We start from the raw sequence: 211,565 nt of genomic DNA, 5'->3' as shown, positions 1-211,565 counted from the left end.
GAAAATCAGCCAAATGAGCTCAACTTTTAGAAGAAAATAAATCCAAGCACCCCCCCCCACCCCCACCCCCCCCAAGATTATTTCTTGTCCTTTAGGAAATAAGGAACTTTCCTATTTTGGAGCTGGGAATTCAAATTTAGTGGAAGGGTAGCATTAGCTCGAAGTTCTATCGCTAGGAAAAATTAGATCTGGAAATGTTTAAATTGGACTCATTAGCTTTTACATTTCCTAAACTTTCTTGTAACAGTGAGGCTTTTGCAGCTCATCGAGTCAGGTTTTATGCTGCAAAGATACCCATAGATGCTGTAAGCTGGTTTAGATACAAAATGTAGACAGAGCTCAAAACCAGTCTTCCTTCCTCTTATAGCTGATTAGGAATTTTATAGTTTTGCTTTTTGGGTTTCTTTTGATCACAGCTGAACTAACTCACTGAAAAGACTTGGTTTCAACTAAGATCTTGGCTTAAATATTATTTTAGAGTTTTTGAACTGTCAAACTATCAAATTCCAAACTGCAGGTTTTTTCAATTCAAACAAAATAAAATGTAGCTTTCAAAACCCCTCAAAATGAAGTAATTCCTTTGCCTAATTTGCTTGGTTCCTTTTTATTTTTTATGTGAAAATACTAAAATTCTCAACTATTTAGCACTTTTGGTTACAGGAACTTTTTTTAATCCCTTGCCCACAAGCTTTCTTGGACAGAAGTACCCTGCCTAGTTATGCTTCTCTCTCCTCTTTCTTTCTCTTTAATCTCTGTGTTGCCCAAGCAGTGGGAAACTGGAAAATGAGGTCAGACAGTGCTGGACTTGAGGCTAATGGGAAATATGGGGAGCCAGGCATGGGGAGAAAACTGATGAGATCCATAAGGAGACTTGGATGAGAAGGTGGAGCAAGGAGAAGTTTTGGAGCCAGTAGATAAAGAAGAAATTTCAAGGGCCTGGGCACACCTGGGAAGGTGTGGAAGAAGGATGGGGCTAATGGGGTTGAGAGCAGCACCAGCAGGAAAGCAGATGTCTGTCAGTGGCCTGGTAGAAGATTAATGAACTGTTACTTGTTTTAACCTTTGAAGTTGTGCTCTGAAAACCAACACTCAACTACTGCTGAGCTTCAAAGTCCAACACTGAAAAGATGGGAGATGCCAGAATTTAACTTTTCCTGGACAACAGGTGAAATGCCTAATTAAAAATTGCTTTATTTGCAATTTTTCCCTTTAATCTTTCTAAAACCAAGGGTTACACTTCTTTCATGCCAAGATAAATTGTGAGCCTCCCCCCATGCAGTGCTTTGGGGTCATTGGGTGGAAGGTGCAGTGAAAGCAATAGTGACTGATCACATTTGGAGCAGGATGAATGTTTGAGATTTCTGATCTATTTTCTTGAATACAGGAAGTTTTTCTGCCTTTCCTTTAAGGAGACACTCTGATATCCTGCTATAAGTCCTTCATATACCACAGTACTGTACCTTAAGTTAATTTTCATCTTAATGTTTATTCCTTTTTAACACAAGTTATTAATTGCAGCCTCGCAGAGGCTTAGGAACAGAAAGTAGAATAGCTCTAGTTTATTCCATCCTCTAAAAACTGTAGAGGAAGATTCCAGGAACTGTGTTTTCTCTGGTACATCTGTATGTTACTACAAAACTGAAGGAAGAATAATGCTGTTAGTTTTATTAAAAATGCTTTTGTTTTACAGACAGTGAGACCAGAGGGAGTTCAATATGTTAAAAAAGAAACAGAGGCACTGGATGGATTCTACCAATGGTGTCATGAAAATAGGTACAGTGAGAACATTTATTTTTCCTCTTACTCTATTGTATTTGTATACCCCCTGATTTGTTTTATATGTGATGATGCAGATACGATAAGCATTTTTCAAAATGCCATGAACCTTTATGTGGGTTTTTAGCTTTCTGAAAAGCACTAGCAAACTGCCTATGAGTTGAGTCCTTATATATGATTCTGTATCATACAGTCCTTATACATTGCCCTGATGCTGACCTTGCACAGGAGTTTCTGCAGAGACTTGAACACAGTCCTTCCACAGAGAAATCTCTTCTTACTGATTTACTAGTACATGAATATTCCATCGTGGCTGTGCGCACAAGAGATTACATTCCCCTTATGCTGCCTTTGGCCTTTTCCTGATGCTGTCCTGGATGTACCAGAGCATATTAAGGAGGCAGCCCTCGTAACTTATCATTTAAAACAAATTGTTTAGTGATGAACTGCTAGAAAGGCTCCTGTGTGACCAAGGGTAAAAGCAGTGAACTGTCTGGTGGGTTGTTTAGGTTAGCATCCCTTGATTCCTGGGGATGCTATCTACAAGTGCTGAGTCAAGTCTGATAAAGAACTGAAGAGTATTATCTTGCAAAAAGTGAAGTTTCATATACTGACTTGATTTTTGTGCTGAAATCATGTTTGAAGATCAAACTGCCTATGGCACAGACCATGCAAAATAGTATTTAAAATGTATGCCAGTACGGGTGACTTCTACTTCAGACTTAAGAGGAATTTATGAATAATGCAAAAGATTTCAGATGGAATGAAACGTGCATTTTACTTTCTGTAGGGGGTGAAAGCTCATGGCTAAACAGCCACAGAATGTGAGAATAGCTGTACATCAGCAATGTCTGTCACAGGGGAAACAAAAATAAGTGGGCTTGTTTGCTCAGCAGCTGTTAGATGAACAGGAAAGTAAATGTGCCAGAGTTCCTTGCTTCGTGTCTTTTCTCTTGTACCCTTAAAAAGAAAGTCACCCTGTGCATTGTAAGTGCAAATGCGTCTTTCTCAAGCACTATTATCAGTATAATAGGTTGGTTTGGGCTGCTTGTCCTCATGCAAATACTTCAGTGTAACAAAAACTCATTTTGAAACTTCCATCTCCACACTTATTTTTTTCTTACTGCTGTTGCAAATGAAACGGCTTGTGGAACTAAAATGCCACAGGAAGACTGAAAAGGATCCTGCAGTCAGAAAGCCGTCTGTGGTGAGAAAATCCACAAATATCTGAGGCAGGCGCTAGGTGCTGAGCTGAGACCTCAGTTCAGGTCTGAATGTGACATTGCTTTCTCAAGGCCATGAGCCTTTCATTTCCTCATGCTTCAGCTTGCCTGTCTTCCACCATGTCATAGAGACTAATGTTTATGGAGTGCCCTGAAGTGTAGCCTGCACTATTGCTTGCAGGGAGCGAATTGCAAGGCCAGTTGCAGAGGATTTCATTGTAGGGGTTTCAATGCGCATAATCCATAAGGACCAAAAAAATGAGAAGCTTGTTTTTGTGGATGAATTATCCAATTATTTTTTTGTTGGCAAAATGAAGCTGGTATCGTCATGAAGACTCAAAATACTTGAGACTTTTCGCGCTAGAATCAGGAAAACTATGCCCTTAGCCTGTGAGCCTTTTTGCTTGCAGATCAAGAATGGAACAGCTGGGAACTTTCTGTGAAAATGAAATGGGAGGCAAAGATCTTTTCTGAACTTCAACAGATTATCCCATAAAGTGTTGGTAGAAATTCCACACCTCTACCTGTTTTCTATCCTCTGCTTTTCATGTAGTCTGCTTGTTGAAGATTTCATGCCCTCACCTGTTACGGAGACCCCCACAGTGCAGTGATAAGCCAGAAAGTCCACCAGTGGCTGTAAGCCTTTCACTGCTGTGAGAAAGCTCCATGTGGCAATTAGATTTGATTTAGCATGCGTACTTACTCTGCCAAATTCACAGGGTTTTAATGAGGAAGAGGACCCCCTACACCCTTGCAGCTGATGTAGCTCAGCACACAATTCAAGCCTGTTTGCACGATCTTTTTTTCCAGCAAAAGGGCAAATGCAACTCTTATCTTTGAAAAGGGAAAATAGAGGAAGGAGGCAGTTGGAGACATCGCTTCTAACTTGGAGTGGTAATATATCAAATTATTAAACAATCGAGTTACGCATAAAGAAAAACCTAACACAGATCTCATGAAGGCAAATCATGACAAACCAGTCTAATTTCTCTCTTTGTCAAGGTAATTTTGCCTGTCAGAGGAGTGGGAACAAGTGGTTCATAAAGACTGCAGGTCTTTATGAAAAGGCAGTCAAAGACAAGTTTTCTGTGGCTCATTCTCAAACGCATTTTCAGAGGGAAGGATGCCTCAGTACTCCATCCCAGTTGAGTAGTAAGAGCTTGACTGAAGGACTAAAGAGCATATGTATAAAATTTATGATGGCACCACCCTGAGATGGGTTGCAAGCCTTTGGGGGTAGAACTGCCTTTCAGAGTTATCTCAGTGCTCTGGAGAAATGGTCTGAAATCAAAAAGGTGAAATACAATGAAGATAAAAGCAAAGTGCTGTATTTAAAAAGGAGAAATCAAATCCCCAAGTTATACCTAAGGGAGATTAACTAAGTAGTGTGTGTGTGGGGGAAAAACTGTCTTGGGGTTTACAGTATGCCATACACAGAATATTGATGTTCTGGGGTCTTTTAGTCTGCTGTATCAAAGAGGGGAACTGTATATAGGATGTAAGGTAGTAATTTGTTCCAGTTAGTGCTGGCAGTGTCTCTAACAGGAATGCTTTTAGGTATTGATATACTGGAGAAAAGAGAAAACTGAGGTAAAGTATTTAGGTTTTTGAATGGCAGGACAGACTTAAGTGCAGAAAAGATGAGTGACAGTGTTCAGTTGTTCAGTGTTCAGTGACAGGACAGTGAGTATCCTTCATGTCTGTGGCAGGCAGGGTAAGTACTGTGCTGAATTTCACTTTGAAGTAGATCTGGATTTAGTAATAGAAAATCTTCCAAACTATAAGGGCAGTAGTAGTACTGGACCACCCATTGGTCAGTACCAATGTGTGGTACTGACCACCGCAACAACACACAAGTTGTCCCACTGGGCAACTTGTGGGACTTTCTTCCAAGGCTATCTTGAACAGGTTAGACTGAAGGATCTCTTCAGCCTTTGTGTGGGGCTGTGAATTAGCCCCAGGGATCCCATAAGCCACATCAATAATCCCTGGCTTTCGCTAGACTTCCAGGTCTGGGAAGGAAATATGTGTCAAGCTGCTGTGAGTAGCGAGAGTCTTGGATGCTATGTCAGGCTGTGTGTGGAACTGGCCCTAGTCTGGAGAAGAAGTGATGGCCATAACAGGAATGTCTGAGATCCCTTCTGGTACGGTATTTAAGCAGAAATGCTGTATGCAGAGATAGAGTAGACTATTTCAGTTGGAAGGGACCTATAGCAATCATCTAGTCCAACTGCCTGATCACTGCAGGGCTGCCCAAAAGCTAAAGCAAAGTATTAAGGGCATTGTTAAAATACCTCTTAAACACTGACAGGCTTGGGGCAATGACCACCTCTCTAAGAAGCCTGTTCCAGTGCTTGACCACCCTCTTGGTAAAGAAATACTTCCTAATGTCCAGACTAAACCTCCCATGGTGCAGCTTTGAACCATTCCTACTGATATGATGTTATTGTATACCAAGAAGAAGAGGTCATAGTATCATGAAATCACAGAATGGTTTGTGTTGAAAGGGACTTTAAAGCTCATCCAGTTCCAGCACCTGCCATGGCAGGGACACCTTCCACTAGAGCAGCTTGTTCCAATCCCTGTCCAACCTGGCCTTGAACACTGCTAGGGATGGGGCAGCCACAGCTTCTCTGGGCAACCTGTGCCAGCATCTCAGCACCCTCATAGATCACTTCCTCAGAAAGGTGTACAGAGCTATGAGGTTGCCCCTCAGCCTCCTTTTCTCCAACCTAGGCAAGACCAAGGTCCTTAGACACTCCTCACAGGACATACCTTCCAGCCCTTTCACCAGCTTTGTTGCCCTCCTCTGGACTCACTCGGTTACCTTAATCCTTCTTAAATTGTGGGGGCAAGGCCTGCACACAGTACTCAAGTGAGGCTGCACCAAGTCTAAATACAGAAGGATGATCAGCTCTTGCCTGGCTGGTGATATTGTGTTTAACACAGCCCAGGATGTGGTTTGCCCTCTTGGCTGCCAGGGCATGCTGCTGATTCATGCTGAGCCTCCTGTCAACCTGATGGCAATACTGGGGGAGGGTACAAATCTAAGTTTATATGTATGTCTTGTGTGTTTTTATTTAGGTTGGTCAGAAATGTATAACTATCCCCAGCACCTTAAGCAGAATAAAATCTAGGATCTACAGAAGTATTACTGGTAACTTATCTAAGCATCATTCTTCTCGATGAACCGGCATTGGAAGTGATGTTCTTTGCTGGTTGTGATGCTGTTTGCTGCTAGTTGCCATCTGCCTTGAAATCCAAGATCGCACTTCAGAACTTCTGTCAGTAGCTGAATTTGCTGAGATTTTCTGGCTAGACTTCAGTGCATGTCCATTGTTTTTTTGCATATCCAGGCAATCTGCTTCTAAACACAGCTGTACCAGCAGCTGTTGTGCTTCACCTCAGAAGCAATCCTGTTTTAATGAGCAGTGGAGTGATTTCTTTGTATAGAAATCCTTCAGGTGTAGTCTGGAATATGTTTTGGTATCCTTCAAGATTAAAGGCACACATTGTATGTCTATCATAAAAAGAAAAAGAAGAAATGTGTGGAATAATGTAGATATTAATGATGCATATTCCAGGAAGCACTGCATAGAAATGTTAGATGAAAGACACATCTGCTAAGCCTTCTTTTTTGTTTTGTTCCAGCACCATTGTGCCTTGAGCCTTCACATGTAAGGTGAAATCCTCACTTTCACAGAGGAGAAGCAACAGCAGATCTACCCGTACATGTACATCCACAGAGGAGCCATTTAATGTTTCATAGTTGTAGTGATGCCCTTCAGAGGTGCAATTTTTTGCATGATAAAGTAATGACATGCTTGGAAAGAAGTGATGCCAGTGAAACAGATTGAACTGTGTGGTTTGGTCTAGATTTGTTTGCAGGATCTCCTTAACAATTTTGCTGTGCAGCAAGTTAAAAGGTCTTCCTCTGTTCAGGCTAATTCTAAACTCTGACTGGTATTTTGCAGATAGAGAGCTGCATCCTTCGCAAGGCCCCACCAAAACAAGTTGTTGACAAAGCCAAGTGGCTTGAAGAGATTTCCTGAGCCACAAGGATGGACTGTGACTGTAAGCCACAAGATCCTGACTCACTCTGCCAGAGGAGTTTCCTGGCTGTTACAACCACTGTTGATAACCAGAGGCCAATCTAAAGCTGTGCCAGGATATGTGTTTGTGTATGGTTTCAGTACTGAGAAGTAGTAAACTTTGATTTGCACACACCAGCTCCTGCTGCTAGTCATTTTCATGTAAAATGTTGACTTTACCCTGTGCAGTTCCAGTGAGGTAGCACAGTTGTCAAGCGGAACAGAATCTGGCACACCATGTTGACCAAGCTTTTTTTTAAGCTTTCCCTGTATGCTGTCTTCATGTGGTGTCTCTGCATCACGAATATGATTGTCTTTTAGCCAAGTGTAATTGTTCGGTGCACAAACAGATGTGAACGCAGTACCTCAATAAAATCTGGCATTTGCTGTGTTGTATTCTTAATGTATTGTTTTCCCTCACCTTTGTTTCCTTAAAAGTTTCTCATGGAACCTAAAATTATGTTGATGGAAGAATTTTCCAGCAAAGTAGTGAACTTTTATAGGGAAGTTTTTGATTTCAGTAGCTGTTTTCATTGGAAACAGTAAACACTGAGATGAGTCGAAATGAACATCCACAAATGTTTTGCAGGTTCTACATCAAAATATGTTGGAATATTGATTTTGAAGCAAGTGTTAAAAATTTTCCAAGAGTATTCCTGTTTAGAGCATTACTTTGTCAATGCTGAAATTTCTTCAGGTAATCAAAGGGTTCTAACTTCACATTTTATTTCTCCAGAAGTCTTGGCAATAATCAGCATTGTCTTAGCTGTTTGAGCTTTCAAGTCTTTCAAGCTTCGCCTTGAACTCATGAGCATTAATGATAAAGGATTTCTTTTTATCTTGTGAGGGGTTTTTAAGATCAGTGATCAAAAGAATTCTAAGCTATTTAACCATGCTATTTATTGTTAAGGCAGATCATCCATTCCATTTGCAGATGAAGCCTTAAAATACATACCTACCGCATCAGTTTTGTCTCTGGTTATACTTGACTGCTTTAAGACCAGATCCTTATCTGCTGTTTGGGAGTGACACCCTTGTATGTGATAATGCTTCTTTACAGCTATTTGGTATTCTGCATCAGAAATCCTCTAGTGCTTCCAGTCTGAGATACTCTGAAGTCACATTATTTGTGTGAAATAATACACCAGTGCCTCCAAACTACATGGAGAATGTGGTATATGATCTTTCTATAACTGTTTGCACGTACTATTTCACTAAACTGGGGCTTCTAGAAAATTAAAACCACATTTGATGCACAAAGAAAATCGTTTTATAACAATAAACATAAACCTTACCTTCCAGCCCAGTAACTGCCTTGATTGGGGCTGTCAAAGAGCAGAAGGAAGAGAGATTTATGATTTTTGCCATCTATCCCAGCCCTGAAATACCTATTCCAGAGGCATATGCCTAATTTTAAACCACCAATAAAAGACATAGCAAATGAGAAAGAAGAATTAAGTATTTTCAGCTTCATAAATACTTGAACTTTTGTAGTTTTTACATTTTAAAGAAAGGTATTATGAAATAATAAAAGATACTATCCTGTTTTGTATGTTGCAGATGAAGATACCTTTGATTTTTGTCCATTGGGCAATTTCTACATGCTTTATTTCTCAAATGACAAGATTCTTTTTCCCTCAAATATTAGGCTTTTTATTCATTTTGAGTATCTTAAGATACCAAAATAAAAGAATAAAAGTAAAACCAGAAGGCAAAATAAGCTTCCAATTCTTTGCCTCCATCCAGTGCCTGTTTGTTTTCTGGTACTGTTAGGAAAATCTGTTTTTTTGCACATTTAGCTCAGTATTTTGTAATTGAGGGTTTCTAAATGTCACAAAAAAGTACCTCCCACGTTGGTTTGATTAGGGAAGTCAGTATGCTGTCCGTAACTGCTTTCTAATGTAATGTGCAGTTGCAACAAGGGTGGCTCCCTGTGCTTAATAGACGTAATAAGGTTTAATGTACTTATTAGGCATAGCCCTAATTTTTGCCCTGGGACCATTTTAAGTTGTTTAAATAAGCATAGTGAAGCAAATTCAGGGCTGTTCTGCTACTCTCAGCCATACAGAAGCTGGTTGAACTCAGAGGAGTTGCTATCAGCATTTTTTCTGCAAAATAAAAATGGGAGATGCATTATGTATGCAACAGGCCTCATGACCTATGGGGTATAGAAAGTGTGCTTTGTCTCTGTGCATTTTTAGATACCAGCAAAGTAGCACAAGCAGCAGCCCCTGATTTGGGGCCGGGGTGGGTGGATCTGTCTTTGGAGTCACACTGGCAGAAGTGGCAGCTCAATCCACAGTGTTCTACCTTTCTCATCCCTACCATTCCCTAGATATTTCAATAGTAATAACTAGCTATTTACTTGTAATCTTTAAACTGACTTTGTGTCTAAGCAGAAAATACCTTCTCAATGATCCCTCAATATCAATCAAGTACTTAGTGACTTTAATAATTAGTTATTTAAGTATAATTCCTGAAAGCTTTGGCCTTTGCAATTTCTAAATTATGGAAGAAAGACCACAGAAAACTCAGTGTCACAGAATGAAAATAATGTCTGTTTGAATTGTTTTCCTAACTGACAAATGCTGGAGAGCATCACAATTGTTCCTTTCTTCAAGTTTTGAAGAACATGAGGCAGGGAAAGCATAAGGATCCAGCTACTTCCTGGGAATACAAATGAAGCTTTCACATTTTCACCTCTTGACCTGAAGCTCACACAAATCCCATCTCTCTTAATTTGAGGTATGGAATTCAAAACTTTGTTGAATAGCTTTGGAAGTTATTACAGGAGATGGTCAGAGTTGTAGTCAATTTATGGGTGTCTGTGGAAGAGCTGCTTGTTCTTTTCTCAGCTATTTGTTTAGAAGCTTAGAAAGTTAGGAAAAAACATATGTAGACTTTATATTTTAACAGATACTAAATAGTTGGATAAAGATCCATTAATATATTGCATTAAAAGCAGAGGACGAGGTAATTCTGCAATGGACAAGTTTCAGTAGAGTCAGTTCCCAGCCATATGAAGCTATTTCTGGTTCAAACAAAGAGATCTCTGCTACGCTGAGAAACTGAAACAATTGATAACCTGATCTGAGGAACCACCAACACCAGGATGTGTCTGAGTTCCCGCCACCATTTACTTCCGGAGTTGATCAGTGGAAGCAGGTGGTCAACAGGATTATTGCACTTAGCTTCCCTTTTCTGTCATTCTGTTGTTCCTTAGTGACCATGAGAGTGTGGTCTAGAGGTAGAGATAACTAATTTATATATATATATGTGTGTGTGTGTGTCTGTAGAGCACATCTGTATAAGGTGCCTTTGTATGGGAAGAATCCATCCAAGTATTTCTGAATCCAGAAGTCCAATGTAATAAAATTTCAATTTTAGGTATGTTATACACTTGCTATTCAGAAACATCTTTTTCGGCTTCTCCATTATTCCTCTGCTTTTTTCAATCTGCATCCTTTAGAAAAACTGTTGAAGATCTTCGCTTTATATGCAGAAGAGAACACTTTGATGGCAACAGCAACACAAAGCATTAAAAAACTTGAAGAGCCTGAAAAGCCTTTCTTTATGTACAGAAGAGTACATTTTGATGGCAACAGCAGCACAGTGTTGAAATTGATCAGTGGAAACAGCGTAAGTACAAAGAGCTGCATATAAGCCCCATTTTTGCAGATGATGTTTCAGGATACACCAGCTGAAGTTTCCTACAAAACGCAGCTTCTCCTTCCTCCCTGTTAAAGAGAAGCTGGTAGCAGTAGGGTATTAAGGACCATAATGTTTTTCCTCTGCTCCATCAACTGTGCTGAGTGTTACAACAGCCGGGTCAGGCAGTGTCACCTAGAGGTTTTGGGAGAAAATGGGTTCTTCAGGCTGTGGGTGGACTTGTGCACAGGGTTAGGGGGTTGTTGATTGGACAGCCATGAGCATCCTGAGCCCTCATTCAGGCAAAATTGGTATCACTTCTAAAAGCGTGTGCAAAATTGTCCCCAGAATTAGAGGGAAACAGTAGGGGAGGGTAGACAGCTGGCTGAAGAACATTATGTGTTGTTAATTCCCATGTTTTCTATGGTAAACTGGTTTCCAGTGGTAACACCCTGCAATAACATGGTCCTTTGACATTATTTACCTCTTTGTTCTCCCTCTTCTTTCACACAGTGTGAAACCCTTCAGATGTTCATGTACTCAGAGCCAAGAGAGTACCAAAATGGCTCTGCAGGTGGCCTTCAGATAGCCATGGGACACGACTCCATCTGGGAAACCAGAAAAACTTTGTGGAAACCAGGCCTCGGGTCAGAACCATCCCTGTCCAAAGCTATGACTTATTCCAGGGAGCAGTGAGATGTTCCTCTTGTTCCTGACGAATGACTACTTGGTTCTGCAAACAAAAGTAAGGTAAATACATTTCCCTTAATGGATGTGCTGCAAAATTGAATCAGTATTTTTTTTCCTAAATGCATCAATGACAGAAATTTCAGTAAATTGAGTCTGCTCTTTTTACAGTGCTGAATCAAAATGTCAAACCAGCACAACTCAGTTATAGGAGAGGAAATAAAGCAACATGCTGAATACCAGCAAGTTATTTAGGAGAAACTTCACTTTGCCAATTCCATAGGTACCTGTGGGAAATGGGAACAGACAAGAGCATAGATTCAGCTGCAGGAAAATTGACTCAGAGCAACTTGTTTGCAAAGTTTCAGCATTCAATTTTTCACCCCATCTGAGCTTTATAGGCTGGTTGCACCCTTTAGTCTGTTACTGGGTTTGCTAATGATGTTTTTTAAGTGCAAAGAAGTGAGGGGAGGGAAAGGAAGAATGAGAATTCATGCAATTTGGCTTTTTAAAGAAGTAAAGGAACTTGTTACTGTTTCAGTGCAGTATTGTTTTGCATTTTGACATTCCTAAAAAAGATCTTTCACCCAAAATCATTTCTACAAAGGAAACAATATTGTAGCTGAATCATTTTCCTTTGCATTTTTAAGCAGAGATAAGTACCTTATTTCTTATTTTAATGATGCTGAGAGGTAAAGTGCAGTGACTTTAAGGTCACATGAGGTTGCATCTAAGTGCTTCATATTGAATGAAAAGCCAGATATTTCCAGTGAAATAAATGGCTTTATTTATGACAAAGGCAGCGAATTCAGGCTCTCTTCACAATTAATGGGAGACATCAAGTAACTCCAATAAATACATTTGGTATTCATGCAGTACACTGGGTTTTAAAAGTAATGATAATAGTTTGAGCCACAGTTGAGAAATCAATTGCTAAAGTTATTGTCTCTAATGACTACAGGTACAGAGTACCTCTGAGTAATATGATTCTTTTAAAGGGCAAGTTACTAGATCCTGTAATTTGTCAATATTTCTTATGTTTTCTTTTTCTCCATTGTCATGGGAAGGCAGAAGCTGGGAAAGCAAAGGATATGAGGTCTGGTTAAATCTTTTGAGGAGCTGGGTAAAGGGGTACATGTGTCCTACAGAGCCTTACCTCTGCACCTGAGTATCAACATACTGAGACTCAGCACAACCTGGTGGTAAAGCTGGTACAACTATACTGTGATAGGACTGTGATTTTAGAGAGACATATATATACACACCATCATGACATATCCATATCATGATACTAACCTCATGCTTCATTTGGGGCTGTTCATGTGGTCTTCCTGTGCCTTGCTTTTCATTCTTTCCTCATCTCTGCCCATAGAGAGAATGGTGCCCTGTAGACCACCTCTACTCCAGCAGAAGGGCTGGAGGCAAACAGCACTTTCCTTCTCTTCCCTATCACATCCCTCTCTCTTTCAGCAAAGCAGCAGAACAGAACTGGCTGCCTCATCTGCAGTTGTTGGATCCCAGGAGAGAGGTGTGCTGAAAAACATAATTCTATATGCTAAAAAGTAACTCTGCAAGACAGAGAAGGTCCCAGCAAGTGCATTGTTTCCCTGTGCTGGGGAACCTACAGTTGTCTGAATGTCTACTGACCTCTTCATACAAAGCTGCCAGAGCATGAGAGCAGTTTGATATCAGCATCATGAAAAATTCAGCTCAGTCCTCCTGTACACTGTTCTCAGCCTCAGAGTCTGACAACTGCACACCACGGCCACGGGGATGACAACAGTGTGAGTCTGAGGGGCACAGATGGAAAAGAAATGCACTAGAACTAACAGACCAGAGGCAACCACTGCTCGTGTACCTACTCATCCCACAAGAGCCAGGCTGTGAACTCAGGCCACTCAAACTTCCTTCTGGCAGCTCTTGAGTTTCAATCATGTCCTGGCAACATTTTCTCATTTTGGTTATGTGGAGGGAAAATGCCAGAATTCACTCAAGGCAATTGTATAGCAGAGAGTTTGTAAGATACAGTCTAACACGTTAAGTAACTTCACTTCTCATTGACTAGATGGAGACTTGAGAGCACTTAGCCCTTTGCAGAATGGAGATCTAAAGAGCAGTCAGCAAAAAATAGCATGCTACCTCCTGCATAGCATTGCCTCTGTCTGAGCTGCGTTCGTGTTCTGAGCTGCTGAGAAAATGTGGAGGTAAATGCACCTAAGCCAACACATTAGGGATGTTCATTTTGTGTTAGAGGCAAAAATGGTGTGCCTAAATTGCATTGGTCATCTCATTTCTTCCCAGACAAGAAATCTGAGTGTTCAGTCTGAGAATGTGAAAATTTCATTCTTAAAATCCCTACCGCATTTAATTGTCTAACATGTAATTTACTTTATCTGATACAGAGTAATTGATCACAATGCAAATCAAAGCATATCTGTCCTTCACTGTAAACCCAATCCTCTCTGAAAGCTTCCCTTTCCACCCATGGGGAGTTAAACTACCATTCTCATACAGAAGCCGTTCCCTCTCAGATGTGAATATGAATCCCAAACCTGTAGCACACCTCCATTAATAGGGCAATAAGCAGAAAGGATGAAACTATAATGAAAATAAGTAGCTATAAACTTTAAAGTGACCAGGAGCCTGAGTGGCATGACCTAGTGTTTGGCCAACTCAGATACACACTCTGCTTTGGCAGGCCTTGGAGCTTAGAAGTAGGCAGATACTTGGGAATGTATCCAGCCAGCATGGGCCTATAGAGAGGAATGTGTGTAGTACATGATCATGCTGTGTGTAGTACATGATCATGGACTATTTTCAGGTGTATTAACTGCATTTTTGAAGATGGAGTAATCAGATCATTTGGGGGGGGGTGGGGGTGTAGAAGTACAGGTCACTCATGGGAAAGCAGAGTGAATCTCTGGGTTAATTATTGGCAGCAATTTGGAATGGGTGGGAGGTGGGAGGGAGGTAGAAGAGGATGGGGCTGGCATTCTGCAGGGGAAATCTCTAATTCTTGCACCCTCTTCCCCTCTCTGATTCCACTTTTCATTCATGAGTGGTGATTCACTGATGTCTCTATTATTCTTTCTTCTTTGTATGGATTTAAAGCACCCAGTCAGCACGGAAAATACCTCTCACATAAATGTCATCTGCTCTGTGGAGAAAAGACAGAAACAGAAAGATCATGAAGCTGCAGTGAATCTGTGCCAGCCTTACTGGTGAGTAACATGCAAGTGATTTCCTTCAAGTTTGGACTAGTATTTGGGGTTGTAGTTTTGGCTCTGACTCTTCACTTTGCTGCTGATCAGCATGTTAATGGGTGGCAGTTGGGGTAAAGGTCCCTTCAATACATCACAACTAGAGACCTTGTTCCACTTGAGGAAAATAATGTTCCTTGCAGGTTATCAACAGGCGGTGTTTCATATTTATCAGCTTGGCAACAGTAAGTGGTATGAGGAGCTGAAGAGTCCTCAGTGGTAGCAGTATTATTTCAATAACGTCATTTTCTAATTTATCCAGAATACCACAGTACCTTAAATAAGAATAACAAAAGAAGTGGTAAAATGGTTGCACTGAGCAGTCCCTCTGAGGTGTTAGGCAGGGGATGTGGAATAATACTTTAACTCAGCAGGTAACTTAATTATGAGCCAGCCAAAAATAAAACCATTACAAAACATGATGCTTTGTGCAGCTGGCATGCCTTTTTGGAATAGCATAAGGAAACATAAAGTATCCCAGGAGTGAGAATAAGGGAAGTGCAGCCCTCTTTCAGTGATATAATGGGAGTAAATGAAATCTGGAAGTTATACTTGGGGAATTCAAACACCCATAGAATGAATTCACTGGCAGATCGTTGGGCTGTGTCTGAATGGTGCTCAGCATCCACTCCTAATCCCATCCAGTGGATACAGGAAAAGGGAAGCAGAAGAGCTACAAGCATGCACAGTAGGGAAAGATGCAGTTAGAAAGGGCTCTTTCTACAGAAAACCCATGGAAGGCATTGTTCTGTTTGGTCATTTACATTAGGAATAAAATCTGTAGAGTTATCCTGAAATATCATGTCAAAGACTGGGCGATAGCCTGCCAGGTTCTGCTTTATCAGAATCTGCAAAAAATCCTGTGCTTCAGGTTCATTTGGGACAAGCCTCATTTGTGAGGTGCAACAACAAAGTTGTGAGGCATCTCTTTTCTTGTGCTATTTGAAAAGCTTGTAAAGAAAGAGGAAAGAAGGACTGGGTGAGATAAAAAGATTCTCCACCAAGGGCTTATTGATCCAGAGGGGATGCAGATGTGCTGCTGTAGCAAAAGAATTCAGTGCAGGTTGTTTTCCTTCTGCAACTGCCAAAGCTCACACCATCATACTCAGCAACACTTGCATTACAGTCACCCTTGTGACTAACTTTTAATGGCACATCACACAACAGCATGACACATAATCAGGTGTTCACACCCAAACTTTCCCACACTTCTGTACTTTTTCTAGTGTCTAACATGGCAACAGAAGTGTGAGAGAAAGATTCTTGGGAAAGCTATTTTCAGATGTCAAATTCTTCCTTGTTTCTGCCTCAGGAGGGAACAGTGTTTGTGCAGATGTCAAGTCTCACAGCGCAAGATGATTCAGGGAAAAGTATTTGGAATTTTGGCTTCTGGCTTATACCTCTCCTAACTTTTGCACTTTTCCAATTTACCGTTCCCTTTTGGGAACACAATGTTCACTCCAGTACCTGAAACTATGGGGTTTGACTGGAAAATGTTGGACTAATTCCTGGTAACTTTCAGAATCTATGCTCTGATTTAAGGTACGTCTGGAAACCTGTTTGGAATATGAATATTTTAACAAATGTTTGGGTAACATACAGATTTCCCAGTCTGCTGTCTAGGAAGAATATGATTCCACAGTATCAAAGCCCCATAGCAGTCTTTTGTAGAACAAGGTTTTAGGGAGCAGGAATGCTGCATGTGCTTAAGAAAGGAACTGGAAGGAAGCATCCAGAAGCCTACATTTCTCTGACAGTTAAGGAATAGATTTAATGTATTGTTAAGCATAAATGGAACCTGAGAATTAAATCAGTGATTATCACTATTTTGTGCTAATGAGGAGCATAAGTTTAAAGGGAAGAGTTGTAGACTCATAGAATAGTTAGGGTTGGAAAGGACCTTAAGATCATCCAGTTCCAACCCCCCTGCCACAGGCAAGGGCACCTCACACTAAACCATGTCACCCAAGGCTCTGTCTGACCTGGCCTTGAACACCGCCAGGGATGGGGCATTCACAACTTCCGTGGGGAACCCATTCCAGTGCCTCACCACCCTCACAATAAAGATCTTCTTCCTTATATCTAACCTAAACTTCCCCTGTTTAAATTTAAACCCCTATCTGGGTAAGAGGTACTCTATTGACAGTATCTCTTAATAGAACAAAAACATCGTCACAATCATTGTTTCTTATTTTAGCATAAGGCAATAAGTGGTTTCGTGGTGCAGTTACATTATTAGAAGCAATTTAAATGTCAATCACAGAAAGGTTGGGGTTGAAAGCGATCTTTGGAGGTCATCTAATCCTACTCTCCTGCTAAGGCAGTTTCACCTAGAGCAGGTTGTATAGTGTCATGCCCAGGTGGGTTTTGACTATCTCCAGAGGAGACTCCACAACCTCTCTGGGCAGCTTGTTCCAGTGCTTTATCACCCTCCAAGTATGGAAGTACTTCCTCATATTCAGATGGAGCTTCCTGTGTTTCAGGAATGCCCATTGCCCCTTATCCTGTTGCTGGGCACCACTGAAAAGAGTCTGGCCCCATCCTCTTGACACCCACCTTTAAGATACTTGTATGCATTGATAAGATCCCCTCTCAGTCATCTCTTGTCCAGGCTAAACAGGCCCAGCTCTCTCAGCCTTTCCTCATAAGGGAGGTGTGTCTAACATGCCAAGAATGCTGTTGGATCTTTTACTAATTTCAGGACACATGAACTTTAGACACAGAAACCTGGAAATCCTAAGGAGCCACTAGCTGTCAGTGTTAGCAGCTTTAAGGAATATTGCTTGTTTACACTGAAATGATCGCTTCTGACTGCTGTGACTGCGGTTCACAGGGACTCTCAGCATCATATTCTGAAGCCTAAGAGTGTCATTAGACATTTTTTCTTAGGCTTCTGCTGTGCCCTTTCCCACTCTTCAAAGTCATTTGCTCCATAAGGAGACACTGACCTTCATGGCTTATGGAAGTGCACAGGCCTCTCAGCATGGAGAAGGATCCCCAGCAGCACAGGGCAGCGGGTACAATAGCTGTGGATGGGTAGTAAAGAATTAAAATACTCACAGGATGCACATAGCTGGTATTTAACCAAGCACTGGCTGGATAGAGGGTTAGAGATGGTACAATGAGGGCCTTGGGAAGGAATCTGGCTTTTCTGGGTCACTTTTGCTTACTGCTTTGAGCTGCTTGGAGGGGAGGCAATTGCTCTTTGGTTTCCAAGGCCCCACAGCTGCAGGTTCCACTTCATATCGGTTGACTCCCTTTTTGCTCCCTACCTGCATCCCTGGCACATGACGCTTGCAAAGCTGGACCTCCAGGGAATGATCCAGAGATGAGGCAAAGTGATGTGGCAGGAGAGAACTGCTGCTCCCCAAAGAGCAGCAGCATGCTCCAGTCAGCCACAGATTTGCTAAGCCTTGTGTGACAAGCGGAGAACTGAACCCTCACTGAAATCATTCATACAGTTTTCTTTGTTGTGTACTAGGGCTGAACGAAAGACTTAAGGACAACCAGGCAAGCATCACATGCCTCAGCAAATTAATTTCCTCCATTTTCCATTTTTTTTTTCAGCAGCAAAAAGTAATGAGAAATACTTGGCTACTTCCAAGCTATTTCCAGCTCTATCTATCCAGTCTGCCAGAACAGAATGGTTTAGCTGGATGCTAGTCTATCAGCACAAAAGCCTCCTCATCCATTAGTGCTCGGAGACCAGCCGCAGTGGGCTTCTTCCATGGGGAGCTCCTGTAGTATCTGTCCAACATATTTCAAGTGTGTGTTTAAGCTCCTAGGAAAATACACACTTGACTCACTCTTGGATTAGGCCCTGAGCCTCCCACTCTGCATCTGTGATTCAGAAGTGCTTTTGTCAGGTCAGAGCTGAAGGGGCCTGATGCTGCCCTTGTGTGCCCTGGTGTAAGCTGATTCTTTCAGAGTCCCTGGTATGAATGTGTCTGAACAATGTCTGAGCTGGGCCTTGAGTCTTAACTAAATATTGTGATTCTTCTAAATTAGTCACTTTTCTGTCTTCTTTATTTTCTCAAATAACTCTTAGCACATGTTTAATTGTTTGTACTGTGGGTGTGCAGCAAGGTCTGGGCCACAATGTTCACTCTGTATGGTTGGTGCTACGCAGTCCTTTTCCCCGTACTCCTTACCATAGCCCTTCCAGCATGTTACAACAGCAAACAGAGAAAAGACTGTGTGGTTTTTATAGAATCATAGATTCATTTAGGTTAGAAGAAATCTTTAAGATCGAGTCCAACCATTCCCCCAGCACTGCCAAATCCATCACTAAACCATGTCCCTAAGTGCCACATCCACATGTCTTTTAAATACATCTTATAAATCCATTGAGTTAGGATATTTTGGGGAGAGGGAAAAATTAGTTACTTTCTTACAAATAAATAGTATCTTTGTCCCCAATGTGTCTACCACTGTTGAAGTACCAAAGTCCCATAATTTACAGGAAATAGAGAATTACAGTAATAATCTTTTCATTCATAACTTCCTATTCATCGAAGGACATCTTAAGTACCTGCTTGAAACTCAAAAGCACCTAAGTGATACATGTAAACATACAGAAGGAGAAGTCCACTGGACATCTGCAGTATGTAGTTGTTTCATTGCAGTTTAATTTGGTGGTTTTGGTACCTAATGCCTTGAGACAGCTTTAGGTGCTTACCTGTGTCCTTCCTGTTTCAAACATCTCTTCAATGAAAGCACATCTGTTTGGTTGATAGGATCATGGGAATTCAGGGGAAGATAAAGCAAACTTTGTAGCATGAAAAATAGAATATGAACACTTTTTAAAAGTACTTTGATTGTCTTCCTGTGCCCCCATCTCCCTGTTTTTAAGCAGAAGTGAGTGGTCCTGGGTACACTGTAATGGTAATGTTTAGTAGTCAGGTACTGTCTGTTCCAAAGTGCTTTGCTCCCGAACCCAGTTATGGTTGCTAAGTGACAACAACCTAATTGTGTCTCATAACTTTGACTAAGCCAAGCATTTAAAAGCAAAAAAGTGAAATGCTAAGGACAGTGCATCTCTCTTGCTGCCTGTATAACAAACTAGGTTTGGTACTAATCTGTTTTCTAGGGCAGACAAAGGGATTTGTTTGCTGTTCTTCTCCAGTAACTTTATTATTCCCTATAGTATTATAGAGAATTACATTAATTGCTGTGGTAATCACAACAGGAAGCAATTACTTTCAGCAAATAACAGTTACTTCACCTTCCCAAATTTGTTTGTGACCACACCTGGCTTTAATCCCAGATTTATAACAAGCATTTTTCTGGAGACAAAAGAAGAATGGACAGTGCTTGCTCTTTGGTGGGGAGGGCTGATGAATCTGCATGCTTGGGTCTTAACCCCCATCAAAACCCAATGGCATAAGCAGTTACTTAAAAATCTCATGCTTTTTGTAAGCATCTAATTGTACTTTCAGGGGTGGCTTTGGGCTGCTTTATGTGATTGGTAGCTTGGTGTAGACAAAAATGCAAAATACCTGGGAAAAGGTTTGAATTCATGTAAAAACTGGGACCAGCCTGGTTTCACTTGAGATAATCCATTATGTTGTTGTTACTTTCCTATTTAAGGAAGGTACCAGTGTGAATACAGATTTAGGAGAAAAATCTTAGGAGGAAACATTAGAGGGCAGAACTGTTTGGTGTGTTAACATACGATTGTTACTATGCAAACTGATCAAATACCGTGGCATTAACAGTACTAAAATGCTAAAGAATGCCTCCCAAAGACGATAATGATGTCTGAAGATCAAATTCTTCAAGTTAATACTATGTATAATAGTTTTCCCCTGTGTTCCTTTTGGTTTTTAAGCAAACTTGTATTTTACCCAGCACTGCTTTATAAACTGTTTTTTTTAAGTGCACTGTTCCTTAACTAGATTAAAAATGTTCACTGATAAACAGCTACAGCAGCGCTCAGCTATTCACAGCAGTGTTTCTCAACATCAGTAGTATTCATTAAACCTGGCAGAATGAGAAATCCCCAAACTACTCATTACCAAGGCGCTGTGTTGTTCACCTAAAGAAACTGAAAAATGTTTTGTCCTTGTTTTGTACTAGGGAAGATGGATGGCATTTGCTGCTCTGTGCTCTCCAGTACAGGACCAGCACTGGAAAATACCGAGGGGTACTGCTAGCAAGGGATGCTTTCATCTAGCCAAGATGAAGGTGTAAATGGGGGATCGATAAGAATCAATGCCCTGTTTCCCACCTAGCTTACATGTTCAGAAGTGTTCTTCAGGGACTCCAGAGAAGTACAATCCATAGCTGGAAGCTGGAATCAGCACAGCAGGCTAAGAAAATGAAAGGGAGCTCCCACTAGGTTGACTTACTAAAATCTTTCATATGTACTTGAATCATAGAATCGTAGAATAGTTAGGGTTGGAAAGGACCTTAAGATCATCCAGTTCCAACCCCCCTGCCATGGGCAGGGACACCTCACACTAAACCATGCCACCCAAGGCTTCGTCCAACCTGGCGTTGAACACTGCCAGGGATGGAGCATTCACAACCTCCCTGGGCAACCCATTCCAGTGCCTCACCACCCTAACAGGAAAGAACTTCTTCTTTATATCCAATCTAAACTCCCCCTGTTTACGTTTTAGCCCGTTACCCCTTGTCCTATCACTACAGTCTCTAATGAAGAGTCCCTCCCCAGCATCCCTATAGGCCCCCTTCAGATACTGGAAGGCTGCTATGAGGTCTCCATGCAGCCTTCTCTTCTCCAGGCTGAACAGCCCCAACTTTCTCATCCTATCTTCACATGGAAGGTGCTCCAGTCCCCTGATCATCCTCGTGGCCCTCCTCTGGACCTGTTCCAACAGTTCCATGTCCTTTTTATGTTGAGGACACCAGAACTGCACACAATGCTCCAGGTGAGGTCTCACAAGAGCAGAGTAGAGGGGCAGGATCACTTCCTTGTACCTGCTGGTCAGGCTCCTTTTGATGCAGCCCCGGATACGGTTGGTTTCTGGGCTGCGAGCGCACACTGAAGCCGGCTCATGTCCATTTTCTCATCAACCAACACCCCCAAGTCCTTCTCCTCAGGGCTGCTCTGAATCTCTTCTCTGCCCAACCTGTAGCTGTGCCTGGGATTGCTCTGACCCAGGTGTAGGACCTTGCACTTGACATGGTTAAACTTCATGAGGTTGGCATCAGCCCACCTCACAAGCGTGTTGAGGTCCCTCTGGATGGCATTCCTTCCCTCCAGGGTATCAACTGAACCACACAGCTTGGTGTCATCGGCAAACTTGTTGACGGCGCACTCAATCCCACTGTCCGTGTCAGCGATGAAGACATTGAACAAGACTGGTCCCAACACTGATCCCTGAGGGACACCACTCGTTGAAGCCCTGGTTCTGTTTGCCATCACATATCCATGAGCTGTTTCATTCCTGTAGCAACTATTTTCTCTGGAGAAAAAGCTCTACAATATTAGATAATGTTGAAGTTTTTCACTGCTACTTATTTCTAGTGCAATAATTTATGGGTTTGGGCCTCATAGACAGGCTAAGTAGATTCCCCATGGGTTTGCTGGATGAGAACATTTGCTGAGCCCTGAACAGCACAACACATAAACAGTGTTAAGGCCAGATTTGCTTTTAATCTCTGCTTCGCTCTGTGTGCCAGCAATTCGGAGGAGTAATTGATGTTACCTTGATATCTAATGGTCTGCCTACACTTTTTTATGAGCAGACATGATCTCACTGCACTTGCTAGGAAAGTATCATCTCCAAACAATGGTTTAGTGAAGCCTTGACTCTGTACTGGTGTCTGCACTTCTCTCATCTTCAGGACTGTGCTGTCATAGCTGTATGGCTCTCAGCCAGTCTGAAACACAGGGTGACAGAGCTGAGGAGAGAGCTGGAGAAAAGAAAAGAAAGAAGGACCAGCCTTAAGGAAGTTGCAGTGAGATTTATAGAACAGACTGTAGGCTACTTCTCCACTAAAGCACATGAGTTAAGCACTTTGCTGCATCTCCAGATACCTGAACGTAACTGAAAATCTTGGTTAATGTGATTGGAGTCAGAATTCATCTTGCTAGGTGCTTTCTTTAAATGAAATATATCCTAATTATACATCCCAATTATCAGAGAAACTGTCATCAGAACTCCCTCAGGATGATCTTTACATCATACAAAAAGTCCATGGAACTGCCATTGTACACAAGTTGTCTCCCAATAACCATTTTTCCAATAGCAGTTCAGTTTTCCAGTTTTGTTTATGTGGCTCAGAAGGGTAAAGCATGGAAATAAACCAGTTTTTCATAGAACCATATTTCAACAAAGCCATGTAATGAAAACCTGACACTCAGCCACTGAAGAGTTCCCCAGTGGCCAAATGAAAGCTGAAGAATGTCGAGGCGTATCAGTGACATACTAAGTCATATCTGGCTTCCAAATTTCAAACAATAAGAATTAGTTGAGGGAAAAAAATCATTTATTCAAGTCAGATTTTAAAAGATGCTGAATTATTGGAGTGAAGTAAATCCACGGGGAATGTGAAGGACAGCTGGGAACGTGAATTGATTGGCAATACGGATATGTAGATCGTGAAAACCAAATTGTTCAACAAAACTGTAGCAATGTTGTTTTTCATCCCTTCCCAGACAATTAACAAATGAGACCATCTTTCCATTTTAGCACTGATGAAAAAGCTGAGAAAGTCCCATTCTGATGTGCCAAAAGACAGCAAGAATAGGCATCCAGTTGTAAAGCCTGAGTAGTGCCACTGCGTCATGCACTCTTAACCACTGACAAGTGCTCTCCAGTTACTCCCTAAGTACATCAGCCACTGGCTCTTGATACGTAAATTCTCTAGGTTTGCTGGGATTCATCACCAGCAAAGAAAAGATGTAAATGCCATTAACCTAAATTGCCAGAGAGCAGAGGAGTAGGCTGGCTAACAAATCACGTATTGTCATAAAATGAAAGCATCCTTTCACATATGAGCCTTGGTGATACATGGATAGTTAAGAATACATTAAGAAGCTGAAGAACTAATTTCACTGTTCTAGTTTCTTTAGCATGATCTCAGTGACTTTATATGATTTCATCATGTCCATGTGGTAACTTCATTATACAATCCTACCCCAGTGTATTTTGGGACCCCTGATCTTAACACTTTCTTACATTTGACTCTAAGCTTGCACCACTCGCAGCAGTGTTACCCTCCCTCCCTTCCTTCCACCTGACCCCATTGGTTTCTAGCACCACTTCCCTGCTGTGCTGCTCCCAGGTCCTAAAGCACATTGGACTGTTAGTAGTGAGGTTGGGGAAGTGATTACTAAATGCTTTGCCATGGTATGTCTCCCAGGAGCTTGCACAGATCTGTGAGGAATCTTCTCTCTACAAGAGCTACACTGACAGGTCTCCTGCTTAACCATGTTTGTGCACAACTTGCTGATTCAGATTTTGTAGTAATTTCTACAAGTTTGCTTGGTGAAGCTGTCTTTTAATTCCCTGTATTTCCTCTTGGAATACTTTTTGGATCACATTGTTCACTGGGGAGCCGGTAAAACTCCTGAGCAGTTCTGAATGTCACTGTTTTCCAGCAAAGAACTGCCCTGGTGTGGTGCTGTGCTCCCCAGCTCTCTCCGCTTGTCTTCAGGCAGAAAGAAGTAAATACAAGTGAGACAGTAAGATGGAATCATACAATGTTCTAGTTTAAAAAAACCCAAACCAAACCAAACCCCAACGTAGGCCAATTCAAGTTTACATTAGCAAATAAAACCCCATCCAAAGCATTCCCCTCAGCTCAAATCCTGTTGTACAAGCACAATAGTTCCAACACAGCAAATAGGTGTAAAAGGCAGTGTCTCTCCCAGCATCTGGTATGGGTTATAACATGTGGCTTTCTATTGTGGATTTCTCTGAGAGACCTACAACTTAATTGCAGTTAACAACTACTGGTAAAGTAGTCTCTTATTTTTAAAAGACTTGGGGGTTTCTCCTTCACTGCATAGTTGATAGCAATGATATTTAATTGCTAGGGCCCCCTTTTAGTTTGCAGTTCCATAGTCAAGGATTGCTAATGGGTTGTCACATAAATAGAGCGCTAGATAGAGGAAGGGGTTGCATGTGTTTCTCATGTCAAAAGCAAAAGCCAGTCAAGGGAAACAACAGCTCAACACAGGTTTTACACTGGCTCTCTGCAGCAGAGGATGTTCTTTCAAACTAGCAGTTAAGGAAAAGCAAGGAAGAGACAACTGTCAACTTTCCAGCAGTGTGTCTGTGCATGATTTGGTGTTCTTTTCAATCAGAATTGCTGAATTTGCATCTCGAACCCATGTGAAGGTTCATTTCAATCCAGGAGCTACCTCAGAGTACCCACCACCAGGTGCTTTGCCGGAAAGAGGTTAAAAAGCCGGTAGTAGATGGCTGGGGAAGAATAACAATGTGCCAGTAGGGGAAGGAAGTTGCTTTAGTCTTCCTGGCTTTGTCCTGAAAGCAAGAATCTTGCTTATGTTTTGTAAAACCAAGCAGGTCTTTTAAAAGCAAAACACAACAGATAGAGCGGCAAAGGGCAGATTTGTCTCACCTTATTTTAGCTACCGAAAAATTAGCTGGCTTCAGCTATTTGTCCACCCTTCTCCTGTAGCCAATGGAAATAATAAACAGCAACCTGCACTTGCCAATTCATCCTGGCCCAGGAGAGATATTTCACCCTGTAGCAACATGTGTACTTGCCATTTGCTATTGGAAAGGACCCAGGTGTCTGTCTTGGAGCAAAGGTCTGCTTTTCAGATATTTAGATGTGAGATGAATCCCCAAAAGCAAGACTGCAATGTGTTTACCATTAACAATAGGTAAACACTGAAAAGCAAAGAGATGCATAAAGATTTTGTCCATCCCTCACAGTTCCCACAAGTGTTTATGGAAGATACCAAATGCAGATCAACTCACGCTTTGATAAATCCGCTGTACTGATCCTATATCACTGAAATCAGCCCAGAAAACCCCAACAAGCAAACATCCATTATATGATGATAATATCTGATATGAGTGAACAAGCATCCAAAACTACCCATCATGAAAGCTGCTGCCTCGTGATGCTCTCCTTGCACCTACTATTCTCCAACAAAGCCGTCAACCATCTGCACAGTGCCAGGAGGGCCCTGGTTTGTGGGTGCATCTCTAACTGAGAGGAGCTGGGGAGAGGTATTTAACATTTAAACCACAAGCAGTGTGTGACATCCTCGCAGAGCTGTGGGATGGCATCACTGCATTTTAGAGTGTAATGAAAATGTGTTGTATAAGAAGGTGCCTGAGGCTCAGAAAGGTTGCAACATTCATACAACCTGCAGATGGCTATTTTCGTGGAATATGGTTCAGGCATTGCATTGATTAACTGTTTTTTGCCTAGTCTGAATGGAAGAAATGCACAAAACCATTTATTCATTGCCGAAACACATACTAAAAACAAACAAAAAAAGAAACAAGAAACCCAATTAATTTCCTAGGAACATGGAAAGTCAATAGAAACTTTGTAAGAATTGCTATTATCCTGTACCTGTGAAGTGTCTCTCATCCAGAAACGTTTTGAACACTCCACAAGTTTAGGCTGCTTTAAGGAGTGGTTCTGAAATGCAAAGAGCATGGAAAAAGCAATGTAATGGTCTGCTCAAAGAAAGAACATTTTGTCTGCTGACAGTCAGATTCTGACCACGTTGATCAGAGCAAAACTGCCCCGCTTCACTGAGTTTCTTTTACTAGCTCTCCTCCATAGCAAATTCATGTTTTATTATATAGATGCACACTACATTTATCCTTATGTACCATCTGCAGTTTTCACTGCTTCTCACTGATGATTATTCCTCTTGAAACAAAAAGATCAAGCAAATTAATGGACAGCATTTGCCATGAATCCTTCCTCTTTCCTTGAGACATTCCTGAAATGCAAACGAGAGCAAGAAATGGTTCAATACCCTTTATGACAGATGTCTGCATCTGGCTTAATTAAACTCTGTCAGGTAGCCAGCTATACCTACAGAGACAATCTGTAATTAATAAACACATCTGGCTTGTGTTTTGTAGTACGCAGTCTAGTTATATCACAGAATAAAAGACTGGTAGCTGACATGGGCTTTCTTCCCAGCCAGATTTGACTTTTACATTTAAAAGGCATTGAATCTGTCCTTCCTGAAGAATGAATTCTGACTCGAAGCACAACCTGGGAGCCAGATTCCCTTCAATAATTCAAAATCTGAAGCATGCAAATTATTTTCTAAAGCCCCAGAATGAAAACGGGTCATGGGTTTAACATGAAGCCTAATCTAAACCAGGCAGCTTCATGAGCAAGGGTAATCATGTTGTGATGAAATCTGAGCTAATGGAACAGGCTATCACTGTAAAACCTTGTTGCTCTGAAGGGCATGTCCGCTTTTGCTCCACAGTCCAGCATCTCCTCCTCCCAGATGATGCAATTCCATCATAATCCTAAATCTGGTGTTGTGTAACAGGGCAATTACACGGAGGAGGAAACAGTGGGGGTGTCAATTTGAGGCAGAGGGCGGTTAATGTGGACTTGCCCAAGGGACTCAAGCAAGAGCAGACCTGGGAAGGCACCTTGACTGCTCTCACCCAGGGCTGGGGTGGATTAAGGTTCCCTTCCCCTGACAAATTTGGTTTAAATCATGTAAGTATCTTGTAAGAGATATGTAGCAGATTGGGAAACAAAACCAGATTTGCTGTCAGGCCTCTGCAAACGTGAATAGCACGTTTTGTATTTCCCTTGGTGCACCTGCATGCACTCTGAAGGGTGTTTTTCTTCCTCTAGGACTCCAGTGCCTTGCACCCTGCCTTGCTAGGACTGCTTGCCCAGCAGTGCTGGCTTGGAGCATGCAGGTTTACAGCGGTTCAGCTGCACACAGCTGCCAGCTGGCAGCTCCACCGAGCGTTCTGAGGAGAGACAAAGCCAAACTTTTCCAACCTTCATCTCATTACAGAGATTTTAATGATTTTTGAGAAGTGCAGAATTACTGCACCACAGCGCTGAAGCAGGGAGCTTGCCATTACATCTCAGCAGGGACACAGAGTTGCTGTGCTCTCTGAGATCAGCTCTTCATATGCTCCAGAGGTCTGGCTCTGAAGTAGGTGGGATTAGCTCCGTCTGACAGGGCTACCACAGAGAAGAGTCCTGGGACTCGAGGAAATGATTACCTTTTGGGAACTGATTTATGCCAGGAAGCAGAGTCTTTTGCATCCCTTTCATGTTTCCCTTACCTGAGGTAATGACTGTGCTTATCTGTGATAATGGACAAAAGGACTTTTTGCTGGAGAATGCCACGCATGAGAAGCAGTATTATTTAAAGCCTGTCTGGAGAGCCGGTGTATGCACGTTCAGGCACATTGCATTTCAAACATTCTCTTACAGCACATCCTTCCTTAGCATTGAGATGTGCTATCTTGGCATGCTCAAAGGGCAAATGTTTTATGCAGGATGAGCTCTTCACTGAGTCTCTGCAGTACCCAGAACCATAGGTTCAAGGTGAGTGAGGAGGAGTCTTGGGCTTTTTGACAATGATAAGTAAAATACTGTAACTTAGTAAAACACGACCTCAGTCTGGCCGACTGGGAGGCCAAATCCCTAAATTCCAGGTGCTGTGAGAAGTTGTTTTTCTTTCATAACCTTTATTCCTTCTCTGGTTGCATGCTTTTAATCAGTTTGCTTGGGAGATGTTCATTGATCAACAAACCACCACGGAACTGGTACATCTCAACATCCGTCAATGACAAGAATTACCATTTTGCAAGTTCTCCACTGCAGATTCATGCTGTGAGGAAGCAGTGTGAGGTTGGAAGAGTGGGACAGGAGGCTCTTGTGATGCAGAGGGATGCAGGGAAGAGCTGCTCGTGCAGAGGGCTCAGCCACTCCAGCCTGCAGGTATGGGGAGATATGTCCCTTGAGTAAACTCCCTCTTAAATGGCTATGGGGTTTCCACAGAAGGGTGCTTCAACTCCCCAGCTGCATAAGCAGGAATAGAAGTCAGCTCCTTCAACTGACAGCCATGTCCAGCAGAAAGCTATTACAAAGTTGTTATTTCTGGAAGAAAAAAGCAAATCGGGTTTCATGGCCTTATGTTAGTCCCATACAGTTTCCCAAACTAGGGATTACAACTGCAAGAACCTCTGCACAAAGTTCTCTTTCTCCCCTTGCACCTTTGCTGACACATGCATGTGGGCACTGATGCATGGCTGAGCAGGCAGTGGCTATGATTATGGCCCTGTAATATATTTTGGTAAGAGAAGTACAGCAGTTACTGTGATGCATTGTGAAAAGCCTATTTCTGTTAGACTATTTCAGCTGGAGTACTTGTGCTCTGTTCATGCCAGTTTCAGATGGAAAACAACACTGTGCTGCACTGTGATAAATTTGTAAGTGAAGGTGAGCTGTTCCAAAAGCAAAAGCCAAGGTATTCTGGATAGATGTAAAAACACAGCCACCAGCTGTGCTTTGGGATAGATCAGATCGAAAGACTGTGAGATAGACAAATGAAAAGTCCCAATAATATTGGGGATAATCAAAATTCCTGCATAAAAACCTGTGGAAATGGGGATTGGTTACTATAGCTGTTGCACAGATGGAGCCAGTTGCAAAGTTCATTGCTGTGCAGCGCCTACCATGGCTGCAATGTGCTCCAGTATAGCTTGAGCAGTGTGCATGGCTCTCCCTCAGCTGTTGCAGGGAGCAGAGCAGCAGCTTCTGCTTGCAAATCAGGCTCAGAGTTTTGCAGCTCAGGATAAAACTCCTCCAAGACAAAGCCTGGCTTTAAGCTGAGAGAGATACTTCACACTGTATTGGCTTTATGTGCTCCAGTGTAAAAGATGGCAAGGTCAGGATGCTGAATTTTAGAGAGCTATGGTGAAGAGGTAAATGATCACACCATGAGTAGAGCCTGGGGCAATGAAGGGTTGTTTTGTTGGTTAATGGGAAAAAAGGCATGATACAGAGCAGAGTGGCTTTCCCAGAGCAGAGGGCTCCTGGGCCTCCCTGTTTTCACTGGGAGCCCAGTGGGAGGGGATCCACATACTGTGTGTGGGCTCAGTGCTGGCACCTGGGAAGTGGAGGGCTCATCAACTGAAAGGTTGTGCTGCTGCTTATCTCTGCTCTTCCATCCACAGCCATGACATGATCCTCTGGGCTTCCTTTCTGGAATTTGTCTTTGTTCTGAGTTTAATTTCTCCTTCTGGTTTTCCCCTTTCAGCACAAGATGTTTCCCAGAACAAAGATCTAGAGCAGAGATGTCCCTCCACTCCTCCATGGCTGTTCCTTCCCACAGTGGCTGCTGCTCAAAACAGGAATCCAACTGAAGCAGTAGGTAGGTTTAGCATCCTAAAATCTGGAAACCTGCTCAGTGGTCCTCTGCAGATCTCATATACGTCCTTTGTTTAGTTCTATACATGTTTTCCGAAGCACAACTCACATGGAAACATCCAGCATATTTAATCTGGACGTATTCTCAGAGCTTCTTTGCTGCAGACAGAACTTGCTCAAATGAGTAAAGAAGTATATTTAACTCTTTGAAACTCAGTGGGTTGTTTTGTTAGACACAGATATCACCCCCAGCAGACATTTTTAGTTAGTGGCTCTCTAGCCACTGCGTTCCATTTCTGCCATGTTCCCTTTCTGCCTCATACTGAGGACAGTTATTTTCTGTGTTTATCTGGTCAGCTCAGGATGTACATGATGTGCTAATAGAAAGAGAGAGAACAATAATGATGCTTAGCACTTCTTCCATTATGCTGCCAAAATATTAACGGATGTATCCTCACAAGAGCCCCAATAATAGATTAATACTATTATCTTTCTATTTAGGGAAATAGAAGCAGAAAGGTGAAAGACAATATGAAACAGAAATGCACAGATGTACTTTTCTGAGCTTTTTATAGCTTGTACATGTTGTTTATAATTCTGCTTACAATCTACCTTTAGGTGTAACAGGAATATTAATTCTTGCCTTCCTCTGGCCTTACTGGGAACTTGACAAATGAGGAGCAGAAACATCCTGAGAATTTAACCAAAAAGTGAGAAAGTTAAACCACCAGGGTGGATTTTTCTTCCAAATATTTTATTTCAACAGGCATTAAAGGTAGTAAAGACTTGGTAACAGAATGAATAGGAATCACTTACTGAGTTTGGCATTGCTTCCTTGCCATTCTGCATTCTCCAGAAGTAATCATCCTTCTCCTCCATGGACAGCCCTGCTTCAGTACTTCGTGGGCTGCTTTTATGTCAGGTGTAGGTCCTTGGACTTGTGTTTTAAACTTAAACTGAGCAAGAAAAAAAAGGGCCAGATGGTAAGCACTGGCTGTTCTCTCACCCAACCTTTGAAAAGCTCTCCAGTACTTCTTTAGTGACATTGAATATATTTAACTCCAAAGAGGAGAAATTAATCCCTTCAACAATTAAGTTACTTCATTCTCTGACAGCATTACTATCCTTGAAGAAACACAATACATGAATGAATTTAATAGCTTGTATTCTCTGAAAGAGGCATTTGTCCTCTCAAAAGGGAGACATGTTCTTAAAATCCTTTTTTAATTGAAAAGCCTCCCACTGCCTGCATACAGGTATAGATGTTTTTGATTTCCGCTACTCAACCTTCACTGTTGATGTATTTCCCATTCAAGGGAGAGCAGGATAAACTCAGGTTAATGAAAGAGAGGAAGCGACATTAGTCTCAGGGATTAAGACAGATGGGCTTATCTTGACTTCTACTGAGTTTGCAGGGAGGGAGTGACAATTGATTTTAGATAGAGCATGTTCAATTAGGTGTAATGTTTTTGTATACAGAGTATATAATGAAAAATGAGGTTATATACTTAGTGATGTCTGCTCTGCAAGTTAAGGTATGAGTGTAACCATGCCAGTTTGCCTCCTGTCTGTATGAGAGTGCTGCTGTAGCATCTTGTGGTTTAGCTTGTGAATAGTCAACCAATCAGTCGAGCACTGCTGCCCTTAGGGCCAAACACGCTGGTGACATCTCTGCCAAGACAGCATCTACTAGTGTGTGAAAGGAGGTAAGAGCTACAAGGCAGAAAAGCTAAACCAGAAAGTGCTTCAGGAGGACAGTGGAGGGAGAAAAGCTCTCAGAAGTACAAATCCTCCTTCCTGGGCAGGTTGCTTGCCATGGGAGCCCCTGTGTTGACACCACATGTGGTCCTGGCCAGTTTTCAACAGGCACTGTGGGTAGCCTGTGCCCCTGCTCTTGGAGAATGCCAGGCACGTGCCATGCAGGAGAAACTTCCTGACTCTTGGCCTTGCCAGTGTACCCCTTGCAGCTCTCCAAGTACTTTGTCAGCACACCAGCATAAGGATGACTCCGGTGTGTCTTGTGAAAGTACACTTGAAAATTTCATTGGCATACAGGAACCAAAGCTAAAGAGAGGTCAAAATAAACAAAGCACATCATCTGCAGTTAGTTATCCCTGCTCTTAACAAGTGTTTCAGGAATTTCTTCCAAAGTACCGCAAGCTATAAGGTAACTTGGAGTTGCAGGCAGATTCTAGTAACCGTTCCCAAAGCTGAAAGTGATGCTGAGGACCGTGCCCACTTCTATGACCATCAATCCATGTTTGTACTCCAGGTTCACTGGAATAGCCACATGAGACCCCAAGATTTTCCTCCCCAGAGTCTTTTCTCTGGGGAGATATTAGCAAATGTACAAATAATACTTTGACATTGCAGGCAGAACTGCCTTCTTCAAGTGTTCCCTTAATATACACCTCACATTCCTTAGTTAACACATTTCTACTTCTTATCTGTTCAGGGCTGCCAGGATCTTGTACCTTGAGAAACAGCTGTTGTGCTTTGCAGAGCTGTGGCTTCCAGCTCATGTGAACTTGGCAGTGAGTCTCTGCTGGTGATTTTGCTGCTTGTATTAGGTAAGTGCTTTCTCTTAGTTAGTGCTCCTCTCTGAACCACACTTGCTGTTAGCCCTGTAGTCCTGCTACTGCAGCCTTTTAAGGTGCAAAATGAAGTGTGTGACTGGAGCCACTTTGAGAGTTCCTTGTTGTCAGTAAGAAAATGTACCATTTCCTCATGTAGCTGATGCAGCAAATGTTGTAGTTCACTTCTGTTAGTGGATTTTGCTGCAGAAAAAGGCTCTGTAATGAACAGCAGCCTGGGGGAGACTGCAGCCATGCAAATGAGCACTCACTGGCCTCCTAAAGCCAGGGAAGCTTGTGCCACTTGTAGGATCCTGCAACGTCTGCTGCCTTTTTTAATGGAGTTTTGCTCACAGCAGTTTAATGCTTTGTAGGATTTTTTTGGTTCCGAAAGGAAAACAGTGAAATTACTTGCAGTGATGCCTCAATAAATGTTCATGTCAGTAAAATAAACCACGAGCAATCACAAGACAAAGAGGCTGTTAATGATTCACGCTGTTTCTTGTGATTTTCTTTTTCTTTTTAACGAGGACACCTGCACTAAACACCGCACTTAAAAGCGTTCATTTGATCTAAACTGACCCTACTCAGTCTCCTGGCAATTAGAGGAACCACAAACCCCATCAGTGTAATTTTGTTTTCTTAAGTGAGCAAACACAAGCACGTGTTGCTGTGGTCAAATTGAACCTCATGCATCTCCTGGTCACTCTGGACCATTCAAAGGCAAAAATCATTCCAAATCTCTCCCTTCCATGCAGCTCCTCCAGGTACTTTTAGGGAAGGTGCCTCCCCAGCAGGGTCTGGTAATTGGCTGTGGGTTTACAGAGGTCACATGGGGCTGATCTCTTGTATGAGCCCATCAGCTTTTGAGAGAGAGGCTTAAGGCAGAGATAGGCTGAGAAAGTTGAGACTGTTCAGCCTGGAGAAGAGAAGGCTGTGTGCAGACCTCATAGCAGCCTTCCAGTATCTGAAGGGGGCCTATAGGGATGCTGGGGAGGGACTCTTCATTAGGGACTGTAGTGATAGGACAAGGGGTAACTGGTTAAAATGTAAACAGGGGAAGTTTAGATTGGATATAAGGAAGAAGTTCTTTCCTGTTAGGGTGGTGAGGTGCTGGACTGGGTTGCCCAGGGAGGTTGTGAATGCTCCATCCCTGGCAGTGTTCAACACCAGGTTGGACAGAGCCTTGGGTGACATGGTTTAGTGTGAGGTGTCCCTGCCCATGGCAGGGGGGTTGGAACTGGATGGTCTTAAGGTCCTTTCTAACCCTAACTATTCTATGATTCTATGATTAAAACATGTTAAAAGCCTTGGGGTCCTAGCAAGTATAAAGAACATAGTTATCCCTTTGCTTTTTAATGGGGATTGCTCCCTTTGATATATACGAATGTATTGATTTCTCTTTTGAATCAATGATAAACTGGTTTCACAGCTTTTTGTTCCATTCAGCTGCATTTGTTACTTGCCATCAATAAATGATGATGGTGAGCTAAATGGAAACTATGGTCTGCTACCCATGATGCTCTGACTGAGGCCATTGATCTGCTCTGCCTATGGGGAGCAGCCCATGGTCAGAGATGCTGTCTAGGGGCACCACTGTACCTGGGAGGCCCAAAGGAGGGGGCTAGGAGGTACAATGATTCTGACAATCCTCGTAGGGTTTGCTGGAGCTACCAAACTAGCAATTGGTTTTGTAAACTCTGAGACATGAGGGATTAAGTGAATATTAATTCAGTTTTACATACAACTGAAGCCGTTCTGGGGAGGATGATACGGCAGCACTGACCTGGCAAGGGCAGCTCAGTTTAAATGCAAAGATGTCAGCATGTGCAAATGGGATCTGATGTTTTATCCCATGGAAATCTAAGAGAATTGTCAGTGAAAGGGTTTTGAGGCCTTCTGCGAAATGACACTCTTGAAAGGGAATGGGCTGAGTCATCAGGTTGCACCAAGAGTCTTTTGACTGAGCTGGGCAGGTGGGTGAGTTCTGTTTTCACATGGTCCTCACTGGGCTCCCTCTGATTTCCCTTGAAATGGGAGGTTTGGGCTGAAAAATTATATATTAAGCCATCTTTGCAAAGGACAATGTATTCTTCTCTAGTCCATCTCATTAAACAAACATTTAGAGGCACATTTATTGGGTTATGGCTGAAAAACCATCTCAGGCTGCTTGGTCAGATCAGCAGCTTTGGCCTTTCAACTGTGCTTCCCAGGGAGGTGACAGAGCAGGGCTCTGTGTGCCAACAATGAACACTGCCACAGGCCCTCTTTTCTGCGGAACTGGACCACAGCCATTGGAGAGCTTTCATTTTCAAACAGAAGTGATTTAAATAAAATCAGGATGTACTGCTCTCCATAGAGCCTGTCCTGGGACAGAAACTGGGAGTAGCAAGCTTCCACTATTTGCCTTTCCTCTAATTCCAGATATTAATCATCTGGGTGGGATTTCTGGTGCAGCCTTTGTACAGGTGTGAAATTAACACCATATCACATGGCAGGTAAGGCTCAAGGGAGACCTTATAACAGTCTTCCAATATTAAAGGGGGCCTACAAGAAATCTGGAGAGTGGCTTTTTACAAGGGCATATAGTGACAGGACAAGGGGGAATGGCTTTAACCTGGCAGAGGGGAGATTGAGATGAGCTCTTAGGCGGAAACTCTTCCCTGTGAGGGTGCTGAGGCCCTGGCACAGGGTGCCCAGAGAAGCTGTGGCTGCCCCATCCCTGGCAGTGTTCAAGGCCAGGTTGGACACAGGGGCTTGGAGCACCCTCCTCTAGTGGAAGGTGTCCCTGCCCGTGGCAGGGGCTGGAACTGGATGAGCTTTAAGGTCCCTTCCAACACAAACCAGTCTGGGATTCTAGGTAAAGCTTTTTTCATACCAATAAATAAATAAATTAAGCATTTAATTTCTAGCATCAATTGCAATGATGGCACTAACAATAAAAATGAAGAGCAGCTTCAACTTTGACACAGTTGAAAAATAAATCTGGGCCAATCCTTATCACTAGTACAAGAGATTACTCTCATCTATCCTGCCTCTTTCTTTTGCTGCAATTAACTGCATTTTTAGTTTGACCCTTTGCTAGGTACCTTTTCTGATGCTGAGGAATCGTTCTTCACCTCTACTATAGGCCACTTGAACTAAATAAACACTCAAATCAATCTGGGCTTCCTTTAGATTGCTGGCACTCCTTCATCTGTGCTGCTGAGCTGTTCTTGCTTGCATATTGCCCTTTTTCTCCATTCATTCATTGTATTTGTGGTCATTGAGGAAATGATGAGTTTTCTGCTGGGAAGATCAGTAAACACGGGATAAAATTGCCGATGGCGACTGTGAAGCCTCCAGTAGAGGTTAGACAGAGCAGATGTCTTTCAGATATGATAAATACAGGTAATTCTGGCTTGAGACAGAGAAACAGACTGCAAGGCTCCTTCTAGCTCAGTTTGCCCTGGTTTCTATATAGCACATATGTTAGTAATTTGCCCATTAGTGTCCCAGTGTGGTTAGTTTTAATATCACTCATACTGCAGTAAAATCTGATTTTGCCAGGAGAACATTCATACAAAATTACCTTGTGCCATCTGCAAGAAGGAGGAGTATGACTTTTGCATCCAAATACAATGATGTTGTCAGGGCAGAAAACTGGTGAACAGTGGCTGATGTGCTGGAGAGCAGTGCCTGGTGTGAGTGTGCAGTGCTGTGCCCTGAAAAAGGATGGGGCATGATTGAAACTGATGCCTCTTGGACAAACCAGGAAGAACAGAGCCCCAGGTCATGGGTGATCACAGAGGACTGGACCTCTGGGAAACAGCCACATGTGCAAAAGAGATAGAGAGAGGCTTTGGAGAAATAAAAGGGAGAGTTCAATTTGTTTAATAGGAAGATATGAGCTGTCACAGTCTGGGCTGGGTGCCTGACTCAGTGGACCCACTCCTTGGACCCCCAGCACTTCCATGCCCTTGGATTCAGGGCAGTTCTTCGGTCATGGCTCATGGCTGCCAAAGTGAAGGTGAACTCCAAGACTTCTTTATGCAGCAAGACCCTACAGTTTAACCTCTTTGGCCTCTGAAAAGAGAGGTTTCAGCCCTCACATCTCCCCAGCAAGAAATGCAAAGCAGGTCATGCAGGCTGCTCATCACCTTCTCTGTGTTCTTGCGTAGGCAGGAGCAGTGCAAATTCTTGGGAAACAGCTAAACCCTGAATGCAGCTCCTGCACCAGTGCTTCCCCATGTGCCTCCTCCCCAGGCTTTCTGGTGGGCAAAGCCAGCAGCCCTGCTTACAAAGATGGGATTGATCAGCATGTGCACCAGGCACATCCCTGAATTATCAGAGTTGCTCATATTTTCATCTGCTATAACCATACAGAAAACATGGGGGGTAGGGGAAGAGGGGGAATATAAAAGCAGTGTAGCCTTTGTGTCCTTGTATCTTTTCCTTTTTTCTCCCAATACGGATTAGTGGTGTCAGTATTTGCTTTACTGTGCCATAGCAGTTGGTGATTACAAATCACAAGTCCTTCCTAGGTTCCAGCTACCCAGCGTACACCTCTTTGTCCACTCACCACACTGATTGCCTCATTTTCTCAACTTTTGTCTGTGATCTGATGGTTTCTGTTCATCTGATGGACCTGTGTTCTTGCTTCTTCTTGTGCCCTGTCATTAGACTGGTCCCCAGTTTCCATAGAGATTGCAAGCCTCACCTTGCCCTCTGAATCACGGTCCCTTTGTTGTGTTTCATGACTACAGAAGAAGGACATTAGTTTGCTCCAGGCACTGAAGTATTTGGTTCCCTCAGCATAACAGTAATTTAAATGAGAGCAGCCTCAGCGTATGGTGGGACTACAGAGAGCAGGTTATTGTGCAAAGGTCACTGTGGAGGCTCTAATGAAACTGTTTCGTGCAGCGCTTGATGGCAAATGAAGGTCAGACTTTGAGGTCTGGAGAGGAGACAAGGCTATTCACATTGCTCTAATGTGAAAGCACCAATGTCCTTAATGCAGAAAGCCAGGAAGATAAAGAAACATTGATTAGAGCTCCGAGGCATTAGCTGTGTGTGCTGTGACTTGCCCCTCCTGTTAGTGTGAGTGGCTGTGAATGTTATGCTGGGTGATGTAGTGCTGCTGGTGAGGCATGTGGCTAAAGAGAAGTTCATCTGGCTGGAGCAGCTGAAGGCAGTGTGTGCTATCTCCTGTGCAGGAGGGCAGAGAAACAAGCCTCAAACCTCACCACCCATTAGGACTTACCTGACAAGGCAATGGCCAGCAGAGCTGTACCGGAGCAGCACCTAGAAAGGCGTATCAAGGTAAATGCAGTGGTATCACCTGGAGCTGTTCCCTATTGGGAACCCATCCAGTTGTGTTCCCTGTGCTCCTGCAGGAATGGAAGAAAAACACAGCAATGTTTTCATCCTGTTAGCGCCAAGTGCCCAAATGCCAACTGTTAGAGCCCAGTACTGGTAGCCAAGGGAACAGTCCTCCCACAGGAAAATAAGAAAAACACAGCTGTGGAGAGGCCAGCACACAAAAGGCTTGCCAGATCATGAGAACATTTGGGTTTTGTTGGGGGGTTATGGGAGAGGGGGGTTAAATACAGATGGCTAGCTCTAATCTTTTCTCCATTCTCAGCGCTTAGACAGCCTGCAATCTAAAGCGCTGGGGCACTCTTCAGCCTTTAATGGGTTCTGGAAAAGCTTCAAACAGCTCTTGCAAGCCAATCAAATAAATGCACAGCTGGATCTGACCTAAAAAACTTGCTCGGTTTCCAAAACCCAGACCTTTGTGTCTGTCCGTGCACCTACCCACTGGCTCAGCCCTGGCTGCAGATAGAAAGTGAAGAGGCCTGTGGTGAAAGGCTGTGTTTCTGTCCCAACCTCTGCTCCCCAGGGGTTTAAACTCTGTGCAGGCCCTTATTTAATACATGCACACTAACAGCCATGCGTTGGTGCCATAGGAGCATATTCCTACTGGGAGTTTCACCCTGTATGGATCGTAAAGGAATTAACAGAGGAGGTCTTGAACTCATGAATGATTTCTGTTGCAGGTTGTCCAGACACTTTGCAGATATCTAAGAGCTAATTTGATCTGATTTGTGATTATATTCCAAGAAAAACCTGATCTGAATATGCTATGTTTTATATCCGGTTCCTTTGTTAAATGAACAAAATAGTCTTTGGATTGTGATGATTTCCTTGAGGAGCACACATAAACCAAGCTCTAGAAGTCATCATCTGTTTAACTCCAGGGCTAAACAAGGTAGTCTAAGCATCTATAAGGAGTCCCAGCTGGCTTTTATTGCACATGGTGTTACTGCAGCTCTTTCTGCACTCTGGAGACATCGGGGAAGAAAGCAGTTTTGATACGATGCTTTCCTGGGATAAGGAGATGCTTCAAGGGACAAGTTTAATTACATGTTCTTTTCTTCTACCTATTGAGCAATAAGAAAATGTAGAATTCATTTTGAATTAATTAATCTGTTGTTTTTATTTTGTATAAGAACAGGTAAGTTTTAGCTAGAAATAATTCCTCTGCTATGCAATTTATTCTGGCTCATTTTTGTTGTAAGCCCACCCTTCCTTTCAGACACTCTACTATTTCTTCAACAGCTCTGCTATGAATGATCTTGGAGTGTCTGGGCCAAGCAAAGTTACACTCCAGCAAGTCCTTGGAAACAATCGCATAGGTCCCAGCTGAGGGAAGCCAGCTCGATGTGCTGCAGAACGTGTGCAGGGTCCCTCTGGTTTCAACTGTATTCATAGGCTGAGTCGTATTGCACATAGCAATTGCTAACAAGAAACAGCATTTATGTTTGTTACTTACTAGTTCAAGCCGCCAAACACAGAGAGTACTCAATCGATTCTTCTCCACACACTCATCTCATCAATTTGCAGTGTCATGACAAAAGCAGAGAAATGTCCCAAATTGCCCAAGGACCTTTCTGAAAGGAACATTTCCAGTATGAAGGTTCAATGCAGTCAGTTCTCAAGGTTATATCTGTTTCCCAATCTCACAATATCTCTGGTCCAGCCTGGTGTACAGGAACTGAATCAAAAAGCCTTGTTCTTTCATACTTAAACTTATCAAAAGAAGTTACTAACTTTCTTTCAGTCACCATATGCATATCCCCAGGCAATGTTAATGCCTTTGAAGAGCACTAAGTGAAGCAGCATGAAGCTTGCTGCTCTTCAGCAGTGGCAGCAGTAGGCTCCTGAGCACCACACGTCTGCTTGCCTCTGTATGCCATTATCCCAGGTTGTGTGTGTGATGCTGGCATTGCACCCTGGCAAAGGACCCCCCCTTGGGTTCTCAGAGGGCAATGTTTCAACTGGTGCTTGTAAGATATAAAACATCTACAATTTGGCTCCGTTCTCATCCATGTATCTGCTTGTGGGATGACAGCAAGTATTCTGGCTCAGTACTGCAAAACACTGAGGGAAAATATCTATTGAGCTCAGGTGGGGGTTATTTATTCAAATCATAGATCAAAACCCTTTCTTGAAATTGTTCCCCAAAGATTATAATGAAGAAAATAAACAGTATATATAAAAGGTTTCCAGGGCTCTGCTATGGTATAAATATAGCCTTTGGTTGCAGCTTCTAACTGCACAATGTCTAAGGCAAAATCATTCTGCATTTGGAAGAATGGAATGCTTTACATTCTTACCTAAAGATTACCAGGGACACATACAGGTACTGCATAAGAGAATACATTCTGACTTTAGTTTAACATACATAGGAGGATGGCATTAGATTAGGAAAGTTCAAAGAGAATTAAAACTGATCACTGGGGATCACCTATCTGCTATCATTTATAGAACTATATTAACTAGCTTTTAATTTGTGTTGCAGTTTAAACCATCACTGGATCAGCATCGTTACTGCAGTGTGATAGTGTGATCTGGAAATGTCCATCATCTGTTCTGGGAGCAGCAAACAGAACATCCAGCACATACCACACGTTGTCATTTCATCCTGTAATGCACAGAAAACAGGAATTACAAAGGCAAGTACAGTGCAGAGACGTTTTTGTTACCTGTCTGTGGGAAGTTTTTACTCTTTGCTGTACCAAAACCTTTGTGCTGCTCCTATAGAAACCATTGCTTGTATTGAATATTTATTCACACATTCTGGTGCTTTTGTAACTGTCTCAGTCCCCGGGTTCCGAAGAACATGTAAAACTCACAAAACCCAGTGGAAAAGAACTTAGAAGATGTTCAGAGATTCAAAAAGATCTGAATCTTTTAACCTCGAATTATGTATAATGTTCTCTGAGGGCCAGCATCTGTCTATTCATCATAAACATGGTGTGTGAGCCGCCACTCTGAGGCAGGCCTGGGTCCCTGTAACAGCCAGCGTCACTCTCTCAGCCTACCTGACAAGTAAGAGAATATCTACTTTCTTTGTACCAAGCACAACAAAAAGCAACACAATGCCATAGAGAAAACCTTCCACTTGAGAAGGCAGGCAAGAAAACTTCCCTGAAGGTAACACAGCAAGATTGCTTGCAGTGTTGACAGTGCCACAGCTTATTTTCTCTTCAAGGGTTATTAGTAACACTTATGCTGAGGTGGCTATTGCATCTTTCCGGAGTAATACTCCATGAATATTATCAGAATAACATTCAAAGGCCAGTTTCCCATTTCAGTGTTTTTTGGCTTGTAAAGAATTGACAAGTCCTTGCCATGCTAAATATCATTTGGAGAATAATCAGTTTGGGCTGACATCAACAGTCATTCAATGACTTGTCCTCCTTTCCTGACCTATAGAGATAATCCAGGTTTCCTTCCCAGGAGTTTGCAGAAAAGCTTGTTGCAAAGCAAGGAGAGTTTCCTGGCCAGGAAGCTCTATAGGAACACTGCGTGCTTCCAGCTGCCCCAGACCTGGAAGGAAACCAGTGCTTTTTGTGAGCAGTTAACTGCTCAGACCAGGCCATTAGTGTCATCCAAGACTGTCAGGATACGGAACTTGTGACATAAATTCTGATTAGGCTCATCTTCAAGTTATGAAATTACTGAAATCATGGTCAGTTAACATTTTTCTTTGATGGTTTCCTTACCCCAACTCCCTATGTAATGGCTCTGTGAGCTGAAAAGCAACTCTGTTTCTTGTGATTCCCTGGGTGAGGTGCACTAAAACGCTGCAGGTGACAAGTGCTGTATAAACACACAGGGGTTTCATCTTTCTATTGTTTTACTAGAAGTCTCTCAGTTGCTAAGCAGAACTCTCCAGGGTATGTTTAAAGCACCATGTTTTGGTGTCGCTTAGACGGAATGAAACCTGACAGGGAGCTCCCACCATACTCATGAACTGGAGTGTATGTACGCATTACCATTACGCTGCTCACAAATCCCCATCTGAAATCAGCACTCCAAAGTGGCCTTGATTTTAGAATTCCATATCACACAAATTTCTTCGTAGTTGGTCTAGGGGGAAAAAGGATTCTGAGAAAAGATTGTATCACAAAATCATATAACCATATGACAAAGAGGACTGCAGAACAAAGTGTGTATGGAAGAAGCTGAAAACATCATATTTGGAACAAATAGACCATTGGTAACTAGGAACCATTTTAACTAGGTTAGAGTAGAAGGCAGTAACACCAAATTATACATATGTGATTTAGTCTGAAATTAGTGTAATTTGTGGTTATTGTGTTTGCTGGAAGTGTGCATACTGAAAAATGAAAGCATTGGGAGGCTACAGTATGCCAAATGAAATTAGACATTGAAAATTTGGCACAGAATTGATCATTAAAGTCTGAAGAGTCCTGGACAAATCTGTTTTGTGAGGATTCTGGGCCATATTGTTGATAAGAGTGTCTGGAAAACCAGAGCAGGATGCTGTGTTTGATACTGAAATATGTACTAGGGAGTTTGTACAGCCCTGAAACTTTGGTTGTGGGTCTCTGGACTGGGGTTGTCAATCACGGGGACACACAAATGGCCTAATACCAGGACCTGAATGGAACCGCTGGATGCTACCCCAGTGCAGATTATGGCAATAATACAACTGGATATTCTGCTTATTCTCTGTTTCTTGTTGTGCCATGAATCCTTTTTCTCCCTCTGCCTTCTTGCTTCTTGTCCAACCCTAAGCAGAACTGTATCATTCTGAGGTCTAGCGGATGAGATGCTGGGAAGCACAATGGAAGGAGGAATTCTTCCTTCTCCATCTACCAAAGGAGGAGAAGAGCTACCTGGAAGAGTTGTCCTCTCACATGATGCCAACAGAGTGAGTATCTTTCCTCACTGAACGAAACGTTTGTACTGTAACAAGGAACACTACTTTGTTTTCTTGGTGTGGTGATCACACACACGAAGTCTACCAGATGGTCCATGTGGGTGCATGTACAGCTACAGAACTACCTTCACACATACATTGCAGAGAGGAGTTGTTACTGACAGCTGAATAAAAGGTAAGCAAGCTGCAAACTGCTTTTATTACAATATAACACAGAAACAGAACCACCAGAACAAGTCTGTTTTTCTGTTTCTACGTCATGCAGCTTCACTACCCAACAGCATCTTTTGTCCGGAATTAATCCAAATGATACTTAACAACACAACATGATGTGGTGCCAGTGTTCTTTACATCTCAGTACAAAACCAGCACTCCACTGGTCATCTTTTCACAGCTGCAGGAAGCATCCTGCAGTGAATGCTTTCATCATTTAAAGCCATGTATTCCTAAGTCTATTTAATTAATCAGAGTTGGTCACCATGCCTTCTGAAGCATACTGCTGCTTTATTAAAGGAGGTTAGATGTATGCTTAGATCAATACAAATGAAAGAGAAAGCACACAGTGGTTTAGGGGCTGTGAAGCTGAGATAAACTCCTTTATTTCTTAGACAATTCACTGATCCTGGAGATCAACAGGTCTTCCATTTTTTCAAGTAGGCTATTATGATCATGTATCGATCACTCCTTCCTTCTGACCTCAGAGGCTTTGGAGGAACAATTTTCTTCCCAAGAGGAAATTTAGCCTTTTAAAAGAAAGAGCAGGAAGATACCAGCCTTTTGGTAATACCTTCATGGTATCAGAGTAAGGTGGTTTTAAGCCAAGGTCTGCAGTAAAATGTTCACCTCTTAATGGATTCTGATTACATCTGATCTCTAGGCTGAGAATCGACTGCTATTAGTAGAGTCCATAGTCTCAGCTACAGACTGCATTAACCACATATCATTTATAATGCCCTCAAATGAGACTGGCTGATCTTTTTTTTTTGATACTTTGTCACTTTGGAGGGAAAAGAGTCAGGAGAGGGCCTCACCCATCTAATGCACTGGTTACAGCATCACTGATACCAGTGTAAAAGAGATACAGGTGTGTCTGCAACAGGCAGCAAACTGTCAGAGTCAACCTGAAAACACTTTAAACTGGTTTTGATGGTCTTTTAGTGTAACTAAAGAGCCTTCCTTAATTTGGGTTTGCCTTTTCAACAGGTGGCACAAAACTGGGTGAGGCTTCATAAACTTTTCTGTACTAACACATGGCAGCTTTCATGAAAATAGTTCAATTTATAATAGGAAAACTCTGCAAGTCTCTGACTTCTCAAGTGCTATGAAGAAGCCTCCCCACAACATGCACTTTATATGTGGCTTTACTTACCTGCAATATGTGTCACTTGTATGGAGGATGTTCCCAGGTGCCCATTGTGTAGACTGGAGGTTCCCACAGGCTATCGCTGACAAGTGTTATTCCCAGTGGGAGGAAGCCTGCTCTGGGGAGGCAGGTTTGGACTGAGGAACTGAACAGGCCACTTAGAGGCAGGGAGCATTACAAGATTGGAAAGAAGATCAGGGCTTCAAATGTCACCCAATTCTTGACACTTTGAGCCACCTCTAACTGCTGGCTTCTGAACACATGGCTTCCAAACTGCTTTACTATTAGACTGTCACACTCTACAGAGGCAGCATTTTCTTACCTTCCCCAAGTGAAATAAATTCCCAGAATAGGATCTAGCAAAGGATCAGGCAAAGTGAATTTCTCTAAAAGAGCTCTGTCTTCTCAAACTGCCACAAAATACTGACTCTGGTAAGAGAAATAGTCTCGCTTTTGTCACCACTGCTGGTTTTTTTCCTGAGCTACTGAAAACACGAGCCAACGGCCTGACACCCACTGTATGCAAGAATGTTTTTCCTATACTGCCACCTCTCGTTACACTGTGCCACTGGGGTTTTTATTCCAGCAGCTAGCATGCCCTTTCCAAGGAGGCTGTTAGAAGTGTGGCTAAGTTGGAAGAACTGCTGTAATTCATACATGCTTTGCCTGAGACACCATGCAGTGAGATTCTGACAATGCAATGGTGGCAAGAGCCAAATGAGTGTGGGTTTTTTTTTCTCCCACTTAATTTACCTCAGTAGTAAGTTTGTACCTTTACCCAGACCACAGCCAGAGCATTCATGTTCTATATCAGTGGTACTTTGCATATATTTTTACACACCAGAATGATAAAGGAGCTTGTCAGTGCATAAATACATATATATATATATATATATATTGCCTTACTTATTTAGACAACAGTTTCAAAATATATGGTTAGCTTGTACATACATAAGCTATGGATTTGAGCCCAAAATCTCATCAGTTAGCACCTCATTCTCTAAATCTATATTATAAGCAATAGAACATAATGTTTCAGAAGCTGGCAGCCAGGTAAATCAATTTGTGTGTAATTGAGTAAGGGGTGATCACCGCGTGTTCCTAAAACAATCAGGTACGCAGGGCAGTCATACACACTTGGCAAGATGCTAAAAACATTCAGGGTAAAGGTGTTTAAAACCTGTGTGCCTGCCTTGTCTGAAAGGGAATCTGGCCTTAGGTACTCATCTGTAACTCAACACATCTAGGCCAATTCCTAGCTCTCTTCTCCACAAGCCAGAGCAGCTGTCTTAAACTCTGCCACTGTAGCTTATCTGCCCAGCAGAGCCAGTTAAAAGTTTCTTTCTCTCCTGCCTTTGTATCTCCTACCTCTTTCATTTGCAAGATCTATAAGCAAAGATGTTTCTATGCACATATTGCCATACAGGCTCATTACTGTTTTGGGTTTGGCATCATCTGAACATGACTTAAATGTTTCTCTATCTAAGATTCACACTTTCAGAGCCTAAAGCAGCATGCTCCCCCTGGACCTGGCATCATTGCAGACAGCAAGAGGCACTGCCCAGAAAAACCTGCTGCCTGGGTGAACTTCTCACAGTTAAAAAAGCTGATAGTACAAGTGAGGTACAAGTGTCCAGAGAGAGTAAAGTAAGCTTGGTTTTAAAGTGAAGTGGTGAGCCTTAAACATCACGTGAAAGCAGCTCAGGTTGGGTTGGAACTGGATGCTCTTCAAGGTTCCTTCCAATCCAAACTGTTCTACGATCTTGAAACTGGCTGCTGATACTGTTCAATACATCTGAAGTAGAATACATGCAAGAACCTTCTTTCACTTGTCTCTCTTGAAGCTGTCACATACAAACTGAACAAATCATACAGTATCAAGGTTTGCTTGTACACTGGATTAATCCTCCAGTCTTCCTCTCAGTTTGCATCTTTTGATGGTTTATTACCCTTACTTATCCAAAATCCACTGTAAATGTAAATCTCAGTTCTTTTAAAACAAGTATGTCCCTCCAAGACACTGGTAGTGAGCTTTGTTGATGCTGCCTTGAAGAGTGACAGTAGAGTTGAATGAACCAATTAAGACACTACAGCTTTCTCAGTATAGTGAAGCTTCAGTGACAAAGATGTCTAAGAACAGCTTTGAAAGAACTAAGAATTTAAACAACAACTATTTGGTTTGGGAATGTCAACAGAATACATCTAGAGTGTTTAGGAATCTGTAAGTGCTTGTAAATATCAAGCCATCAGCTCTCACACAGGAACCATCTCACTGCACTCAACAGAATTACTCCTGCACATATTAGTAAGTTCTGGGCCTTCAACTTTTATGCCATAGTGGAAGAGGAGGAAGAAAAAGCCAGCAGCTCTTTGTGTAAACCTGCCATGTTCTGCATTTTTCAAGCAGTAGGTAGCAGAAAACATGCTGCCATGTTCACTATTGTGTGCTCCTTAGAGGAGAAATAAATCCACTATTTGTACAGGAGTGCCACTTCCCGCATCAGGATGTTTGGGAGTTCACCTACACCAGAGTTGGTGTGCAATGGCATTTTTCACTTGGACATAAAAATCTGGCATGGCTTCAGTGGAATGCTTAATTATTTAGAAATCAAATTATATCCAATAATTCTGTAACATGGATTTACAATCAAATAAACATTTGCACTAATGGAATAATTACACTAACAGCCTGTGAACCTTACAGACCAAACTGAGAAATCAAAACTTCTCAGATGAAATGATGACATTAAATATAATCTAATCATCAGCAAGACACCAAATTATTATTGCTGCCTCTAATAAGTCTTCTCTTTCTCTCCTAGTTACAAGTGTAATTTTGCTGGTAGGACAACAAACTAAGTAAATCAGCAAGTCTAAATACAGCCTGAGGATAGCAAATTTCACTTGCAGCAAATAAACCCGCTCAAGGTTCTCAAAGCATGCTGGGACAAAGCAGCCCTAGAGCAGTTCTCCAGAGCTATCAGAGTTCCACAACTGCTTGTAAGAGATCACACAGTTCTGACTGTCCAAGCTGGGATTACTTTGCAGCTGTCATGTGTGTGTGTGTGTGTTCAAACACAACCCTCAATACCAAAGTGCTAGACATGAGAGAGTGCCTTTTGTATTTGAAATCATGGGCACAACCTTCCAAAAGGCCAGAAGTTTTTGCCTTTCTTAAAGAAGAGGAAGGATCTAAGCAATACAAGTAAGAACTTGTGTATTCAGAAACTCAGGAAGGCACAACAGTTGTATGTTGCATCCAAAAAAAATACAATTTTATTTGCATATCCAAATACAGGGTATTCATTTAAGTGAAGACTCTGTGTTCACAATTTAACAAGTTCACTTGCCATTTAAAACTGCAGTCTTAGTAACTGTAGCTGACCATTTTACTCCCCAAACGTTATAGAACTTGAGGCTTCTTTCTGCTCTTTATGCAACCGTTTTGCCCTGTTTCTCAAATCCTCTGCCTTAGCATCATTCTTCTCAGTGCCATCTCCCAGCTTGTACATTCGACTGGCATTGGCACAAGCCCACGCGTGACCCAGCTCACACCCTTTCAGTGAGTACTTCAAAGCATGGTTCATGTCCTTGGGGACCCCAGGTGCTCCTTGGAGGTATATTACACTGAGGTTGAAGCAGCTAGGAGCAAAGTTGCCATCGCAGGCTTTTGTGTAATAGTCTCTAGCAACAACGGGGTCAGGTTTATCACCGTTTACTCTCCCATCATGGGCCAAGAGCCCAACGCTGTGACATGCATTTACTGACTTCTTCCCACCTTTTTCACAGGACTTCATAAAAGACTTGTAGGCAGCTTTCAAATCTGGTTCGAATCCACCTATGGGCCAAGAAACCGAAAGATTATGGTAAGGACACCTAAACCAGATGGGTGCTCTCTGCTTTGCAGCAAGCTTCCCAGTGCTCTTTGGGAAGTACAGCATCCCTCACTTGAGATGCAGACTTCAGAGACACTATTACTATCTCAGTCAAAAAGGTTTCGCTCATGTCTTTCAGTTAGGAAACTCCTCCACTCCCCAGTAATCACAACAGCTTATGCAAACAAAAAAAAAAACAACCCCAAAGCTCCCAAACCACTCTTTCTGTTACCACATCTATGATTTTCTTAACAGCTTACACTAGGCAAAGTAGTCTTTTGCCAGTATACCAACACATACACAAAAGTTATTACTTTTGAACTGTAGTAAAAATAACGCGTTCCTTGCTAGTACTGTCATTTGGAAGAAGCTTCAGTAGTTGAACTGCTTCCCATTACTGCACCAGCAGATACATTTTGGGCAGAACTGAGGCCTACTTATGGTATGTGGACTTTTAAGCAGTGTTGCCAGTCTACAAGTTTATTTCTTCTTTACTTCCTTTAAAAGAAGAACAGCCAGAAGAGAGAAGAAATTCAGATTTTAAGAACAAGACACAGGGCAAAATTCAGATGTACTTACCACTTATGCAGACATACTAATACACGTGGCTAACCTAAAGCTGATTCTCCAGAGGGAAGCAATTTAAGGCTTTCCACCCTTCCCCGCTGTTTTTTATGTGGCCATAAAAGAAGCAGGACGGGTGGTCAGTTCCTCCTTCAAGGTCAGGAGGAAACGCAGGCATCAACCACGCACCGGGGCCCGCACTCAGGACCACTACGGGTGAGGAACCCGCGACCCCGCAGCACTGCGCCGCCCCCGGAGGCGACTGAAGGCCGGAGACGCGCCCCCCCCACGACGGGTGAGCGGCGACAAACCCGAGCCCACCTTTGCCGATGGCCTGGTAGGCGCCCAGCTTGTAGCAGCTCTCGCTGTGCCCGTGCGCCTCGCAGTTGTCGCGCAGCACCCGCCCCGCCGCCACAAAGTCCTTCTTCACGGCGTCCAGATAGTCGGCGAGCCGCTGGCAGCCTGCAAGGCACCGGAGAGGGGGGTGAGGCTGCCGCCGGCAGCGGGGCTGCGGGCCGGCACTCACGGCGGTGCCGCTTACCTTCCGGGTCCTTCTCCTTGAAGCATTGGTAGCTGTACTCGATGTGGATGTTCTCCAGATACCCCCGCACCTCCTCCTCGTCCTCGAAGTTGATGAACACGGCCATAGCGGAGCTCTTGGGACCGCCGCGCAGGGCTGCCTCTAATCGCCGAGCCGTCGATGCGGCGCCTTCCGCGAGTGCCGAGCGATCGATGCCGCGGCTCCCGCTCCCTCCGTCCCGCACCGGCGGGTGGTGACTCTTGGGGCACCGACCCGCGCTGCCCCGGGGCGCCTCCGGGACCGCTCGGCGGTGGCAGACCCCTGTTGGCCTGCGCTGCCTCTTGCCTCCCTCTCAGCACCACTGAGCAGTTTTAAGCAGTAACACGCTTCCAGCGTTTGACTTCCCGAGGTTTGTCCCGCTGGACGTGTACTGTTGAGGCCAGGACAATCGAGTCCCTAAGTGGAGACGTTACTACATATATATCCATACCCTACACACGGCCTAGAAGCCAGGGCTGCCCTACCAATTCCCCAACTCTCTGCCTGCACTTCTCTTACGTATTAACTAATTGATTTTCAGCTCAGTTTTAAATGGGGAAGTTGCTGCTTGTGACTTACCCGTGACTCTTCTTTCCTGTCGTACAGCAAAACGTCTTGCAGGTGCTTTGGATGGAACCCCATGTTCATCTGAGTGTCCCCAAACAGGCAGTGACAGGGTTGTCAAAACCACCCTTAGCTAGCTAAGCAGTTAACACCACATGGCAAACACTAGTTCTCTAGTTACGGGTGAATTTAAGCCAGATGTGATACAAAGTTAGAATCATAGAATAGTTAGGGTTGGAAAGGACCTTAAGATCACCTAGTTCCAACCCCCCTGCCATGGGCAGGGACACCTCACACTAAACCATGTCACCTACGAAATGTTACTTACACAAAAATGCGGCACACTGTTCAATTCCAGCAGTTTTGAGCAAAACCAGAGTGTCATAAATGTCTATTTTCTGAGACATTATAAATGTATGTAACCAACTGCTCAGGGTTAAAATGAATTTCAAAGGACATCGGAGTTAAAATGAATTTTGAAGACTATTTGAGAACGCTTTGTCCCAGGTGAGTTCAGTAACATAACGCCACCTTGGCGAGCTCATGGGGTAATTAAACCCTGTCCACAGGCTCCCGTAGGAAGAAACCTGGTTGCCGGTCGGACTGGCGGCACCACCTGCTGACGTGCTGCCGGAATTCCAGTTGCAACTTCTGATCAAGTGTTTCCTCAAAACTTGTCAAACCTTGCAGTATCTGGGTTGGAGTTGACACACATTGTCCACGTGAAGCTAAAATCTGGCTTTCAGAATGCATTGACCCAAACCACTGATGTGTCCACGAGAAACCGAGAAGATAGATGTAGTTTGGTCCATGCTGGCGGCCACCTGGAAAGCTTTGGGCACAGTCCTCTGCTCTGGAGAAGGCCTGTGGAAGATGAGCTGCTTTGGAACCAGCAATGCTATTTCTCTGAAAATCCAGCTTTGAAAGATTTCCGTCTGCAGAAGCTTGGTGGAAATTCCTTTGACTGTGTTGGTTTAAATCCCTGCAGGGTCTGTTCTTGCTGGGGTTTTGTCTGTGCAGCTTCTGATGCCAAGGTTGAGTCAGCGCCAACTCAGTGGCAGAGCCTCTCCGTACAAGGAGTGAGGTTGGAGCGGGTGAGTGAATTTGTTAATGGGTATGGAAAGAACAGCCTGAGAGCTCCAAAACCCACCAGGATGTGGAAGGAATATGTAGTGGACTAAGAATAACGGCACAAGCCCCTTCCTAATCTGAGCCACTCTCTGTGTACATAATTATATACATTATTTCTTCTAAGCAAAGTAGATTTTTAAGGAGTTAAATTCAGAACCAGACACTTGTCAGATCCTGCACATGTAACCTATTTTCTCTACTTCAATATTCTAATCTGAAGAATTAGGACTGTAACTGAACTTTGTTATGTGGTCTCCCAACAGGCAAAATTGATAGTATTTGTAGAATATTTTGCCATCTTGCAGTGAGGGAAACATAATTGGTATCAGCAGTTGTTCCTTCATGTTTATTTATGTGTTTTGCTGGCTCACAAACAGCTACTGTTCAAAGCTGCTGCGTGTAGGATCAGCAGTTCTTTAAAAGGTTTGTGAACACTTTATAATGTCATTTTACTTGGACAGGGTAACTGTATCAGTCTACTTTGTATCCTGAAACAAAAACATAATTGTATTCTCTTTGCTAACAACACATTATAGCATGTATTTGTTGGGAGACAGGTCTTCACCCCTCCTACTGCGTCTGAAACCTGGAATTATTTTGTATTAAAACTTATGTCAAAGCTGCTCTGTGCAGCAGGTGGCAAAACCTATTGTCCTGGAGCAGGTTATGATTCCTCTTTCCAGAATAAACTAGTTTGTGCAGGAAACATTTAAATTAGAGAGGTCGATCAGTGAGCAACAAACTGATGATGAACTCCGTGTTGTGAGAGGCTGCCCAGAGATAAGGCACTGCTTCAGACCCCAGCAGCCTCCACGTGGACAGACCCACTGGCCCTTTGCTCTAGCTTAGAATCGTAGGATAGACTCAAGTAGGTTGGAAAAGACCTTTATGGTCATGAGGTCCAACCATTACCCCAGCACTGCCAAGGCCACCGCTAACCCACGGCACTGAGGGCCTCGTCTCCACGCTGTGTGAACACTTGCAGGGACGGTGATTCCAGCCTGTTCCAAAGCCTGAGCACCCTTTGGGGAAGGAATTGTTCCTCAGCGCCACCTAAACCTGCCCTGGTGCAGCTTGCCCCAAGCTGACAACAACCTGGCGGCAGGGAAGGTCTTGCACGTCCCGTAACATGCAGCGTGTTCCTGGCGCGGCCCCTTTAAGGGAGGCGGGCTCGGCGCTGCCTCCCGGCCGGCTCAGGGACGTTCACTTCCAGGTCGGGGGAGGTGAAAAACGGGGAAAAGGCAAAAAAGAAGGAGCTGTGCTCCTGGACCCGGCTCGCTGGGCTCTCGCCTCCGGCTCCCAGGGCCGCGATGGTGAGTGAGCGCCGCGGGCCGGGCAGCCGCTGAGGGCATGGGTGGGCTTCGCTGTCGTGCAGGTGAAGGCAGGGAGGGGGGCAGAGGGAGAGGCTGCCCCCCGCCTCAGGGTGACAGAGCCCGGCGGCGGGGCGCTGAGGTGAAGGGGCCGTTATGGCGGCGCCACGGGCCCCGCTCTGTCAGGCGGGCGCGGGGCAGGTGAGGCCGTTGGCCGCAGCGAGCGTGAGGAGGGCCCTGGGTGCGCTCCTCTCCCCCCCCGCCCCGTCCCCGTCCCCCCTCCTGCCCGCGCTGAGGGGCAGAACCGGGAACGACCCCGCGGGACCGCGGCGGATCCTCGCCGCCCGCACACGCGGGGCCGGCAGCCCTCGCTCTTGTGTAACGGGTTATATAAACGGGGCGACCTAGCCCCGGCAGAGCGGAGGTTGGAGCGATGCGAGGGGGCAGCGGTTCAGCACTGCCCATGGCGCCCCTGCATCGCCTCAGCGCCGCGAGGGTCGACCCGGCCTCACTGCCGCCGACAGGCTCCTCTCACGGCACCTTGTGGGGGCGAGGACAGGCGGCTGCGGCCGGGGTCCCGCCGCACAGGAGCGGGGGATAGCCCGGCCGTCAGGGCCCCTCATCCGGCCGGCATGGAGGGCACGACAGGGCAGGACAGCCATCTCTCCTCTCTCCCCTCCAGCACATGCCTCCCGGCAGCCTAGGTGCCCTTCAGCCCTCCCACAGCGCTTTCCCACTGCGGCTTGCTTTGTCGAGGGGCTGTCTGGAAAGAGCCGTGCCCCCGAGAGCACGGGTTTTGTGGTATGCACGGTACGTGGGCCTTGCTGAGCGGTGTGGTGTGTAGCAGCGTGCTCGTACAGCATGGAGCTGGCCGAAACTGGCGCTGGAGAAACAACCCTTCTCTATGGAAGGCCGGCCTTGGAGCAGAACATATGGTTGCTGGTTTGGTTGCTCCTCTCTTCGAGATGAGTGTGCATATTTTGCTTTTAAAGGAGTAGCAGGAACTTCCTGGGTTATCTAGGCGCACCTTTTGTTAGTAAAAGCCTAATTTCATTTAGTCCCCTAATAAACTTTCTGTTTTAAAATAGGTACCTTTTGCGCCTGCTATTCTATTCAGTGGTTGAGGGCAGAGCTTCATTGTTTGATGCTTTGGAGCCGTGTACTGACATGTAAATTTATGGCCAAAATTCTGCTTCATGGCATTTCTGTGCACCTTTGTTGCTATGCTTGTCCTTCGTAGCTTTTCTTCTTCTATAGTTTTTATTCACTGTGCTGTACTTATAGGTGGCATTCATCTCTCTCACCTTTTTAACCTACTAGCCTGAGAAAGCCGGTTTTGTTTCCTACTCCAAATAATCCCCCCCAGCATTCTAGTAGTTGTGTTGTTCAAACTGAAATGGTGCAGGTATCTCTTAACATAAATAGCCCTGTGAGGTCTCAGAGTGCCTTAAAAATGTCATAGTACGTCCTTGTTTTGGCTTGATGCTTCTCCTGATGACTTTTTTGGCAGCCTCACATTGCTTTCTTGTGGTTAAGCAAACCATTCAGGTTCTTCAGTCATTTCCGATTGATGAACTCATATCTGAAGTTCTTGATACTGATCTTGAAATACATGGCCTTACTATGTAGTTTTAACTTGACACTGCTTGACTTCAGACCTTTCATGATCTCTGCCAACTTCGTATCGCTAGCAACCAGCAGTTCCCACTTGTGCCAGAATAGTTAATGTTAAATTTGAGTTCTGAGCATAACCTTCGAGTCTAGTTAATGAATTGCCTGTATCTGTTTCATCCTGTTTAAGTACGATAATCATAAAGTTTTCTTTGTAATGTAAATCACAGAACTGTTTCTTTTTTGCTTGCCTTTATTAGTGCTCAGGAGAATGTCGATGACTGCTGAGTTAGTATTTCTTGGTTTTAAGAATGTTCATTTTAAAAATGTCAGTGAAGTTTTGGGGCTGTGGAGACATGGAAAGCAGTTAGAAACATGGTCTGTCCAACACAAAAAACTAAGGCTCTAAATTATCTCTTTATTTTCCTGCTGACTCTGAGAGAAATAACTGCCACGGTCTGAAAAGTCCCTTCTCCTGCCCTCCATCTCCTTCTTTGGGACTTCAGAGAGGGGAAAAAAGCAGATGGGCCTGGTATACACTGACCTTACACGCTTGGGTGTTGTCATACCGAGTCTGCAATTGGGTATGAATATTGAGGGCTACATCATAGAAGTGGATCTGTTGGAGCTGAAATTAGTATCTGTTTTTCCACTAAACAGATTGGTTTATTGAGGTGGGAGACTCCCACCCACAGAAAATTACCTGTGGAAAAGGTTTTATTTCTTTTAGTGAGTCTTTAAGACACAAAGCCAGAAGGAACTGAATGTTTCAGTCTGGAGTTGGTAGGATCACAATATGTATAGTGAAGCGGGCCCACACAGCAGTGGAATTTGATTTCTGTGTGAAGTTAGATTGGAATTGCTGATGGAAAACATGAGTTAAAGCTGTCTCTTCTTTAGTTACTGTCGCATAATCGGGGGGTTGCGTGGTGATCCTTCCCGAAAGGAACAGGATTTTGTTTTGATACTCACACTCAGCCAGTTAATCTAGGCATAATGTCTGGTTTAAGATCCTCTAACTTGTTCCAGGTACTTTAATGCATCCCCTTAAGCTCTTTCATCTTTTTAGCTGCATTTTGAAATATAGTTTAAATATATTCTAGCAATATTTATAATTGATTCAAAGAGTTTTAAAAAGAAAATGTGGAGGATGGTGTTCTTTTTGAGAACCTTTCCAACTGCACTAGTTTGTGAGCTATAAGCTGACCCGGGTAACATCATGTTGAAGTAGATATTGCATTTCAGTCCAGTAGTGTATTGAATTACTGTCAGATGCCAGTAGCCATGCAGTTTACTCCCCCTTCACCTCCCTGGACACTTGGTTGGTTGGTTGTTTGCCTTGGTTATATTAAGCACATTACAAAGTTACCTGTTTTAAAAGAATTAATTTAAATAAGCCTTAAAAAGCCCATCTAATTGCAATTATTGTACTTTTTTTTACTATTCCATAAGCCAGTTGTTTATGTGTCACGTTTCTCTTATAATATGCATTTTAGCTAATGAGGGTGCCCAGACTTGAATCATGTCATGCAGAATTCTGTGGTTTGGAGAATTTATTTTAATACTTATTTTCTAGCCACTGAATTAGTTTGATAGAATGAAGGAAACGATGAGGTAACATGAAAGTACCAGATAATTAAGATGGCTATGAAGAAATCAAATACACGTAATAATTTCTACTCAAATATTGCTGGATGATCTTCATTAAATTAAAAATGATAATCCTGAGCTATGGCTGACACACATTTACAGTGTCTTTTCGGGGTATTGGATCCAGAAAGTGAAATGAGCTGAAAACAAGCACCAGCTTTCTTTTCAAGTTGTCATTCAAAGCATAACTCGAGAAAGGAGCCACTTAAATCCTAACCTAAGATCTTAACTACAACTGACCACGTTTACTATGAGGTTTTTAACTGGGCAGTATCCTTTTTAAGTACAGGGAAGTTCAGGAGAGGAATGCCACAAGCTCACATAAAAGGTTTACAGACTGCATTCACGCTGTTCTATTTCAGTAGCAGGCAGTCTAGAAAATGGTTTTATGATGTTTGTCAAGGGGTTTTATTAGATACCGATAAAAACATTTCACCTATCTACCCAGGTCACCTCAGGAGCCTTCCTGAGGTGTGTTTCTTCAGCCTTTTGGCAAAATTGAAGAAACATCACAAATATCTCCCTGTAGCTGGTATAGGTGGAGTTAAAAATGACTCTGTGGTGTTTGCAAGTGTAACTGATCCCTGCTTGTGGATTTTGTTCCTTTACTGTATGGAGATGTCCTGCAGGGACTTCTAAAGCGATTAATTCATAGGAGAATTAAAACGATCTCTCTGAATTACAGATTGGCTGGTTAGAGGTACTGGTTGAAAAAATAGTGTTCTGAGTCATATGCTAGTGGTCTATCTGCAAGGCTAAAAATTCCCACTGGAGTTCGCTCACTGATACCTAAAAGTGTTTTAATTTTCCGGGCAGAAATTGCGGAACAGAGCCAGAAAGAATGAAGAGAGGCAGGATTCTGGTTTTGTCATGTTTAAGCATCAAATTAGAAGCACAAGATCTAATGGGAGATGAGGATGTCTCAGTGGGGCTAGTTTTCATATGCCTTTCAGTAAGGATTCTGATTTCTGTTTGAATCTGCAGCTGTCACACAAATCCTGAGCGTGTGCATTAATTTCAAGTTAAAAAGAGAAACTTCCCCTTTAAGAAAAAATGTACTAGTTTAAAGTAATTGGTTAGGTTTTTTCTGTTTAGGAGTACTTCAGGTGTTGTTGCACATTCTAAAGAAACAAAAGATGTTCAGAGTTCCTAAGTCTGCCCTTTCTTTTCATACCAGCCTAAAATTGGAGGCAGCCAAATTGCTGTTTTGTGGTAATACAAGCAAGTTGCATCACAAAGTAAATTCTGTTTCTTCAACAATAAAATGTAATAATCAAGCTTTTTAAAAAACCAGCAAACCCCAAACCTAAGCACTTAGGAAAATGGAGTCAAAGCAGTTGGAATTTGCATGTCACAAGCTGCAGAAAGAGCTTGTATTTGAATAATTTGGAATTCCTAGTTCCCAAACCTGTACTTAAGTCCTCAGCTGCTATTAAACTGCAGTCTCTTATTGCTGTCAGTGTATGATTCATTGAAGATAAGTTCCATTCCATCTTTGCCCTGAAGTGGTCCCTCCCAGTCTCCAAATATATGCACCTTTTTTTGGAAGACTTATTTTTGTCATTTTCTTTATATTTCTTCTATATAACCTTTCATATGTACCTCTACTTCTGTGATGAGCATAGGAGGCAAGAAAAGCAACAAAAGAGAAGTTAAATGAGCTAGGAAAGAAAGGTGAAATTATCCAGAACTGTCAGTATAAAAGGGAAGCTGCAGTTTTTCCTACAGATGAGATCTGGCAGGAGTTGATGCTGTTATTTTCAATATTGTCTGGGGGAGTATGTACCAGTCACTCGCCCTTCTTTTGTGTAGTGCTGGGGATGATTCACAGTGCGGCGACTCATTCTTTATGTTGATTAATCTGTGTGGCTGAAAACAGTAGACTATTATTAGACGTGGAATAAAAAACCTTTGAGGTTTTCATGTATCACTGTACAATCTCAAACTCTGGAAGAAGAGTTCAAGTTTATATTCTGCCTTGTCCTTTGTACCCTGGGTTGTACTGTAGATGATTTTCAAATACTTGTCATAAAAAGGTGGAAGTTGGTATCTGTAAGTAGATAACAATGAGTACTGTAATACTTGTTACTTTGCTGCACAGAATTTGGAATGAAAATAGCTCTTTTTGAGTTTCCTTTTTCAATATAAACTTCTAAGTGCCCTTTTCAGTATCAAAAATTGCTCCTAACAATATATGAAATTCATCTGCATTTTTAATGTATGTTGGTAGTAGGCTTCTAATATGAGTTGACTTAAATGAAAGATTTAAAGAAATAGTTTAAATCAAGAAGTAAAATTTGATTTAAAATCTTCTTTCAGTCTGTCTTGCTTACTTAATTCCCAGTAGACTTAATAAACTCAAATGATCTTATCAGCAATTACTTTTCTTCCTCTGTGGATGCAAGCAGGGCTCAGCATTACAGACCAGACTGGCTGTGCTTGTTGGGGTGACTGGAGGAAGAAGTTGCCCATCAGTTTGGCCAGTTGTTTATTGTGTGACCCAAGGCTCTAAGGGGGATGTCTCCTTTTCTAGTATTTGCCTGTTCCAATGAAAATCAGACTATCAAATAATAATGATTTGCCTAAAACAACATTATAGAGTAATGGAAGATCCGTAGGTGGAGAGAATGATTTGACTAAATCTCCTTTGTTTCATTGTGTTTTGCGTATGACAGGAGGAAGCTTCTCCTTATTCTTTACTTGATATCTGTTTGAATTTCCTGACTGCCAACCTAGAGAAGTTCTGCACAGAAAGGCAAGATGGAACACTGTGCTTGCAGGAGCCAGGAATGTTTCCTCAAGAAGTGGCTGATCGACTGCTGCAGACAATGGCATTTCATGGTAAAAACAATTCTTTGTGGGATCAGTGAAAATGTTTTATTGGAGTGTGCTACTGAAGTCCTGGTGTATTTTGGAGTAGAATCTGCTGTTAAAACTGTGTTCCTTAATCTTTTAAGAGAAGATTTGTTATTTTTGTTTTTCCAGAGCTTCAGCTCAATGTTGCATTGGCATATAGGTGGTTCTAAATAGAAAACCCTTTATCTTGGGTTTATGATTTTAATGTTCCTTCAAATGAACCTCCTTTTAATAGATCTTCTTTCAATCGCTGAAAAAAAAACCCCAACTATTTGATTGTGCTACTTCCAGCAGCACTCAAATATCAATATCTCTCTCAGAGCAATGAATTGAATTTTCTTTACTGTGTGTCCTTGTGATTAAGCTTGGAGATGATCTTGTGATTTTAATTAAAATAGCTTCTCATCACTTCTAGCACTTTTGTTGAAGTGGAATTATTTGCTGGAAAGTAGTTTCAAGAGTGGTGTACATATCTATGAAGAACACCTTGTGGTGGTCTTACATTTTATGTACTTTCCTATCATGTTCTCTGTCAGCACATCTTTGAGTAGAGGGCTGCCCTCTGCTTTGCTTGCGTTAAGCATGACAAAGGGAAATGTGTCGATAAAAGCTTCATAGCATAAAAAGAATGAATGTATAGATTTCCCTAGAGGAGAGGCAGGAGTCCCCTTCCTGAGGATCCTGGTTATTAAGAGGTGAGACATGACACTAGAAAAATTACTGTAAACAGGCTAAACACCCAATACTATAGGTGCAAATTTGATTGGGTCTTACTGTGCAAGAACTGATATTCTAGTTTTCCCAAATTATTCTAGTCATATACAACAGAAGGAATGTTCCTAAAGAAAGGCAAATTCAAAAAACCTACATCTTCAACGTACATGAACTTTCTGGTAAGTAATCTTTAGAGTAGTCCCAAGAAATCAGATTCAAGGAATCTGAATTTGGGGCTGTTCATCCTAGAGAAGAGAAGGCTGCGTGGAGACCTCACAGCAGCCTCCCAGTATCTGAAGGGAGCCTACATCGATGCCAGAGGGGGACTCTTCATCAGGGACTGTAGCAACAGGTCAAGGGGCAATGGGTTAAAACTGAAACGGGGAAAGTTCAGGTTAGATATAAGGAAGAAGTTCTTTGCTGAGAGGGTGGGGAGGCACTGGAACAGATTGTCCAAAGAAGCAGTAAATCCCTGGCAGTTCCAAGGCCAGGTTGGACAAAGCCTTGGGTGATGTGGTCTAGTGTGAGGTGTTCCTGCCCTTGGCAGTGGGGTAGGAACTAGATGATCTTAAGGTGCTTTTCAGCCCAAACCATTCTGTGATTCTATGAATTACCAGAAACTTATTACCAGTACTAGTAGTGATGCAGGCAGTTCCAAACACTGAAACACCCCAACACTGTGTCAGACCATGGGATGAAAAAAGGGTATGCCAGGTCAATGGGATGTGGCTGAGGTAGACCAGGCAGAGAGCTTAGCTTGATCCTCAAATGAAAAGATGGGGAAAAACAAAAAAAAAAAAACAAAAAAAGAGAAGTAATTTAGCAATACTTTAACAAATTAAGTGGAATAAATAATGATGATTTGTTCTGCTGGGTACCAGTTGTTTCACCCCGTACTTTTGTTCTCTCTGCAAAAGCCCCAGCTACTTTGTCAAAAATACCTACATGGTTTGCTCTTTGGAACAGTCTGCAAATCTTAGTGTTAATTTGACTTTGTCACAGAGAAAATCGCTAGCTTGTGACTTAAGTCCAAACTATAGTGGAAATTATGTTTTCATTCAACTATATTGCATTTTCAGTTCTTTTCTGTGTTTGGAAGATGGGAGGTAAAAAACAGGGGTGTTGACATAACTCTCTAGATTGAAACTAGAAGGACATGTTCTTCCTATTCTTTTTGTGTGAATGCTTGTGCAATCTCCCCCTTCTCCTATGGCTTTTTATAAAGCAGTAATCCTTCTGTTGAGAAGATATGAGTAAGAAATCTTGGTGTCCTCAATATGTTTTGGGATAATCCTGTGCATGGAACTAAAAGTATTATTTCAGTTAGGCTGTTGCCAATATGCTAGGAAAAAAGACTACTTATACAGAATTCTTGATACAGAGCAAAAAGATAATCTCAAACAAGATTGTTGCATTTCCTTTTTTTTATTGCTGTCTTTCTCTCCTTCCCACCCTTTCCTAGTCCTCTTTGAATCAGTTCTTAGGATTCTTTCCCACATTCAGCTTGTTCCTGAGCAACACTCCTACCTTCTTCATGAGAGATACATAGAACTTAATTATCTCAGTTTAGTTTATTGATTCTACTTATGAATTCAGTCAAATGTTGCATTAGTCAATTGAGTTAAAGCAGGATGAGGGCTGGTCATTGATTGCTGTGATACTATTTTGAGGTTGACTAGGGAAGAATAACTTTCAGAAATGCTGAAGTCCTGTTTTTAGCACATTTCTAACTAGTTCAGTGAGAAAATCCAGTAATGCAGGCAGCAGGCTGAGTGCCTTGGAATCATATCCACATTTTATTTATTGCACATTCCATGTTCGGAACCAAACAGGTAATGTGTGCGTACTACATCTTAATTCACCTGGCCTAGTCTTAAACCTGGAAAGTACTGAAGGTGAGATCATAATCTTAAAAGTGGAATCTGAAACATAAACTTTTGGGACCTGTGTCATAAAGATCTGAGAGAAACTACTTTGCAGTTATCTTTCTTTGTTAACACCTTGTACCCTTGAAGTGATGTTTTGTACCACTGGAGCCAAACACTAATGCTGTTTTCCAACAGGGCTTCTCAATGATGGAACCGTGGGCATCTTCCGAGGCAACCAGATGCGTTTGAAACGAGCCTGTATCCGAAAGGCAAAAATCTCTGCTGTGGCTTTCCGGAAAGCATTCTGCCATCACAAACTGGTGGAACTTGATGCTACTGGGGTGAATGCAGATATAACAATCACAGACATTATAAGTGGACTTGGCAGCAATAAATGGATCCAACAAAATCTGCAGTGCCTAGTGCTGAACTCACTAACTCTTTCTTTAGAAGACCCATACGAGAGGTGCTTCAGTCAGTTGTCTGGGCTTCGTGCATTGAGTATTACCAATGTTCTGTTCTACAATGAGGACTTGGCAGATGTTGCTTCACTTCCTAGATTAGAAAGTTTGGATATATCGAACACCTCTGTCACTGACATAACAGCACTTCTTACCTGCAAAGACCGACTCAAGTCTTTGACCATGCACCACCTGAAATGCTTGAAAATGACCACAACCCAGATTCTGGATGTAATAAGAGAACTAAAATACCTGAATCACCTTGATATTTCAGATGACAAACAGTTCACATCAGACATAGCTCTTCGTTTACTGGAACAGAAAGACATCTTGCCTAACCTTGTGTCTTTGGACATTTCTGGAAGAAAACATGTGACAGATAAAGCTGTAGAAGCATTTATTCAGCAGCGACCCACAATGCAGTTTGTAGGATTGCTTGCTACTGATGCTGGCTACTCGGAATTCCTAACAGGAGAAGGAAACCTAAAGGTTAAGTGGGGGAATTAATTTTCCTGAAAAATTACAATGTGCAGGAAAAAGAGAGCTAATCATTTGTAACAAATGTACGTGGGTGTTTCAGAAGGAGGCTCTAGATTAATTTTTTAACTGTAATTTTTTTAACTGTTAAAATTGTAACTACTGACTTTTATGTCAAATTCCTACTTGATTCTGGCATGGATAATGCTAAATTTACATAATACTATTGTAAGAAACATCTATTTTCTGTGCCTTTTCAGTGAGCCCTAGGTCTTGATTTAACATAGCAGATCTAAGAGAGCTGAACCTTGTCTAGTCTGAATTCATTTGCTGGAATAATACTCTTTGATTCCAGCACAGTAGCAGTATGTAAGAGGTGGAGGTAGAATCTGCATGAGCTTTGAGCAGTTCATGATTAACACAGCAGATATAATAAAACTTAATAACTGAGCTGCGGTTGTACTCCATCACCCCTTCTATTTCCTATTGCAATACTTCTACCCATCTTGAAAGGTCTTTTGGTGCTGAGCATGTAAGAAGCAATTACTTCGGATGAAAAACCTTCCTTTTCTTGAACAAATCCTGAATTGCTTAGCCCCAAAGGATGAGATGATGCTTGCTGAAAGTGCATTTATCTTTTAGTGCCAGACAACAAGATGTTGTTCCCTGTTCTGTAGATTATGCATGCACTTACTGGACAATGAGCCTATCCTGTTCCTGCTATGAAGGAGTCAGAATTAAAGAAGAAAAAGGGATGTTTTAGACCTGTCAGTGGTGTAAATCATCTTTGACTCTGAGTTTTGGTTTCTGCTGTGCCATGAGGATGATGGAAACTGCAGAGGGTATGAGGAAGAGTTTGCATAGTGTTTCTATAGGTTAGTCTATCTCCTATGCAAGTTGAGTTTTGCACTTCAGTTTTAAAATGCAGAATGCTCTTGTTATAGGTAAGTGAGGTAACACAGCTACACAGTTGTGTAATCTTTTACTCCTGGAATGTTTGACAGTTGTTAATGTCAGTGTGTCTTGAGTTGTCATGGCTGATAGCGCTCAGCATGAATGTTGAAATCAGTTGTTGAAGGAAAGTTCCCATTTGGTGTGGTGATGTATGGCATCAGGCAATTATACCTCATGTTTGGATAAAGTAATTAAATGTAATCCTTGCTATTTAGAATATGTGTTTCATTAAAGTGACTGTGCTGTGAAAAGGCAGGAAGGAAGAAGATTCTGGTGATGTCAAAATCATGATGGACTTGTAGCAGTGTGCAGTTAGCAGTGTAGCTTGCATTTTTTAATACTTTTTTAAGGCGTAGCTGTCAAGAATGTAAAGAAGAGACTGTAGGCAGTGAATGGGGTTTTTCTTTTTGTAACTATACTGAAATATTCAGCAATATTCAGTTGCTTAGTTAAGCTACTGGTAAAGTATACACAGGACATAGCAGTCATGCAGACAGCAAAAATAAGTATTGCTGTCTTTCCAGCGGTCCTGTGGAATTTGGTTATAGAAAATCCTTGAAAATGGAACACGAGGCAGACATTACTGCTGAGAACATGCAGCCCAAGTAGAAATTCTTCATATAGTGTATAATCGGCTGCAAAACATGTCAGTAAATAGGATTGCCTTGTTCTAATCAGGAGAGAATATAAAGCAAAATCCAACATGGTATCAGTTTCCTGAAGCCTGTAATGTGCTTTGGGACCTCGACACGCTTGTGAGGTGGGCTGATGCCAACCTCATGAAGTTTAACCATGCCAAGTGCAAGGTCCTACACCTGGGTGGGAGCAATCCCAGGCACAGCTACAGGCTGGGCAGAGAAGAGATTCACAGCAGCTCTGCGAAGAAGGACTTGGGGGTGTTGGTTGATGAGAAAATGAACATGAGCCGGCTTCAGTGTGCGCTCGCAGCCCAGAAAGCCAACCGTATCCTGGGCTGCATCAAAAGGAGCCTGACCAGCAGGTCAAAGGAGGTGATCCTGCCCCTCTACTCTGCTCTTGTGAGACCTCACCTGGAGTATTGTGTGCAGTTCTGGTGTCCTCAACATAAAAAGGGCATGGAACTGTTGGAACAAGTCCAGAGAAGGGCCACGAGGATGATCAGGGGACTGGAGCACCTCCCATATGAAGACAGGCTGAGGAAGTTGGGGCTGTTCAGCCTGGAGAAGAGAAGGCTGCGTGGAGACCTCATAGCAGCCTTCCAGTATCTGAAGGGGGCCTATAGGGATGCTGGGGAGGGACTCTTCATTAGGGACTGTAGTGGGAGGACAAGGGGTAACGGGTTAAAACTTAAGCAGGGGAAGTTTAGATTGAATATAAGGAGGAAATTCTTTCCTGTTAGGGTGGTGAGGCACTGGAATAGGTTACCCAGGGAGGTTGTGAATGCTTCATCCCTGGCAGTGTTCAAGACCAGGTTGGACGAGGCCTTGGGTGATACGATTTAGCGTAAGGTGTCCCTGCTCATGGCAGGGGGGTTGGAACTAGATGATCTTAAGGTGCTTTCCAACTCTAACTATTCTATGATTCTATGATTCTACTCCTGATCTAGCAAGTTTAAAAATACATATATACAATACAGGATGCACAGAATGTGACACTTTAATCTATGAGCATTTGCTTCCCTTACGTGGCACAGTAAGCAGAACAAGTTCTGCATGCTTCCCTAAGAATTAAAAAAACCCAGAGTTTGCAGCAATGATTCATTAAGTAGTAGGACTGAGGAACAAACAGTGCAACTTACAGTTATCAAGTAGATAAGACTTAAATGGAAAATACAGCAGATTGGGAAGTGGAAAATTTTGCAGCTAGTTGCTGATTTAATATTCTGAATTTAAGCTTATATAAGTTAACAGCTCATAGCTTCTAATGCAGTCTTCACTGAATTTAGCTCATTGTTCAGTTTTCATATGTGTCTAAAGTCTGGTTTTAAGAACTCTTTTGCAGAGAGCACGACTTAGTTCTTTAATAGGGTGCTGGCAAGCTGCTGTTACAGCTTACAGGAAACTTGGTGTAGGCAAGGAATGGAAATATCTTTTTTTAATGCCAGAACTAGAACCCAGAGCCAAAAAATTACAGCTAAAATACCATCTTCAGCAGTTTATCAGCTGCATTTCCCAGAGCATTCAGTTACAAATAGTGTTTTTAGGCATTTGGTGCATCAAAAGCAGCTTTTAGTTATGAAGTGCTACTTTTACTTAGTAGTGTCATACAGTTCTGCTTAAAGATATGACTGGAGCCTAATTTTTGCTTATAATGTGGATTATTCTTCATGAGGAATGTTTGAAGATTGTGTGGCTATGGATTAAGATGGCCTGATAAAGTAATCGTTGGGTTACTGAAGTATTTGGTTAAAAATATTGCCACCTTTGAAACTGCAGCTTTGCACTTTGTTAAGAACAAATATAAAGTAAAATGATCGCATCTGGCACTAAAGATTATTTCTCTGTTCATAGGTGTCAGGAGAAGCAAATGAAACGCAGATTTCTGAAGCACTGAAGCGTTACAGTGAACGGGCTTTCTTTGTGAGAGAAGCACTTTTTCATTTATTCAGCCTGACACATGTAATGGAAAAAACGAAGCCTGAAATTTTAAAGGTAAAAGGGTATAGTTTGGGTGATTGTCATGCATTGTTCCTTAAGCTGAGCCCAGCCCTCAAACCCCGGTGTAAACTATTTTATGAGCTTTTACCTTTTTTGAATGTGATTTTTATGATTGAAATTGTAATGATGGATAAAAATTAATAACTATCTAAAAAAACAGTGACGTAGAAGATGCCCTGTAGTGTTTTATGTTAAGTAAATTTAATCTGAACTAAGGTATAGTATCTAAATTTAGTAGCATCTAATTTTTTTTTCCATGTAATTTTGAAGATGATACGAAGTCTTCTTCAGATGCTGAATTCAGTCCTTAGAACATATCTGTACTGGGTGAAATCAAAGCCATGTCTAGTCTTGTTCCCCAGGTACAACAGTGACTTCTGCTGATGCTTACAAAACAGTAACAATAAGGGAGGCATTCAGTGATACCTCTTTCAACTGTCACCATCTAGTATGACAGCAAGTGAATAAGTACCATTACTGTTCTATATTGTGCTCTTGGGAAATCCTAGAAATTTCCTTAGAAATCCCTTCTAGGCATTGGCTTTCCATGTGTAGAATACCAGAGATGGTTTAATTTTTACTGTGATCATAAAAGAGGCATCGGTAGGACAGATGATTTTTGTTTTCCTGTTCTCTTTCATTTGAATTTGCTGGCTTCAGTATCAAAAAGACTTTGGCAATCCATAGCCAATATGAAAAACACTTTCTTAAGTTAGATCCCAGTCAGCATACATAGTTGAAATTACGTTTTCAGCTTCAGGAAGAAGCTGCAAAAGCCCTCTCCTGACCTAGCAGCTTAGGATATGATCTGAAATTGCTGGTCTCCAAACAACAAACAACTCCATCATTACCATTACACTGCAGAAACTGTCCTACCTCATTCACCTCTGACAGGGTTTGGTGTTGTTTTTATCCCAGTGTGTGTACAGCAAACCCTGGATCTTTCTAGGAATCTCTTGCATTCCGTGCAGCCTCTCTTTTGACAGGCTGCCATAACCTGTGCAAAAGGACTTGGGAGAAATAGAAGTTGTCAGCTTTGCATCACTTAGCAGAAGGAAGTGTTCCTCCCGGATCTAAAATCACACCAGATGGATTTTTCCCTTAAGTGAAAGGGAGAAGAGGCAGAAATTGGGTGCTGTGAGTCATTGTGGCCTCAAGCAGCAGTGGATCGCTCTTGGGGTATGTGCGCAAATGTCAAGGAACTAACGTGGGCAAAACTCTTGCATTTCAGCTTGTGGTTATTGGAATGAGAAATCACCCCCTCAACTTGCCTGTGCAGTTAGCAGCAAGTGCGTGTGTCTTTAACCTAACCAAGCAAGATTTAGCAGCAGGTATGCCTGTGCGACTTCTGGCTGATGTCACTCACTTGCTCCTGAAAGCCATGGAACACTTCCCAAACCATCAACAGGTAACAGACAACGTTTTCGTTATCTTCTGTAAGATTCCCTGTCTCTTTTGGATCTTAAAAGGATTCTCCACAGCTCGTGACCTCATAGAAATACATGTAATGATTCATAGCAAGAAAATACTCTGAAATATGTATGTATCTGATGAAGTAATTCTTTTTCCTCACAGCTACAAAAGAATTGCCTTCTTTCACTATGCAGTGACAGAATCCTTCAGGATGTTCCATTTAACAGGCAAGTTTTATGCGGGTTGTAGCATTGTGGAATATTCTTGCTTTGTTATTGTTCTTTGGGAAGGTTTGTTTCCGGTCTCAATTTTGCTCAGTTTAAATCATTCCAGTGTGCTGGATTTGTCTGGCCTATATTGTTTTGGGCCTGTAATTCACAACTGATTATAGGTCTGAAACTCCTTTGGTATACAGGTATTTTTTACTTCACCTGGATGGGTCTATTACTAATTGTGTGTAATACAAGTCAGGATTTCTCTGAGGAACTATGGGATTGCTTTTTGTAGAGATTTTTCTACTTAAACGTATTGCCTAAATGCTTTGAAGTGTGTTGGTCTGATGCTTCAGAAGATTGTGCCAGATTTTTCCTCCTTCTTTGGAAGTAATTCCTGTATACTTTGATGTATAATTAGAAGAGACCCAAAGACAACTGGGAGCTGTCTGAGGCTCGTGCTGTACCTGTAATTTCACGGTGTACGTCTACTTTGCTTTGGTACAAGGCATAATACTTCCAGTTTCTTTTGTCTTGTATGCATTTCTAGCTGATGCGTTGTCTCTGTACCTTTTTCTTTTACTGAGACTAATGAGGCTTCTGAAAACTAACATTATTCTTAACTTCCAGGTTTGAAGCAGCCAAACTTGTTATGCAGTGGCTGTGTAATCATGAAGATCAAAACATGCAAAGGATGGCTGTAGCCATAATTTCCATTCTTGCTGCAAAGGTACAAAATACAAGCTTGTGATTATAGGGTAATATTTCTAAAATCTTGAAGAAATTGTTGATATGGTTTTATTTGTTTACAGCTTTCAACAGAGCAAACAGCTCAGCTTGGCGCAGAGCTCTTCATTGTTAGGGTAAGTCTCATACTTTCCTGACAGAAATACCATCCTCTCCAGCTATTCATGCGAGTAGTATTGCTAAAGGTGCATAAGGAGATAGAACTCTTCAGAACACATTAGCCTGTATTCATTTGAAAGCTTTTTAGAAGGAAAAGCCTAGAGAATTTGTTTGAGATAGTATCAGAGACAGTAGCAATGAGATGTGTTGGCATAGATGAAAAGAAACCGAAGGGGGGAAATTGGACACAAGTAATACAAAGTAAAATAGCAAGAGATCTCTTAATTTGTCAGATAAAAGATGCTCAAAAAGAGAATATTTAAAGTAAATGGTTAGTGCTGTCAATGTTCATGTGGAATCCAAAGTTCTGCGGATGGCTTTGTGCTATCTCTAATAGTACCATGTGTGTAATTATGGTGAAAACAAAGGAATTCATCTAGCAGGCAACCACGTTCAAAGGAGAGCTAAAAAGTTTAATAGCCCTTTTGGTTTTGTATGGTTTGACCCTAAACATGTAGATCTTTGCTATGCGTTACCCCAGTCGGTGCAGAAAGAAGCAGAGGAGCTAATACATTTTTTTGTATGCAATCACAACTGGGTTTTTTGTTTGGTTCTTTTTTCAGCAACTTCTGCAAATAGTTAAACAGAAAACGAATCAGAATCTCGTAGACACTACCCTCAAGTTCACACTGAGTGCACTTTGGAACCTCACTGATGAATCACCAACAACATGTCGGCACTTCATTGAAAATCAAGGGCTAGAACTTTTCATGAGAGTCTTAGAGGTAAGGAGTACAGTTTTGGTGGTGGGTTATCGACATAGGTCTATAGTTAACATGTTTCAATAGTAAACATAAATGGTTACCTATAGTTTGTTTCTTTTTTCCACAGTCTTTCCCATCAGAATCATCCATCCAACAGAAAGTTCTTGGACTTCTGGTGAGATGAAAAAGGAAACTTGCCTAGTATTTTTATGTTGTTCTTTAATCTTTATAGTGCCCGTTAATCACAATTGACATTTGGTTTTGATTGTTATACCAGTTCTCCAATAACAATAGTTATGTTGACATTGATGGTTACAGTAAACAAAAAGAGCTTTTAAGAAAGGACAGAGAGTGAAGCTTCAGATGAGTCCAAATGCACAGAGTAGGTTGAAAATCAGTGGAATTCAGAATTGTGCACTGCTGAAGTTGTGTTTGAGAATGTTAAAACTAGCCTTTAGTTTAGTGTAATCTGCATGCTAATGACCTAATTACTAATGAGGAAAACCTCTTTGGTTGGAGGTAAATTCCTACACTAGGCTGTAAAAGTGTTCAAAAGCAAGATTAGTATTTTGACATCTGGTGGTCACCTGGATGTATCAAGATCTCATCCTGGTGTTTACTTACACAATGTCATTCATCTTAAGTATTTACCTCACTCGTATCATATTCTTTCTGTTGATATTTTCTCTTTTCCCCCTTCCAGAATAACATAGCTGAAGTTAAAGAACTCCATTCTGAATTAATGTGGAAAGACTTTATAGACCACATCAGTAAATTATTGCACAGCGTGGAGGTGGAAGTTAGCTACTTTGCAGCAGGGATTATTGCTCATTTGATATCTCGAGGAGAGCAGGCTTGGACATTAAGCCGCAGCCAGAGGACATCTCTCCTTGAACAGCTGGTACAGAAATGATGGTGAATTTTATCATACTCTTTTATGGGTTTTTTCAGTGTTTGTATTTAACAATGAGTGTTCTTGGTTCTGTGTTTTGCAGCATTCTGCAATCTTGAACTGGCCAACCCCGGAGTGTGAGATGGTGGCTTACAGGTAACTATTGTCTTCATTTAGAGTTTGGAAAATAAAATGAAGCAGATTTAAAACTTTTTCCTAAAGCAGAGTGAACTGCTGTCCAGACGTGGGTTTTGTCCAGTGGAAAAACTCCTATTGGCTTAAAACGCACAGTGTGTTAATGTTCCCTTTGTGACCAAAGAAAGTGAAGGACTCCTGTAAAAGACAGATGTAATGTTATTCTGCTACATTCCTAGTAAAGATACTCAGCACTGTCTGTCCTAGATAAAGAAGCTTGAGGCCAGCAAGTACAATTAGATAATTACTGCCCATCTAGTCTTTATAATTTCCACTGGCTTTACTTCTGGTTTTAAGGAGCAGGAGGCATCCAAATGCTATGGTAAAGCATAGCATATACTCACTGTATATGATTTTAACTAGTAATTGCCTTAAACATTAAAAGGCTTGCCTGCTGCATCTAAAACTAGTTTACCAACTGTCTCTCCTAGTTAAACCTGTAGCTGAATGCATAGACAACGTGTGGCCTCTGAAGCAGTAACACCGAGTAGTAAAGTAAGTTGCTGTTCTCCTTTTCTTACAGGTCTTTTAATCCATTTTTTCCACTACTTGGCTGTTTCATGACACCCGGTGTCCAGTTATGGGCAGTGTGGGCCATGCAGCATGTCTGCAGCAAAAATCGTATGTATTAAGATACTATCACCCTTAAAATTTGTATTAGTATATTATTCACTAGCCTTAAATGGAGAAAAAATGAGAATTCCTAGGGTATTTACTCCTAATCCTCTGGAAAGACTACATTTAGGCCTTGGCTAAATGGGGCAGGGGAGGAAAGTAATAGAATTTCTTTATATCCTTTTTATTTACTGGAATTTTACTGTTAAATGCACAGTGTTCATTCCAAACTGTGGATGTGTGTTAAGATTAACTAAGTTTTTGGCTTGCAAAGTGTTTTTACTCAGAAATGTAAATATTAATAATGGGCAACAAATTCCTTTTAACAGCAATGATTGTAGCAGTTAGTGATGTCTTTACTATGAGAGCACAAGTTTTAGGTAATCCTCATTGCTAATCACCTTTTTGTGATAATCTGCTATTACATGAAACTCAGTTTCTTGATTTGTCTTTCCTATTTGCACAATGAGAACACCAGTGTCTTGTTTGTAAAATGATTTGGGGGCGTGTGATGAAATCCCCAAATGTTGGGGAAGGAAATAAACCCCCTGAACACTACCTAAATGTAGGAATGAACAAACCTTCCTGGCTTTTCATGCCCTTTTTGTTTTTGACATTAATATGAATGCGTGTATTGTCATGAACTTCTACCAGCTGGAAAGCAGCTTTCCTCTGAAATATTAGAAGTATTTTCTGTGCCTGCTGTTTTAATCTTTGTGACAGCAGTACATTTATGCTTGTTTATCCCTGTCCCATAAACCATTATTTTTACAATGAGAAGACATTTATTTGGGATCAAACAAAAACATTGCATGTTATATAATTGCACCTAAGTGCAAAGTACTGTGAGGACTTTTGCCATGTTGAAGTAGGACTGTTCTGACAAGGCTGTTGTACTGGTCAGACCCTGGATAACAGTTTTTGATGAAGATCCTGTAATTTCTCTTTGGGCCTCATATATGTTCTCTATTTATTTTTAGTACCTATTTTGTGGTGTTGTAACCTCTGAGCTTTCAACAGGCCACAGAGGTTTGTGTTGGTAGTAACTGCTGTGTAGAATGGAGAGGCTGGAAGTACTCTGTGAACTCCTGATTTGAGCTCAGGATGGTATTTGGGAAGTCTGATGGTAGTTTGTGCCAGAAGCTTCTGGACAAAGTTGCAGAGAAACCAAATGTAATAAACTACTGAGGGGAAATATATTGAATTCTGAAATATATTTATTTGATGTTTGGCACCAAGAAAGCTTTTTGTCCTGGAGAGGAGATGCATTCTCTTTTGAGTTCCTCTTTTTAGCTGAAGGGGAAAAGTAGTCTGGAATTAATGGGATTGACTTTTCTTGTTTATTTTTTCTCCTTTTGCTGTTTCTCTGTATGATATGAGCTAACTTAACAAGAATACTAGTAGCACTGCAGTAGCTGTGATCCCCAGTGGAACACATAATGTGAACATTTAGTGTTGCTTCACCGAGATGAATGCTGAAATAGGGCACATCTGAGGTAACGCTCTGTGGATTGCACTACAGTCCTCCTGATGTTTATGCAACAACTTCTGAACTTGCATGTTACATTAGACATATAGCTCTTTTTATACCTGGTCCTTGCACATAACACTGGAGCTGATGTAGGCATGCTTTCAGCTTCATACAATCAATAATGAAAGTGGAAAAAAGTAGTACTGTATCCCCGAAAAGCCATTCAGAGCAGCTTCTAAGTAGTTGAAGGGCACCATTGGTAGTGTTTGGCAAACTGGTTTTGGAGGAACCAGGTCCTACTTTCTCACACAAGCCTGTTTAACTGATGTGATGTGTCTGAAACCATTTTCTGGTAACTTTTGTACCAGTGTTTTGGGTGAAGGTGATATTTTTACCTGGATACTCGTAGATACTGTAGTATTTTAAAATACATATATATGCACTTAAAATACCTGTAGAGGAGGCGGATGGAGAGAGGAAATACTATGCATATTACAGGGCACTTTTCAGTCGGCTAAGACAGACATGGAAGCACACCTGATTACGACTGGAGTCCTGTCCAAAGACCTCTGTTGTTCTCTTGTCACTTGGTAAAGTACAAATGCACTTCTGCAGACACTTTACTGAGTGTCCTAAATGCTGCCTTGTCTAGGAGATGAAAGTGGATTTGAATCACTTTTTCCAGTATCTGCTACATTTACCCTAGATAATGGTTTTTAATTCCCTTTTTTTAAATCTTATTACAGCTGCCAGATACTGCAGCATGTTAATTGAAGAAGGTGGTTTACAGCATTTATACAACATCAAGGAAAACGTCCAGACTGATCCACACGTCCAAAGGATTGCTATTGCCATCCTAGATAGTTTGGAAAAACACATTATGCGTCATGGGAGACCACCGCCCTGTAGAAAACAACAACAGAACAAACCAAACTGAATGCTGCAGGTATAGGAGTGTAAAGTATTGTCTCTGTAATAATCCTTTCTGATGTGTGTGTAGTTGGAGTTAACTTGTAACATTGTGGTCACCATTAAAGTGATTTGCCAATAATTGTGGTACCCAGAGCCATGTACGGTAACCATTGGTGAAGGTCAACTTTAATGGCAACCGCATATGCAACATGTAAAGGGTAACTGCTTGAGCTGGTCACACCTCTAGGATTACTGCTGGCTACAAAGACAGGGACTTGTACAGATCTGGAAAAAAGACTTCTAGGAATATCTTGTTTTGTGACCTCTGGGAGAGAAAGTTATTTCATCCCTATGATTGCTCTTCATAACACTGTTTACCAGTTTGGTGTTTGAATAGAACTGTGTGTGGTTGTGAGATTCAACACTTTTACACATTAAAACAAAGGTACATGCATGCAGGTTACAAGAGACTTCTAACTAAGGCGACCAAAATGTCCATTGTCTCATAACCCTTCTAAACACAAGTAGGGTCTTCAACTTCCTTTTCCTTTTGCCTGCAAGCTGTGTTCTTTTGTTTTCCTGACTGCTAGAACAATGCCTCTTTGCAGTTCAGCTCTCCTGAGCCCTCCCTGCTCTTGCTAAGGTGAGGACCGGCACTGCATCTGGGAATGGGGAAACCTGCTAAAGTAAAGCAATATAAACAGGATTAAAATGAGACAATACTGAAAGGATGAGGTAAGCTTGAGATTTTAAATTTGATAACAAGAAGGAGGTTTTGTTGTTGTTTGACTGCTTTTGGTTGTGTGTGATATCTTTTGTTTTCAGAATACGGAAAGGGAAAGGAGAAGGCTCATTAGTGCAAAATACTGACTTGTCTTCATCATGAAGGGGACTGCATGTCTTTGTAAGAGGCCCAGGATATTTGGTCACCTTATTTATAAGACTAATGATTGCTCTGTTGTTTTCTGTAAATACTCTGTCAGTATTGTGCAGTGAATTATATTTCCAAGTCATCACAATGCAAAATACCACCCAATGTTCTATGTAAGCCCTGTGTCAATTGCTTTTTGTGGAGTGTGTAATTTTACATAAAGATGCTAACTGTAACAACTTCTTTCTTTCTACGGGTTTCAGTGATGTGTTGAATGAAATATATTGCACAGCATACAGATGCCTGATAAAATGCAAGTGATGGAAGCAAACTGCATGTCCATTCAAATTCAGTTTAATTTCAGGTATTGTTTTTGTTTATCTGGTTAGTCTCCATATTTCTATGGCAACTGACTGATATTCAGAGACACTTCTGTAAATACATTAGTAATGAATTAAAAAAGAAAACATGTTTGGTAGTTTATTTGCAGGGATGGCTATTTCATGATGACCATTATTTTGCTATTTTTAACTCCTTCCTTCTCCCAAATCCCATCCTTCAAATAAAAACATCACCTCTAATCTTCAATAATCTAGTTATTGTGTATTTCAGTAACTTCAAAAGGTACTGATCCAGTAATTTAATCAATGTTGTGGAACTGCTTTTTGTAGGAAAGTATAATTTGGCCTGCGTAATTTTCATGTGTGTATCTGGTTATATACAATTTTCTTGATTTGGTTGTATGAAGGTGGTTTAAAAAATGATAGTGGGCCTGCAAGCCTTTACCTACCACCCTTCTGAGCTGTATGCTATAGGACTTCTGCTATGAACTTTCCGTTACATGAAATGGCACACAAAACTTGTCAAAATTGGTGTTAATAGAATGAAAATAAATCAATTGCTACAAGATTTTAAAATAAAGATGACAACTCTCCTTAAAGTATTGTTTTTTCCTAGTAACAGGAGAACTTGCTGAAGCATCTTAACTAAAACTGTGTGTGTGTGTCGAGGGACGTCTTCTACTAGATGCAGCTCAATATGAATGTGATAGTCTCAGTCAGATGGTGAAGCTGCTACTTCATGAAGTTCTGCAACCAGCAAGTACAGAGACTGTAAATAATTTTCCATACCCTTCTTGTTTTGTTCCCCCATACTTCAAGCAGTGAGCAGAATTCTCTTAAGCTGAAAAGTATGTATAAATCCACTAAACTGACTTGCAGTTACAGAAGGATCTCTTCGCGTACCCGTGCAGCCTTTAGGAATCCCTGCCAGGGTAGGGTAATCCTGGAAGTGACTTTTAAACTCTTACATTTCACCTGTGGCATTTGACATCTTTTTTTTGAGGGATGAAGATCCTGACTCTGCTTTACCTTTGCAGATCTTTACACAGGAAACTTGTATATGTATAATCTCGTAAGGTTACCTTAACCACGGAATTGCTGGGTTAACTTTTGGCACATGGGGAATTCTGTTTTGGTTTGATACTGTCATAGAATCATAGAATAGTTAGGGTTGGAAAGGACCTTAAGATCATCTAGTTCCAAGCCCCCTGCCATGGGCAGGGACATCTCACACTAAACCATGTCACCTAAGGCTCTGTCCAGCCTGGCCTTGAACACTGCCAGGCATGGAGCATTCACAACCTCCCTGGGCAAGAAGTCATACCAGGAAGTGATGCCCAGTTCCAGTGTGGTAAGCTACTTCTTATCAAGTATATATTTGATGATCTATAATATATTTACTAAAAATATATTTCCCTAGCTCTACCAATTCACTTTTGCTTGAAAGCTCCAGTCTAGGGAAGCAGGAAGCTGTAGAGGTGAACTATGTGGCATGTCTCAGTGCTGGAGAATTTCTAAGCAGGAGAAAGTAACTTCAACTTCCAATCGGGCAACAGAGGAAACTAAGCGATGGGAGAGTGGTGACGTGCCTATGATGCCTGGCATAGAGTGATCTGGTGGCCATATATATATATGTACATACACACACACATATATATACAAGGTCATGCATTTTCCCAAGCACTGATACCAAAGAGACGCAAGTTCAGCTGCCTGGAGTGGTACCTGAATAGTGCTTTGCACTATTCACAACAGATCTGGGGTAAACCACCATTGCTCTGTGTTAATACAGCTTGTTCTGTCTGATTAGTTGGAAGAGCACTGATAATGAATGGGAAGCAGCTTTAGGAAGGTTTTTTTTCCCCTCTGTAAGTTAACTCCCTGTCGGTGTTTAGATGGAGCATGTTTCAGTATTTAATTTTCATCCTTTTTAATCTGCTTACAGTGAGCCAAAACTTCTCCTTTCTCCTTCCTTGACATCTGTTTGAGAGTTCTAACCACCGCCTTAAGATGTATGCACTTTAACTTTGTACAGCTGACCTTTTTAATGTTTTATTTGGGAATTCTTACAGCAGAGTAATCCAGTGGAGTATTCAAAAATGCAGTCCAAGGCAAGGAACTAAGTACACAGAATGCGATCATAAAAATAATCCTAAGAAATCAGTGGGTCCTCTTCAGTCCTCCTTTACTTTCAAAGGACCAAGGGAAAGCTAGGAAACGTTATTTGCCAATAAACTGAGGTGGTCGTTTCTCCCTGAAGGCAGCCATCCCCTCCTGCCGGTCTCTTGTGGGAATGTTCTGCATGTAAGGAAAAAAAGGTACATTTTTCACTGATAAGTCTGTGTTTTTAAGTACTGATTAATTTGGCAGTAGTAGGCTAAGACTGCTTTTCCTTCAGTGATGTATTAACTGCTACCTTTCATGTTTTGCAGTTAGGTAAATAAGAGACTGGGTTGTAGTGCGTAAATTACAAGCAAAGCACCTAAGACAAAGGCCATAGACCAGAAAATTAAAGAGGAAGGAAGAGAGAAGCAGCTATGCATGACACAACAATTTATATTCCAAAATAGAGATCTGGAACTGCATTCAAGTATGTTCTCAAGAGTTTTAGATTTAGCTGTTAGTGCTCCCTTATAGAGAGGAAAATAGAAGAGGATGATGTGAATAGCTGGCTTTAGGAAACATGTATTTTTTCTTTTCAGGAATGCATTATGAAGGTAACCAACCTACCTGGGCATAGCACATCCCCTCAATAGCCATCCCTGATGCAATGTCAACCTGGGGATGAGAGGGAAGGAGTGAGTTCTGGCTGAAGCATCACCCTAAAACCACTTCATAACCCTCAAATCAATAACCATTCTCTCCTAGTGAGGGACCTTCACTCCTGTATTAGAACAACAGTGTTAACATCTAAAAGGAAAATTCTGCCACATTAATTTTGTTTTTAAAGAAAAAAAAGTCTTTAAAATCCCTGGAAAGGTTTTCAATGTCTTGTCAAGGTATGGATTATAACTCATCTGTCTCCTCATTCACCTCAGTATTTGAAAGATAAATAAGTTACCTCCATTCCTCTGTTTATTGCCAGTTTTCCCATTTTCACAGCAAATGGAGCCTTTATTGAAAACAAGACAAAAAACAATCAACTAAACCAAACCACAACAAACATTTAAAAATAAAGCCACTTCCATTCATAATAGTGTAGTTGCTGCATCGTTTTCCTAGCACCAAAGGACCTTTTTGCATATAGAAGTTTGCAGTAAGTTGGTAATTTTTAAGAACCAGTTTGGTGTTATCTGCAGTTAACAGATGTACACAGTGCAAGTCAGTGTGCTCTGCATAACCACAGCTGGGAGGTAAAACTGTCCTATGGGTTAAGCAGCTGGATGTTAATGCTTGTTCCTACAGAAACTGCATTCACAAAAAAGGACAGAGTTAAAAGACCTGCAGGAACCAAGGCTCTCGTATTTCACAGAACTGAATTTCAGTTGTTTGCTCTCTCTCTCAAAGGAAGCAGAACTGCCTTTACACTGACTACAGGTAAAATGCACTGACCTGAGGAAGGATTTCTTTAGCCAAAGTCAATGCTTTCTGGTAAGCTGCATCTCCTTCGTTGTTTTGTGGCACAGTGTGATTTACTAACCCAATTGAGGCAGCTTGCTGTCCATCAATCTGTCTACCAGTGAAGATAAGTTCCTTTGCAAGACCTATTCCAACACATCTGGGCAGGCGCTGGGTTCCACCTTACAACAACAGCAAAAACACCATTGTCCATTTCTGAGAAATACCCCAAAACAAAAGTATTTTGTCTTCTTACATAACAAGGTTTGTGTTTCTTTAAGAACTGCTAGCTGAATGTGTCAACATTTTGCAAGGCATCTGAACGGCTTGAGCATCTCTGAGTATTGTGATAAACAGGAAAAAGTAAATGGACTTTCCTAATTTCATAGCAAGTCCAAGACAGGGCTTGGAACAGAACTCTTTGTTCACAAATCTTTTGTGTCACTATAAGATGCTGCTTCTAATTTACAGTCAAAACACTTCAAGTGTTCTAATGGTAAAATATTTACTATATGGCTCAGAAAGTAAGGGACTGAAGACTCAATGATGGTTACCTGCTCCAGGAAGAAGCCCCCTTGTGGTTTCAATAAGGCCCATTTTAGCTGATGAAGCTGTTTGTTAAAAAAACAAATACAGGGTTTAGGTACTTCTTGATCTTTATAACTATGGGTTTTCCATAGTGAACTGATTAATGAAACTACAAACTGCCAATAGTGAGCTGGAACTATTTCTCCAGGAAGTTGGAAAGTCTGAACACTACAGTATTTATCAACAGCCATCTCGAGTCAGCTGAGGGATGTGTAGTATTAGCTACTTACCCCTAATTGTAGCCATTTTATCTAGAAAAATTAACCTTGAGTCCATTCTAGATGAAACATGGAAGAATGGAAACAAAAGAACAAGTCTTCCACTCCAGACTGATTTAAGTAGGGAAGGTTAGATCTAGCCAGAGTGCTGATGCAATATTACATGATAATAACTGTAATTCTACCAAGAAATAGTTCTCTGAAATAATCCTAATCTTGCCTAAAACTAGGCTTTACTTTTTTAAGCAAGGAAACTGCTTTCCCATTAGTAGCTAAATGTCAGAGGTTTGGGACAAACATCTGTTCATTTCCTGAACTGTGCAAGTTCCTCTCTCTGGATTCCATCACCAGTCAGCTATCGCTTGTGCAAGGTCTCTTTAAAATACAGTCACCAAATACAAGAAGATTCCTATATTAAGCAACACACAAACCTGCTACTCGAAGGTCACAAGCTAACGCCAGTTCTAGTCCACCACCCAGTGCATAGCCATCTATTGCAGCAATTGTGGGTACAGGGAGAGCCGCTGCAGAAGAGAACACAAATTATACAGTTTTGTTCCAGAAGTTCTGCTCCATTAACATTGGGAATTTCAGTGCTTAAATGCTAAAGCTTTTAGGAGTTCTCAAATTCAGAATGGCTCAAGAATTCATATTCTGCCACAAGATTTCCGACTGTCTCTAAATGGTAGGAACTGTCTTTCTGTACTTCTCCCTTCTTCGTGAAAAGAAGGCAAAACATTCTTCTTGCATGTGAAGAAGCATGCAAATACAAATACTGCAGCATAAACCAGGATGAATTGTCTCCTTGCAAATGCATGGTGTGAATATCCAGCTGTTGCAGTTAAACAAAGACATCATTCCTAATCACTGTTACAAGGATTAGCCTTTCTGCTGCTTTCCTTAGGTGAGGCTCCTGAATTTGGTAAACACCGTTGTCACCTTAAAACTGAGGAGCCTGAGGTACATGGAGATTAGCTCCAAATCCATGTTCTTAGGTCACTGCCATATGATGAGTACTTCTGAGCATGTACTAAAATTGGGACAAACAACAGAGCTCATTTCATCTAGCATTGTCTCCCAAGAAATACACAGAACTGCATACAGTATCCTTTGTTGTAGCAGATACTATATGCATATATGTACTACTATTCATCATGGATAAGGCATCCTGTGTTTGGAGTGGCACCAGGGTACTTGGTATTTAAGTCTAATATGATCTTTGTTTCTTGCATAAACTGGAGCCGTTTGGGAAAGCTACTCCTAAATGGGTAACTTGCTGCGCCTAGCATCCTTCCCCTACTGGAGCATTCCTAAATGTCTCGGTACAGGCAGTCAAGGACAAATATCCCGAGATAATTATTTACCTATTTCATCCATGAGATTCCTCAGCCTTTTAACAAAGTGCCCAACTTCTGCATCATCCATCTGTGCACGTTCCTTTAAGTCTGCACCTAAATAGAGGATTAAAAGGTTAGAATCCAGGAACAGGGAAAAGACACCTGAACTGCATTCCCTCCCGTCTCTCTTGGGACACAGACCATTTCAGAAGTCACAATACAGTGTTCTGGTTAAGTAATGTCAGTGGAGGTTGGAGTGGGGCCATTTGGGCTGGAGCAGTGGCTAGGCTGCTCTTCTGTGCCCTTTGAACAGGGAGCACGAATCACTGTACGTAATGATGATAATCCATAAAACTGGAAACCAAGGATTCCTAGTACCGGAGGTGCCCATGCTTGAAGACGGTTATAAATGGAAGACAAATACTAGCACTATTTGTGCAGCTCACTCCATCACATCTTCATCACCAAAGCAAGCCAAGAGGCAGAAAGAGAGAACAATGTTTGTTATTTGCTACACAAAAGCCAGCCTGTTCTTCTATCACGCATTTCCAACTGCTTTCCTGCACGATCTGATCAGCACACAGCCCTAAGAGGCATCAACATTTGTAAGCTTGCAGAACCTTTGTCACTTACCAGCACAAAAGACACCTCTCACCTCGCTCTTGAACACCACCACACGAATGTTCTCATCCAAGCGGAGCTGTTCCAAAGCGCTGAACAGCTATGAGAGAGGGAGTACAAATAAGAGAAGAAAAACTTGTAAGCATCTCAATCTGTAGACCTGAATTACAGCAAGCTCCTAATCTGTGACAAAAATTCTTTTTCTCCCTCTGCAAGGGCCAGGAATTTCCTGGAAATCACGTATGTGGAGCCAGGAGAATCCTTCCACAACACCCTCAGAATGAGATGTTTCTACATCTCTTTCTTCCATTCAGAGATGAACCTTTCCTGTACCTTAAACTCCCCCGTAATTATGCAAGTAAGGACACTAACTTGAGTTAGCTAACTAAAATAACTCCAGATATTAGTTAATATTGCATGGTATGTTGATAGTGAAGTATCAACATGCCATGACCTCTTTTCTTCAGGCTAACCTGCCCCAAGGCAGTCTCCCACTCTTCAGCAAAAGATCAAGTTTTTGTTTCAGATTTCCCACTACTGTTCTTACTGCAGTTAGTTACTGATCATGATTTCAAACACATTCACAGGCCAGGCCCATACTCACTTCATTTACAAATACTTTTCCCAATGAATTTCTCGCGTGGGGTCGGTTCATTAGGATTTCAGCAATACCTTAGTAATAGGAGACAATTTCAGTTATACTTCGTTTAAGTTCTCTGACACAGTAATTCAACTGGGAACAATATCTGCATGTGCTGCATCTTCTCTTTCCTGAAAATGCATATAAAGTGTATTCTAAAACAATTGGTTATTTAAAAGTGGAGGTGGTAAACCATGTCTATGGAACCCAGTTATGCAGGACAGCTGTGAAATTCAGCAGCACTGTGAATAATATAAATAAATAAAGCAGACTTTTTACAAGAAGGTGCCATCCAAGTATATATGTCTTAGAATCATTGCAGGCAGAGAAAAAAACAACCCAAACCCAACAAACCCAAAAGATCCATCTTAGGTTTCTGTTTCAAATGCAACTAAATTCAGTTTTTCTTGCCCAGTCTTCAGGTTTTGAGGCGCTGGCACAGGGTGCCCAGAGAAGCTGTGGCTGCCCCATCCCTGGCAGTGTTCAAGGCCAGGTTGGACACAGGGGCTTAGAGCACCCTGCTCTAGTGGAAGGTGTCCCTGCCTGTGGCAGGGGGTTGGAACTGGATGAGCCTTAAGGTTCCTTCCAACCCAAACCAGTCTGGGATTCTATGATTAATGACAGAAATCATCCTCCTGGGATTGCTGTTGGAATGAGAGCAGCACAAGCTGGTCACCCTCACTTCATGCTTCAGAACCATTCTGAAACTGCAGCTCCATTTAATTTCAAGTTAGAAGCTCATCATTGACAGGACTTCACTCAAAGTTCGTAAGTCCAAGCAGAAAACTAAGACCACAACATCCACCTACTTTTCCCTTGAACTTGTGTTTTGTAAATCATTATCCAACGTTTTCTGTATGCTTTGGCAGGAAAAAAACCTCTCTCCCTTTTCCTTGTCTGGACTTCTGCTCGCTTCCCAGGCCTTAACGTTGGCAGATGCTCTTGCTGCTGCTGCAGGTGCACAGATGCTCCTCGCATCTGTCACGCTTGCTCCCTCTGCCCTGCTGGGAGGTCTGTGTCTATTTCTGTCTGTGCCAGTGGCCAGTCAGTGAACAAGCGACATGTCACATAGGAACAGACACAGGTAACAGGCACCCACAAACAATGGAAACTCACCATTCCAGTAACTACATTCATGTGTACGCAAAACTACCAGGAAGTGTTAACAAGCTCTTGCAGCGGTTGCCCTTATCATAAAGTAATTCCAGTGGCAACCTGCACCAAAACTCAGATTACTTCTTGGTGTCCCATGCAGAGACATGCCCCGGTCATACCCTACCTTTAGCACTGTGCATCACTGAGACCAGAAGAAGCTAAGGTATGCAACCCAGGACTTCTTGTATCAGTATCTCCTGCATATATAACTTCTAAAAATGGATCTAGTTAGTTATTTGGCAGCTGTGCCCTTGAAAAAGCCATCGAGGCATAACCTGAAGCAAAGATACCGTAAGCACCCTGCCTGCGATGGACCCTGCAGGGCCGTCGGTCACCTGCTGGGCTACGAGGGACAGCTCAAGTGCGGCCGGGCCCCGCCGCAGGAGCTGGTGACAGGCGGTGCCACCAGCGCCGGGTCGGGACCTGGCGTGTTTTAACCAGGAACCGGTACAACGAAGCACACCGACCGCTCCTCCCGCCCGCAGCACCACGGAACCGGCCTTGCCCCACTCAGCACTGGGGGCAAAGGAGCGCCGGGGCCTGCCCGCGCTCCCCGGGGCGCAGCTGGGGCGGGTCCCGCCGCACTCACCGCTGCTCTCCCCGCCGGCCGCGCTCACCAGCACCTCCGCGCCCCGCCGCGGGGCGGCCGCGCTACGGCCCCGCCGCAGGAGCTCGCGTCCCGCCCGGCTCAACCACATCGCGGCTTCGGGACCCAACGCCCTCGGGGCCGGGCCTCGGGAGACCGCCGCAGGGAGCACTGCGCGTTTAAGGAGGAGGGGCGGTGGCTTCACGCCTCTCGGGCGCTCACCCCGCCCCTTCGCGCTGGGCTGTCGGCGGTGGCGCGGCCGGAGGGGAGCGGGTGCAGGGGCACGGCCGCCATCATGGTGCCTCGCCGGGTGTTCGTGGTGGGCGTTGGCATGACCAAGGTACGGGGCTGCCTGCGCCGTGCCCGGTGAGGCGGTGCGGGAGGGCACGGCGGGGCCTGGTGCCTGTGCCGGGGCCGGGGGGCGGGGGGGTGTCGGGGGTGTCGGCCCGAGCAGGTCTGGTCCCCTTCGGGCGTCCCCGCTTCGCGCGTCCCCTGTGGTGCACGGCGCCGGCCGGGGCCTGCGGATCGGGCCTGGGCCGCAGCGGCTCCGTGCAGAGTTCACCTTCGGTTGGTGAGAGCTGACCCAGCGGCCAAGTTAAACATTAAGGAGCTCCGCTGGGATAGTCAGTGTAACAGATGTACAGCGGGCAGGGGGGTGCCGTGTCACTGCAGCCTCCGCTTGGCCCGGTGTTTTGAAGGGCCCGAAGCTGAAGGGCTCCGGGGGCACTGGCAGCAGCAGAGCAGGTGCACTGCAGATGCTGTGGTGGGGACTGACACCAGCTCCGGTCGTTTGGTGGCCGACAGAGTTCACGCAGCGCGGCTCCTCTACAGCTACCTGAAAGGAGGCTGTCGTGAGGTAGATGTCGGTCTCTTCTCCCAGGTACCCAGTGACAGGATAAGAAGTGGCCCCAGGTTGCACCAGGGGAGGTTTAGATTGGATATTAAGAGAAATTCCTTCCCCAAAGGGTGCTCAGGCATTGGAACAGGCTGCCCAGGGCAGTGCTGGAGTCACCGTCCCTGGAGCTATTGGAAAGACGTGTAGCTGTGGCACTTAAAGACATGGTTTAATGGTGATAAACTCATATATTGCTTAAACTCACTTGTGATATGCTCAAGGAGGTAACAGTAGTGTGGAAGAGACAACTAAAAGTTGTCAGACACCAAACTGCATCTTAACTGCTCTATCATGAAGTCCTTTAGAATAGTTAGGGTTGGAAAGGACCTTAAGATCATTCAGTTCCAACCCCTGCCATGGGCAGGGACACCTCACACTAAACCATGTCACCCAAGGCTCTGTCCAACCTGGCCTTGAACACCGCCAGGGATGGAGCATTCACAACTTCCCTGGGTAACCCATTTCAGCGCCTCACCACCCTCACAGTAAAGAGCTCCTTCCTTATATCCAATCTGTATCCTTTCTCTTTTTTAATCTTAATGATGTAATGTCTTCCAAAGATGAGTATACCTTCTCAAAACAAGAGCCTGTGCTTCCTGCGTGTGTAATTGCCAGTCCTACAGACCGTGCCTTGCATTTTTATGAGTGGATCATCATCTCAGTTACCAGCTTAGTGAGAAATTGTCACTACGCTTTTCCCCTCTTCATTAGCCTAGATAGCGTCAATTGCTCTTACAGACTTTTACAGTCATCAATTCACTGACTGATTTTCCTTCTGACCATCAGTACGAAGTTTCTCTGTCTAAATTAAGGAAATGAGGCTCTACAGAAAGTGCAGCTAAGTGTTGTGAACCACTGGAGCTGGTGAGCAGTTAGAGTATTACTTTTTATATACTAACAGTGAAGGTCGAATAATGTGTAGAACTACAAGTTGTTAGTATGAGGTGGGGTATTTTAGCAGCGACACCTTTTGTGAATGATGTAAAAATGCACAATGTATGTTTCTTGGTGGTTTCTAAGGAGTCATACTACAAAGAAAATAGAAATACCACCTCTCTGGTGAGAGGTAAGGTGTGGTAGGACTTGTAGCAAAGGGGAATAGGGCTCAGGAAAGGGAGGCTTTATACAGAATTAAGTTCCATACAAAACCCAAGCATTTTCTTGTTACAAAGAGGAGGATAACAAAATAAAGTGGAAGGGAAATACTTACCAAAGCCTTAGGGAAGATTATGTCTTGTGTTACAATGAATCAGTGAGGATGACAGTTATTCTCTGTCCCACCCAAAGGCTTTGGACAGGGTTACTGTATATCTGCATTTAAATCATGGGTCTTCTTTAACACTGAGATAAGGCAGTCCTGAGTACTATTTTCTGTTGTTAGCCATCACAGGCTAACAGGGCCTGTCAGTAGCACTTGGGAATCGTGCAGGTTTTGTGCGTGTGCTTTTGGGTCAATTAAATGAAATTGTTTGGTTATTTAAAGCTGATTGTTCACAAACCTGTTTCTAAGTTAAATATAAAGGGTTAAATGCACCAGTTGGAGCAAAAGAGCTATGAAATCTCACTGTAATTTGTTCTTGTGTGGTTTCTTGTTTGTTTTCCTTGTTTTTTCTCATCAGTTTGCAAAGCCTAGTGAGCGCATGGATTATCCTGACATGGCTAAGGAGGCAGGTAATTTAATAATGAAGCATTTAGTTTGATTGCTGACACTTAGTTTAAGTCTGACAGTTAATATTTTTCTTTTACATATGAAGGAATACTGCTGTTCAGTAAATAGATATGTATTAAAAGCAAATCTAAAACTGTTAAAAACCTCACAAAATCCATAACTGACCTGTTCAATTCACTGCCTTCCCGTGCTGGTTAGAAGGACAGCTTAAAATTGACTGGGACATTTATTTTAAGTGTCCTATATTATTACCTATATCCTACCTATATTCTTCAAGTGTACTTTCATTGGGACAGACAATGTGCATGAACACAGATGCATGAAACTTTCTGATAGGGAGCTTGTTCAGAGCTCAAAACACTGCAAAATTGTCTTTATGAGAATTAAGATGCAAGATTATATTAACCATCTGCATCATATAATAAGTAATTTTTACAGCTATCTCTTTTTCTTGTTTGTGAATGCATGAATAATACATAGTACTCTAGGTCTGCTTGTTCTGGTTGTGAGAGATGGGTTTGGTGGGGTTTTTTTCTTCAATTTTGAACTTCTTTTCAACTCTTTAACTTCTTCTAGGCCAAAAAGCTTTAGCTGATGCTGGGATTCATTACTCAGAAGTGGAGCAAGCATGTGTGGGTTATGTTTACGGTAAGCAATGTCATTTGGTTGAGATGTGACATGTGCAGACATCTGTGTAGATAAAGCTTGTCCACATCTGTGTGGATAAAGTGTGGGGGATCCCATCCATTTCAGGTTATATTTAATTTTGTAGAACTGTCTCAGTTTTAAAAAATCTGTTATTTTTAGTGGTCACAGATCTATGTCTGTGTATGTATGGAGTTTACAGCTGTAGTCATGGGTATGGAAAGACTTACATAAAGTTGTGTCTTGCAGTGTTTTATGCAAGTAACTCTTTCAGCAAGACCAGGTTGTGTATTTATTCAGGTGGTGCAAACCTTACGTATGACAATGTTTATGGCAGTGCACTTGAAAAGTCATTTATTCTCTGTGTGATGCTGTGTGCACACTGGAGTGGATATGCTTGTTTGTTCACCACCTTGGACTTGCTAGGGGGTATTCTGGGGATCAAAACTGTAATGTGTCCTTGCACTTTCAGCCCAAGAACATGACAGAGGTATGTGCTTGGACTCGACTCCTAAGTGATAGATGAGATGTACTCTGAAAGAGGTTCATAGCTTTTTCAATTGTATGGATGTATATAGAAAGATAACCATGATTTAATGTGCTGTATAAGACTATTGAAACACATGCATAAGCGTGGCTCCAGAATAATGCTTTGCAGCTGAAGCAGCCAAAACCAACACAACCCTCCAGTTTTCTAGTAGACACTCTTAGCAGAAGCTTTTAACTTGCAGTTACTGCTTAATGTAGTGAAAGGAGACGGTGTTAAGTGACTGGTTTGAACCTTTTCTTGCCACTGCAGTACATAGATGCCTGGTATGTTTCTCAAAGCAGTCAGGTTTCTATTAGAGGAAATTTGTTTCCATTCCAGACAGAGTTTTCTGTTTACTTTCTTCCTGTTTCTCTCTTAATGACTGTATTAGGACATTAGTAGGGTCAGTCAGCTGGGATACTTCTAGCAGCTTCCAAGCCACACCTGTAAGATGTTTCTGTCCTGTCCAGTTATCTTCCATTTATTTACAGCCTGTTATCACAGAAGCAGGAGTAATATATGTTTGTAAAATATGATGATTTTCATCTTGTTTCCAAGGTTCTTGTACAATGGATACTTGGGAGATACTCAAGATGACAGTTCAGAAGTTCACGTTTAGTGTTGAAGTACTAGCATTGCACACACATGGTTGGATTTTGTTTTGCTAGTCAAGTTTGAGTATGTACCTTATTTTAATGTTGTGTCCATGCATAAAGGTGATTCGACCTGTGGACAACGGGCAATCTATCATGGTTTGGGTTTGACTGGCATTCCTATCATTAATGTTAACAACAACTGTGCTACTGGATCAACTGCTTTGTTCATGGCCAGACAATTAGTAGAAGGAGGTGAGTTGTTTTGTTCTGGGGCTGGGTAATACATATTCTCTATTTCTATAAATATAACTTGAATGAAGAATGGAACTAGTGAATGTGTGAGTACTCCGAATTGTAAGTGTACTATCCTCATAGGCAAAATGGTGTTTTCTGCCTCACTCAGCTGAAAAGGTTGATCACTTATATGTATGCAAATATGAGACCAAGCACTTAAAAGAGCAGGGCACTAGAACATCATGTGTGCACTTAAGAGACTGTGTCAGTGATGCAGTAAGATGGTGTGTATGGATAGAAATGTTCTTTCCTGTGTCAGAAGCTGCATGAACCTAGTAAGTAGGAAGCCAGGTAAGTTTTTCCTGGAAGAATTGTCTGGAGTAGTGCAGAAGCAGTTGCATTATAGACACTAGACTCTGCAGGATGAAAAGGAGAAAAGAATCTGTTAAAAAGCTTGGCTTTTTTTCTTCTTTTTTTTAACTTGAAGTTAACACCAGTATTTGACAAATGCATTTTTTGGAAGGGAGGGGAGGAGATCAATGCCTTGTGACAGACCATGCTTTGAACTGACAGATGAGTCTTTCCTTCTGTTTCTGCAGTTCCTTTGTGGACTTTGATACTTTCTTGCACTTAAGTGCTGATGTTTCTGGAATCAAAACTATAGTAACATTCTGTATGATTCTTGTGTATTTGTAGCAGAGATGTAAGTGCTTGGTCATCTATGATAATTGCTGTCAAACAGGTCGAAAGTAAACCCAACCCCTGTAGTGATCTTTCATTCTTCAGTATCAATATGTTTGTATCAGTACAATTCCCACCCCTATTTGTCTCTCCTTCAAAAATGAAGAAAGGAGGAAGAACAGCTGGTAGGTTTTTATGTATATCTCTTGTTATTGAATAATTGCTAGTACATAATGTCATTTATCATTACATTGTGTTTTACATAGTCACAATTTTTATCTTAAGGTTTGGCAGACTGTGTTCTGGCCCTTGGCTTTGAGAGGATGGCAAAAGGATCCCTTGCCTCAGGTGTAAGTGTCTGAAACACTTTCATTACATTCATAGATTCAATACACCTCCTCATTCTCTGAGGCATATGCTAATAAAAACCAGTTGCTTTAAGATGCTGCTGTAGATGATTACAAAGTAAGCCATTGTTTTGATCCACAGAAACTTTTAATGAGTTTTATGATTCTGATTGCAGCTGTGATACACACATTTTGTGGAATGTTCTAGAATGATTTTTTTTCTGGTATGTCATGCTTTTAGTATTTTGTCAATATGTTAAAGGCAGGGTAAACAGGGAATAATGAAAACACAGGGTAGAATACTGAACCACTGAGCAATTGAAGTGTCTTTAACAAAATGACACAGCAAATCAAAGAAAGAATCTGGGTCTTCTGGCTTTTTGCTTCATGCTTACTCAGTTGAGCACTTTCCCAAAAACTGATGGCTTTTGTAAACCTTTCTTACCTGTCTCTTCTTGTGTGGGTTATTTGTATTCTGCCTTATTGCAAGCAATATTAGAGCCTCTATGCCTGGCAAGCAATATTAGAGCCCATTTAACTACACAAATGCCAAATTGGATTATATATGCAGAGGTTTGGGTGAGAAATGTTAAATTTAACAACTGATTTGGAAGAAGAGTTATTTTTAACATGCTTTATGATGCTTCATCTAAGCTTCGTTAAAAACACTAATACAGTGTTGATTTTATAACTTGGAACTACAGTAACTGTAGGATTTTAAGCCGAGGCGAGAAGTCATATAGGAATAGTCCTTGCCATGAATCAGTGCAGTGATTGTACAGTTATGGATTTTCTGCTTATTTACTCTTTCTTATTGTTGGGAAGTTATGAATGCTTCAACGCATGCCACTAAAGTGCGGCATGTCCAGTGGACTTGTGAAAATATCAAACCCCTCTGTTTTGCTTGAAATACATAGCAGTTTTGTGATGATCTTGTAAAGAAAAGGAAGTTATGACTTGCTTTATGACTCTTCCTCTTCTTTTTTAGTTTTCAGACAGAACTAATCCAATTGACAAACACTTGGAAGTTATGATAAATAAATATGGGTTAGCAAGTGCTCCTGTAGCACCTCAGATGTTTGCAAATGCTGGCAAAGAACATATGGAGAAATATGGTATGTTAAAAGACATCTTTTTTTTTTCATTGTCCTCTTCTAATGAAGTGAATTAAAACTTATTAGGATTTTGTTTTTTTTAAACTGATGGTGTTCAGTGTCCTTTCTTTTACCCAAGTACTACAACTGCAGCTAACACATACAGGAATACATTTGGATAAAGAGTTACCTACAGAAAAGTTGGTGATGTGTAGCCAAGCAAAACCATCAGGAGGCAAAATAAGGCTGTGATACAGAGTGTCTGGTAATCATGCTAATGAAATGGTTTGTGGTTTTGTAAGATCTGGGCAATAAGATTGTGTAACTTCCTGCATTTTTTTCATTTGTCTTAGGATAGGTAGAGAGGCTTAAGACTGAATTGCCTCACAAAAGCTTTTGGGTGTTTGATTCAATCTATAGCACTAGGCTGCTGCCACTGCCATTTCTTACCCCCTCAGCAGACAAGGGAATTGGCTTCCAGATAACAGGCTGGTGGGTTGAGCATCTTCTGTTTGCTCTTAGTTTTAGACTAGTATGTGGGAAAATTTTAGACAGACTCCAGTATTTCACCACAGCTGTTCTGCACCAATAGGAAAATGGGTATTCAAGTTTCAGTAATAGAATCATAGAATAGTTTGGGTTGGAAAGGACCTTAAGATCGTCTAGTTCCAACCCCCGTGCCATGGGCAGGGACACCTCACACTAATCCATGTCACCCAAGGCTCTGTCCAGCCTGGCCTTGAACACTGCCAGGGATGGAGCATTCATAACCTCCCTGAGCAACCCATTCCAGTGCCTCACCACCCTCACAGTAAAGAACTTCTTCCTTATATCCAATCTAAACTTCCCCTATTTAAGTTTTAACCTGTTACCCCTTGTCCTATCACTACAGTCCCTAATGAAGAGTCCCTCCCCAGCATCCCTATAGGCCCCCTTCAGATACTGGAAGTCTTCTATGAGGTCTCCATGCAGCCTTCTCCAGGCTGAACAGCCCCAACTTTCTCAGGCTGTCTCCATAGGGGAAACATACCTCAAATAAAATGCACTTATTTTCTGTATTTTTATGTCAGTAAGTGTTAAATATCCAAATAGGATGTCTGCTAGCTAAAACTCAGTTCTTTTTAGTAGCCTTTATCTAATTTTTAGACCTGAGATGAGTTCTAAGGAAAGCCTTGATATGACAATGAGTCTCTTGTAAAGATGCTTGTGAAGGTCAAACCAATATTTAAAATGCTATGTTAGCACTGCTGGGGTAAACAAACACTTCAGCACAGCTTTCCTTCGCCTTCCAGGGACAAATCCGGAATACTTTGCAAAAATTGCATGGAAGAATCATAGCCATTCAACCAACAACCCGTGAGTTACGTACTCTACCTCTACCCTGAACATGTGTTGCTGTTAAAAAAATCATTCAAAACCGAGCATTATTTTTAGAGTGTATTATTTCTTAGGGTGTGAAAATGACCCTCAGCATAAACTCTATATCCAGTGCCTTACATTTTGTAAAATCAGCTCTGTATCTGCCTAATAGTGTGATATTAGTGTGTCTACTGCTAAGGGCTGTACTAAAAGATGGTGTCTATGTGTTCTTGCCAGGTATTCCCAGTTCCAACAGGAGTACACATTAGATGAAGTTCTGCATTCTCGCAAGATTTTTGATTTCTTGACTGTCTTACAGTGTTGGTAAGGAGAGGACTTAGCATTGTGGTATAAAACTTGATGTTAAGCCAAATACGGTAGGATATCTAGTTAAATAAAAGTTTCTTTGCATGTGAATTAAAATGGACGGATTATTTGAAGAAAACTTCTTATAAATAAAACAGATGTGGAATCTCTGTGCTGACCAAACACTATCTAGGTACTTGTTCACAGTATAATGCAATAAGCTGAAATATATTTAGTACTTTGGGGCTCTCTTGTCATTCATAGAACCATAGAATGGTTTGGGTTGGAAAGGATCTTAAAATCATCAAGTTCCAACCCCCCTGCCATGAACAGGGATGCTTCACACTAGAACATGTCACCCAAGGCTCTGTCCAACCTGGCCTTGAACGCTTGATTCTGTATCTTTTATCAATGAGCATCCACTGCTGTTAAGTGTTGATTCTTCTCTTCAGCCTTTCCTATACCCTCCTGAAAGGCTTATTACTAATAATGTCTGTAGCCAGGTAGAAGCTTTGATATTCTTTCTAAATTGAAAAAAAAACAAACATAATGATTTGTGTGCATTTTGATGTCATGCTTTTCAAATGTCTGTTAAGACTATTGCTTAAAGTACCCAGCAAACACTGATGGAATTTATAGTTTCTGTGGCATCAGCCAAAGTATCTTTCTGTTTGTCCTTTTTGGGTTGTTTTGGTTTGCATTAAAAGATAATTCAATGGAAGATTGACATTACTAATACAGAATGCTGACATCATTATTTTTCTTCCAATCAGTCCAACATCAAATGGTGCTGCAGCTGCAGTTTTGGCTAGTGAGGAGTTTGTGAAAGGGCACAAGTTGCAGCCACAGTCTGTGGAAATTCTAGCCCAGGTGATGGCTACTGATTATCCAAGCACGTTTGAAGAAAACAGTTGTATGAAGATGGTAGGTTTACAGTTCTGTATTCCCTGGTACTCCTCAGTGTTGGGTTTTTTAATACCTGCAAGTCTTAATGATACTATAGACATTTCCGTGTCAGTTAGCAAACAAATTATACTCTGTGGCAAATATAAAAGTAATTTCATTTGGGCAGGTGGAAGAAGCAATGGGTATGGTTGTGGAATAATAGTCAGAACTTTATAAACAGGCTATCAACCCCCTCATTTTCAACCAGTTATTTAAAGGCTGCTCTTAATTGAAAAGCAAGAAGGTTTCTTTATTTAAAACAATCTTACTTATGTCTGTGTAATGCTGAGCCTGAAATAACCTGTTGGGTATAGTCACTACTTGGTTAAGTAGAATGAAGGGAAAGACATGAACTGTGAAATCTGGATCCCACTGCAAACTGGTAAAAATAATTGGATGTAAGTCAACCATTAGAATACCCAATAGTTTCTGCTTCAGTCATGTCCTGTTTGGGTTTCAAATACAGTTCTAGTTAGGTGGCTGATTGAAAAAGGCAGCAAGACAGTTTGAGGCTTTGTTTCAAGGCTGTTTGCCTGAGTCATGCAAAGGAGCAATTTAGCTTGTGAGCAAGGTTGAGAAAACAGAGGATATTTGCCAGAAAAGCTTCCACATGCCAACATCAAGACTTAGAATACTATCTCTTTTTATGCAATTCATACTGTATGAATATTAAACTGTGATGTAAGATGCATAAAAAAATAGAATGCCACCTCCTACCTCAATTTCAGGGTAGATAGAAACACATTTAAAATTAAGTGTAGAAATGAAATTGCTTGTAATTTTAATGTGTCTTTAATGATATTTTAAGGTATAATTTCTTCTCGCTGCAGGTTGGCTATGATATGACTAAAAAAGCTGCTGAAAAGTGTTTTGAAAAAGCAGGCCTAAAACCTGCAGATGTTGATGTGATCGAACTTCATGACTGTTTCTCAGTTAATGAGTTCATCACCTACGAAGCGCTGGGACTCTGTCCAGAAGGTAATAGCATCAATGGAGAGCTTTGTTTTAGTAAAATGGAAAGCATTAAAAATGCCTTTGTATCTGTTCATACAATCAAAACTTTGAACTATCTATTGGCCAGTCTGTATTTGAAAGTCTTACTGGCTGACTTCATAAGAGGGAAAAGGAAGTTAGACCGTCGTGAGACTGGTTAGTTTTACCCTACTCAGTACGAGAGGAACCGCAGGTTCAGACCCCTGGTGTGTGCTCTTGGCTGAGGAGCGAGGCTACCATCTGCGGGCTTATGACTGAACACCTCTAAGAACCTACCTAGATGCTTGTTGTGCTGTTGAGTCATCGGTTGCTTGTGATTGACCCAGGAGATGACAGTCTTGTTCAGAATGCATGGGTAAAGGTCTTTCCGAATCTTCCTTAGCGAAGACAGGCATTCCTCATAGGAGAAAGAAAACTCCTATCTTCAAACCCGGGCTGATGGAGCTCGCCTAGCCTTGTATGGTCTTCCATCAAAGAGGACACTCTTACAGAACCTAAGACCTGTGGACTTTGTTGTCACCGTCCTAGCTAACTAGGCCGTGCCAGTTAAACCTCAGGTTTAAAGGGTGGGGCCAGTTCTGCACAGGCTGGAAGGGCTCACTCTCACCCATCTGTATGGATGGGCGAGGGTCCAATGGTAGGTGACAAGGTGCATGGGAAGCTGCAGATCCAACGTTGCACGTGGGCAGACCAGTGCATGGGTAGCTCGAGTTAGCTCAGGAGTTGACAGCTGTGGTCAGACACTTCCTGATTGCCTAAGCAGCCTTTTTCTCCAACCAGATTTGGATATCCCACATGCCCTTGGTCATCATGCTTGTAGTAAGCATGGTTAAAGCCCTTCCCAAATCTTTGCTCACAAAGCCAAGCTATCAATCAATATAAAGAAGACCTGCGAACTCTAGAATCACTTTACTGTGATTTCTGAAGAAATCTACAAAGCTAATTAAAGTGTTGGGCAACTGTGTGAAATTCTGTGGCTAGCATGTGCAAGGATGGCTCTTTTAAGGAAGCAGAACAAGGAAACTGAGGACTCTTGTGATCTTTATTGGTGTTATGCCCCCTTTTCAGGGCCTTATAGCTACCTACCCCAAGATTTCCCTCCATCTTTGTATTTCCTTTTAAGAAGATAAAAATGAGACAAGAACTGCCTGTAGAGGGCATTTTACTCATCTTCAGTGAGACTTTCCTCAAAATCTTGAAACATATTTGCTGTTGAAAAGAGTTGTTGGCAAGTTGCGAACATGCCTCTGAAGTCAACAGGGTAACAATGCACAATCTGTCCAGATTAGTTTAATTCAGTGAAGTGAGTGGATTTACAACACGTTAAATGACAGTGGAGTTTAGTTCTTTTATGGAAGTCCAACCATTACAGTTTTCTACTGAAGAGGTTTTTAGATTTCAGATAAATAATGCATTGAATTGCTACTTTTAACATTTGATGTATTTAAATGTATTCTTGCTTTGTGTAAATAACCATCTGATGTAGTCTTTCTCTAATTTGTTTTTAATTGGGGAAAATATCATACTCTGTCACTAGATGGTGTATTGCGTTATGTCTAAACTTCTCACTGAAACAAGTTTGTGGAACTTTAGGAAGACTTCATGTGTTTGTAGGGCTTCCAGTATTTGCCATTGTTTGCTTTCTACTGTCATCCTTCTCATGGTTTTTATGGTATCTACAGTAAAACCAGTAAATGTTTGATGCTATTTAAATCAGAACATTAAGCTTTTTAGATTAATATTTTTAATTGAAGATAAAGAACAATTCTGGTGGTACTTGACTGTCCAGTAAGTCTGGTGTGTAGTAATTTAACAGTGCAATTCTCACCACCTTTCAGTCAGTCTGACCTTAATAGTATGTGAAACTTACCTTGAAATGGTAGGCTCATTAGACATTAGTCTAATTAGAGATTAGTGAAATGGCATAAACCACATTGTGGATTTAGATGTGCAAAACTGACCTGGTACTTGCAACTTGGTGACAACAGAATTGAAAAGTCACTTAAAAGCGATTACTTTTGTAATTACTGTTTTATAGGAAAAGCATGTGACCTGATTGACAGAGGAGATAACACTTATGGAGGAAAATGGGTTATTAATCCTAGCGGTGGCTTGATTTCCAAGGGACATCCACTTGGTGCTACAGGTATGCAGAACCATGTCATTTAGTCACACCAGTTAGATACAAGATACAGCTCTTGGGCCAGCAGATGCTTCCCACTTGCATTTGTCTGTATGAAACATGAGGGTTTCATGAGACTAGAAGGAAGCTCCGGAGTTGATTCTCATTTCCAACTAAGGCAGGTTGACCGTGTAGGATTGCTCAAACCAGAAGACTTGGAGTGTGTTTTTGATCATGAGCACTTAATTTTATGGTGCTTCCCCCCACCTCGGTTATTAAAGCAACCTGCAAAACAGCTTAACTTTTTGCTAAATAATTGCTCAATTGTACAACTCGTGCTGAATGTAGTTTGAATTTTGCAGTTTTCATCCTTTAAAATTCAGATTTGGGAGATTTTTACTGCAGCTGAATAGCCTGTACCCTTGTTAACTGCAATAAAAGCTATTTCTGTAACACTTGGATGGCAAAATATTTACCTGATGTTTACTGAGGAAGCTCAGGCATCATTTCCCAGCAACATAGGCTTTCCTTTTTCCTTTTGTTTTTTTGTTTTCTTCCAACTGCTGTGCTTGCTTCCAAATGAGCAAGCATATATAATGGATATATAAGTATATATAATGAATATATAAGCATATATAATGGATATGCAATCATATATAATGGATATAATGTATTTGGATTTGTGAGGATAATTCACCTTCCTTGTTTGGAAATGAGAAGCTGTTAGAAAACTGGAGGAGACCTTGTAAAAGAACAGATCTTAATCTTAGCAGCTGGATAGCCTGCAGTTGATGGGTGGAGAGAGTATTAGGCAGCTTTGGAAGGAGAACATACTGCGTAAATGAGACTGGGGGTATCTGTAACAGGATGGGAACATTACATTGCTAGGTTTCTGTTCAGTCTTTGTCAGTTACTCAGTAACACATGTAGAGACAGTTACTGGTGTGGAAAGAGTTGTTAAAGAGCAGAAAATGACCATGTCTACAGGCTGTCAGCTTAATTTCACTCTAAAACAGTCTGGAGGCCAGCTGTGTGCCAATCAGAGGTCCTACAAGTCACCTTAAGTTTCCAAATCATCCCAGAGCAGGTTGTACCACGGAACACATTCTCTCCTTGAGGCTGCGAGGGTGTAAATGAAACCTGTTAATTCTCCTCTGTGCCTGGAATGACAACACTCTTACTTGCCCTGTTTGTAACGTTTCAGTTAGCGGTGTGTACAGTGCCATGTGTAAAATACAGATGCCTACACAGTTACCTGGGAGAAAGGAGAGGAAGGGATGGAGGGAAGAAGAAACGTGTGGTGGAATGGGATCGCAGTTGCAGAAATAGTTGATAGTGAGGGGAATGCCAGCTGAAAATCGGGGGTGTAATGGAAAGGGATCCACCTTCGTTTTGGGCCTCCCAAGAAAAGCTGTTTCTGTGTACCTGGATTAACGTTCCCAAATCCTATCTTTAGTAGTCCCCGAACGCCTTTCCAAGGAGGGAGGTTTACGGCACACACCCATTGCGTGTTCCTTGTGTCGCTCTGTGCTCGATTCCTCAGGCCTGGCGCAGTGCGCCGAACTCTGCTGGCAGCTGCGCGGCCTGGCCGGGCGGCGGCAGGTCCCCGGGGCAAAGGTCGCGCTGCAGCACAACCTGGGCCTCGGCGGGGCCGCGGTGGTGACGCTGTACGGCATGGGCTTCCCGGGACACCGCAGGTGAGGCACCGGCACCGGCCCGCCCGGGGAGCAGTGCGGCTGCCCCTGCCGCGGCTGGGTCCGGAGGAGACAGCGGGACCCTGCAGGGTGCTCATCCTTCACACGGCAGAGAGAGAGCGCTCCTGAGGGCTTCAGCACGGAGAAGAGAAGGCTCCTTAAGGGGAGGCCTTAGAGCAGCTCCCAGTGCAGAAAGGGGCCTACAGAAATCTGGAGAGGGGCTTTGGACAAGGGCCTGTAGGGACAGGACACGGGGGAATGGCTTTAACCTGCCAGAGGGGAGACTGAGATGAGCTCTTAGGCAGAAGCTCTTCCCTGTGAGGGTGCTGAGGCGCTGGCACAGGGTGCCCAGAGAAGCTGTGGCTGCCCCATCCCTGGCAGTGTTCAAGGCCAGGTTGGACACAGGGGCTTGGAGCACCCCCCTCTAGCGGAAGGTGTCCCTGCCTGTGGCAGAGGGGTGGAACTGGATGAGCTTTAAGGTCCCTTCCAACCCAAACCATTCTGTGATTCTATTCTAAAATTGGAAACTTCAGCAGTGGGTTCAGTGGTGGTGTAAACTAAGGTCACTTTGTGCTGACCGTGCTCCCATATCTTTGCATTTCAAAATGTGTTATTTTTAGTGTTATCGTTTGCCTCTGTGCAAGGAAGAGATTGCACTGTAAACTGGAACTTGCTCAGCGATTGGAACTGTTGGGTACCTGCAGCACCACAGGTGTATACAAGAGATTGTAACTTATGCAGTGTCTGTTCTTGCAATGTGGGTTCTAAATTACTGCAAAGAGCAGACTGGCCCATAGGAATGGCTCACATGAGTTCCTGTAAGGAAGGGTCTAATGTTTGCAGAAAAAAAAAAGCTAACAAAAAACCCATCCAAGAACAAACCAGGCCACATTAAAATGATTTAATTGAAACTAAGGACTTGCCAGAAAAGGCCAGACATCCATGGGAATAGACATACCCACTGTTTTCACTGCTACAATTGTTACTGGTTTGGTTTCATGAAGACTTGTTTTCAGCTCTGTATTGCATTGGTGTTCAAAGCACTCAGACATGCTGCTCCTTCCATCCTGGCTAAAGAATTTGCACTTGCAAAGTAGCACACTTCAGAGTGAGAGGAGAATGCTGCTATGAAGCTGTCTTGCATTCTGCTCTAGTTCTGGCCAGGAGAGACTGAGAGAAGATACTTCAGAATTGTAAATACACCAAAATTTCAGGAGATGCTCTTTTAGTACACAGGTCCCGTTATGTTTTTACTTGGAACTTCAGTTAGAAAGATTGAGCCATTCTTTGTGGGTATTATGGTTTTAGTTTTAAAGCTTGATGCCAATACTTTATATTTGCTCCAAAAATGTATCAGGTATTGGACTTCCAGATAGAAATATTCCCCTCCCAACTCAGGTTTCTAATGTCTGCTTTAGCTAGGCCTGTACCATTCATGGGAGGTGACAATGTAACCTTTGGATTAGGTAATGAGAAAACCAGTTGAACTTTGAAGGGCTGTAGCAGTGATTTTCTACAGTACAGTGTCAGTTGTAGCAATTCTATCACTTTTACGAGGGCAGACCACATGAGAAAATGTGTGATACATGATTCTCATAGGTTCCCTTCAAACATGCTTGCAAAACTTGGCAGTGGGAGCTGGTGCAGTTTCAAATGACAGAGCAAAAGATTTCTATAGGGAATATACTGCTTTCCATTGCTTTGAGCATTGTCTTACAAAATATTGTATGGAACAGGGAATCTGTTGCTCTTTGTGTACTGTTAACCTTGAGGTCCTACTAGAAGTAGTGCCTTCCTATCAGGAAAAGCTTTGCATGTATAGATAATACTTCTGAAAGAACTTAAAGTCTCGTTTACTACAGCTCACTTCACCCTCATCAGTATGGAGATATTTTAAGAGTCTTTCTTAGGCACACCTCAAATCTCAGCAATACTAGTTTGATCTTGCATTAGAGAAGCTTAAAACCTTTTAGTTCTCCCAAGGGCTTGGTGTGCAGGAGGCACCTGACACAAGGATTTGCACTAATATATATAAATCAGACTTTGGAACGAAACAGTGTGGTTGATCTCTCCTGACACTGCTTATGTAATTGAGTGATGATGTGTATTGTGTAAGTAAGGCAAAGGTGGTGGCATTTCATGAATGTTAATGAAGATGCTTCATGCCATGTTTTTCTACAGCAATGCACAGTCCCATCTTAATCACTGGATTAAGAGCTACCTTGTAATTAGTGACTTTAGTAATAGCTGCTAAGAATGTACATCAAGGTAAATGATAGCAGGACGATTCGGTTTTGGATTAATCTTTGAAACAGTTCTTTTTTTGACACATTACAGCTTCACATCCTGTTAGTACAGCCTTGGTTTATTAGCAAAATGATGTGCCTTCTTCAGATGAGACAGTCACTACTACTGCTACCCTTGCATACCTCTACGGAGTAGTGTTAGGACCACACAAGTTGTAGCAACATTGCTTAAGCGATTCTGTCCCTGTGACAGTATCAGACCTGACCACAGCTTTGAACTGTGCTGCCAGGAGATAGTAATATCTGTAAGCTTGTTTTTCCTGCTGCTTGAATTGCCATTTCTTTGGGCATATCTATACTTCATCTTTGGGAGCCTCTGTGGAAATGAAGAATTAGGTTTCATGCTGTTCATTCAGGCCACGTAGGGTTACTGCTCCAGAGAATCGGGAATAATGCATAGAACCTCTTGTGACAGTTGAGACCCACTTGAATTGGGAAGGAAAAGATTTGTTTTGCCAAAAAAAAAGAAGTATTTCTCTGAGATGGTGCATGTGCTGCTCTCCCCTCACACCAGCTGTGACAGTAGTGTTTGCTACTTTATCTTAAGATGGATGATCTGCTATCATTATAAGATTAGTGTCATGTCCATACATGCAAAGACATGTAGGTACTTCAGGTGGTTGTCATTCAGACTATCAAGCCCATCAGATAGTAAGCTTCATGTAGATGTCATATATTTGCTCTGTCCTGCTGAAGTGTTTTGGTGTGGCTGTTCTCACCGGTGTGAGAGGTCTCTCCATGATAATTTGAATATGCAGAAAATGTGATTAAAGGGATATAAAAGACTGGGCTTCTCATTGCAGCACCGGCCGTATTGAGGCTGTGCCTCTCAGCGCAGAAGTGGATGGATTTAAGTCACATTTGGTCTTCAAAGAGATTGAAAAGAAGCTCGAAGAGGTATTTGACTACTTCTTTTACCTGTTGTAATTTATGACAGGACATGTGTGAAGCCTCATGGATATATAGTATCATCAATCACTTCCTCAGTACTCCTTACTGAAACTAATGTTACAGCTGTGCCAGAAATCTTTCTATGCCGTGCCATGATTTAAAAACATCTTTTTTTCAGCCAGTTCCTACCTGCATAAGTGTATTTCAGAAAAGGCAGGTTCAGATTGTACATGAGGAGCTTGTAGCTAAATGAGGAAATCTATAAAGTTTATACTTGGTCTTTGTTGCTTGCTTTGTAAGTGTGGTTAGCGGAAGAAATCACTTTTTGTCAGGCTTGCATCAAGACAAGACTGTTAGGACACTGGTCATTCTTCTTAGTTGATAGATTATAATATACATACCTGCATAGTCATAGTTTGTGGGGTTCTGTTTTGGTATTTTTGGGTGTCTTTATTTTTTAGTAAATTGTTTAAATGAAGCCTGATAGAGGGAAATGGGGATTTCCTTTTATTGGAAAGGTTAAAGGGTTTTAGATTCATTTCATTCAAACTATGTGAAAGTTATTTTGAAGTAAGTGAATGATTCACACATTACATGGTCATTCCAGGAAGGAGAGCAGTTTGTCAAGAAAATTGGTGGAGTCTTTGCCTTCAAAATAAAAGATGGTCCTGATGGGAAAGAAGCAACTTGGATAGTAGATGTGAAAAATGGCAAAGGCTCCGTAGCAGTTAATTCAGGTGAGTGCTATTTTAGTATGTCATTGCAGAAAACACATCAGACTAATGACAAGAATATAAATTCATACCCTGTTTAAGCTGTAGTGACCTTGAGCAAAAGTGGTATAGAGCTGCCTTGACTCTAAACTTAGCTACCTTCGCTTTAATCTTTTCTTATTACTGACATTTCTAATCCATGATGTTTGGACCAAGAACGAAACATCTTTAAATTCTGTCTATGTAACTGCATGTTTTCTTAGAAGCTCCGGACAGATCTGTCAGATGACTCTTGCAGGAATAACAATTAAAAAAAAACCCTAATGAAATCATTCAGATCTCAGGGCTTTTTTTGTCCTCACCTTTTAAATTTGGGCCAGAAATGTAATTTGTTGGAGACACTGGTAGAATCAGAGAATAGTTAGGGTTGGGAAGGACCTTAAGATCATCCAGTTCCAAACCCCTGCCATGGGCAGGGACACCTCACACTAAACCATGTCACCCAAGGCCTCATCCAACCTGGCCTTGAACACTGCCAGGGATGGAGCATTCACAGCTTCCCTGGGCAACCCATTCCAGTGCCTCACCACCCTTACAGTAAAGAACTTCTTCCATATATCCAATCTAAACTTCCCCTGCTTAAGTTTTAACCCATTACCCCTTGTCCTGTCACTACAGTCTCTAATGAAGAGTCCCTCCCCAGCATCCCTATAGGCCCCCTTCAGATACTGGAAGGCTGCTATGAGGTCTCCACGCAGCCTTCTCTTCTCCAGGCTGAACAGCCCCAACTTTCTCAGCCTGTCTTCATATGGGAGGTGCTCCAGTCCCCTGATCATCCTCGTGGCCCTCCTCTGGACTTGTTCCAACAGTTCCATGTCCTTTTTGTGTTGAGGACACCAGAACTGTACAGAATACTCCCAAGTGAGCAGTAGGCCATAAGCTGGTCTATCTCATCAAGTTACTTCTCTGCAGCGATAAAACTTGACTGATTTCAATCCTGTAACAGCTGATAAAAACTTCAAGTCCCATTAGAAAAAAGAAGGCAGGCATAAATAAGACACAGACTGGTGGTGGTGGGGAACCTCATAAAATTCTTGGATTTTATATAATCCTTGGAAACATAGGATTGTACTTCTTTTTTATTGGTTTGTCTCACTTCTGTAGTTACGCATCCTAGTGATATATAAAAAGCCAAAGACAATAGTTGTCAGAATTTCATATATCCATGGACCTGGATCTTAAAGCTTTTAATTAAAAACATGACAGAGGGTTTGATTTGGAATTCATTGATCTAAGTTACTACAAAAAGAAAAGCACCTTTTTCTGTTACATGGACATTTTACCAAAGAGTCAATTTTCATAATAAGATGAACATATGAAAATATGCATGCAGGTTTCAGCCCTTTCGTATATACATCAGGATTTCTGTTGGAGCTTATGAGGAGAAGTTTTCAGCTTATTTCTAATAAGACCCTAAAAACTTTTGTGTTAATTCAAATGAGTGCTTTTAGAATGCACATGTTGCTCCCATGGAAGGAGAGGGCAGGAAATGCCAGAAATGTCAGTGATGAGTATCTTCAGAGAGCATCACAGGGGAAAACACATCTCTTTGAGTTGAAATACTAGCAAATTTAGACAATTGCCAATGCGTGCAGTTAACATTCTGTCTGATTACAAGTAGATTATTATTTCTTTACAAGGAATACATTTACTTAGCACACTTCAGAAAGGTCTGTCTTCAGTATTGGGGTGTAGCACCTTGTCTGTGCTACAGGGTGGCACAGATGCCTCTTGGCTATCTCTTGCTGATCTTGTGAGCTCTTGCTGATACTTCTATAATGGCTGCTATTTGTATTTACCTGTGGTACCATTTTGCTAACTTGTAGTATCAACAGATGTTTCATAGAGTTGCAGCCTCTGTTGCTGTTTCATCTCACAGTTTAAATCTTCATAGTCAACTCTGTCTTACAGATAAGAAGGCGGATTGTACAATTACAATGGCAGACACTGATCTGTTAGCCCTCATGACTGGCAAAATGAATCCTCAGACAGTAAGTATAGTGAAGATGAGAAGAGGTCTGACTTGTTTGTTTTGGCTGTGTTTTAGTTGAAATCATTTGAATAAATCCCCCCTCCAAAACTGCCATGGCAGACTTGAAGAATGATAATTCTTGACTTCCCCTGAACAATTTGGCCAAAGTAAGATTAATCAAGAAAGACAGTATCTACTCTCTTGAAGAGGTACACATTATCTCAGACATCATATAGGTAATCCAAAAGGGGATATTATTATTGCTTGGTTTGCAGAGGAGAGGGTAAAACTGCTGTTTGCAGTGTGACTTAAGAAAGGAAGAACACTGGCCCTCTGTTTGAAGGGCTTTACAGTCATAATTGGCATTAGTGTAAGGAGTTATCGGGATGCTGAAAACCAGAAATCGAGGTGAGCATCCACTGAATGTCTGTGATTATTTGGTTGGGATTTTTTGTTCATCCGTGTGTCCAAAGCAGCCATAGTGCACAAGTAAACCAGATGTTTGTGTTAATTTTAAGTTGCTGTTCTGTACTTCTAAATTTGAAGTGCTTGGGGTAACATTCTTTTAAGTTTTTGGTCTGGTAATAACAGGAACTGACTTGTGTCTAGGAGAAATTGGAAGGTAAAGCACATTACAGAGGTGTTGTAATGTACATATAGGAAACTGGGAAGCAATTGCAAATTACATCTCCAGTTTGGATATTCTAGTGTGTGCAGTTCATCTTTTTACAAAGTCTGGATGAAAAACCACACATCTTTAGTGTGTGCTTCACAGACTAGATTAGCAAAATTGAGTTAATCAGTAACAGACACAGCAATGGCTGGGGGGGGATTTGAGTAACAAATGATTTGTGGCATCTACTGTGCACTTACTGCTTTATTGCCTTCAACTGAAGTAGTGAGCTTTCATTCTATGAACTGTCATCACTGAAACACTGGGTATTCTGCCCTGCTTTGTATACACATCCATCATTATGATAATCCAAGACACAAGCAATGCCAAGCTCATTCTCTTTAAGTGTCACAAATATAATAAGCATACAGCTTCCTCAGTTTACTATTTTATTGTCTAATGTCAGAAGATACATTTCTTGGTGAATGCTGGTGTCTGCTGGAACTGTTGGAGTTACTGAACTCAGGCCAGGACCTGCACACACATAATAGCCTATAACTATGGAGGGTGCATTTGAGGTAATATGTAATATTGCATTTCATTTCATCGAATCTCTTTCTTTTTAGGCATTCTTTCAAGGCAAATTGAAGATCTCTGGGAACATGGGCATGGCAATGAAACTTCAGAATCTACAGCTTCAGCCAGGCAAAGCTAAACTTTGAGCTCCTTAGAGAAAACAGTTAGTACTTGATATTCTTCACAATGAAAAGTAGAATGAAACTAGGCATTATCAATAACATGGTGCAGGCTGGGTTTGATTGGACCTCTCTCATCTAAATTATGTGGTTAGAGACCTTAATTCTCTTAATATATTCCATCAGTTTCTCTGTGGCAAAGAGTTTTAAGCTAAGACTGAGGCACTAACTCTTACAAATGGTATATGGTGGGTATTTGTGACAATTCTGTTTTAATCAATATGGAAAGAGCTGAATGAGGCTGCTTTACTGTTCAGCTTAGTTGGGAAGAGAGGGAGGAAGGTGATAGTTTGACATATCAATTAACATTAGTTGCATATTTTTGAAGCTGTAATAATGCTTTCAGACTTCCATTCTAGCAAATTTGTTGCTGCTTAAATTAACGTGGTCTTGTACAGGGGATCTGTAACAGCATTTTTTTTAGAACAGGCTTTAGGAATTTGCTATAAAATCCTTTTCTTATTACTTCTTTGGAATTAAAAAAAGAAACAAAATAGCCAGAAGTAAGGAGGAGCTAGAGTGTTGCATTGAGATTCACAGGATTGTAGTACCTTTCACCTTGGACAAAATATCAGGTTTGCCAGGAGAGCAGAGAGGGGGTATAACCAGTGTTTTACCTGCTTCCTCCTGAGAAAATCTGGTGTTGATCATTATGAAATGTAACAGCTTTAAGTTCTGTTTTGGGAAAATGTATTCTGGTTGGAGGTTTAATAGAAAATTAAATATACTTTTACTGTTCTTCTGTGTGTCTCTTCCTCAGATTTGTAAACATGGATTTCATGTTAATGTACTGAATTGACTGTTCTACACAGGTTGTCATGAAGGGTACCTACAGTCATCTGTTTTTAACTCCTTGGACATTGCTAGTAGATAAGCTGACGTCTCGGTCCAGAATATACACCTCACATCCTCACACATGTGGGCCATGACTGAGGAGCTTGGGCATAAATTTCCTCTTCCCTGGTTTAACTAAAATCATAATAAAATGAGCTAATTCAGGTTAATCATTCTGCTTACCTAGTGTGAGTGCTTAACAGATTGCTGAGCAGTAAGAATGGGTGCACTGAATCAGGCCAAAATCAGGCTAGCCCACTGTATGTTCTGACCTTTGATACATTGGAAGGAATAATAACATGGCCCAAACATCTGTTTATCCCGAATACTTTCCTAGCTGCAGGTGGTTTAATTTTCTTTTCCAGCTCACAAATGTGCACTGTGGTAGGTCTGCATCTAAACTTCTTGGTGGATGGTCTTTCATGCATTTGTCCAGTCCCTTTTGGAATCCTCAACAGCATTTTGACCATAGGTCAGGAATTGCTGTAGTTTACCTACATGTCATGTAGAATTAAATTTACTCCTTTTCATCTTACCCATTGCAGTTTTGGTTTACACCTCCTAGTTGCCTTTTTTGTTGGTTTGTTTTTTACTGGAAGAAACATTAAACAGCTTCAAAGCACTTCTGGTGTTTATAGCCTTGCCTGATCACTTCCAGGCTTCACAGCTTGGAAGAGGACATTCTGTTTAACCGTGTCACATGGGGATGACCTTTTGGCCATCCATGTATCCTTCCTCTATGCTGCATACCAATTGTCCTGTTGAAAGGCTTTCAGGATGCAAGAGCATTTTCAGGTTTTACTTTCCTTTCCCCAGTTGCTTTTCTGACCCCTGTTAGCCTTGAGCTGATGTTTCTTTACGTTTCTTTCATACTAACTCAGTGCTTATTTTCGCACAGTGAAGCTGAAAGTTGTTCTGTGTGCATTGCTTTATTTATACTGAATTTCAACTGCCCGTTTTCCTGCCCAGGCACTCACTGTTCAGACCTGCCTGCACCTCTTGTACTCAGCCCCGGTCTTTAATATCTGGATGAATCAACTTTCATCACCCTCTTTTCCAATAGCACAGATGTGGCCTGCCTTCACTTCTTAAAATACAGTCTGATATTAACCAGGTTTCCTCTTGTGTACTTGTTTATTGACTTACCCAAAGGGTTGTAGTAGATGGGAGTCCTGTCTCTCAAATGAAAGCAGTGTTAGCTCTGTAGAGAGCTAAACCAAGGTTTGCTAATGTATCCACTGCTTTTTCCTAAAGTCTTGCCATTTGGCTTGTGGGCTAAAAGAAAGGGGAATCACAGGATTGCAGAAGTAATTACATACTGAAAGCAATTTGTTCCTCTGCACAAAGTTACAGATACACCCTTTCATTAGCAAGCTTTGTCCTCCTGAATCACTAATACTAGCAGGAGAGCTTTAGTGATGTCTGTTATGCAGCTCAGAACATGCCTTTCCCAAGGATTTTGAATACAGACACGTTTTTGTTGCTGTTTAATTAAAGAAGCAGATGAATTCTGAAGTGCAAACAGGCTGACACAGATCACAGACCATACCCACAGAAGTTTAAGTAAGATGTGCTCACCTGCAGATTGAGATCAGTTTCTAAGGGGGAGGAAAGCTCGCACAGGAATATTGAAAACCAACCAAGCAAGGGAAAAAAAACAACCCACTGCAAAAATGTCTTTGGAGTTTGCTACCAAGGGAAAGAATACCCAAGTGTGAAGCCCAGCCTTCAAAGGAATCCCTGGGTTTTCACAGGCCCAGGACTTTCAGGTTTGGGCACTTGCAGATACCATGTCATTATAACAGGAGAATCCCAGATTAAATCTAGATGTTTATTTTGCTTGTTGATCGTAGCTAGAGGAGGTACTGCAGAGGTTTCACAGCCTGTTTGTATGCTTGGGAGTAAGAGAACTTGCCAGTTTTGTATTTCTCCTGCAGTGCTTAAGAAGATGGAGTAAAGGACAAAGTCTTCCATTTACCCTATGTGCCAGTCAATGTCTCAACGCATCTGTCTTGTGCTGCTTCTTCACTTTCAGCACCTTCTCTGTGTCATAACTTACTGAGTATTTTTAAAAGGTAACACTTTTTCTACTTCTCCTTCTTCCAGCAGTGAGGTGTGTGTGCAGGGGGTGTCTTTTCTAAAAACCCCAGTCCCTCAATTTACATTTGTATGTCTTAGAATCTGGTAACTGAATAAATTCCACAGTGGGCAGAAATAATTTGCCCTGCTCATCATGACGAGAAAGGGGGCAAAGCTCTGTGATACAGCGCAGATTGTGACATTAAGCTCTCTTACTTACTTTTTGCATTACTCTAATACAGGATTACCTCAGTTTGCACCATTTTAGAAGTCTCCTTATCGAAGTTTTCTTCCTCAACCCATTATGCTCTCTTGACCAAGCAGCATTAAGCACCTCTTCTCCAGCTAAAATCCTCGGTAACTTTAGATCAGCCTTTCTTACAAAGTTTATGTTACTGCAGTTCTTTTATATTAACTTGTTTCCTTGAGGGCAGAATTAAAGGCAGCCAGAGCTACCAAGAGGTGCCCAATCACTGAACATACAAGAGTTTAAATTTCTGATTTCAAAGGCTTTGCATAAAGAAAAAAAACCCTAATCCTCTAGGCAGAGGGTTCAGTGCTCTCAAACTCCAAGCTCACATGAGAGGAAACTTCAGCTTTAGACATTAAAATGCTCTGGAGGGTTGTTCTTCTCTTCATGGACTCTGGTGAATCCCCTTTACAGCTATTGGTTTTGTTGGGGTGTTTTCATCAGCTGTGATAAATGCGTTAATCATTTGACAGGCAGAGATGATGCCAGATTGGCACCACTATCTTATCTTTACTTCCTTTTATAAAGTCTTGTTATGTTTTCAGATAGGGATTTTCATAACGAAGGAAAACATAAACCATGTTTCACTGCTGTAAGAGAAGCAACTTTGTCAGAGTTGGAGCCAGTGAGCAGAGTGGTGCCTGACTCAGCAGATCTGGCTTGCAGGAAATTGGGGGAATGCTTTGGTTTGGGAACACAGATTTTACTTTCCAACTTTTACCTGAGTTTGTGTTTCACTCCTGCTGCTTTGCCTAGTCAGGAGTAGGTACAGTGCATACATTACACTTCCACATTGAAGCAGTATGTATTTTCAGAGGTGATCACTGCTTTTCTTACAATTAATTTGAGTCTTTAGAAGAAAAGCTGAGGGTCAGGACATGGCTCCTTTCCTTACAAAAGTGGGCTGCTTCAGGAAACCTCAGTTCCTGTGTTGATCAGGATAACGAATAGGGATTTGTTACAGAATTCTGAATTTGGCATATTTGCAGGAGAGCTCTCTGTAGGTAGATGAGGGCATGTGGAGGAACTTGATAGAGGGGAGATATAGCATAAATACTGAGAAGAAATTCTTCCCTGTGAGGGTGCTGAGGCACTGGCACAGGGTGCCCAGAGAAGCTGTGGCTGCCCCATCCCTGGCAGTGTTCAAGGCCAGGTTGGACACAGGGGCTTGGATCAACCTGGTCTAGTGGAAGGTGTCCCTGCCCATGGCAGGGGGTTGGAACTGGATGAGCTTTAAGGTCCCTTCCAACCCAAACCAGTCTGGGATATCCATGGGCAGATGAGGCAGTTTAGGGGGCAGGCAGTTACTGCAGCTGTATGTTGTATGGACTGACCTTACCTGCACTAACTTCGTGGGGGTTTGTGACTGCAGGTGTTAGAGGGGGAATGGAGGATCTGGCAGGTGGCTCTGGTGGCTTTAGTTGTGTAAAGCAAGTCTTCCACGTACAAGGTGATCTGGGATCCCACTGGTAAGCAGCAGAGAGAGATCAGTTTCCTCAAGGGAGGAGATTGTGAACAGCTGAGCATGGTTTGTGGCAGCTGGGTTAAGGAGCTATTCTTCTGGGTGACAGACCCTTTTAGGATGCAGGAGAATGGGACAAAGGGACTTCACAACATCTTCCCTCTGACAATAGAAGAAATCTGAATTCATCACAAGGCTGGATTTGTCCATTTCCCATGTGTCCAATTCATCTGAGGTCAGTTTAAACTGTTACCTCCTTGGAACAGGAAATAACATTGCTTCCTGTTTTACAGAGCACTGAGCTGGATGTCAGCTCTCATTAAACAGAAAAGAGTAAGAATGCAATTAGCCTGGTGGATAAAAGGCAGGAAAAAAAAACCCTGAACTGTGAAAAATCAATACTCGAGGAAGCAAACCACATGTGGAGAACAAATGCTGGGAAAAAAACCCAACTGTTTGGAACAAACTCCTTTATTACTTAAACAAACAGCAGCATAATTGGTTGGAGTGACAGTGTGAGCTGTCTGTACCCTGTATCTGTGAGAAGAGCTCACTGCTGACTTAAAAGCAGATGGCTTTATGTGGCCCTGGGTGGGTTCTCTGGGAAATATTAGTTATATTCTCTGATTCAGGAATAGAAATAGCCTAATAACGCTGCAGCAGGCTGAAACGAACATGAGGAGTATAAAACAAGTACAAAATATGCTGTGTCTGTATCACATATTTCAGATAGATTAAAAGCAGCCATGAATTTTCATTTCTTATTTTGTAATAGTACATATCCTCTGGGAGAACAGACATCTTAAAGTTCATTTGGATCAAGACACAGATGCCAATAGGCTCATGGCCAGGGTCTGTTGTGCATTCTTGAGTTTGAAAAATACTTCCTTTCCTGCTTTGGAGACAAAAATCCCTTTTATTCTTTGTGTTTGGATTATTCATTTTCTGAAGCAAATGATGGCAAGTTACTAAAAAGAATGTTAATGGGCTTTTTTCTCTTTTCACATAAAGGCAGTGAAAGTATCACAGTATCAGCGCATAGCAGTGGGTGCCTCAGGAATGCCAGTATTTCTGTAGAGTCTTATTATAAATCAGGTAAATAAAGTAAAAGAACAATGTATACCTTTTAAGATGCAACTAAAACTCTCCTGAATGCCTCATGCCTCACTCATCACAAGTGAGCCAATGCCTGCAGAACTGTTTTTGGAGCTCATGCTTCATCCATCTACTTACAGCTTCTGTTCTCTGCCATGTTGTTGCTTGACTGGGCTATCTGTTACCTGAGTTTATGGTATCACATCAAATTTAGCCTATAATGTCTTTAGGACAGTGACAGTAGTTGCAGAGTCAGAGCTGAGCAGGTCGCATGGGTTTGAGCTGCCTCTCCGCTGTCCTGATACCCTGTGGTTCCAGGGCAAGTGCAGCCTTGGTGTAACTTAGATAAGTAATCCAGCTTTCTCAGTTACAGGAGTGGAATACAGTGTACTGCATACTACAGCTTGGCCTTGGACATGTCCTTATGCTGAGGTCTGCAAGAGCATCTTGTAAAAAGAAGAGCTCAAGTAGTCAAGTCTGGCCTTTATCACCGGCTTTATTCTGATGGAGCCAGAGCAGAAGGTTGATTCTTGCACAGTGCTCTGTGTGCCAAGCCCATTGTGAAAATACCATGGCACATGCTGTCTGCTGTAGCTGCCAGTTGTTCACTGGAGTAGCCAGCAGTTGTTTGGTCAAGGACCTGTTTCTCTGCCATCTATGTGATCAGAGGAAGTGATCATGCCAAAGTTTAAGCTTTGTCTTGAGTCTTCAGTTTTTAAACCTGAAAATGTTTCTTCATTTAGGCTGGAACCACCACTCAACTCACACCCATCAGCACGGAACATGCAAGAGTACAAAGACTGGAGTTTGGCTGGGAATGGTTCCTGCAACTAATTCTATGTTGTGAGTCTTGCAGTGGAAGTTCTTTCCTCTGAAAGCATCAGAAAGCTCTAGTGCAGAAACCACAGGAACACTGGTTGCCTGAGTCCTTAGTGGTGGGTCAGAATACTGTTAGATAGATTTGGCTCCAGCTCTGGTTTTCCTGGGAATTTGTGCAGGTTCTAATGATGGAAATGCAGCACTGGGCCTGGATGACAGCAGGTTGTGAGTTTGGGATATGTTGATGTAAGAGGGTAAGATGTGGAGGAAGTGGAAGCTTGGGAAAAAAACAGATTATATAGGTAATCTGTAGCACAGTGTAAGGATGTGAGTGTTACCTTTGCATGCGGGGCACCTGGTCACTGGCTTTGTCCCGCTGGATAATCCTGGGTTGGTTGTGCTGCTTGTGTGCCTCTTGTTTCCCCACTAAAGGAGGCATAATGCCCCTCTTTATATTGTCCTGTAGTACATCCAGATGGTATGTGACAGCCTAGGAGTGTACTTACACACCAAAACCACAGGTAAAAACGCAGTTTTGGGGAAGGGTGAACCTCTCGTCCTCTCCTGTGGGCTGCTCTGACATCAGTAGAAAGCCAGGTCTTCCTTCTCTCTGTCTGCAGACTGGGGTACAGAGGGGTGGTCCCCCAACATCAGCACACAGTTTTTCTTCTGTCTGAATACACTGTAAATGTTGTGGTGTGGACTCTGTAGTACAGAAATGGGAGCAGGCAAATGCATCCTGGGGCTCTGAATCACGAAGGGAAAGCAGGCAGCTCTGGTTTGTTATTATTTTTGTTTTAGTAAAAACATACTTCCCACAGCAACTTTTAAAACTTCCACGTGGCACAGAAGGGGATCAGTTCCAGTTGATATGAGCCTGGATGAAGAGAGGGAGGAAATAACTTGATTGCTTTAGACTTCAGTTCAGCTGGAGTCGAGAGGAAAGAATCAGTGTCCCTTTATTTGGAATTCAGCAAGGAGGTCGTGTTCCTGGTGAGGACAGATCCTCTGCCTGTCTTCTGGAGGTACTGTATGGAGCGCTGCGGGGCAGGCACAAAGCAGGTGGCTTTAGATTTAAAACAGCAACTCTGCTGTTGGTGATAAAAAGCTGTGTTGCTTTCTTGGAAGTATTGCCGCACTTGGAGCATACTGTGTTATAACAGCATGTTCCTCTCTCTTTTTTTTTGTGCCAAAAAAAGGAGAAATAAGAAATGTGAGGCTTCTGGGCTAAACACGACCAGGGCTGGTGTGTGTGTGTATGTATGTGTAGTGGAGGGTTGTTTTGATGTTTAGCGCTGTAATATGGGGCTTAGAAGATAAAGAGATTGGGTAGATGGGGGTGTTATGTCAAACTGGGGGACTTTGCCTCTAAGACATTTGTAGTTTCAGCCTATCTATCTCTGGTCCTTAAAGATCAGTTGGTGGGTTGAAAACCAGGGGGAGTTAAAGGGGAGGGAGATGAAATGCAGGAAAAACTGCTGATCTGTCTGTTCCTGGCTAATTTGGACCAGACCCTCAGGGAATGGGAGGACATTCCCACCTGGAATTCAGATTTTGTGTTGAATATGGCTAAAATTAAGCATCTAGTAACAGAGAGAACAGCTCTGGTATCCTGCAAGGCAGTGCTAAAGCACATGCCGTCTGTGCTGCTCTGCTGTCAATTCCAGCATGCTTTCTTCTGGCATCTCTCCTTGATCTTACAAACTGTGTTGACAAAAAGCAATGGGAGATTGTTTCTTCCCCAAGTCTTTATATTCAGAGTATAGCTGCTTCCTCTTTCCTACTCACATTTTCCCATATGGTGACTTTGGAAAATTCCTCTCCGATTTCGTTGGGAAGTGCAGGAAACTCTCGTTGGTAGAGGGTTGCCTGTTACTCTCTCTTAATTCTGCTGCTCACATCTGGAAAGGATCTGGCTTGGAAAGGGGAGACTCGCTCTGAGCTCAGCGCATGTAACTGACATGGCATGAGCCGCGGGAGCCTGTGGGGGCAAGAGAAATGTTCTTCTCCATTCATCTGATTTCTGACAGCAAAGGTGAGTTTTTCAGCCCTTTATTTGTTCTTTTACAAGCTGTATTGTCAGACAACACCCAGCAGCCTGCCTTCCAGCTGCAGCTTTTAGAAAGGATATTCCATATGAGTTACAAACTCACTTAACCCGTTGATTTTGGAGGAGAGGATGGTTTTGCATCTCTGTGTGTGTCCTGAGAGAATAGGCTTGGAGAATAGTACAGAGATGAGATACTTTGGGCATGATTTTGTGGTTTATTGAGGTAACTGTGATCACTGAAAGCATAAGTAACTCCTGAAACTTCAGCTTACTTCTTGAGACACTGCCTTCTGTAGCACTCTGCCTCTGGTGCTGTGTGGCAGCAAAGTGCAGGAATCAGTACTGGTTCTGTCTAGGCTCAGAAAGATGCAACCTCTGAGGTCGTTTCAGTGCAGCTTCTGTCCTTGGGTGGAAGGACCTGATCCAAACCCCACTGACAGCAAGGGAAGAGGGCTGATTCTTTCATTCAGGTGGGTTTTGAGCTACATCTTTAGTAAGGCTTCTTAAATAAGGCTTTGGATCAGGCCCATGGGAATGATCTGAAATGGAGGGAGTTACTTCAGGCTTTCTTTGAACTAAAAGAAAATCAGAATTGTGCCTGACTTTACTGCCTGCACTCCAGATGCAAGCAGATGTTTCTGCATCCAGAGTGTCTCCCTGTGGCACCGGAGCAGCATGCACTTCAAAGGCATTGTAGCAGAAGCATGCATATTAATGACAGGGGGGTGAGATTGCCTCAGAAATCTTACTGTGCCATAGACAACAGTATTTCATGTTAATTTTTTAACATCTCTTCACCTCTATGTGTGGAAAAGTCAGGTTGTTGAAAATCTATAGAGCCAAATACCAACCATGATGTAACTATGCTGTGGGAACAGCATTGGTGTTGTTTGTGGGAGGGCTGGTTGTGACTTGCATGTAAAAAGGGGTCTTTTCTTTAGTTTCGTTTGTAAGTATCTGTAAGGGTAAACTGATATGTATAAAAAATACTCTGTTAGAAATGTGATAGATTGTACTTTCTGAGATTATTTCCTCTAAGGTTTCTGAGATTAGGTCACCAAATAGTAATGATTTTCCTAATCCACTGTTGGCATACTCATATGGCCAATTTTGATCTCACTATTAATATCTAGCTGCTATATAAGGAACACCATCTGATCTCTGGAATGTTTTATAAAGGAGATTAATTTCATTATAATCAGCCGGAGGCTGTGGAATAGTGGAGTGGGGGAGAAGGGATCAAGCAAGCAGTGTTAAATGCTTAAAATCACTCAGCATGCTGGTAGCAAATACCAGGACCAAAGCAAAACCATCCATGAATCAGGATGCTCTGTCCTGTAGTGCCACCTTCTCCATTTCTTCAAGTATAAGGCAGTGTTTAAAGAAGTTATTTAAGATGTTCATGACTGTGACTGAGAGCAGGGTGTCTCCAGTGCTTCCCAAGCACCCACAGTCTTTGCACAGCTGCAGCTGGTGCAAAGCAGCAAAGCCCTGTGGATGTGAGTGGAGACGTGCTAGTTCTGATACAGCCAGTGTGGCTCTGGCAGGTTCTTGTTTCTGATGCAAAGCAGGAACCTGGGCTGGCAGAGATGAGCAGAGTACTTACTTCATAGTAAGGTCATGAATCCATTGTGCTTTTTCACCTTCAACGATAAGACTCTCTCATCACTGTCCAATCCTCCTGTGCAGAATAGCTAAAGGATGTAAGACAAGCCATTACCAGCCCTTACTGCAAATCCTTAAGTATGAAACCTGAGAAGGGCAACAGCGGAGGCCGAGGGGGCTGAACCGGGGCCAGCTGGCCGGTCCTGTAGATATTCAACTTCTGTTTGAGTTATTGTAACCTGCTGCCAGAAAGATAAAAGCTGAACATCAGCCAGGCCTCTAAGGTTCAGATCTGCGCTGTCCAAAATCAATAGGAAGCCCATTTTGTTTTCAGTAGCCATGAGGTTTTGTTATTGTTTGAGGCATGTGAAGCAGCCCTCCTGAGAGGCAGCCTGGCAGCACCGCCAGCGCCTTGTTTACATTCACAAGGAGAGGTCCTTCCCTGCACGACAGTGACATTGCAATGACATTGCACAACCTCCTCCATAAACCTCTGGGATCATTTGGTGTTTCTCAATATAAAAAAGCAGTAAATGACCCGAGGAGTCAGGGATGGTGCACGGATGCTGCCAGGCCCCCAAACCACCTTGAGAGAATCATAGAATGGAGGTTGGAAAAGACCTTTATCGGGTCCAACTTGGACTGCCAAGGCCACCACTAACCCCTGTCACTGAGGGCCTCGTCTACACGGGCTTTGAGAGGACGCGACAGCACCCGGGGGAGCAGGAACCCGGGCTCCCGGTGCCTGCCTGCCTCCCTCCATGCGGGGCTGACCGCGCTGCTCGGTGTCGCTTGCAGGGGCGATGCCGGCCGGCGGCCGGGCGCTGCTGGCGCTGCTGGCTCTGGGCTGCGCCGCCGCCGCCCGCAACGACTTCCCCGAGCGGCGTCCACCCGGCCCGGCCCCGGCCCCAGCCTCAGCCTCAGCCTCAGCCTCAGCCTGTCCCCGAGACTGCGGCTGCACCCAGGAGGGCGTCGTGGACTGCGGCGGCATCGACCTGAAGGAGTTCCCGCTGCTGCTGCCCGAGCTCACCAACCACCTCTCCCTGCAGGTGAGCGAGACTCCCACACGCCGCCCGCCCGCCTCAGGGGCCTCTGACCCGAACCCGGCTCCTTCCCGCTTCTTCCGGCAGCTCCTCGGCTTCGAGTGGGAGGCAGGAGGTGCAGCAGGCCCAGCGCTGGTGCTTGACGTGCACATGGTTATCAGCAGTAATTCTCTCCCCACAGATCAAGGGAGGGAGCAAGACAGGAACATTTTCTCCTCCCTCTCTCAGCTCCACAAAAGGAATGGTCAAACTCATCATTACTGTTCCTGGTGGTGTGCCTTTGAAAAGGATGGGCTAAATCACTTCATTACTGAGAATTTTTCTGTCAGCACTACATGCTGGTAGAAATGTGAACGCCGTGCACCAGTCCAGAGACAGACCCAGCACACAGACGTGGCAAGGAGCAGCTGTGACAGAGTCACAGAGTGGTTTGGGTTGGAAGGGACCTTAAAGCTCATCCAGTTCGTACCCCCTGCCATAGGCAGGGACACCTTCCACTAGAGCAGGGTGCTCCAAGCCCCGTCCAACCTGGCCGAAGCCATCCATCACCACATGGCATTGCCTGGTGCTGTGCTGCCTGCGGCTGGGAGACTAATGCCATGCCTGCAGCAAATGGTTCTGCTGCAGAGACGCCATGTCTTGTCAGGATAAGGTCCTGTGTGGATATGGGATTTCAGGTAGAAGCAGCAGTCTGTCCTGAGCTTTCAGCAGGTGTCCATGCTCTGTCATTAGTTAAATGATCACTGTGACCAGCGTTTGGGCAGGTGTTCTGTCCCTGCCTGCGCTCTGAGACCCAAGGGTCTGAGCAGGGCCACAGCATGGCAGCCCTATGGGTGTTCCTCTTCCTCTGGGCAGTGGCAGCACTTCCAGGCTTTCCAATACCTCTTTGGCCCTTAACCAACTGCTTTTTGTTTATTGCTCCTATTTGCCAATTCTGTTCAATGGGTGGAATGCAGATTTTGTTCAGAGCTTTCCCTCTGAGTGCAGCATACTCAGAGAAGCTGTAATGTTAGCTGGCACCTTCCTCAGCAGATCTGTCCCAGGCGTGTGCTAGCCATGGCTCCTGCCTCTGCTGCCAAAAGCAAAGAAGCTTTTTGGAGCAGCAGCTGTCACTTTCTGTGTATTGGCTTGGCTTTGTGCATGGTGGGTTCTTAACTGGTCCCTTAGATGCTGAAACATTAGAATCACTCATTAATGGTCAAAAATGTTAGTCAGCATGTTAATAAAATTCTGATGGCAGTCAACCAGCAAAAGTGAGCTCAGTTTGGCTCTCCTTGCCCATGAACAGTTGTTTTTAAAACAACCCATAAATAACAAGTAATAAACTTGGCAATCCATGGTGCCAACCTTTTAGGGAATGCTCTGCTGCAGCTATGAGGTTTGGCTGTGGCGGATGGATTGCAGGCCTTGCCCGGCACAGGCACGCTGTTTCTGTGCTGCCAGTGCATAAGCCGGATGTTTCTGGTGATGAGCACGAGTTACAAAGCTTGGTTCAGGCCTTCAAACACTGCTGGGTTTGGATGTCTTGGTTTTGACATCTGAGTTTGGCTCACTGTGGAGTGAAGTCTTGACAGTGTTTTGATACGGTGGGTTCATTTCCAGATTTCACTGGAGTTCACAGTCTGGGTTTGTTGGGATCCTTCTTGGATTACTTTGCTGGTGATTAATACTCTCCATTTTCTTAGAATAACCAGATAGAAGAAATCTTTCCAGAAGAGCTTGCTCGGCTTTACAGACTAGAAACGCTCAATTTGCAAAACAACAGGCTAACTTCAAAAGGTAAGCCAGCAGAGCCACAAAGTGGACAGAGCCTCCACAGCACCAACTTATGCAGTGAGGCCAGTGACAGCTGATAAGGAAAGCCAGAGAGTGATGGATTAACTTGGTTGGAGTAGTTAGCTATAAGCCTCACTCTTTTGGCCATCACACAGGTCATGGAGGCACTTTATCATCTGAAACATAATACTCACTGTGTAAGAATGCAGCCTTACTGAACCAGTGGAGAAGACCTGGCAGCAGCACTGTGTACTGCAGCGTGAGGCCTTCTCATCCAGGAAACTCCCCGTGGTCACACAGGCACATCAATGGAGCGCACTGGAGACCCAGAAATGTCTACATGCTGAATGATTTCCTTGTGACTGACCTTGTTTCTTAATCCATTTGTTTGGTTCAGGCTAGTCAGTCAGTGCAGTTTAGTCCAGTTCAGCCCTTGTTGAATTGGTGTAAATACAAGTAATATATATTGCAAATAAGGCAACTTCTGCCCTTATAAAACCATTTTGATTAGTGTAGGGAGGTTTTGCTTGCTAAGTCATAGGCGTATTGGAGAAATTCGCCAAGGGGTTAGTAAGGAAAGCGAAAGAAATGGAGGAATTGGAATAAATATTAAGAGGATATGCAACACAAAAGCTGTAATTGTGGTTAACTTGTGTGTCACCCAGTTACTCTGAATGCTGTTGCTACCCTTATTCCAATAACAGAAAACAGCCTTTATTGACAATGGGGGAATGTTATGCATGGGACCTAAAACATGGCACTTATACATAGCACAAGGAAGGCTGTGCTTAATAGATTCAGACTTTGACATTATCACCTTTGGGGCTTGGTGTTTCTTTCCCAAGCTTGAGTGCAGCCCTGAGTTTCCAGTATGTTTTGACATGGGAAATAGCTTCACCTTTGACTTATGATTATCTAAGTGCCAGGTGAAAATGTTATTTGCAGCCTTCCCATTGTGACAGCAATTGTGCTTGTGTGATCAGCTGGATGTGGAGTGATTCAGCTGAAAATTAATAATTATTGGGGATGATAAGCTCCAAGTTGGATCAGCTGTCTGAGGGGGCTCCTGCATGGCTATCTGGATTGTGGCAGAGCAGAGCAAGAGACAGGTTATGACATGCAGGTGTTATGTTACTTTGGTAACATCATGGTCATAGATCAGACTAATCTGATCATTAAACAACCTCAGATTATGCCCTTCCAAGAAAAAAGATTGGCTGATCCATGAGCAAATGACCAACTTCTCAATAGCATGGTGCTGTGAGCACAGATAATCAGCTTTACAACCGAGTCAGCACAGCTCTGTACCTGACCCTTCCCACTGGGATTGGCCACAGACCAAATTAAAATGCTTCCATAGTTAGGATTTTAATGGTCTTCCATTACTATTAACAGTCTGTGGGGGTTTTTGGTGGTGGTGTTTTGTTTGCTTGTTTTTAATTCTGAAAAACCAAAACAGAGACAACAATAGGTCTTTCAGTGGCACTGAAAAATACTTAAATCTCACATTAAATGTAATATCTGAGAGGGGAAGCTGCCCTCTGGTATCTTCAGTCGGAGAGGCAAGAAGGTGCTGATGTCTCTGATGAGTTATTCCTGTTTTAAAGGGTTGCCAGAGGAAGCATTTGAGCATCTGGAGAACCTGAATTACCTGTACCTGGCAAACAATAAGGTAAGAGACTCACAAGGCTTTCGTAGTTATTTTCTAACCAGGTTCTGAAAGTTAAACAAGCAAGTCTTCAATTCCTTTAATAAATACATGCTACATAAGTACAGTTGTGCTAAAGTGATATTCTAATGCAGGTTCATCTAAGGTCAAGACAATCAGTATGCTAAAAGATTAGAGGGTACACGTGCCAGTGTATTTTGAACACTGATTTATGTGTGCAACTGGTGAAGGGTTTTCCTTGTATGTAGGGAGGTACAGGGAGCCCCTGTATTTATAAATTACCACTGTCTGCAGTAGGTTTTGGTACAGCTGCGTGCAGATGTGGTAGCTGCCTGTATGCATATAATCTGGGCGGTATTCATAGAATCACAGAATGGTTTGGGTTGGAAAGGACCTTAACATCATTCAGTTCCAACCCCCTGCCATGGGCAGGGACGCTTCACACCAGACCATGTCACCCAAGGCTCTGTCCAGCCTGGTCTTGAACACTGCCAGGGATGAAGCATTCACAACTTCTTTGGGCAACCCGTTCCAGTGCCTCACCACCCTCACAGTAAAGAACTTCATCCTTATTTCCAACCTGAACTTCCCCTGTTTTAAGTTTTAACCCATTCCTCGTTGTCCTATTGCTACACAGGTTTCTCATCTCATCAGAGGAGGCTGGTTGAAAGAATCTGTGAGCAAACACATCCCAGTGGTTTAGCCATCAAGATCGATAAAAATCTATCCAGTTTTCCCTGACTGCCATTCTTACTATGTTTGATGGAGAGGGGGGATATCCACATGCAGTGAAACCGTGCAAGTTATGAATTTCTTTTTTTAGCTGCAGTGGTAGAAGCTGGATTTCTGTTTTAATGGAGAAGATCCTAGGTGCTTTTCTATTAATGACCCAAGTTGGATGTCCTCACAGAAGCACATCTTTCTTGCCAAGCCTAGGAAATGAAATAACTTCTCATATACAGTTACATCCGGGTGGTTCCCATTATGGCTTTCTTTATCCCCAGTGATTGTCCACAAATATTTGCTACAGAAGAAACTGGGATGCCACAGAGAAATATAAGTTAAAACATCAAGACAGAGGTTCTTTTGTCTGCAAAACCCTTCCATCCCTCTGTCTCTCTCTCTCAATATATATGCATGTCTGTATATATGTTTTATTATCCTCTTAAAATCTGTGACCTTTTCATGGTTTGTTTATATACATGAGCCCACATTCAGGTTTCAGTCAGGCCAAGAGACATCCAGAATCACTCCACAGATTTCTGTATAAAGTGATTGAGAATAGAACCCATTCCTCAGTACAGTAACATTGTGTTCTTTTCTCCCTTTCAAGCACCATTTCCATATAACAATCTTGGCACTTAAGGACTCCATAAAAATGAACAAGCCAGACTGTGACTAATATTCCAGAACTTTGCACTCCAATTTTCCCTGTGTGACAGAACAATGTATTTGGTTTTTCTGGCTTTACTGCAGAGAGAAAAGGATCCCAAAAGAAAATGCAAACATCAGCGAATGTCAGAACTAGTTATACTGAGAAGTTGTGGACCCACAAAAATAACACATTTCTTTGTAAGTCCCAAGCCAGGACAAACCAGATTGACTTCAAACTGCATCCACTCTGCAGCAGGAAACGCTGCAGATCAAGTAACTGTGGTGTCTGGAGGAGAGCAGGGATTTGCTGGTAGTTTGCTCCTTGTCTTATGGATCATTTTAATGCTGCTTTATCTCCAATTGTGATCCCATTGGATGTAGCTAAATTATCTGCTGTTAAACTAGCATATTTGGTCAGAGAAAAGAAATAGAACAGAGTAAAAGCCTTCTGTGGCTTACAAGTAACAAGTACTTCAAGGCAAAGATGAGAATGAATGGATTCTGTAGTTTCCTTTTTAATTTTTCAGCCCACTCTCATAATTTGGATCTATCACATAACATTCACACTAAGCCCTGTTAATAGCAGAAGTCTCTTCTACCAAACTGTTGACCAGGTCCTGAGCTGTCATTATTATTTACTATAAGCTAATGATTTTGGTGACAGAAGGTCTTACATTTCCCCATATCCCCAGAGTGATTTGGGATTCACTTGGACCAGTACTTCTGTCAAAGCTTGTTAGAAGCAAGAAAACTTGTTCTAAAACTGGCAGTAACTTTCGTATAATCCTTGTGAGTTCATTGGTTAAGTCATTAGTTAACAGTAGAGAAACACTATCTGCCATATGAAATGGAAGATCCAGCCATAAAGCTGCAAGATAATTGCAGCAGGAGAAACACAGGTTGGTACTGATTAGGCAATGTGCTAGGCAAAGCTGCTCTGTCACTTCACTTTTGCTAACAGTTGCAGCAATCCAGCACTAATCCTTCAAGCAGTCAGACAGTGAGGATGGATTAGTCTCATGACCAAGTGCTGAAATGCCAAAGCAAAGTCCTGAGCAAGTGAAAACTCTTTTGGGATGAAACTTCTCTCTTTCCTCTTTCTTGTGGTTCTGATGGCTCTCATTTCACGTATCTGAGCCATTCCCTTTGTTATGTATAAAAGTTACGACCTAATAGACCGTGTTTATGGAGAAAAGCTTTCATGTGCCACTGAGTATGAAAGTGATTAAGTCTGTTTCTTGTGTCTGAATTCCCAGTATTATGTCATGGCAGTGTTTTAATTCTGAGGCACTGCCAGACCTTCCTAGTCAGAGATGAGTGCCTTTATCCACCTCCCTGAAATCGTGTCTCCCAGATCAGGAGCTGAGAGATTCCCAGCAAAGCCAAGAGCAGGACTGTGGCACCTGTAGCAGTATGTCAAATGCCTATTGCCACTGCTTACATACTCTCTAGAAACACTGATAGTAGCGTGACTGTGGGAAAGATCTGCCTTGTGTTTGTGACCATTAAACATTTAACGCAGCTTAAGGATGGAGGTTTTGGCACAGGTGAACATGAAAACCAGTAAATAATGTACTTTAATCTTTTAAAAGCTAGGACTGTATTATGAGTCCAGTAAATTGCGAGTTCATGGATATAATCCTTCAACTGACACTTGGCAAATGAGTAAAGACAGATCTAGGCAACCTTTAGGTAAGTGCGTAGTTCAAGGCTTGGGTTAGGCAGTTCTCCAGTGAAGTGTCTGTTCTCTCACACGTTGTTCATCTTTTAAGTATTTCTCAGTTTGCAATATTATTAATAACCAAGTGCAGTTTTATGGTAATAAAAGCTTGAAAACTAAGTTTCCTCATCATGTGAGCCTTGCTGTGCCTTGCTGGCTGTAAGGGCTGAGCTCTGCTTCATGCAACAGTGCTGTGAGGGGGAAGCTTTACAGATTCAAAGAACTTCAAGCTAGGATGCTTGATCTCTTCCGTTGCCCAGAGTTTCCCATCCTGATCGCGAAGCTTTAAATGACAATTCAGAATCTCCCTAGAAAAGATGTTCTCTCCAGAGCCCTTCAGAGTGGATGTAAAATGCTGTAAGAGTGGTCTCATTAGTACTATACTTAACATCTGTAACCGTGGTAATGGCACCTGCCTACTGCTGTGGGCTCCAGGATCATGCCTACTACAGCACTGTGTTAATCATTTGTTTCCCAAGGGCTTAATCGTGATGCACAAATCTTTTAGGTTTATGCTGTCCCCCAGCCTATGTATTGTCACCTCTATTCTTGTTTCTAGGTTTGCTGTTAGCAGCCACTCAGTGAATGGAGCTATTGTATTATAGAGGTGCTCTGTAAGACTGAGCTTTTTTGATCATTATTTTTCACTCCACCAGTTTTTGTTCAGATGCAGATGTTCTTAGCAATATTTTATAAAATCACTGACAAAAATAGCAATAGACCAAGAGCAAACACATCAAATCCTCTTGTCAATTGTCAGCTTCTGGAGACAGGACTTTTCTGTGTGTTGTTTCTGATACATCACTTGTTTAATGAACAAAGTACCACTGTACAGTAGGTCTTTACTTTGAAGTCCTGTTTGCTTATTCCATCATTTGGCTCAGAAGCATCCCTGCCCTTTGAGACCCTGAATCCTGCATTGAAAACATCATCATAAATAGATACTATATTGGAACAGACATATGAAGTGATACTCCTCCCCTATAGTATACTTTGATAAGAGGGTAAATAGTAGGCCACTGTGGGGTGGGTTGGATTATTTTGGCACAGCAGGCTGAAGAATTAGGAACAATAATAAGCGAAGTGCTCTCTGAATAACAGTTTCTTGATTTCTTCCATCAAAAAGAAGACTCCTCCAACCAAAACAAGCATTCACTTACCTTGGAACAAAAGTCTGTCTCCTTCCTGGAGAGATTAGTGAATGAGGACAGTTTGTTTTCATTCATGCAGTCTGCATTCAGTTTCATTTATTTTTGCCTGTTTAAAGAAAATAAATTTGCAAGTGTTTTGTTGCTGGTCTAATCATTGGTTAAAAGACTTGTTGCATTTCATGGGAATACTCCTGTATATTTCTTTTACAGCTAACAGTGGCTCCGAAATTCCTACCAAGCACCTTGATCAGTGCAGACTTTGCAGCCAATTATCTCACTAAGATCTATGGGCTCACTTTTGGACAGAAACCAAACCTGAGGTAAGGGGTCAGGAAGTAAAACAATGACGGTGTTCTGCCACTGCCTGGATGCAGTTGGTGAGTGATAAGAACTATCTGGCTAAACCATGTTATTGCCTACTTATGGTTTTTGGAAAGAAGCTGCCTGCTTGTTATTCTCAGCATGAAAGATCAAATAATCTCTCAAACAAATACATTCCAAGGGCTTTTCCTAGCTGCCAAGCAGTTTTCATAGATAAAAATTGAACTGTCTCCATTTTCTTTGTGTGTCAGTTATGAGTTGAAAAGAGTTTCTCAAAATGGAGATGAACTGTTTAGAAATCCCTAGTTTTATAATAAGTCCATTCATTTTAAAATGGAATCAGGTTGAGAGTACAGCACTTTGCAGTACTCAACTATATTAAAGCTAAGCACTTCAGCACCTTCAGAGTGGTTCATACCCTCAGGTGTGGTTTCAAAGGTCTCTCTGCTAGTTTCAGGTTGTGATTTTCTCAGCTGGATCCAGTGCAGCACATTGGCCCCTCTCAAATTCAGATCCACATAGATGACCTCCTGCAAGATATGGTCTTTTCCAAAGGTGTTTTGAGTAATCCGTAAGAATACCGCAGCATCTAAATCCTGCAAAGACAACTCAGACTCTGTTGGTAGCAATGTACGCATCCAGGTTGGGAAGCAGTTAATAATAGCTGACCCAGTTGAGCTCCTAGAGCTCAGTCTTGTGATGAACTGAAGAACTTTCCATTCCCACTGAATTCATTGAGAGCTGAATCTACACTGAACTTACTTGGCCTTTAGTCTGGTAGGCTCTTGGTAGCTGAAAAGGCTGATTTGCTCACCGATTCCTGGCAACATCTCATCATGAAAGAAGTTAGATTTATACATGTGTTATTTCTTTATCTAAACTGCAGAAGCTGCTGTGTTTTGATCGTGTACTAAAATTCTTGCACTCTTCTGAAGTGACTTTCACACTCTCCTATACCAACACTGCTTTTAATCAGAATAATAACTCATTGATTTCCAAGATTGCTGATAGAAAACCCTAACAAACACAGTTGTTCCAGTTGGTTTATTTGCCCTCAGTAGAGTTCATGGTCTCAGATGGATTATTTGGAAAGCAAGGTTTTAGGAAAGGCAAATATTTGTGAGTAAAAGTACAGCTGACCAGGCAGGGTGAACAATATTTTCAGTGTGGCTCTGAACTCCCTGGAGGGTGTGATCACATGATTGTGTTTCCATACTGAGCCTTTCCTTCCTTCCAGAAAGATGTTGCCAAGTTCTCTGCAACTGGTAAAGAATCCAAGATCAAGTTAGAAAAGCACACTTTGACACTGTGCTCTTGGAATTTTAACCTGTCTCTGCAAGCTTAGGGGCTTGCTGCATCTTGGGGTAAGCACAGGGAAGGAAGAGGTAATCAAAGTCAGTAAAATCCTGTCATTTCTTTTGTTAAAAAGAAGTCAAATGAGTTCTTTTTGCAGTTAAAACCAAAGAAAAGCAGGAATAACTTCATAGGTGTCCATTGCTTTATGCAGAAATAAAACCCGTGTAAGAAAGAACGAATCCATTCTTAAAAATCTGATTGGAGGAACTCTTCCTTGAATATTAAAGGCTGAAAGTAAGAAGAGCAAAAGGAGATTAAGAAGCCCTCTTTCTGTCAATCCCAAAGGTTCATTCAAAACCCGAATTCTTCCAGATTGAGAAATCTGCTCTTCCTATCGGTATTCTTTGCCTGAGTTCCAGGAGTAGAAGAGAACCTGTTTCCTGGGGTATTTCCAGCTGTCAGGGGAACAGAAAGAATTGAGGGCTGAGAGCCATCTCTTTCTTAAGAGATCTGCAGGTTGATTTTGCTGAGGTTTGATTCCAAGCAGAAGTTAAAACTGGGGACATATCAATTATTCAGATATGAGTTTTAACCCTCTCACATGAGGCCACCACACTGACATTCTCTATTTCAAAGCACTGCACAATCCCAGACTTGCACTCAGTTTCTTGTTAAGAAGATAAAGCTACATGTGAAATTAGTATTCATGTGCAGGTTTGGATTTTGAATAGAGCTAAATTTCAGAGAGTATTTGGACCAACCTTTTGGTTTTGCATCTGTGTTCCTTACTGAATTAAAGGGCACATTTAAAAACCATATTGAATCAACTCAAGGAAAGAGGAAAAGATTGAAATACAGGTTTCAAACAGCCCTCTCATGGTAAACACCTCCCCCCCACACCCCGATCTCACTGTCAGTTTAACTTCATCTTTTTTCTCCTTCCAACAGATCTGTGTATCTTCACAACAACAAACTTTCAGATGCTGGGTTACCTGATAATATGTTCAATGGCTCTAATAATGTGGAGATACTCATCATGTCCAGCAATTTCTTGAAGTATGTTCCAAAGAATCTCCCTCCAGCACTATATAAATTACATTTAAAGGTAATGACAGCAAGGTTTTGTATTCTTTTATGACTGTGACAAAGTACTGTGTTTGTACAGCCAAGCCATTTCAGTGCACTTGGAAACATTCCCAGGCCCATTGCAAGTCTTGTCTGCTGTATCCCCAACAGTAGCTGTCTCCCATGGCCTTGCTTTTTGTTCATAAGCAACAGTTTGTTTTTGCAAAACACATGCTCAGAGGGAGCAAAATGCTTTTCTGTTTTCAGGGGAATGTGTTGCCCGTGCCTGTGTGGTGGCATTGCTGGCCTCTTCCCTGCATGTAATGGTATTAATACATATTATTGCAAGAAGGTAGATCATTCTCTATGGCCATCCGGTTGCTGGCTTCCCACTTAAGTTTGCCACTGATGATGCTGTTTTCCGGACAGCTGCTTGCCCACTGTGTGCTGGCTTTGCTTGCTAACTCACTTCACACAGACTGCTGTTTCCTAGCATCAGTGGTTTTCCTTTGCTACCAAACTGGCGATTCAGATGACACAGAGGAAGTTTGGATTGGTGATTCTTCGTTACTACAGCTTCTCCAGCGATAGTGCAACTAGCAGAAGTTGTGGTATTAAGTAGTTTCCAGCATTTTTAATTCCATGTCATCTGATTTTGATAAAAACACTTCATCATGTCTGTGCTAGAGATCTCAGCCTTGTTAATGATGGGAGAGCAGTAGCAGTGGGGAGTCCTGGTTCTGCTTCTCCAAGCGTTGACAGCTCCTTGGACGTGTGTAGACTGGAGCCTGTTATCAGCCCCGAACTTAGGCAGTTGTGTTGCCTCCCAGCTTTCTTTTCCCTCGAAGGTTTCACCGCTAATTCCCATTAAAGTCTTCTAGAAAAGAGGCTTCTCCAGCCTGAAGAAAAGTAAAGGCAAACAGTCTGATCCTTTAAATTGCTGGAATTCTCTGCAAAGTGTGAAGTCACTAGTCCCCTGCATTGTATTGCCATTTATAGGGGATTATTGTCTCCCAAAGGGGTCTCAGACTTTGAGGATTACACTTTGAACTCATATCCTTCCCTGCTGCCACCAATTGTGTTAAGGGCAGAGGAGCTGAAGAGAGAAATGGGCATTTTGTTTTCATGTGCACTGCCTCTCAGTAGTAACATTTACCTTGATATTCCGACTGAGAAAAAACAGGACAATGAGAAATGAGAGATGGCCAGTAGTGGACCAAGAGTGTCCAAAATGTGTACTTCAGATGTGGCAGAGCTTTGATTTTTCTTTCACTGTTCACTGAGACACTCAGCCAAATCTGTCTGTGATGTCGTCCACTTTATATTAGTTGGCACATGAATCCAGTTAGTCTGTCCACTACATTTTTGTGTATACATGGACTGGGGGAAGTTTAACAAATTCAGTGGCAGTGTTTTATATATCCTTTTATAATTCCTACAGTTTCTGTATGGAATTTCTAAGTGGATTGTTTTGTTCATGTCTGCCCACTCGCTACTCCAGAGTGATGCTAAGGCAATAGAAGTAATTGTTTTGGGATCTACATTGCAGGAACTGCACCTTTTGGAATATTTGGGAAGGTGGCAGGTTCCCAGCTCCCAGTTGAATTCTTCTTTACGGTGAAATCTGTCTTAAAAATTCCAGAAATCTTGAGCAAACTCCAGAGGTAGTTTCCTGGATCACATTATACATTTGCACATAGGTGGGAGGGCTATGAATACAAAATAAAGCTATCTGGGAGGCAGGGGCAAATTCTACCTTCTTAACCCAAAGTTTCCATGGGGAATCAATAAAAGCAGCTTGCAATATTTCAGTCTAGTATTTGTATTTATTTCTTAAGCAGAATTATCATGCTCCCTGAAATATCTTACATCTGGCCCTTTTGAAGTTTGATTGCCTGATGCTAGTTGAGCAGAACCTGAATGTCTTGTGTCGTTTCATGCCAAATAATGTACTTTGTGCTTCTGGTGGCTCTAGAACAACAAGCTGGAGAAGATTCCCAAAGGAGCCTTCAGTGAACTCACAGGTCTGCGGGAGCTGTATTTACAGAATAACTACTTGACAAATGAAGGAATGGACAATGAAACCTTCTGGTGAGACTGAGATCTGTAGTTTGTACCTATGTGTCTTCTACCTCCTCTGGTACAGTAGTACATCTACTGAGCAAAGTATCTCTTAAAAAGTACATTTGTTAAAAGCTGAATGATGTTACACAATCCTCTGCAAAATCTATATGAAAAGTCTTAGGTTCAGATGCTGCCATTCAAAAGGAAGGGTCTGGGTCAGTGGTTTGAATTCCCACTGCAGAATACTTTTATACAAAAGACACAACACTGAACATCAGCCCGCACCATTCCCTGATTGCCACAGACCCAATCACACCAGGTACTGAGTGCCTTCTGGGAAAAGGCCACCCAGAACAGTGTTGAAAGCTGGTCTCTGGTCTTCCAAACTAGTCAAAAGTGATGTTACTTGGGACTTTCCAGTTTCAAGGACAGATCATTGGAAGTTAAGGCCAGATCTTCATCTTTGCTAAAGCCACTTCTGTGTTTCTGGGAAGATGACTTGAAAGCAGATGATTGTTGGCGTAGGCAGGGGTGCAGTGGTGCTGCTCAATAGCCAGATGGCTGCAAAAGCTTTGCTACAAACTAGCGCAACAGAAATAGCCTTGGGCTGTCCTAAATTTAGCTTGGGACTTAGCACTTCAAAAAGTTAACGGTGTCTCTGCCTGCACTGAATTCTGCCCTTCTTCCACCTGAGCATCCAAGTCACGTAATCTGGCCTGCCCATAAATTCTGTAAACTTTTCTAATGTCCAGGCATGAAAATGTATCAAACTGTGCTTTCCTTTTCCACTTCCCACTCCCAGAGACCTCCTTTAACGATTTACCATAGCTGTGTTGTGTCCACCTCCACGTCATGTTGGACATACCGTTTCTGTTAAGATTTTGATAAAGGCTATAGCCAAAGCACCAGTCGCAGCAGAGAGGTGGATTTTGCTCCTTGCTCTCCTGATGCTGACTGTACACCACGGCATAGAGCTTCTGAGACCTACCCAAGCAGGGAAAGCATTTCAGCTTGCAGCAATGAACTGCTTGATCCAAAGAGTATTATTTGCTCATTCAGAGCATGCTTGGATAGTCGTGAATAGCAGTGTAGTAACCAGTAAGTAATGTCTGTAATGCATTAGTTCTTGCATTTCCTGAAAACTTTCTAGTCATCTGTAGTGGGTTATGTAGTGCCATGTGCAGATTAAAAGCCTCATTTGAACCGAGAAACTGACTTGAAATAGAAGGGAATAGAGGGAGGGCTCCTCAATCCTGGCATAAAACACCACTGATCCACATCCAGTTGGTATAAGTGGCTGGTCTGGGGATTTATTTTAGCTTCAACTGAGTCCATGGAATCCAGATTCAGTAGCTTACACAAAGCAGCTCTAGCCCTGACTCACTTCATAATGCTGGAGGGTCAGGAGAAGTTCACCATCTTAGTCTAGGCCACTGAATTGAGCATTTCTGCTTTTACTAAGAGTAATATTTTATCATCTGGAAAGCAGACCTTTAATATACACTTTTAGAGTGACAGAAAGACTCATGCTCAGGCTACGTTTCTGTGCAACCAAGGGCTAAATTCTGTGTTCTAATGGCACTCCCATAGCATCTTTCTTGTGGTATTGGTTCACTGAAATTGCTCACATGTTGCTATCTGTGGTGTCAAATGAGAGAACAGTAGACTACAAAACTGATCTCAGGTCTCAGCCCAGAGGCAAGCTAGATGTCTGTGGACTCTAGCAGGTTCTCTTGCAAGTGTGGCTGGGGAGCAATGGCAGCACCTAGTCCTAATCCCTCATGGCTCCTTGTTTTGCTGCCTACATCAGTCACAACATAAGACCAAAAAGGGCAGCAGTGGGAGCTATGCTGGGTAAAAAGACTCTAAAGCAGAGATTGTAAAATCTATGGGGAAGTTGGTTATTGTTTCACCTTGCAGAATCTAAATGGAGAGTGTTTTCTTTCCTGCTTTCCCAAGGAAATTGTCTAGTCTGGAATATCTAGATTTGTCCAGCAATAACCTCTCACAAATCCCAAGTGGTTTACCTCGAAACATCGTCCTCCTTCACCTGGAGAAGAATGCAATTAAAGTGATTGGCAGAGATGTCTTGACCCAAATTAAGAACCTGGAGTATCTTCTACTCCACAATAACAAATTAAAAGCCCGAGGTATTCACCCACTAGCCTTCCAGGGCTTAAAGAAGCTGCACACTGTCCACCTGTACAACAACATGCTGGAAAGGATTCCCAGTGGGCTGCCCCGGCGAGTGAAAACACTTATGATCCTTCATAACCAGATCTCTGAGATTAACAGGAATGACTTTGCTACCACTTACTTCCTTGAAGAGCTGAACCTGAGCTACAATAAGCTCAAAAGTCCCCAGATCCACCGGGAGGCTTTCCGTAAACTAAGGCAACTAAAGTCCTTGGATCTCTCTGGAAACAACCTCAACACAGTGCCCTTTGGCTTTCCAAAGAACTTGCAGATTCTGAAGCTGAAGGAGAATGAGATAAGCATCATCCCAAAAGGGACTTTGTCTGGGATGACAAAGCTGCGGGAATTATATTTGAGCAACAATAAACTGAAAGTAAATTCAATTTATTCGGGTGCATGGAGAGAACTCAGCAGTCTCCAGGTAAAACATCACCTTCTCTAATTGTTTTAAGTGATGCTGATGCCGTCATCTGTCTGCTTAAGCCAGTTTATATGGCACCAGTACTAGATGTGCTTGGTCCTCATGTCTGGGGCTTGTAAGTGCTATGCCCTCTGTTTCTAGAGTAGAAATGATGTGCTATTGTGCCAGAGGTGGGTGCCTCCCACTGCTGACCAGGGTGCTAATTCTGGGAAGTGTAAAAACAGCTTTGTTTTTGAACCCTAACGATGTCCTATATCTCTAGATTAGTGAAATGTTGTCATTATAAACTGAAACTAGGCCTTTCAAATAGCTTGTCTCCCAAAAGATTTAAAATCAGCTCTGAAGAGAGACAGCAGGAGGAAGGAATGCATAAACAAAACCACTCTTAATTCTCAAAGCCCCCACATCAGCTTATAGTCAGACAGGCCAAGCTGCAGGATTTAGCAGCTGAGCTGGCTAAGGCACCTGGATAGCTGCTGGGAGGCCTGGATTCAGTCAGCAGCCTTCTAATTTGCTTAATTGTTAGAGAAAGTTAAACACAAGCCATAAGGCAGGCAGGAGAATCACATTTGTGCTGTGCAAAGTGCCCTTTCAAAGTTGTTACACTACTTGAAGGATTTGTCTGCGTTCCCTTTTAGGCAACAGCCTGTTTTCTGCAGTGAAAAGTATTAACCTGTGTCATATGGCAACCATCTAAGGGTGCATATGGTTATGTCACTGTACAGGCAAAGTTTGTCCATCTCAGAGCAGACCAGGTATAAGGGACATGGAGTGTAGTGTGTTCTCGGATAATGAGAACGTTTATCTGTATGAACCTTTCCCTTTCAGTTGTTTATGGGAATAAACAATAGCTGGTTTTTCTGTTGATGTGAATCAGTAATGCAGCAATAGGATCTGTAGAGCTTTTGGCTTGCATCAGCTGCAGATTTGGTCCATGGCTTTAATAATACTTTTTTCATTTGTTTGGTGCCTCACTGATAGGTATAGGGGTGTTATGTATGTGTGTGTGCATGCGAATACATCTAAGATGAAAAGAATCCTGGAAGGAAGATGCTTTTGAGAAACACAGATTCTGGAATTGATAGGCACTGTCATTTGGGTTGGGTCTTCCTTCAAACAAAAATGGGTCAGGAGACCTGTTAGGCAGCATTGGTTGTTGGTTGGAATGACAAGCTCTTGTTCTCAAAAGACCTGATTCATAGTTCCTTCATGTTATTTTTATTCTGCTGTCACTCCCTGTTAGTCAGTGTCAGTGTTGCTGTATCAAACATTGGTCTTTCAGTTGTGCCTACCCCACCTCAAACCCTGTTCATGTTAAATAAGGTTAAGATAATAGCACATACTTAAAATCTGATTAGACTAATGGTGCATTTTTGGCTGTTGCTTTTTTCTGGAACAGCATTCCTACTTGTAATTTATTTCCATGATAGTATATTATGAATCTTTTTAATGTTAAAGGCTTAGGTGTGCCATTGTTTTATGAGCTGGTGCACCGGAGTGGATTTGAAAACAACCATCACATAAGATCCTGATGGTGCATGTACTTAGCATATGCTTAGGTCCACACTGTTTACATTGAAATCACTGAAGACTGTCTGCAATTGCAGAGCCAGACATTTACATAATTGTTTGACACATTAGGATTATGTGGGGAATAAACCCACTGAAATCATGACAGTCATTTGCAGAAGTATAGCTTTGAATAATGTGCAACTAGCGTGTCACTTGGTGCAATGAAAATGCCACAATACAGGATAACAAAACACTTCTGTTGATCCATTTTCTTGTGTAAAATCCCTGGCCTTTAGTCCTGGTGTTTTCATACAGTCTTCATGTTAGAATATTTGCAGATGTTTTTATGTGTAACTCTAGTCACTAACCTTAGCTAGGGAAGTGTTTGCAGCAGCAGCAGCATCTTCCAGTGACTTCTCGTGCAAATCTGAAAACCCAGTCTGCTTTTAATTCATGTAAAGCAGGCATGGGCTAAAGCTTGGGGGGAAAAAAACATTGGGACTCCTGAACAAAACAACATGATGTCTCATGCGAAATCATGGTGCTAAATTGTAGTGTAAGGGATCAGAATTGTGATGGCTGCACTTAACCTTGATGCAAATTAGAGGTGGTTTAAATTGGTGTATACTATAATAAATATCACTTCAGGTTTTCCACCACAAACTCAAACTGCACCTTTTTGCATGGCTGCCAATCTGCAATTGCCGTTGTACACACAGTGTTTGTATTTGCCTGACCTCACCAGAAGGGAGAGGTTCTGCAGCAGACTCACCAAAGTGCCATCTGCAAAATAGAGCCTATTTCCAGATGATTTTCAGACACAACAAATCCTGGATAAGCTTTACATAAACATCTCACTTATGCAGTGTTAACGTACTAAGTTTTCTATAAGTGCATATACATACATACAGGTATTTTTATAGACTTACATGTATGTGTGTGTGTGTGTGTAGATATATATATAAAACAATGGATAAACTTCCAAAGCAGGAGGGAGTGTGTATAGAGCCAGCCTTTGGAAGCTCATTTGTTGTCAGATCTCTTTTTGGAATGCACAATATTTAAATTCAGCCATTTATTTGACCCCTTGTCTGTTTCTTGCAGTCACTAGACATGGCTGGCAACCAGCTGACTGCTATCCCATCAGACCTGCCAGAATCTCTGGAATATCTCTATCTTCAGAACAACAAGATCACAACAATTTCAGAGAGTGCTTTTGAATCCACACCCAAAATAAAGGGGATTTACCTCAGGTAAGGTCAAGTTTCCACTTCAACACACAAGGTTTTTTCTTCTTCCTCCACTTTATAATGGCTTACTGTTTGAAAAATACTTAAAACCCTAACTTCCAAAATAAGCAACTTTGTTTTCTAGTAATGTATGCTGAAACTGTGTTCATCTGCTCCAAAGAGACATGGCTACACGTAATAAGTGCTTTCTGTTTGGAGAGTGTTCCCTTTCTGTGGTTGTTAGAACGGATTAGGCATGTTAGAAATTCTGGGAAATTAGTGTTTAACATCATGTCATACTCCAGTCTTCAGCTGTGAGCTCAAAGTTTACACTGCTTGTAACACTACAGCTTTTCTTGTGTCCTGGATTTTGACAGAATCCCCCTTGAGCGAGGCGTGAATGACTAATCTTGGAGTTGTGCACATTCCCTTGACAGCTTTGTCAGAAATAAATGGCAAGTTACAACTTATGTAGCTAAGTTTAGAAGCTTTTTTATCCTATTCGGTCAGCTGGATGAGGACTTTGTTTTTATAGGTGACAGATACAGACCTTTTTTACATACAGTATAAACACATGGTAATGTAACTGGTTTAAGCAGAGTACCACAAGAAGTGAAGCAAGAATCTGTTGCAGTAATATGTACAGTTTTAATCTGATTGAACATTACTGAAAATATTGCTTAGGATTAATCTATGAACCCTTACGGAACATTTCATTAAGCTGATCCAATGGATGTGTTCAAAGAACCTAGGCTGCCTGCTGCACAAGATTAAATGTGGCCTTATTTTGTCTGTATGCAGCTAAACTGCGCTGGAGAGTTCTGAAGCATACCTTTTTGGGTGAACGATTCCATACCAAGCAAATAAAATTACAAAGTCTGGTGTAAATTAGAGCAGTCTGTCTATTCAGCTGCTCACATTTATGAGATTTTAGTGAATGCTTGGATGCAGCCCAGAAACCACATACCACATTCTGTATTTCTATCTAAAGAGAAAAAAAGGAATTTGCGAAACTGTTTTGCTGATGTATTTAGGAGGCAACTCCACCCAAGCTATGTTTCTTAATGGGAAGCTATTAATCACTGCAATACTGTGAAACAACAATATACATCTGGAATATTAGACAGAATATGATTTGAAGCTTGTTCAAGAGTAACAGACCAAACAGTATAGGTGAGAGCAACTTAAATTGCAGATTAGTTCTTGGAAACCCAAATAACAGATGAAAAATTACTGCATGTTGCTTTGTTTCTAAAGGGATTCTTTGTGCCAGTATTTTGAATTTCGTGGAAGAAGAATTAAACTATCAAGGGATGACACTGAATCTCATGAAAAATCAAGTTACACTTTGAAATATGGGCTGTGGAGCAGAAGCCTGTGCTCTGTGTGAAGGAGAAAGCAGAATACCAAGAGAAAGAATTTGTGGGGGTGGAATTCCAATATTATGATCTTTTTCCTTGCATAATACAGTTGTAGAAGGAGGAAGAAGGGCTGAGAAAATTAGGAGGTTTTTGAAAGCTTGGTTAGTGAACTTGAAATCAATGAGAGATACTTAATGTTTCCCAGTATTTTCCTGCAGGGTCCTTTGTGATGGTAGAAAGTGCGGTCAGCAAACTTTGTTCAGTCATTTCAGTTGCCTGCTTGCAAATCAGAACCTGCTTTCCCTTCCCTTTCCCATTCAGAGGAGTCAGTACTCCTAGGGTGCTGTTGTGAGTCAGTGTAAAGTTAAGAGTAACTTGTGTCAGTATAAGAATGTAACTAGGGTTAGAGTAACTGCAGAATAGTTTCCTCCTACTCTACACTTTTCTGTGTTGGATATGAAAATGGGTTTATTTTAACAGGAAGACCCTTTTGTTTGTTTAAAGGTTTAATAAGATTGCTGTTGGAGCACTGAAGGAAAGTATCTTCCAAAACCTAAAGCACTTACAAGTCCTGGATATTGAAGGGAACCTTGAATTCAGCAACAGTTCAAAGAACAGGGATGACTCAGAAGAGGAAATGGAAGATGAGGAAGAGGAAGAAGAACTGAGATAAAACATGAATTCACACAGTCACATCATGTGGCAGGTAAGAACTCTAGTTTAGTTAAATCAAGGACCCAGTTCTCAGACTCTTGTTTAAATAATTCCAATTTACAAGTATGACTAAAACATAACAAGTGGGTGTCTGAGCCCTGGACTCAAAAACTTCCATTAAAACATGGCTGGGAATTGCAGAATCAGAAAGGTTGAAAGTGTCATTTTGTGAAATGAAACAGTATATATCTGGTTTTTATCGAAGAAAGTGGACTGTTCATAGTGACCTCTGCTTATAGCTACAACAGACACAAAAGCTAAATATGAAAGTCATTATTTAGTAATTCTGATAACAAAAATAAAAGAAAAGGTCTTTAATATTTCTAAGCAACTGGTTCACAAGGAAAATCAAACCAACTGTGAAGCTTACTGAACGCAGAAGACCATGTGAGCTGAAAATGGATTAAAAAATTAGACAGATTAAAAGAAGATAGACCCATTGGTGTCTGTTAAACATGGCATTAAGATTACAACCTCTGTCTCAAGCAGACCTTACATCACTGACCACTTGGAGTGGGAATATAGTGCTATACTTGGCAGATTTCTTAAGGAAAGGATATCTACTGCAGGTCACTTTTGGAGACCTTATGTAGGGCTGGATTAATGCCTGGTCCAGAGTAGCCAGTTCTCACAGTAGCCTGTGCTTTGTGCTTTTTGATAAGTCTTGGTGAGGTCTTCATTGCTAACCTCACCCAGATTCACCGAGAGGCATCTGGGCAGTTACAGGTGGTTGCTGCTGAGTTTGCACTGGTAACCGAAATTAAGATCTCGGTATTCCATGAGCAATCTGGCCAGCCACTCAATCTCTCTAGAAGAGAAGAATCTCTTCTCTTTTCAGCTGCAGAAGAAAAGATGAAGGGAGAATAATGTTTGAAGACTATCCAATTTTTTTTCTATAAGAAAAATGGGGATCTGCTTAGTGCATCTCTTAAGCATTTTGTGTTCAAAGATGATGAGGTTCAAGACACTACTCTCTACTTTTGGAGGTCTAAATTCTATGACTTGAAAGAAAAAAAGGTTTAAGTTTTTCATTTTGTCCCTAATAAACATTTTTTGTCATGGAGAATGACACAAGGAATTGCTAGCAATAGAGCTAATACATTGAAAAGGTAATGGGGCCTGAAACGAGCAGAAATTGCTTGGCAAGTCAAACATTAGACCTCCTGGCTGGGCTATATGAAAACTTTGTGAGAGAAGAAATAATTCATATCTGCAAATTTCAAGTACACATAACTTCATAATCAGTACATCTCTGGTTTAGTTTGGGGTATGTGTGGCATGTCAGCAGGTACTAAGTTTAGCATATTCTGAATTCTGTATTCCATTATATAACTGATTTTGTTTTTCTGATTTGCAGGAAAGCATATGGAAAATTACATATGTCTATGTGTAGATATCTCTACAGATATACAGAGAACACTTAGCAAAACGTGCAATGAATTACGCAGAAACTGTCATGGCACTGGGCCAGGCTTATGGAAGACAATGTGTTACAGTGCCTTATTCAGGGAGAGACCCTGAATGCCTTTCCAAAGCTTCCAAATCATCTTATACAAGACCCAGGATCATAAGGGATTGCTCTGGAACTCACAAAAGCTGGCTTTTGTTTCTTCTGTTTCTCTTCCTTCACTGTTTCCATCTGTAATAACAATATGGGACTGTTTTGAAACATGCCTTCAAAGGCTGTTTTTGTCACTGCATTTTAAATGAACCATGTATATGCTTCTTCTCTTTTCCTCCACCCCAAAGAAGCTGTAACTGATCAGGAAAGATGGGTATTTGCAATAGTTTCATGTGTGGAGCAGTATATGAGGCATTTTGGTCATCAAGCAGCAGTAATAATTCTGGATGCAACTATTCCTCTGTTATAACAATGTGTATATTTGGATGAGAAAAACAAAGTAAGGCTGGATCCCATAATATTTTATCTCTACTGCCAAAGCCTGCAATATATTCCTGTTTTAGAAAGGTTTTAAGATGAAACAATTGCTCTTGTGAATATATATATATATATAAAATCTGTATGTCTGCTTTCCAGAGCTCTGGTAAAGTTTCTGTCTTGGTGTTGTTTGCCCATGTGGCACTTGTGTAAATATCTCTGAAGGTATACCCAGAAGGTTGAGTAACAATATGCAGCTTAATATATGTGGTAGAATCTTTCACATATTGTAGATCATTCCCATTAAGAGTCAGAAGTGAGACAACTAAACCAAAATGGATAAGTGTGGGATGTCTGAGGAGAAAGCTGTTAAGTGTCAAGAGAAATTTGTTTAGTTCCAATCTGGAGCCAGTACCTGCTGTCATACTCTTTTAAAGCCTCACCTATTTTATGGTGTTCAGTAATCTCAGCTCCTGTTGGAATCAGGGAAATTGAAGAAACCAAGATAAAGAAGACCTATAGAGGTACCTGGATAGCAAGTTTCTTTTTTGATTAAAATGTCCTTCACCTGAGGCAGCTCATCTGCTTGATGAAATGGTCTTTTCTTTTGAGGATTTGTGATTGAGCACATGTTGTTTTGCATACTGCATTCCAGGATTTACTTGGAAACACGGTTGGCTCTGTTTTTTAACAGCTGTTTTTCCTGCTGGAAAAGATCTAGTTCCACGCTCTCTCTTTGCATTCCCATAGCACAAGACAGTCATTTCAGGCTGGTATTTCCTACCTTAGACAATTCAACACAATCGTGAATCATAGAAGGAAAGATTGCTTCCTGAAAAAAAACAACCAAAACCAAAACTTTACTCTAAAAATTGCAAAAAACCCCCCCCTTTTTTAATTTCTGCTATACAGCCGAGCAATAAAATAGCTTTACAGCTGACATTTGGGATAGATTTCTATGTAAAATCTTTACAGAATACAGCTCAAATCATTTAGCTCTCTCCAGCAAATCCCACTGGAAGTTTTGCTGGTCTTTGGTGAAACAGACCAATTTATTATACTCCTGAAGAAGCTGAGAATATGCAGATTTGTACAGTTTTATGGAGAACAGTGCAATTACCTTTAAACTGCAGCCCCTTATACTGTGGTTCTGTGCGAAGTCAGGTGCCCCAGACTCCCTTTGAATCCCTTGAGAGTCTGTTGTGGTAAATTCAGGGGTGAAGGTACATTTTAGCACCTTGTAAAATCAGGCCCAGAATTTCAGGCTGATACATACACTGTTCAACTTCTTAATAAAGTGACAGCTCTTGCCAAAGGACACCTACCCACAGTATGTCCTGTTGGCCAAGCAGATTTAGGAAACCCTATTCCAAGTTCATTTTAAGCTAATTGCACGCCGAATCTGTCCTTTAAAGGAGAGAATGGTTTCAATCAGAGGGAAGGAGAAAAAAGAAGTTACCTCCATTCCCCAGTAAAAGCCTCAAAACCCAAGAGGAATATCTACCGATTGTTGTCTAGGAGATTGATGAGGGAGAACCACAGGCTTGGTTCCTCACTTAGCTGGTATCATCACCTATGACACTGGACATAAAGCTATCAAAGCAGAATGGTAGTTTCTTTCTTTCAGAGGACTATCAAGAGAGATGATGAGGAATAGTCAGAAGTCCCCAGAACTAAACCCACATATCTTTATGGCTAATCTGAAGGGTCTAACTTTCTTAATGCCATCAGTGAAAAAGTTGAGAAGTTGGCCTCTTAAGCCACAAAGCTGGTCCAGAAAGAGCCACCACCACCATTGTTTTCATTAACTTGGTTCTGTAAATTGCTTAGATTTGTGCAGAACAGAAAGTTCTTCAGGCTGAGATAGAGGTATGGATAGTGCAAACGTGAAGTCTAAAACATTCAGTTGGCAACTTTATTCCCAAGCAAGCATTTGCACATGCTTTGTATCCGTGTGTGGTCAGTATGCAAACTGAGGTTTATTTGCTGTTTTAAAGGCCAGGTTTCCTCATTACATAGAAAGCTGCAAAAACTGGGTGGGAAATGGGGTTTCTTTTTGAGATCGGGTATGACTTTTTACAGCAAGAGGGGTACAAACGCAGCATGTGAGCTATCAAGCAGGTGCCAGAAATAGCCCCTGGATAATAAGCTTTGATTTCAGATGGGGGCACGTAGCCCGGCTGCGTCTGCAGTGTGGACAGACCCTTCTCCCCTCAACCCCTTCCTTCAGGCTCCTCACCCCCATGGCCATCCCCTCTCGAGGACTGAGGCACCCAGTGTCTTCCCCTCACTCCTGCCCCACACCGCTTTACCCCACTGGCTTGGGGGCTTCTCAGAGTAAAGGCCAAGGGTAATAGTGTTTTCCTCAAAGGCTTTATCTCCTCACAAGGGGGTACGGCCCCTTCTCCTGCCTGGGTGCTGGGAGGGGGCTGTAGGGCTCATGCTGAGGCGCTGGGGGTCAGACTGGATGTGGGGGGACCTGTTTCCTTCTGCTCCCCATGTTCCTCACTCCTGCCCCAAATGGGCAAAAAGGCCTCACAAAGGAGCTGGCGCCGTCCCGCCTGCTGTGAGGAGAGAAGCGGCCATGGCGGCTCCTCTGTGGAGAGGGAAGTGACACAAGGCTGTTCGCTCCTCCAAGATGGCGCCCTGGCACAAGCCTGAGGCCACCCGTCTTCCAAGATGGCTCCCTGTGAGCCCTTCTTCAAGGAGCAACAGGACCTCATGGGTGACCAGCAGCAGGCAGGGTGAGTTGTGGGGAACACCAGCAACCATGCTGCCAGGGAGGGAGGCAGGGTGAGGGGCTGGGGAGGCCAAGTGCCATTGTGGTGTGGTGAGGGGGCCCCTGCTGTGCCCTGAGGGCCTTGCCACACCATGCGGTGTGGTGTTTGGGGTTTAAGTGTTGTGTTTAATGAAAAAGAGGTGCTTTATACAGTAAGTAGATACTCTTCCAGGGAAAAATGAGTTAAGAAAGAAACAAAAGAACTCCAAAGGAAAACTTTGAAGTCAATTTGAAGGGGGATGTGGTGGGGCAGGAGGGAGGCTGCAAAGTGCTCCCTTGGGGCAGCGGGAGCACCTCCTAACGAAAACTGCAGCCTGCTGGCAGCAGCACAGCATCTCTGCAGGGCTGCTTCCCTCAGGAGCTGCCAACCGCCCTCCTCGCAGCCAGCTCTGGGTCAGGCAGCCATGCCTGGGGGGCCTGCAGATTTACTGGATCATCTGAACAAAAGAATAACTGCTCTGGGGACTCTGAGACTGTTTTTCTTAGCTCCCTCCCATAAGTCCTGCAGGATTGTCTGTTGGAAGGGCAGCTGGGGAAAGGATCATCCAACTCCTGCAGACGCTGAAGAGTCGGGGTGGCAGGCCTGCTCCTAAGGCATCTGTGGTACAAACCCTCTCCCCTTCTGCTACTTTGCAAGATGGATAGAGGGGACTTCTGCCTGAAAACACTGAGGATCTGGAGTGGCAGAAGTCAGGTATGTGCAGGAGTGAGGCTATGGACCTGCATTAACAAAGGGAATGAGAATAGGAAGTGTCCTCCCCCCTGGGACCCAACTGCCATTTCTTCTGCTCCTCAGTGGCCCGCACAGTGGGGAAGCAGGAGGGCCATGATCGAAGTGTCATGATTGTTCTCTTTCAGCAGTGGTTTCCGGTGGTTATTCTCCTTCATCCTACCCCTACGTGCCCTTGTAAAATGTTCCTCTGCAGCTTTCTTGTAGGCACCTTTAGGTACTGGAATGCTGCTCTAAGGTCTTGTAGAGTTTAGTTTATGATGCTATTTGTCACCATGTTGACTGGGCCCACTAACGTTCTTACATATTTTGCTTAGAAAAAAAGTAATGAGAAAAAAAACATATTTCACAAATAATATTTTTGATGGGAAGCAGTCTCTTGGAAAGCTTCTATGATACAGCCCAATCTTCTACTAATTTATTTTATTCTATACTGTAGTATTGGTGAGTCTTTCTTCTTGGGTTTGAGAACAGTTGTCCTAAAAGCTTAAACATAAAGAGTTTTACATAATATGAATTTAGCCTTGTTTTTTCAAGATACTTCCTTGTCTAATGGGATTAATTTATGAAGGTCATTGTACTTGCTTTACTATGTTGCTAACATAAGAACAGTGAGTAAATTCCCTAAAGAACTCCATCTCACTTAGTGAGGAAAATACTGGTGTGCCCTGTAGCTCTGATTCATAGTGCCATTGTAAAGTCAGCCAGCTGTGAGATGTATGTGGAGGATGGATGATAAATGTGTTCTAATAATCCAGTATACAAAGTGTTTCCATAAAAATTCTTCAGTAGTATCCAAGGACGTTAAACAGTCCATCAATAAAGTCCTTCTTCAAATGGTTTTGAATCAGGCAAAGGCTGTTTTAATGCAGTTATACAATCTATCTCAAGTTTTCCCCATGGTAGTTCCAGAATCTGTTTTTAGCATATGATTATGATGCTGCCAAGAACATTGCTTCTGATAAAAACTGAGATTGATTTGCAGTATTCTCAGCTCCAGTTGCTGAAATGAAATGAATGAGTTTGAAATGAATGAGTCTCATGCTTTTATTACTTGTGTGTTTGTTCAGTCATCAAAGAAATTAGCTTTAAAACCTCTTTACTTAGGATATATTTTTTACGCAGGATTAAATTAACTTTGACTGATTACTTAAATAGTACTCCAGATCTCCCCTTCTTTGCGGTGGACCTCTGTTTTAGTTCTGTTTAATTCAAATGCAGTAGTGGGATAAAACTCAAAGCACTACTGATGTGCTGAAGACAGGAGAGTTGCTGCACTGAGGCACCCTCATCATCCACAGCTTAAAAGAGCTGGCACTGGAAGGCTCACTTCGATTGTTCCTTCTCTCTCTGTAAAGCAGGTAGGAAAAACCAAAGTGAATCTTCCAGTGCCAAACCAGGCAGAAACAACTGAAGTGAGTCTTCCAGATTGTTCCCACCTGCTTTCAGAGAGGAGATAAACAAAACATCTGGACACAAATAATCTCTAAGACCTTTTGTGAAATTTGCTCTGCAGAGCTGCAGATTACTTGCTCAAAAAGAACAGTCTGGAGCTGTACATCAGTCCTGTGCACTGCACCAGTGAGAAAACAACTAAGAACGAGCAGTCACAGGGGAAATTCTCTCCGTTAGAGAGCTTTGAGCCTTTCTTTCTGAACTTTCTGCTGGAGCTAGCTCCAACCACAGTGCTGGCCTGATACATGCTGTCCATCCGGGTTCCTCGTTCCCCAGATATTTGGTTAGGAATGATTTCATGTCAGATAAATGCTTTTTTTTTCTATTAAAAAACCCTGAGAAGATTGAATGATTTATTCTAAAACAAAGATCATACATTTCCTGAATAAACTCTAAATAAAATATAGACTATCCAAATCTCTGTACTTTGTTTTCAACAAGAGTCATGAAATATAGAAGAACTATTTAAAATATTTAAATGGAAAAGAAGATGGAAGATTAGGGTTGAAAATACTCAGTTTGACTTAGTTCTGTCTAATCTCCACATGCTTTTAATAGCCTAGTGGTAAAACCCAATAAAACCACTAGAAGCAATGAAATCATAATGAAACATCTCAAGGTCGGTCTTGTTTTTCTTTTGGTTTTGCCATTTAGCCCATACAGTATTTATACCAGATGTAATGTGAGAGATCTGTGAACATAAAACACTTCTTGTTTTGCTTCCCTTGCTTTTTCCATCTTATTAAAATACCCTTCTTTAGGGTTGGGGGGAAGCTAAAGCTTTTATATCTTTATTAGGAAAGTTCAAAAGCAAGAATTAACTACAGTAAGTTTCATGCGGTGGGTTGAATCCTGACTTTCAGCTTGTGTTGTGCGCAGACACACACAAGTGTATGTTTCATTCCTAAATGAAGTGCAGATACCTATTTGTGATGAAAGATGACTGCTTTTAAAGCAACAGATGCAGAACTCTGTACCTTGCAGAAGAAAAACTCCTATGATGGAACCTGAACTGTGATCTACCCTGAGCACGTCTATAATTCCTAGTGGCATGGGGAGTCTAGGGTTCTGTAATGACCTAATTAAAATTACTTCAGGAACAGTATTTGCTTGTTTCTGTGCTGGACTGATTGTGCTACACTAGTTTGGAATGAAGAACAGCATACCCTATCACCAAAAGTCTTTGAGGGAGTACAAATCAGTTTTCATCACATCACAAAGAGGAGAAGGAAAAGAGTAGCTCTATTAACTGCATAGTCTGTTCCAATAATTTTTAGCGAGCGAAGAGATAGTCAAGAATATAGGAATACAGCTCATTATAAGGTGTGTAGGGATGACCTGTGAGTCACAGACATAGATACCTGCAGATCTGTCTTTAGTGGCTGTCCAGCAGCAGAAGCTCTGTGAGGGATGGCTTGCTCCATCCCTACATCTGCAGCTATTGGTACCTTCTCATTTTGGAGCCAGCATGAAAAGGATGTTTGACTTCTATTGCAGGAGAAGAAGTGATTAAACACAGGAAGACTCACCATCTTGTCTTCCTGAAGCCTTCTTTATTCATTCCCCAAAGTACCACTCTCCCAGTAACAGATTGCTGTGATTTTACTTTGACAGCCTGTAAAATATCTAAACTATCTTGTGACACAAATCTGCCAAAGTCTCAGCTGTGCCAAATCCATTCCCATCCATCATCTTCTAGGCTGTGGAGATGCAACTGTTGCTACTTGGTAAATGATGGAATCTGAGGTTTTGTCACTTCAAACAGGAGCCTGGCAATTTCTGTGAATATTGTGAGTAGTGAAGATGGGCTTCTAGAGAGATAGAAGTGGCTAATCCAAGGTAATCATATGTCTTATGTAACTGTCTCAGTCTTCAGCTGATTTATTCTTATCATGCAACACCGTGCAAATGAGAAAACTGTTTTTTCTCTGTTTATAGATGAGAAGCAAACCTTGAGTTCTTGTGGTCACTTGACCATGAGGTCACATGAGAAGTCTGAGGCAGTGAATAATGAACTGAATTGAAGCAGTGACCACCCTTCCTGTTCTATTGATCTCATCTGTTTGTATTATCTCATCTGTTTGAGGTTTTGTGAGACAAACCCTCTTATAAATTCCAGAAGTATCAATCAGTGTGCTCCAAAGTAGTTGGTGAGGAATGTAATTTTGAGCATCTATTGCTGCCTTAGCTGTATGTGAAATCACAGGCTAAAGTGAGAAGTTTAATACATGTATTTAATTTGCAGCTCACCCCTTAGTGAATGGATGCATTAAATTTGTCTATACTGAGGCCTCTCTTCCAGATGCAGCACAATCAGATATTTTCCAGCACAAAAAGATGTGCTCACCACTGCAAGACAGGCAGCGGTAAGCACCCCTGTAGGAAAACCTCACTGCTGTCTCTCCTTGCTGTATTTAGTCCTCAGCTGGAAGACTGTGATCTCAGCCAGCTTAGTGCCTGGAGGGGAAGAGTAGCAATTCCTCACTGCCACTGTGACTGTAATGAAAGATAGCTGTCTGGATGTGAAAACACACCTGGCTGTTCAGTAGAGACACAGACACAGGAGTACTTAGCAGTGGGCAAGATCAAAGGCAGCCTGGGTTTTCCAAATTCAATTCATTTCCCAGGTTACACATTTTGCTTGCACACGTCAACCACCTTCTGCAAGTAGTTATCTCATTTTTATGGAAAGCACAGAAAGGACTGAGGTCACTTCCAAGATCATCCATCTGGCTTGAAGATGGAGCTTTCCATCTGCTTTGAAAATATTACAGATCAGTTTTCTATTGTTAAAAATGAACTGAAATTGATGTTTGTTGTAGAATTGAAAGCAAGAGCTCACCAAATGGGGATGCCACAGAGTTACTGTATTTTCTAAGTAAGCTAAGTAAGCTATTTTCTAAGCTTCACAATTGGCAGTATAGCATGGAGGGAGCCTACAATTTAATCTTTCATCTAATTATTTATATCATTTGTATGTTGGGATACATATTCAGGTGGCACAAAGAAAGCTTAGCTACAGTAAGTAATTTAAGCTGCAACAATTAAGACTAGTTGGGAATATGAGCAACTCTATTAGTTCCATAAAGTTCCGTGTTTGGGTTGGCGACCAAAAGTTCTTGGGAGTTAGTGGGATGTGTAAATGCTCTGGTTGTGGCTCTTTCTCCCAGCTCTAATTCTTGCACATGGATTTTTTACAGCAATTCGTTACTTCAAAACTTCCTTAGCATTTGCAGAATCCTCAGGAACCTATTTTAAGATGTCTTTAAGGATGATTTTATACCCCAACAATCTTCAGTGGCTTCTTTCTTCCTGTTAGTATCTCTAGAGCAATGCAGCTGCAAAATAATCAGCATAAAACTTCTGTCTCTGATAAGTATGTGTTAATTCGGGTTATTTCCCAATGTATTTCTTCCATAGCTGTATACAACGCACCACTCTTCTTAATCATCTTCTCTCCCTCCTCAACATTCTCCTCTAGTGTGTCTTAAGTATACTTTTATTGGCTAAGTTCCCTTTCTTTTTAGCAGGGGGAGGCAACTTCAAAATAAGATTGAATGTTGCCAGTTATGAAATATGTTCTTTCCACATATACTTGAGATTATTCCATGCAAACTGTTGTAATTAGTGATTGATTGATTGACTGATCTTTTTCATATGAACGTTTTGAGACTATAAAGGTCACATGTTTGTTTTTATGCTCTGAAAGTAGGAGAAATATATTTACCAACACAAAGCTTGCACTCTAACTTGATAAGCAACAGCTTCATTATTTTTGTTGGAAGGAAGTGTGATTATAACTGGAAAATATGAACAGATCCATGCATGCAATTATCATATGGAAGCTTCTGCTAGCCTAATTGCTCTGTGTGTCAAGCTGCTTGACAACGAACACTGTGAGACACAAAAAATAGCTAACATAAATGAAAACTTACCATCAAAATTATTTTACCTTCTCTGTTTGCCGCTTCCCAATTAACAGCGGGGTCTTGTGCTCAGTACAGGAGGACTGTTGTAGCAGGCAGATGCTCCAGTCAAGGTCACACTTCACTAAGCAATGTGTATTTACCAGAACAAAGTACTAAAGTGCTCTAGGCCTACAGTTAGCAGTATTTATACCACAAAGAATAAAGTTATTTAGGTGATAAACTGGACCATTGCCTTCCTCCCAGCTGAGTGGGAGGCACATATTAGTATAAACCCCAAGGTTTAAAGATGTGAACAGTAGAAAGTAAAAATGAAAACTGCATTTCAAATTTGCAAAGCAAAAACTGGACATTCTTTGAATAAGGTTTGAATGCAGAAGGCTAATTTTAAAACAGCCTGTTGATTCCATAAAGATATGCCCTCGCACATGAGACTTCCACGTTCCCTACTTGCCAGAGTGTAAAAGGCACACTCGTGGTTTTCTTTGTTGTGCAGGACTTGTGTGGCACAGCTGGCTGCTTCTTCTGGCCTTTGATGCTTTATCTCACCTGAAGTTCTCCTTGTAGAAGTCACAGCTTCTTAGTACTGGGGTTGGCTTAGACCTTTTGAGACATGACTAAGCTGAAGAGTGTCAGACTATGTAAGCTGTCTCAGAGAAGCAGGCAAAAGGATTTACACTTTGTAGTTAGCCAAAGGTTGTAGGTGGCTGGAGAAGGTGGTGGTGGTAAGGCTAGCTGAACTTTCTGCCTGGCAGACCATGGCACCTTGGCACGGTGTGTGGGCAGACTTATCCAAAACCACTTAGTTTGTAACTACTCATTCAAAATCTTGGATCTACGTGGCCTCTTTCGTCATCATTTTTATCTATACAAAGTTACTGTAAAGTGATGACTGACAGGGTTTTACTATCACTTCACATAGTTAACCGTGAAGTAACTGACTGTATGAAGTTAAAACTTTATGTATTCTTTGCTGGCAAAGGCACATGTGCTTACACAGTTCCACCCCTGGCTGCTTGTTCTTGTCCCTGTGTTACCCCTTCACTTGGGTTGACACAACTGCCTGTTATGACTGTGCTGAAAACATATGTGAACTGGTTTGAATTAAAAGTACTTCTCATCCGATTCTTCATCTGGTTTCATAAATAACTGGGTCTGTACAGCTGGGAGAGGAGAGGAGGAAGTGCAGGGAGGAATGGACAGCTGGGGAAGGAGGAAGAGGACCTCCTGGAGCTGTCAGTGCTGCTGAGATGAAAGGATCAGATGCTACGTTTGTCAGGTCATGCTTCTGCTCATTCACAGAGGCAGAGACCAGCCTCAGCTCTCTCATATCCATACCCATTTTAATGGCACTCCATGGAGCAGATCCATTACAGGACCGTGTTCAGGAGCAAATTATTCTGAATTACTCCAGTTCTTCCCTGTTCTTTTGTTCTTTCTTTCTTGTTTTCACTCTAGGATCAAATAACGTTACCAACTGTGTGTATTTTCTATTGAATACATCATTTCTCAGGAACTATAGGCAAATAAGATGTATGTTTGTTCTTTTTGGCTTTACCATTTGACATTTAAACTACCCATATAGACCTTTCTGAGGCAACTAATTAGTGCATGGCAAAAGAAACAGTATGAACAGCAGCCCTCAAAGAAGAGGTAAATACCTGCTTCCAAGGAAAACCATTAATCATGTGCATGAAGCACCTCTGCTTTTGGTGAGTGCAGAAATTGTCCTTTTTGACTGGGTTATTTTTACTCTACAGATGAGAGAAGTGTATTATAATACAAGGCACATGTTATCTGAAACTGATATACCACAAGTAGCTAAATATAGTCAAGTGTACTGGTATGAACTAGTATGTCATCTCTGGATTGAATCCCACTACTTGAAAAGGTCTCCTCACTTCCACTCTCCATTCTGGCACAGAACTAAGCAGACGCTAATAGCAGAAGTGCACAGGCAGCCTGTTTTTAAATGGCAGGTTTATTAAAAATGTTCTCTATCACAAACATTGGAAACATACTCAGCAGATTTTATTGTAACTGAAAGATTCAGTAGACAGTGGAAAGGGAGTAACTGTCAATGCAGATCAACCACCAAATCATAAAAAAGACCAGGCCAGTTCCCACAGCAATCTCCTCTCAAAACCCCCATATTACTTCAGCATCATCAGGTTCCAGTTTGTGTCCAGTCTGCTTTTAGGAGGAAGCGTATGGTTCATGAGCTTGAAGTTTGTGTTTATACATATTTACAGTAGAACAGTCTACAGATTACAGGAGAGGACACATTAGCACCAGTGCTTACAGATTAGGTCTCACACTGCCTCTGCCACTGCAGGTGCATGTACTGACTCTACTGAAGAGTTAAGTTAAAAAAAAGGTTAATAAATCTGGCACTTGGAAGGCAAACTGTGCTCTGTAGTGACCTAGGAATTCTGTGTGTTATGTATCACACCTGAATGCCTCTCTCTGAAGGCTGCTCATCAGAATTACCTTAACATGCTGTCTTGCAAAAATGCATGCTCTGCTTCACCTCTGCTTGAAGTGTTATTTAGTAATACATGTAACCCCTTGAGATCAGGAAATCAGTGTGATTTTCTTCCTGCTGTTCTAAAACTAAGCACAAACTCTGTATTTAGTGAATATTAGACAAAACCTTTAGCAGCTGTGGTGAAACATAGCCAAAAATACATAAATCACATAACAAAATATCTACATAAATACAGTGTTCATAATTACTGAGAGTCACAAAAAAAAAAGGCTTTGGTTAGAAAACAAAAAGGGTCAAATAAAAAAACTTAAAAAAAAATAAGCCAAGGGAGTGTCAAATACTATATTGGAGTCAAATGAGTGCAGAATAAACCAGCAGTTGTCCATTAGTTATGTTTTTCAGTATTGAAATCTTCCACCTAAAGAAACCCATGTCTTGTGTGAGCTGTGTGCCTTTCCTGACGGTCACAGCTGGTCTCCTGCTCCAGTACAAGCAGAGTGGTGATAATCACACGTTTTCCCACATTTTCCTGTTCAAGGCAAAAAGTCCTTCTTCCAGCTGTGAGGTAGAGACTGGTTATCAGGTCACTGGGGTATGAGATACCCCTGAGTGTAGCAGTTACACATTTGTTTCTAGTTCATTTATTTCAATAGTGCAGTGGTCTTTACTGTTGGATTTCTTAGTGTGATTCTCTACTGGACTTTCTTCTTGCTCCACTTGTACAGGTATGTGGTGCTGAAACGCCTTCACTGTTTCTGCTCCATGAGATGCATTCATGGTCTTCACACAGCCATTTCTCTGGTAAGCCACAATCTGATGGACGTTAATAGGCTTAGTTTCACAGATCAGTGGCACCTATGTGAAAAGCATTAAGATCTGGAATACTGCCCCTGTGTGCTGTATACAAAAGGAAAGGAATTTTTACTTTGAAAGCCTGTGGTCTGCTTTACATTCACCAGGATTATCTAGGGCCACCACAGGCTTTCAGGACCTGTTTCTTATATACACTAAAGCATCTTTGCACCATCTGGATAAAGTGAAGGTGTCTCTAAGTATTTAAAATAGCGAATTCTATCACAACTCTATTTTAACATATAGTAATAACTGCTTGCATCAGTAAAGCAATAAAAGTACAGTAGGCAAAGACTAGAATTTCAGGGCTAAGTTCGAGAGAGATGGGCTCACAATAACCAGTATGCTCAGCTTTGGGCAGAGCTTGCTCTTGAGTGCAATTATATAGACAGTAAGTCATTTGCTGTTGCCTTCCCCCTTTCTTCTAAACCAATAAAGTAATACCTGTCTTTTCAGTCTGCACTGTTTCAAAAGAAATAAAGGGGATTTTATTGACTGTTTCGTAAGTTAAATATTGAAGTGTTCTTTAAATCAAACCAGAAGTTCTGATGGGGAAAATAAGACGTAAATACTGGCAGAGAAACGAGGTGGGCTTGCAGCTGAGAAAATTTGCCCTTTGGGTATACATTACTAAGTCCACATATTATGCAGCCAAAATATATGGCAGACTAATGGTATATTTTAATACAAATATAGAGCATGAGGCAAAGAAAAATCTCATTGCAGATGACTAAATAATCCCTTAGGAGGGATTTTATATTCTTGAAATATCTCTTCTTGAGTTCTGAGTGAGTTCTAAATAGAGCAATGAAATGTCAGGAGGCCTGTGTTATGCAGCAACTCAGACTACACTTCTGGCTTTGTAACATACCTTACCATTAGGTTGGATGTTTGTTTTTTGTAGTTAGCTATGTGTGTAGCCCACATATTCAGGCCGAATCCTGTCATCAGTAATTACTGCGGGTGCTAAGTACCTCAGAGGATAAGGCCTGTCTTTCTGTATAAAGCTTGAAAGAGCAGGAATTTTAAATGCATATTGCAGGGAGGCATGAGAATGGGATTTACCAGAAAGACTGTCTGCAAAACAGGAGAAATAATAATAACAGAAATAAAACTTGTTATTAATCCTGTTGTTCTTTGTAGAATACTACAAGTGATGCACAGAACTGAAACACGTCTTGTGAAAATCACTCCTCATGAAGAAACATTTCTCTCTTTGTGGGAGAAAGGTAGTTAAGCTATGAGCATGACATGGTTGGAGACTAGTACCTCCAAGCATGATGGGCTTGTGGAATTAGGAATCTTCTTTGGCAAGGATTTGAAGGAAGATCATGAGAAGGAGTTCCTGGTGTAAGGAAAGACTGAATGATGCATGCCAAGGAGGAAGGAAAAAAAGCATAGGACTAGAGGGAGGCAGGGGCAGAATGTGTGTGGTATATGGAACAAGACATAGAAAAGGAAAAACAAAGATGTAAGGAGGGGCTTGTATTAAGTATAGAAGGCATGAAGATGCCTGAGAATGAAGTGTAGAATGGAGCAATGTGCTTGTGCTAGTTCAGAGAAGAAATCATTGCAATGATGTCTTCCGATCATGCCAACACAGAGGCTTGAAACACCCACAGTTGTTGCTTTTGTTGTGAGCTCACTGCTGATGCATATACATGCTCATGGGTTATTTTACCTCCCCTATACACAAACACTCAAGGATTATTTGTCACCCTGCTCTGTTGCTGGTCACATTTTCAGAAGCAGGATGACTTACTGGCCAGTCAGGACTTGGCTACTGAGTGCAGGACCCAAGTTCCAGCCTCTCGTGCATTTGCAGGACAGTGCAGCTGCTTCTGCTCCCAGCCCTGTGTGCCAGACACAGCTGGCTGGCAAGCTCTGAGCTCGAGTGGCTTTTGTGTGTGACCTCATGCAAAAGGACCCTTCCCCCACATCTGGCTGAGCAGCACATTGCCCAGTTCTGTCCTCTCTCTGAAACACCCTTTATAAACTAGATGAAACAATCATGGGAGGTTGAGAGCTCGCAGGTTCTTTGCCCTAACATGGCACACACTGGCACACCCCAGCTCATAGTGCTGTTACCTCATCACCGTCCTTGATAAACTCCTTCCGGCAGATGTGGGCCATGATCCCAGCAGCCAGTGCATCTCCCAGGACATTGATCATTGTTCTAAACCTGTCACTAGAAAATGAAATAGTAATGGTAATTTGTTGGTTCTTTGAGTACATTCGTAAGCCTGCATCACTGCAGTGATTACAGTTGAAGGCCAGCTTCACCAGTTTTATGAGCTAACAAGGTTAGAACTGGTAGTAAGGAGTTTGGTAGAGGACAGCCGCTAGTTACAGAGCTGCTCAGTTGGGTCTTTCAGCCTTTTCTGAGCTCAGTGTGCTGTGCTGCCACGTACTTTAATTTGTAACTGAGCTAACCAGAGCAGCTCTGCCTCCCTATATGTGCAAGTTGATTCAGTGCTAAAAAGGCTTAACACAGCAGATCAAGACTGCATTTATGGCTGAGGTTTTGTGTTAAGGTCCAGTATTACGGCCCGATTTGGAGGCTGGTGCTTGCAAATATCCTAATTCAACAAAAGTAGAGGGCATCCAGTACAACCAGTACCTTCTATTAGTTATCAAGGTCCCGATCTCAGCAACTGAAGCACTAGTTAAGAATATTGTATTGGTAGAATGTGCAGAATACAATCAAAATGATTCAGAAGATTGCTAAATAACTCCACTCACAAACTAAGCAGGCACTGACTATGTTTAAATCATGTTAGTTTCTGAGAAAGCTGTGGTTGCTATGGCTACCAGTGGCTCTGAAAGCTTCTTCATTTCAGTTACCATCTTTTCCAACTTCAATTTAATATGCTTGACAGTACTTTATATATATAATTTCCCTATTTTTGATTTATTAATTGATGGGATCATTTCTTCCCTGTTTACACCTTTTACCCACTGCCTAAAAATTAAGTCTATTAAAAACCAGCCTGTAAATACACAAAAGTGGTTGTCATAGACAAATGTTACACTTGAAGCAGCTTGGAATCTATTGGTTAAAACTGACGAGCTTTCAAATAGATTATCTAGCTTCCAAGTCTGAAATATAGCACGTCTTTTCCAAGAAAAACATACACATCTGAAAACTGTGTCACATTAGTAACTTAATTTATAAATGTGGGTTATAAAATGGAGGTTCAGAAATCTCCAGATGTTTGGCTTATTAAAGTCAGTGATGGTCCAATATCAACACTGTCACATTTCTGATCCTATAGGAAACTCTGTGCTGATTCTTTTTCAGATATTTTAGGCATTTGCTCTGTGCATGCAAATGTTGATGCAGTTACTTTGCCTCATTAGCATGAAAGCTCCTGCATGAAAGGTTATTTGTGTGTGCAGTTACCCAAATTGCCCATTTTGCTGAAGTTACATTGCAAGTAACTTCAGCAATAATATTCCACAGCCTACACCTGGATGTGGTTGTTTGCTCCAGGACACAGTCCTACGCTTGTTTGCTGAATCCATTTTTCTAATTCCTGCTGTTCTGATTTTGGGTTTTGCCTGGAGGAAAATTCCCACAAGAATATATTAAGAGGGGAAAAACACTGTTGCAGCACATACTGATGGATGTTCCTGCTACACATGGACTTTCCCTTTTTCTTTGTTGATTATCAGATTTTGATTCTTGGAAAGATACTCCGAGTCGTTAATTTTGGATTGTGCAAAGAGTCAGCTGTGGTAGAGCAGTTGTATGAGCAGAACTCAAGAGTTTGCAGTCCCTTGTGAGCCCCGACTGGTATCTCTTTTAAAGATAGGATTTTTCTGCAGAAACAGGGCACCACAGTGTAAATCTGAAACAAATGGATTGCCTGGCACGTTGTTTGACCAGGTCTATTCAATGTTTCTGTATGTATATAGTAGTCTACATATGAGTAGAACCACACTGCACACCACTGAAATTTCTATACCAAGAGGCCAACCTGCTGCTAGTGGCTTTTTCAGTGCAAACACATGAGCCAGGTGTTGCAGTGGAATTTTAGCTTTAGATGATATTATTAAAGATGAAAACTTTTACCTTGTGTTTATTGAATTAGATGAGAAACGTTTTGATACTCTTCTTTATGTCTCTAAGTACTAGCTGAAGGTATGAAGTTCACATATATGTTACAGCTACCTAAATGCATTAATACCTGCGGGGCATTGTAATGGTATTTCAGTCTCGTGAGATCATTTAACCAGCCTTCTTTAAGCATTCTTCATACTCCAGTACTTCCAAAACTAATACTGAAAATATTCACCCTGTCAGCCATGTTGACACTTTGCATCTGCAGGCTCTTGAAACCACCAAGTGCCGAAATACAGAAATAACACTTTTTGCATGAAAGGTCATCTGCAAAAGACAGAAAATTGGGTCTGTTCCTCACTCACTTTTAAATACCATCTGGAACTAGAGCCTGAAAAAGTGTTTTGTCTGTTGTTTTGAAAAGTTTTGTAAGACAAAAGGAACCCTAATTCCCATATAGCTGGAAGCCTTACTGGAAAAACAATGAAATGTTGATTTTGCAAGAGCTGGGCAAAAACTGAGCAATATAGAGGGGAAAAGGCTTTTGTAACACCACTTCTTAAAATACTTTTATTTTATTGTGCTTCATTAACTATTGGGTTTCAGACAGTAGTGTGAGGCAACCCTGACCATGGCAAGGGGTTGGAATTGGATGACTTTAAGGTCCTTTCCAACCCAAACCATTCTATGATGATGAGCCTATGATTCTATGACTGCCATTCCAAAGTTTAGGTGTCCACAGCAGATATTATTTATCCTTCACAGAAGAATATTCCTGATATTCCTAAAATAAAATATGTCTTAAAATAAGCATACAACACTACACTCATGACTCCTATTAATAATAATATCCTATTACACTGAATGGGAAAGTAAATAACTTCTCACAATTCAATGAACAAAAAAAATCAATGGCTTAAAGTTGCCTAAAATAGGGTATAAAACAGAATGGACTCATAACACACTTTTACCCAGAACCTTGATGTAATGAAACTCCAGTGTATTGATGGAGATATACAGCTTAAATAAGAAATAATTTGGGCTGTTTCTTTGTGGATGCATGCACCAGTTCTGTAGTTAACTGAAATGCCAACGAAGTAAGGACCAGGATTTTACAATTCACCTTCTTAGATTCTTCAAAATTGTTTGACTGATTTATAGACATTGACAGAAAATTTAAGAGTTCAAATAAATGACTCCGTAGGAGTTTTTAAAGTGGCTTTTCTCATGGGTGGCACAAACTGCTTTTACTCTGAGTGTGTTAACTTTTAGCCTCTGCCTCTGCTGTTAAATCCTCAGTGATTAAGATACAGCAGAGTAACCTCTAGAGAATGGCTGCTCTTGCAAAACATGGCTCTGTGCAGGAGGGCTACAGATTGCTGCTGCCTATTTAGCACTGAAATCACAAAGGGCAGAATTGTGCCAGGATGTGTAATAAAAAGACGTTATTAGTCCTAATGCAGTGCATTGCACATATTACATTCAGGTTTGTATCATGGTTCTAGTTACAGCAGTAGTAGCTATGTAGAGCACAAACCATTACTGTATTGTGATATAGTTGTTTCAGGCAGAGTGGTATATGTGGTGCAGGAGTACTTGCTTGCTGTAGCCCTGGCTCATGCCTCTGCAAAGTGCTTGAAGTGTCATTGAGATGTCCTTGAAGTGTCAATGGGCTCATAAGCAGAGTAGAAGCAAACCACATTTCCTAGGAATGTTGGTCCCTTGTCCTTGTCCAAGGCAAGGTACCAGAGCTGCGCCTGGTAGACATTTGTCTGGCCTGACCTTAAAACTTCTCATGAAGGTCATCCTCCATCCCAGCTAGGTGCAGCCACTTCCACTGCCTGACTATCATTCTAGACAGAAATAAATCTTAAGTTTTCCTGTGATCTGACTTAAGGTAGTTACTTTGGTCTACTTCATCCTCCCTCCCTGTGAATGGGAAGAACAATTGATTACTGTCCTATTCAGGATGGTCTTATCTATATCACAGACTTCTGTGGTGACCTTTTTCAGCCTGCTCTGGTTTTAGACTAAACAAACTCCATTCTTCAGTTTTTCAGTGTAGGTCATAATTCAAGTCTCATCTAGACTCTCTTACTTCCCTGTGCCTTTTGATCAATATAATGCCCACTTCAGCAGAGTATTTAATCTGAGGCCACATTAGCAGCATTTCAAGCAAAATAATTACTTCCCATGCCTTTTATATCTATCTGTATTGCTATACCCCTGGAGGCTGTTTGCCTTTTTAGCAATGTTGCCACATTGGAAACTTCAAAAGCTGAATGTTACTTACAGTGCCCAGTCAACGGCAATGATCAGCGTGATGTCATCTGTTGGGAGCCCAACTGAGGTCAGAACAATGACCATCGTCACCAGGCCAGCTTGTGGGATCCCTGCAGCACCTATGCTGGCAGCTGTTGCTGTGATACTTACAGAAAGAAAAAAATAAGCTTTACCAGTCATGGGTTACTCTGCAAGAAACCACACCATGTTTCTACAGGAGCTTTCCTTAACCATCATCCTTATTACAGAAGCCACTGCACAGAACTGCTGGTGTTTTATGGACAGAAGCCAGGTCAGAGAGCAAGAATAGGCCAAATTGTCTGCCCAGGGCTAAATTCTCACCCTCTATCTTTGCACTGGTGGGGCAGTTCTATCGTTTCCTAATATCACAAGTGCAGAGAGAGAGGGGCAGCCAGGCTGTGGGTTTCTCTGAGTTATGTCATCTTCTTGTGGGTCATGGCATCACGCAGCGCTGTGTGCCATGAATCTGCCAGCACTCATTGCTGCTTCCCCCTTGGCTGCAGAGCTTCCAGCAGATGTCACTGAGTCATCAGCAGCAGTGCCTGTGCCAGGCAAATCCACAGCTGGCTTCAGCCAGGGCCTTTAATATCAATCCATCACCAGGCCAGCCCAAGGGTGAAGAGGCTTGGCCAAGGGTGAAGTCCTTGCATAGCACATGGCTTTGCATACTTGGATCTAACCGTGAAGCAAGCGTGAATGTGACTGTACCTCTTCAGTTTCTGGAAAGTATTTTTACTTGACCTTCACACCATTTTTTCAGCCAGGCAAGCAGAAATGAATGGGAGACAAGGGCAAGAGTGGGCCTGGCAGGATTAACTTTGTTTTTTTATAATGTTATTTTTAGGGGAGGGATTTCATTCCTTTTCCAGGAGCAAAAGTAACTGGATATATTCATTTCTGCCCATCTGGCTACTTCCAAGAGCTAGGCCATCCAGGAAGACAAAACCCAAATGTTGACAATTGTAAAAGAATGGCATAAAGCATATACACTGACAGTCCAAGCACGTAAGTCTCAATCTCCTATGATGGAAAATGAGGGTAACAGTATTTGCCCATATGGAAACAGACACAGAGATATCCACTCTCTTGCTCGCAGCTGCACAGTGTACCAGTAGAGCAGAATCAGTATTTGTAACTAGAGCCCTTTCCTGCAATAAAAACTACACTTGCCTGTGGGTGTGAGGGGAAACAAGAAAGATTTAAAACTACATTTTGAAAAGCCAGCTAGTAGAGCACCCTAATATCATTGTAGCAGGCAGAGGGTAGATAGGATAGAATGGGCTCATGACTTAAATGGGAGCGAAACTAGAAATGTTTAACTAAGATGAACAGTCAAGATCATCTGCTATTCCATTAAATGTTGACCTTAATATAGATGCATCTTTCTATAGTATGCTCTAGTACTGGGAATAGGGTCTTTATTCTCTTTTCCTGCTACATCTAGGTTTGCATATCCACATTGATAGAAACTGTCAACCTGGATTTTACAAACTATGAGCAAAATAGACTGATTATTTTACTAACACTTTTTTTTTCCTTCTGGCAAAAAGTATCCTAGCACTCAGGAATATCTGAATTTTAAATATCCAGGTCCTAAATTATCAACATGTGGGGAAGGTTTAATCTATAGAATACAGTTAGAATTTGCCTTCAGATATTCAAGGTACTGAATCCATGGTGACTTCCTTTTTAACCCCTTTTTTATAAGTAAGTGAGTCTTTTTCCTGTCTTTTCTTGGATTTTCCAATCTTCATTTGTATTTTGCTTCTACTATCTTTACTTCTGTCTGGTCTTTATGTACTAGCACTTAACACGGGGAGTGAAAGAGATGAAATAGGGTTTCGCTAAAAGAAAGCTAGAACTTACCTTCTCTCCATTTACTAGGACCCTCTTTCTCCTTCATATTTCAAATCACCATTCTCCACTTCAAGATGTATGTCATGCCTACCCATGCTCTGGGCCATGTTTTGGGACCACATACTAAAAACATCTTCAAATTCAAAATCATGAAATACTAAAGTTTTGCACACTGTCATACCAATAACTTTCAGAGAGTGAGCCTGAAGCAAGAGCTCACATGGGCACAGTGTATTCCTTCTGCTGCGAGTCTAACCAGCTCTTGACAGAAGCAGTTTAGCAAACCTCAGCTGTCCTCTGGGGTTAGTTTCAGGACTCTCCTCTGCTTCTCATGAAGGTTTTCAAGGCCAGCGGAAGGTGGGCAAGGCCCAGCAGTGTAAATAGGGCAGTGACGAGGTCACTGGATGGGTAGGGCAGCAGATCTCAAACATGTTGCACAAGGCTCTGACTATGAGGAATGTTTTTCTAATCATTCTCTGCTGGAAACCTGCAGGTTTCAGTCCCTGAGGTGTTCTTTGGCAGCCACTAGAGTTATTCTGGCAGTAACTGTTCAGCTGGATCTTCTAGTCTTTTGGATCCATTACAGACCTTTCACGGATGGAGTATGCAGCTATAACGTTCTCTACCCTCTGACAGCATGGTTGTTTAGGAAGTTTTCTGCTTTAATAAGCAGCAGAGGAGACATTTAAGAAATATATGAGTGATATAAATCTTCATGAAAACCTGCCCTGGTAGTAGCATCTGTCCTCCTTCCCTGTTCCCCTACTCCTCCAAGGTTTGACAAAGAGCTTCCTAGCACACACTATTCCCTCTTATCTGATACAGGACTTGTAGGTTTGCATATTTTTGACCTTTTCCTCTCATATAAAGATGACAACCAGCAGTTGAAAACAATTCTGACATTTAAAATAGTTTTTTAAGCCAAATAATAATAGTAAAGTGCTTCAATCCTAGAAAACAATCAATGCATTGCCTGAAGGTAAAAGTGAGGCAGTTATCCTCAAACAGAAACACATTTCCTGGTGTCCACATGCTTCTACTGAACAGTGCCATCACAATTTCTCTTGTACGGTCCCTGATCTCCATGTTACTCAAAAACAACCATCCTACAAGGAATGCATCCTTCGATAAGTTTTGTTCTGAACATTGCTACACACAAGGATTGTTAAGAGTGTCAGACTCAACAGCACATCGAATTTGAGGTTTATACCTTATGGTAATAATCTGCCCAAAGTCCAGCTCATAGTTGTTTACTTGTGCAATGAAGATGGCAGCCACGGCCTCATACAGCGCCGTCCCATCCATGTTGATGGTGGCTCCCACAGGCAGCACGAACCTCGCAATCCTCCTGTCCACATGGTTATTCTCCAACAAGCACTTGAAAGTAATAGGCAGTGTGGCTGAGCTGCAAACAAGAGGAGTACACATGCAATTATTTTTGTTTCTGCGGAATAGAAGGAATTGTAGCAAAACTTCTTCAGGCAGGGTACATTTTATGCTAACCATCTGAGCACTGCTTCTCATTCCCTGGTCTGCATGTGTAGTCACTTGCTGTGTAATGCTTTTGCTTGAGGGAGGATGAAGACAGGGACATGTATAAATGTGCAAAGTTTGCTTCCCCAGAATTAAAAATGTTGTTCTCTTTTTCTGAAGAAAAGGGACAGAAAGCTCACATAGGAAGCATCGTACACTCAAATGCAAGACAAGAGAAACATCCCATGCAGCTGAAAACTGTTGTGCACTCATGGTATCTCTAATTTTCCTTCCAGACCTTCTGAAATAGAAACAGAACCATTTATAAACAGCAAGAGTAACCATAAACCAATAGGTAAGAGCAATAAAGGCTCTTCACTCACTGTAAATAAATGCTGTGAAAGTGTCCTTAGGAATTGCTCCAGTTCTCATTGTATATTGACAGTAATTGGATGACCAATTTAGGCTTACAAGAGATTGGAATGTTGGGTTGAACTCTAAAACATCCCAGTGGACAAGCTCCAACCGAGAAACTGCTCCCTCTTTTGCACACACTGCATTAATACAGTTATGTCCTACCTCATATGTAAGCAATTTCTTGTTTTCTACAAGGTGGGTGGCAAAGATCTTACCAGAAGCACACCTGAAAATCAAAGCTCCTGCATTCAAGAACAGACAATCCCATTTCCTCTCTGGGAGAGATCTGCCCATGTTCCTTGTTTGCCCATATAACAATCACATAATTGAAGGTCATATAATAATGCATACCTATGTAATTGAGATACAAATATGTATGTATGTGGAATGGTATAAGGCTGTTAGGTTTTCATTTTAAAATGAGCTTGACGTCTTTCAAGTTTTAACCCTTGATTTTATACTCTCTTAAACCATCTGATTTTTGTTTCCATTAACTGAGGCAATATTACCTGGTTATAAATTTCCTCATTTTCACAATGCACACATCATAAGATGTTTGCATTTTTAAACAGTGATACACCTAAGCAAGTTTCTCTTCATATTCTATCAGCCTTCTTGTAACATTTTGCATTTTACCATATGGTGCCACATTCACTAATATGGCATAAGAAATTAAGCTGCATTCAAGTGAGTGAGGGGGTATTTTTTATGGCACATCATTTTGTAAGGGAAAAAAGCAATATCATTGAAGAAAAGACACAAATGGCAAAATATTTTCCTTGTAATCATACTGATTTGAATATACTGCTCAGTGTCTGAGACTATTTAAATAGATGTAAAATAGGAAATTCCTACAAAAGCGCAGAGAGATGCCGAAAGCTCTGAAATCATAACCCCCAGTTTGCTGGAATGCATTAGCAAAATGTTTTCATGAGTAGGAGTTGTCACTTTGTATTTGTGCAAGCTGTTTTTTGAGGCAAGTAACAGCATTTGGAAAGGAAAAGTAGCTTCCTGCAATAAAAACACAAAGGAAAAAAGACAAGCCTATGCTTTCATTATGATATCTTTCTATGAATTCTGATTTACTGCAGGCTGGCAGTCACTGCCATGAAAATCTGGACACAAGTCATTCTCTAAAGATGTGAATAAACTGAAAGGGCAAAGAGGCAGTAATAGAAACCTGATTACATCTGGTAATTGCAGTATGTTAAACCTTTTAATTCCAGCAGTCCGAATCAATATTTGCTCTAAAAAACAACCATAGCAAAGCATAACTATCACCACCCCACCCCCCCCACCCCCCCCACCCCCATTAGATGTCATTTCTCTCTTGGGCACCCCTATCATTTTTCACACATTCATTTGTGAATGACTTACATGTCTTGTTTACTGTAAAATGTTCATACAATAGAAGGAGGAGGCTGGGGCTCACAGATAACCTCTGGCGTAGCTGCAACTAGGAGTAGACCTCCACAGCAGCACTTCTGGATGTTCTTAACTACAGGCATGGCCAGGAAGCAAGTACTAGAATTATTCATTGTCTCCCTTCCCTGCAGCTACTTCAGCTGTGGAGTGTGACTTGTTTTTAAAGACAATTGTTTTGTGGCCATTTGGCTTTTCTGTAACAAAATCCTGTCTAATTTTTCTGTGGGGAAAAGAGGAGAAAAAGGTAACTTTACAAGTCTCTTCCACCTTGCCCACACTTTGACATTCCAGGATTTTAAACCTGTATGTCTTCCTGCTGTGAGGACAGATTGCCGAGCTGTGAAACATGCAAACTCGAAGTGACTGATTTGGTTGAGATGTGACAAAGACTGTGCAAAACAATCCCATAATACCAGCGTTACAACCAGCAAAATTTGTATCTGTTTCCACTGTTGTAAACAGAATATATAACACCGGTTTTGCAAGAATTCATCTTTAAACTTGTGCATTATCTCAGAGTCAGGTGTTTCTTTCATTTTAATTTCGTCTGTTAGAAGTAAGATTTCTAGGACACATAACTAGACAAAGCGTTTGTTGTTTGTTAAATATTATAATATAAACCAGAATGGGCAGAATATAAGTGTAATGATGATAGTGCAAGATATTGAAGCAAAGGCTTGTACCTTCATAGCACAGGCAACTGTGGCATACAGTCTCAGTCAAATTTATGACAGCACATCTTAGAGCTAGTAGCCTGTCTGTCCTAACTATGCCTCTTGAAAGGCTTTCCAGAACTCACTGTTAAGGTGGGAAATTTGATTTATGGTGTAAATGTGCTCTTTCCAGTTTACACTAAACCTGTTTTTATGTGCTTTATGCATTTCTCCTTGCATAAATCAGTCCAGCTGTTACAACACATGTTGTGAGAAATCATTTTTGTCCCCTCTCAGCCTGGATTGACCCAATCAAACTTTTTAAAGTCTTCTCTTACAAGATTGCTACTTTCCGTCTCTGATTACCCTTTTTATACCTCTTTCAATCTGAATGAACATTTCCTGAATGCAGGTGACAGAAGTTATGTGGAGTATCCTAGGAGAGGTTGTCTTGTTCAATGGTGGGTCATTTTTACTCATAATGTATCATCCTACTGTCATTTTTTTTCATTATATTAATACATAATTTCAGCTGCTGAAGAAAAAACATTATCAAATTAATACTTTCTTTTGTCTTCTCAGTTAAATGAGGGGAAGTTCGTTTGCTTGAAAGCTGCTTTATCTAGGGTTAAAACAGTGAAGCAGTAACATGAAAGCTTAACATTTATTGGGAGGAAAAAATACTCTAAAGGACTGGTCTTAATCTCTAAAGTCTTTTAAAAACTGTCCTAAAGCTTTGAGCTAAGACGAGGGGTATCTTCTTCCAGCACTAACTCTAACAATTAAAAATACATTTTTAGAGTCTCATCTCAATTTTGGGATAAAATGCTGCAGCTGCAGAGACTAAGCATAAGCCAGTGCTGGATCAGGCCAAGCTCCTCCTTGTGTGAGCCACAAAGACAGCTAGTCATTGTGGAAGAACAGCTGCTCAGCCTGCTCTGTTTATCTTATCATTCAAATGCATTTTGATATTTGCTCCAAAAAATCAACAAACTTTTCTCATCCCCCTTCTGCTAAATCTGCCTTTAATTTACACTGTGCAATAGCCAAGATCTGAGTGTTTCATAAGCAGCAAAACCTTTGCAAAACTCGTATTTTATCATTTGTCTTCAGAGAAGATGAAAATTGCTTCTTGTAATGGTATGGGAGGTACCACTGAGAAAATACTGCTTTAATTCATTAATGATATGGAAAGATGACCTAGAAAAACAAAATTTCCTCTTGCCATTGGAGTGAGGCAGGCCAAAATCAAATGGAATTTTGCTACAGACTGCTTTTTCAGTACAGTAAGAGGTGACAAGATCAGGAGCAATGTGAGGAGAAGAAAGCAGCAACTCAGAAATGCACAGCGATGCAGCCTGAACACCACAGAGCAGGGCAAGGTGGGCAATGACAGCATGTGTTGTACACACCTTACTGCTGTAGTGGAGATGCCAACATTGCTGTGGGTGCCTGTTGCCAGCTTGTACTGGGGCCAAGGGTCTGGCTTCAAGGGCTGGCCGGCCAGGTGACTGGTGCAGGGACTTGGTGCTAGTCATACAGTTTTAGTTTATTGCATCCTAAATGATGCAACAAAGGAATAAGAGAACTTCTCAGTCCCTGCCTCTCCAGTAATGTCTGTGCAAACTGAAATACTGCTGTGATAGAAGTTGCTGGAGAAATATAAGGGATTGATAATGCAGTGCAGAACCTCTCACTAAAAGGAAATGGGTTCAAATTAATGTTCAGATTCAATAAAATCATTGGCAGGAGATGGCTGCTTGGTGGCTTTCAGGTTCCCTTGTGCTATATTCTTGTATTTTGTCCATGGTGTTCTTTTTGATTCCTGCAGTTTAACTTTTAGCTTAAAAAGAAAGCTTTCCACAGGTACAAAATAGCTGGAATGAGTATCAGGACACTGATACTCATCAGGTTTTCTTTCTATCTTTAGAGGTAGTCATGAATTGACACATAAGCATCTCCAAGAAACACACCAGTTTGCTTAAACTCAACTCTTTGCTCTTCTCTAGGACAATCTGAAAATCCAATACCCACATTATGAGTGTTATATAATGCCCCTGTGGTAAGTATCATTTAACCAAATACAGATGTGTTGACTGTCAGGAGAAACAGCTCTCCTGTCCAGTCCCAGTGATTTATACATGTTCTTTTGGCAACAGCTCAGTTATGTGCAGTATCCATTCCTTCAAGTGTAATGAAGGTGAAAAGTTCAGCTATCTCTAGACAAGGCACTGCTATTTGAGCAGAAAAACATTAAATACCACGATGGGCCTGTGCTGGATTTGCAAAATATACACAGTCTTAAGAAGGGGCAAATAGAGCTAAATCCATCAAATGTGTCCAAGCCCCAAATCCACAAGTTTAGAGCCTTTCCTCAGAATTCACCTTAACTTTGGTGGTACATTAGCTTCTTATAATAAAGATACTAAATCTGGTAGGAAGTCCTACCTGGTGGTGATTCTGACAGGCTGAGCTGCCAGCTGGTGCCAGAGCTGTGATCCCAAACTACATACTCTCTGGGCCTATAAATATGGAATTCTTCCCTTCACAGTGAAGGGAAGAGAGCACTACCTGAAAGTATTTGATATAGAACAGGAGCTTTCCTGGGACTGGGAGCTCAGGAAAGTCAAATTCAGCATAGGTTTAAGAGAAAGCTGAATTCCCCATGTACTCCCCACTGTCAGTGGACACTCACATCAGCTTGGGGCTGGAGAAAACCTTAAGTAAGGACTGATTTACATTGAAGAGACTCAGCAGGGAGAGACAGCTCTCTCATCAGTTCTGTAGGTTGATGTTTTTGCTTTATATCTATGCCTGATGCCTGCCAAGCTCTCCTTGCCATGCTGGCTTTTGGGGCTCTTTCCTAGGAGCTCACCTCTCCCAAAGAGGAGCTGAGTTCCCAGATGAACTATAGGCATCCCATGTAGTTGAAAGTTGCCTACAGGTTAAGCTTTGCAATGGTGATCACTGTGTGATATGCAGGTCTTTTAAAGGAGGTAGCTCACATTTGCTACAGAGTGTGCATGTTCTTTCCTTATGTTTCTGAAAGCAAATGAGAGAAAAAAAACCCTGATCTAAAACTTCTCCAATGTTGGACTTCCTGCAAGTGGTAATGTAACTTAGGCACTCGTGTAGAACAGGGAATCAAAGCCCTGCATCCCTTTGTAGATCTGGTTGTGTACTGTGGTGACTACATACTGTGTCTGCCTTTTATCACTTTGATTGATGATACTGGCATTGGAACATTTCTAACCTCAAAATATACCAGAACAACCTGGACCTGAATATATTATCACTCGTAAAAAGGGCATTCCATGATTGTAAAGTGGCTGGATACTCTCAGAGCTAGAGACAGAGTAAGGAGATGAAATCTAATGAAGAAACAATGAACTACCTTGATAGGAATGGGAGATCACTACTTAAAATAGCACAAGCTCTGAAAATGTCCAGACCAGTAAAGGACTAGTAAATTGGTTGTGAAATCAAAATGCGGTGCTGATGCAACAGAAGGAAAATTAAGAACAGTAATCTGGTTTGAAAATGGTGAATATGTGCTGATCTTTCAAGTCTCGATTAACCCCCCCTTGATAAAGGGATCTATGCTGGTGAAAAAGTTGGTTATTTTTATTGCTTATTAACAGAAAAGGACAAACTCTTCTACACATGCTACAGGTAAACTGAGGAGCAAACTTTTCTCTCTTTTTTTTTCCCTAAAAAGAAGAAAATTCAGATTATATTTTAAAGAAAAAAATCTCTTGTTCTAGAAAAAGAGAATGAATGGAATGGCACAGATTAAAAACCCTGAGTTGTCAGCAGAAGAATTCTTCAGAAACAGAATTGTTAGAGGAGCAGGGCAGATAGTCAAGTGTGTCAAATGTGAACCTGGTGAGAGCTTCTTCCAACACTAACATCTCTGAGCGTAAAATTGGCATCTTATTTGAACCTGGGGATGTGACATCTCAAGCTGTAACCTTTTCATGCTCTAATAAAAAAGCTTGCCTTAATTAGATAAGCCTAATTAGAGGTTAAAACACCACCCAGCACATGATTATTTTCTCATGCACCAGTCTATCTGGTTAGGAGTCATTTTCATGACCAGTTCACAAGCTGTTTCCCATTTTCACCGTACCTTTGTTCCGCTATGGTTAAAACTTGTACATCTTCCCTAAAAAGCATGCAAAAAATACTATTCCTTGAGCAGAACAGCTAAATACTTTCCCAGTGCTGGACAATAGTTTGCAGCCACAGCCTTTCCTTCACGTACCAAGAAACAAAGACTAAGATGAGTAGGAAGGGTAAAACGTTTCCATATGACTGAACTAGGAGGTTCTCCACTAAAACCAAGGATGTAGGCTGGACAAATTGGGTGTCCCTTACATATATATTGACTTTGTAGAAGCATGTTTGTTTTATGAAAACAAAACACCAACATTATTTCCTTTCTAGTCCTTTAAGAAAAACCAGTTTTGTCCAATATTTTTGAATTAAGGGAAAACAATGTGACAAACATTATTGTGAAATGGCTCCACATAACTTCCCAATGTTGAGAGACACATCTTTTAAAATAATGCCAGTGAGTTGGACACGGGTCATTGTTCACATAGACACAAATATACCTGCTCCAGTACAGCTCTAGTGTTCTTTTCTCAAGAGAAAGCTGTAATAATGATCTAGTAAGAAGAAGAACTCTTCATCAGGGACTGTAGCGATAGGATGAGGGGTACTGGGTTTAAACTTAAACAGGGGGAGTTCGGGTTAGATGTAAGGAAGAAGTTCTTTACTGTGAGGGTGGTGAGGCACTGGAACAGGTTGCCCAAAGAAGCTGTAAATGCCTCATCACTGGGAGTGTTCAGGGCCAGGTTGGACAGAGCCTTGGGTGACATGGTCTAGTGTGAGGCGTCCCTGCCCATGGCACGGGGTTGGAACTGAATGATCTTAAGGTCCTTTCCAACCCAAACCATTCTATGGTTCTATGATTGTAAGTATTATATTGTATATGTCTAGAAACTGTGCAATACCTGGAGGATGTGGCCAGAGCAATAAGCAAGGCTTGAAGAATCCCTCTGATGAAAACAATGGGATTCTTCTTGGTGATAAAGAAGTACATCATTGGCAGAATAAACAGCCCATGCACCACCAGGCCGCACACCACCGTAATGGCATAGAAACCCAGTTTCTTCCCAATGGCTGAAGGGTCATCCATTTCCAAAATTTTACCAGCAATTAGGAACACAATTCCAAATGGGAAATACCTGAGAAAAAGAAAGACAGTCATTATTAGGAGATAGGTCACTTCCATCAAACAGTATTAGCTGGGAAATCCTTCCAGTAGCAATACAGTCACAGCAGCCTGTCTGGAAGCTGCACAGCTGGATTCTGTTATTTTATCAACCTAAGCCCCTCTCACACTTGAGGAGCATGCCCAAGGCACTGGACTAAACAGTCTTTTATGTGGAGTACTCCTCAGCACACCTGAGGTTATGGTGCTGGTCACGAATGACTTTAAAATGTTTTGGTTCAGAAGGCAGCTCTGACTTTCCAGCTTTAGGCATTTACTAGGGAGAGGGGAAATGAATTCTAAGCTCTGAGAATGTGCTTGTGCTCATGTAACTCTTCACAGATTTTAGTTGGAAGTTGTTAAGTAAATGTTTATGTAGCCTTTGGAAGACATAGGAGAAACACCAACATGCATTAGACATGCTCTTGGGCTGCCTGGGAGCTTAGATTGGGGCAGACAGGCATAAGAATGGTTAGTTTCTGGACCCCCTCAGTACTGGGTGTGGGATAGGTGCCTTATCAAAACTATTGCACTCCTGTGCTCACCTAAACCAAAGCAACGGGTGCTGAAAGAGACTAAGATTAAAACAATAATAATAATAATCGGGGGGGCATCCAGCCATCTTCCACTTGCAGCCGTGCCATCTCCAGAGAATTCCCTCTCATTCTTGCAGAAATAACTACTCCTTTGGACCCATCTAAACAAGTGATCATTCCCTGAGCCAGCTTAGTCAGACTGGACCAGGTAGCTGGAAACAAAGGCTTAGTGCTGGTAATGGGATTACCCCCACGTCAGGCTAAGCAACACTGGAGAACCTTCTGCAGTGTGGGGAAGGTGCTAAGCTCATAGTTTTTGTTACTGGCAGTCACCTATTGTTCCTTTGATCTTTGGGGCAGGGGGATTGGCAGGTCTAGCCAAGGATTGGCAGTGCCCCTACTGCATACAGCACATACATACCCAGCTATACCATGTTCCATTATTTGGGTGTAATACATAGAGTGCCTCTGTCAAAATGACATTACAAGCCAGGGTGAGGATGTGTGTGTGTGTGTGTGTGTGTATCATCCTTCAAAATCTGATGCCCCGCAAAGCTAAGGTCCTCCTTCCCCAGAAATAAGTTTATGGGATTTCTGTGCATCCTTTTCTATTGAAATTTTCTTACTCTTTTTAAAAAGATACTGATTTTCTTACTACAACAGTTACTTACCAAACAGCAACTGCCACGATCTTCATGACAGATTCATTTAAACACTGGCAAAAGCTGACCAAAGGAACCCCGCTGTTCCCCATTCTTCCCAACATTATACCTGCAATGAAAGGCATTCAGGTTCAGTTTCTCAGGTGCCTTCATGCAAAGCCCCAATGCATTCCCCTCCCTGCTGTAACTCAGACTCAACTAAATGTGAGATGACTGGAAGAATATAGATCTTCATGCTGTATAAGGAGATATGGTATCTGAAAATCTCACTTTACACAAGCACAAGAGTGTGGGAGAGCCAGGCCACACGCTTTGTGCTTTGCCCCATACAGGGATCCCTCCCCTATCTAGGTGGCTTTTTATTTGTAGTTCTCTGAAGGTTTCCCTGTGGAAACACAAACTTTTGTGCTGTAGATTTAGCTCCCCTGCTAGCCTGTTTCTTTAGCTGCCTTTTACAGAGCCCTTAGAAGAATTTACCTGCTCTGAGGGATCAAAGAATCATAGAATTATAGAATGGTTTGGGTTGGGAGGGACCTTAAAGTTCATCTAGTTTCAACCTCCTGTCATGGGCAGGGACACCTCACACTAAATCAGGTTGATCCATGGAAGACAAACTGAGTGACATTTTCTAGTGAAGGAAGCTCTGTTTGCCCGCAGTGTGCCTTACTGCTGTGCGCTGTGTACAACTGGGCAGCATCCATGAGACACTCCTGGGGCTAACCCAGTATTTGGGGCTTGTTCTGTTAGTAAGGGATTCCCCATCTTATTTTTTAGTAGTTATCTGTCTACATGATAAAAACCAACTCTCATAATCAGTCAGGCTTTGCAAACTTGGGGGAGATAAGGAAATTCAAATCCATGGGAAGAAAAGCCAAATTGCTATATTGACTAACTAGTGAAGATGAAAGCAAAGAAAACCCATTTCTGTGCACCCAGTGCTCAGAAAGGAAAGGAAAACAGCTCTGGGATGTGTCATCTAACCATACATTCTCCAGATGATGTTAGTCTCCAATAATTCATACAAATAGAACTCATTTTCCTATGTTAATTTTCTGCCATCCCTCCCTGAAAGGATTATAAATAATTGAGTTAATTGCCCAAGGAAGCACTTCCAAAACTATCTGCCCCAAGTGAGCCTGCCTTTGAAGGGAGTTCCATGAGGAAGGAGGGGGCTATGAGTGTGGTGCATCCTGCCACTTGCTCTGGGTATGCAGTGTCCTTGCTCTGAGCAGAGCCCGGGCTCTGTTCCTTGGAGCCCACATCTGCATGTGGGGCCATGGCTCCGGCAGCAGTGCTTCCAGGGCAATCCCCTCCTGAGGCAGGGACGGAGGCTTTCAGCTCTCCCATCCAGGGATTTCACAATAACAGTGCATTCAAGATGTGAGTTTGTAAGCCTGCTAATATTCATCTAAGCTATAACTCTTAGGTCAGAAAACAACACTTTTATTAAGCATTTTGCTCATCATTTGCACTAGGATATTAAATACAGTTCAGCTCCTCTAGCGTGGTTGGTGGCAGTTTTATGAGAGTCTTATCTTCTAATTCTGTAAAATGTCAAAACCAATAAAATATCTTCTTTTTCATTTCACAGGAATAATTGAAATTTTCTCTTTAAAACACTGTCCTACCTAAGCCTGTGGCTATTGGTGGGGGCAGGACTAGGGCCTCCTGTCTGCAGTCCTGATGCACCAAGTTATGTGCCTTGCAATGAATAAATAATGCATGCTCCTCCAAGAAAACATGATCAGATGTCCCAGTGCTTGGCCACTGCCATAATATCTAACAGAAATTCCTGCGCACTGTGTGAGAAGAGATATTATAGGTAATCATATAGCATCAAGGCTTTACATGTGTCTTGACCTCACACTCCCTGTCAAACTTTGCCCATTTTAATGCATGCATGGCAAAGAAGTCCCGTTATTCATGCACAGGATTTATTCTTGGACTGAGGTGACTAAGCAATTCACCTCCTGCTTCAGGGAAAGAGTTAGCTCAAATCTAAACTCTTGTCCCTTTACGCTATTCTTATGCTGTTCAAGGACCTTAAAAAAACTGTAATAAGAACTCACACCCACCCTAAATGCTGTTTTTCTATGCCCAAAATGATAGAAAAAGACCTCTGTGAAAATAAGACTCAGCCAGAATGAGCAAAACCGTTACAAAGCACCAAGACTTGCATGCCTTTTTTTTTTTTGCAAAAGATAAGCACTTTTGAAGGATGTTCTTATTTTATAGATGGAAGCCACATGTCTTTTGTTTCATTGCTTCCATTTCTTTTGGTGCAGAAAGCTGAAGACAGTGACAAATGCCTGGCTGCATCCCTTGTTCAAAATGACAGACTGAAATAATCACAGGTAGATGACAAGTGTTGAGGGTTTAGTGTCTCAGGTTTGTTCGTGGCTGATACAGTCACACGTGGCAGTACCAGCAGGTCATTTGCTGTACCTCAGCCCAGAAGAAACCAGCTCTCAGCTCCCATCCATTGAGCCCCAGGCCAGCAAGACTTAGGGGCATGGTAAAAGTAATAACATTCAGTTCTGGGAAGACAATAGATGATCTGTGTTCAGAAGTATAAAACTGCCCTTGATCCTAATAAGAACATGTAATGAATTAATTCATATCCAATAATTTTTTGACTGGAATAGTGTTTGCTGTGACACTGTACTATGGGAATTGTCTATAATGTACTACAAACTGGGCGACAGCCAGTTTCCAGCCATGTTGCAAATGGAATACCACCCACTGGACAAACCAAAAAAAGAGGAAAATCTGCTAATTCCAGGCTTGACTTTTGGCCCCTTGTGCTGGTATGAGCCATAACATAATAAACACAGAGATGTTTTGTGGAACTACCTTTGCTGAGCAGATTAACTTCCAGGCATGAATTTAGATAATGCAAATTTGATCAGAACGTTATTATTAACTAGGGCATGTTTGTTAAAATTTCCTATTCCAAATCCACAAACATAATGTAACACACATGGCACCAATATGTGCCTCCAGCAAGTTAAACTGAATCAGTCACCCAGACAGAAGCTCTGAGAGTCCACTGTGGTAAGCTACTAGCTAGTATATAACTAACAGCATTGCAGGATGGCAAAAAAAAAATCTGATATAACAATACACTTTTGTAGCTCACTTCTTCAAGGTCATAGAATCCTAGAATGGTTTGGTTTGGAAGGGATCTTAAAGGTCATCTTGTTCTAACCCCCTTCCAAAGGCAGGGACACCTTCCATTAGAGCAGGTTGCTCCAAGCCTGTTCCAACCTGGCCTTGAACACTGCCAGGGATGGGGCAGCCACAGCTTCCCTGCTTCACTGGCACAACCTGTGCCAGTGTCTCACCACCCCCACAGTATAGATGGTACTGAGGCTCATTATCTGAGTTGGGTTCTGACAGTGGCAGTTATATTCTCCACTAATCGTGTGGCAAAATGCGACTAAGGATGGGTAAGAACAACAGACAGGGCAGGTTCTAGGGCTAAAGTAATTTCCTGCCTGGTGAGAGGAACTTTGGCCAAGGACTTGATCTGGGAACAGGTTTTGCTTGGCCTGCATGAATGATACATCCAGCCATGACAGCCATGAGAGGGTGTCTCAGCCTGATGCCCCTGGAAGCAAGAGCAGTGCAGGAGGTTCTTTATTCCTGTCATACCACACCTGGAGCTCTGGACATTAGAAGCATACTGACTTCTTGGGCTTTGGGAACAAAGTCTGCTATGAACTTGTTTACTTCAGAATGTCTTGAAACTTTATCTGGGATCTTTGCTACTGTCTGGAGAGTGAAACAGAATACTGGAAGAGGGGCCATGGGTCTGACCTGGTATAGATTCCTATCTCTTCTGAGCACAGTCTATTGTGGCGTTTCCTACAGTCAGGAAAAAATGGGTCATAAATAAAAGTGCAAAAAGATCCAGAAAAGAATTAAAGCAAAAAGAATGTACGTGCATGCACAGAAAACAGACCTGCATGGAACAAAAATCATCAAGGATTTTGAACATTTATCATTGATGGTTTAGAAGAACAGCTCTGTAACAGTTTTGCCTTTTTCCCTGTGAAGTTTAGATAGAAGGTGAATTGAGAAATCAAACCTGAACCCATATCTTTTTCTGTTAAATGGATACTTGGATGATTATAAACCAAACATGCCTGAAACCTACCCATTGTGGCAGAGAATATCACAATCCCCAGCACATTCATGCCATCACTAGTGCCTGGCTCTGATTTGTAAATCACTTCAGGAGGGGGAGTGATATCCAAGGCAAAATTCTGGACATTGGATCCATTCTCATCCTGGACTCCATATATAATAATGCGACGAGTGGTGCTTTCAGATGATGCTTTGCTAGGTTTAATGATGGGAATACTTTTGGTGCGATACTGAAAGAAAACAAAATAGCTTTTATTATAATATCCCAGCAGGAATTAATAGTTTAATGAGATCTCCTAAGTGTTCTGTTCCTACAAGGCTGCCTTTTAGAGGGACAAGCATGAAAACAAGAATGACAGCTCCTGTCCCTATGCTGCTAAAATCTGTAAAAACAGTTGAATTTTTGGAAAAGCATAAAAAAGTTTCCTATAATCAGACTTCTATGCAGCAAACACATCATCTCCTGATAAAGCTACTTTCCTTTAAGACATAATCAGGAATGACTCCTTAGGAGTGCTGTAAGTAAGAGAACTGTAAGTTCTCTTTGTCTCACCAGAGATAAGGTTCCCATGAAATATTCCCCCAGGTGAAGTAAAGGTAACCATGCCTCTTACTCACTCAGAACTTTTAGATGAGGTTTTCTGACCAGATTCTCTTAAAGAGATTCCAGCTACCCTGTGACTGCAGTCTGATGTTGAGAAAGAATGCTCATACTGTCATAAATTGCTCTTTCTCAAGGTCCTCAAAGAACTGGGCTCAGGAGGAGGTGGAGCCGACATAGGTGTGGGTGTCCACTCTCTAGTCACACTGTGCATTTCATGCTTGTTTGTTATGCCTTCAGGTGCCAAGGCTGCTGGGGCTAATGGAAAGGGACTTAATTCCTAAATGCTGAAGGTACTAACAGTAGCTGAAGTAATATGCAGTGTCTGTATCTGGATTCTGTTTTACAAAGACACTTGATTTTGTATGATGCTGGGTCATCTCTTTCATCAGTTGTAAAAGGAATATAGCCACTTACCTGCTTGAATGTGGCTTCAACAAGATTGGCTGGAAACATGTTCCTAAAAATGAACAAATAGGAGAATAATTTATATGGAACTGAAAACAACTTCTGTTTACTGTGTCTTGGGTCTCCCGAGGTAAATCAGTTATTTACCCTTCTAGAGAGCAAGGGCAGGATGGGTGCAGAAGACTGCCCCTCTCTCCTACTCATGCCATACAGCTTACCTGACTAAGCAAAGCTCAATAGAGACACAGTTCCTTACAAAGTTTTGGGATTTGCTTCTAAACACCTGGAGTGAGACCCAGGAGCTCTCATTTCAGTTTCTGGCTCTGCAGCAGTCTCCATATTGTAACTGAGGCCACATAATTGCTGTCATTCCCTTCCCTATGTGCTAACTGCAGAGAAGAGTATTCCTTTATTCCATATTTTGTCTTTCCCACATAGATAATGAGCTGTTCAAGACAGTCAGTGTTCACAGGTGTATTCCTGAAACCCCTGGGTGCTGTAATCTCCTTTGAGACTTCAAGTACTCCTGTGAGATAATTCACAAGCTGTAGTACCTCCTGATGAAAGCATGATTAAAATTGGAGGTGGTGTAGCCTTTACAATGGTTTGGTCAAGAAGTTTGCTTTTCAAAAAGAGGATCCCATTCCTGATTAAAAGAAGTGAGATTAGACATGTCTTTTGGTATGGTTCTGAGGCTTCAGAACAAAAGTCTGAGGTGAAGCCACAGCTTCAGCTTTGCTTATAGCTACAGAGGAAGACAATGACAGTAAGCCATGAGATGAGCAGTGAGACCGAAAGATGTTTCATTCCAAAGGGACACTTGTAACCTTTACTGACTTTCTGTGTATCTCAGTCCACAGCATTTCACCCAATAATATCTGGAGCTAATTTGTAACTTCCATTTGAGCTAGATTTCTGCTTTGCAGAAAGACATTCAATCTGAATTTGAAATGGAAAGCACACCCTCTACAGGCTTCAAAGAGGAATCGTGGTATAATTGGGGAAAAAAGCTAAAACCTCGTGTATTTCCAGGCAGCATTTGGGAATCAAGATTTGCGTGATGATTCTAATAGGATCGTTTTTAGAACTAATTTATTTGCAGCCCAAAGCTTCTGAGCCCATGGGCAGAAGACAGCAACAGCCTGTGACCCAATTATGTGCTTTCGTGTACAGATATTTAAGCAAGGAGAATCTCCTGAATTCTTCATCCAAAAGACCTTTTATTCCAAGCCCTCAACCCCCAAGCCAGGACAACACAGAAGGGTTAGAGAAAAGTCCATTCGCATTTCAAAGAGAATTAATATATATAGATATATAGATGGTGAAATGCACGCGGCACTGAACCATTTTCTAGCCCTGCTTTCCTCTTTGCAGCAGCACATACACTTGCTGCTGATGGCATTTCAGCAAGAGCACACGGTGCAGCACTGGCTTAGGAAAAACAATTTTATTGCTGTTTTAAGTGATCATAATGCGACATTATGGTCACATTTAAAATGATGAGATAGATTCTGTTTCAGTAACATCAGGCACTGAGAGCAAGTGCTACAAAGAGATAATTAACTTTTTCAGGGTAAAGCAGGGGGAGAAGAATTTTAATTACAGGGTAGCAGTATTGTCTAATAATTGAAATAGAGGGTGTTTTTTTTTTGGTCTGCTATCTGAGAGCAGACAAGCCACATAAAGGCATCATATGTCATTTTGGTAAGGCTGTTGCCGTAGGGCAAACTAGTGTTACACACAGATAAGTTACTACCAGGCAAGACAGGAGGTTGATGAGCAGCACTTCAGTTACTCTTCATTAATTGCCCTGGCCTTCCCTTGCCGCAATGAGGTGACGCAGTTCTGATTGCCTACCCCTTGCAGTCTGATCTGGTACCTGGCATTCCCATGGGATAACAGCCTACACAGCTGTGCTGTACGCTGCAACATCTCCTTCCATTTTGCCAGTCCTGCTTAAAAGCCCCAGGTATTACAATGGCTGTACGCTATGGCCACGTGATAGCAGAGGGAGCAGCTTTGGCCATACAGAATCACAGGATGGTTTTGACTGGAAGGGACCATTAAAGGTCACCTAGTCCATCTTTCCATATAATGAAGCCATCATAAGTTAGCAAGGTTTAGTTAAATTAATGCAGTCCCTTTGTATACATTTTCATTTAATTGGAATGATTTAGCTTAAGACATTTAAGACACAGAGTAGTGATGTGATTAGTGATGAACACTCACTACACAACTGTAAGCAGTGCTGTGCTGCCATCAACAGAGCTTTCACCCCGGTAACAACTGCACAAAGCATTGAGTTATTTCTGCAAATCATCCGTAAAGCTGATGATTCTTTGATTCAAATGTCGAATCTGTAGCCAAAGCAACAGACAGACAAGAGCCAGCTACACATCCCTTTCCTATCAGATACAGACACAACTGTCTGCCTGCCTGAGCCCCAGGGCTTGGCCAACATAGGGGAGTAACTGAAGAACAGCTGGATGGAGCTGGAGCTGGGACAATGGAGAGGATGTTTAGAGGAGCGGGGAAGCACTGGAGAGAAAAGGTGGTTGCTGCCTTATTATGCTTCATAAGGGAATTCTGCTTGTACCAGATTGTTAAAGGCTTCATTAATATAAAATCATTTTTGTTTTGTGATTTGAAAGGATCACATTAAAGGTGCTCCAAGAGTGTGATGATTGTGTTCTGACCTGCTGCGTGAATGTGAAATCCACACCATGGGCTCCTGCAGAGCTCTGAATATGCATGTCACTCATAAGCTGTAGCTTTATTAAGAAATATTAATTTAATAGCTGATGATTTCCACTTTCTCCCTTAGATTTATAGTCCTAATTAGGAGAATGAAGAATAATTAAGACTGCTTGAGAAAGAAAATATCATCCAGTTAGTAGCTAGATTAAATGGTAGACGAATTTGTGGAGGATTAAATTTGTTTCTTTATCATTCTTTATCTCACAGGAATTACAACTACCTACTTAATACTGGCTGCTGGAGTTCTCCCAATATTTTTTAATACATTATGCACTGTGATCCAGTCTTTGAGACTAGCCTTACCAAAGTTACACAATTTATCTAGTGAAGGGCTGACCTGAATGTGTTTGCCAGAGCCTCAGTTTATTTTATATTTTAAGCTGGTTTACTTGGATTAAAAAAAATCCAGTATTAGCCAAAATTTAGTTTTGTTAATTAAAAACATTCAAGAGAGCAAATGGTGGATTGCTTTCTCTAAGGGACTAAAGACAAATAATGAGAAGAAGGTATCAAACTGTCACCTAAAGCTGGGAGATGACTGGGAGTGTTTGTTGGTTCAGTCAGATCTCTTCAGAAACACTTGAGAAACTCTTGCTTAAGGGGTATGTTTTCCTGCACACTGGTAATTCCAGTCATGAGATGGATGGCCTTGGCAGAGATCTCCTAGGAATGTTTCAGAAGTGAGTCTGGTAGTGGAGGATTTGACTTCTTACCATGGAATTGGGATGAGGAGGGCTGGTGGGATCCCCACAGCTGCCCTCAGGGCAGCCCTCCTGTGGGTCTCTGGCCCGCTCACCCTGAGCATGGGCAAAGGTTTGCTGGGATGGGAGCTTCGGTCTACACAAAATCCAGACACTTGCCCAAACCAATTACGAAATGACTGGCAGGGTGATGCAGGGCTGATCTCTGCCCACCTATCTTCCAGGCATCAGGCTGCAATCACACTGGCCCCTGCAGATCTCTGCTAGTTTTACTGTATTTCTGGACAGAATAAAGATCTACCCACATAGATTCGGTATCAGGATCATAAAGTGAGGCTGTCTCTCAGAACAGGCACTGTGCTTATCACTGACATATACTGAATTAAAGACACTGCCAGCACTTATGAAGTAATAAATCAAGCTGAGCTATATATCACTCTCACCACCTAGAAATGCTGTTGTGTTTATTAAGAAAGCTAAGCAGATGAAATACTTCTGAACTTACAGCATTACTCTCAGGTTGCTTCAAGACACAGGACACAAAATAGTAGTACAGGAAACTTAAAGTGATCTGAGATTCATTTTTCTAGTACAAGCAACAGGTGAGGCTAGTGTCAGGTCTAAGACAGGGTATGACTTTAAAACAGAAATTGAGACAGAGAATTTCTGGTTACATAAAAAATTAAGCGCTAAATACTGCCTGCCCTGAGGAAGAACATTTCCCAGAGCATCTTCTGCTTGAGGAATTCTGCCAGACAAAGCAGGTGTGTTCAACACAGGCTAAAAGAGCGAATGTGCATGACAGTTCAGTATCAGCTCAGTGAACCTTCTAAGGATTATGGGCCATTAAGCCCCAGCTGGCACAACGTGCCTGGCCTGCATTTGCTGTGACAGCAGCATATAAGTACAAGTGACCTACTAAACACCTTCTTTGACTACATCCTGCTGCGATGCATAGGCTGGTTCATTCTACTAGCAAATTCTGGAGTCCTTCCTTCCCTAATCATGTAAGGGCTAAGAGGATTCAGATGCAAGGATGTACTGAATTACAAATGTTTATGTATGACTAAGGCAATACATGTTCTGTGCCATAGCGTTTGAAGAAAATCCTGAAGACTTGTATCAAATACGGAAAGCTCTGAAGGTGCAGCTTCCCATTAGACATATAACTACTTAGCCCCTTTCCACTGCCAAAAATGGGAGGTCCTCTTTTCTTCTCCATTGTCGCCCAGCAACTACCCTACCAATTGACACTAGTTGCTCATTTTTACTCCCCTAGATTGCCACTGCTTTAGGAAGCTGAATTGTGTAGGAACCCATTTTTCAGCTCAGACTGTGGGAGCCCTCTTGCTCTGTTCCGAAGGTTGCTGACTCTGAGAACTACAGTAGTGATACAAATATCAGCACTTAAACTGATTTACTGCTCATGCTGTTAGCTGAATTGTCCACAGAACATTAGCCTGCAGCTACTGGGATAGCCACCTGTATGGCTTCTAGACAACTTCTGTTAGAAATAACAGGCCAAGTTCTCATTGCAGTTACACTACTGAATATCTGAGATACTCATTCTGAGTCCTAACTACAACATCTGTTAACTCAAAGCACTCAGCTTGTGCAGATCTTTTAATAAGAACTTGGTCCAGCTGCTCTAGCAGAAGAGTGGCCACAGGTACAGCACATGTTTTTATCTTGATTCAGAACACCCATTTCCTCTGAGGCACTCTGCTCTGCAGCAGCAATCTGGGTTTGCTCTCAGACTCTGATGTTATCAGTGCCTAATCCCTGACACACCAGACAGCCTTTGGCTGCAGTCCCCCATGCTGTGGAATTAAAGCCACCAGACTGGGGTTTTGATACACATGTGTCCTAATAATATTTTATTGGCCTACATTTCACTGGGCATAAACCAGCTTTAGGCACTGCTCTCAGATTTGAACTAGTACAGCTGAGCTTGCAAGAACATTGATTTAAGGCTGGATATTTGACAGTATTCTAATACTTCAGTGTTTAAGATCTTACTCTGTCACTCTATACAGCAAGGGTACAAAGTGAAAATGGAGTCTGAGGTGGTTAACATGACAACTGTAAAGTTTTCAGGTTTCCTTTTCCTATATCTACATGATTTCATCATCAGCTGTGTAGACTCCTGACTGCTGTTACTGTACCACAAGCCACAAATGCTGTCCTTAGTCATATGGGTGTACATCTGAAATGCCTTCCTGCTACTGTCAGTGAGCTCCGTCTGGGTTTACACTCCTGAAATCAAGGGCAAAACTTAATTCAGCAAGACCAAACAACTGACCTATCTCAGGGCCCATGGGAGGATGCATCTTGCACACCAATGGTCAGTGCCTCATCTCATTTCTCAGTATCAATCTTTCTACCTCCTGCTAAAAGGACTAAAGAAAGGCTTTTCCAGAATTAATGAGGCATTTAAAAACTCATTAGTGTGATAAAAGATACTAATAGAATGCAAAAGTCACTAATCAGCTCTAAGCCATTTCATCTTGCTTGTCTTTTTTGCAGATGAGACCAGAACTCATCTTATGGAATAATTTTGTCAAACATATGGACTTTTTATCTGTCCTGAGGGTGACAATGTTGCATGGTCTTGGGAGTTCCAGGAAGGGATCTGAAGCGTGAACTTCTTTATCCTGCTTCTACTGAAAGAAAAGGTCCTGACACAGCCCCAACAGGGCTGTGGCTTTCTGAGAAAATCATTCTTTGGAGTGGAAGCACAAGTACATCACATCTTTATGAATCTTGAAAAGGCTGAACGATATGAAAGGTAACATGACAGGCCCAATGCATTTCCACTATGGTTCCAGCAAGGCAAAGTTGTTTCACTAAAAGTGTACATTTACATTGGAAGATGTCCAGGCCGATTGTCAGGAGCACGGACAATTTTTCCCCTTCAGGGTTTAAGCTTTCCTAATGCAGCTTTAACTCCGCCTGCCCCTCATTCACCTCCCCCTCTGTGATTAAGGCCTCTTGATCAGTGAGCAGAAACTGCTCCATACTCCCATCTCCCCAGCATTGTTTTCATTATGGAATTATCTTTTTTCCATGTTGGTTTCCTTTTGTGCCAAATAGGAACCACACATTTAGAGGCTCCAGAATCCTTTGTAAATACTTGAGGATTGGGCTTCTATGCAGCTCGAACTGCTTAACCAGAAGTGAACATTTGGCCACATACACAGCAGAACTGTGCTGCACCAGGCTGGATTTGTGAGATAAAACTGGCAATCAGAAAGGAGTAAAAATAGTAGTTTGCCATAGGGTGACAGATAAATATTTCTGTCGTAGCACAGAGGAGCTTTTGGCAAAAAATCCATGGGTGTAGGGAAAAGTTACGAGAAGAATTCTTCATAGTTTAAACCCCAAATCATTTAATGAACTCTTAAATATCTTATTGCATGTATATACAACTCAGTGTTCAGCTGTAAACTTTAAAGTGTGATTTCTGGTTCTGCACAGCCTGGATGTTCCCCAGACTACAGCAGATACTTGGTTTCTCCTGCCCTATTTCCAACATAATTTCAATAAAGTAGAATATAACTTGAAAAGAGGGAATGGAAATTATTTTTAAAAGATCTCAGGATTCCCGTGAAAACATAAATCCTCTCCAGTGTTTATATCCACTTCTAACTATTAATGGTATACCCCCCCCCCCCCCCCCCCCCCCCAGCCCTCTCCTGGTTAAAACAGATTGAGTTCCCTGGTACCTGCTATTAAATTGGATGCAATCTGGAATATTCAGTGGTAAAATGCTCCAACTTATCCTTCCAGCAAACTTCAGAAATGTACAAATTTCTGTGTCATGGTTTAAGGCATAATTTGATCCTGGCTCTGTTCACTGAATTGTTTTATTTGGAGCTTTTGAATGGGATAAGCTTGGGATGTCATGCTGTCCGGTTAGACTTGAGGAAAACTAAAGAAGTTATGTGAACCCTGTACTTGCTGGTGCCCAGATTTACACATACAGTCAGACTTACATAAAAGAAGAGGGTGAATCCCCATTTTGGCTGGGATTTACTTCCTCATGTGAATATTTACGGTGTTTACTTGTTTACTGTCATCTCACAAGCTAGATTTTGTTTTCCTTGGTGACAAATGCAAGTGGCATGATTTAAACTGCAGCAGGATTCACCTGTCTAAATCAATGGTATCTTGATAATGGCAACAGAATGTGGTAGAAATATTAACAACTAACATTACTAGCAGGGTCCTGAATCATGTATCTTGGTTTACAAATGTTCATCCCTAAATTACAGACTTTTTCTACTCTGCTTGTCAGGTGAGTATATGTGGCAGATTTAAACAAATCTAGGGCTTTAAACTGAACATTATTCCTGTAAGTAAACCCCTTTTTGTCCTTTTGACTAAAACACTCAAAGTCTGAGTTATTTTCAAAATCAGTAACTTGCCTTTCTTTATTTCTTAACACATAAAAGGCTACTAAAAATCACTCTTATTTTGGGGGGATATAGTACAAAGTTTAGAATTCACACAGGAAAAAGAAGGTAAAGATGCGTTTTGATTCCTTGCTATTACTTTCATTGATGTGTCCCAAAAGCCACGTTCCTAAAACAAGACCCCCACTAGGTCTTGTATAAGCTGGGAATATTTCCTCTGGCAGCACAGATTTATCTGAACAATCCTCAGTGAGGTAATTTCTTTTCCATATGTCTTGATTCTTGAGCTGTAAGAAAGGAAAATGGTCCTTGCCTACCGCACACAAGTATTGCACATCAGGAGAATAAATCCATTAAAATTCATAAAGCACCAGGTGTGTTAAAGAGAAGAAGATGATCCTTAGCCTGAGGATTTATAGTTTTAATGGAAGAAAATACTCTTTCATGAGCCTTGCAGTGATTTCACCAGAAACCTTGGATATAATTAAGGCAAATTTGTACATGTGTCTTTATGTAGCAATAAAATGGCAGCTGAGGAGAGAAGCACCATCGGAACAGCATCTTCTGCAGAGCTTCAGACTCACAGCTGCCTTCTGAATTACTTGGCCATAGTCTGGATCCTGGCACACTGCAGATAGAGAGGGGCAAGTTATGCAGCGCAGAGTCCTGCTCAGGGTGAGCTACCTATCTAAATGGGTGTCTTCCACAGACAGCAAGAGATGTATTTGGTTTAAAGATGAATCAGATTGAAGCAAAATCTCACACATTTAAGGCCAAAGCAGCACTAAAGAGTTTAGGTATAAAGCCCACTAAAGAGTTTAGGTATAAAGCCTATTTGAATGTTGAAGCCACTTCTGTCTTTCTGCATTCAGTGGCCTCTCTGTCCAGATTGAATCCAGGAGGAAATCAGTAGGGACAGATTCACATCCACAGATCTTGTCCCCAATCTTTTGGGGTTCCTTTTAGAAAGGAAGCCTTTCAAATACTGCTCTTTAGTGTGGCAACAAATGGTTGACTCGTGGATACAGTTTTTGAAGCATGAAATTCAGTATGCTGATGAGTCTGTTTATTTCCTGATTGCTGTGAGGTTTAGAGCCATTTGAGAATAATGCAGTACAGTGTCACTCATGTCCTAATCAAATCATATACACTGGAGGCTTTATTGATGTTTTTTTTTTTTTTGCATAACATACAAATATACAGGGGAAGCACCATCTGGAAAATAATGCAGAATGATAATGTGATTATTGATTCATGTTGCAGGTGGTTGGGATGACCATGAGGCTCTGCAGTAGTTCTTGGTTTCTTTTATTCAGTCAACTCTTTAGTTTCTGATTAAAACCACTTCTAACAGCAAAATCCTTTACCCCCAAATTCAAGAAATTCAATTTCTAGCAACATCCTCCCTGCCAAAAATTCCAGACATGACAATGTATATATACCATCACAAGAAATAGCAAGGTATTTCATCATTACAAAGTGGCTGCAAATCTGAAATCAGTGAGGGTGAATACATGTGTCACCATGCCAAGATTCACACTTCTGAAATAAACCCCTTGGTTATGTCACATATATAATCTCTCCACTTGTGCATTTAGCATTCTTCATGTGCAGAATACCAGATGTTTCCTGTGTAAACTGTGCACACATGCAATTGATAAATTGAGAGGAAATTAATGAATTGAGAAGATAAGCCAGTCTAGGCTGAAAAAGATGGTCTCCAGCTGTGAATGGAAGTGATTTATCATTGAGCTAAAGGATCAGCTTTTCTAGCTCAAACCAGCAGATACATCATTACATTTAATCCAGACTTCCACACAGATATTTAGGAGTTCTGCAATTGACTTCAGCAGAGCCAGGATTTCACCCGTAGTGTTTGCCTAGGCTGAAAGCCCATTCCCCACAGTTATGTTATTTATTTATTTAGTAAATGTGGTTATTTCTGTAGTGGAGGAATAAAAACCATCAGTCTGTGCACTCGAGGCAGAAAGATTGCACAGCTGCGACTGCTGCTGAGGACAGCAAAAGGAGTCAGCTTTAGTCTCTCTTTTAAAGCTTGGGTAATGAGAGCAGCTTGTTGGTCTGTCATTGTTGACACCTGCCCAGACCACAGAAGACTTTAAGGTTTTGCAGGCTGAAAGCACATCTGGAAACACACATACCTGAAATATTCATGTAAACTGCTATAATTTGCTCAGTTGGTTGCAGAAGGTGATATTATAGGTGATATTTGAAAATGTGTAGGTCAGGACATAGTATTTTACCTGCAATGAGGCTCAGCAGGATAAAGTGTTCCCAAGTCTCACCACTAAATCTGTGGTGTACAGGGTCTAGCCAGAGAGAGGTGAAGAGATGAGATCCTAACTCAGCAGTCAGGTTCCAGTCATACAGACATTTGGCTGTTTTACGCAAACTTCATACTATAGACCTGAATTCAGGTTTTGCCTGCCCAAATTACTTTTCATCTGACTCATCTCCATGAACTAGCTTAATCCAGGTCTCAAAACGCAACGGGGCTGGTGTAAGGAAGGGAATGGGAACCTATGGTGAGGGAGACCTTTTCCAGAGTTTGGATGTAACATTGCACCATATGTCCCACTGTGCCTTTACTTGTCTGAGGCCTTAGAAACAGCTCAGCTTGCCTTAAAGGGTTTCCAAGCACTGCCACTTCATTATTATGAAGATAATAATTAAGATTACAGTTTTCTTATATTCCCTTTTACTCCTCATGCTACTCTGTTGTACTAAGGGATTCCAAGCTCCAATAACTCGCTCAATTTCTTCCTCTTGGTGTAGGAATTATAGTCCTTTATGCAGCAGAAACAGAATAATGTGAATCACATTATGGCACAAACACATACACATTAAGTCCACTGCACGTAAACCATGGCAAAGTCACTGGGGAGATACAGATGCCATGAAGTGGGCATCTTTTCATTGCAGAGGAAGATGATGGTTTTGTGGAACGCTACAAAAGGGAGCACTCTCAGCTGCCGCTCCATGACTAACATCATGTGGCCCATTCTCAGTAAGACACTGATACAACAGAAAATGATGCAGGTTTCAGATGGCCTGGATAAGTGCAGCTTGGAGGAGGAAAAAGAGAGTTTTATAAGCTTTCCAACCCAGTTCCTTCTGAATAGAGGTCCCAGGAACTCAAAGTACTTTGTGTGCTGACACTGTCAGGGTCAGGAATTTGGGTTTTTGGAAGGCAAATTACGCAACATATTTTAATACGTCAAACTCCAATATCGTATGAGATCACCAACTTGAGGTACTACCAACCAAAGGCAAAACTTGGTCTTTCTGCATGAGCAAAACAAATCTGAGGCACATACTATGTTCAGTCATAAAAGTAATCCTACTAGCACTTGAAACGTTGAGACAAAGAGGAATACTCAGGCACGGCTATCAAAATACTGTCAGTGTTCTAATGCTGGTCTAAAAGAACAACCTTGCCTTCTGCCAAACAAAGTAAAATAAACAAGGAAAAGACACAGAGCAGAACAAATAATATGGCAAAAATAAGGAATGAAAGATCATAACGGTAGACTAATTGTGTCCTTTACCTGAGAGTTGCTATGTGCAGCTGTAACAGCACTTTTGCGTATTATTTCCTGAAAAATGTGGATTTCAGCCCTTATATTTATGGGTTTGCCTATTACAACTGTCTGCCCTTATTCAAATTAGCATTACACTTTAATACTCTCTTGATCTTAATAATAGATTTGATGGTGAGGTCCAGAGGCTCCATGTAATTCTGCAGGGGTACAAAAAACCCTGACCCCAATGTTGTGAGTACCTCTGATACATTTGGTGGTCATGCATTTAAATTCTACTAGAAACAGACGTTATAAACATCTGATAACTTGAAAATAGTCTTCTGAAATTCACTTTTTCTCAATTTTAGCAAACTGTGCATCCTTAGGTTCAGAATTTATCCTCAGGCCACAGTTCCTCACACAGGTCTGTACAAAATGCTACCTTCTGAAAGTAGAAACAATGAATGCAGTTACCGGATTAAGTCAAGCAGTGCATCTGCAGAGCTCATGATGGGCTTTCCACCCTCTTCAGTGCTCTCCTTCTGTGCTGCTCCACCAGGATGGATAATGGAGACCATAATTATTCCTACAATCACAGCCACAAATGTTGTCCACAGGTAGTAAGTGACAGTTATGATGCCTAATCGACTGGAAGTCTTGGCATCCAGGGCTGCTAGCCCAGACATTAAGCTGTGGAAAGAAAACAAACACATCATACATAGTATCATTTGCATAACATTAATGCAGCTGAAAACCTAATTTCCTAATTACTGCAGTTTACCTGCTTCTGTTAGGATTGCCCACAAACCAGCTTTTAGAAGCTTGCAGAAACACTTAAGCTGTAGCCTCTGTGTCTAAAGCAATGTTTCCGAATTGCCACGAGATCCTGGTTAGTCAAAGGAACCTTCAAGCTCAGGCTGAACACATGGGGACTGAACCCTACCAACTGTTCCCAGAAGTTGAACAGTTTTACAGAACCTACACATCTGACAGCTCAGTTCAGAGGAGCAATGGCAATAATCAATCATAAAAACTTAGGTATAAAACTCAACATACCATTTTACAGAACCATAGAATAGTTCAGGTTTGAAGGGACCTCTGAAGGATATTTGGTCACCCCCTCACAACTTTCTGTGTGAGGCAGGACCACAATACTGAAACTAAAAACCTAAGGGGCACATAGGACTTTTTTCAACCTAAAATAATAACTTTCTTTCTTTCTAAACCGATACAAAGCACAATATATTTTTGCTTTACCAGAGGTTACATTGGGGAGCAGACTGTGATTCAGCGGGCCTCCAGTCACAATGGAGACAGTGTATGGCATGTAGAGGAAACTCCTTCATGGCAGGTGGGGAGCAGAGAAAACGCTATGGTCACTTCAGCCTTTTCTTTCCTCTTTCGCTCCTTACCCACCACTGCCAGAGGATGACCAGTGTCCATGCTCTTGCTTGCATAGCCCACCACTACCAAGCTATACAACTCTCCACCAAGTGCTTTAGATCCCACTCACCCTCTTTTATAGGCAAATTAGGCCATGCATAGTTTGGTCCCTGAACTTGCTCCAGCTGCTCTGACATAAGCCCTGATGCTGTTTCCAAGTGATCTGAGGATGGGATTTGACTTCCCAGGGGCAGCAGCATTGCTTGGGGCTTGAAATTAGAGATTTAGCTTTGAATAATTCTCTGTAAACTCTTCAAAGTATAGAATCATAGATTCATACATCTCAGTAAAACTGCAAGTAAAATAAGACCACATTTACTGTTTAGCATGCCCACTGTCCAGCTTTCTCATCAGAACAATTTATCATCCCTTCCCTCATAAACAGTCATTTACTAAGCTGCACCTCCTTGAATAAGATCCCTTGACCTCACTTTGCTGAGTGAGGTTGTCTAGAGCCAATGCTAAAGTGCAGCTTAACCTTTATAGTAGATTTAATGAAATCAAATGGGTGGGATTTAGTGCTCAGGTTCCTGCTATGCACTAGATTAATTAAGAAAATGTACTGCTTTTCTGCATGGACAATCTCTCATCTAGCATGGGTTTTGTTAACTGTAGGAGCAAGATGAAATACTGGCTGCATTGTAATATGGATCATTTTGAAAATCAACATCTCTATAACTCTCACATTAATAACCATTGCTTTTCCCTCTCTTTTATCATTGTATTTGGTAAAAATCACACCTTTCTATGTGTCTGTAAAGCACCATGTACAAACACAGCACTGCATGTTAAAAAAACAGTAGCAGCAATAATACTTCCAGAAAAGTAAATATTCTAAACCATTTAAGCTTAATAAAGCAGTTTATCTCAAACTAATTTTATCTCAAACTAATGTGTTTGTTTCCTGTAAAACAATTTCTATGTTGCTATTAGATTTCTAGGACTGAACTCTTCTCACAGGCTGAGGTTTCACAAGCCATTGAGCAAGTTCAACAGCTCATTGATGTCCAAAGGAGATACCTATATTGTACCAGACTGCAGCACTGATCCACCCCATCCTGACCTTCCAGAAAATACAAGGGAAAATAAGAATGAAGCTGATTTTTAACTAGCAGGATAATTCTCATGGTAATCATTTTCAGTGTAATCATGGACATCATTGGTCTACCTTGACTTCAGCAAAGCATTTGACACAGTCTCCCACAGCATCCTCACGGCTAAAATGAGGAAGTGTGGACTGGATGATCAGGTAGTGAGGTGGACTGCGAACTGGCTGAAGGAGAGAAGCCAGAGAGTTGTAGTCTATGGGGCTGAGTCTAGTTGGAGGCCTGTAACTAGTGGAGTGCCTCAAGGGTCAGTACTGGGACCAGTATTATTTAATATATTCATCAATGATTTAGATGAGGGAATTGAGTGTACTATCAGCAAGTTTGCTGATGACACTAAGCTGGGAGGAGTGGCTAATACGCCAGAAGGCTGTGCTGCCATCCAGCGAGACCTGGACAGGCTGGAGAGTTGGGCAGGGAGTAACTTGATGAAATATAACAAGGGAAAGTGTAGAGTCCTGCATCTGGGCAGGAACAACCCCAGGTTCCAGTATAGGTTGGGGAATGACCTGTTAGAGAGCAGTGTAGGGGAGAGGGACCTGGGGGTCCTAGTGGACGACAGGATGACCATGAGCCAACACTGTGCCCTTGTGGCTAAGAAGGCCAATGGCATCCTGGGGTGTATTAGAAGGGCGGTGGTTAGTAGGTCGAGAGAGGTCCTCCTTCCCCTCTACTCTGCCCTGGTGAGACCGCATCTGGAGTATTGTGTCCAGTTCTGGGCCCCTCAGTTCAAGAAGGACAGGGAGCTGCTGGAGAGAGTCCAGCGCAGGGCAACTAAGATGATTAAGGGAGTGGAGCATCTCCCTTATGAGGAAAGACTGAGGGAGCTGGGTCTCTATAGTTTGGAGAAGAGGAGACTGAGGGGTGACCTTATCAGTGTCTATAAATATATAAAGGGGGAGTGTCACGAGGACGGAGCCAGGCTCTACTCAGTGGCAAACAATGATAGGACAAGGGGTAATGGGTACAAACTGGAACACAAGAGGTTCCACTTAAACTTGAGAAGAAACTTCTTCTCAGTGAGGGTGACGGAACACTGGAACAGGCTGCCCAGGGAGGTTGTGGAGTCTCCTTCCCTGGAGACATTCAAAACCCGCCTGGACGCATTCCTGTGTAACATTATCTAGGTGTTCCTGCTCCGGCAGGGGGATTGGACTAGATGATCTTTCGAGGTCCCTTCCAATCTCTAACATACTGTGATACTGTGATACTATGCAGGGAAACAGATACCAGTGGTATCAACGCCTGACCATTGACCAGCAGATCTGTAACTTTAGATAGGACACCATGCAGAGTGGAGAGGGCACTACTGAGGAGACAGGCAGTGTGCTTTTCTTCCTTGTACTGCCCTGAGGCCACTATCAGTATGGTAAAACCACACTGCTTCTGTTGTGCTTGATGCCACTGTGCTGTGCTTGTTCTACAGAGCAATGGACAGGTGAGCCCTGCACATAGCACTTGAACTGTCTTGATTGTTCACCTGAGAAGTATGTCCAGAAGTACTTAGGGACAAAATCCTAATGAAATATGTCCAGTGGTACATGTGCCTTTGGGGATGCTACCTCAGCCTCAAGATGTTGGGACATTTAGGATCTGGGAGGAGGATGTGCGGCTAGAATCTAATCATACCTTGGCTCTTAGGTGACAAATCCTGAGGGGGCTAATAATGAGATTGCTCTGTCTTGGGGATATTCATTAACAAGATCATCATCTGTAATGAGATTATCCTGTCACCAGATAAAGTCATGCTTGGTTCATGCTGTGATGAGAAAGTCCTCAAAAGTAATTAACTATGGAGGCGCAACAGGGGTAACTCATGTGACAGAAGTATGAACAAAGGTTTGGGTTCAGAAAAGCCCTGTATATTTCATGGCTTACAATACTCAGAAGAGACCAGTGGAAGCAATTCTCCAAAAGCTGTGGAGTAACATTGGTCATATAATTTTAAGTAATTGCTAAGAATCATTTTCAGAAAGAAATGCCTTTAATATTTTAACTTGAATAGGACACAGTAATCTCTCATTAACTATTTTTCATTTGACTTTGTATGTTTGATGCCAGAGGGAGCATGACAGGAGACATAAAGATTAAGAGACATATTGATTATCATACTTATTGTATGAAGTATATCACAGTACATCACAGGAGTCCCTCACTGTTGATCTCTAGAGCTCTAACATTCACATAATGTAGCCAAAGCATGCCAAGAAATCATAGAATCAACCAGGTTGGAAAAGACCTTTAAGATCATCAAGTCCAACCTTTACCCCAGCACTGCCAAGACCACCACTAACCCCTGGCACTGAGGGCCTCGTCTACACGGTGTGTGAACACCCAGGGATGGTGACCCCCGCACTTTCCTTATTTCCTAGGGAATAGGGAAGCCAGGAGGAATAAGCTTCCAGATGGTTTAACTTAAGATCACTGTATTATGTTTAGGTTTTCCCTTTAAATCTATTTCTCATCAGATATTCTCAGACACATAAAAACCTCCCCAATAGTTTCCCAAGCTTCATCAAAGATGTTCCCATGCCATCCACTGCTAGACTCTCACGGAACACAATGGAATGGAAACCAGTGCACCTTCAACTCTTGTCAAGCCTCAGAATCTGGTTAGGCTTGAAATAACAGGACAGATATTTGATTCATAGATTAAAAGAATTTCACTTACTGTGTAGCTAAATAGCTTCCACACACAAGATTCATGCATAGTTTCCATGACATGTTCTAATGTCCAAGTGGACAAAACAGGATTAAGACAATGAAAAACAATCTGCGCTTTTCTGAATCATTACAGTGCCTCTCATTCATTTAACCAGTTTGGGGGGAAGAAAATCCACAAAAGTTGTAATTTTATGTTCAAGGACCATTTTAGAAAAAAAAATTATCTCAATTCTAAGGTTTCCTAAATATGGACTATATAAGAACTTTTGGATGAGATATTAAATTTTGTAGTGTAGGATCCAAGTGAAATCTCTGGCTCCCTATGATTTAAGAGGTTTCTTGCACCTTGCTCTGAAATGTCGGGTGCTGGATATAATAACAGACACCGTAATAAACTAAGTAGCCCCATGACCTATATCTCCTGCATTTTTCTTTCTTCTGTCTAGAACAGTCTGCTTCATTTTGTTTATCTTGGATGCAATTGTGTATTCTCAGAGACTATACATGATTTGAAGAATAGCCTCCAAAAATGTAACAACTACTCTATATCTGTGTAATGATCTGTCCCATGGCCCTTATATGCCTGAGGCTTTCAAGCGTCTTCAAAGCTGTGTTTTGATAACCTGAGGATCTGTACACAATGAAAACCCAATGCTCCACAATATCTTTCTAAGGTTCAGCTTTGTATTCTTAACATGTAAAAGATATCTGGCTCTTTTACTGGGACTTAGGTAATTCGAAATCTGCTCTGCTTGCTTTGGTGTGGAATAAGTTGTTTTGATGTAGCTAAGTCTGTCTTGTCTCTTCTCTGAACTATCAAGCCACATTTTTATAGGAGAAAGAAAGTCAGAAAGCCAGTAAACCAAACAGGAGCATTTTGATCTAAAGCTGGATATGGCAAGTAATAAAACAGATTTCTTTATTTACAGCATTTTAGTTGGGCAGATATTTAAGACAGTAATTTCACTACGACATAGATTGTTTCATTGCTGAGTGTTAGTAAATTAAAAATCCTAGCTACTTTATTTTGTCTAGGATGGCCTGATTAAAGTTTGTTTCCTTTTTGGGGACAGTTTCCATGTGGTTTCTGAAAGGTTAGAATAAATTATTTCTTTCTGGAGTCCTTGTTGAGGGAGGAAAGTGAAGAGTAAAGCCAGGATCTAAAGAAACCTAGATTAAGCTTTCAAAGGGAAACTAGAAGGGAAGAGGAAGACTTCAGCAACTCCAGGAATTATTATCATATGTGACTTATTGAAAATGTTAAGTCAGTTACTAGGTTGTTTAAAATACTAGTAAGAGTACAAACCAATGAAACTAGTGAATTTCATGTCTGCTTTGAGAGAAATCTGCATAAATCCCCTCAAACTACTACAGCAATTTTGAAGTAATGAGGAAGGGAATTCTTTCAATAGCTTGCAAATCGAATTAGTCCCATGCAAACAAGTAGCTAAACCCTTATGAGCACCTCTAGGCTTGTTCTGGCTGTCACTGATGAGCATCTCAGTACTTATGAAGTACTTTATTCACAAAGAAAAATAGAACTTTCTATCTTCTCTGCAATGCTCTAGTTTATTTCTGTTGCTCTCTGATAAAAGCGCATATTTTGACCTGTTTCAAGATCAAAACCTATATCCCCAAAAAGGGAAAATACAAGAAGCTGCTGCTAAGACTGCATTCTGCATGTTTACTTTGTCTTCCTCTCCACCAGAAGCCATCTGGATGTTGCTTTGAAATAGATGGATTATGGATAAAGTTAGCAGAAGGGATTAGTGTGATTAGAAAGACATTAATCCTGTCAAGAAGTAATGGTCAAGTATTAACCACCAACAGTTGTTCCTAGAATCATGTTGGTTTTCATTCATTCTGTACCCTCCCTTGCATTCTCATTTTGTAATGGCATGCCATAGAATAGTCCTTTCTAAGCAAGTTCTCACAGTGAGGCTGGGAAGCTCCTCTAACAGAGACATTAGAGATTATTATGTTACAGTTGAGCATCATGAAAGTGAATTGCTGGCTTCACTAATGCTGCTTGATCATGCAGGCAGGCTGTCACCTCTTTGTCAAGGTCAGTGCCTTCAAGTTTCAACGTAGTAATAACATCCATTTCCACAAGCCATTTAATCATCTTAAAATGCTTTACTAATATAACCTACTACCACACAGGAAGGCAGTATCTCCAATTTACAAACAAGGAAACAGAAATGAAGACAGTTTCTTTAAAGACAAACAATCTACAGTGAAGAAGGATATACTGAAGTGATGTCTGTATTCCAGTGGACCATCAGACTTTTCCTCATCCATGCCCATCTACCTGCGCTTTCACAACAGGCTGCTTCACTTCTATGGAGGTAACATTTATGGAGGAACAGTTTGCAACAGATTCTTTACAGTAATGAGAGAAAGAGACAAGAAACTTCCTCTGGCTCTTTCTGTAGTTTGATGCTTGATTGTGCTCCTAGTCCCCAGTGCAGTTAAAATTATTTCAGCAGGATATTCTTTTGCTCTAATATGACACAGTACCTACAGAGCAAAACACTGCCATGGCTGTGATAGAGAATCCTGCTGCTCTCATCACGTGCTGGAGCGACAGTGGTACTGGTGAGAGGACTGTAGCCTGTCCATGTCTCTGCTTCACCCTACGTGGCCTGCCCTTACTTAACAGTGATATGTTGAAGTTTTGTTTTTTCATCTCTAGATGTCATATCTCACTGCACAGGAAAAAATGCCTCCTGCCCATATGTGTGCAGACAGGTAGTTAGCACATCTGTTGACCTGTACCTGTATACATATTACAATCAAGTAGCATCTTGGTTGGAAGCTGGTGCCAATCTAAACTTCCAGTCCCATTCACTCACTTTTAAGTGATACTAGGGCCTCTCATGTGTGTGACACCATTTGTCTAAGTACAGGATAAAATCCTGCAATAATCTATGCTCACACCCTGAACTAAGATGGATCTGGCACTTGTAGAAGGGTGGCCCATTTGTTTAGATCAACATTCTTTACCTGTATGTTTGTGTACAGTCTAGACAGGCAACAAATGGCACCTCATCTCTCTGTGAATTGTATTCAGACTCCAGCAGTTTTATAGTCTGCTGGTGTAGTAACAGGCTTCTGCTGATCTCAACACAATCAAGGAACTGTCATGATCACCTGTAGTCAGTGAAATGATCCTCAATGTCATGTATTACTAAAAGTTTCACAGTATTACAGCCTGATTTTCAAAGGAGATGAGAAGTCAAGAATCCTCCTGAAGATCTAAGCTACTAAGGTTCATCTCCTTTGAAAATCAAGTACTAGCAAACAGAATTTTTCAAGTTTAGATATCTTAATGCAAATGAAATAATGTCTACACTCAGAAAAACCCCAAATCCAAAAAGAGATAGCTGCTTTACAAAAAGGACTGTTGCAGCAGTTTCTCTATGGTTAGATGATGAGTCATAAATAGCAATCGAAATGTGAATTAACTTTTCAGAGCCTCAGTATATAGCTATTTTACTAGCTATTTTACTACATAAAATAGCTGCAAGGTGTCAGGAATGATGGAAAATCTGGCTCTTGATCTTCAAACAATGAGCAGTATGTTAGAAAATCTCGCTGTCTGCAGTACACTGGTTGCAGTGATTGTGTTTAATTTTACAGCTAAACTGCTGGAAGAGAAATTGACACCTACAAAAGAAACCAAATCTACATTCTTAGTACATCATAACATGCAGCTTTCTGATATTGTTTCTTAAACAATGCTTTATAAAATAGTAAGAGTTTTATATTTTACCCAGAATGTTGAGATCTCCTTTCCTTATTATCTAATACTTGCACCTGTTAATGATAAACTGACACAGATAGCAAAAATCCTGCCAGGAATTCACACCACGCATTGCATTTTCTTGGTGTGCAATAGGAAATCTGTTTTTATGGACTAATGTAACAAGGCAGGACTTTGTACAGCACACTGTGAAGATCAATGTCCAACAGCTATTCTGTCACTGCTTCCTCCCAAATAGCTCAATGAGGCTACTGCGATCCATCTATTAATGCCAGATGAAAGCAACCTTTGATCACTGACTGATAAAGGAGATTTGAGACACTGTAGTGTAGCTCAGGCAGAATTCAGGCTGGCTTGTTGACTTTAGCTGTTCTGATGAAAAAAATTAAAGTATTTCCTAAATTCAAAAGTCAGGATGCAAACAGAAAACCAATTATTTGTTAAATATGGATGTGCAGCTTCACATCTGTGGGAAGAGCCACGAATCTCAGTAACACTTGATTTTCTGTTCTGTCAGTTCTTTTAAGTGTTTTCAGATTAAGAAAAGGGCAAAAGAATTTGAAGCACAAATGTGGATTATAAACAAATGTCAGATTTATTCAGCTGTTTATTGTTCATACATGTTTCTGTCCTAAGGAAACAGAGGGAATCCAGACAGCTCCTCAATCTTCACATGTTGCTGCTTTTTCCTTTGTGAGACACTAAGTATTTTAGAGCTCTTAGAGGACACCAGAAAAATTCTGTCAGGTCACAAACATCTCTTACCCCATTTGTAATCACTTCAGTGCTTTCCAAACCCATTCACTTCATGATCATAGATTTCTACTGCACATTGCTACATCCCTGCTGACATTGCCTACATAACTCATACTGAGTCAGGCCAATTTTATCATTATGATATGCATAACTCTGCAACATGTAATTTTTCACTGAAACAGCTTGGGCCTCTAGGTTACACAGACAAAAGAAAAGGCTGGAAAACAGTATGGGATCTGACCATTTGACCCCATATTCCTAAACATAGATAAGAACATGCTACAGATGATAATGCAGTGAAACCTCTGAGAAGACGAAGCATGGAGGAGGGATTCTTAATCAGGTTTCCTAAGAAGGTAGAATGAAATTTTCCTCTACAAGCTCAATCACTCTCAAGGCATCTTTGGAAGACTTCTGGGGTAATATGACATCAGTTCTACAATAAAATAGATAATTTCAATACTGATCATTTCAAGTAGTATAAAGGTGAAAGTGAAATTGCTCTCTGACCAGTTCTTTTTACCCTTGGGTAATCCTCCCCTTTCAGTTTCATCCAAGCAGAGTTTTGTTTTTTTCACTCTGGATGTAAATACAGAGATTCTCTCTAGTCATCCCCATAAACCTCCTATATCTATACTCACTTTCTCCACAACAGATACTGTATATTGTATATCATAGGAAAGGGCTAACGGCTTGTTCTCACTGGGGTGTAGTGTATTTTTATTATGATGTACGTTACAGTGATACACCTGACAGGTAGTTCAGAAATGGGACATTATACACGCTTTATGTTATCATTCAGGTACCCCACAGATTTTCCCATACTAACCCAGCAGAAGGTTTACCCTCCTCTGTTGGGGAAGACCTGCTCTTGAGTGTCAGTATTTTCTTATTGGCAATGTAACACAGGTGAAATAGAGGGAAAAGTTTGGAGTCCAATACTGTGAAGAAAAACCCCTCTGTTTCCATGAGCAATTTAATTCTATGACAAAACACAGCTGCTTTGGTACATTATAAAGCATTGCTGTGAGCAGGCTCCTTAGAGAGCCATAGGCATCATTTTGCAGCTGCTCCTCAACACCTGGCTAGATAATACAGTACATAAATTTGATTGCACTTGATTATGCCCCAGTTTGGCAGCTGCACAAGCATAAAAACAGTGACTGGTATTTACAAAAGAATGACCAGAGGGAATAGTTTAAATCATATACAGCTGGAAAGACCAAGCCAAAACTGACCAGAATGTTATCCATCCTTTCCCACTCAGTCTTCAGGTAAATTTTGTGAATTTGTCAACACAGAAAGTGTCTCTCAGTACCAGGAATAGCAGGACTGCACATACTGCCTTTCACATAAACACACTGTTATTGCCTGAACTAATCTGGGCTGTCCTTTTGGTTTAAATTTAATGATATATAAGAAAAAAGATAGATTTCCTAGCCTTTTAGAGATCTCTATTTTCCTTCTGAATAGGCATTATATTGACCATGTAAGGCACTGATTTATAATCATGGTAGAAGATTTAGATTGCAAATTTCACTACTGGCCTGAGTGTTTGGGACAAATTGCTCATCCCTAACAAACAGTAATCTTAAGTAGTAAAACAGATAAATCATCTCCAGTCTGTGGTCTATTACCAGTTCCGTCTATAGCTGACAGCAAGCAAAACAGTGCACACATAATTTAGTGAAGCTAATGGTCTGTCTCACAGCATGTACTTAACCAAACCCTGAACTCCTAAAGAATATACTGTTGCTCTGAAGTTATTTAGGTTATGTCTGCAGAGACAACTCCAGACAGGAACTCGCTCTGCCTATGCTCTTAGCTGCCAGGGCTGCTCCGGAAGCCATACAGCCAACATTAGCCCGTCGCATACAAGCTTGGGTGCAAAGCCACGCTAATGCGGCTATATGGCTTCTGGCATGGATCTGCCACTAGCCTGCCCAGTTTGGCTGGTGGGCTGAGCTCCCATCTGCTGGTTTGCACTCACATCCTCTTGCACAGTTTATACAATTGTTAACTCTTCAAATGTAACTAATGGGTTGCAACAGGCAAAATTTGGCATGGCACAATAACATTTGTTTCAGCACAGCTGAACAATGACAGAATTCGATTAGGACAGGATGAGCAATATTTGTCATTAGTGGGACATTAAAATGCCAATCTGTTCCCCAAATCCAAGAGCTGTGGGGGAAAAAAAATATGTGGGGAACAGGGTACCATAAGAGAGTAGTTTCTAGTTAAATACGAGGCTGTAACAGCATGAGTAAGAATGACCCACTCAGGAATCTGAGCAGAAGGATAAGGGATTACCGGAACTGATGGCATTATGGACAGGAATCCCCTAAAAGACAGACAGTTCTATATTTAGCATATCGTATTTAATTCAGCAACAAAACCCCGATAGTAACAAATATTTACTACTACCCTAAATAAGCTTTCAAGAAAATATAAAAATGTATTACCATACATTTGTACCAGGCACAACATACTCAGAGGAACACGCTTTATAATGTAAAATAATACAGGTCAGATCAGACATTTAACTTTGACTATAAAGGGAACAATTTAACAGCTTCTGCATGTGGAAAAAGGATCACTATTTCTTAAACATCCAGAAAATGGTCAGTGGTAAATAAACACAAAATATAATAATCATCCTAAGCTTAACCAAAACAAACTGCTTTTTCTAAAGGGAATGTTCACCGTGGAAACAAGCCTGTAGCGAGAGCTAAGCAGTTCAATTCTGCCCTGACATTCCTTTCCCACAAGCAACCTCACTGCTCACTACTAATCATAGTTTTAGAAAACTGGGCCCTGTATGTGTTACCAAATAAAAGCTTACTCATATAAACAATGGGGATGCTGAAATAAAGGTTGCAATTTTCTATTACATTATATACGTATATAACTAGACATGTGATAAAGAGAACGTCAGTAGGTTCAGCTGGTGCAAACCTGTGTGACTCCATCTTTAGCCTGCTTTGCTGAAGAAGGAAGGCTTGTGCAGTGAAACGCCATGTGTGTGAAAGCCCTTACTAATAACTTTTCTTTCTCTCTCAAATTACACAGAAGGGATAGAAGGCTCCAAAAGGGGGAATAAGTTCCTTAAAGTCTGTGAAACTGCGTAGCTGAATACAGGGAAGAAATGATCTATGTGCATCTCACCACTGTGAGGGTGGTGAGGCCCTGGAACAGGTTGCCCAGAGAAAATGTGGCTCCCTGGCAGTGTTCAAGGCCAGGCTGGACAGGGCTTGGAGCAACCTGGTTTCATGCAGACGGCTGAGAGCCAGCTCTCCTCCTCCGTGGGCTCATGGGAACCGCCTTGTTTTGAATTTCCTTTATAGGGTAAATGCCACAGTGTAAGCTTTCTGCCTACAGGAAGAAACCCAGGCCAAAAAGAGGCATTATAAATGCCTCAGCAGTGGTAAATTTCCCAGTTGGAGTTTGCAGCTTCTTCAAAACCTCAGTCACAAAGTACAGAGTCATAACAGATCAGGTCTCAATACCAGCCTCCCCCCAAAAAATCAAGTCAATGCAGTTATGCTTACTGAAAATGAAGTTTCTGACCCACACTAAGTGGACCAGTCCAAACCCTGCTACCTGAGATGAAGATGATGGGTCAGGGAATGGGCACAAGTACAAAGAGGCTCAGAAGGGAGGTGACAGAAGTTATGGCACAGTATGGAATGGCGTGGCTGGCCTGTGCTGGAGCCAGCAACAATGCCTGGCACCGCTGGCACAGACAGGGTTAGGTCAGAGGGTTTACATTACCTTTATCAAATGTGAGAAGGTACTAAGGGAAAAAATGAGTGTTTTTTCCTCTCCTGTTTTTTGTTTCATGTGGAGCACAAAGACATGAGATACGGTTATTTCAAGCATTTAAGAAGCTGAGAACCTAAAGGTATTCTGCCAACTAACTTGTCCTGAAAACACTCCCTGCAGGTGAAGGATATGCGTGTGTGTCTGGGTGAGATTATAATTAGCCACAGTGAAAGACAGTAGGGATCTTATACTTTTGTGAGTAGGTAGCACTATTGGGAAATGCTGGGATGCCTGAGGACCGCTTAGAACTCGTGGTTTCTCAGTCTTCCAGACAGAGCCACCTCCTGGCTACAGGGTGTAATACAGATTGAGCCTCTCCATACGCTGGGAGATGGAATAGAAGGAAAAGAATATGGTTTAACAAACTGGAGCACCTTGGGCCAGCTGATAGCAGATGTCTGTCTGAAGACCTGGACCCATGGAGCACTCAAGGGCAGGATGCACTGAGATTCACCTCTGTCACTGCCATATACGTGTGTGCCTGTTTGAAAATCTTAAGCATGTGTTGAAACCTTTTTGCAAGTAAGAAGGATATGTATTACTTGCATTGCAGCTGTCAAATGAGGATCAAGGCCTCTATCCCAAAGAGAATCAGGGATCTTCAGATCTCCTGCAGTTGATCTTTCAGGCTTGTTGAAGGCATTCCCTTGTCCAGCTGCTGTAAGAGCCTAAGTGTGTAACTATGAATTCAGATTTGGCTCCTGTTCTCTATGAGCTCTCTTAATATTCTCATTCCCAGGCGAAAAAATAGTATTCTATGTTTAAGGATATAATAAACATAAATATGTCTTCTAATTATAAGGTCTAAAATTTGATCTTGTAACACTCTACTACTGAATATTCCTAAGGCAGACACAAACTGTCAGTTTTTCTTTATGTTGCTAATAGAAGTGGCATCCTTTGCTATGTGGGTACCTGTTTTCATCACTAAGAAGAGCAAACTCTATACACGAGACACAGTGAATAGTAATAGCTATAAGCAGTGTTTATAACCTCAGGCAGAGAATGTGGCAATAAATATATTTCAGTTGTCACATGATGCAATGACACTTGTTTATGTAACCAGATAAATGAAATAATATCAACCCCTGTCCTTAACGAAGACCCACGTCACAACAAAAACAAAAGCTCATGCAAGGTTCAAACTGGCAGGCTGTGGTTGGTGCTTGCTTTTCCAAGATCTCTCTCTCTCTCTGGGAAAACAGGTGACAGGAGACAATCAGAAGCAGGTACAGGAGCTCAGGGATACAGCACTTCCAGGTGCTGGGGCAGAGCGGGGTAAAAAAAGGAACTGTACATTGAATAGTTTCCTGTTGTTCAGCTCATTTCTTCTGCATTCCAGGAGCTTTTAAAATAATCAGCATTCAGAGGTACCTGACCATATAATAAGTTTTTCATTCTCAATGGATACAATCTGAAAAGTCCCTGGTTTTAACTCGGTAACTATCAGGTCAGAGGAGGGATAGTACACATTTTAAGCCATTTCTGTTTAAGGCTGGATTTGTACTAGTGACCTACAAGGGTGAGATTTTCTAGTTTATTATCAGTCGCCCAAGCCACACACTTGCCACCTTTTACTTCTGATACAACCCTTCAAGATAAACTCTGGACTTGGAGACAGGATATTTTGCACTGGGCGCCTCTTTTAACCTTTCTTTCTCACTTTCCCTTTTCTTTATGAGTAATTTTCTTGTTCAAGGAAAAACTTGCATTAACTTCAACTAGGAGAGGAAGATTTAGAGCTCTTCTTATGGCCCTGTACCCCTGGCTTTTGTAAAAAATAATAGAGAGTATTTTAGAAGATAATTTAAATGCTATTGCTCCTGCAGGACAAGATGAGAATATTCCAAATTGACAAAGAAATTTCAGTTAAATGTGCACGCAGATTGGTATCAATACTGAGCACTATTATACTGATTTTGTGACGTGTGGGAAATACTGTGTTTGTTGGAGAAAAAAAAAGGCCTGTATAAGAATATAATTTTATCTGGAGTATTTTTCACTTGCAATCCCCTGAAATTTCATTATGCAATAGCAAGTAATGGGAGATAGATTCATACTGTCTTGCAACTAGAGTTAATCCCCTTGAAAATCTGGACAGTTTCTTCTCTTTCTTCCTCAGAGGGTGGTGTCCATCAGCTCTAACAGTGTAACTGAAGAGATTCCCTCCTAACACACATAGCGCTATCACAAGGCATGTCAATGCAGCTGTCCTACTGTGCTGTTACTCCACTTAATGGCTCAACACAAGAGGATCTAAAGAACTATACATTTTAGGGAAGGGCATGTGACTCCAACCATTTTCTGCCCTCCTTACTATGTCATTTTCTGATGTGAGATTCATGCTTTCTTTGGAAAACTCTCCTTCCACCTCTCAAAAAATCTTCTAACATGTTTGGTCTTGATCTTCTCTAGCTTCATGGGGCAGAACTAAGTATGAGTCTACAGTCATGCATTTAGTTTCAGGTACAAAGCACCATGACTCAGCTTCATTCTGTGAAAAGCCATGAGGAGGTAGATGTAAAGGTAGATGATTTAAAAATAAAATTAGTGCTGGGTTGTGTTAATTTTTAGCAGCTCTCAGAGATCTGGTCTAGAAATGTTTTTTTTCTGAATGTGAAGATAAGGTTTTGGTGTATTAGGTTCCAGAAACTGAGGCTTCAAGGAAAGGCACCAAATATTGCAAGAATTTATTAACAGATCTGGTAATGTAAACTTAAGCTTTGTTACTCTCCTTCTTCTCTCAGCACTAGGCACACAAAAGAGCTTTTGGCCATCAAACTGGTGTTTTGATGGTGACTGTAGTCAGCTGGAAGAATCATAGAATGGTTTGGGTTGGAAAGGACCTTAAGATCATCCAGTTCCAATCCCCCTGCCATGGGTAGGGACACCTCACACTAGACCATGTCACCCATGTCCAACCTGGCCTTGAACACTCCCAAGGATGGGGCAGCCACAGCTTCTCTAGGCAACTTGCCTCACCACCCTCACAGTAAAGACCTTCTTCCTTATATCTAACCTGAAATTCACATGTCAAACCTAGATTAGAGGAAAACATATCCTACGCTCACTTAGGATGTCTCCTATCACCTGCAGAGACTATCCATCAGTGTCAATATCTAGATCATCAATTCTGCTACCAATAAAAGGGCACCATTAAAGGTTCTGCCTTTAGTACACTAAGAAACCACTGGCAATATATGCCAGTTGAAGCCAGGCATATATTATTAGTTCTCTGAAGAATGATTTTGGTTTTTGCAATACTAATCATGCTACAGCATCTCTCTCAATACTTCATAAGCCTATAAATTGTGTTTTTCATCTTATTTGTATAATGTATTATTTCAATTGTTTACATTTAATACAGGTTTTTTTATAAGGTGGGTTATTTATTCCATATATTTAATTTCTAGTTCAGTTTGAAGGAAAAGGCTCACCCATTACAAGTAAGGAAGCAAGTAATACCTGTATGAGGTATTGTGGAAATGAGCCTATCAATTAAAAAACATGTTCATAGCTCCACTGAGAATATAAATGTACATCAGTTAGTAATGCTTCCAGCACACTGACATTCATTCTGTTATAACTCAAATAGTGGTGATGACATGTCTCATTTAGGAAACTTCACTATTGGAACAATCACTGTCCTCACTTACCTTGAGACAACCAGTGGGAGAATCAACATTTTCAGCATCCTCATCAGCAACTCACCAGGAAACTGGAAATAACTGATTTCCTAGAAATACATGGGGAGATGATTATTGTTTTGAGATAAAAACTATTTGTCTTCAAGAGTTTTTCTAGAGCTCTGAATCAGATAACACTGCTAAAATCCACAGCTTTGGTGTAGAAGATGGCAAAGATAGCAGGCTTTAAAAGACCATTTAAAAATTTATTAGATTACATATTGTGTTGTAATTCAACACAGTACATTGTGCGTTCTTTCACAAAGGAAGATGAAAATGAAATGTGCCACCTCATGGGGACAACCATTAATAGGCTGCCCTAAATAATCTCTTCATTCTGCATTTTGTGTGTTTTCCTCGGTGTGTATGAAGCTACTGCTCAGACACAAAAGATTTTCAGACAGTAGCCAGCAGTAGAACATAGAATTGGTTTAGTTCAGTTGCATTTACTAAATGCCATATTTTTTAATTGAGATTTCTATCATCTCTTGCTTGCTCAAGCAATGCTTTCAGCAGTCCACACTGCTCTGTCCAGTCTGTCTGATTACAGCAGAAAGAAATGCGTACCTGCAAAGAGCTTAGCTGAAGTGTGCTGGGGAGAAATCCCTGGGTGACTGTAGTAACACAGTCTGCTAATGATGGGAGAGCTCAAATTTATTAATACAAAATACCATTGGTATCATATAAACATCTGTACCTCTGATGAGGAAAAATGTTCGCGGTGTTTTCTTTAGGTGTACATGTACCAAAGTAATATGAAATCCAACCAATATATTGCACCACCAGTTTTTAGCAAGTCTATATTAGACACTACATGTCTATTACATCTAGCTTAAACACCCACTATTATTATCCACATTTGCAACATTATAATGTGCTGATGCTAGACTAGATGTCTTAATGACCAGAACCACTGCAAATGTATTAAGAATGTGTGAAAAGAACAGTGTAGATTAACAAGCAGATGAAATGACACAAATTTAACAAATATCTATATAGATGCTTTTTATCTTCAAAAGTCCACCCTGAAGTTCCACCAGTTGCTACGTCCTTAGTTACATAAGTGTGGTATTTTCTCTGTAGTGATACACTGCCGTGTCACACTTACCTGTTGGGAAAGCCGCCTCGTCCTCAGGAAGAAGCCAAGAAGACAGCCGATGGTGACTGACAACACCGAGAGAATAAGTAAACCATTTCTTTTACAAACATCCTTGATCCGAGCTAGGATTGCATCAAAAGCCACTGCCATGCTGTCCTCCGTGCTCCTTGGAGAAGAATCAGCATCCCATGGAGAGAGAATCCACTCGCTCCTCTTGTTCGGGTGGACAAGCTCTGTATAGATCAGATCAAAGCACTTCCAGTTCTGCTTAGCTGACCTGCAAGGTCACTCCTCTGCCAATAGCCATCAAGCAAGCAGCTGGCATTATTGTTCCAAATTAATACCAACAATCCTATTATCAACTACATCATTAAGAGCCTGGAAGAAGATTAGGGGGCTCTGGAAAATTAGAACAGAATGCAGTAGTATTTCTGTATGAAGACTGGTTCAAAACAAAGTGACACTCCTGGGAGAGTGTTTGAGTGTATTCCCTCGGGTCTGGACAGCCAAACCTAGAAAGGGAGCAGTGCAAGTCCTGCCTTCCAATGGGTAACAGGAATGTTCCAACAGTCTTTCTACAGGGCAGAGCAGGTAACATTTTGCACTGGACTATCACAACAGGGCAAGCTAGGTGAAACTGAACTTCATTAATTAAAGCAGGCTTGGGGGTTTTGTTTTCACAGCAAAGGCTGCATGAGAACCACAAGAGACAAGCGCTGAACTGAAAATAGCTGTATACCAAAACACACAAGGACACCTTCTGGCATCTGATATTTATTCTCTTGGAAGTGAAATGATTTCACTTTTCTTCCAACAACTATGTTGATTAGAGTAGGGCCAATTTACTTTCAGAGGATTATCAGACTAAGCCACAGGGATTGCTTTCCTTTCCTTCACTGTGTCTGCATTCAATCCCAACGCTGATTTTTATGCTAGTGAGTGTCTTTAAAAATGCATCACCATTTCACCACGCCATGCTTTCTTACCAGAACATTTTGTCATTCCTGAGCTAGTCTATTTGGTGCTTTTGTGGAAAATACTCCACGGAGTACAACAGAATTGTGTGCTTACAATATTCTGGTTTATACTGTAATACAGTGTTTGCGGTTAAATGCTCACAAAAGCTCACCAAAGATTAAACCGTTCTCTCTGGAGGCAGGATCTGGATACTGGATGATCAGTAAGACACAGGGACACACAAGAAGAACAAACGAGTGGCATTTATATAATGAACCAGAGTCCTGTCAAAACAAAGAGGCTCACAGACCATTTTATTAATGTGAAATTTTATTAAGAGAGGACTGAATTAGCGTTGATCCATCCCACACCAGACATGTTCTAATATCCAGATAGTTTTGCTAACGGATCGAATACACCTCACGAATGAAGTAAAAGTTTGAATGTGCTTCATGAAACCACGTCCACCTCCACGCCCGCTGTTCCTGGTGCAGTTGCGACCCTCAGCTGGGCCTTTCCCACCCCGCAGAGGGCCATGCGGGGCCTGTCCGGTCCGACCTCTCCGATCCGCGGGGCCTGCCCCCGGGCCGGCCGGGTTCCGGTGCAGAAGCCCCCGTTACTACAGCCGAGTGTAAGAAAGCGCCGGGAGGCGCCGAGGTGCCGCCTCCGCCCCGCCGCGGGGCGTTGTGAGTTCACCCCGGATGGGGCCGGGCGCTCCGCCGCGCCGGGAGGGGCTCCGCGGAGCTACCGGGAGCCGGCCAGGGTCGCAGCAGCCGCTCCTCCGGCCCCGGGACGGCAGCGAGGGAGGCGGCGCGGACAGCGCCTCACGGGCCTGACCGGATGTCATGGCGGCGCGGCAGCTGGTGCCGCGGAGGGCGGCGGCGTTGCGCTGGCGGCGGGGCTACAGCAGCGCGGGCGCTGCCGAGTACCTGCACCGCAGCATCGTGCCCACCATGCACTACCAAAAGAGCCTGCCCAGGTACGGCGGCCGCTGCTCCGCGCCCCGGGGCGCCGGCCGGGCCCCTTGCCCTCCGGGACCGCCCGTTCCGCGGCCTGCCGAGGCGCCGCTAGGTGGGACCCGGGGTAAGGCCCCCAGGGAGGCGAGAGGCACTGCCAGCCCCGGGCGGCTGCTGAGGGCAGCCGGCGGGACGGGCTCCGGGAGGGCGGTTGGTGGCCGTGTGGGGCCGGCGGACTTGGGCGGGAGTCCGTTGTGAAGAGGAGAGAGAAGACGCGTTCTGGCGTGTGTGCACAGCCGCGCTTGTGCTGCTCGCTTCTCGTTGTATTTTATTTGCCCTTCGTAGGGCACAGCGGAGAGGAATGACTTCATGTTTTAAAGCCTAAATATGACTAGAAGCTCACTACTGAAACGTCCTTTCGGGTTGCAAAGTAACCTCTCTGAGTGCTGTAGGATTATTTTGTAGTAAGAAGAGTGTTTTAATGTTTAGGCTGAGGGGAAGGTTACAAAGATACTGATGAGGGCATTTGCAGTAAGGCAGGAGGAAGGGGAAGGCGAAGATCAAATGCAGGGGGAGCTACCAAACTAAGCCTCATTTCGATATAGCTGCTTCTCCTTGTAGCAGTTTGTGTCACTGTATTCCCTGTAAAGTATCAACGCCCTTCACTTCAGTACCTTTGTTACAGTCCGGTTGGTTTTCTACCTTCTTTTCCAAGAACTTTATGCTGTGATGACCTATGTTCATCTATTCCCTTCTCCCACAAGAAACTTCTGAGTCATTTGGATAGTACAGTGTTTAAGGAAGGGTAGGGAAGAGGGGAGGCAAAGAGAAACAACTGTGTAAGAAACTCAGGCTTCATTAGTTCATGACGCGCGTGTCTCTCTGTTCCCCTTCCTTCAGACTGCCGGTTCCCAAACTAGAAGACACAATTAGGAGATACCTGAATGCCCAGAAACCACTTTTAAATGATGACCAATTCAGGTATGGACAAACAAGATACACATACTGCAGTGACATGTGCTGCTTCAAAACCAGGTATTACAAACGAATGTGGCTTGTGACAGCATTCCGACTCTTTTACCGATTACTGCAGGAAAACTGAAGAACTTGCTCATCAGTTTGAAAAGGGAATTGGAAGAGAGCTGCATGAGCAACTCGTTGCTCAAGACAGTCAGAACAAGCACACTAGTTACATCACAGGTATGTTGGATATAGGAGTCTGTAGATCGTAATGTTTGACAACAGCTCATAATGCTACAAACTTAAGTTCTGTACTGCGTAAGTGTGGAGTAACGTGCTCTGAATACTGTGACTGTATTTGAGCAAATTCTGAGTCTGTGATGGAAGGAAAAATGATAACTTGTATGTATTAGAGTTCTTGATACATGAATACTGGAGGAAAGGTATTTTTTCATGAGTTACTGTATTTAAATTTGAGTTTACAGGTTTTTCATCAGTGTTTCAGTGGTGACACATCTCTTTCTGTTTATGCTAATAGAGGAGTTTAACTTGTAATTCTCTGAAGGAGACTAAAGCAATCATTTTCAAATACTGGCAAGTTATTTAGCAAGAAGGTTGAACTTTGAGGGGGGGAAGGTAAGAGAAAATGACTAACCTTTTGGAGGTAGAAGCGGTCAGTCCTCTGGGCTTAACCCCCTTCCTGAACTACAAAACCGTATTCTTTTAAAGAGTAGAAGCAAAGGAGTGACAGAAAGAGGAAAATAAGAATAAAAAAATAACAAAAAAAGAGGGAGAGCATATAGGGTTTTTTTAATTATTTTTCCGTATTATTATATCCATAGATTTCCAAATACAGATGTCTGCTTAGGGAAGTATTGGATGGATAGCAATAGAGGTGGAGATATTCAAATACCCATGGAAGTACAAGTCTGCATGTTGCCCAGCAAATGCATTTCTAACCTTGCTGTCTGTTGGGACTGCCTGTAAGGGTGTTAGCTGCCTTAAGTTCTGTAGAAAATACCAGATAATTTCATAAAAGCTGCTGTTTGGTTTGTTGTCTTTTACTTTCCATTCACTTTGAACACCATCCAGGGCTCTAACTGATGGCTTTATGTTAGTGCTGACCAGCATGCTGCTTTTTGTCCGTGAACCGTGGGGTATTTGCATTCCTTTTTGTTTAGTTATTACTCATAGTAAAGCCTCATAAAAGACCTGTTCCACTTTGAAACTGTTTTCTGAAAGTAAGTATAGTTGCCTTCGCCCTGGACTTTCAAGTCCAAGGTTGAAGGTTATGTGGTGATGACAGATGTGGTTTTAAAGCTGTAGATGAATGCTAATTACTCCCTTGTGAGGACCTGAAATTAAAATTGTAACTTAGGTACCTAAGTTCTTGTTGCCCTTCTTACACTTCAGCCAGAAGGTTCTACCTGCAACTGATCCACGCTTGGAATAATAGTTTTTAATACATCATCTGCCTTGAGATGAAGTTGGTGTGCACTTGCTTCCTGTGCCTGCATTCAGTGTGCAGTGCCAGAGCTTGTTGAATTTGAGCTTGTTACTGATGATGAAGTACAGCCTACTTTAAAGTTCCCTTCTCCCCCTTTGCCCTCTGGATTTTTGTTTACTCATAGGCAGGTGTAAAGACGTGACTACTTTTTAGAGCTATGACTGATTCTGTTGGTGCTGGTAGGCACAGAACCTTTTGGGTCACAGTCATGCTTCTGAATATGCTGACAGGCTAAAAGTCCTGATGGTATCAATTGTAATTCCACTTTTCAGAGAATGTTCTGGAAGGGCCTGGAAGAATAACTGTGAGGTCCCCTCTAACCTTGTCTTTTTGTCAACTTCAGAGTCTGATGGTTATGCATCAGTGTCAAGAGTTCTGCCCTGTGCTGATCATTTTAGTAGATATAAAGAGGAAGGAAATGCAAGAAAGCAAATGCAGGTGGAGGAATGCTGCCAGGAATGAGGGAAACACTGGATCAGAAGTAGAGGTGGTTCTAAAGAGAAGCATGCCCTCAGTGCCAGAGTAGCAGAAATTAGTAGCTTGAGAGTAAGTAAAGGCATATTCCAGTCCAACTGTTAGATGTTCACCAACATACAGCGCTGGAAGCTGCATTGTATGTCATGGGAGTTGTAGTTTATCATGGAGCCATAGAAAACAAATTGTCCCTTGCCGGTGATGACATTTGCACTCTTGATACATACTACTCCAAATACAGTATCCTTACAATTAGCCAAACAGTACCTTTCTTCATAATTGGAGGTTGGGAGAATCCTTGGGGGAATTACTATGTGTGTCTGTTTGTATGCACTTTAGTAGGTGGGTATTCCTGATCACTGTTGGAGGCAGGATGTTGACTACATGAACCTCTGTTCGACTCAGTAAGCTGCTTTTATGTTCTGACCTATTTCTCAACTCTCCATTTTCAGGTCCCTGGTTTGACATGTACCTAAAAGCACGTGAATCTGTTGTTTTGAATTTTAATCCCTTTCTGTCTTTTAATCCTGATCCAAAATCTGAATATAACGATCAGCTCATACGAGCTACGAACATGACTGTTTCTGCTATACGGTTTATGAAGACCTTCAGGGCTGGTTGTCTGGAACCAGAGGTTTTTCACCTCAATCCGGAAAAAAGTGACACTCGGCTCTTCAAAAGCATCATCCGATTTGTGCCTTCTTCAGTTTCTTGGTTTGGTGCCTACATGGTCAATGCATACCCCCTAGATATGTCTCAGTACTTCAGGCTTTTCAACTCCACGCGGCTGCCTAAGCCCGAGAGAGATGAGCTTTATACAGATGAAAATGCAAAACATTTATTAGTACTGAGGAGTGGAAATTTTTATATATTTGATGTTCTTGATAGAGATGGCAATATGCTGAAACCTTCAGAAATACAAGCACACTTGAAATACATCCTTAGTGACAACAGTCCAGCCCCGGCCTTCCCTCTTGGCTATCTCTCCAGTGAAAACAGAGATACATGGGCATTGCTGAGAAAGAATCTACTGGATAATGGCAATGAAGAAGCTCTTCAAAAAGTAGACTCTGCTCTGTTTTGTTTAAGTTTAGATGATTTTCCTATTAAAGACTTCGTGCACTTGTCCCACACTATGTTGCATGGAGATGGTGCTAACCGCTGGTATGACAAATCTTTCACTCTCATCATAGCTAAGGATGGCACTGCAGCAGTTAATTTTGAGCATTCCTGGGGAGATGGTGTGGCTGTGCTCAGGTTCCAGAATGAGGTTTTTAAAGACAGCACCAAGGCACCAGCCGTTAGCCCCCAGTCCCAGCCTGCTTCAGTAGACTCTTCTAGAGCAGTGCGTAAACTTGACTTTAAGCTGAATGATGCCTTAAAAGCAGGAATTACCAAAGCCAAAGAGAAATTTGATGCCACTGTAGGAACATTATCTCTTAATCTGATTCAGTTCAATGAAGGGGGCAAGGAGATTCTGAAGCAGAAGAAGGTAAGCCCAGATGCTGTTGCTCAGCTCGCCTTCCAGATGGCTTTCCTTAGACAGTACAATCAGACTGTTGCTACATACGAGTCCTGTAGTACTGCAGCTTTCAAACACGGTCGTACAGAAACTATACGTCCTGCCTCTATCCATACGAAGAAGTGTTCAGAAGCTTTTGTCAGGGAAGTATCCAAACACAGCACAGAAGAGCTTCAGAACTTGATAGTGGAGTGCTCAAAGTACCATGGCCGTTTGACAAAAGAAGCTGCTATGGGTAAGTAAGAATATATCAAACACTTTTGCTTTGGCATTAAAATGTCTGTTAAGGTTGCTGTGAACATTTACTGCACAGCTAAATAATTTTGATGGAGGTCTAATATTAATGTAAACTTAACAAAACAATATTGTCCTCTTGATGGAGGAGAATACCTCTGTGCTGCCCACTTCACTGCCAGTGTATTGAGAATTTCTTACACTTTTTTGTCCTTAGAGCAACTGGGCTATTTAAAGATTTGAGAAATACTTAGTGTGTGTTGTGCTCCCCAGGGAAACAAAGAACTTTGGCTTTATGTCTGAGGAGTTACTCTCTTACCCCTGCCGGGAATAAAGGCTTTTATCAACTCCAAATCAAATTGGTTCTTTGGCTGTACTACTCCTGGTATTTTTCTAAATGCTTTCTTTCCAACTCTCCTTCCCAGAAGCGTAACTTGGTGTTTTACTTCAGTAAAATGGACTGTTTAACATTACCCCATAGAGTCTGAAATTCGTATTCTTTTGTTATCACAAGATACACTTCCTTTGTAGATTCATAAATTTTAGGAAAGCCTTTCTCTGTTTTGGATATGTTCAGATAAATAGTTAATCAAAGCATGTAATATATTATTGTCTGTTAACATTGCACTTTTGTTTACCATCACGATTCCAGCTTGAGGCTAGCAGTAAACCAGCAAACCCTTATTCCCTAGGATACATGCCTTGAAAGTGCAGTCTCTCTTGGTTCTGTAAACCCCACATCTGTAGAGCTCCTCTTTTGTGGCTGAAAATGAACGTGATGTCAAAATGAGCAAGTTTATTCCTATAAAAATTAGTCATCTCTCTAACACTTGTTATTTTATTTTAACAGGTCAGGGATTTGACCGACATCTGTTTGTGCTGCGCCATTTAGCTTTATCCAAGGGTATTGCACTGCCTGATTTTTATCAAGACCAAGCCTATGCTCGGATTAATCACAACATCATTTCTACAAGCACACTGGTTAGTCCATCTGTGCAATTAGGAGGCTTTGGCCCAGTGGTGTCTGATGGCTTTGGAGTAGGATATCAGGTACATGATGATTGGATAGGTTGTAATGTTTCCTCTTACCCAGCTAGGAATGGTAAAGAATACCTTCAGTGTATACACAAGTCACTAGAAGATATCTTTAATGTTTTAAAGGGCAAGAAAATTGGCAGTTAGACATAAAAACGTTGGAACACTACAGCTGCAGTACAAAATGCAGCTTGTGTCTAATGGGCAAACTAATCACTGTTCAGCATGGCTGAGGCTGCCCAGCTTAATTGGCTTCATTTATCTTCACTGGACTTGAATACCGTTAGGTTCATAGGAAATTTGTATCTATTTTAAAGAAATCAAATACAGCCCTTGAATGCATGTTTGAGGAAATAGAACCATTCACAATGTCAAAATTAAGTAACACAACTGTTCCAACAGATCCACATGTTCTCAGAACACTTCATTTAAAATAAAAAGCATTGTTACTTGAGTTTCTGAACATGGAACACGTGTGTTCCATGAGTGTTCAAACAGACTATAGTACTGTGATACCACTCTTAAACTGTTTGATTTAATAAGTAAAAAAGCAATAATTTGAAATGTGAAGGAGTGGTTACATTTGCACTCTTGCAGTAAGCTTGCTTACTAATGGTCACACTTACTTTTCTCTTTAAACTTGAATCAGAACTGATTGTGCCTCAACTGCTTGAAGCTTTTCCACTGTAGCAGCTTTTTGAGAAACAAAAAAAATGAAGTGGGAGGCTTTAAGTAACCTGCAATCACCAACTGTGTTGTTAAATTGACTGGAAAAGACTGTATTGTAATAAAGCTATCTGTTAATAACCACAAAGTTCCTTTATTGCCAGATCAAAATTAGACTGTATGGGTAGTCCCTTTATTGATAGCTCATGTTTCTTACAGAGGTTAAAAAGAATGCTGCTGAAAGCATTCTGTAGTGTTGGCTTTCCCCTTCCAAAGTCTCTCCAATGATCTGCTGTTGTTTTGCTATGGAAACCTGTGCTTCTGGGTCTTAAAAAAGAAGAATCACTGAATTTTATCTTTTGGGATTCTCTCTTTCCAAAC

At 41.8% G+C, this 211,565-nt stretch overlaps 8 protein-coding genes and 1 long non-coding RNA gene across 15 annotated transcripts in view; 5 read left to right on the top strand and 4 right to left on the bottom strand.

The window, feature by feature from the left end:
* The window catches only part of SHISAL2A (shisa like 2A), a 20,355-nt gene extending 12,862 nt beyond the window's left edge, over positions 1–7,493 (top strand). For 2 of the 4 annotated variants that reach the window (XM_057413552.1, XM_057413549.1), the window contains exons 3-4: positions 1,691–1,773; positions 6,974–7,493. In XM_057413552.1, coding sequence (XP_057269535.1) covers positions 1,691–1,722 — 32 coding nt within the window. In that variant the 3' untranslated portion in view covers positions 1,723–1,773; positions 6,974–7,493. Of the gene's footprint in view, positions 1–1,690; positions 1,774–1,969; positions 3,045–6,650; positions 6,812–6,973 lie in introns of all 4 variants that reach the window. The other 2 variants (XM_057413550.1, XM_057413551.1) reach the window with 2 other exon arrangements.
* A 39,982-nt stretch (positions 7,494–47,475) lies between these two features.
* Positions 47,476–49,292, bottom strand: LOC130601446 (cytochrome c oxidase assembly factor 7). The gene is made up of 3 exons (XM_057413532.1): positions 49,169–49,292; positions 48,949–49,089; positions 47,476–48,026 (listed from the first exon to the last, which is right to left on the bottom strand). The coding sequence occupies exons 1-3, from the start codon at positions 49,272–49,274 to the stop codon at positions 47,578–47,580; spliced, it is 696 nt and encodes a 231-aa protein (XP_057269515.1). The 5' UTR covers positions 49,275–49,292; the 3' UTR covers positions 47,476–47,577.
* A 2,737-nt stretch (positions 49,293–52,029) lies between these two features.
* LOC130601436 (protein zyg-11 homolog B) lies at positions 52,030–74,543 on the top strand. Of its 2 annotated transcripts, XM_057413520.1 has the most exons (14): positions 52,032–52,194; positions 58,128–58,293; positions 61,086–61,840; positions 65,272–65,412; positions 66,650–66,826; positions 66,994–67,058; positions 67,674–67,773; positions 67,856–67,906; positions 68,513–68,674; positions 68,781–68,828; positions 69,357–69,554; positions 69,649–69,701; positions 70,264–70,361; positions 72,573–74,543. In XM_057413520.1, the coding sequence occupies exons 1-14, from the start codon at positions 52,192–52,194 to the stop codon at positions 72,761–72,763; spliced, it is 2,208 nt and encodes a 735-aa protein (XP_057269503.1). In that variant the 5' UTR covers positions 52,032–52,191; the 3' UTR covers positions 72,764–74,543. The 2 variants fall into 2 exon arrangements, with proteins under 2 accessions (XP_057269504.1, XP_057269503.1); XM_057413521.1 differs by lacking the exon at positions 69,357–69,554 and having other exon boundaries at positions 52,030–52,194.
* Positions 74,544–76,000: 1,457 nt separating this feature from the next.
* Positions 76,001–82,775, bottom strand: ECHDC2 (enoyl-CoA hydratase domain containing 2). Its single transcript, XM_057413527.1, has 10 exons — positions 82,657–82,775; positions 80,877–80,944; positions 80,285–80,372; positions 79,679–79,765; positions 78,746–78,838; positions 78,063–78,119; positions 77,503–77,690; positions 77,012–77,062; positions 76,681–76,728; positions 76,001–76,248 (listed from the first exon to the last, which is right to left on the bottom strand). The coding sequence occupies exons 1-10, from the start codon at positions 82,763–82,765 to the stop codon at positions 76,171–76,173; spliced, it is 867 nt and encodes a 288-aa protein (XP_057269510.1). The 5' UTR covers positions 82,766–82,775; the 3' UTR covers positions 76,001–76,170.
* Positions 82,776–82,888: 113 nt separating this feature from the next.
* SCP2 (sterol carrier protein 2) lies at positions 82,889–104,810 on the top strand. The gene is made up of 16 exons (XM_057413526.1): positions 82,889–82,993; positions 85,168–85,219; positions 85,794–85,865; positions 87,108–87,239; positions 88,188–88,252; positions 89,238–89,364; positions 90,636–90,699; positions 90,940–91,026; positions 91,782–91,932; positions 92,784–92,931; positions 94,985–95,092; positions 96,612–96,765; positions 99,872–99,965; positions 100,567–100,696; positions 102,644–102,723; positions 103,944–104,810. Exons 1-16 carry the CDS (start codon positions 82,949–82,951, stop codon positions 104,037–104,039), a joined length of 1,605 nt encoding a protein of 534 aa, XP_057269509.1. The 5' UTR covers positions 82,889–82,948; the 3' UTR covers positions 104,040–104,810.
* A 6,445-nt stretch (positions 104,811–111,255) lies between these two features.
* Positions 111,256–137,636, top strand: PODN (podocan). Of its 3 annotated transcripts, none has more exons than XM_057413524.1 (12): positions 111,256–111,636; positions 112,521–112,646; positions 115,065–115,315; positions 116,995–117,088; positions 118,693–118,757; positions 123,210–123,319; positions 125,565–125,721; positions 127,657–127,772; positions 129,705–130,362; positions 132,979–133,127; positions 134,969–135,170; positions 136,536–137,636. In XM_057413524.1, exons 2-11 carry the CDS (start codon positions 112,610–112,612, stop codon positions 135,135–135,137), a joined length of 1,806 nt encoding a protein of 601 aa, XP_057269507.1. In that variant the 5' UTR covers positions 111,256–111,636; positions 112,521–112,609; the 3' UTR covers positions 135,138–135,170; positions 136,536–137,636. The 3 variants fall into 3 exon arrangements, with proteins under 3 accessions (XP_057269507.1, XP_057269508.1, XP_057269506.1); XM_057413525.1 differs by having other exon boundaries at positions 112,456–112,646; XM_057413523.1 differs by having other exon boundaries at positions 111,256–112,646.
* On the bottom strand, positions 119,712–123,870 carry LOC130601445 (uncharacterized). The gene is made up of 3 exons (XR_008972668.1): positions 123,739–123,870; positions 123,009–123,105; positions 119,712–119,790 (listed from the first exon to the last, which is right to left on the bottom strand). It is a non-coding gene; the product is annotated as an uncharacterized LOC130601445 (long non-coding RNA).
* An 11,381-nt stretch (positions 137,637–149,017) lies between the features above and the next one.
* SLC1A7 (solute carrier family 1 member 7) lies at positions 149,018–203,308 on the bottom strand. The gene is made up of 11 exons (XM_057413531.1): positions 202,883–203,308; positions 201,745–201,824; positions 185,003–185,218; positions 173,123–173,165; positions 172,115–172,334; positions 167,965–168,064; positions 166,498–166,731; positions 158,722–158,916; positions 155,644–155,778; positions 151,376–151,475; positions 149,018–149,290 (listed from the first exon to the last, which is right to left on the bottom strand). Exons 1-11 carry the CDS (start codon positions 203,021–203,023, stop codon positions 149,054–149,056), a joined length of 1,701 nt encoding a protein of 566 aa, XP_057269514.1. The 5' UTR covers positions 203,024–203,308; the 3' UTR covers positions 149,018–149,053.
* A 1,163-nt stretch (positions 203,309–204,471) lies between these two features.
* Positions 204,472–211,332, top strand: CPT2 (carnitine palmitoyltransferase 2). The gene is made up of 5 exons (XM_057413522.1): positions 204,472–204,809; positions 205,687–205,767; positions 205,880–205,986; positions 208,180–209,484; positions 210,334–211,332. Exons 1-5 carry the CDS (start codon positions 204,676–204,678, stop codon positions 210,663–210,665), a joined length of 1,959 nt encoding a protein of 652 aa, XP_057269505.1. The 5' UTR covers positions 204,472–204,675; the 3' UTR covers positions 210,666–211,332.
* Positions 211,333–211,565: the final 233 nt, after the last annotated feature.

This window comes from Pezoporus wallicus, unplaced genomic scaffold, assembly GCF_028554395.1.
Source record: "Pezoporus wallicus isolate ANWC-B61680 ecotype Strahan unplaced genomic scaffold, APGP_CSIRO_Pwel_v1 contig_13740, whole genome shotgun sequence".
NCBI classification, from domain to species: Eukaryota; Metazoa; Chordata; class Aves; order Psittaciformes; family Psittacidae; genus Pezoporus; species Pezoporus wallicus.
The sequence above is the reverse complement of the archived record's forward strand: the minus strand, read 5'-3'. Positions and strand labels throughout refer to the sequence as shown.

Coding starts and splice junctions, on each gene's coding strand:
- LOC130601446 (XM_057413532.1), bottom strand. CDS start 49,274: ATGGCCGTGTTCATCAACTTCGAGGACGAGGAGGAGGTGCGGGGGTAT. Junction 49,090..49,168: donor CAAGGAGAAGGACCCGGAAG/GTAAGCGGCACC, acceptor GGTGCCTTGCAG/GCTGCCAGCGGCTCGCCGAC. Junction 48,027..48,948: donor CTACCAGGCCATCGGCAAAG/GTGGGCTCGGGT, acceptor CTTGGCCCATAG/GTGGATTCGAACCAGATTTG.
- LOC130601436 (XM_057413520.1), top strand. Junction 67,907..68,512: donor CAGAGCTCTTCATTGTTAGG/GTAAGTCTCATA, acceptor TTCTTTTTTCAG/CAACTTCTGCAAATAGTTAA. Junction 69,702..70,263: donor TGTGAGATGGTGGCTTACAG/GTAACTATTGTC, acceptor CTTTTCTTACAG/GTCTTTTAATCCATTTTTTC.
- ECHDC2 (XM_057413527.1), bottom strand. CDS start 82,765: ATGTGGTTGAGCCGGGCGGGACGCGAGCTCCTGCGGCGGGGCCGTAGC. Junction 78,120..78,745: donor TTGTGACCTTCGAGTAGCAG/GTTTGTGTGTTG, acceptor TTTAACAAACAG/CTTCATCAGCTAAAATGGGC. Junction 77,691..78,062: donor GGGGCTTCTTCCTGGAGCAG/GTAACCATCATT, acceptor TGTTGTTGTAAG/GTGGAACCCAGCGCCTGCCC.
- SCP2 (XM_057413526.1), top strand. CDS start 82,949: ATGGTGCCTCGCCGGGTGTTCGTGGTGGGCGTTGGCATGACCAAG. Junction 95,093..96,611: donor ACATCCACTTGGTGCTACAG/GTATGCAGAACC, acceptor TCGATTCCTCAG/GCCTGGCGCAGTGCGCCGAA. Junction 99,966..100,566: donor TTGAAAAGAAGCTCGAAGAG/GTATTTGACTAC, acceptor TGGTCATTCCAG/GAAGGAGAGCAGTTTGTCAA.
- PODN (XM_057413524.1), top strand. CDS start 112,610: ATGTTCTTCTCCATTCATCTGATTTCTGACAGCAAAG. Junction 117,089..118,692: donor CAACAGGCTAACTTCAAAAG/GTAAGCCAGCAG, acceptor CCTGTTTTAAAG/GGTTGCCAGAGGAAGCATTT. Junction 125,722..127,656: donor TATATAAATTACATTTAAAG/GTAATGACAGCA, acceptor TGGTGGCTCTAG/AACAACAAGCTGGAGAAGAT.
- SLC1A7 (XM_057413531.1), bottom strand. CDS start 203,023: ATGGCAGTGGCTTTTGATGCAATCCTAGCTCGGATCAAGGATGTTTGT. Junction 166,732..167,964: donor ATCGTGGCAGTTGCTGTTTG/GTAAGTAACTGT, acceptor TCTTTTTCTCAG/GTATTTCCCATTTGGAATTG. Junction 151,476..155,643: donor ATTGCCGTTGACTGGGCACT/GTAAGTAACATT, acceptor TTCATTTTCTAG/TGACAGGTTTAGAACAATGA.
- CPT2 (XM_057413522.1), top strand. CDS start 204,676: ATGGCGGCGCGGCAGCTGGTGCCGCGGAGGGCGGCGGCGTTGCGCTGG. Junction 204,810..205,686: donor TACCAAAAGAGCCTGCCCAG/GTACGGCGGCCG, acceptor CCCTTCCTTCAG/ACTGCCGGTTCCCAAACTAG. Junction 209,485..210,333: donor GACAAAAGAAGCTGCTATGG/GTAAGTAAGAAT, acceptor TTATTTTAACAG/GTCAGGGATTTGACCGACAT.